This window comes from Pezoporus wallicus, unplaced genomic scaffold (genome assembly GCF_028554395.1).
Source record: "Pezoporus wallicus isolate ANWC-B61680 ecotype Strahan unplaced genomic scaffold, APGP_CSIRO_Pwel_v1 scaffold_11491, whole genome shotgun sequence".
Classification (NCBI taxonomy): Eukaryota; Metazoa; Chordata; class Aves; order Psittaciformes; family Psittacidae; genus Pezoporus; species Pezoporus wallicus.
This window is the reverse complement of record NW_026642649.1, coordinates 1,934,277-2,192,107: the sequence shown is the minus strand read 5'-3', so window position 1 is coordinate 2,192,107 and position 257,831 is coordinate 1,934,277. Positions and strand designations below refer to the sequence as shown.

General features: G+C 41.1%; 3 protein-coding genes and 1 long non-coding RNA gene across 61 annotated transcripts; 2 read left to right on the top strand and 2 right to left on the bottom strand.

Annotated features, from left to right (window-relative positions):
• Positions 1-3,241: 3,241 nt before the first annotated feature.
• LOC130611092 (uncharacterized) lies at positions 3,242-12,889 on the top strand. Its single transcript, XR_008975156.1, has 3 exons — positions 3,242-3,410; positions 11,202-11,361; positions 12,729-12,889. It is a non-coding gene; the product is annotated as an uncharacterized LOC130611092 (long non-coding RNA).
• Positions 12,890-25,511: 12,622 nt separating this feature from the next.
• On the top strand, positions 25,512-68,744 carry FBXL2 (F-box and leucine rich repeat protein 2). 3 transcript variants are annotated; one of them, XM_057431395.1, is made up of 15 exons: positions 25,512-25,622; positions 38,183-38,244; positions 46,830-46,884; positions 48,391-48,465; positions 51,788-51,882; positions 54,675-54,743; positions 54,830-54,925; positions 55,234-55,360; positions 55,556-55,630; positions 57,808-57,938; positions 61,670-61,730; positions 63,148-63,192; positions 63,482-63,538; positions 67,326-67,538; positions 68,440-68,744. In XM_057431395.1, exons 1-15 carry the CDS (start codon positions 25,620-25,622, stop codon positions 68,545-68,547), a joined length of 1,272 nt encoding a protein of 423 aa, XP_057287378.1. In that variant the 5' UTR covers positions 25,512-25,619; the 3' UTR covers positions 68,548-68,744. The 3 variants fall into 3 exon arrangements, with proteins under 3 accessions (XP_057287378.1, XP_057287379.1, XP_057287380.1); XM_057431396.1 differs by having other exon boundaries at positions 67,326-67,562; positions 68,440-68,528; XM_057431397.1 differs by lacking the exons at positions 25,512-25,622; positions 38,183-38,244; positions 46,830-46,884 and adding an exon at positions 47,292-47,370 and having other exon boundaries at positions 54,811-54,925.
• Positions 68,745-72,187: 3,443 nt separating this feature from the next.
• On the bottom strand, positions 72,188-116,880 carry UBP1 (upstream binding protein 1). 7 transcript variants are annotated; one of them, XM_057431387.1, is made up of 17 exons: positions 116,748-116,880; positions 107,197-107,313; positions 93,493-93,644; positions 89,370-89,446; positions 87,502-87,607; positions 86,762-86,868; positions 84,809-84,961; positions 84,553-84,663; positions 83,911-84,018; positions 77,140-77,243; positions 76,500-76,554; positions 76,235-76,328; positions 75,553-75,643; positions 74,965-75,074; positions 73,539-73,681; positions 73,410-73,461; positions 72,188-72,368 (listed from the first exon to the last, which is right to left on the bottom strand). In XM_057431387.1, the coding sequence occupies exons 1-17, from the start codon at positions 116,825-116,827 to the stop codon at positions 72,331-72,333; spliced, it is 1,698 nt and encodes a 565-aa protein (XP_057287370.1). In that variant the 5' UTR covers positions 116,828-116,880; the 3' UTR covers positions 72,188-72,330. The 7 variants fall into 7 exon arrangements, with proteins under 7 accessions (XP_057287370.1, XP_057287372.1, XP_057287373.1 ...); XM_057431389.1 differs by having other exon boundaries at positions 76,235-76,325; XM_057431390.1 differs by lacking the exon at positions 73,410-73,461.
• Positions 115,497-239,001, bottom strand: CLASP2 (cytoplasmic linker associated protein 2). 50 transcript variants are annotated; one of them, XM_057431333.1, is made up of 44 exons: positions 238,728-239,001; positions 227,985-228,063; positions 217,541-217,644; positions 214,075-214,166; positions 213,596-213,671; positions 212,046-212,143; positions 207,381-207,451; positions 190,997-191,143; positions 179,986-180,065; positions 177,211-177,303; positions 176,274-176,419; positions 174,841-174,976; positions 171,872-171,942; positions 170,768-170,827; positions 169,412-169,489; positions 168,659-168,826; positions 166,082-166,137; positions 165,030-165,200; positions 161,799-161,822; positions 159,181-159,198; positions 157,194-157,295; positions 157,033-157,059; positions 155,300-155,326; positions 153,227-153,397; positions 152,189-152,296; positions 147,638-147,700; positions 146,837-146,946; positions 144,012-144,035; positions 143,305-143,549; positions 142,611-142,674; positions 137,390-137,553; positions 135,966-136,044; positions 135,767-135,817; positions 131,405-131,548; positions 127,318-127,461; positions 126,788-126,894; positions 126,221-126,374; positions 125,319-125,535; positions 122,759-122,952; positions 121,860-121,988; positions 120,001-120,207; positions 118,798-118,914; positions 117,640-117,749; positions 115,497-117,184 (listed from the first exon to the last, which is right to left on the bottom strand). In XM_057431333.1, exons 1-43 carry the CDS (start codon positions 238,920-238,922, stop codon positions 117,663-117,665), a joined length of 4,698 nt encoding a protein of 1,565 aa, XP_057287316.1. In that variant the 5' UTR covers positions 238,923-239,001; the 3' UTR covers positions 115,497-117,184; positions 117,640-117,662. The 50 variants fall into 50 exon arrangements, with proteins under 50 accessions (XP_057287316.1, XP_057287315.1, XP_057287317.1 ...); XM_057431332.1 differs by having other exon boundaries at positions 115,497-117,749; positions 238,728-239,000; XM_057431334.1 differs by having other exon boundaries at positions 115,497-117,749; positions 146,837-146,943; positions 238,728-239,000.
• Between the last annotated feature and the right edge of the window lie 18,830 nt (positions 239,002-257,831).

Genomic DNA, 257,831 nt, shown 5'->3' with positions numbered 1-257,831 from the left:
AGGCAGGAGGGAGTGAAGAGGGGCCGGGGAGGGGAAGGACAAGAAATCCCTGGCTGAGAGGAGAAGGGCAGCTAGGTAGCTGATGCTGGTACGTGGTGAGTTTGTGGGTTTAGCTGTGCATCTCTGGAGGGATGGGTTCAGATGTGGAGGGTGTTTTCTCTCCGCAACATGAATCAGTCAGTGGTGCTGCTGAGTGCTGTAGGTCAGGGCTCCTGCAGTAAGACTGAGAGTCTTCAGGTAAAGGGGACAAATGGCACGGGACCTGGGTGGCTGAGCCTCCCTGAAGATCAGGATTGGGACGGGTTAATCCTGCTCTTTCAGATCCCAGGTTCGGGATGGGTATAAGGAACTGAAGGTTGAAGTGGGAGTCCATCAGCTTGTCTCTGTCAACACTCCTGGACAAGCTGAATGGTGCTGGTCAAATCTGAACGCTCTGAAAGCAGCTGATGAAAGGAGTTTCCAGCTCCCACTAGCACTTAACAGCACTGACATCTGTCCCTTGTTCTCATTCATCCTATAGTTGTCCCAACACAACTCAAAACAACCCCCCAGAATAAGAGGAAACATCCTGGTAGTGATGCCAGGGTTTATTTCGCTGAATAAATAAACGGAATAGTTTTGTGTTGCTGTTGGAACGGAGCAGGACCCAGAAATGCTGTTTGCATGTTCCCATCCGATTCTGCTTTCATTTCAGCTTCTTAACATTTTTTCCCTTCGAAATTTGAAGCTGGGGATAAAAAGAAAAAAAGGAATAAAAATGCTAAATCTGCTCGAAACCCTGAGCCACCAGAACAGGAGTGAGGAGCTGACCCCTCCTCACTGCACATGACAAGGTGCTGTGCTGGTAGGCAGCTGCAGGCATCTTCTGATAAGAATGGACCTGCCCAGTGTTGGGCAGTATCTGTCAGTATCTGATGCTGAAGGAAGCAAGTAACACCATAGTACTAGAAGTTTTAGAAATACCTGACTAATTTGGGCAGATAATGCTCTGATCCTGTCAGCTTTCAAAGGATCACAGCCTCCTCCCCTGTCTTTAAGCCCACTGTACATGCTGAGAGCTTTCAAACTGTTAGCTTTGAATTTTCTGTTTTGCCAGAGAACAGGGATGGAGCAGGTTTCTTTACATTGCCTTGCCAGCCTGACAGGTAAGGAACACCTCCCGAATTAGAAGGATGGGCAGTTTCTTGCTGACTCCATCCAACCATGTAAGTGGATTTCATTCCAAGGGAAACTGTATGCTCTGTACAACAGAAATTAACATGCAACATGACAGAAAAGGCAAGGGAAACTGGTAGCATTCTTTTAATCTGTGTTTCTTTCACTGGTGGCATATCTAATGGTGTAAAACACAGTTTTAACCCCCCATATACCAATAATTCTACCCCTATTTTAACAAGCCGTGGACACAAAATGATGAGAGAAGATGATGAATCTACACACTTAGACAGACAGCAAAGAGATGCTGTGAAACTGAATAATTACCACAAGACACACAGACATTAACAGAGACTTGATGTGACCACAGCAATAGCTCCAGGTTTCCTTGACACTTGTCATAGGGCTGACGACTTTGTTGGCCCCTTGTTGTCCCCATGAGCTTGGACAAAGTAGCTGGAGGAAAGGACAGCATCTTCCTGACTTCCACCTAAAATTCCAAAGGTCTGTTGGATTAGTTTTGCTATAATTGGATCATTTCCTTGTGTTGATATACGTGCAAGGCATGTTGCCACCCTGGCTTCTGTCTTGGAAAATCTCAGCTTGTATTCTTGAGTAGAGCATCTTACTGATTTTAAAGAATTCCAACAGGCCAAAAGATCCAACAGGATCTTTTCCTTGTTGAAGGCATGAAGAGTTCATAGAATAATCTGGCTTTTTCTTGTCATCCCATCTCAACCATAGGGTAAGTCTGTAAGGTAAGGATACTTAACAGTTATTAACCCCTGGAAGGTAAGTACCTCACTGCCAAACAGTTGTCCTTCCAATCTAATATTTCTATCAGCAAAAATCCCTGCTCCTAATGCGTTTTGGAAGGTTTACATAAAGCTGGTTAGGTTTAAATGATGCACACATTGTTTTTTCTTGAAATCAAGATTAATCAGGCAAAAATCCTGCCTCTAGGTTTTGGGCTTCTTGGAACCGAAAGCTCAAAATGAGATCTGGAAGTTAAGATGGTTAGGAACAGATACAAGCTTTTGCTCAGAACCTCTGGCATTCACAGCACAACAGTAGCACACTGGTCAAACTATTCAGTGTACGATGTACAATGTATTATGACACGTTACAAAAGATGGATTGTACGTGCATCTTTACACAGCTCCGAGATTGTGCCTTCCCTGGGAGGAGCCAATGTGCCAACAGTGATATTTGATGGAACAGTGCTTCACTGTATGCAAACTTTTACATAGAGAGTAAAACACATGAAGGCAGCGGGCCATAAAGTATGTACACACACATATGAATGCACACACACAAAGCACTCGAGTGCTGTGAAGCACACAGTAATAGGGCATCTAGTACCTGAAGACCATCTCTATACCTTTACATCTGGAATATGTCATTCACGTTAGAGTGAATTTTTCAGTACTAAATAAAACACTTAAAGGAAATATAAGTGAACAAAGACACATATGAAAATAGGAATGTGTATTTACAATAGAGATTATTGTATTTGGTCTCTTCATATCTACTATGAGGAATGTTCACTTTCTGCCGTTAAAAATTCACGTACTATAAACATTATAGATGCAAGGGCTCCAATTGTGCAAATTCTAGCACATGATCTTAAGCCTTTGCAAGATAGGGACCTAGGATCCTAAGGCCTTGAGCAAATAGACACTCAGAAACATTTGCAGTCTCAAGCAAAGCAGGAATATGCTGGCAGATATGTTTAAGTGCTGCAGCTGGCAAAGAATCTGGTCTTTGAGGAATGCTGGAAAGTCATAGGAAAGGTCACTTTTCATATCAGAATAAAGCGCAATAGAAATACATCTGTTCAGTAAAAGGTACCTCTCTGTCACTAAAGCATGAAATGCTGTTTGTTTCTCTGCAAAATGCAATAGCTTCATATGATGACAGTCTGCATAATTCAGCTTAAAGAAATTAATTTAAATGAAATACAGGCTTTAGGTTTAATTCTCATCCTAAATCTTAGTTGTTTTTTTCTTTTTTAAAGAGATCTACATTAATATGTGATGAAGGTGGCTATTAAATTGCTATAACCAGCGTGATTATTAGAATTTATCATGTAGTCTGGAACTTCTGAAGTACTGTCTCCAAAAGAAGTAGAAAAGAGATAAATACAGAAATAACTGAGGCATACAGCTACATGCCATACACTCCGCTGCAGAGGCTGCACAAAATGATGGCTCTGCTGGATACCTCCAAAACCTTTTGTGGTGATCCATACCGAGGTATGAGTTATCATATCCAAGCCTTTAGATAGCTGTTAATACACGTAAATGTCATGAAATAGTTGACTTCCGACAGGCCAGACATGCTGATGATGGCTCTCCCTAGATACAGTGTTGAGAACTGTGGAAACCAAGAGAATTTGGGTTCTACAGCTTGCTAACACTTCTGCACAACCTCTTCAGACTCCCTTCACATATAGATGGAGATAACTGTAACCAACTTTACATGCCATTCTGATATACTCTTAGTAAATTAACCTAAGTTTCTTTATAGATACCTTTCTAATATCATGTCATTATTATGGGGGATGACAGCTTTCCTGAAGTCTATGACTTGAGCTGCTGCTAGAAACAGGACACAAAGAATTATGGTTTGGCTTGCCAGGCACCGTGTAAAGGAATCTGAAATACCTAATAGACAATACAGCATTTACATACAAGCACTGCAATGACTGACATCTCCTAAAGGGTATGGAGACTGTGTGACTGAAAGGCAGGCAGGAACCCTGGGTAGTACTGTACACCTATTGTGTTCAGGGATAGTACACCTACTGTACACTGGGACCCAAACTTATTCTGCAGCTGTATCCAAGCTTCTAACCCCCAAAAGCCAACTGGGGAAGGGAAAGCAAAAAAGAAGGAGAGAAAGATTTCTTTGTAAAGAGGGAATTATTAAGTAACAGGAAGAGAGACAAACATTTTTCAGTGTCTGGCAGCCTGCAACAGCCGACTCGCTGCAGGGAACGTTCTCTTTTATTTATACAGAGTGTTTGCACCTAATTAAAGGCAAAGGTAGAAACGTGCAGCACTACCTGGAAGTAATTCAGGGAGCTGACAGGCGAAATAAAGGAGAAGGCATATGCGCCACTTTGTGGGTGGTGTGTCTAACACAGGGACCTGTGTCCCAGCGCTGCTGACCCTGAGAAAGGGCGATTCTTACATCACGTTATATGGGTCAGGTGTTGTCATGGGACAGGCCACAACTCATAGAAATCATTGTAAAATCATATAAATCAGTGTGAAAATCACACTTCATTTCTTGAAGACGGAGCAGTCTCAAGATAAGCATGAAGGTGGCTGGCCATGCAACAGCAGCCACAGTATGAGTGATGCACAAAAGTAACTCCCTTCTTTTTCCTGACCAACATAGGTAAACCAAATGTCTGCCTGGCTTTGGTTGGTGTTACCTGACCAGGGGGAAAGCAGTAACTTTTCCTTTCTTCTTTTCCTGCAAGCTTGCAGAAGTTTAATGGGAGAAAATTTTGCAGCAGTGTAAAAAAGTGCTCCAGTTTTGTGTTAGGGATTCTCTTTGGTCCCTGTGGGCATCTGTAAAAGGCTGGGTAGGGACAGAATCTAATACCTCGCCTCGATTGCCACCTTCAGCCTTCAGACAAGCCACTCCCATTCCAGTTTCACCCTCCTTTTCTCACACCCTCCAACCTTCACCAGCCATGGTCTTCAGTTAGATGAGAGAGAGCAGTTAAATTCAAGGTTACCCGCACCTACTTAGGTGGTACCTGCTGTGACTCATCTTCTCCCTGGGCACCAAGCAGAGGAAAGACAGTCCCTTTCCACAGACCTCAGTGACGCTAGGAACCTCCTCTGAAGCAGTGTCCACACAAACACCCATACCTGCATCAGTGTGGTGCCACACTACAGGTGATGCTCTGAGATATACTTCACTGGCCACACAGAGTCAACATGGGCCAGCAAGCAACAGCTGAACTCCAACATTTATCACAGATCTCAAGACCTTCTCTATCCACTCCCATCTTCAGTCCCTGCAGACACCAATGAGTCCCATTGCACAGAGACCCAGGAATACTACAGGGCCAGAGCACCCATGGCAGGAAGAGTTTGGCTCTAGCAAATTCATGAGCTCCAGCAGCTCAGCTTTGCTTTGCAAAGGCACAGGTCTAGTTCTCCCTTTTGCAAACAGAACCTTGCAAATACGGGAGAAGGAGGTGTGCAGAAAGCTTGAAGTGGCATCTCTCAGAGGTGCAAATGCTCCCAAGCAGGGCTGTGGGAAGTACGCAAGGCCACGTCTGTAGTGTTTGTCATGCTTCCAGCATCGCAATTAACGTGCCATTTATTTTACCAGTCACCTCATATTTTGACTTCTGTGTCTCAGCCTCCTAAAAGTTTGTTTAACTCCATTATAATGTACATTCCCGGGTCCCTAAGGCACCCTTAATGTCTCATTAGCTGTTAGCTCTGCCCTCTAGTGCTGCATGCGACACAACTGGATGCTGTGTTACAGACCCATGGCTTTGAATAAAGCCCGGCTGGTGTTTAAAAGCTGAGTGGTCAGATGCTAAACGGCCAAAAACCTACATATTGACTCAATTCGCTTGACATTTTTTCGTGCACAGCCTCTGAAATACAGCCCACCTAAACCCCAGCATTTCACAATACCAACTGGGTTAACTGAAGTTTGTTTATTGCATGCTTATGTAGCTCTGATCCACTCCACAGGGTCTCAGCTGCTGGGGATGTGACCAAGAGCAGATCGCAACTGAGGAAGTCCTTTATCTCAGTGCCTGTAGTTCAAGGTCAAGGTGGAACAAAGGCTGAGCCAAACAGAGCACAGGGCTCTGCTGAAGTGAAAGGTATTTATGGCAGGCTGTCACAGTAAATAGACATGATATACCAAAATCAGCCTCTGGGAGCTAAGATGCTCACTTCCACTCTCCTCAAATACCTGCATATCTTGCAGAGAGATATGAAAGAGATCCAGCTGTGAAAGCTAAGTGTGCTAACTGGAGGAAGGGAAAATGGGGAGTGTGGAAGGGTATTTCCTTCCCAAGTATGAATGAGCATCTGTGACCAGAAAGACTCAAAGTTTCTTCAGCATTTGCCTTTCTCATATGCTCTATTGTTTTATTGGCCTTAGTAATGGCATGCTTGGCATCTTAGCTCCAAGATGCTCAGTTCCACTCTCCTCAAGTACCTGCATACCTTGGAGAGAGGTGTGAAAGAGGTACAACTGTGAAAGCTGCTGAGTGATGTGCTAGGGCTTTATTCAAAGATCCTTGGAGGAATTAGCATGAGAGAGAGTAGATCAGAAAAGCTAATGTGGGTGCAGATGGTACCAAACCACTGTGGGAGCCTGGGGCACCGATGCCTGGAGAGAAGGAGAATAGAAGAAAAAGATCAAGCTCTTCAGGTCTTTGCCTGGGGCAGCCTAATTCCTGTTTTCTCAATCCCCCCACATCCCTGCCCACTGTGGCTTCCCATCTTTTCGGGAAAGACATCAGTTTTTTGTCAATCTCTTCTCCTGCATCTTCTCTCCAGCTCTTCAGCTTGTGAGACTTGTGCGGGCACTCAGCTCTTGCAGCAGGAAGAAGGTTGAAGAAGTAGGGCCAGATTTGCTGGACAGACAGAGGGCCAAGAAAAGTGCAGTTGACACAAAGCCAACATCAGGGTGCTGTGCAAGGTAATGGTATGAGCAGGGGGCAGTTGTGTTGGGCTGTATGATGATACTGAGAATGTTGTTTCAAAGCAGATCAAATACGTAAGCAACTCACAACAGCAGACCTACCTGCCGTCAGTTTTATAGTGGCCAGGTTACACCCTGGGGACACCATCTTGCATCTTCTCCCTCTCAATGCAACACTCCAGTTCGTGTCAAGGAAAGTGGATACACAATATTCAAACCATAATCACTGGCCAGATACCATCCACAACATCTAAAGTTCCACCCTTACAGTAAGTCCAGTTGTCAGGAGCTGATTAACACTTAAACAGCTGTTAAGTGTTCCCTACAAGCCATAGTGACAACTGGGGTTGGGCAACAACCTAATTTGTGTACCAAGTAACTGGTTTTAACAGTCTGTGAGTCAGCCCCTTGAACTGGTCAGCTCGTGCAAACAGGTTTGAGTTGAATAATGTGAAGTTTTATAATTGGTGTATCCACAAATGTAAGGCTACTGACACTGCAACCATCATGTTTTATTGCTCACGACACAAATAGTAGTGGGCTATTATTGGCTAAAAAATACATGTGTGTTATTACGTTAATTTTAAACTGACATGAAAACACACACTCTTAGCAGTGGAAGGAGCCAGGATATTTTTATATTAAAATATTTATTCATAAAAGAAAAGAAGTATTCTCCCTCATTTTGGAAAAGAAAAACCAACACTGTGTGTCCTCAAAGAACTGATCGTTTCAGCTCTATAAGTAAATCTGTAGTAACTCTGGATGCTGGGCCAGTCCAGGGGTTGACTATTGCTCTTGAGGAGATGACTCATTGTATTTCGAATATGTAAGTCATATATTTCATTTGCAAATGAAATTGAACCGTGCCCTGGAGTTCAGAACATCTGCAGTTTGTAACTGCACAAAGAGGCTGGTAGAACTGAATCCAAACAGAAGCTTTTTGTGAGTACGTGCATGCGTGCATGCACACGCACACATGGGTGTGCTCGTGCGGGTCTATGAGACAGAGGCAGGGAGAGAACGAAAGAGAAGCATTTTCCTTGCTCCTTCATTTCTGCAGCTCAGGACCTGGCAATAGGTGATTTCCAGGCACAGATCTAACGTTGCAGACCTCATCATATGCTGATACCTCCACAAATAGATTTGTAGCTAAAGCTTCCCACTTGGAGAACTTTTTTCTGTGCGGCTTATGAGCATGTGATGTGTTTCAGTAAATGTCTGATAAAGATGCTCTAAAGCATGAAATGAGGCTAGAGTTAAAGCTCAGTATTTGCAAAGAAAAATGTTATGGAATAGGAAGGTCATTTTTGAAGGTAACTGATAAAATATTTGAATAAATAAACCGGTATTTAATAGTACAATAAATATTATCTGATTTCAGTAGCTGAGGCACTGCTGACCAAGCTACTTTATTAAAAGGTGATTTGAAATCAGCAATGTATTACTGACCAATGGATAGTGCCTAAATTAAGACATGCTCATTCTGTTTCAGTCTATGACTATAGAGTATTTACCAATCCATCTTTTCTCTTTATCTGACTGTTTTTTTTGTGGTGTCTTTCAGTTTGTTCGTTGCCCTCGTGGAGCATATTCTTACTAATGAGACAAGGAGTCTTCAGGAAGGAGAGGTGGATGCATGAGAGCTTTGCAGATGAATGCAAGTCCAAATATTCTGTGCCTCTGAACGCAATAGAGAGAGGTTTATTGTTTCAACATTCTTTATTAGTCAGGGTTGTACCACAAGAACATTCTTGGCTTTCCATCCAAGTCACAATATTGCTGCTTCTATGGTTCTCCTTAGACTTCTCTGGTTTCTTGTTCAGCCCTCAGTGAGAATCCTTCCACCCAGGTAGAGTGTATAAGAAACCTCTTATTTTGGGCTTTGCATTTGAAATCTGGGGGATAAAAATTCCTGATGTTTACCCTAGATTAAATATGACTCACCAACTAAGTATAGCAGAGGTAAATCCAGCCTCCTGACCTATGTACATAACTTACTGACAGCTCTTTCTTCCGCAGGGACACAGGATGTACAGAGTGGCTAAACAGGGAGCTAAACATGATGCATCTATTTCACAAGCTGTAAGAAAGCGTAGATGAATGTTATTGCCAGAAATCTTGCAAATTCACTGACAGATTTGAAAGGAGATGGGAGGTAGTTCAATGTACATTGAGGACAACTTGGATTTTGGGGGCAGAGACAAAAACATCTAAAAGTCTAATAAAAGAAGAATGAAAAGACAATTCTACATCATATCATAGGGACAGGAATGCTACAAGAGACACACTAGCAAAAAATATACAGAGGGATAAAACTGGAAGAAATTCTGAAAATGAGAACTTTCTACTTTGAAGAAATAGCCAGAATTCAGTGTGTTTTGCTGAACTACTCCTTCAAGCCTTCTGACAGCCAGACACCACATATAGTCAGGCTATAGAAGAGTAGACAGTGACAGCCCTCAGCAGAGATATATATCTGCTAGAGGAAACAAATCTTGCAGGTTTCATTTCAGACCTAAGAACTTAAAGAGTGTTCCCCCAACCCAACCCTCAAAGATCCTGAATTTCAAGTTAACTTGACCCTCCAGAAGACACACATACATGCAGAACATGAGCGTGCAGCATTTCAAAGCTTGAGAACACCTGGTCTCCAAAGGTCCACGTGCTGCTGACCATTTGCTTAGGCAGGGCTAATCCTTAGTTAAATACTGGCACAGCTTCAAATCATTAATTACAGATACAGAGCTATTTATGGTGCTGATAGCTTCCAGAGCCCCAGAGCAGCTGCTGCACTAAAAGGGTAAGTATACGCAGGATGATGTTTCCTCTTTGTTTGCTTTGCTTTCTCTCTTTGTTTTGCTATGTCTGTGAACACTGCCAAGCCTCCCATTTCATCTCTCTTTCCACCCTTGTTTTCCTTTGTTTTCTATTTCATCTATTAAGTTGCTACCCCTCCTACCCTAACTCCTAACTGAAAACTTCTCATGTTTTTATTCATATCAATTTGTTCACTTTCTTACTTCTGTCATTCCACCCTGACCTATGAAAAATCAAAGATGAAGGGAACGAGATGAAGGATTGTGACTCTAGTGAGTTATTGCACATCTCATGCTGTTTGGTATGTGTAGCCTTAGCATAGGGCTGGGGCTTGACTTGAGAAATAGCAATTTTTAGTTGGAAAAGAGAAAGCCTTCTAGCACACGTGGTTTCTGAGAAAACATTATCTGAGCATACCCTGAAGGCTCGGAAACCAAAGGCAAATAAAAGGAACCTCAGATTGATTCTTTTTAAGCCAGAAGGCAAATAAAAAGGAACTCCAAATTGATTATTTTTAAGCCACCCTCATCACATATGAGTTTGGAACACTTAGCACTGGCAACACTGCAAGACAGATCAAGTGTAGGATTTGCCAGAACTCAGTCTGAGCTTCCTCCATATGTTTGCTTCCTCTTTTACCTATTTATTAGCACAGGATTTCTGAAGACTGACCACTGAAACCTATCACCTACAAACTAGCAAACCAGCAGTGCGCACCCTGAAAACTGGGGAAAAGAAGAAGCAGGGATTGAAACAAGGAATAGAGGAATTCTGTGAGTGCTGTGCTTCCTCCCTTCTCACTTCCTAAATGAGGATGGGTGCTGATTTCGGCTCCGAAACCAATATGCTCTTCTGCCTCATTTCTAGGGCACGTGTCCTGGTGTGGCCACAGATAGCAAATGATGACAAAAACGAGTGGTACTGTGACAATGTAGGCAAGTGGTGAATATGATTTGTTCTCAGGTTCCCGAGGGTGAGAAGGGCACATGCTAAACCAAAACACCATCTTCCTCCTGGGTCTGGAGGGGATTTGGTTTCCTCCAAGTTGCTTTGATTTGCTTTTAACACCCTTAACGATGTCTCAGAAATGGCCTAGCTTAAATGAGAAACTTCTCCAAATTATGATGTACAAAACAGCGTTTAACTCTCATCTTCTATTTTGTTTTGTTAGGAGAGGGAGCAGCGGCATCAAAAAATAACACAAGTTGCAAGTGTTCTCTGTTCTTACTTGTTCCCTTCTGTTTGTGAAGCTCAGGTGTCTGGCACCCTGGTAGGTGTCATGGTATTTTTTTGCCTGATTACCATGCTGGAAGACACACAACATGCTCCTCTCTGTGCAGCTTCTACCTGATTTTTCAGTCATTTTCAGGCATGAATCCATCCATTCCACTCTAAGCTGATCTAAAGCTCAGAAATCAGAAAGAGCGAAATGCATACAGGAAATAGCATACAATGAAGAAAACCAGCTATTTACAATTACAGAGACTGGGTTTTTCCAAGAAATTCTGATTTGTGTATTCTTCTGCCCACAGTGTTTCAGTGTCTGCGCTGGATAGTTTGATGGATCTGAACTGGAATGACGTTCCACACAGAAGAGACAGAAACAAGTGCAGAAACCTTGGCAGTGCTGCTGTTGGCTGTTTGCTGGTGGTGAGGATATGGAGACTAATCAACAGTGTAGCTCAGGACACGGTGAGTTAGGGTTTAATTCCTGAGAGTAAGCCATGGAAAGGATTCAGCAATCCCTGTCCAAACTGAGCCTAACACGAGAGATTTATGGGTGTATTGTAGCGATGCATGCCCACGATGAACATATGTATGTTGTGAGGAAGCTGAATGTTTCTGAAGTCTCAGAAATAGTAGGAGAACATAGATGCAGGTTCACCTTTACAGAAGTGCATGAAGCTCTTTCTGCATGTTAACATCACCCTGTTCCTCCTCTAAGTGCAGGCACACCTATCCGCCTCCTGAACCTTCTTGTTGTTTTGAAGCTTTCATGTTACTGGGTAAACAGGGATAAAATGGACTCTAAACTTATCCTGCCTCTTTAGGTGCAATGCACAGGAAGGTGCTTAAAATCAGCAACAGTATCTGAGGCTGAATGGTGCATTTAGGAGCTGGCAGAGGCTGGCTTTTGAAGCAGCATCTTTTTGAAAGTCAGAGGGTCTCAGATACAGCCAAACTGTTTGAAAAATTCCTGACTGTAATGCTCATTTGTCCAGTTCATAAATCTGCCTTTCCATTCTTCAAAGTGCCAAAAAGCTATCTAGCCAGACATCCAGCTTTTATAAGACAGTCTAACAAGCTGTCTGGCTCAATTAGTTGAACTCTGATGGTGCTCCAGGTTTTCAGTCAGTAGACCACTTTGTAAGGAAAATATCTACTTGCAGACCCCATTCCTTTCCGGTACCGGTGGCTTAATCTACCACATTACAGTTCTAAAATGTTTTATTCAGTGAACCACAAGAAAAAGCTCTGCCGTCCATCCACACACCACAATTTCAGCTCCTCAGTTCCTCAGCCTTGTTTTCTTGGCCTTCTTCAGTGTAAATGGTGGAAGTGATACTCTGTATGGGCTGGTTGTGCATAACATGATGTGAAAAATGGAGAAGCTGCATACTAGGTTAAGACTGAGGGATTCTGAGTACAAAAGTACCCTTTGGGATTTCTTCAGCCTGAGCTCACTCTGTTCTTAGATAATACCCTAACAGGCTGTTCTATATGACTGCAAGTGGTCTCACAGAAGCAGGACTTGATATTACTAGGTTAGACTCTATATGGTTATATCCAATTGCTGTTTCCATTATAACTTCTAGTGAAAAGCTGGTGTGGCTCAATGAAACAGAAACAGTCCTCATCAAAGCACAGTTGGGGCTTTTAATCAATGAAGAGTAAAATAGCCACTAGAGTTACAGTTTTGTTGTGATGCCACTTCCTGTAATATTACAATGCTTAAGAAAGTAACTGTTTTCCCCTCTAACTGCCCAACTAACCTAATTCTTCAAGTTCTACCCTTGGCAGTCAGCATACATACAGAGCAATTTCTTTTCTCCTGACAGACACACAGAGGCATTCTCACCTTTCTGTGTTTCTACTGTTGGCCACTAATGGCTTCAGCAACATTCCCCCCAGTGTTCCCAAGAACTTTGGTGATCCCTCACTAGTGATGTAGGCATCAGTAAGGCAGCCACACAGACAAGACTTTGAGGAACAAAATCCAACCAGACCTGAAAAACCGAAGACTCAAAATGAGTTGCTCCCCACCAATTTCATGCACGGTTTTCTTTTTTACATGTTGGCCAAGCAAAACTTATTCAAATATGCTCTGTTATCTGACTGAAAATTGACAGTGATAAAACTCTGTATTGCAACACAGAGAACAGGTAAATACACAATGGGAATGCAGTGCTAATAGAGCTTATATGCTTTTTGGATTTACTGTGCTTCAGCAAGCAAATTCAGCAAACCTGTGTTTTTGTCTGTGCTTAGTTTTTGGATTTTGATCAACCTCTAGCAATACCAGATGAATCCAGTTAAGATGCTACTTCTGTATGCTACACGGTTAACTGTGTGCAAAACTTTCAGCTAAGTGCTTAAGGCACAACACAACTTCTTATCATACTGTATGAAGCAAGTATCAGAGAAGAAAAGCTATTTTTAAACTAGTCTCACTGTCTTCAGCCTGTTTTAGAGCAGCTCTTGTTTTCATAAACTTCACAAGTTCATACGCTATTTTTATGAGAGATAATAATCAGGATTGTGCAGACGGATGTTGGCACAGTAACACATACAGTAAAACATTTCTCAAAATACTAGTCATTATTCTCAATTATGTTTTCTGTTTGATTGTTAAAAGCCAATCTTGTTGACCCAGCAATATACACTTGGCTTTGCAGCCCCTGTTGCTGCTCAGTAATGTCCTGGGAAATCCTATGCCTTTGAAACTCTATGCAAATCATCTAAAAGGAGCCAACGTTAACACTCAGTTTGAATTAGAAAATAGGAAAACACAAGAAGTAGTTTAAGGACAAAGCTGTCTCCAGCTAAAATTAAGCACTGATTCACAGTGACAGTATGAAAACACTAAACTGTACATTAAAATTCCTAAACATCACTGCTATTCACAGCAGGCCAATGCAAACATTCGTTACTTCTGTGTCTGAGAGTGAATTTGTAAGTTAGGAAAATGATGTCAGTATCAAAGAATTCAAACCTAATTTTATCTGATTGGCGAGTGAGTCCGAGTACTGAGATACTAAATAAATATTTGACAGCACCATTCCATAGTATAATTTATTTCACATATGCACTAAATTAAAAGGAAAGCTTTTCTAAATTGCAGGCAATTTCCAGGCAAACCACAAAGCAGGACGATGGTGATGGCTACCATTGTGTCCTGGTAGAGCACCTTCTTACCCTTGCAAAGGTCAAGAGAATTTAGAGCAAATAACCAAAACCACGAGGCAGAGATTGTTACAGGAGGTCCACTTCTGTCCCATTTGTGACAGGGAATTCAATTGTATACCACTGACTGCTCCTGCTCATGGGCGAGGAGGAAACAATGCTGAATGCCTGAGCTTGTATTTGTGTCAGTAGAGCTACCACTATGGATAAGGAGTGCAGAGTTTTGCCTAGCAATGCACATTGCTGGGAAAATTCATTCCAGCACGATAGGGTTGTTGTAAAGATCCTGTTTAAATCTATGATGTTTCTCAGTGAGCAAGTGGAAATGTGTTATTTGTGCAATGACTGATGCACATGGGCACACAATGGCGCATGGAGAGACACAGGAGGTATGCAAGAGCTATTAGATGTGATGCACAGGCACAGAGCTCAGATGTCCTTCCAAAGAGAAAACTGAGATAAAACATGCACCATTTTTGTTGTTGTATGCTGAAACAGAAGGTGCAGAGACACTACACTTCAAGGTCCCCACAGTTTTGGAAAAGGTAAGTCTCTTCAGTGATTCCTACCAAAGCAGAGTTCCTATGAAAAGCTCTGCTGTTTAAGATTCAGGCAGAGGAGGAAGAGTTTCACGTAATTACAAGAATATAGAGTTGCATTTTTAATACTGTAATTACGGAGATGGATAATCAACCTGGCTTAGACCTTTCTGAAATGCTAAGGTCAAGGTTAGAACTGAAACGCCCTCAAACTGAGAGACTATTACAGAGAACTGTTATTTAAACCCCCCTAGAGACAATAAATAGCTGCAAAGTTCAGCTGGGTTATAATCCCAGAGGACTTATCGAGGGCAAAGTTCATAACTAATCATGAAAAATATAGGTAATATTTAAAGTGCAAGCCTTATCTATATGTAAAACCATATGCTTTTAAAATACTGCAAAGTACCTGTTACTACAATGTTTTGGATGTTAAATGCAAACCAAATAGGATTCAGTAATAGTTACACTTGCAAAAACTGAGAAAAATCTCTTTATTTTTCCCCCTGTTAAAGAACAAGGAGGAGAGTGGTAGACATCTATTTATCAAAAAAACAAACAAGTGAAATGGAAATGAAAACTCAATTTATGTGAGGTTAAATTCAGAAACACATTTTTCAGGTTTTTTTTAATAGCACATTTTATGTTTCCTGCTTCATTCTCTCCCATAACATAAAGAAGCCTGGAATATCTACTGATTATTCTAAAGATCATGAAACCTTAACTAATATGGCATTAAAGTACTTGAACTATTAAAAGGAAAATTGATACAGGCAATATTGGAGGTTCTACGTTAATCTTCCATCTCGATCTAACAGGTTATATGTGAATATGCATGCTTTCATCTTCTTGATGTATTTTGTCATGTACACAGGGTCCTTTCTTTTTCTACAGAGTGCTAATACAGAAAAATGCATTTGTTGTGAAGCTTCGGTAATACAATACAGAGCCTGTATGGCACTTTGGCATTGTTCTGGATGAAAAGCACTACATGCACGTAAGCTGTGTCATTAAAAAAAAACATTTGGGAGATTAGAAAGAGTGAAAGAGAGAAAGAAAATACTGGTGGCTAGGAAGTCAATATTTTCTCTTCTTAGGCTTATTGTGCCACATAATTACCAGTGTGAAGTAACTGCTCACCTTATTTATTTACCATTGCAAAATAAACTCTCTTTGTGTGCATGGATGTTCGGTTGCAGTTTGGAGTTAACTACAATTCATGGCTATTGAAACGCCAGTGATAAACCGAAACCCAAACATGCAGGAGGAGCCAGAGGGTTGACTCACAAGTCAGTACTTACTCAGCTACCTGCCAGCCTTGTTTCCAGACTTCAGAGGTCTCAGCATCTTTGCAGCTTCTCCTGTTTTAAAACTTCCAGTGTAAATGTTCATGTACAGGTGCTACCATTCAATCTTGTGGGCAAACACCTGTGCCCCCAGACTGGGCACAGACTGGATACAACTGTTGGGTTTGTAGATGTTTAAAGAGGTTTTTGAATGACAAGTTTAGGTAATTCCATGTGTAATTTGTAGCAGAAGTTTGGACTGTCTGCACTCTTTCAAACTACAGGGAAATTAACTGTTAAATTTAATGGTATCTCTGAGAATATGAATGTGTGGTATAAAGCTGTGGCATACTGAATGACTACAGAATTTAATAACACTGCAATTAAACAGCTGCTGTGATGCCAATACATGATTCCAAATGGTGTCCACCTAAATTGGTGAAATTCAATTAAATATATTACAGTTACATCGGATTCTGACCACGCTTGCTTTGAGCTGAAGTGTGACACAACCTGACATCAGACAAGGTTAAGTGTCAGTCCAGAGCTGACTTACTCTTTGGTTACTACAAAATTGACAGAAAACACCTTATTTTTGTCAGGAAATAACTTGAATAAAGGAAATAGTATTTTATCACCCCAGTAACTTACTGTTTTCAATGCAATATTACTGAAAAATATGGGTTTAGGAGGTGTAAAATTTTGATATGGGATCTAAAGGCAACTGCACTGCTTTTCTTTCTGTGATCTTTAATTATATTGACTTTCTTCCAGCTTTTTCTCCTTCGTCACCTCCTGTCATGACCCTAGTCCTGTGCTGTGTTGTCCATCAAACTGTACTAGTTTCTCTTCTGGCCTTCCTCTGAGTATGGGCTTCAATTTCCTGCTGATCTACACAGCGCCTGGAGAACTGGACTGCTTTGGAATGAAGTTGGTTTACCACCCTGTGTTGAAAATGCCTCTCTAAACAGTGCAAACACGTATGTTGGTTTGGCTTATCTGTGTCTCTCAAACCCCCAATGTTACGCTCCAGTAAATTTTACCACAGAACCTTTGCAACAGGCACATTCCACCCACATGAAGCCTTATTCCCTACAAATATGCTCACGCAAGTGTCTTGCTCCTCAACTTAATTTCCTAGTTCATTTCTGTAGCATGCAGTGGTCATTCTTGCTGTCAAGTGTCATTTTCATCTAGAAAGGGTAAAAAAACAACGACAAAAATATATCTATAAAAGTAGAGATTGGTAAAACAACTGGAGCTGGTAACGTTTGTTCGGTAGCAATTTCAGATTCCATGAGGGTGTGAAATTCAGATTCTCAGACTTTTCCTCAGCTGAGCAAGAGCAAATGATGGGAGCAAACTGATTGCTGAGGGAAAATAAGTCACTGCCTCAGTCTGGCCTCACTGAGCAAGGAGCCTGCTTCCATTCATTACAAAGGGAACACAGACACCTTGTTTGTAGCCCGAACACACGAAGTGTGTACTTTTACTGCATCCATTACACAAAGGCTGCAGCTCATCTAGTGATAAATGCAGCCCTAGAGTACCCTACCCTTTGTGGGAGGAAACCCTCTTTGTCTCCTTCATCTGCAGGACCACTGGAACCTTCAGGCTCCAGGACCATGTCAGTAGAAGAGGTTAAGCCAGAAGAAAATAAATGGCATCTCCCTTCTCTGGGGCATAGCTCTCTGGAAGGGACTCCGATGGTCCTGCAGGTCAGCAAGCCAAAACATTAGCCAGCAGCAAAGAGCATCTGCCCTGGCAGCAAAGGTAGCTAACTGCATCCTTCGTTGTATTAACAGTAACACAGCCAGTAGTTCCAGAGTTCCTCTCTCCTTCTACTCAGTACTCATTAGACCAGATCTGGAATACTGTATAGTTTTGTATCCTCAGTACAAGCTGAACTGGAGTAAGCTTGGTGAAGGGCCACCAAGATGGTTAGGGAGGCCTGTGAGAGAGGCTGAGGGAGCACAGCTTGTTCAGCCTGAAGAAGAGAAGACTTTGGGTGAACCTAACGGAAGCCTGCTAGTGCCTCTTGGGAGGCTGCTGAGAGGATGGAGCCAGGCTTTTCAGACAGTGGTGCATGGTGGAAGGACAAGAAACAACAGGCATGATATGTTTTTACTGGATATTAGGAAAACTTTTTTCTCTTTATCCTCTATTAGGATAATCAGGCAGTGGAATATGTTGCCCAGAAAGACTGTGCCATCTCCATCCATGGAGGTTTTCAAGATCAAACTGGCTAAAGCCCTGAGCCACCTGCTCTAATCTTAGAGCCAATTTTACTCTGAACAGCAAGTCAGACAGGATGACTGCCCGAGATCCCCTCCAAGCTGAATTATTCTGTGGTTCTATAATTCTAAATCATTATGTGTACTGTTCAGAAAAACATCTGCTGGAAAAGGCAGCTTCAGTTACCTCTTTTGTGTTGGGTTTAACCCTTTCTGACATTCTGCACTCAGATGAATTCTGGGTTGCAGTCTGAAAGATGTTAAGACTACTCTAAAATCATGGCTACCTTCCTGACTGTTGAGCTCTACAGGGCTGACTCTTGAGAAATGTAGAGGCTTCTGCTATTTCCATTTGATGTTTTTATTTCCAGCATCCTATCTCCCAAATCCATACATCCACCCCACAGTGCTGCAGTAGTCACTGAATGCCAGGAATACACCAGCGGGATGACCATGGATAACCTCAGTGCAACCATGTAAAATCGGAGAAAAAACATCAGCAAGGGGTAATGCTGCAGAACATTATAAAAGGAGTATCTGCAGGCAAAGTAATTTAATTGGCATGTAAAAAGCTTTCTCTACCTTCCTTGCATAAGATTAGCTTGTTTGCCGTCACTTCAGGATTGAATCTTTTTCTCAGAACAGAATAGAAACGTAGATAACCTCTACATAAAGTCACAGTATATATTATTGGTAGTAATAGCTTAGCATCAATGTCACACTTTAAACAATAACTGTTTCTGCTTGAAACTTGCTTCATCCAGCTGTCACCACTCCTCTGTATAGCATTTGTTTTTCATCCATCCTCGCTCTCCTCCAAACTTTGACTTTTCTCCCAATACTTTCAGAGATCCTAAGCCTGCTCATTTCCTGACTGTTTTCTGCCTACAGTGTTAGCCAGACTGTGACTGACAGGGAGAGAAAACATGTAAGGCCATCCTGCTGCAGAAGACATACACAGTGGGTGCAAAAAATCATTGAATCATCGAATGGTTTGGGTTGGAAGGGACTTTGAAGATCACCTAGTTCCAGTCCTCCTGCCATGGGCAGGAAAATACACAAGAGCTGGTAATACTCCTGTAGATGAACAATATAAGAGGTAAGGCACCTCCAGCAAGTGATCTTAAATAATACATTAACATAAGAAAGGAGATGTTACACTTGAATTGACTAGCTGTGAGAATGTGAGACCCGACACCCAACATCCATGTTGTCCATGGATGCCACTTGTAAATCTGCTTCCCCTAGAGGCAGGTGATGTTCAGGCTCTTAAAAGAGTAATCTGGAGGACTTCTGTCTACCTTCTGACATGGGAGAAGGCAGTCTTACAGCCATGGGAGATCAAGTGATGGGACCAAGAGCAGCATCTGGTGTGATGCCTGCATCAGGGCCTCTCCATTCACAAGGTACAAGCTTTTATACTGCTTAGTACTGAGTGTTCCTGGACTTCTGAGGAAATCTTAAACCATGCCAAAGCTTGACTCACTGATGTCAGTGTCATCTTTCCAATGGGCTTAATGAAATAGGGACCTTGCCCCTAGACTCATTAAAGCAATTGTCTCATTCTGTACCTTTGAAAGACTTGCTCTATTTGAGGTACACTGTGTGTATACTTTTAATTCTGGCAAATCTTTCTTCCTGCAAAGAGCTTGTCCTCCAGAAAATTAAACCAGCATCATAATACATGTACCAAAGTAGTACGTATTGCAATGGATAACCTCTATGAAAGCAGACAGCATTTCACTGACAACTAGAAATCCCTTGGAATTTCTTGGCTGTTTCTATTTTCCATATAAGGTATAATTAAAAGAAAAAAACTTAAGTGAAATTCACAGTATGAATTCTTGCACTAATTTCATTGATGTCAGTAGAATTACAGTGGAGATTAACTTAGTTCTGTGACTGTCAAGGAAAGAAGCTGTTATGGATTTTTTTCTGATGTGCCTTTATTTTTTTGATAATGAAAAGACACAAAAATATGTTCTGCATGGATCCATATATTGTCTTTATAGCATATCCAATCTGAAATAAGTATGATTCACTCAAAATCTATTATTCTCTTCACTAAAGTGCTTATTACAGGAGGGAGTTGAAGGGTTGCCATTATGATTTTGTCACCAAACCAAACTGATAGCTGTTTTTAGATCTCATGTATTCCATATTTTAAATATATTTCCTACATAAAAATGCAGAGATTATGGAAATTCTTTAGAAATATGGTCTTGGCCTTGTTTTTGCATGCTTTTCTATGTTATGCACATTTTTCTGGATATGTTACAGCATTTCCAATCAACCATTAGTAATAGGTTTAGCAGTTGCTTCAACCTCCATCAAAATTACTGTCCTCATTTTTATTCCATAGAAGGCAGCTTACCGATTCATCTGCAGACACTTGCTATCCAAAGCAGTGCTTGCTGCTATTAATAGTGAAATCAAAGTAGCAAGTACTTTACCTAGGAATGGGAGTCTGTAGGATTAGGATTGGAGCTGAGGTTGCAAACATTCATTCAATTTTGGAAGGACATTCAGGCAACCCAGGACTCACACTCCAAGTGTATACCATGTTCTGTAACTCCTGCTTTCTAGTTCTAACACTGCCTCTGACCAGCTGTATATTGTTGAATATGGGCCATCTTCAGTGGAAATGTATCTTCTGAAGAGTCCATGAAAATCAAAATTTTCCCTAAGATCTTACACTAAGCACCAGAGAACATCCTTATAACATTAATATTTATGCTTCACTTGGTACATGTAACTGTGCTTACATCTTGAGGCATCTAATTTCAGGTTCCAGATGCAGTCAATATGGAACAGGTAGGTTCTTAACTTTTCATAGGTCATTACTAAGGGAGTCTGTTTTTCTAATTTAAGCTGCTAATTTAGATGCCTTAAATTCAGCTGTGTCCAAAATTATGCACTCAAGCAACTGAATACAAATAAATCAAAAGCCTCAGGCATCCGGTTCAAAGTGATAATTTGGGAAGGAACCATCACTGAAAGGAGCAGTAAGTCTAAAGGAACCAGAAAGCTGCACAAAATAGGTATCTATGATATTTCTGTCCAGGTTCCCTACTGTGCTCCAACCTTTTGTTGGTGAGCCAGATGAGAAGAGTCTCTCTGTGTTTAAGTCAAATCAAAGTCCGGAGTTTCACAATGTTTACTTTTTCAAAGGATCAAGCACATATTTTACATTGAAGAAATACATGATAAAAAAATATATATGATAATGGAAATGGCAGAGGCATGAAATATCTGCTCAGTTAAAGCAACAGCATGTATTCTAAGTTTAGAGAAAGCAGAAATGCTGCCAAGACATTTGACCACAACCATTTTTATTCTCCATGTGAAATTCTAGTATTTATCTTCTCTTCTGCTTTTAGCCAATAAAACTGCACTCAGGTTTCTACCTGCTAAGACAACACAGATGCAGTAATTCTCAGCTTACCTGACCAAAGCTTATCTACATTAAAATGTTTTTATTTTGCAGTTGCAAAGTAATATTATTAGAAAATTCCCAGACACAATGTACAGTGTAGAACAGGTTTAACAAACTTCATTTTCAAACTGCAGAATTGTTGGATGCTACCACACTAAACTCAGAGTAGGTCTACTAAACTTTACCAGTAATATGAGTGTAACAACAAAAAACATCTGTCTGGTACTTTTATGCAAATAAATATCCATACTTTACCCCAAAACACAAAGCTCAGACAAAAATCTTTGCAAAAGATCTGTAGGAGTTCACATTTTTATCTTTGAGTGGTGTACAAATGTCTGTAGATGAAAAAGGAAGAAGCAGAAAGCACAGCAGCACAGTGTATGAGCAAAGGATTTTACTGCACTTTGTAAAGGGTATATACTATTCCATCACTGCTTCTGTCATGCTAATATGTTTTCACATGAATGCAACAAATGGGAACAAATGCAAGAAAGTATTAAACAGTATGTTTTATTGACATCTATTTTAACACAGACAGAAGATTAGGACATGCAATAAAAGCCACTCCACTTGTGAACCTAAGTTTTATTTGCAACCACACAAATCTTACTACAATGACTTTTTATTCCTCCAATTTTGACTTCAGTTTTTTGAGCACAGCTCTAAGCCAAATATATGCTAAGCCACTGGGGAAGCCATACATGGTCAAACTGCTACCACAAGTCTGTGCTGCATGGAAAATTAGTCTGTATCTGTGTACGTTGATAGATGCATGCAACAGCAGTTGAACATATGTACTATGTCCTTGTCAGGAACATGTCAACTCTCCAAACTGTTACCAAACTAGTTTTCCCAAACAAGGGTAAATCTCAGCACTTCTTACTTAAACTAGAATTTTCAACACTTACTTAAACTAGAATTAAATTAAAAGCACCTGAGCAGAGATCCTTCTGCATGGCAAATGAAAGCATGCTCTGAGAAAACACTTCAAATGTACCATGTCAGAAGAAGTACACGTAGAGAATTCTGGAGCTGGTTATGGAGGAATTTCTATAGCAGCTCTCTGATTTGGTGCTTATTGAGCTACGCCAGTGGGTGAGGATAACCAACTGTATATGCACTTACAGGAGTAGTGCCATGGCTTATCAAACCCTCACACATAGATAATAATGGTCAAGCATTGCCAACGCATTCTTTCAGCGACTCTGTTGAAGTTCAAAGACTATATGGTTGAATCTTTGCTCTTTACTGCTGCAAAGATTCACCAACATGGAACTGAGATTAAAAGCACCACTTCAATTTGTTTTGAAATAATGGGAATGTAATGAAAGGGCCAACCTTCACCTCTCAAAACTAGGAAAAAAGGTTTATGGGAATGTCTTAAACACAAAGCTGACATGCGTCATCTTTCTCTGACTCAAGACACTATCTGGTTGACATTCAGAAGACTTCCTTATTTGTCTGGAATTTCCTGATATAGGGCAGCATGGTCAGAGCCACTCTGCAGGGACAACAACCAGGCTGCCATGCATTAAGACCACCTGGGACATACCCATAGCTCTGCATAGCTGGGTCAAATATGACCTGTGACCAAAATATGGTCACGCAGCCCCTCATGGCCTCAGGACCCAGCTTCCTCAAGGATGCAAGTCCTCATCCCAGATGCAGGGCTTTGAGTTTGTCTTGGCCAAGCGTCCTGAGATTCCCATCTGCAGGTTGCCAGGATCCCTCTGAGTGGCTGTCCTGAGAGCAAGTTAAGTGTTTCTCACCGTCCAGGAATGAGGTGGCTGCGGATGCACTGGGTCACTTCGTCAGGTCACTGATTTGGACACCCACAAATTATCTGGATAGGGCAGGATATTCCCAACCTATGGTATGTGCACAACTAGCGGTATACAAGTAACCTTTGAGAAGGCAACAGAAACACAGAAGTATAAATCCTGGCACAAAGCTGGCATGTCCTGATGCTGGTTTGGGGGGAAAAAAAAGCAAGTTTGGGAAGTCTTGATCTTTTAGTTGTTACAGGGCAGTGCATGAAAAGCCATGTCAGACTTAAAACATCATCTGCATATGCCCTAATGTGAACATGCACAACATAGCAAGACAGCATCCTAGAAACAAGATCACTGACCATTTGTTACTCATAATGGTAATCAACAGACATGGACTTTCCTGTCACAACCATTTAACTTAAGGAAAGACGAGCTCTTTCAGATCCAGTGTAGGAGTTTAAGAAGTTAGCTGCCTACAACCACATTGTGGTTTAACCCCAGCCAGCAGCTAAGTAACGCGCAGCTGCTTGCTCACCCCTTCTTCTCTAAGTAGAGCTAGCTGGGAATTTTTGGGATGAACGAATTCTCCATCACAAACTACTGCTGTGTTTTGCTTGAAAACAGGACACTGAACATGGATATATTCTCTTAACACTAGGGATGTACATCCTGAGACATTCTGCAGACAGGAAATGGAGAAGACAGGTCAGGATGTATATGCTTCTGTACACAAGTCTCATTTCCACAACTAATTGCTTACACTTGACAAAATTCAAGTCAATCTAAAGAGGGTTTGAGTAAGCTTTTCCTGAATTTTCAAGTGATACCACAACAAAAGTCAACGTGCACTTTTGCCTCCTGTCTTGCCTCCCTTGCACAAACAGATCCCAATTGGACTAATCATCCTGAATGTAACCAAAACATTGGTTTTATTTTGCAATGTGCCTTCTTTTTGCAAAACTATTTTATCTTCAGGTTGCTGCAACTTGAAAAGATTCTAGCTCCATAAATTCCTTTTACTGTATGGATAGAAAAATCTGTCATCTTTATAACACTGTCCAGATGTTTGCATTGGACTAAAAAAATGTCATCTTTTTTGTTTCAATTTTTCTAAGTGTGAGCCAATAGAACATTGAAGCTGCTGGTCCGGGCATCCTGCAATTCAGCTGAACATGGCCAAATTGTTTATACATATTTCACATTTCGGAGGCTTTCTTCCCTACTACACAAACCAGACCAACTGTACGAACCGGGTCATTCCCTGAAGCCTGGAGAGCAGAGCATGGTAGCTTCAGAGATGTGCCAACAAACGGTATGTGCATGTACCAACTATTTCCATGCAGGTTCTGAGAAAGGACACTTGAGTAAGAAACCATTTTTTTTTTACTGTTATTCAGACCAGAATGTTTCGTTCCTCACAGGAATGAATGCAGTCCGTCTGTCCCAAAGAGCAAGCTCCAGTTACTCTGCAATGGCCACTTGTGTTTCTTAGAAAGCTGAAGGACTGAATCAACAGAAAACAGACCGTGCTGGGGTAATTTTTTCTCTCATCTCCGTGTTTTTGCATGTGGTGTTGTGACTGCTGAGCAGATGTGCTATTAACAATATTGTATTTGGCTCTGGCAGCGGTGCTCACAGGAGCAAGCCGCGCATGCAAGGCTTTAGAGCGCTTCCCTCTCTGACAGACAAGCTTTTGTGGGGTTTTCCGTAGCAATTTAGGAGGTTGCCACCCCCAGCAACCCCTCCGGTTTATAAGGCACTATCTCAGGACTAAACATGTCACCATACATGTGACATGCATACCAGCAGCCAATACGCCGGGCTGCAAACCGGAGGGGCAGGGGGCAGCTGCTGCCCTGCCAAAACCAGAACACCTTCAGACACCGGACCCTCCTCACCTGCGAGCACACAGCCTGCTCTAAACCCCAAAAGCCCACTGGCGAGGGCTCCCATGTCCTACCACCGGGAGGAGCCGGGCTCCCTCAAGGGGCTGACAGGCTGCGAACCCACCTACCCTGACAGCCGCCATGACACCGCCCTCCCCCTCCCCTTCCTCTCACGGAGCCACCTGAGGCGAGAGGGAGGGGCTCGCAGCCGAGGGGGCGGAGCCGGGGCGGCCCGGCCCCACCGCGCAGGGGCGGTGCCGGTCACATGGTGCTGGCGGCGGCCCCGCCCCGCCCCGGCTCCGGCGGCGCGCTCGCGCAGGCGTTGCACCTGGCGCCCTCTTCGGGGCTCGCCGTCTCCAGGACAACCGGCCTCGCCGCGGCGCCTCTGCCATGGTGAGCCTGGGGCCCGGCCCGGCCCGGCCCGGCCCGCCGCGCCGCTCCCCTTCACCCTCTGCCGCCGCCGGGCTTTAGGGGGGCTGGCTCGGCCACTTGGGGTCCGGGGCGGGGAGCGGCGGCGAGGTGGGACGGGCAGGTGATGATAGGGCGGGTGGAGCCGCCGCCGTGGGGAGAGAGTTCTGTCGGGGACGTGTAGAGCGGCTGCCGGGCCGGGCGGCAGGCGGGCCCCTCAGCCCGAGGGGAGGGAGGGAGGGAGGCGGCCCGGCCAGGCGGAACGTCTGCGCTTGGCGGGCGGAGTAGACAGGGTACGGGTGTGCGTGAGCAGTGGCGGTGCGGATGTGGTGCTGGGCGGGCTGTGTCGTTCGCGGCTGTAGCGGTGGAGAGAGTGTGTGTGTGTGTCTGTAGCAGGTGGGGCTGCTGTAAGCACAGGCAGGGCGGGCACAACCTGCGTGTCTGTGGTGAGGTGTGGCGAGTGCGTGTCCTCCCCGTGTAGCGCCGGAGCAGCCATGGTTGGAGTCCGGCTGTGTGCAGAGCGGGTCAGGTGTGGCAGGGGTGTGCTGTCCCGCTGTGTAGCACGGGAGGGGTAATGTGTATGGGTGTGTAAAGCGGCTGGGGCGTGACAGAGGTGCCTCGTCCCCCCGTTATGGAGTAGGGAGGAAGGTAACGTGTGTGTCGGTGCGCAGGGCAGTGTCACGCTGTGGGTGCATGCGGTGCTGTGCTGTATGCTTATGCATGTGCAGTAAGCCAGGGTGTGGCCTGGGATGTGTCTGTATAAAAGATGTACAGTAGGTCATGAGCATAATATATAACATGTCTGCGTGTGTGTGCATCTGCTATGATTTCGTCTTCGGTTATGTCTGTGTGTTGTAGCAGAGATTTAACATTGCTTGCAGGGAAATGACATGGCATCCTATGTATCTAGCTGTGTTTGTATACTGCTGTCTGGTATGGGCTTCTGCCTCTGTGCGTATATATAGTGAATATTGGGTGTGGCATAATATGGGGATGTTTTTATAGGCACGTATTCTGTGGGTGTGGCAAGGATTATCTGTACTTTTTATATGCATGTAGCACACATAAGGGATGGTATTTTGTGTCTATAGAGTGCCGGTTGTTTCTATGTATAAGTATGCCTAGCTGTAATGCTTTAACGCACAGATGTGTTTATAATGGATTTGCGGGGGGTGTGTGGTGGGCATGAGGTTTGTTGCATCTGCATGTGGAGGTATAGTGTCATGTAGGTGTGGGGAGAGTGCAGCAAAGGAGGAAGAGGTTGGTTGAGGTTTGCTCTGGGTATAATACGCGGGGATGCGATACGGTATGTGTACACAGTGAGTGGCGGGAGAGAGGTGCATCATGGCGGTTGTGAGAGGAGATGGCAAGGTGTGTAAGGGGGAGCGAGTAGGAATGGACACGGCATGTTGGGAAAGGGCACTGGTATGATCGCTGTCTTCAGTGATGCCTTACTGCTTTGCAGTGATAGTTACAGTGGTAGATATAGGAAGAAGGCATAGTTGCTAGCCTCTCACACATAAAGAAAATCATTTTGTGCCTGTTTATGTGTGTAACAATAGTGGGTTTCGTGTGGCAAGTTCTAGGGAGGGAGCACTCAGCCTTGCAAAGCGATGGAAAGAAGGGGAGGCCATGAGGGGAGATGACGGGTGGCCGTGAGGGGAGAGGAGAGATGGCCATGAGGGGAGATCATGAAGGGAGAGGAGGGATGGCCATGAGGGAAGATCATGAAGGGAGAGGAGGGATGGCCATGAGGGGAGATCATGAAGGGAGAGGAGGGATGGCCATGAGGGGAGATCATGAAGGGAGAGGAGGGATGGCCATGAGGGAAGATCATGAGGGGAGAGGAGGGATGGCCATGAGGGAAGATCATGAAGGGAGAGGAGGGATGGCCATGAGGGGAGATCATGAAGGGAGAGGAGGGATGGCCATGAGGGAAGATCATGAAGGGAGAGGAGGGATGGCCATGAGGGAAGATCATGAGGGGAGAGGAGGGATGGCCATGAGGGAAGGTCATGAAGGGAGAGGAGGGATGGCCGTGAGGGAAGATCGTGAGGGGAGAGGAGGGGTGCCATGAAGGAAGGGGTGCCATGAGGGGAGATCACGAGGGGAGAGGAGGGGTGCCATGAGGGGAGAGAAGGGGTGCCATGAGGGGAGATTGTGAGGGGAAAGGAGGGGTGCCATGAGGGAAGATCGTGAGGGGAAAGGAGGGGTGGCCATGAGGGAAGATCATGAAGGCAGAGGAGCAACGGCCATGAGGGGAGATCATGAGGGGAAAGGAGGGGTGCCATGAGGGGAGATCGTGAAGGGAGGGGAGGGGTGGCCATGAGGGAAGTTCATGAGGGGAGAGAAGGGGTGCCATGAGGGGAGATCGTGAGGGGAAAGGAGGGAGCGCCATAGCGAAGGTCGTGAGGGGAGAGAAGAGGTGGCCCTCAGGGGAGAGCAAGGTCATCTGTGGGGGTGTGAAGGGCAGCCATGGGGGCTAGTGGCAACAGCTTTACAAGTGTGGGCCACTGCGAGAGGTGGAGGTTATGAGGGGCAGCTGTAAGGGGAGATCAGTTTGCCCATATTGGCATGGTTTAGTGGTGGGCTTGGTAGTCCTGAGGTAACGGTTGGACTTGGTGATCTTAAAAGTCCTTTTCAGTCTAGTTGGTTCTATGAGTCTATGGAGCATATCCCTGTGGTGGTGTAACTTTTCTTCCTTGCATAAAGGCTTCTTTGTGCTCCTTCTCTTTAATTCTGAGATGTGATTTGTTGCTACATGGAGGAGTAAGCAGTGAATGAGGCTGTGGATGGTATAATACTGGTGATTATGATGTTACTTAATGACATGTCCTTCTTCACATTAGTATTCCATCACATGTCTTACTCCACATCCGAGAATATACAGTACCTTAAAAGTCAATTGAATAAAATGGATTTATCTCATGTTCTAAACTTAGGACAATTGCAGACTGAAAAACAGCATACAAAATATTTGTAAACTGTTTCACAATAGAAGTAAATATTTTCCATTGACCAAACTCCAGGTATGGAGTTTTCCTGCGTGGTCCATTTTGGCATTCCTGATTAGAAACCTGTAGCAATCTAAACTCAGCAGACATAGAATCTGCAAAGAGCACTGAATTGTTGTTGGAACAACACAGGTAAAATTGCAGAAATTATGCTGGATAAGCCTTACTGCTGTGCAGGTTCTTGTATTGGGCAGCTCCTTAGTTGCACATCACAGGTGATAAGAAAAGGATGAAATAGCATCACTTTAAAAGTCTTTTCATATTTTCATATATTAAATTCAGTGAATACTTATACTTGAATTGCTCTGTTACAGAGTTAGTCCTGTTTCGATTGCTCTTTCCCTCTTAATTCCTTATAGCTGCATAGTTTAAAATTCAAGAAGTGTGAGGAAGGGATTAATTTTGGCCAGTTAACACCAGCCCTTTTAGTATAGGGAATGCACATGGTCCTAGAAATCAGAAGGTCCATCAGCTTATTGCTTGTTTATTTTGACAATGAATATTTAGTCATCTCAGTTAAAATGAGGGTTAACACTGGGCTAGCAGATGTGGAAAGTTTGAAAGTCAGATTTTCACTGGAGCATGGCAACTATTTTTAGGTTAGTGTAGAAAAATAGTACTAATCTGGCACTGTGACAGTATTGATCTGAATGCCAACAGAAAGCTGCACAGGGGCAGTACTTCAGCTGTTTTGTCAATGAAGAAATCAGAATAACTGCACTAATTTAATATTAATTGTTATCAACTTCTGTAAGAGTTCTGGTAGTGTTTCTGCTGAATCAGAAATACACATACATGGCATATGCTAAGTAGGACAAAACCAGATGATGTTGTGACACCAAAAAGTTCTTCCTTGCAGTTCAGACAGTAGCCTCAAGATAGGTTAGGCGAGCCGCAACATTCACTTGCATTCTTTCTAATAACCTTTTTAGGAAGATGATCCTCTATTGATTTCTTTGGGTTTGTTTTGGTGTTGTTTTTTTTTTAACCTCTTTATGTTTTAGCACAATGCAAAGACTGTTACAGTTTCTGATTGTACTTGAGCTATGTATTTTGGGTGACTTGATTGGAATGCAATAGGGCTGGAGTCCAGCTGTCTGAGCTTTTACAAAACAGCTTTCCCACTTGAACTTTTAACAGAGGGTGGGATATTCTAATAGTAAAGCTTCCAAATGGGAAGATTGTAAACAGAGTAACTTCTAAATGTCGAGTTAGGTTTGCATTGTTAAAAATGCAGGAAATCTTTATCCACTGTTACAACAGAAAAAGGTACCTTAAGGCATTGAAAGAGTGTAACGATGAACTTAAAATTCACAGCATGCTGGTATCTGCTCTGTCAATTCCGTGTTTATTTTTCAGGATCAAGAAATTAAGTGTATGTCTACCAAAGTTTAAACTAGTTGTTCTTTAGTTTGAAGGGTTTTTTTCCTAGTAGCTTCTAAAGATCAAACTTCTCAGACTGATTTTTCGAAAGAATTAACTGTGCTATGAATGTCTCTAAATCTGTGTATGTGTATAGCCCGATTCTACAAGACTGCATGAAACCAGGTGTCTTATACTTATGATGAGATTGACATTAATTTGAGTACGTTCCCTGTGAACCATGTTGTGGTGGAAGCTGCCTTACCTTCTGTTTCAGTATGTCTTATGTAGAGTCTCAGAGTTGCTTGAATGGTCAAAAGTAAGTTCCTTGCTCCCGTGTTTTGAACTGAGGCTTTTGCAAATTGCGTTTGAGTGTCTGATGCATAAGGAGGAATTTGTTATTTACCTGACCAAGAAAAAGAATGCACAGAATCTGTAGGATGCATAGTTTCTGCTGACTTCAATGACCTCTCTACTATGCTTACCAGTCCCCTGTCTCCACACTCCACCCCTACCCTCCAAAAAACCACTAGAACACAACCCCAAGCAAAACTACAGTATGAATGTAAGTGTCTAAGCTGGCTGAAATAATTTCTGTTGGGTACAGAGCGGTAATGGAAATGCAACAATAGTTGCATTGTTTAAAGTAAAGGGCACCTCAGGTGATAAAATCAACTCCAGCCAATCTCTTGAGTGATTCCCTTTGGGTTGTTAGCATTACCTTAGAGGAACCACTGCACTCCTGCTAGAGGAGGACTGGAACTGGAAATGTGCCCTTTTCTGGGCTTGCACATTTGTGACTACTTGGAACCACAAGCTACTGCTCTGTAGACCACAAGAAAGTACTTTAAATTTGGTATCAAGCTGCTACCCTTAAAATATTGGCCATACTTCATGGTATACTCTCTTTCTCTATCCCCGTGTTTTCCCGTGTTGTTCTTCAGGCAGAAAGAAATAGTAAACTCTGTTTTTGTTGGATTTGATTGCTGTTCAACTGGTTAACCAGTATGTTCTGTAAATTTAAATCAATAAGGAGACAAGACATCAAATCTGCATAAATGTGAAACTCTACCCGTATGTCAAGTTTGTCTTCAGAGGTTGAAACTGAGGTTAGAGCTTCACAGAGGAAAGGCATTTCCATATCGTGACTTGAAGTTACTCAGTAGTTATCTAAATATTAAGGGGCAAAATGTCTGCATGTGCTTGTTGTTCTAAAAAATGGTCTATAATGTACTTCTTAAGCAGAAGTATCAAGGTTATTCTGTGTCTGCAGAAATTCAAGAACCAGAAACTTTGGTAAATACTAGCAATTAAGTGAGTGTCCAGTTTCTCTTCTAAATTTCAACCTCTTTCTTGGAAGAGTTTGAAAAAGATGTTTTGGAAATGGTACTGTGATACTGTTTCCTTTGAAGTCAGTTATTATTGCTGCTTGTAATCATTAAGAGGTACCTAATTTTGTCTTTTATAACTGAAAGCTATTATTAATTATATACTACATATATGGCTTGTGCAGCTGCAACACAGATTCTGTGTCATCTTTTTTTTTTCTGGTTCATGCTCTCAGGAAATTGCCTCACAGAGAAGGTTTGTTCTTTGTAATGAAGATTTCCCATACTCAGTACTAGAAAACCAGCAGTTTTGACATAGTGTTTATGATACAGATCAAGCACTGCTATGAAATGGATTTGTAGAAGCTATAGAGTAATTTCTGGAATGAACAATAGCTTTTAAGTCTCAAATATATTTTTGAAGAGCAGTTACATTGGGAGGAAATATTAATACTCCATTTTTTGGTTTCACACATGCTTAGGAGATGGGATTCTGCTTTTATCCATGCAGTCAGGACTTAAGCTGTAGTTTCATTTGCAGCTTTAGCTAAGTACAGTAAGAAAAAGAATTGCCTTTCTGGATTTGGGGTTGTGTAGCTGGAGGGAGAACTGTGGCAGTCGAAATTAAGAATGGTGCAAACTCCTGGGGAAATGGAGCTGCAGAAGAATCTCTATGTACGCGCTCTGTGATGGTTTCAGGTCGCCATTGTTATGCTGTGTCAGTTTGTATGCTAGTATTGGAGACTGTGAGTAAAACTTAGCCATATGTATGTCAGTAAAACCAGCTATATGGAGAAGTGATGATTCAGAGGAGTTTTGAAAGGTGTACTCTTAAGGGCTCTGAATCTGTGGATGGCTGAGACTGAATGGCTATGCCTAACCAGATATTACTGCACCAAAAGAAAGGGACACTGACTTTTGTCTCGGGCTTGTTTTTCAGAAACCTGTCATGCTCTGAGTATCTGAGAATGTATATTTAATGGCATAATTCTTCAAGACTGCATGAAACCAAATAGGGTATTTTTATGATGAAACCGACTGTAATTTGAGCACACAGTCCCTGTGAATTTTGTGATGGAAGCTGCCTTGTAATCCATCCCAGTATTTCTGCTTACAATTTCAATGTTACGTGAGTGGTCAAAGGAAAGTAGTTTTCTCTGGTGTTTTGAGCTTAGGCTTTTGCAAATTGAATTTGAGTCTCTGCTTGATGCTTAAGGAGCGATTTGTTCTTTGCCTGGTCAAGAAAAAGAAAGCACAGAATCTGCATGATGCACCGTCTACCCTTGTGATGGGCTACAGTCAACAATTGCTTCATCCATCTCATTTTAATTTTCTGCCACAGGTCTTTTGATCTCCAAGCCCATAAAGTAGATGATACGGGTTTTCCCATCTTCTGCTTTAAACTGATTTGTAGATTTGACTGTTAATTGAATGCTTTGTTCTGGTTTTTAGGAATAATATCTAAGTGCTTCATCATTTTGTTTAAATTTGGAAGCACATAACCTTAAAAAAGGAATAATGGATAAATATCTGAAGAAGGAAATAGTCATTAAAATCATCTTTTAAAAGAAAAGAAACTGGAGAAAAGATTTACCAGTCAGTATATGACTAATAAAAGATGAGGGTAAAACTTTGTCAAACCTGTTTTTTCAGCTGTCTCTTTATATGTGTTTACAGAATATGCAGGGATACAATTAACAGCTTTTTCCAAATTTCTTACTGTTTAAGCAGTAGTTGTTGGATTACTTGTTATCTATTTATTTATTCCCTGCATCGAGCTGAAACAAGTCTCTAGTTATGAAAGATTAGGTAAGAGATAGTTTACTTTGCCATGCAGTTTGGGTTTGTTTTGCCATCTCTGCTAGTGGTTAGAACAAGATGTATCTCTTTGGTTTGTATCATAATTTACATGAATTAAGTGCTTACATGAATCTGTCACAGCACCTTAAATAACAGCAGTGGTAAGACAGTGAAAAGTATGTGAAAGTATGCTCAATATCTGGGGCTAGTTCAGAGGATTGCTGTCTCATTGGTGACTTTATAGGAGATGAGGCTAAGTCTTGCATTAAAGAACAGCCAGATCAGCTAACAGGTCAGGCTAACCTGTTAGGCCTTTCTCCCTTGGTTGCTTGCAGTAAGTAAGTCATACTATTGAAAGGGCTTGATTGGTGATTTCCAAATATGTTGTTGGCAGTAGGTGACAGCCCTTCTGAAAAACACACAGAAAAGGGTGATGTGAGTAGTTAGGTCAACTGAAAATTGTGTGATCAAGACAGCAGTCAAAGCAACCTCCAGGCACCTCCTACTCCATGTTAAGAGCTGGAACAGCCAAAGGCCTCGAGATAGAGTTGAGCAGCTACGGACATCAGCTCTGAAGTTCACAAATGACCTTGATCAGTCACCCAGTGAGAACAGGACCTTGCAAAGCCAGACTGATTCCCTCCAGTAAAATGTGAATGATGTGGTATGAATACCAGTGCTGGCAAAACAAGAATGATGGGTCTTCTGGAAGAAAACCAAGCAGCAAAGTGGGCAGTGTGGCCAGCTGCTTCTGCCTGGCAGGTTTTAATATATTGGACAGTATGTACTTTGGGGAAACTTTAAAAGCAGTATAGCGCTTACAGGCAGCCCTAGGTCAGTGGAAGACGTTATCAAAAGACAGAGAGATGTTCACAGGCATATTTTATAGAATCACAGAATGGTTTGGGTTGGAAGGAACCTTAAAGCTCGTCCAGTTCCAACCCACTGCTGTGGCAGGGGCATCTTCCACTAGACCAGGTTGCTCAAAGCCCTGTCCAACCTGGTATGTGATCTTGTTCACCGAAGGTGGGCCTTAATTGTTTAAGCTGACTAACACAGTAAGTACAAAAGTATTTCGTATGAGGTACTAGTTGCTTTTATTGGTCAGTTTGTCACAGTGCAGGAAGAGAAGAGATCCCGAGGAAAGAACAGAGAACCAGTAGGTGTCTGTCTGGCAGCAAGGAGGAAGCTGTGAGCCTACTGAAGACAATGCCCTGAGCTCTGGTAGAGGGTCCAAGGGAAAAAGAGGTTAGTGACCAAAACAGACCAGAATGGCTGGGATTTTAAAGTGCACAAAGTCAAAGCTTGTGATGGAGCATGGTGAGCAGCTTGAGCATAGGAGTGAGAGCCTTTAGGGCAAATAGTGTCTGTTGTTGAAACGAAAGACTTGGCCATTCTGTCTCTGCTCTAGGCAAGCTTGGTTTGAGATGGGCTTGCCTTTCAAGGTTCACTTTGGTGTGTCATAATTTTATTGATACAGAAAGCTTTACCATGAGTTCTAATGTAACAGCAGTCCTGTGCCACCAGCTGTTGTGTCTTGGGTATCACTTACTTCTGTTCTGTTGGCAATGTGCATCCCTTTGCTTGTCTGACACTCCTTTTGTTGCCTGGATACCTTTACCTTTTGCTACTTGCATAGAGTTAAATGATTCTGCCTGTCTGCCTGTCCAATGCTTTAATTGTTCATTTCTGGAGAAAGCATCAGCTAGCAGCGGTTCTCTGACCATTAGAGAGCACTCTATAGTGTCACATGTGAGAGAATAGAAAATTTATAGTAAAGCAAGATTGTTTTCCCTTTTCTTCCTCCTCCATTTTTCTGTTGTATTTAAATAGAGAGCTTTTTAGGATGCCACTCATAACTTTAGTGTGCTCCTGAGCTGCTCTGGGTAGCAAAGCTGATCTGCTGGCTTTCTTCTCACTATAGTGAGAGGTGATTTCAGTAGCATGGTGAAGGGGAGATTGCACAGGCAGCAATTGAGTGTCTCTGTTGAGGAAGAGATGTGCAGCAACCTTGTGTGGTTCGTGTTTGGTAATAAAAATCTGCACATCAGGGGAACTGAATAAAAGTTTAATTCTAGTTTGTCAGGATTTTCCTTTAAAACACCTTGTCCTTACAATGCCTATCACTACGTAAATAACAGTAAATAAATATTGCTCTTGCCAGTGAAAACCTGAAAGACGCTATGCTTTTTAGACATGGCAATATTTACAGTCTAACTAGGATGTTAGCCCTGTCAGCCATAAATGTATGGATTTAATTCTAAACTGCTGTTTCCTTTGGTGACAATGACCCAACATTGCATTTGTTCCTGGCCTGATAAATAATTCAGCCTTGTTTTTAGTATGTATGTCTTCTCTTTTTGCTGATGTTCTTTTGGGTGTCTCAGACATAATTTTCCCTTTTTCCCAAATTTATCCCTACTTACTCGCTTTAGCACACTACTAAGCAAGTCTGGTTTTGAGTCTGTTTTTTAATAACTTTTGATTTGTAAAGTTGACAGGTTGAAGGTCCTGATTGACTCTGATGTCAGTGGCAATTAGGTACATAAATATCTCCATGGAACCGAGCCATAATGCCAGCAGAACTGTTTCATCTGTAAAGACAATAGTCCTCTTCAAAAGAGGACTGGATAATAACTGAAATTGCATCATTGAAAAAAATTATCACCAAAATCACTAGTATAACCTTGTTTTGATCTTAAAATACTAGTTGGAAGGAACTTCAAAATGTTTAAGGTAAGCATAATAAACTGTGATGAATATTCCTATATTTCTTCGTAGAGAAAAATGTACTTTTATGAACTTACTGCACTTCTTTGCCAAACTTGATGCAAAACCACAAATGTACAATTCCGTCAGTAATTCTGGAGAAAACAGGAGAGCTTTATCACCAACTGTTAGACCAGAAGAGAAGAATATGTGGTGCTTTTAATAGTGGCAAGCTGACTGTGGTGTACCAACAAGTTATGTTCCAGGACTAGTGGTAGTTAGTGTGTGTAACAATCTGGAAGGGGAAGCAAAACTGGGAGGTTATTTTTTTGAATGTGACAAATTTACTAACTTACTGTGTTGCCTTCATACAGTGAGCTTATATCCATGTTATTATACATCTGAGAATCTAGAGTGTAAAGAAAAAAAAAGGTGATAACCTTTGTACTGGCAAAACGATGACACGTGTTAACCAGTAGCAGGCTGCAAAGTAGCTTTATTTAAAAATAATCAGGCTCATAAGTGGAAAATGTATGGTAGGTGATGTAACCTTAGAGGAATTATCTGTAACTACAGAATAATTAAGTTTAAAGAGGATTTTTAGTGGTCTCTGATACTGAATGTTCAGAATCTAGGCCAGAATTAACTAAGATGTAAGTTCACTAGTTGGTTTTACTGTAGACCTAGTGTGCTTTCACAGAGGTAACTTCCTTCTCTGCAGCAGAAGTATTTCCTCACTTCGGTTTTTAGTGATGTTAAGTTCTATGAGGATGGCATATATGTCTTATTTTTCTAAATGAATGCTGCAGTAAACACAGGACTATGTTTTGACTGTTCTTCTAAAAAATTATCCCAATATATAATACTGTTTTCAGGCTGTAAGATGAAAAGCATGAGTAGCATATAATCCTAAAATGGCATACATGCAGACAATTCATAAACCAATGAATTACTAAGTTCAGACAACCTCTTCTAAAAATAGTGTTGGTGCGCATAGTGTATTTCAGCATAAAGTCAGTACACTGACAGCAATGGGCATGGGATGTAAAGCAGAACCTTAACCTGCAGTCAGCCATGTAGAACTGCTTAAAGCCATGAATGTTTTTCTCCTTAAGGGACTAGAATTGGGTTTTGATTTTCTTTGGTTTTGTTTGGGTTTGTTTTGTTTTTTTTTTTGGTGGGTTTTTGTTTGTTTGTTTGTTTGGGTGGGGTTTTTTTGTTTTCCTTATTTTCCCAAGAAGCAAAGCATACTTGCCAAGTACGTGATAATGTGTGATGGTAGGATGGACAAGGGATAACACTGAGTCAGGAACAGCATACTCTCAGTGGAGGACCGAAAGATTACTTCCAGTTTACCTTTTAGCATTCAGGAAGTTCTTGGCTATATTGGATCTCCTTCTGGCTTTTGTTTCAGGTAATGTAGACAGCAGATGACTACCTAATGATCTTCTCTTTGCAGGGGAAGTGATTGTTTGTGACTTTGACTCTCTCCAGTCTATACTGTGATTCCTTGAATTGATCGCAAACATGATTCTGATTCACTTTGTTTTGTTTATTGCTGTTTTTCAATGGCAAAATGTCTCAAACCTACATATTTACAATAAGTTGTCAGTATCTCCTTTCTGTAGCTTATCTATTTATCTGTTGACTAATCCTGTTTGTCTTTTGCAGAAACATTTTCCTGTGTATTACCTGCTTTTTCCTTTGGCATTTTCTTTCAATCTCTCCACTTTCTTTTCCTTAGGAGATCTGTTAGGAAATTCTGGGTGAGAGGTATTTTCAGTTTTTCTGGTAGCATTTTTTGAGGTGCTTCCCATGCTTATGTAGCAGTTGCTGTTATACCTGTGGCAGTAAATTATTTAAATTTAGATTATTATATTTTATCCACATTCACATACCTGGGCTGAAGTATTTACGCTGCAGGCAATGAAGAAGGGACCTGAATAACTGGAAAGTGTCCCCTTTCTGTTTTCTGTAACAGGACAGTTTTAGGACACTAACTAGTGTGTGTTTGTATGTATCTAGCTATTGCTAGAAGTTTCGCTGTTGCCTAGAATACTATGAAAATGTGTCTTCGTATCGCTTGTTTAATGACTGTCAAGTTGCTTCATAATTTTTAGCACAGTTGCATCTTAGCACTAGGGAATACCAGGTGTATGTGTGAGTGTGGCCCTGTTATATATATTGAAATAATTTTATAGTATTGCCAACTGACATGTTGAAAATGGGAACAGTAATTTAAAAGAATTAAGCACCTAAATAGAAGGTGAAAAGACTCTCTAAAAGCCTTTGTCTTGTAGGTCTAAGTGATGATTTTTCTTTCTGTTTTTAGGTTTTCTCAAATAATGATGAAGCCCTTATTAACAAAAAACTACCCAAAGAACTTCTGTTAAGGTAACTTTATAGTGTGTTAAGGGGTAAAAACATGAGAATCATGCATTGCTTAGATAGCTTACAGGCTATCAAGTGCTATTTATTCTTTTTTAAATCTGTCTTGAAATAAATAGTAACATACTTCGTTTAGTTCTTGGAATTGTTGAAATTGTTGTCTTTTGGTTAGCCTTGATTTGTTTTAATGTGTTCAAATTATACTATACCATGGAAGATGCAATCTAACAGTGATCTTTTCCTTGCATGTCAGAAAAACTGAAGTAAAATGTCCATAAAGCTTTGGTGTACAGAGTAGTCAGCTCTTCCACGCTACACAACGTTTTATCTGTCTGAAGAGCCTGTAATCCTTTCTGTAATGTAATTCACAGTCTTCATGTCATGAATTTTGTTATAACAAAATGTAAGTTCAAGTTCAAAGCTTTCAAAAAGTCACTGCAGAAAAGTGCTGCCTGTTAGCATTACTCTAAGTTAGAACCAGCAGGAGAACTTTCCTTACTGTAGTAATTTGATTAGTCATAAATTTCATCAGCTTGCCACTGTGAGTAGCTCACCTTTGCAGGAGTTAGCTATGACATCAAGATCAGTTAAGTTCTGCCCATGGTTGAGATGCTAAAGGATGTCTTTGCACTCTCATCTTTTTTAAGTTGATTTCAGGCAAAGTGTAAACTGCCATATATGATGATACGGCTCAACTGGATGTGATCACATCAATGCTGGAACTGAAACAGCTTAGTGGTGTCTTCTGTGTCTGCCTATAGAGTTTGTTACAGCCTCTCTTGGAGGGAAGAAAAAAGGAAAGCGTTCACTTGTAATGCTGTATTTACAGATTTAAGTGATGGTGTTAACAAAACTGAGCTAACGATGTCTTCTTAATACACTAAGATGTTTGGGTTACCTTGTATATATGTCATTGCATCCAGTCTGAAGTGGAAGAATGTCTCAAATAATGGTAGTTTGCATTTTAGACTCATAGAAAGGGTTGGAAAGTACCATAAGATCATCTAGTTCCAACCCCCTGCCATGGGCAGGGACACCTCACACTAAACCTTGTCACTCAAGACTCCATCTAACCTGTCCTTGAATGCTGCCAGGGATGGAGCATTCACGACTTGCTTGGGCAACCCATTCCAGTGCCTCCCCACCCTCACAGTAAGGAACTTCTTCCTTATATCTAACCTAAACTTCCCGTTTCAGTTTGAACCCATTACCCCTTGTCCTGTCACCCCAAGCTCTGTGCTGCAGCCTCCGCTCTCATCAGTTCTGTCTGGGTGCTGACACTGGCCAATACTGGGGCAGCCAGAGCAGAGCTCCCAGGCTGGGCCCTGCTCCTGGGAATTGTGAGAATTCCTGCATTTAACTTCTAGGTGTCAATTTCCTGAATTGTGTATTCCAACGCCAAATTTGGTAAATTCTTTAAAATGTTAAATAGGGAGTAGCTTAATTGTTTCATTGAGGTGTATGTTTATTCTAACATATGCATTTTAAAGGACATTTTAAAGAACTCAGGGGAAAAAAATGGGCAAGAAATTGGACAATACCAGTGACTTAGCTGTTAGCTCTTGAATACAAGATAACTTCTTGCAGAACAACTTGGGGGCTATATAGGCTTACCTTGGATTAGACCAACTGAGGAAGTGATTCTGCGAAGGCACTGCCACTACACTATTGTGCAGTGTCTAAAGAAACCCTTTGCATGGTTGAAGCACTTCCTGATGTTGGAATGACAAAATAAAATAGCCCAGACCAAGCATACGCAGAAGTGATTTAGCCAACCATCTAGTTCTTGCGTGCGTATGTCCTCTTTGCAGTTGCACAGTGATATTCCAAAGTAGATCAAAGCTGTAGCCAGAATAGATGACTGAGAAATTCAACTGGGGGAGTCAGCTTTCTTAGTAAAGACCATGATGATCTCATGCTGAATGCTGGGACTCGAGTCATGGTCCGCCCATAGCCAGGGAGAAATAAAGTCCACGTTTTATAACACGCACAGTATTGACTTGGACTGTCAGGGCTTTGGAACTGCGAGGAAGGGGATGGGTGGGAGAGGTGCTCTGTAAAATTTCCTTTTGAAGTTGTACTGCTGCAGAGACAAACTCAGAAGGCCAAAGGCAGAGTATGTTGGAGGGTAGTATGATGGGACATGGGGTCGGAGTTCTCATCCCTGCAGAGTATAGATATCTGGGGAAATTTAGGGGCACGAACCTGGCTGTCTACAGGATTATCAGTGTGGAATTTGGTTTATGCTTCTGCACATAAATGCTTTTGCAAGACAGAGCCTGAAAGTCTTTCAACACCTAACAGTTTATGCTTGTGCTACAATATGTTTAAAATTGTCTTGCCATATGGTTGTGACAAGAGGGATTAAATATTGCTGCACTGAGTGTAATTAATTTTGTAATTATTTTTGCTGTATTAACTATGCAGTCTACCTTTTAATTAAAAGGAGAGGAAGCCAGTTGCAGTGGAAACATTTTGCTCATAGTGCTGGAACTGAATAGTAAATACACTATTGAAAGTGTCATCAAATACATAGTTTGTTGTTTGCTTATATCAGATATGTATGAAAACTGTTGGAAAACACTACAGCTCTTAAAAAACAAAAATCCCTAAAAAAACCCCAAACAACAGTTTGACATGTGGAAAAAGAGTGGTTGATATTTTGTTACAAATATCTGGAAATGGAAACACAGTTTCTTGTATTGCATTCTTATTTACATCAAGTATTTAAACATCTGTAATCTGACTATAACAAGCAATCCAGATTTTCTCTAAAATTGAGAAACCTTTCTCTGATAGTAGACTTAGAAAATACCACCACTGTAAAATTTTACTCATTTGTTGATACGGTTACATACTCTAAAATTGAACAAAGTAAGCCCTTGGTCTTATACTGCAGTTCTTGCTCTTTCTTACTATTCTTATTATTTATCTAACAACCAGAATTAGATTGCAAGGTTTTCAGGGCAGTGTCGTGTCTCTTGCACATTTTCTACAGATTTTCTACTATGCTTATACGTAAACGACTGAAACCCTCAGCTTCTCAGGCAAGAAGCTCATTAGGATACAAACCCAGAGGTTATTGTTCCTTCTCAATGAGACCCAGATGACTGTGCAGAGGAGGAAAAGGATATATGACTAATATGGACAGCAGTGGTTTTGAAGAAGACCCTCATTTGGAGGGAGCAGTTATGCTTTGAGTTAGGTAGGATAGCTTGAGTGGAGAGAGGGAGGAGATAATTTGTAACTTTTTCTGGTTTATGTGCATTTATTTTTATTTGTAATATTGGAGTAATTTTATTTTTGTGGAAGAAACAGGCTGCTTCTAAAAGCTTTGATTTGTGGTACTGTTCATGCTAAAAGAAAAATGATCACTGTTAGCTGTTGCAATGCTGTTAATTTGCCAGTTGGCAAGGAATACTCTTTCCCCTCTGCTCTTATATATTGCTGGAAGTGAAAGGTTGAATAAATGCTAAATTGTATGATGTTTGAGTAAGAATCCTGCAACGATGTTATAAATCATGTCATTTAAATAATGTTTTCAGGCAATTATAGTTTTTTCTTTGCTTAGCCTGTATGTTTATGGAAAAGCATCGTATGATTATACAGGACATTAGTTGTGGATTTGCACTGGTGTCTAAACTTAATAAACCCATATCTATTTCAGAAGGATCAGAAATAAAGTCAGAGAGAGACTGTTGCAATTTTAACAGTAACAGCTGTTCCAGTAAGATGTCACAGCCTTGAATATGAATAGTTTTCTTTTTTCTTTTTTTTTTTCCCCTTGTAAATTGCTGGGAAAAACAAACGGATTTTTCAAGTTACCATATGAGTCTGAAAAGCATTGGGAACAAAAAAAATGAAGTGAATGTAATATTAGAATGTTCTGACTTTCCAACAGCTTCCAAAAACCCTTTCCTTCTTTTTTTTTTTTTTTTATTTTATGCTTGATGAGAATTTTGAAAACATACATGTTTGAATTCAAACGTACAGGTTTGAAAATGGGGATATAGCCAGTACTTCTGGCATGTAGAAGGACAGATAACAGTTGTTCATTTGTGTTTTAACTGCTAACCTTCTGTGCTACAAGATTTTGCACAAAAATGGCAAGCTTCAGAAACAAAGAAACAAAGATGTTTATTCCTTTTGACCCCTTGAACCATGTTATGTTCCCTTCTGCCTTCAAAGTACCAACTTCGTAGGCTGGACCACAAATGCAGAAGCTGTTCTGAGTTCTGCTATAAACCATATGTACTTGGTGCATGTACTGGAATAATAATAGGTCATAGTAGTCGTACTATGGGTCATAATAGTCATCAGAGTAAAAATTTGATTGCTTAATCAGATTTCAGAGAGGATAAGCAAAGTTTTGGGCCTTAAATTAGAAGAAGAACCCAGGACTTGTGTTCCAGTAGCAGCTTTTCTTGTACAGAAGAATATGCAGCATGTGAGTTGGCTAATTAAGTATTATATATGTTTTCATGTTTCTGTTCTTTGGTTTTAGTACTGCACACTGCTTTTTGCTCAGCTTTTAGCCTGCTACTACTGTAGGGCAGAAATTGCCAGAAACTTAAAATTAGTGTATTCAAACATAGTATTTGGTATGTTTGAAGTGATGCTTTACCATCTGTGTGCTTAACTGTGGGGGAAATAGAAAAAATATAGTAAAGGTTACAAGGAATTGTTATAATGCCATTGGTATTTCTTAGCTAGATATGGTAGGTACTTAAATGGCCCACAGTTGCTGTAAAATATCTTACCATAGGAAGTACCAACTGGTGAGTCAAAGAACTGAAAAATACAAACTTGTATATGGATCTACTCTTAGTTGGTAAGAATTCTGTAAGCAGACAAACAATGTGTGTATTTTGAGGTAGGGGAGAAATCTGTCATCTCAAACATAGAATCACAGAATCATTGATATTCTTAGGTTGGAAGAACCTGTAAAATCAAGTCCAACTGTTAACCCGGCACTGCCAAGTCTACCACTAAACCATGTCCTGAATCGTTGCACACACATAATTAATTTTCCCCACTTCAAGGGTTTGTATAATTAAATGCCCTCTTTAAAGGCTTCTATAGTAGTCTATATGAATGCAGTTTATGTACTCATGTCAATTTGATTGTTTCTGATACTGTAATTGCTTGGCAGACTTGCACATCTGTGTACAGCTTTGTTGATACTAATTTTTTTAATGCTGCATGTGCTTCTGATGTCTAACATTTAAAGAAGCATACTGGAAAAATGAAGAATGTGCAGAGAAAATGAGATTCAAAGAACTAAAGTACAAAGTCTGTAAACAAGAAGCATTAAAGATGACATGATAAGTGCTTTAAAACTCGGTGTGGGGAAAGTACTAACTGCTAATGTACTCTAATTCGGTGAAGAAAAATAGAAAAAAGCATTAAAGCTGCAAGTCAGACATTCACCTTGGAAATAACACAAATGTAACAGCGTAATTAAGCAGTGGAACAAACTATCAGAGAAGGTGGTGGTTTTCCATTTCTTGAAGGCTTTCAAATCAAGAATAGATCCTTTTATGGATGTTAGGCTTTAGTAAAATTCATGCTTACCATAAGGGAGTTGAAGAACTGTGCGCTTGTGCTGCCCGTTATGTCTTTGGCATGAAGCTTATGTGTACTGCAGGTACTGTTAACATTGAAAGACCTGCAAGGCCAAACTCGTGTCCAGACTGGTATGTGTCTAGGGATAGAAAGTCTTGAAGAGCTCTGCTTGGTTGTAAGGGGATTCGCGTTCTTGAACTTCATATAGGATAATTATGGAGAATTGAATAGCCTGGATACTGGCAATCAGAATAGATGATCCTAAACTTTCCTGTGGATCTATTAACTTAATTTCCAGTTTCCCCGTACTCCATGGCAAAGGCTTAAGTGGAAATTAATCCTCCTGCTGGCTGCATTAGCTTCCATCTGCATAGCTATGGTCATAGAGGACAGAAGTGCCATACAACCATCACCTGTCTGTCTTGGTAGTTTTTTCCACTTTTTAAAATTACAAGTGCCTGCTGACATTATTCTTCACCCTAAGTGCCAGACACTGTCAGTGTCTAATGCTAACAGATGACTGATGATGCCAGTGTTGCCATCTCCATCTCAGTTTTTTTGGTTGCCTTTGAAGTCTCTTAAAGACTTTAAAGTCTTTAAAAGACTTTAAATTACTTTAAACCTTACAGTCTTGTGCCTTGTTGGCTAATTTTCCTGACTGGTAAGTATTTCCTAGTAGTTCTGTGTGACTGCAGTAGAGAAGCAAGTGTGTTTTAGTGGTGCATATGTAAGCCTGTACTATAGAAGGTAAACAGAAAAGTATGGGGAAGAAATGCTTTCAAGCAAGTTGGCAAAATGACTCTTTGGAATTTACTGGCATCTCCTACCTATCCTAGTATTTAATTCAGTAATAATTCTGATTAGGATGCATTATAATCCAGCAAATATTATTTTGGTGGGGACATTTTGGAGCACCTTGCAAGAAAGTTTCTTCTTTAGAATAAAAATAAAAACTGAGAGCATCATGAATGTTTACACTTACTAAAGTATTTTTCCTTTTAACATAAAATGACCACTTTTTGGTTTTGACTTTTTAAAAAGTCACTTCATACAGAATGGAGCAAAACTAAATACATGTGTTCTGCATTTGGTTTTCATTTACTTTTGATCTTCTAACAGCAATAAACAATCAAACATGAAGACAGACTGCCAGACAACTCAGTCTGGCAGTATGAAATACTTTCTCTTCGACATCTTGCAATTTCTTCTGTTGTTTCATATTTCAGTGTAACTAGATACATCACTTCTAAAGCGTGTCATGTTCTTCATTCAGGCAAGAGTATTGTGTCACAATGTGGTTTGTCACAAACCTTCCTTTGTAACAAATAATATAGACCTTTTTTGTGCTTCAGCCTCTGTAAATATAACCACCTGATTACACTCATACAGTGGTACTAGGAGGAAGCTTTTACAAACCAAGAAGCTTTAGCAGGTCTCCAGCATCATCTGTGACATTCATCTCCTGCCACTTGCCTTGTGCTGGCAAGTCATGGGTTAGTTGGCAAGTTCATGGTGGGGCATTGTTATAAATGCTGCTCTTACAAGGCTGAGAACACTTTCAGTGTTCATCTGAACAATCCAGCAATTTTGCTGAGCACATTAGTATGTCCTTTTTGCATGAAACGCTGCTAAGTTTCTTGGAAATGGTCAGACCTCAGAATGGATGTTCAAATGACAGAAATATATGCTATCAAAAGGAATATTATCAACAGGTTTTTATAAATTGTTTCATAGCTTTTGAGAATGTCTTGCCTTCTGTTTTCATGGCTAATAGTTTTTGAAGACAAGGTATTACTCTGCAGTGGAAAAGATAAAGTATTTCCATGTGTTAATGAGTATTGGAATACCAATTATCTAAAGCGATAATAATAAACATCCGGAAGGCTGTTACATGTAAGAAGTGCTTCCATTAACTTCCATTACATTTGCTGACTCTTACCACAGCTAAAACTCACAGCGCTTAAGATGTAGGCATCCATTTTGAGCTCTCACTTGAGATTTCCACTTGGAAAATAGTAATTTTACATTAGTAAATTCAGCATCTTTTACCTGTTGTTTACTCCTCAGTGTTAACATCTCACTAAAAGATGAAATTGTTATTATTACTATTAGTTGTTCTGATAACTGAAAAAATTCATTGGCGAGAAGGTAACAGTGAATCACAGGATTTATATATTTATATATATTATTTATATATTTATAGTATTTGTATTTATAAGTGCATCACAGTAATGTCTTTCATCTATTTCGTATCTCTCTCTGTAATAGAGAATTATTTTGGAATAGGATTTGTATTTTATGCTTAAGCTATTTTTTTTTCTTCACTGAGAACACCCTTTGAAGCAATTTCATTGTTGTCTGGAAGTGGTATTTAGCAAAATTAATTTTGACAGTGAAAAATTTCTTTCAGAAAACTATTAAGAGTTGGCAGCCTTGAGGAATTGGTTCCATGCTCAGAATAGTAATGCTGAATTTTCAATTGTTTCTTGTTGAGTAAATTAAAAAATAAATAACTGTTAGACTTGGTAGTCACTATGAAAGCCCTTTAGAAGTTTGGGTAATTTTTCTTTTTGTTAGTACTTAGATTCTTGAATTTATCTGTGTTTTTCTCCATTTCTTACTAGTCTCCAACCTCTGAAACCTTCACTTGTATTTGTTTGAGTTATTTCTTTAATTGCAGCCCAATTAAAGGTATATAAGCTAGTTTGTCTGAATTAAAAAGAAGCAAAATAATTTATCATTCATTTATGTTTGGGTAGTAAGGAGGGGGAAACAGAAAATAGGTATTTTCAGAAGAAACACCTGCTGGTTCTAATATGTTGGTTGTGACTGTCTTTAGATGATAGATGTGATATTATTCCTTAAGTCTTGAGCAGCAAAATAACTTGATAAAATGCTCATACTGCATTTAACTTGCTTCTTGTGCAACTAGTGCATTTTTATAGAACTACAGAGCTGTGAGTCCGTGTGTTAGTCTGACTTTATAATAAAACATTCTAATTGTTGTTCTTTGCCTTTCTTCCTAGAATATTTTCTTTCTTGGACATAGTTACTTTGTGTCGATGCGCACAAGTTTCCAAGGTGTGTATTTCTGTTGGGGTTTTTTGTTTTTCTGGGGGATGCTATTCTATTAGTTATATACAAATCATGGGCTTTGGGGCAATCTGCTTCCTGTCCAAAAATAGCCTCCAAACATTAGTTCTCTCAGTCTATTTGGTTCTTAAAATAAAGGAAGAGTTTTCCATTCAGATGTGGTCTTAGTTGCTATGTACTGAAGTTCTGTTTAAAGGCTATGGAAAAGATAACCTAGTTGTGTATGGTCTATATCTGGAGAAAGGATTAAGCCCAGTTTGGTGTGATGGCACTTGCTTTTTATAAAGCATGTGGCTGCATAGCACTATTTTTCAGATGTATTTTCTGTTTAAAATTCCATGTAGTTCAGTTAATGTGCACCATGTGTCTAGGAAGTACATTCATCACTTGCTTGCCAAGTACAAAAAGGTGTTAAGTAGATGGACTACTAATGGAGGAAAAAGGCAGCAGAAGATACTAGAGAAAGCATGCTAAGTAAGCTTTTATGTTTAGCTTATGTTGATTATTTTTCTTGAATTAAAATGAAGAATAGTCTGTTCCCACATCAAGTGCGTACAATGAAGTGTGTTCTTATATAACATGAATGAACGTGTTTATTTCGTGCTTTTCTTCCCTCTCTTGATGAGGATTGGATTTTATTTTGTTCAGGGTTTATTGTTTTTTGTTTGTTTTGCTTTGTTTGCTTGTTTTAATGTAGAATTGTGTAACTGTTTAATTCCTACACCCATATCACTGTGACCTGCAAGGTCAGTAAGCTTTGTGCTAACATCAGGTTTTGTTAGAAGCTTCGGGTAGAGCCTGCAAAACAGTGGAAGAAAACCAAAGTGATTGAATCAGTTGTATTTTTCTCTCAGGACTACCGGTTGGTTGGATGCAGTATTTTTTTCTTCTGGTCTTGAATGTATTTATGTTTCTCCAGCTTTTTTGCTTTATTTTACTTTGAGCAACTTTTGCTTCGACAGAGAAGGACAAATTCTCAAGCATGCACATGTAACTTTGCACCTGTAAAGGAAAGCCCTGGTTCTAACAGTGGAAGGTCAGCAGTTTTCTGAAAGGTTTCTGTTTTTCTCAGAATAGTAACTAATGAGGTTGAGGAACTACGGGTTTATTGGGCAGAATCTCACCTGCAGCTACTTTTCTCCATACAGATTTAGCAAAAGTAATTTATTAGACAGAATTCACTGAAGTTTTTTTAAAATGCAGGGTTAGATCTTTGCTGTATCCGTGGATGTACTTTAATTTCTTGCTTTCCTACGTGTTTTACTGGCGTAAGTTAGCTTCTGCAGTGTAATCCATTTGGGAGATGTGAGATTTATTTCCACAAATTCAGTGTTTTTAACTAGTTGATATTGTATGACAACTAACATCTACAGTTACAGTTCTTTTAAAAAATTTGACCTGAAATTGTATATTTTGTTATATTTCAGTTGCTGAGAGGAAAGCGAAGGGAGCAGGCGGTGGAGGTAATAAATGAACTGTGTTTGTTTTCTGCAGGCATGGAATGTTTTAGCTCTGGATGGAAGCAATTGGCAAAGAATAGACCTCTTCAACTTTCAAACGGATATAGAGGTTAGTGTCCTTAGTTTTTTTTTCTATTCCTATGGTGATGTTTAAAAGCATAGCCCATTTTGAGTATCACATAGACTGTGCTTGTGGTCACATTTTAAAGGCTGAAGTTCAGGATAGGACTGTGAGGGAGCAAATGGATAATAACTCTGTGTTTATCTTTTTTAACACTGGATGAATGTTTCAGTTTTGGTTGCCAGCTATGTATCACATAATTGGCATATATCATATGCATACAGGGCTCTTGAAACTCAAAAGCTGCTCGTTTCCAGAAAGTAGAAGTATAAATGGTGTGTTTGGATGGAGTGAGATCCTCTGAATCAGTTTCACCATCCAGACACAATTTTGTTGCTGGTCGAGCCACTCTGTGAGGATGCCATCTAGTGCTAAAAGCTCTCTGTACGCTTTCCTGTAGGATTTTGAGATTGGCACAATAAAATGCTGAACAACTTTTCTTAACCACTTATGCACCAGATCAAATCTAGGCATGTATCTGATTATGTTTTATGAACGTTTGCTTTATGAGGTTTGGACCTTGCCTGGAATGCCGGTACATGTGGATTAAAGTCCTTTTCAGCATTTAACAAAATGATTAGGGCAGTCCTGTCTTCTGTAAGAAAAACATATCAGCATTAATGCCATCATAGATGTGTGTAACAAAATAAAATAGGACGTTAGAAAATTAAGACAAAAATCCATGGTGAAATACAGTTCCTAAATTGAGTCTGAACTGGTTTATTATTTGTTGTTTGATACAAATCAAATTTAGAATACAGTAATGAATTTGCTTCTGGGTTTTATGTTATAGTTTCTTAGTTGCATGAATAAAATCCAGATGGATTTCATTTGGTATATTTTGCCAAGCATGGTTCAAACTGTTCCTAAAGCTTTACAGTAATATATAGCACTAATTTTTTTCACTGCTCTTAAAAAAGTATTGCCAACTCCTCTTCTATACTGATGTTAAACATGAGGATCTTGCAGAGGTACGAGAAAGACTTTTGGCATCTGCCTCTATCTAAATGTGCCTACAAAGACTTGGAGCTTTAATGTAATCTTTTCAGTTACTTTTAAAAAAGATTGTGTTTCTCATTTGTTAAGATAATGAAGAAAACCCCATGGGTCTGTGGGCCTTCTGTTGGTAGGCCTTTTCTGTGTCTGAAACCTTTCTGCTATTTAGAAACACAGTATTGGATTTTAATGTTTTTGATACATTTGTCTTACGTGGTACCTTCGAGATACTGTATTGGTGTTGCCCTTTGAGACGCTGTGTTTGTACCACGGGATTCAGGAAAAGGGATGAAATTAAATTATGATCCTCTTTTGCTATAAGAAGCTATAGTGGTTTGGAGCAATTTAGTTCAGTATATTATATTTAAGTATATTTGTAATATAAGCCCCTTACATTTATTCGTAAGAGTACATTAAACCAAAGGTTATTATGCAAGGTAGTTTTGAACGTGGTACTCACATCTGGTGTCTAAGAACTCTGTCTTTTTCTTCAGCTGTTTTGGTAAGATTTTTTGTCTATAGATTTAGGGCAGGTAAAAGCTGCTAATTGGATCTAGCAATTTTTTGCTCAGTTTGACATTGTACTGGTTGGTGATGTTTCACATAGCATCAAGCAGCACTTGATCTGAGACTATCAAATAAGGAAAAATCAGGTTTTGTGAAATCTTCCATATTGAAGACCTTATGTGGTAGAGAGTAAAGAGGGAGATGGAACTGTAAAAAAAAAGTTTATTTTCTATGATGAAGATGCGTAAAGATCATCTTGAGATTTAATGTGCTGTAGGATTTTTTGGTACGTGGAACCAAGTGTAAGCTGAGGTAATTTGAAAATCTAGGGGTTTAAGTGACATTGAATTATTCAAAAGTTAAACACATTTCAATGCATTTGACTTTTTAAAAATGCTCTTTGTTGGGGTTTTTTACATGCTTAAAGAAATAAATGGGTTTGGGGAAACTGCTTCTGTTTTCTTTGAATAATGCAATAGGGTTTGGCTTTTTTCTGCAATGTAGATTGAACTCCCGTTATATGTTAATCATTGAATACTATCTGCACAGTGAAGGTATTTGGCCTGTGCTGAGAAAGAATTTTGTCTAATCAGAAAGCCTTAAAAAATCCATAATTTTGTTTGTATAGTGATTTTCAGTTTGTTTTGGTGTAAATTCTTCTGAGATACAAGATAAACAATGTTGCTTATGGACTAAGAAATGAGCTCTGATAAGAAAATGTTTTCACATAGTGATAACTAGGACTTTTGGTATCAGAGGTGAACAATGAGCAAACAAAAATCCATTGACCTGTAACTGTATAAGTATTCCTTCTTAGAAACAAAAAGAAAAGAGAGCAAAGAAAATGAAAGATGCTATTAGCTATTTGGTATCAGTCCTGTTTATTAAATGGTCAGTGTTTCTCTTACCTTACCTCCCTAAAATTAGACACAATGTGATGTCTAGTATTTTTTTGCAGTAACCACCTGCTTTTTGCTATCTTATTTTTCTTAAAAAATGTTAAATAAATATAAAAATGAGTATATTTTTATTGGTGTTTAAATAACATTTTTGCCTAGTGCTACTTTCAGACTGAATATTAGAAGTACTGTGCTATTCTGCTGACCCCTGATTTATAACAAAATTTGCTTTGTGGATGTAAATAAAAAGCATTTTATAGCAAATGTGGGGTCAAGTAGGAGGTTTTGTGTGTAAACTGTGCTTCAGCTTCGAACAAATAACGAGGCCTAAAGCCTGTGATATTCTTTGTCATTCCCAAGTGTTAGGCACAGACACCCAAATATATATGACGTTGAAGACTGGCAGGTGGGCTCAGGCAGATCCCTACAGGAGGAACTGTAAAACAGGACGTACAGAGGCTGTAGTTGAGTGATGTACTAGCCTCAGCACGTCTTTGTGGTTAATTTCAACCGAGATGCTGTAATAGTAACTGTGATCCTTGAGGAATGGGCCTGCCTCCCAGTCGACCTCTAGGGCAGTTCTTCAGGTTCCCTACACATCTGACAAAAAACTTGAAGATGATTTCAACAATCTTAATGGGTAGTTATTGCTGAGACAAAAAGTTGAGTCCTGTGTGATAGACTGAAAAAAAGGGAGATGGAACTAAAAATGGCATTGAATGGCACTTCACTGTGGGTGGAAAGTCTCCTCAGGCAACTGTTTTTCTTTAAAGCAGCAGAAGAAATTCAAGGAGGTGTAGTTGTGGTGGGGTAGAGTTGGGGTGGGTGTTCGTGCCCATATTTTTAATTCTGTTAGAATGTTACGTCAGAATAAAACTCAACTAAATCTTCCTTCTATTTTGTTTAAGGGTCGAGTTGTGGAAAATATATCGAAAAGGTGTGGTGGGTTCCTGAGACAACTTAGTCTGAGAGGATGTCTTGGTGTTGGAGACTCCTCCTTAAAGTAAGTAAAGTCCAAGATTGAGACAGCACTTATTTCCTAATGTCTGGACCAAAAGCAATTATTGTTACATTTGTTTGGATTTGAGTACTGACTAATGGCCAAAATGGGATACTGAATACTGAGTACCTTAACAGTGACTGAGATTTCCATTTAAGATCGAAGTATAGCTACTATTATTCTCTGAAAATGAACTAAGAAATGAGAACTGTGATCTTCAGAAACATGTCTTTTTATTCATTAGTATTATGTTGATATCATTCCTTTTTCAAGCAGTTAAAATGTTTTCAGACCTGTACTCTTGTGTCCTACAACACTTAATTTCATGAAGATTAGTCAGTCAGTTTTTAGTTTATCTCCTAGTGTGGACAAAAGGTGACCCAAGCAATGGGAGGAAGAATAAAGACTGATACAATTTAGTGCATGCAAAATCAGGAAAAGCCTTGGATTCTCTTCTGGCTCTAACTTAAGGACAGGCAGGCAACAGGATCGTCTCTGGAGTCTCCAAATGGAGACAGTGGCCCTCTTTTGTACAGTATATAAACTGAAAATACAAGCACAAAGATTTTTGTTAAGCAGTGGACATTTAGTGTCTTGTGACCTTTAGATCTTTCTAAAATTTAGAAGTAAGTCTAATTCACTGGGTTTTGTGTCTAGGGTAAATTAATCCAGCAACTAGTTGAGCACTAGGTTGCTTTAGCAACCCAAATAAGCATCTTGGCTTCAGACCCAAAGATTTCCCCTAAGCTTTCCTTGCCTCTAAGCCATCTCCCTGTCTGCTTTGTGGTGTCTCCACCTCCAGTTAGTCTTGCTTCCTCAGGGGAAAGTGTGTATATTATTACCATCTCCCACATTACTGGCAACTGCTGTCAAAAAAGAGGTAGCTTCAACCAGAGTAATGCTCCTCCAAGTTCTCAGAATATTCACACAGACAGTTTTTGTGTCCTCAGTAGGGGAGGCAATACCAGAATTGGAGGAGAGGGGAGTGGCAGGATCTGAGAGAGGTAACAGCTACCGTGAGGAGGAGGTAGCAGGAAGTCAATGAGAAGGGTGTAGGAAGAAAGAGTCAGGACAGTAGGTAACAGATTTCCCCCCAGTAACTCCATTTTCATATTAGGTTTAGGCTCCTAATTGTACTTTCAAGGGTACTAAGGCTAGAAGGCTGCAGTGAGGGTTGTGAATAGGACCAGATAATCCTGAGTTCATGTAGTAATGGCATTTGAGAAGGTGGGGAGGGCTGGAGCTGGGATGTTTTGAAAAATGGTGTACTCAGTGAACAGATACTTAGAATAAGCATACAGCAGTTCAGTGTGTAGCATGTGTACATTGTTGGGATGAGAGAGCTAGTCATGCCAGCAGGTATTAGCTGAGACTGGCTACCAGAGTGTTACCAGCATTCACGCGTACGTCTGCGACAACTAACTGGTGCAGGTGGTAGTGTCTAAGGCACTTCAGAAAAGAAGATGGTTCACCTCTGAAATAAAAGCAGGTTATATTGAAATTAACAAATGAATGTAAATGCATCAGCTTTAAGACTTTCAAAACATTAGCAGGAGAAAGGTGGCATTAATTTTCAGATACTTATTCTAAAAGTGACTTTTTCTATGAGCCTTCTCGTGGTGTTTCCAGATCCGTTAGTTTTGTGGGTGATATTAATTTCTTTCTTTGTCCTACTTCTATCAAATTTTATTTAAAAATACCCAATCATGGAAGTAGGTATTGGCCGTGTAAATACTGGATGTTTGTGGCAGCTCTCTCAGGACATGCCTCATGCCTGAATCTTGAAAGCAAAGTTTGCTGTTTCTTCAGTGTAGCATCTTCCCAAGTGATGTGTACAGTGTCTCAATTGTAAATCTCCCTCCAGTACATGAATTTTGGAAAAGCTGTTTTGAGAATTCAAGTGGAAACTCTCACCAGTATAAGTGCTTGCTGGTTTTTTTTTTCCATTGTTTCCAACCCACACTGGAGAGCCAGGAAGTTGTTACCAGCTGAGTGTGTAGTTGGATCTGTTAGCCACGGCAGGCCTCCAGACAAAACTGTTTTTGTGTGTTTCCTCCACCCCTGCCAATAAAATCCATGCAGTTGGAGAAAACATGGGCATAAAAACAGTGTTCTGAAATGCAACGCAGCTGTAAATATTACTCTGCAGATGAAAAGAGAGTTTGTGTGTTTCTCCTGGGTAATTAGTATAATGATACATACAGGCTTTTAGCAGTATAATAGCTCCAATCATCCTTATAGTTCATACCCAGTAGTGCACACAGATGCATTTTAATTTTTAAGATGATAAATAACTAATTTGCAGTCCACAGCGCTTTCCACTGGTAGTTCGACAGGCTTAGGTCCCACTTCTGCATAGTATGTTACATTCCTTTTCATTTAATGTGGGAGCAAGCTCCTACAAAGACTTCAGTAATGAGATGTGCAAAAACTCTTCCCAGCAGCTTAATATTTAACTGATGTGATATTTAAACCTTTCTGTTTATGCCCTTAATGTTTTTAGTTAAGGCATTTGAAGCAAATCAGTTCTGGCTTATATATGACAAACACCTTGCTTAAGTGGTAGTTGAGAGATGGACAACACTTATTTCAGAAGTTATCTAAGTCAGATACTTATATTAACAAAAGGAAAAAGCAAGAGGCAGACATATGAGAGGTGTGCTTTGTAATTACTCTGTGGCTTGAAGGTTAAGCTTTTTGACTGAGGTGGAAGGCAGTAGGGGACATGAGCGCGCTCTAGTGACTGTATTACAACTTGTGAGGTATATATTAACTCCAGCTTCTTGCTGTTTTAGGACCTTTGCACAGAACTGTAGAAACATCGAACACTTAAATCTAAATGGGTGCACAAAAATCACTGACAGGTAAGTCAAAGTGGTTTTCTGTTTGATGGGAAAATTCGGAAGAAGAAGTAGCTGAAGGTATTTTTAGTGTGTCTGCTGTTTTGCAGCACGTGTTACAGTCTTAGCAGATTCTGTTCCAAGCTGAAACATCTGGATCTGACATCTTGTGTAGCCATCACAAACAGCTCTTTGAAAGGCTTAAGGTAAGAAAAGTCAGTGTTTTGTATTAAAGAAAAGCATTTAAAGAGCTGTTCAACATTTAATAAAGTTAAAAAAAATCACTGCTGAACCTTAATAGTATGTATCAGCAGTGACCATATTCTATATCTAGGGCTTCTGGGGTGTAGACTGCAATGTTTGTGTGTGGTCTTTTCTCATGACTTTTCTGTGGAGGCCTGGCGCAGTCCACTGGCTATCATTAATTCCTAACAGTGTGTTTAATTTGGGTTTCCCACTGTTATGACTATTTGAAGGCTGGATTTAACTTTATGTATTTTTTTAATTCTCCCAGTGAGGGTTGCAGAAATCTGGAACATTTGAATCTTTCCTGGTGTGATCAGATTACGAAGGATGGTATTGAAGCACTGGTGAAAGGGTGTAGTGGACTAAAAGCTCTATTTCTTAGAGGTTGCACACAGGTACATAACTGCTTGGGTGATCCTTTAGGAATAAAATTTTATTTTGGGTTTTTGAAATCTCCATGAATTAAAAAATATAATTTTTGTTACAGTCTTTTGTTCAATGTTACAAAATGTGTATGTTCTTTGGGCTGCTTTGCTGTGCTTTTAATTTCTTGTTTCTTTTCCTATGTCCTGTTTACTTGCTGAACAAAGTTAGAAGATGAAGCATTGAAACACATTCAAAATCACTGTCATGAACTGGTGATCCTGAATTTGCAATCCTGTACGGTATGTATTTGGAGCTTCAAAAGATACATTCTCTAAGAATCATTAACCATTTTTGAATGATAATGAATTGGTCTGCTTCACACTTGAATAACTCAAATAGTATATTTCTGCACTTTACAGAATTCTGTGTGGAAATCTTAATCTTGGAGATCTTAAAAGAGCTGTCTGTTTTTACAGCCAAGTATAGATTTGGAGTGATGGGTTAGGGTTTTTCCCCTTCATTATGTCTTTTAACAAGCTCCAGAGTAAGGATTAACTGCATTCATTTAAATCTCGTGAGCTGTGTGTATGCTAAACCATGCGGTTTCACAGATGTAAATCTTGTTCTCCCATCCATTAAGGTCAAGCATTTTGGTCTGTTCATAATTTTAGGGTTTCTAATGTAACAGATGACATATTGTGGGCTACGTAATTGAGAGTAAAATGTATTGGCATCAACTGAAGATTATTCAGAACCGTCTATGTATCAAGGGAAGGGTATGCTTTCTTAATGGAAGAACACATGCTTTCTATGGCTTAGAAGCATGCTTCCAGAAGCAGCTAGGGCCTTTATGATTAAAGGTCTACCACTGATATTTACACAGCAGATCTCCTTGTGCTTTAGATGATCCAAACTTTAATTCTAGTGGCTCTGTTTTATGGACCTTGTAAAATGCCAGGCCAGCAGCTATGAAATGAACTGGTATTAACTGTGGAAAATGCACATCTGATCAATAGGTACATTCTTCAGAGAAAGGTCTTAGAAAATGGGGGCTTGCAGACATTTTTGTGCCTTTTTTTTTTCTTTCCCAAGAGAGATGTAGGCATTGAATGACAAGCAATTTCAATTGCTTGAGGATTTTGATCATCTCCAGCAGCAGCGTAAAATTTACATAGTCCTTACCTTCAACATAGTTCCTGTTCCCAGTGATAGTGTCAGGAGCATCTCCCAGAAAACCAAGATAGTTCTAGAAAATAATGTTTTTTGGGAGTCACATCCAGAAATACCTGATTGATACTGGACTTTTCTTACCTGTGTATGATGCAGATCCTTCTAGATCCACAAAAGGATGCCAAGACTTCTAGCTTTCTGTCTAGAATAATTTCTATTTGACAGAACAAATTGCAAATACAAACTTCTGATACTAAAAAGTGCTGGGTTGGGGGAGGGGGCATAAGGCGATCTCAGATCCTGTTTTCATCTGTGAAAGGTGGTATTTGTGGTAACAGCCTCAAATATGCTCAAGTAGTATTGCTATACCTGGATGTGTGGCTTATAAAAAGAATGTGTATTTTCAGTTCAAAATACAGTAGAGGTCTTTGTTGTTACTGGAAGAATAACGGTAGGCCAGGAAATAAAATAACCTGTTTCACCATGAAGGGTCAGTCATTCAGCAGAAAAAGTAAATTCTTGGAGTTAGGAGTGGGAGAATACTTTTTCCAGAATAGAAGACCTGTAAACAAAATAATATTTGCACACACACCCCTCAATAACCCAATTCCTGTTGCTATTTTGTGTGCAGCTGCCCTGGGGGTATTTCTTCTAGCTTCTGTGTCCAAATTTAAGAATTACTTCTTTTTTCCCCAGAATATCTAGTACAAAACAACTTTGCAAAATGAAAACCCCTCTTTTGAGTTAAATCTTTCAGCTCAAGGCAGCTTTTGCTTAGAAAATTATCCAGACATGAAGGATTTTTACCCTTGGGTCCTACTCCTCCAGTGCAAAATAGGTAGTTAGCTTTACTGCTGTCTAGCTTCAGGTTCTCTTTTGCACTGTTCCTGAACTTACACTGTCTCTGGAACAAAAGACCTGCACTCTACAAACATATGAGCAAGCTATTTAACACAATGACAATTACAATTAAATATAAATAATTTTTAAAAAGAATGAAAATTATGAAGCAAAAGCATAGTGAAAGGGGAAGCCAACAACGAGTAACTCTCCCTCTGTGCTTCAGACTGCCTTTGAGCAGTGCTTGAGATCTGTGGAAAAATACATAGACGAGTAGGAATTGTCTTTTGATTGTTTGCAGTGTTATCAATGAACATGGTTTCATGATAGTATTTTTGGTTGAAAATCCACAGGTTGCCATGATTATATACAGTGTGATGCTACCAGTTCAGTTAATATGACTTGATTTTTATTCTTAGCTGGTTATTTGATAATGGAGTAATTTCAGCCTTCTTCTGTGTTGCAGCAAATTTCAGATGAAGGCATTGTCAAAATCTGTAGAGGATGCCACAGACTTCAGTCACTCTGTGTTTCAGGCTGTAGCAACCTGACAGATGCTTCTCTCACAGCACTTGGTCTAAACTGTCCAAGGTTGAAGTGAGTATGTCACGAGCCTGTTGTGAGTATGTCATGTTCTTACTGGCCTGGTCTAAGAAATTCACTTCTGAAGATAATCAGCTGATACCCACAGGTTTGATTTAGCTTTGTGTTGCTTTGCATTACCTTTGCAATCAAATAGTAAGTTAGAAGTACCAGCTGAATAGAAACTTGAGGGCTGGTCCTCTGTAGCTATCGTATTAATGTAGTCTACTGTATATTGAAAAACAGATTTCATAGATAACAAATAAGACATGATGAACCAAGAAGTTCAGTTCTGTGCTTCTAGCTAAGTATTTTAGGTACTAATTACAAGCCAGAAGAAAAGATCTAAAGCCCATTATCATTTTAAGGTAAAAATATCTGTAGTTGTGTCTTATGATGTTTGTACTCTGATGTGGTTTTATGCAGCCATTTGTCTTGCAGAAAAAAAAAAAGCCTAAATCATATCTGAATATATTTAAAGACTGTGGTTTTTTAATGTGGTTTTAGTATGCTCTGCAGTATATCCTGGCATTCTTCAATTCTGATATGGAGTGTGCTAAAGTCTGATGTTTATGGCATGTATTTTGAGTAATAAGGGCTTATCAGTTAAAAATAATGTTAACTTTTACATTGGTGTTATTTGTGCTGACATGTAGGTTATAGTGGCATTCTCAGAAGTGGGGTCAGCCTCAGCTTTAATAAGAAAGCTCTGTCATGCAGCAGTTGTAGAGATGTAATGCTTCTTGTGAGGTCTGATTTCACTGTAAATTAAATCAGAAGATTTTTAGATTACACTGAATTGCCATTTCTGACAGGAGCGTGCAGGAGTCAGAGTTGTTATACTTCAATCACAGATAAACGGAGGGAAGTGTAGATGATAAAAATTAGGGGAAGCAAGTGTTCAGAGCACAGAGTGTTCCTTCAGCTGATTGAGTGAAGAAGAGCTTTTGCTATTGTAGGAAACCTGTCCTTAAGACAATTCCAGAGTGACAATCCCTTTCACATAACGGTTCATACTTACTAGAGCTTATGTGTGCCAGTGTTAGGGGCTTAGGAGTCTTCTGACACATTTAATTGTGTTCCTGAGAAAGCTGTGCTGTTTGTTACTCTGGGTCTCTTCCCATGATTTCTCTCGTTCTCTCAATTCACAGCTCGGATTGGAAATAGGAGTTCTAAAGTGCTATTAGTTGTGCAGTTCTTTCCAGTACAACTGCAGCAGGAACCAGTTTGACTTTGGTAGGTAAACTGTTAGCTCCTGTCTGTGCCACGAGGGGGAAGGCGTCTGCCGTTCTTCTGTCATGAGGAGCAGTGTAAGGAAAGAGAAGGACCCTTTGCAGTGGTTGCTGCAGTGGAGGGAGTGCATGATGGAAGGACAGATAGTACAGCTGTTTACATCTAGACTTTTGGGATCATGCAAGGAAAGTACGTTATAAAAAATTACCTTGCAATGAAAGGGAAATGTAATTTCACACTTGTTCATACCTTCTGAGTATTTTGGTGTTGAGTATGAAAGAAAACTCTGCTGCCTCTGTCAGAAGCTTTTGTTTCTGTTCTTTTGTACTGTGCTACTCTCACTTCACTTCAGGGTATGGGAGCCCTGCTTTCCATGATACCACTGTTCTGCAGCTGTTACCACTTACAATTACATCTCCTTGAAAAGAAATACTAAGCTTGACCAACTCCCTTCAGCTGCTTTTTCCCCTGCGTCAGGATGCAGCTGCCCCCTCATCTCTCTTTATACCTGCTCATTTAAGCACTTGGTATCTTATTTTTTCTGATTTTTAGCACTTTCAAATGTGAAAACACTGGTAAGAGTGAGGCTTATGGAGAAAAGCACCCATGAAAGTCTTTGTCTAGGTGGGGCTGTGAAAATTAGGATCCTCTTCCTTTAACCCCATCAATGTTATCTCCCACCTGCTGCTAATTTAGTAGGGGTAGGGAGGTGCTGTGTGTGGAGACATTCCAGGTGTACCCACATCTTAAAGTGCTACTGGGAGGTCTGTCTTGGAGAACACTGCTTTATGAGAATGGTGAATCTGCTCTCGATGATCATGTTGCCTCATCAGCTCCCATTCTAGGTCATTTGTCACAAATCACTGGGTGGGATATAAATGTCAGCTCTATCTGGAAAAAAAATAAGAGCCCTCTCTAATTAAGAACAATCACTGAAAGCAAGAATTAGAACTTTGCCCATTTTCATGCTGAGCAGTGCCTTCCCACCTGTTTTTCATTTGTGAGCTTGATTGCTGCAGCCTGTGTATATACAGCTTGCTCTCTCCATTCTGCTCTTCGACCTAGCTGCACACCCAAGTTCAGGGTAACTAGAGCTGCTAGTCTTCTGGTTTCTTACCCCTCTGTTTCCCTCTTCTTCTCAAGCAGATGTAAGTAGCATCCTTCCTGTTTTCTAAGCTTCAAATGTCATCCCTTTCTCCCCACTTTAAAATCAGAAATGTAACGGGGTTGGGGATCCAGTGGTTGTAAGTGAGGTGGGGTTGAAAGCAAGGAATTGATGAAAGGAGTAAGAAGGGTAACATGTGACCTGAGTCATATTTTGTGGTGGTGGTGGGTTTTTTCCATTCCTGTTTGGTCTCGTGGATAATTTTCAGAGTAGCTGAGAGTATTTTATGATAGGTTAGTAACTGCCCTTGATGGAAGGGAACAAAGTTCCCAAATGTGAGTCTGTGGAGAGAAAGGGGTGTTACAGCCATCCATTTGAGAAGCTGTACCTGTGTGGTACCTCTCTGTTGGCTGCTCTTGAGTTTCCATTGTACATTTGAATCGTGTTGGAGATGAGCACTCTGAAAGTGGTTTTCAAGGGTGTATCCTGTGGGGTTTAACCTCTGAACTCTGCTGTGCTGTTGCTTTTGGCTTGGAAGAGACTGATCCAGCAAAGGCATAGTCAAGAGTCTGTCATGGTTTAACCGCAGCTGGCACCATGCAGCTGCTTACTCACTCCTGCTGCGTGGTTTCTGCTTATTCATCCTGATACTTACTCCACCTGCAAAGTAAAATGTGTTCATTAAGAGAAAGAAAAAGAAGACGATGACAAAGGTGGCAAAATATTAATGGGCTGAAGGCTCATTCTGAATATTATAGTGATGCTGTTTGGGGAAGATGACCTTTCTTTTGTCAGTACTGCATCCCAGGGCCAGTGGAGAGAGAGTGTTAGGTTTATCTTTCCAAAACACTGTGTTATTTTCTTTAAGGTTGTGTTGGTGTTGTTCATTGGTTTTACTGTGGGCTTGGAGATTTTTTGTTCCTTGCTTTCTGGTAACTTCCTTCACTGTGCTTCATGCTCTAAGTGAATTTCTAGTAAGCAGTTTCTCAGTTTTGTGGCTTCCCAACATCCTGTGTTTATATAAGGGTTTTTAGATGTAGGCTTCTTCTCCGTTTTCTTTAACTTGGGTTTATTCTCCCATATCTTTCCCCTGGTAATGCATGAAAGAACTTGAGCATTTTGCTGTCTTACTGAAACAAGGTTAAAATACCTATAATTAGGTGTAATTCCACACTAAATGTTGAGAAGATTGGGGATTGAACTTAATCTGGTCTGTAACTATTAGAATCTTCTGATAAACTGGATTAAAAGTCTGCTTAGTGTTTTTGAATTGCAAATCACTGAAAAATAGGCGTATATGTGTACGTTTCCTCTCGAGAGCTCTAAGTTGCAGAAGACAGATTTGTATCTCAAATGCATTTGCTTTACTCTCTGCTAATGTTTTCTTTAACATTTAAAACTTTTCCAGGATTTTGGAAGCTGCAAGATGTTCACATCTTACAGATGCTGGTTTTACCCTTTTAGCACGGGTAAGGGTCACTTCAGAAGGTTAGAGCTTGCCTTGTTTTCATTGCTGCTGAGCAGCTGTGAATTGATGTAGTGCTGCTGGGAAGAAGTATGAGAAGCAGAAAAATAAAGTAGAAAAGGCCCAGCAGAGGAAAGGACTAAAAAGTGGTTTTATTTCTGAATTATACTTAGAGCTGCAATTTGATCTATTTTCATAGAATCATAGAATAATTTTACCATCTGTGATTGCATTTTTCACTCTTTTGTATGTTTCAATGGAATTTGTTATGCTTATCATAATTCAAAACTTATGTATTCTAGCTAAATTTCCCCTATAATGCATACCCTGGTGATATTTACATCCCAAGAATCACTGTATAGTAGATTGTTCTAAGCATACCATTAAGTTACAAAAATACTTGCATTATGAACTGTAAACACTTGTGCCCTGATTCATGCTGTAAATATGTAAAGTAAGCGTATTGATGATATCAAATGCTTCAAGTTAGACTTGTCTGCTTGCTGGCTTGCTGGTTTAAGACATCTGAACACTAAAATAATACTCAGTCAACAGGGTTTGTTTGCGCTGCTGCTGTTTAGGGTGAATGCAGGGGCTTTTTTCTAGCCACAGTGGTAGAACAGAATGGTTTCTAATCATTCACCACTACAGACTTGGGCTTTGGCAGTCACCTCCAGCCTTCCTTTGGGAACTGCAAGTTAAACCATTCCTTCCTATGCCTGTAAAAAATGGGCTGAGGTTTGGGCTGAGCCATAGCAGCATGTGGTCTGCTGTGAGGTCACAAGGTTATGTTATGTTCTTGAAATGTGTCGTGATCAGATACTAAAAGCACTTTTACAAGAGCTTGCTGGGGTTCTCTCAGTGTATTGGGGAAATTGCTTGTATAGATGTGAAGTGCAGCTTTCTCTCGGCCTTGAAGTGGACAGTGTTTTAATATTTTCAGCATTCATTAGTAAAGCACATTGTTTTTAATGCTGCTTTATAATGTATGATGGTGAAGAGAGATGTTCCATGGGCTTAAAAGTCTGTTTCAGATGAGTTTGATGCAGGTTGGTTATCTTTAGTGCACAGATTGTAAGTACCATAGGTTTGAATTGAAGTTGATCCCAAAAGGGAAGCAGGGGTGAGTGAGTACTGGTGCATGCTGCTCAAACCTTGCAGAGCAAGGAGGAGACATTTCAGTTAGCAGGGGAAAGGCTGAAATGTAGAGGTTTGAGAGGGAAGTGATGTGTGGCTGGTGGATTTTTAATCTTTTTACCATTTTTTGTCCTTTGATGGTGATCAGATACTTGAAGGGATTTAGCTCATGGTTTCCTCTTGAAAGCTATACCACCTCTTATCACTACTCCTACATGTCTTTATGTCTGTATGTTGGTTTATTTCATCTTTTGTTTATCTGTTTGCTTTTTTGTTTGTTTTAGAATTGCCATGAGCTGGAGAAGATGGACTTGGAAGAGTGTGTTTTGGTGAGCTTTAATATGAAAAGGAATATTGAATGTCCAGTGTAAGAATGCAGTGCATTAGCACTTTCAGCTAGATGTGCTTTGGTTTTTATTAACAGTGCTGTGTTTATGATAGTAAGTAAAAGTAGTTATTGGGAAATTCTATAGAGGGAAATACTTGAAGAGTAATAGGTGATTAGGTGTTTTCCAGAAATAACAGCACCTTCATCTGGTAGAGAGAGAGATATCTTATTTGAGGGTTGACTCTCCTGCTGTCTGTTGCTTATGGTTGGTTGGTTTCTTTCATTTCTAGATAACCGACAGCACATTGATACAACTTTCTATACACTGTCCTAAGCTACAAGCATTGGTAAGTTTAACTCTTTGTTTGTGAATTGTAATGCGTTCCCCAAAACTACACACATACACAAGTCCTGTTCACTCTGTATCCAGACAAAGTTCCTGATGTAGTATGATACTGTACAAAATAAGTACATTGAATAAGTATTCTGAAGATTACTCCTAACATATTTACTTTGTGTGATAACAAAATATTACCAAATCAGTGAGTAATAACCAGAAACCTTGTATTTTTGTGGTTAACATCCTTCATATTTGATTACTTATAGTACTTGGATCCTTTATAGATACCCTTGAAGTGTTCACTAATGTTTTTCTTAGAGAGTACAACTTTGCATCAAATACTGAATAAACAAAACCACCTGGTGAAGATAAATGTAACCTGTATGATCACTCTGGTATCAGTTTTGCTTGCAGGCAGTTTTTTCCCAAGGATTACATTTACATAGTAAGTTATGAAAGGGGTTTTTTTGACCTAGACTTTGAATGGAATTGGAGAAGATTGAGATGCCTTCAGTGGGGTACCCTGCTTACTTCAGAGGACTGTTTCCTAGGGAGTGCTTGCTTAGATCTTTCAGAACTTCAGACCCAATTTCAGGTGACATAAATTTGGCTATTCTTCAGACAGGGTACTCCAAAATTGCCAGGCTGTCCTTAAAATAGGAGCCCCTGTATTTAGACCAGTTGTGCCATAAGGGTAGACTTTTTTATATGCTACTACAGATCTACGTGAAAGAGCAAGTATCTTTATAATCTGTTCTTAGATAGGATTAAAGGAAGATTTGCTGCTTCATTAATTAAATGGTGTTATAATTAGTGTTATGCAGTGTTACTAAGGTAGCAACATGAGGAGAGATGGCTTTTAAAAAGGAGCTTGTTCATGATTTTCTATTGATGTTGGGTTTTATTTTTGCTGATTAATTGCCTGACCTCATTTCTGTGCTATAATTCTTAATGTTAAGCCAAACGAGAGTTGGTCAGGAGATGTGGAGCCATTTATATGGGACATTTTCTGTTCTTCTGCGATGGATATGTTCTTGTATTGTAATCGCAACTGTAACCTGTATTTGCAAGAGGTCCTTTGTACCACTTGCGCCAGTGCTGCACCAGAGGTACCATCAAACTTCATAATTTCCAAGTATCTTTCAGAACCTGCCCTTGTTTGCTGCCTCTGTGTGTGTTAGCCCATGGGCAGGGAAGTGTGGCACTGGTAAAATAACACAGCTTTTCTAAGGGAACAGGGAAAACTTACTTTTTGTTGATGTGATTTTTCCCCTGTGTGTAGGAAGGATATATCCTCCAAGGTGTGAGTGAACAGTGATGGCTCAGAATTACAGGGAAAGAGAAAACAGACTTGGCAGGTGCCAAATAACCTGTGTGTACTGATGATAAGGTTCAAATATGAAATCACATATTGTTGATGGTTCTGATAAATCTTGACTAGCTGTGCTTTAGCGTATGTTTAGGCATATTTACAGTTCAAACAAATAGTTTGGAGTTGTAGAAATCAACTTTGAATTTGGTTCTTGGTGTTTGGAGACTCAGTGGATAGTGGAAATAAGGGAAAGCACTGTTAGACCAATTATAACCAACCACTTATGGTCGTCAGTATCGGAGTACTCAAATGTTCTATTACTTAGTGGACTTAAGAAGTAATTTCTGTTGAAAATGTCTAATAATTGCACATTCAGATTACTGGGGAAACTGAAATACTCATTACTGCAGATGAGAAGTCAATTGAATTCTTCAGTTAAGTTGATCGTATGTCACTCTCACAGTATAATAGGTATTTGATTTATACACAGCATTTAGTAAGGATTAACAAAAATAACAAAATTCTTTGGTATGAATCCATATATTTCAAAACCTTTGAAACTTGTAAAGGTTTCAAGCAATTGTCATTGTAAAATTCCACATCATTAACACTTTCTGAGAGGCTTATGAAGTCAGAAAGGTCAGATAACATGAAGCATGTATCACTTGGCATATTTGTTTTACAAAGTTGTATGCACTCGGCTGTACATCCTGTATTGTCCTTTCAGCACCAAACACAGTGTCTCAGGAAAGCTGCTTTTATAAGCTGCTTACTTCCTGGATGGAAAACTCTTAATTAGCCAGCAGGCTGCTGCTGTAACCAAGAGCTCCACAGAACCTCCTGTCCTTCCTTGAAACAGAAGGTCTGTGTTCTTTAACCCTGCAGCTGCTGGTTGTTTCCAGGCTGTGAGCCAAATCAAATGCTGAGAGCACGTACATAAAGGAAGTTAAACCTGGAGTATTTAGAGAATTGATGGACTTGCAGAACGTGAACAAGTTGTAAGTTAGAGCAGCGCTGACTTGCATCATTATGGGAGACAGCATGCACTGGTTGTGGCGTTGCTTGGAGTTGCTGCCAGCTGCTCAGGCTTGTGGAGTTGGTGACACTGGACCTGCTGGAGCTGCCGGGGGCTCCCCATCAGGCTCGGGCATGCTGCAGACCTCTCTCAAGCCTCTTCTCTGGTTACTTGTTCATCCCGTTGAGAGAAGGAGGAAAAGCTGAGGGGCAAGTTATTCTAAAGGACAGGGCAGGACAGACCTGTGTGTGGCAGCGGGCAGGAAATGCTCGTGACTTCAGCTGAGGTAAAATAAGGGTAGGATTGGTAATGCTCAGGCTTCCTTGTCAGGCTGAAATAAAAGATACATGTGTTGTACTGAGAGAAAGGAAGGAGTACATGTTTGGTTCAGATGATTAGCAAGAGGTTTGCTTGCTCTGAGTTAAAAAGTGCTTTTGGATTGCTGCAAGTGTTTCTTCGTCAGCTGCTGTCTGAAAAAACACTGGTGGCAAGGCAGGCAGGAACCAGCCTCTGTTAGGCTTGGGTACAAGTATGGGCTGAGCATGAAGCAAGGAGCTTAGTGCGGAGCCCAGGGCGGGAGGACTGGAGTTCATAGATCCTGCGTGTTCCTAGTGCAGAAGACTTGAGAGCATTCATTTCACTGGTGGCATAGTGCTTGTTAAGCCTCCTCTGAGGAAAGTCTGTTTTCTGTTGTTGTCATCATCAGACTTCTCCAAAAGTCATGAATTTCCTGAAGGACCCAGGAAACTGCTTTGTGTGGTGCTGCTGCCCAAGGTGCTGCAGCCTTCCCCATTCTCTTGAAATTCAAGGGAGTAAAATAACATGCTGAAGAGGAGAAGGATGTTTTGGTTTATTATGCTGATGGCTGCAGAAAGGCCTTGCTTCTGCAGCTGTACAAGATGTGTATTGCTCCCTGTACATACAGCCTGAAGCACTGAGTGCTCACGTTGTTTTTGAAATCAGTTAGGCAAATCAGTCCAGTTTGATTGTTCTTTATCTCCACGGACTTGCATAGGCTTGGTCCCGGTGCTATATATGAAAATGTGGTAGCTTGTGAAGCACTAACTCGTGTGGCAAATCCTCGCCTGTTCCTGCATGTCCTTGAGCATCTCTTGAATACTGTCTCCTGTTTTCGGGCACAGCACATGTGCTGTTTGTGTACAATAGCAGAGGTGCCCGACAGCTGGACCAGAATTCCTCCATTCACGTAGAACAAAGGGGCCCGAGGAGTTCTGCCGGTGGGCTGCGTTTTGGGGTTCTACTCATGTCGAAGCCAAGTTAAACACAAAGCACAGCCCTTTGGTGGAGCAGAGCTGTTTCTTGCTTGCTCTTCTGGATTTCAGCTCTGTGTATTATTTGTAACTGTTCAAACCACTAGAATGAAGTAGGTTGAAGAGTTCTGATGGTTGGAGGACAGAGTAACTTGGCCTGAGCAATGTGTTAACTGTTTGCCTCTCTCTCTTTTAGAGCTTATCTCACTGTGAACTGATCACTGATGATGGGATTCTGCATCTGAGCAACAGTACTTGTGGTCATGAGAGGCTGCAGGTCCTGGAGCTTGATAACTGCCTCCTCATCACTGATGTGACGCTGGAGCACCTGGAGAACTGCCACAACTTGGAGAGAATTGAGCTGTATGACTGCCAGCAAGTGACACGAGCTGGAATCAAGCGGATCAGAGTACGTGTTCGCTGACTTGTGCCGGTAGGAATGAGCTGCTGATGCTGCTCGAGGCTGTGTGAATCCTGCGCATGTTCCAGGCAAGGGAGGATGGACAGAGTCTGAATATGGATCTGTTAGTTCCTCACCTCTAGGATCTCGATGGAGCTTTTCTATATGAGTAGTAATAATTGCTTAACTGTTTGTAGCACATGACACTTTGCTGTTGGAATGATGAGTGCCTTACCTTCTGCTTTCTGTATTAGTATTTCAGAGACAGGCTTCTATGTTTTCTAGATTGTGTAGCAGCATTAACTCCTAAAATGTAAGTTAATATATAGCGCCAATAGCAAAACAGCTGCATGGAGATGAAGAGACTATATGGCTGTTATGCCCTCAAGTCCAGACACAAACCTTTCCTCTGTTTACCTGCCCTGGGGGAGCAGTGGTTTAGCCTTACTGTTATACTTGTTTGCAGCTTCATCTCCTAGATTCACCTTTGCAATTGGAAAGCTCCCTGACAGTGACTATTGAGGGCATATGCCCAGTTCTATTCCATGCTGCTTCCTAGGATGAGAGAAGGAGGGAATAGGGGAGACAGGATACAGTAGCTTCAGTAGCCAGTGTCCCCTCTCCCCTGCAGCAGAACATGTGTCTGGCTTGATAGAGGTCTCTGGGCTGAGCCATGCCTTGTTGGGAAGCAGGTGGGAACGCTGCGCAGGTGAGAGCCCAGTCCTAGCATGCCTTAGCTGGATGGGACAGGAGAATTACAACAGCTTGGACCCTATCCAGTGTACAGATGCTTCCTTTTTAGCTAACCTGACTGAGAGCCCAGGTGTTGGCAGCAGTTGAGGTATGCTGCTGCTTTTCACTAGTTGTGTTTCTTTCTCTCCCATTGTTAATGCAGACTTTTCACCCGCAGGCTCATCTACCTCATGTGAAAGTCCACGCTTACTTTGCTCCAGTAACTCCCCCGCCATCAGTAGGAGGGAGCGGACAGCGCCTCTGCAGATGCTGTATCATTCTCTGACAGTAAGTGCAACCACACAGCAGATTTCATTGTTGATGTTGAAGAGAACGGGACTGCAAGGCAGTGGAAGGAGTTGGTTTCCTGACAGTCCTAACAGTGGTGTTTGGTCATCCAGTTTTGTGACAAGAAAAGCGTTTTTTTTCCAGGTAAAACTCTTACCATAATGTGCAGCTGTGGATTAAGTTGGTGATGCTTCAGTTTGTATTAGCAACTCCTTCCTTCTGTTGGCATGAGAACTGAAATGCTGTGTAAAACGTGCAGGCCTTTCAGCTTAGCAGTTACTTGGTGGAAGTTCACTAAACTTGGAAGTTAATTTGCATTTGTAAGCACTTCTCGGTGTGAAGTTGTGTAACCTGACGTGGGGCTCAAGCCTATCTCACCACAGAACCGAACCTGCTGTTCTGTAACATATATGACAGATTAAGCACCAGGTTTAAAGACAAATCAGCTTTAGCAGATGTTGACCAAAAACCGCAAGGTAATCATGAGCTCTTGCAGCCAAACAGCTTATACCTTTTCATGAGTCAGCTTTGTATTTAATTACACAAGGGGACACAATAGGTAATGTCAAAGGTAAGGTAGTACCTCTAGGTAACTGTATAAATAGAGATACTTCCCAAGTTTCTGAGCTTGGTTCAGTTAAGTTGGTGTAAAGCTTGCCTGTCACTGAAGCATGTTTTACACCCAGTGCCATCAGCCTTTACAAGGGGAGAGCAACCTGCTGTGGGTGGAGCTGAGTGGCTGCTGCAGCCACATGGTGCTTCCTGCTGTCCTTGGGCTGTAAGGGAAAGACGCTGCTGTTCTAGAAGAGAGGGTACTCATGCTTTGCTACAGCTGAAGAATGGAAGCCAGGTTCAGTTATGGGAACTATGACTGGATGGAGTAAGGAATTCCAGCTGTTTGTCACACCTGGTCTTGGGGCACAGCAAGCCGATGGGCAGATAAAGCTGTAGGCAGGAGTTGAACCAAACCTGTGGTTTTCAAATGTAGAAAGCCAAACTCTTCACATCTGGGTTACTTGAGAAGCTGTCAACATCTGAATTACAAGAATAGTAACATTCTGTGTATTGACTCTTAAGGCCATCCTTAGTTCTTCAGTGCTAGAGGATTAGATGAACTTTTTTATCTTAAGCAACTTAATGATCTGAGAAACTACTCAACAGTTCAGAAAGGAACGTTTTTTGTGTAAGATTGACTGTGTGTGTATGTATGTCTCAAAGAGTTCAGGGCCTGTGTGTTTACTGAAGATTAATAGAAGTAGTGGCTTAAAAAGCAGTTGGAGAAGCTACTTCTGGGTAGTACTGCAATTCCCCCCACATATTTAAAGCTACTTTTTAAAAGAAGTGTGAATGTGTTTCAGATAAGGACAGTGACTGGAAGCCTCAGCTTTGAGGTTAAGTTACAGGTTAGAGTGCAGCAGTACATGGATTACTACTATAAAATAAGGTGGTCAGAGCTTGTTTTACACAGCAGTGGTGGAGTGCTGCTTGTTACCATCATGCTTCAAGTTCCATTAGGATACATCCTGCTGTAACAGAGTTTTAAGCAGATTTTCTTGTCACCTGTACCACGAAGGTCACCAGTACCAGTACGTCAAGTTGTAATGCCCTTTGTCGGCTCATCTTTTTTTCTAAGATCATAATGACCCCTGTAAGTCTATTGCATTTAAGATGTACAAACCCAAACGGAATCTACTCTGATATAAGCCACTTAAATAAACAATCAGCTGATGTCATTTGAATTTGTTTCAATCATTTCAAATGTAACTAACTCAGTTTTGTATCAGAAATAGAATATCAATGTATGTGTGTCAGGTGCAGGATAAGCTACCAGGCTGGTTTGCTTCTGTGAGTACCTTTACCCACTGTTATCACTAGGGCAGGTCTTGCAGCTCATCTGAACACCAGAAGCATCTTGAATGGGGAAGTAAAGGAAAAGAAAAGCACGTTTACAAAATTATTGAAAAACATTTATTATACTTAAATTGAAATGTGTACATCTCATTAAAAAACAAAAGCAATTTGCTGGTGCCATAATTTAATTCCAATTTGAAGTGAGCTGGACAAACTACTGTGCGACTTCCAATGGTCTTGAAAATCAGATATTGGGATACTTTCCAATCAAGGATTTTTCCGCTTTTATAAAACATTTGGATTTGAATAGTGTGGGAGCTGAAAAGATGGTGTCAGTTCAAGAAAATGCTAGGACCAAACAATACCCAAAATGAACAACTTAACTTATAGGAAGTACGTAAAATGTTACTTTCAGTGCAGAAAAAAATAAGGACAGGAGAAACCCAAACCCCTCTAGCTTGGATGAACGTAAAGTTTCAGAACGCTACAGCTTTAGGAAGCTTTTCTGCTGAAGCACTTGAGCCAGTTACAGAAGAGGGAATGCCAAAATCAACGTTGCTTTTTTACACGCGGTGGCGGCTGCTCACACTGAACGCTGCAGCATAAAAAGCAAAACTGTTCCTAAGCATTTAAGCCGGAGATCACGGCGGAGCTTTCCAGAGGCACAAAATGACCGCGACACGAAGTCATTCAGTCCCTGTGGAGAAGTTCCTCTCCAAGTACCGAACCAGCTGCAACTGAATGCTAGCATGGGAAACGCTGCGTCACGTCGTCACAAGAGAGAGCTAGCCCAAAATAGCGAGAAAGCACAATTCCTGGCTGAAAGAAAAGTTATTTGGTCATATGGCAGAGGCACTGTAATGTAACAGCGGTTCAGCGCGGCTCCCAGGGCAAAGACAGGGCAACAGAACAGGTAAGACACTACTTGTCCATAACAGCCACTAGAGCAAGGCCTTTCCCTGCTGGGAAGGAGAGTTACATGGAGCAGGTTTAGTATTTCTTAAGCAGTGTATGTGATGCTGCTGAAAGCTGCGCCAGCCCCGTGGTGCCTGTGGCTCCTCTTCCCTCATCAGCACAATTCCAGTGAGTCAGACACGTCCACCTCTCGCGGCCGGTATTTTAAACCCCACAATTTCACAAGCAAAGAGTTAAACTGCAGCAGTGCTCCGCAGAGAACCTAAGAAACTAAACATAAAGGATGCATAGGCAAGTCTTTTCCATTAAATCCGTTAAAGCAAAACACAATTACTTGGTACCTCATAGGATTTATATTAATCCCTCCAATAAGGTACTACTGATAATGCAGTTTGCTGCATGCATATATTGCATCTGTCTAGGGCTTCTTAAAAGCCCTCTTCTGGCATTTACACTTCTTACATACACTCTTATACACAATTTACACGGGAAGCTGTTTTGACAGCTTGACTCTCAAAGACCCAACAACCTGATCACTATCAGCTTAACTACTCATCTCCACACAGATTAGCATGTGCTCTGCTAACATCAAAAAATAAAACCAGCATCAGGTACAAGCACAGAATAGACAAACTGGCACAGAAAGGTAAATGCCCCAAAATAAGTTTACATTCATCTCCGACTGGATACAGGTAATAGAAAACGCTTCTAAAAGCTGTATCTACTGGCCATAATTTGCCTTATTTCAGGGAAGGGCAAGCACCTTTGCTTACATTGTCTTTCATGCCTGTACGTAAGCTGTCATGGCCGTTATACCTCTCATGAGGACACTTAGCTATGGCAGTGATAAGAAAGTTCACCTATCAAACAGCTCATTAGAAAGGTCATTTTGTGTTTTCAATATGAAACATCTTATACAGTAATGTTAGATCCTAAGGTTTTGGATGATCTTTGTAATCTTTAGGCAGGACTTCATTCTGCGGTGGAGTATCAGTCTAGCAGTTGTGTGACATCATCACTTCAGAATTATATGGAAGCCTTCACCATTTTCAGCTGAAAAAGAAGTTGTTAGAATCATAAATAGAATAACCATAAATGCACCAGCCAAAGCCCCAGATCAGCAAAGCATGGGCTTAGGTTTTAACCATGTAGAAGTGGTTCACTTCAGTGTAGTGGTATTTCATTACTACTATGAAATAGTAAAGTCAAAGCATGCTAAGTACCAGGAGCTTGCTATTCACACTAAACACCTGACGAATAACTTCTTAAAACCCTCTTTGGTCTGCAGTTATTTCTGACCACTTCTTACCACGTATTAAAGCCATCTCACCTGTGACACTTACTGTGACAAAATGAAGTTAACTACTGCAAGAGCAATCAAAATCCTTAGTGTATACTTTCAGTCTTTGATTTTGTGATGCTCAGCCTTAAAACTAGAAAGCCAAAGGGAAACTGTTAAAAGCAAAAGACCCTGTGGCTTTATGGTCAGAATTGAGCAGTACCATCAGAAGGCTTCACGACCGAGACAAATGGGTCTGTAACAGTCACTGAACAGATTTTATGCTACACAAAGTATACACAACCATTTCAGTCTCAGAATTTCAAGCTACGAGGCTGAGTGAAGCAGCTTTAAAAATACAGCTCATCTAGAGGAGAAAACAAGGATTTTCCTACATCTGCTGAACAAAAATGTTGTGATAAACAATTTGTAACTGAGTCTTCAAAGCTGGGGCAGTTTCTGGCCAATTCTCTGTGCAATGAAACTTGCACAGAGCCAAACTCAGCCACAGATTACAGCAATTTATCGGCACCTTTTCCCAGAACTACACTAAGGAAGGGTGGGATTCATCTGAAGCCCCAGTGTTTAAATAGGAAATCCAAATGACCAAAGTTGACTGCAGGTACAATTAAAGTGATTCCACCCCTCTGACCACATGGGGGTTTCTGCCATTTCTGCTGGAAGCAGATCTTGGTGTGTTTGCACATCAGCCATCTCTGTGTCTGCCCTTACTCTGCCTGGGGAGTTTCCTGGACCAGCGTTCTGCTCTAAAGGCAGCTCCTTGATAGACTTCACAGTTGTGTTTTTGACTGTACCTTTTATTGTGGTGAATAGGAAACAACTCTCATCTTGAAAGTTCTGAACCATCTACAAAAGACAAGAGAAGTGTTAAAAACCTGATCTCATGCATAAATAAAATGTCAAGGAAATGTAATTTCTATTACCTGATCATTAACAAGAATGTGGATGCCTGTGGGACCCTGTCTGTAAACCTGGTTGATCTGATGCAAAGGAATATTGAATGCCAAAGCAAGCTTGCGTGTGACTTCCGAGGCTGCCATTTCTTCCAAGTAGATTGCATGATAAACTGCAAGAAAAAAGGAGGATTTACATCAGCATGGCACTATCTGGTAACAAGGAACTTTGTGGAAAAATCAGGTGAATTTGTTCATAACAGCATTAAAACATTTTAAAAGCTAAAAATCTTTATTCTCACTCTGTTCTCACCAAGAAGCATGAACTGCCATGACCTGGCTTTCAAGGTGAAGCCGTAAGGACAACTTTCTGACAAGGCTTCCGTTTGCTTTGGTACCAAAGGCAGATTCCACGTATCACATCAACCAGGTCAGTGGGTCTTTAGGGACCACTGCCATATCGCCAGCTAATACAAGTGACTTACACCACCATGCTGCTGCTCGAAGTAAGGATGGAGGTGGTTTTGGTTTGGTTGGTTTGTTACGTGGCAAAGAGAGCCTTTCTCAGCTGCCTGAATGTATTTCCTACAGATCATCTCAGAGCTAAAGGATGGCAGCAGGAAAATACAACAGTAAAGGGAACAGTAAGACAAAGCACCTGGTCAGTTTGATGCTATATTTACAGTTCTACAGCTTAATAGTGCTAGAGGCCCTCAGCAGCTCCATGTTTGCGCATTCTTCCACCCCAGACCAGAGAGTGAAGATGGGAAACAGATTTTCCAGAGGGAATACATGCAATTTGACAGAAACAGAATCCTCTATGGATCCTCCTCCACCTCAGTTCTTTCATGGAAAATATACAACTACTGTAATGGCAGCAGCCTGTGCAGAGTTTGACTGGTTGGGGAGTGATGGCTCTTCACTCAAAGCCAAGAGCAAGAAAAGAATGATTTCAAATAACTCCATTCTCTTAAATGTGGGATTGTCAGGATTTTACAATTAAACATTATCTTCTGGTCTGTGTTGAAACAACAGCCATTTATAATACTGAAACTGTTGGCCTGTACACTGCTTGGCTGGTTTTCCTTGTCCAAGCTCTACCAGTTTTAGTTCAGGTGCACAGAAAATGGGAAAGCACTGAAGTGTTTAATTTGCACATAGCTTTTACACGCACCTCCATTTGTCTGGTTAATACCTTGTCTGGAACTCCATTAGCATGTAACTGCTGGTTTCAGTGGACTGAAGGAGAATCAACCATTTAAGCTGGAGAGGTTTTAAGGTTCTGTTCACCCTGAGTGTTACAACAGCAGTGCTACACCTTCCTACATTTTCTCTGTGTGCCAGACACAGGAATTCAGCCTCTTCACTAGTACTCTTACTTCTTTCTTCCCATTTCTCTTGTTTTAGGTGTTTTAAGACACAGGAATGGTGCTAAGGGAGCCCAGATGTGACGTACCGTATATTGCACCGTTGCTGCTGTCACCATTGCCTGCATCTTGTCTTTCCAGTTGTAGGCTCCTCAGTGGCTCCTGACAAACGTAGATTGTTAGACGGGGCCTAACAGACCTGCAATTGGAAGAAACCACACATGAGAGGGAAGGTTACAGGAAATGCTGTGCCACAAAGGCAGATCTGTTGTGCTCACAGTTCACTTGCAGGGTTTTCTTTAACTGATCAAAAAGCCAACAGAGAATGCAACAGTGAGTGCTGTCTGGATGCTGCTGCCTGTTGTAATCCTGGAACATAACTACCGAGGAACAATGGCAATTCTTGCAAAGGTCAGTGGTAACAAACACCCTTTCTGAATCAGAAACATCATCTGGGACGCTGTCTGGGTTAGCACTCTGCACCTGTAAGCTCAGAAAGCCTCTTAGCTCCAATGTGAGGCCCCAAAGGTGTATACAGGGCTCTTTTTACACCAACTGCTGCCAGTTCCTCAGACAGATGAAGGCATCGAGGCCCACCCCAATTCCAGCTGCCCAGGTCTCCCAGTGCTAGCAAATGACAGAACAAAACCCACTCAGCCTCGCATCCGAGGTCATACCTGGATTTCAGTGCATTATACAGCCGAATTCCATCAGCTGGACCACAGATTTGTACCAGATCTTCTCTTGTCAGCTTTAATAAATCAGCACCTGGAGGCACACGGGAGGATTTTATGAAGACTTTGTTAGAACACCTGTACTTTTTAACATTAACTGTGTGCTCATTTCAACTGGCACACGTCACATTTAAGAATAATCAGACATTCTGCTAAAATGAAGAATATTCGTAAAAAGATGACTATTCAAAATAAGTCATAAATATGAATATTCATTAGACACATGCACATAGATAAAGGAATTCTGCTGCTGCATGGCACTGGAGCAGTTAGATACAAAACAGGATTTGCCGTTTCTGTGGATAAGGCAGCTCCAGAGAAAGCCTCATACCCCACAGTGAAATCCAACTCCTGTGGAAGATCTACCATGGAGCAGATGTTAGCAACATCTTGCACTTGAGACCACTGCATTCTGCTGCCGTCAGGAGCCAGGCCAGCAGAACAGGCAACAGCCGCTGCTCCGACTCACCAAATGCAGTCACTTTCCTGTGATCAAGGTTAAAATGGTATGGTGAACTGCCATGGTGCAAACGGAACCCAGCTCCACTCTGGGGGTGAATTTGGGTGAAATTAACCAGAAGAAAATGCCTTCTAATACAAACTGAACGTTTAACAGTAGGGATACCTGAGAAATTTGAGAAAAGCCTTGTGTAGGTGGAGAACCTGTGCTTGAGCAACCACTGCTGAGTTTCCTGGATTGTGGCTGACGGATGAAGCTGCTGTAAGAAACAAGATTGAAGATGGTAATTTGGATATGAAAAAAGCATTTACAACCCCCCCTCACTTAAACATCTCCACAATAGGGTCAACAGCAGGGTACGTATAAAGCAAATGTTCTGACACAAATACACAAATAGAGGCATGAGCAGTACCAGAAAGCAAACACTCACATCTCCAGAGCCTTGAGAGCTTCCATCTCCTTGGTGATTTGGGGAGGAAGAATTGCTACAGAGTGAAAGAAGAAAGAAAAGAATTATTAGGATTTTATTAAGCAAAATACTTCAGCCTTGCTGAAAATCCACTTGAATGAGCTCAAAGTACACAGACCAGACAACACCACTGTAAATCATTCCTTGCTCACCCAAGTTTGGTTATGGTCGTTTAACTAATGTCTCAATTCTAAATGCTTTTAGCAATGCAACTGCTGTTGAAAAGCTTGTGAAGATTATTGTTGGCTTTTCTTCTTGCAAATTCTACTGACTGTGTATGAGGGGAGTGAAGACTTTGTACTGGAAGAAGCTGAACTGTTTCCATAGACAAGAACTAAATCTGCATAGTTCAGAGGTAAAGGATTTGCTACATGGCAAAGGACAAGAGGAGAAGTTTTCAGCAACGTACAGAAGAAAGATGACTGCTGCAGCAGAAGTAATGACTCTGGGTAATGTCAAACTCTAAAACAAATACGCAAAGCCAAACCAATCCCTCATTCCCCACTGGGACCAGAAAGCAGCTGCATTTACTCAGAAAGCACCTCCGAACCACCACGATTTTAAAACAGAGTCTTTAATTAGGGTACACAAAGAAACCTACCTGTCTGGGACACTGTAGGTGTTATGTTGAGCAGAGGTAAAGGCTGGAGCAGGAGTGGGACTGTTGTTTACAAATGTTGTAGGAGTATCAGGCCATGGTGAGCACTGAAGATAAAGAATTAAAGCTTAAGTTTCTCTTGGCAAACCAGAGCATGCTTTATTCTGAGGCACACTTCTTTAAATGAAAGCCAGGGGTTTATCCACAGCGAGTTTTGATTTGACATTACAAATACAGACTCCCTCCATCCCACGCATAACATGCAGATACTCCAGGTAAAAGTCACTTCTGGTTTATCTTGTTCTTTCATTGAGACTCCTATTTATACTGTCTTCTGTTCACAAAGTGAAGGTACTAATGGTGGAACTGACAGAAGACTGATCCAGATTACTCAATTTAACACAAACCAACCCAAGCCATCTGCTGAAAAACGTTTTTCATCCTAAAAGGGGTGAAAGGGCTGATTAAACTGCAGGCATCATGTCCTGACAATAGATGCTCAGCAACAGCAGGTGAAAGTATGAAGCTAGATTTAACCTTGTGGATAAATTTAACGTATTTAATGTCCTGATGAAATGCATTCAGAATATTCAGTAGTAATCCTGTGAGCTTGAGAAACTGCAGGACTAAACTGATACCTACATGTGCTGCTCTTGAGGGCCCCCTCAACTGCCTGGTAAACTGGAGGTTTTATATATAAATATAAGCCACCACAAGTATATGATGAGGCAGCTGTTTCATTCAGTCAGGTTTTTTGGGGTGTTTTTCTTAAACCATCATGATTCAGCCCTTCAAAACGAGACCAGCATTTGGTGTCTGCAACACCACTGCAAATCCAGGCTTTTAAAGAAGAATAAAACCCAAACAGAGTTTGGTTTGTTCAGAGACAAACAGATGGGATTTAAGACAAACAAGATGCCCAAGATCAAGTAAGCTAAGAGCATGCCTCTTCAAACAACAAGGATTTCCGACACATGTATCATGCACCAGCTAAACGCCCTGTAAGGAAATTTCCCGAGTTACAGCATGGTTTGGTGGGGGAAGAAGCAGACCTGATATTAATGGGAACATGTTTCAGCTACTGTGTTGAAAAACCTTTTCACTATCCAGGGGAAACAGAGTAAATAAGCACAAAACCAGCTGCAACCTCCTGTAAACCAGTCCACGACATTGCTGTGCTGGACTCCGGTTGTCCGAGCAGGATCCTGAGCTCCCCAGCACGGCACATACAGTTTAAAAACCCTAAGTCTTGTATGTCCTGCATAGCTTAGAGGCTGCCCAAGATGTGATTCAGGGCAGTATGTCTGCGAGGCACTGTGCACTGTCTTTGATTACATGGTCAAAGCCACCCGTTACATCCCAAAGAGCTCAATCCACACAAAGCATGCTCCTCTATGACCCACCGGTGTTACCCACTCTTCCTCCTGTTCTGTATATTCCCATCTGTTGTTTCTCTTCTCAAACTCATTTTAACGATCAGCTCAAAGATGCTGTGTTACAACAGGTAGTTAAAAAGAGACCTTCATTCCCTAATGTGGTCCAAAGCCATGACTTAAAAATAAAGGCTCAACACAATCTAACTTTGTTCTTCTGACATACCTGGAAAGCATCATTTCTTTGGTGTGTTTTTCCATTCACTCCCTAAATTTTAAGGCAAGATGTTTATCAGGACATACAGATGCAAGCTGCACATCCTCAGCTGCAATTCCATCACAAGATTCCATTCAACACTGTTAAAATCAGGGGCAGGGAAGAATGCATTCCAGCCAGAGAACAGCTTCTGAGCCATTCCCAAGGTGTGCACTGCAGTTACTGATTCTGGCCTTCAAACCCAGCTGAAGTTGTTCACAACAAAACTTGAGTTTAAAGGCAGGAAGAAGCACATCTGAAATATCTGGGTAAAGAAAATCCCATCCCAAAGCAAGAAGCCTTTCTTCTGCTAGAAACACTTTCTTACCTTGTGTTCTCTTCCAACAAAAATGTTACTACCTATCCACTGAGACTGAATGAGCTGGTTAAACAGGAAAACAGGCAGTAATTATAATACTACTGCAGCATGCCTAATTGCTGCAGTTCTCCTGCTTTACACATTGTGGAGGGGAAAAGTTAGTATTTGAGCACTGAGATTACAAGGTTCAAGGAAGTCTAGCATTAAAAGAAAAAAAGAGAGAAAAAAGGCAACACTACGTATTCTTCAAGTGTCTTCAAGCAAGTAAGCTTGAGCTGCTTATGCCTCTGGAATCACTCACATGCACGACTGTCCTGCATCTCACAAACCCATGGGATTCAGAAACAGGGTCAGACAAATGCCTGGGCATCAAATGTGTTAACACTACAAAGATTCAGCAGGGATTCTAACATCTAACACCCACAGGAAGTTTCTGGGCACTGGAGGGTTATGAGGGGAATGGATCACAGGCACAGCCTTCCTGAAACAGCATCTGCAACTGCCACTACCAGGAACAGGCAACTGGACGTCAAAGACTCGTGGCCTGATCAATCAGGATGTTTCTTATACTCTTAAGCACGACACTGAGTTAACCAGAGCACATTCAGCAAGCTAATGATACTAATAGTGAAGTCCCTGGCCACTGAGAGAAAGATGTCACCCTGCCAAACAGAAGCATCCAACTCTGTGAAAAGCCACCAAAGAAGAGAAGAAAGACCGGTCTTAAATCTTTACCTGTAATGAGCAATGAATATATACTGGTCAATCTGCAAAGCTGGTGGCTTTGGTGTCTCGAGACTAACTGCCCTCCATTACTACTACACTGACACAGCTGTGCTGCAGAAATTGTGTCTTATTTCCAAACACTGATTCATTCTTCAAAAGGAGAAAACTGTTTTGGTTACAGATCTTCAACATCCTTCCCTACAGGCCGTGAATGCAGTGTTGACCAATGGCTTCACTAAGTTAAAAAGGAAGATAGGAAATCCTTCCAAGTGGGACTTTCAGGTTCAGGGTATGTAGCATTTTTACTGGGAATGTTCCCAACTTCTAAAAAATTGCAAAATCTCAAGTTATCTAAGCCACTGTTTGATGTCATTTCTCTTCCTACTTCCCATCTACCTGAATCTACCCAAATGCATGCTTTACTATAGAGTAAAACTGAACTTTGGCAACAAACTCCATACTATATTCACATACCAAATAAACACAAACCCAAAGTACAGTAAGTCTAATCCAGCATCGTCTTTAGAGAACAAAGCAGCAATTTTATTACAGCTTTCTTATTGGATGCATAAAATACGAGGTTCTTGGCCAAAACAACTGCAGCTGCTGTGTGCAAAAGCAAAACCCTTCTGCACATCTGTTATGGAGGCAGAAGTAGTCATTTCCAAAATGTGAAGCCAGCCACTCTGCATAAGCTGTATGCTACTGACATTTGCTATATGGAGTATAGATATAGTATTTCTTCAACTTGTTTCTCCTTACATCCTTATGTTGCCAGTTTTGCTCCAGCTGCAGTTCCTAACTCACGGCCTCCAGAAGGTTTTATACTCCAAATTTAAGTCACTTACTGAAAATATTTAGCTTCTGCACCAATCTTCCATATCCAAAACAATGTTCCAACCTATTTCAAGGTCTACACCTCAAAGTCTTCTAACCTCCCTTCATGTGCCCTGTAATCAGTTCTACTTGAAAAAAATTACCATTTGATCAAGTTTAATCAAGTGATAGCTTTATATAGTCTAGCTTGAGATGTAATATAATGTAAAATTATATAACGTGATAAATTTAGCACACATAGTCAATATAATGTGATATACTATAATGTAAGTATTATATGATGTATTATATAATATGTATAATATAAAAATCAACCAAGACACTGCAGACAGAAAGAAGTGTCTTTACAGACACTGTCCTGAAGACCCAACTATCACAATACAATGCCTGCTTTTTCAAATTCAAAGCAGGGGAAGGAATCTGGTGGCTTTTTTTCCCCTCTTCTTCCTTGGATCAGCTCTAGTTTGTATATATTCCAAAGAGTAAAGTCTAGATAGAACTCTCAAGAAAATGAATGAGAAGGAAAATATGGATGATGGTAACAGTAAAACAATCTCTGTTTTTTAGGAAAAGACAGGAGCAGAGTAGAAAGAACTAACTCTTGTTTCACCAAGCTCTTTGTATTGTGTTAGAATCCCATACAAACTGAATTGGAAAGAGAATATATTGAATTTAATGTTTCTTAAAGGAAACACAATAAGAAACCAACCTGACCAAATCAGATTGTGGCTGAGCTCAAAGAAATCCTACTGGGGTAAGGGGAGAAACAAAAAGAAACAGAATGAGACATATCCAGCAAATAGAACAGCTGAATACTGGGGGGGCAAAATAAAAACACCTATGGACAAAATGAGATGCAAATGCAAGGGACAAGAAAGCCAGCCTACATACAAGGCTAGGTGTAGGAGGAAGATAACAATACCCAGTTTTGAAAAGGAGGAGAGTTACAGGCTGGATCAACCTACGTTCTAAAATTCAAGTAAAGGTTACAGAGAAGTATTTCTGGGCACCAAGGAAGCAGCACTGGGTAAGTAACAGCACTCTTGACTTTGTCAAGCAATACACACTCCAGACAACCCTGCTTTCCTTCTGTAACGGAGCTACGGTTCCCCAGACACTCTAAGTACAAGATTCCATCTCTAAAGACACCATATGTAAACCAGAGTCAATCCTCATACTAAATGTAGGGAAACAAGTCTTCAGGTTTTGTGTCTAAGCTCCTCTGTGACAACTGTACTAGCACATCTACCCTGCATGAGGGAAGTCTGGTAACAGCCAAACCTTCTGATGGCTACAAGTGGGAAGACAGAACTGCTCAAAGTAGAGACATGCATCATCCCCTGTCCACAATGACATGGCCCACAAGATCAGCCTGTCTGGTGACAAGAGAGGGTGGCTGAGGAGTTGGCCTTCAAGCTGTACATCACACATTTTCTAGATCAAGCAAATAGGTTACACACTCAACTAATATAGTTACAACCAGTACTTAATGAGTGTATAGTGGTAAGGTTTCACTAAGAATACAGCAAAAATAGCGTTTCATGGCATTTTGTATGGGCTTGGTGACTTCTAATAATTTTGCTCATGATACAAATCACTGTAATGATGGAACAGGCTGTGTGTTAAATCTGCACATCATACCAAGTTAGCAAGGCTGAAAGCATTTCATCCCGCAGGAATGGAAGTCAAAATGATCTCAGACCAGTGTTTTATTAAGCGCAAATGTCCAACAGGAAGAGTCAACTGCACAACAGGAGAACTGGAAAGCTGTACACAGTTGCTATTCCAAAACAGTCTGTGGGTTACCCTTCAGCCCAAGCAACAAGTCAAGAAATAAACACACACATAAAGCACACACTTTGTGTGCTTTGGGAAAGGCAACAGAAGTCCAGTACTACCTGTCTCACCTAATCTTTCTTTGCTACAATTAAAGTAATGCTAAAAGAAGCTTAAGTGTTTCAGGAGATTGTTAAGAGGGGGTTGGACAAGTTTCAGGTATCATTTGGCTACAGTTCGTTCTACTCTGGACAAGGGATTTGTCACATCTTTTAAAAGCACCTTTTCCTATATTCTTCCTGGAAGTAACAATCACTGAATGAAGTACTTACAGGAACAGAGAGAGAGAAGAGGAGGTGGCAGGGGAAGTACAAATCCCTCCAGGAACCAGCTTCAGAAGACACTTCAGCCATGTCTTAAAAATGAAAGTGATAAAACACCTATTTCTCCTGCCTGTACCCCCCCCCCCCCAGGGCCATGTGCAACAAGTGAAAGGATGTCTGCACTGCCAAAGAACTGTAAATGTACACCTTAAAGATACCAAAAACCCCAGCAGCCAAGAACAGTAGAAGGCAAATTCAGACAGCTCAGTGCTAACAGTTTCAGGGGGTAAAAAGCCCCCACATCCTCCAAAGAACCCATCTGACTTCACGTTGCTTCTTCTCTCCCACCCAGTTACATGGTTTATAAACAAGAGGCATACACTGAAGTATTTTATAACCTAAATGTGAAACTGATGTCTGAGTCAAGGCAGTCAATGCCTGCACACTGCTGGGAAAGAGCGGTCAGCGCATCATCCCTGTTCAAAGAACAGCCAGTTGTTTTCCACAGTCACAGTATTAACTGACATTTCAACTTGCCAAATGGGTGATGGAGAATCATTTCTCATCTGAAAATGTAAGGTCTCAATGGTACTCACAATAAGAAACACCATTTAAGAAATCCTGGAGTGTGCAGGATGTGCGTTGAGATTCACGTGGGGGCACAGACTTAGTGTGCACCTACCATGAAGGGGTACTGACTCGTCTGAACTGCATTAAACCTGCTTAAAGCACAGTATGTAGCTGGCTAAAGGAAAAAGTCAGTAACTAGTGACCAACCATCTGCAGTACTACATGGTGTTTTAAAAATACTGACGTACATGGAAACTTACATTGAATCTAAGTACAGATATGGAACAAAACACTAAATTTCACCAATCTTACTTCTAATTACACACATACAGGAAAGCAAAAAGCTGTTTCATTTAGTCACATAAACGGAAAGCTCTTGACTTTTAAAAGTTACACAGTCCCTCTGCAACAGTTTAAGTGTTAGATTTAGGAAGGATTCCTTTGCTGAAAGCAAACATGGAGTAATTGGTATACATAAAAGTAATAGTAATACACAGCAATCAATGTTTTTACTTTACAAAATGGAAGTTTCTCCTATATCTAACACTGTACAAGGTATCTTGCACAATGAAAAGGTAAGCAGAAGTCCCTTACACTGCCTCGCTTTGCCAGAGAATCACCGTAGTCTGCTGGCAAAGTCCGCTTGCTGGACTTTTTCTGCTCATGTTCAACTGCATCTTCAATTATAGGCTCAAGCCTCATCTGGACAAACACCAAAGATTTGGATCAATTTCTTTTCGTTATACAGTGAGGAAAGATCTAAAAGCCTTTTAGAAACTTCTGAAATCTTTAGAACACTGCGTAGAACTCACTGATGTTTAAATAAAATGCAAAAACCTGCTGAGGCTCTGGCCTTACATTCAGTCACCTCCAAAACCAGAGACTTTGAAGCTCAAACTAGGCAGATAATTAAACTCCAGATTCCCCCCTCTTCTTTTCCCCCTCCAGCTGCAAGGTTTTTAGATCTCTACCAAAAGACTTGCTCTAGGGTTCAGCGCCGTCAGTGTTGGAACACACTCAGGTTGAACGCAAGCACCTATCTAGTCTCTAAATGAAAGTTTACCAAACAAAGAACTTAAAACGGAATGTTGCTGTTCACTGGACAAGTTTGACAAAGAAAAAGCTTATCTTTGTATAGAACTAATTCTTCCCCAACCCTTCCAAGACTACAGCTAAGTAATATGCCGTATCTATGTATTTCCTCCTCGGTTAGCAGATGCAATTCTAATTTGTTACCTCTGTAAGAACTGTGGTGTCATATGAAGGCTGATACTTTTCTTTTTCATGTGCAGTTCGCTTTTCCATCTTTTCTCTGTCTGTTTTCTGTTTCCTGTCTGCTCCTTTTGGCTAAAAATGGATAGTTACATGAACAAAAACGCAAGTGGAAAATGGTTTTATAATTGAAATCTGATCTCAGAAGTAGTAAGATAAAGGTATCCCCCATCTTTATGAGAGCTTCTGGGAGACTTATTAAGGATATGTTTTCTGTTACCTTAAAAACTTTGATTTGACAACTGGCTGAATGCAGATGATCTGTATATTCTCCATTTTCAGTCTGTTTAAAAGTGTCAACCTGAATCCTAAAAGGAACTCCTTTCTCTCCTCCATGCTTACGAGGGGTAAATTCAGTGCTGATACAATGTACCTGGAAAAAACCAACCACCAAACAAAAAGGACCTTCAGAAGTATTCTAGACATGGATTTTACTCCAACATCACACACATTTTCTAAGGACAAGGAACAAAATACCCAGCCTATCTGAGGACCAAGCTGCAAAACTAACATCTTACTCCTTTTCATGCCCATATTGAAATGAAGCCAAAAACACTGCATTTGAGTTGACAAGGGAGAAGGGAAACAAGGAAGTGGGTCACCAAAATCTCTCCACAAAGCAGAAGTCATTACAGGTCTTTATTAAATTGAGACCTTGCTGGATCTTAGGAGAATGTATGTAGAATCACAGAATGGTTTGGGTTGGAAAGGACTTCATGATCATCCAGTTCCAACCCCCCTGCCATGGGCAGGGACACCTCACACTGAACCATCTCACCCAAGGCTCTGTCCAACCTGGCCTTGAACACCACCAGGGATGGAGCATTCACAACCTACCTGGGCAACCCATTCCAGTGCCTCACCACCCTTACAGTAAAGAACTTCTTCCTTATATCTAACCTGAACTCCCCATTTAACCCATTCCCAACAACTGTAAGATACCATTGCCCAATGAATTATAGCTAGAATAAACTTGAGTTACTTGTAATAAATCCTACCACACTGGGTTTATAAGCTAGAAATACCCCTAAAAGACATCGAAGGAGAAAATCAGTGCAACAGAAAGAGTTATGATGCATCTTACTGGACAGGCCTCCCAACTTTATGGGGTTTTTTTGCTTCCTTATGGAATTTAAAGCAAGCCAGTGCCCCAGTGCTTTTTATTTCCTTTGGCTATCAACAACAAAGACCCACAGACTGGAAATTGAAGCTTTAAGTGTGTAATCAGTGCTGCTATGCTGTGCTCTCTAGCCTTCAGAATAAGTGAACTACACTTGCACAACCATAATAACCAGATCCGTTTCATTCGGTCTGTTATTGCTTCTAAGGAAGTGCATAAACAAAACCATCCAGTAATTTCTCTCACATTCCTTCAAGGAGACTGCATTTTAGTAATTATGCAATTCTTAGTAGAAAAAATGGCTTCAGCTGTACTAGATTGAGGTTACTGTACTTGCAGTGTGGAATGTAACCTATTTTAGCAGCCTCAGTAAGAACTGCTGCTACCTCAAACTTCATACCTCCACCTTTTTATCTTATAGTAAAACCAGATGAGAGACAAACGTGAGCTAAAAGTTCCAATGCAAACCTGAACATTCTATCTAAATGATTTCCAAAGACATCATGCTCAACTGCCCTGCGTACCAAAGACATAAATGACAAAGATCCTACCCCAAGGAAGCCTACTGACACAGTAAGAAACAGCTTTTCACTGTCTGATTTAAAACTCTTCGTAGCACATTACTTTTCGTTTTGTATCCTCAAGCCTGAGCCTCTGCTGCAGCTCAGCACTAGGAGGGGGGGAGACTCAACTACACCAGAACCATCAGTGATGACAGTTATTCAGAGGGATATAAATTAACTCTGTGTGTGTGTGTATATATATATATAACCTTGACAGCTTTATTCACAGAACTTTCTGAAAGCCTTTTATATAAATTACTTTGATGTAAATTTACTGTTGTTTTTAAAAGATGTTTCAATAAACCCAAGTGAAGCTGAAAACCCTAACTAGGGACCCTTACAGAGCTATGAACCTGTGTTTATTGACATAGCTGGTATTTACTGGCTATCCCACAAGTAAGAAACCAGGAAGCCTCACAGTGCAAACATACTACTGTTTGTGACCTGAAAGGCACCAAACACAGACATCCAGTCAAGTAAAATGTCAAACCTGAATAAAAGCAGATGTACATTTTGTTGGATCCCACAAAAATTCAACTGCATTGAGCTGGCTTGGATTTGTCTTGATATCAATGACTCCAACAGACATTGGAATATCTATTAAAATAAGTAGTATATGTTTCAAAATAATCATAGTCCAAGAAAACACTACACATACATTTTAATACAAGGTTACCATCAGCAAACACAGGCAGGGTGGAAAAATACGGGCTTTGGTAGCCTGACCATAAGCCTGGAAGCAGTTTCTTAGGACTGATCTGAAGAATCTTTGTAGACTCAAAATACAAAGTGCTCAGGGTTTGGGGGTGTTTTTTCATTCCCTTCCTTCCCCCTCCCAATCCCCCCATACACAGCTTATGCACCAAAACCAAGCAAGTTACTCAAAATACAGAAACCATGTTGGTGCCGTTTCCACAGTCCTCTAGAGAAGTTACTTTTGATTGTGTTCTCCTAATTACTGTAACATTTAGCAATCAAAACTAGGAAGATTACTAAATGTGTAAGGCTGTAGTTGCTATCTTACTGCTTATCTTGCTTCTGTAGCACTTGAAGGTTTGAAAAGAACATGTAAGTGGTGGAACATTTACAATCAAAATAAACACTACGACAAAGCAGCATACAGAAAACTGGTCTGTGTGTTTTCAGGAGCCCTAGCATCAATCTGACCATGATCAACCTCAATTTGGAAACTGATTTTCTTCAAGCATCAACAGATAGAAACAGTTATACCTAAGTCGAGAAGTCTGTCCCCAGGGCGGTTCCACTTCCAACCTTCTAGCTGCTGGTGCTCTGTATATTGCAACCTTCGGTCATGGAACACAACTCTGATAATACTCTAACAAAGAAGAAAACAAGCATCTGATGAGCCACAAAGTTACTGCATGTTTAGAAACAGCTTGAAGATAAAGCATTAAAACACTGCAAAATAGCAACAGTGCCAAAAGTACGTATTTACAGCAAAAAAACTGGTAACCATCAGTATCCAGAAATATTATGGATCACAGAAACAGAACTGAGCAGCGCAAGAGATCTGAAAATGTAGTAAAAATGCAAAAGAGAATTACATGTGGTTGCATATTCTGAAGGTCACTGTGAATTACACCCAGTGAACCGAGCAACACTGACAGCACAATACCAACACTGCGTAGGCAACACCAACTTATTTTAGATACCAAACACCGAAGACTTGATCTGTTCTGAAAAGCAGTGAATATAGTTTGATCTTTCTTCTTTTCACTCCCTTTCCTGGTATTTGTCAGCATATTTACAACAAATCCATGATCTTCAGCACGAGTAAGAATAAACCTCACCACTTTTCCAACTATTCGAGCTGAAACACTAATCTAAAAGTACTACGCAACCGATGCAGCCAGAAGCAGTGCAGTTAACCAACAATACCTATTTTTGTGACCAGCTCTGGTACAGCTGTGCACTTCAGTCATACTCTGCCACAATACATACAGAGGGGGAAAAATACTGTACAGATTAATTGCTACTGAACAAACCAAACCCCAAATTTCTATCTTTTTTTTCCCCCCATTTGTCTATGGTAAGGATTAAAGTGTCCAAAAAACCCCAAAACTTTTAAATGAAGTGTCTCTTCAAGATACACTGAACCACCTTGGCTTTATTTCAAAGCTAACAAGAAAGCACATGTGCACGTGTGAATACACGCACACGCAACCCCCAGCTCCTTTGTCCCTGCAAACTGGCAGGTTTGGGACCTGGAAATGCCTGCAACCATCCTTCACCAACATGGAATGCCTGCCTTAAAGTACTGGCATTACAGTATTTAAGTAATGGAAAGTTTGTTGATGCAGCATTACAATTCCCTGATACAATAAAATTCATTTCTTTAGATTTTTACCTACCAAATGGCTCATCACTAATATATGAACCTGTCAAATTACAGCAGAGACAGAGCCCAAGGCTATCAGGAAATAGCACTTAAGGCAGGCAAAACAGTCAACACAAGTCAACGTGCCCAGCTGTAAAGGGTTTAATTACACAACTCAAATCCCAGTCTTATGCTTGTGCTTAACACTTCCTGGAATTACACCTGAACAAGCTTCCCACAGGCAAGAATAAGGCACAGGACCACACAAGTCAGCCGAAGTTCACAAATCATATGGCTCAAAGTATCCAGTGACAACAAGAAAAACAAAATCCATACAATGTATAGTCTGTAGATTGGATTTCTCTCACCTACAGACACCTTAATCTGAGATCACTGCTCCTTTCACTGTGTGCTTCCTTTTACTCAGGCTGAAAGACATGGGCACATCTACTGGAGAATTATCTCATCTTAAACCAGATCAGACTGCAGACCTTGTGAAGGGTCCATGATGTGATGAGCTCAACTTTAGCTACCTAAAGTTTCATGAACTGAACCCATTCATAAATGGGGAAACACATACGTGTATATTCTTTTTATTGACAGTAAACTAGAAATAACAAAGCTAGGCATTAGGTTCTTTTGTTGCTCAGATCAGCTGGCTACACACCCTGTGAATCAGAGCCCAATAAACAGTTAAAAACTACTCTCTCCATAAGCAAGCACCAGAGGTTTGTTGGTAACACCATCTAGAGAACTTCACCTTCACCAGTTTCCCATTGATCTCTGGTATGTCTCCAGCTTTCCGATTATCCAGCATCCGTATCTCATAGGACTGACCTTTAAAAAGAAAAGATTTGTATCAGTAGAAGCTATTTTGTGTTTAATGCACCTCAACTAGCATTTGGTTCACAGGACACAAGAATACCAGCCAGTACCTGAAGTCTTTTATAATAGCGGGGGTCACTTTACAACACAGGAATTAATGGAACAAAATGACACTTTTTGGTTCCCTTAAAACTAGAGATCCTTTCAAAGGTGAAGTATTTCATTTCACAAGAAGCATAAGCACTTGGCTCTCTATTATTAGTTTCCAAAGCTGTATTCCTTTATTTTTGAATCTGATAAAAGACAACGTACTGAGAACCAGGCAACACAGCCTGCTCTTCTGAAACAAACTCCTGCACAATTTTTATACTCTTCCTATAACATACATACTACTTGCCCATGTCTCCCTTTGCCCACATACCTGTTGCCTTTGTATGATTTTTAGGCTTTGTATGACTTCAGGAATAAGCATCTGAAAGAGCCAGCTACTGGTTATTTGGGCAAATACATGAGCAAACCTATCTCCCCCAGTGAATGTGATGAACTGGTGTGCTTAGAAAAGACAAAGCTTGAAGTCATTTATTTGAACTACAGGGTGGTTTTTTCTTCTTCTCAGGGGAGCAGCACACACTCATCTGGAAAAAAATCATGTTTCCCTAAATACAGGACAAAACAGATTTCAAAGTTCACTAAGATCAAGTGCACTAAATTCATTACCTTCCACATTACCCTCCAAACTACCTTTATGTTCTAGCGTATACTACATTTAAAAGACATTTATTGACTTGTCCTACAAGGCAGAAGTTCAGCTGTCACAGCCCTGTGACGAGCAAAGGATTCCTTCGATTCCTTTCATCACATCATCGACTGATGTTACCTCCAAACATGGGCTGTGACAATTAATACCCTACGTATGTACAGACTGACTTCACCCCAGCAGCATCTGATCACTGGTAAGACCACTGATTACATAAATCCATACAAAACCCAAATGAACCTAGCGCAGCTGAGTAAAGCAACAGATCATTCATCCTCCTGTATTCAACAGGAGAGAACTTCTTTCCTGTTAGTAAGATCTGTTCAGCTACCAGTGTTAGTTTACTCACACATAACATATGTAAATCCATCTGCATCTATAGACAGCTTTTTTCTCAATCTGGCACTGTTAATTAAAGTTTGGAAGTATCTCTCCTCTCTCATCATTTGTTAGAGAGGGGAGAGAAGAAAACAAAGTATCAGACTGACTGCTCAAGAAGTGGTGTTAACCTTTCATAGGTACAAATTAACACCGAACCTGATGATTTGATGGAGGCAAAAATTAAGGAGTACCCGACTCAAAAACAGCATGGGAAGTTTTCAAGACAAATGGACAGATACATTCCAGTCTAGTTTTGGATCTGAAAGTGGCTTTAGGGGGCCTATAGGGATGCTGGAGAGGGACTCTTTATTAGGGACTGTAGTGACAGGACAAGGGGTAACGGGTTAAAACTTGAACAGGGGAAGTTTAGATTGGATATAAGGAGGAAATTCTTTCCTGTGAGGGTGGTGAGGCACTGGAATGGGTTGCCCAGGGAAGTTGTGAATGCTCCATCCCTGGCAGTGTTCAAGGCCAGGCTGGACGAAGCCTTGGGTGACATGGTCTAGTGTGAGGTGTCCCTGCCCATGGCAGGGGGGTTGGAACTGGATGATCTTAAGGTCCTTTCCAACACGAACTATTCTGTGATTCTATAAAGCGTGGAAGCACTGTGGTGCTCGCTGTGTGTGGAAGCACCACAGCACTGACTTCAGTCATCTCTGCATGGGAGCTAGGTACGCCGCTTCCTCTGCTCTTTCCTGGAGAGCAGCCAAAACAGCAAAGCAGCTCTTTTGCAGTTCCCTCTTCCATAAAAAACACACAACAGTCAAGTTTGGAAGGGACTTCAGGAGGTTGTCTTATCCAACCCCCATGCTCAAGCAGGGCCACCCAGAGCCAGCTGCCCAGGACCCAACTCGTTACACAAATACATCAGTTCAACTCAGTGCTGCAAACTGCTCCTGATTTTAACCAGGCTTCACAAGGGAAGTTGGCCAGGTGTTTTTATTTTTCCCCATATTTAATTAGGAAAAGGGCATCCCAATCCTTTCATTTTCTGACATCAGGAAAAGTTACCAAAGACACTGAAAACCAGATAAGCGTCTTTGGAAAAGAAATCTTTCCATTAAGAGATTTTCAAGGGAAGATGAAACATTTACAGTCATTTCAGACACTGTCACTTAAATGGCAAGCTCTCCTTCAAGGCAAGATAGCAAGCACTTTCTTCCTTCAGCCTGCAAACCTGTGCTGGCTCCCAACACAGAGCTGAGCTTCAGGGGAGGCTGGATCCTGGCACTGAAGAAAGCAAAGTATATTTCTACAGAGCTTAAGGTCTATAAAACTTTGAAGCTTTTTAAGCAGTGCAAAGCATCTTGCTGGCCCAGCATACGGCTGCAGTTGGGCTGGTTTTCTCCTGAAGAGAGCACTCAAGCTACCAAGTGGCTAAAAATAAACCTGACAAAGCAAATGGCTGAACACTGCTTGCAAGACACCAGAAATCACCTACACAACATCCACTGGTCACACTAGTAGAAGAGTCAAGTAATGTTTAAAGCATATTTAGACCGACTGGACACATCAAGATGAATCACTTAGCAGCTTTATTCACATGGAAAGCTGAAAGTGATGCTTTGTCATCATGACAGTATCAAATTATACACAATCCACTGTCAGATTTAGGGCTCCAGTACACAGTTAAACAGTTCCAGGCATGACATGCATCACATCATCATGCCATGCATCATGTTCACAGTACTAGAAGCATTTCAACTTGAGCAAAAAGGGTATATGTAAAATGTAAGGATACTAATTCCAGCAAACCTAGTGAAGCAATTAGTGAGGTTAAACAAATCAGGCTAAGGAAAATTCACCAATACATACTCTGCACACTAAGGTAGTGCAGTGCTCAGAGATGCACATGATCTAAGATTAACTGTACCAAAACACGGTAGGATATGGAAAAGAAATGGTGAATGTAGTATTTTAAACTGTTTTTATTTTTCATACAAGTCATTCTGCAGGACTGTGTCTTCTAATCACACTGCTGTCTATTGAGAGATTTGGGGTCAAAGTCCACAAGGAAAAGGAAAAGCAAAACTAATGATCTTACAGCATGAGAGCCAAGGGAGGGGGAGAGAGGTGGGTGAGTGCACAAAAACATCGATATGGTCCAAAACAAATGATAAATGATATGAGTTCAGCATACCAGCTGACTAAGATTAGGACACCAATGTCATTTCCAGAGGCGAGGGTGGTTTTATCACATGGCAATGACTATATCCATAGTATTCTAACAGCAATCAGTGCCCTCTTTAGAGGAAAAACTGAATTTTCATGCAAATCAACTGCAGGCTATGAGGGGAAAGACTCACACAAAATACTTACTGTTAACTTCTGATAAATATAGGATAGTGAAATCACACACAGACTACAAAGGCAGCTGCACTTGTGGGTTTGATTCAAACATAATACTGTTCCGGGCACATACACACAGATAATTTGAGAGTGATTAGAGTGGCCTCTGTTATGAAAAACTTTGTTTAGAATTGACATTTTAACATTTATTATGACTTTTTGAGGGGGTCTGTGCATGCCTGAGCAATTTAATCAGACTTTATCAAGTTTAAACATGAATGCCACATTAATCCTGTATTTTAAGCTATTACTGCCTGAAGTTTGCCTCCTAATAGCTCCATACTGGAGGGAAGTGTGGGACGGAGAGGGGTAACACACAGAGGGGTGAGAAAGAAATAAAGGCAAAACAAAACCAAAACAGCCTCTAAAAGGGAAGTAATGACAGACTGCAGCTATGGGTCTGCAAGTTGGACAAAACAAGATTACTAGTAAGGTATCCAACCTCATTTCCTACATGCATTTAACTTTGGATGTACCCACATGTATCAAAACATTAAATACAATTCCAGTTTTAGACTTGCACCAGAAGCTGTATGCACTACAGTTATGCCTGCAACGTTTGTATACCAACCTTGATTCAAGTATGTCAGAGTTTCATCATACAATTTTACAGCTGGGGATGTTGCAGCACACATAACATACTGGAAGGGTGGATGTTTGGTCTCATTTTCTTGTGGAAGGCTGGAATCTTCCTGTTTGAAAATAGGCAGTGCCAAAACATCACTGAAAAGAACAGAAATAACTCTGTGAGACTGCTGGCCCTGTTGTGCCTGAAGTTAAAGAAAAAAAAAGAAGTTGTTTGTAACTTAAAAAAGCCACAGTGGAATACATACAGCATTGTGTCAGTTCATCAGTGAAACCAAAGGGAGCAGTATCCAAAACATTTCCCACCAAGCTTTTAGGCTACAATACGCAAGCAGTGTTTTGGGACCCACCCAGACAATGCAGTTGCGCTGATCCTCTCAACATTTAATCTGCAGCTCTTGCCTCCACTGAAAAAAGTCACTCTTTGAACCTGTCAACACAGGCAAGCTTGCCTAATATCCATGCAGCTCTCAGCTTTGAAATGATATATTCCTCAAAGGAAGTTAGGTACCCTGTGAAAGTCCCTCTCCCCTTTTAGTACCATTATAGCTAAGCTATTAATTCTGCTGACATTGCAGATTTTTCAGTCTCAGCTTTTATGGGGCTTTAGCATAACGAATAGCACAAAAATCATTGAGCAGCAGCTTCACAAAACAGAAGTTAGAGAAAGCACATGCCAAGATTCACTTCACTTATAGAAGACAACCACAAAAACCTGGAAACTGACAGAGTAAGTCAGAGCAATCCATGCTGTCCGCAGTCAGAGCATCACTACGGCCAACAAACACACTGCTTTCTGCAGAAATACTGTGTTAGCAATAGTCATGTTCCTTACGTACAGTAATGCTGTTGCACAAAACTTCAAAGAGATCAGTGAGTTGTGCTCAAAGGCGTTTTCTTGCACTTAATTTTTGTTCATAATAAAATTACCTGCAGATCCATGAAACTTTCTTTGGAAACTAGTTTCTAAACTGATGGAAGATTTCTCACATCACCTCACTTGTTGATTTAGGTTTTAATCTACATGCATCTTATTTGTTTCTTTTGCACTGCTCACAGTCATAACTTAGTATATTTTGTAACAGAATTATAAATATATCTGTATTGCACTATTATTTATGCATTGTACCCTAATATTTTTGAAATAAAATTGCCTTTTTTTTTTCCTGTTTCTCATCTCTGTGAGAGCCTGCTTTATCTAAAGAGAGCTCTAAATTCCTCTTCATTTCCAGCTTGTATCCGGAGAATCAAAAAGTACCAGGATCATAATCCATTTAAAAATTGAATTTACAGCCAATATTTTTGTGTCACAAAAGACTATAGTATAGACTTGGTCTGTGCAAATACTGGATACAAGAAGTGAGTCTGGGGCACCCTAACTGTTCTTTCAGAGCGTGTGCCCCATCACACTCCACTCGCTGCCTGGGAGAAGCTACACTGACCTGGAAAAGGAAATACTTATGAATGGTGAAAAAGCTTAAGACATTTGTCTGTACCTTGTAGACACTATCCCAAAATATCAACCAGAAATAAGACACCCATACGGGTTCCTTTCCTCTAGGAAGAAACCACAGAAGATGGGAGCAACCAGGTCTAGCGGGGGGCATCCCCGATCAATGGCAGGGAGTTGGAACTAGATGGCTGGATGATCCCTTCCAACCCGATGGTTGATGCCTTCCAACCATTGGTGGAAGGTGGTTGGAACTTTGGGTTGGACGATCCCTTCTAACCCAAACCGCTCTGTGGTTCTGTGAAAGCAGGACAAGGCAGGATACTGTCCAAAAAACCAATACAAGCCTGCTGAACCATCTTAGCCACTTCTGATGTCAGCTCCCCAAACTGAAGCCCATAAGAAGCTGTGTTCCTTAACCAGTTACAGAGGAAGATAATGTGAAATATGCACTTAAAGGAAGCAGGCACTTAAAACAGACAGTTTACTTCCATAGAGAAAAGGAACATCATATCCAGAGGTAGGACAGAACATTTCCTAGATGGGTGGACTGCTGCCTAAGGATGACTCAGAAGAAACAAGCAGATGCTTCATGCCTTGATGTCAGTGAAAAGGGCAGCACGAACAGAGGGCAACTCAACACAAGAGGGAGCGCTGCGACCAGCAGAGAAGCACCATCTCAAGGCAGGACAATGCCTTCTACACCAAGAACCCAAGCTTGTCACACACTTTTGGCACATAAAGTACTAGCTCGTGTGCTTATGAAGAGGAACTTTAAAACAGAAAGAACATGGAAACAATAACAGTGTTTAAACCACACACAGAAGAGTCTAAGTGCAATACAGAAGGCATGCAAAGTACCTCACAAAATCAGTGACCTGTAATTGTCAACAAGTTCTGCAGCGCTTGCTTTCACACAACACAAAAGAGAAGCACTTTGCATACTTATCTTCCAAGCCTTACTTTCCCACAATTTAAAGATAAAAACGCATCTGGTCTAGCTTCAAAACATGTGCTGCTGTTATGAACTAGTTAAATTAACAGACAGGGCACTGGAAGCCAAAAAAATACAAATGGAAGACAAATTTAGCCAGCTTTAAACCTGCTTTTGCTAATACTTACAAAGTGCTAATGACTAATTGCCACTGTGGAAGAAAGAAAAAAAAAAGAAAAAAAAGTCATCCAACTCCTGAACCCTGCAATTTAGCTGTAAAGAGCATAATGTGCATTCTTAAATGCCACCATGCCATAAAAAAAAGCTCCAGCAAATAGCACAAGGCAAACGTAAGGATCTTCATTAATTTTCTCAGATAGAAACATATATTTTTATTGTAAGAGAGTCTTCTGGGTCCTAGTGCATTCCAAAGGAAAAGGGAAACCAATGCAATTTCAAACTCCTTCCTAGACCATCTTTAAATAAATACCACTTAAACAACGTTTTGATATATTTACTCATGAAGAATGAAATACCAGTGTTTTCACATTTAAACACGTGCTTGTTCTCACCTAAAACCAGGTAAGAGCCATGGGCAATTAAAGAGTCAATAAGGTACGAATAAAGTATTTCAAGTTAAAAGTGTCAGTGACAGAGAAACATTAACTGATTTACCACCAGCTATTAATTTCTCTTAAAAACTGTGATGCCTCTTTTCTTACTTTCAACAAGGAAGCTGCTATGAAACACCTGGTCTATAATGCAGTCACCATTGTACAGCAATAGAGGATGACCGGTTTATTTGATATCATGAGCCTGAAGTTCAGCAACGCAAAAGGTCTTCTGGGCAATACTGGCATAAAGGGCTCCTGGCACACAAGCTGCTCAGTGCCTACCCTTCCTCTCTGGGCTGGAAGCTCTATCACTATCTAGCACAGCTGCACAAGTGAGGGTGGTGAAAGCAGGTCATAAAAACCTCGCTGCAGAGAAAACCTGAGGGCAGACATTCTAAGTCCATTTCCTTCCCCAGGACTGGCAGTAACAGTGACGCAGGAACCAGGATGTCTGTGTCTCCTGAGGAAATCACTGGAATGGCTTTAAGACCAGAAGGAGCACTCCTCCCCATGTGCTGAGGCCACAGTGCCCGTTCTTTACCCTTAACACTAGTTCCAACAGGGACCCTCCAAATTGCACAGTGGCAAGCATTGTCTCCAAAGTAAAATTCCCTGCTCACATGGCACAGCTGCAGATGTGAGCTGTGCTCACAGTTCAGAGGAGGAAACCAAGAGCAAACAGAGATTCAGTATTCTTAGTAGTCCTCTTTACCTGCACTGAAGAACAATATCTTGAAAGCGATAAGCTGCATATAATAGACGCTTTTATGTAGATCACATTCCAAAAGACTATATGTACAGATCCTAGATGTCAGCCTCTTCACCACCTCAAACTTTATACTGATCCCATTATAAGACACACAGACCGCCTCCAAAAAAAACCCAAGCCCTCCCAACAAACAGCCCACAGAAAACCAGGAGAGCAGGTCAGCCTCCTCACATCCAGCCTTTTTTACCTTCAGACCCCAGGTCCAATTTCTGCATTTACAATGAGCCAGTGGCCTGGCAATGCCATCACCTGCCCTCAGTGACTCCCTGTCAGGCTTCCCATTTCTGTACACCTCAGCATCCTTCAGTCATTTTCCTGCTCACCCGGTGAAATTTGATCTCCCAATGCAGATCAGAGACAGGCACTTTTACTGCCAGCTTTGCTCAGGTTATTCAACATGGCAAAGAACCTCCCACTGCAGCTGAAGCCCCACTGGCAGAGCTGCCCAGATGGAGGAAAAATCAGTTTTCCAAAAGAGCTGCTGCTGAAGTTATTTTGGGCTACAGCAGAGAAGAGCTTTAAGGAACTGATTCTGCTCTTTTTCTGCCACTGATAACTTCTGATCTTGGGAAACGAGATACTAATTTGGGGGGGGGGGGGGGGGTTGGACCATATTACCTTTAAAGGTCCCTTCCAACCCAAACTATTCTGTGATTCACTTGTCTCATCCAAGTGAACCTTGGACTACTGTCAAGCCAGCTGAAACATAAACGAACAGCAACATTCTGAAGGAGCAGCATCTTTTGTTAGACTTCTTGCTACCATTTGGAAAAGCAGATCGAGGTTCACTCTCCTGACAGATGGAACTCCAAGACCAAATTTCTGAAACTATGAGCTCCAGTGAGAAAAGTCTTATCTCACCCCCCCCCACCATTTGTTATCTGAAGCATTCAACTGGAAGCATTCTTTCTTCCTAGAGGGAGGAGGAAATTTTCCCAGAAAAGCAAACAGAAACAGTCTTCATTCTGCACCAAAGCAGGCAGTCAGCACATCTCCAACACCCAGTCTGCATAAATGAGACTTTACATGAAAGCAGAAGGCTCAGAAGAGGAAGCCAGGTGCATGCTAACACTTGAAACCAAAGCATCCAGTGGGATGGACTGCATGTGATAAGTTATCCCACGCTATGTAGGCTACATGAGCATAGGACTGAAAGACCAATAAGAATGTAAGTTATCCTTTTCCCATGCTTGTGAAATGACTTTGTCAGGCACAAAATCACCTCCCTTCCAAACTTAAAACCCTCTTTTCAACGCTATCTCTGACAGAAAACCAACAAACCTGCCCAGTAATAATAGAAGGACAGCAAAATGAAGAACATCCTGTCCTTACAAGGATAGGAACTGCATGTGACCAAAGCTCAAAGTGACATTCCATCAGTCATCTGCCTTATCTGTCTTCTGGCTTGTATACTTTTGGGTGTGAGTACTAAAGCATCCAAGAACATGGAGGTCTTCTGAAACTTTAAAGCATGGTTTACAAGGAGAAATACCTTGAGAAAAATGCTTCTCAAGCAGTATCTGAATTACAGTTATGTTCTCAAAGCCACGCTCTGCCCTGTTAACAGAGGTCTGGGCAAACTATAGGAAAATATAAGGGAACAGGAAAGCTGATACCCCATTCTCCATCCACAGTCCAAAACAGGGAGGTCTGGCAGCTGCAGCAACTTGCAGCAGCTATAGTACACATTGCTCTCATGCAGAAGTAACGCATAAGGCATAAACGAGGGTTAACTTGCTGCCCTGCTCTAATAGTGCACATCTATCCACCATCAGAGGTGACAGGGGCACAGAGAAGACAGGTATGTAATGTGAACTCTTTTCCTTAGGAATTAAACTGGTCTCCTTGACTTTTTGGAACACATTCACACAAATTGAACTGGGAAGAAGAAAAAAGAGCAAAGCAAAACCCTCCAAACCAAACCAACGGCAGTGATCTAGAACATGAGGTTTATCTTTCTTTCAACATGTTTCATCTATGGTACCAACATGAAGAGGTTTAGGTCTGTGGATTTTCTTCCTCAAATGTCTGTTTCCTGACAGTTAGTTACTTAGCTGTATGCATGCAGAACGAATCAAGCTCCAATTCTAATCAGTGCATAAATTCTTAGTGCAATACACACAAGTAGAACAGACCACTGCGCAACAGAAGCTTTTTAATGTATTCTGCAGGCAATACTGCGTACAGCTAAAAAAACCCTAAAAATCTAAAAACATTTAAACATTTCAGAGTACCTTAAGCAACTATTCCTCTCAAAAAAAGCCAACATAATCAGCAGCAGAGTCTCAAAAGAGTGGGAGGCGTCAGGGGAAGCACAAACAGTCATTTTGTCTGTCAGAAAGTAACAGCAGCCACAAGGAAAACAGGCCCTGAATGAGGTAACTCCAGGTTTGTATTTCTGCACAGCAACCGTGAAGTTAGGACAGTAACTGCCATGACCCACCTGTGTTCATCAGAAGCCAAAAAGAGGATGTCAGGGACACGAAAGATGTTAGAAGACAACACCCTCCCTCTCCTCTTCGCCTTGAAGCTGTAAGACTGGTCCCCCAAATCCTAACAGACCAACTCCATGGTTATTTTAGCCTAAACTTTGGAGGAGTCCCTACACAAAGCTCGCTCACCATTCAAGGCTCTCCCCAGCACTGTAAGGAAACAAGACTGACAGCAATAGGCTTCTGTTCTTTTCAACCAGCTCCACCCTCCAAAGACACTCCAAGTGTTTAGGAGATGCAGCGAACTGACTGGATTCTCCAAAAATGGAGGATTGTCTGGACGTAGTTTTGAACAGTCTTCTACCATTTCAGTAGCAAGAGCCATGCTTTTCAATTCAGCTTAATAAACATCAGGTTTTAATCTAGCAATACACACCAGAACAGCTACTCCTGAAATAATCAACTTCCATAATGACAGGCTTCAATTTTAGCACTACAAATACCACTGGAATTGCAGACATATAAATAAATCCATATTCTAAGCTTCCAAATTACAAATAAAAATGCAGTCATTAAGATACTTACACGCATTTAACTTCATTTAAATCAATTCATTACATGAAAAATGCAATTCTGCTGGAGAAATGGCAGTTCCTGAAACTCATCTTTCCAATGCAACAGCCTCCATTTTTTAACAGCTCCCAGCAACAATCAGTGGTCCCCACAAGTTCACAGCTCTTGCTGTGTTAACATGGATATGATGTCAGATTTGTCAGAAATCACTAGGAGCATCACTGACAACTGAAGTTAACAGCAATACTCAAAAATCACTAAAGATACCATGGTTTTATATAGGTTTCATACAGGTTTCTGAGGGAGGGAGTTAACACAGCTGACAATTACTGTCAAGTGAACTGAGTTTTGTGTTGAAAGACAGTTTCTTATTGTATGAGAAGACATCAGAACAGCAACCAGAACAACTGTCAAGATTGTAAGGAAATTTTGAGAGCTATTTAAAACCATGGGAATCTGCAGGGGAATTTTACCCAATTATATTACGTTTAAAGCAAATACAGGTCCTGGTTAATGCACACGAGCAGTTTGCTCTTATTACAGCAAACACAGGAGGAAGGATATTCTACTTCAGGGCACTGACTCAGCATCAACTTGAGGAAGCACCAACTGCATTATACACAATCCTAATAGATTAAAAAAGGTTTACACACAGTTCCTCCTAACAAAATGCAGGGGCATACAGAATGATAGAGATGGAAGAACGAATGAACCTAGAATGACAGAGATGGAAGAACAGTTCTTGAACAGCAGCACACGCATCACCCATTGGTGTCTGCATGCTGAAAAGCCATCCAGGCAGCTGCCATACAGCAGCCCACAAGAACTGGCACTCCACTGTGTACAATAGATAAAGACAAAGACAGAAATGCTTGATAAAGGCAGAAATGGGGCACAAGTGGAATACAATCCAGAGGAGCTAAATGTAAAATCAGGAGTATTCTCATCAGGAGAAGAAAAATCACTTTGTCCTCTGAACTGGCAAGTTCTCAAAGTTAATTTTATTGAAAAATAAAAATCAAGCCCCCACAAACCAAACCCCCCCATTAAATACACATCCCACCATAAACCTGCCGAGCTAACAACCCCACACACGAGGAAAGGGGTCCTCACTTCTAACTTTGAACAGAGACACTGCAATTCCAACACTTCACCTGGGAAATACTGACTTAAAGCACATGTAATAGGCTGAAACTTGTGGTGGCCTCCAAGTTTCAGGTGATGCATGGCTGCTAGGTCACCCAGACTATCAAATGCCAGGGTTTTACTTCTTCAGACTCTCAAAATAGTGACCAATCCTGCCAAAACTCCTTGGACTACAATGTCTCCCATTGCCTCCAAAGCAGCTTTCCAAGTGGCTGAGGAACCATTCCGTTCTGCCCATAACCGAGATAAAACGTGCACCAGTTCGGTTTTATCTTAACTTCGAAAAAGCACACCCAAACGGTATTTATCTTTACTGCAAAAACCTGGGAAACGACCGAAAGAAACTGGAAAGTGGGGTAAGCACAGAGCTACATGGCAAGGGATGGGGGGGGATAGGAAAACGTCACTAAAGACACCTACTACACCGAAATATGGCAGAATAAACAGACTGACTGATACACTATTCACCACCACAACGCTTACTTACTCGAGAAAGAACATTAATAAACGTTGGCGAACACAGCTATTGTTTACCATGAACCAGAACTGCATTAACAGAGTACATGATGGCACTCTTACGAAACACGGGGTTCAGGTCTACAGCCGAGAAACGGCGTTTTCACGGCAGAGATCACACACGCAGGGCAAAAGCATCTCGCCCGGCCTCGCAGAAGGAAGGGGAGGGCAGCCCCTCACGGCCCCGAGCACACGGTACCGGGGAAGAGGCGGCAGCCGCCATGAGCAAGGGAGGGCGGGCGGAGGGGAAGGCCCAGCTCCTTCCCGCGCTCCCGCCCGGCGCAGTTTACCTCATGCTGTAGGCACCGGCTCCCAGCTCCTGCCCGATGCCGGAGAGGCTGGCGTCGAAGTCGTGCACCAGCCCAGACTCGATCACTTCGTCCATCTTCAGCACCCACGCCATCTTCCACCGGCCGGGTGCTTCCTCACCCCGCCCGCAGGCAGCGGCTGGCCCGGGAGCCTGAGGTAATGGCGCCCAAGGCTTGCCTGCGCCGCTTCGGCCCCGAGCCCCGGAGCGTTAGAGCGCACGGAAGGCAGACGGTTTCACATGGACAGTAAGGCAGCTTCGTGATCCCAGCACGGGGTGAAGGTAGCGAGATAAAGGGGAAGAAAAACACCAGTACCTGCAGCGCAGACCAGTACTTAGGTTTGATGTCTAGTACAGTACCTGACATGCACTGTAAATACACTTCTGAACACTGAGGAACACCTCTCAACACCTCTGCATCCTGAGTTCAGAAACCTCCAGCTTGGTAAAACAAAAGTGTTCACAAACTTGAAGGCTCACACAGCACCTGCAGGCAGGACTGACTTGGAAGTGACAGAGGAACTCAGACAAACATGCTGTCAGGCCAGAGCCAGAAGAAAGCTGCTGTACGTGGTCAAACAGGTACAGCTGTGGCCATCTGGTTACACTGCATCCAACCTCTGGCAAGGTGAAAAGTACAGTACCTCAAAAGAATTCTCTTTGCTTAGTATTAATTTGCTCTGCTTTTGGCCAGCCGTTGATTTCTTGACTCATTTTGCAACTTAAGTCCTTTAGGTAGGTTTTTAGCAGCATTAAGACATACCTTTAACAGGTGAAACCAAGTTAAGGTGTATTGAAGCAGCATCAATTCTGAGATATTCATATTTTGTAAAGATTACTGAAGTAGCTTGATTTAATGCCTCTACTAAACTGGATTATTTTACATTCTCTAAGGAAAAGCTTGGAGAGGCAACAAGCTTTTAGTAATAATTCTTACTTGCTATTACACCTTCCCCAAGGCACTGGCACAGGGTGCCCAGAGAAGCTGTGGCTGCCCCATCCCTGGCAGTGTTCAAGGCCAGGTTGGACACAGGGGCTTGGAGCAAGCTGCTCTAGTGGAAGGTGTCCCTGCCTGTGGAAGGGGTTGGATGAGCTTTAAGGTCTCTTCCAACCCAAACCAGGCTGGGATTCTGTGATTGGCGGTTGCAGAAGATGCAAGAAGAACTGGATGCTGGTGCCTTGTATTCTAATCCTGTCCCCTGAGTCCAGCAGGAAGCGCTAACAGGGTACTTAACCTGGGTTCTCAAAACCTCAAATGCTACTAATTCAGAGGATAAACAGTTTTGTCTGTAGTTAAAATGATACAACTAGTGGGCAACCTACACCAAAGCACTGAGACTGTAAAACGTCTTTTCATCACATCATTCCATGCTTTAGGTACAAGTGCACAAGTTACTCCAAAAGACACAAGTCAGGAAGGCCCCAAGTTCATGAAGGGTTAACAAAATCTAGCTGCTGCTCCAAATGTACCTATGATATCCTCAAAGATAAGCACAGGGACCATGACTGATGATTTTTAAAGGCAATTTGTAAGTTGAGTGCCAGCATCTCCAGAAAATGGTGCTGGCATTTTTCCTGCTGTAATTGATGTTAAAGGTCTCTGCCTGTCTGTGGACAGATGAGCAATTCCTCTGCATAGAAAAGGAAGCTTAAAAAGGGAGACTTATGAAGAGGGTATGGGCTCAGGGACAAGTCACTAACACAGGCACTAGCTACCGAATTACAGATTTTAGTGATAAGAATTGAAATTACCACCTCTTTTAGCCTGACAAGAAGCCAACAATACCCTGAATTCATTGATTTATTCTGATGGAAATATTTGTGAGCACTTCTGAAGACCCTAACAACCCAAATGATGGCATTAATTAATTCCAGTGGCTGCCATGGGATGTTTATGGTCCAGTTAATAAATTAGTAGGCATTATTCAGGGTACAACAGTAGTGGCTGCAGAGTGAGCTCCTGTAATTGAAGAATGACAGTTTTAATTGGGAGGTGAAACCTTACCCTAAGCGGACTTTTGTAGACCTAAAGTGGACTTCATAGAAGTAAGGTAGCATAAGTAAGACTATAAACCACAACAAAAATACAAAGATGATACAAAAGGAAGTGGTGGTTTGTGGAAAACTAAAAAACTAAAAGCAGCACACTTACTACTTCTGAGAGGGAGATAAGACAGGATCCAAGACCAGAGAAGCTAGATAGTTTGATTTATGCATAGCAAAACTGGTTTATCTGCTTACTATACTTGCATTAACATAGCTACAAAGCAGTTATCAGAAATTGGTGATTTTTTTACTGGGAATTGTTTTCTTCTGACATAAATCCTCATCTTTGTTAGTTTTCCCATCATTTAACCTTCAGGATGATTTCTTGTTAAGTTTATGTACAGGGCTTATACTCGGGGTGAGTAAGGTCAAGTTCAAGCTATTTTAAAGCGTAAGCAAATAAAGAATAGAGATACCTATTGCAAAATTAAAGCACTTGTTATTCTTTACGAGCAACAAACAGTCTTGGCTGGAAAAACTGTCCCACTTTTTATGCTTTCTGTATTTCACAGCAAACTTGAGTGGGTTTAACCAAATAGGAACCATTGCAAATCCACACACTATGCACATATGGTAGAGTTTTTTATGCCCTAATCCTAACAGAATTCCTATTCCGCAACATGGACAATATAAGCCTCATGCAGAGTCCCATAGGTTAGGTACGTGAGCCTGTTTTGAGGATGAGATAGCAGAATTGGTGCCTAAATTGTTAAGCGTGTACATATCAGTAAAGCAGAGAGCAAAGGCTGTGGGACAGAGAAGACTGTACACTATAGAATGATACTTCTCTCCTCCTGGCTCCCTCCCAAGCTTTGCCTATGTGAAATACATGGAAAGGTTTCTACCTGCCTGGTGGGACTGTCAAAAAGAGGCTTGTTTCAAACAAAGGATTGTCTAAACTCATCATTTTGATCTCTCAAATAACTTCTTTAATCATCTGAGCAGGCCAGATCCACAAGCCTAACCAGTCAGAGATGATATTCCCTGTGGCCCTGCTGTTCCATTTCTGGATATCCCTGTCAGCAACCCACAACTGGGATTGGAGACTTGAAACAACAGGGAGCAAGTGCATGCAGTGGGAGCCTGACTCTGCAGATATATCTGCATAAATGTGTTCCAAGTAGAGTTTTACTGGGATGTGGGAAAAGGAGTCCTGGGACACGCTATCTGTGCTTCCCTAGTGCTGGCTGGCATCCTCTCCCACAGCACTCCAAGGCAGAGAAGCCAGATAGTTTGATTTATGCATAGCAAAACTGTTTTTTCTGTTTCTCTGTAAGCCTTACTGATGTCCAGATGTGGACATCATCCAGATGTGATGTAAGATGTGGGACAGAAGTGTGGTGCTTCACTGAGGGTGAAGCGCTAAGGAGGGAGCCAAGCAACTTGATGAGGGTTACACCGAGGTGGAAGCCTCGTGCCTAAACTGATTTGTTTTCTCTCTGCTTGTGGCAGTTGGCCTCAGGGGGCAACCCTGTTCACTCCTATACACATCCCTTAACTTACAAATGTATCCCCCTTACGATGTACCTCAATACTATAACACAGATGCAGGCTGCCATCCAAACCTAAAGGGAGGTGCTCAAAAGTGGTAACTTCAGAGGGATCCAGATGGCAGATTTTTAGATGAAATTTAATGAAAATTAAATTTCCATTTAATTCCCCTGCATAAGTGCAAGGGAACTGTGAAAAAAGACAAGGACACGGTGAAAACAGTCCTGAGGGGCTGGGAGTGGATCCCCCTCCTCTAGGCTGAACAGAAGCTGAAGGAGTGGAGACTGGAGGTGTGAGGGGACATCTTTGCCTTCCCTTGCTCTTTGGTTCCTTTTGCACTGGGAACTGTGCACGTCACTTGTGCACAGGATTGCATCAGGGAACTCCAGCACCCATTCATCACTGCTGCTTCGCTGCCTGAGTCAATAGGAACAGCGCTGTGTTTGCTCCCTATTTCTGTTAGACAATTTACATCTCTGATCACCCTGACTTCTGTCATAAAATGAGCTGATTTTATAAGACACAACAGTGGTTTCATTGGTTTCACACATTGGAACCCAAATATAGCCTCAATTCCTTTAAAATCTAAACCTAACACCTTTCTACTAAACCCATGCTACTCAGCAATTCTACAAGAGCAGAAGTACTGTGATAGAGCAATAGGTGCAAGGATACCAACGTTCAAAAAGCCATATCAAGGTAGATGGTTGAACACTATCACATTTACATACATTGTATTTAGCCAAGAAGTAATAAGCTAAAGTCTAACACAGAGAGTGAACCACATGATAAGTTGAAACTCAGTTAACATCAAGATTCCCTGGAATTTATGAGCCTGGCTCTTGTCAGAGCATAATAATTTTTAATTATAAGAATTTGAATACTGTACACAAATAATATTCTAGTCAGGAAGAGGTAAAGTAGGTCACAGCAATATGCTGATGTTATAAGCTGTATATTGCATCAGAATTTCAAGGGAAAGTGTTTTGTCAGAGTGCTGGACCAATTCAACACACAGCCCCTAGCACCTGATCCTGCAGATCAGCCAAGCTTCAGCAGATAAAGTAGATGTGAAACATCAAGGTATTTGTATAAGTCTATATTAACATCATAGAGAGTTTTATCTAAAGACTGCACATGTAATTTGAAGGAGAAACAAAAAATCAACACATTTCATATCAAGCAGTAGCACATCCCTGTCACAGTTACTGGCACACACGTATGGTGGCATCGTTTGTGAGAATCATGAAGCTCCAGTCAAGTAACCCTCCACTATGTAAACTGGACTGCTCGGACTGTTTTTAAAGGGTCTAAAATCACCAGATCCAAGCTGTGAATCAGCAAAGGCTGTGCAGTCTGCATTCTTGTTAGCATTATCATTATGATCAAAAATCACCCCATTCTTTTCTTACCGCAGGTAGCTGCTGTTGCCGGTGGCATACTGGGGATGGTGATAATGTTCCGGCTGGCTGTGCCAGAAAAACATTTTGGGATGAGGTGAAGCGTTGTGCTCAGCTAAGAGATGGTCGCTGCAGCGATGGGAGAGAGGAAAGAGAAAACAAATACACACATTCAGATTAAAGTTGCAGGTTGGTTCCTCTCACATCTCTACATTTAGCTGCTGGTGTCACCCACTCAGGAAGAGGCAGGTAGCTGAGGTCTCAGCTGGTCCCCACCTGCCCTCACAGCACTGTTGGCTGCTGCCCTGACACAAGGCTTCGTTAGGAGCTGATGTGACCTCATCAGCCACCCCCTGTATCTCCTGCCTTCCTCCATGCTGTCGGAGTGTCACCAAGCAGCGCTGTGTGCTAGAGCCAGGAGAAAGAGCAATTTTACAGCACTTCGGCCTCAGAGAGGCCACACTCCCTCCTTACCAAAATACCTGGACACTACAACCTGCATTGGCACGACTGACTGAAGAGAATAAGATGGACTGTGCAATGTCCTCTTTAAGACACACAAGATGTCAGTGGTATTCAGACTGTATCCTTTTTGCCTGTTCATGCTGTGTATGTTCAAGTGCCACACTGCTATGGAGTACCACTTTATAGTCACCTTCTTGCCATTAAAAAAAGATTTAAAAACCCCAACAAATGAAAACACTGTCAAACTGCAGCAAAAATATTTACTCCACCCCCCCCCCCCCCCCCCAGCACCCTTCACACACACACTGTAAGGAAAAAGCATATTCAGATGCAAACCAACTGCTTGGTGTGCTCCTGCCTTGATGCCATTTGCTTGCCTTGGGTTTGCAGCCAGGATTGTTAATACCTGCTTTAAACCACACAAAATCATACTGGTCAATCCTGCTGAGACCTTGGCACTCAGAAAAAGAGGGCACACATCCAAAAACCTCATTTGAAAACAGTTACCTGCAGAGGGCACCCATTCTGCTTGAAGTGGGAAGGAGTACTGACACAGAGGAATAATATGCTGGGGAGTTTGGGTTTTGTGGGGGTTTGGGGGCTTTTGCCTTATGTTTGTTTTTTAACATCACCCCCACACAAGCATACATTGCTTGTTCCCTGCAGTTCATCCTATAAAAAGATAACTTAAAAGGTACTGCAATATTGTGGCAACACACAGGCTGTGAAAATCAGGACATGAAAGAGCAAGGTTCTGGGAAACAAGAAGGAATTATTTCCTATGAAGCGATAGTAATATGCAGCAGTCAAAGAAAACCTTCACATAAACAACACTGGAGCTTGGGGCTTTTTTCATAGCATGAAGCAGTTCTCCCTTTACTTGCTGTTCTTACTCAACATCAAAGAACAGAACGCAAAGGCCAGAATGATCATAGAAGAGGAACTGTAAACGTGGGAAGAGAAAGAAACACCCACGTGTGCCACTGCCCAGAAGAGCCATCAAGAACTGGGTCTGCCAGCTTCGCACGTCTGAGAGCTCTCTTCCAGGAGCACCAGGAGCCTTGAGGAAGGCTGTTGTGACACAGACCTGCTCCTGTACCCGAACCAAGCTTTGCTCCAGGAAGGAGAGCTGGAGGAGTCTTGTCAAGGTCAGGTTTTTTCGCTTACACATCTATATGTAACTGCATACTCTTAATGAGCCCCCTCCTAGCAGACATAAAGGGCTGCAGGAGCCCCAGTGATCACTGTTGCATTTTTTAAGTGATTAATTTGATCTCAGCGACTGTAGAAAAGGAGCATGCCTCCTGCGATCCAGCCTGCTCTATCTACTGTCAGCTTCTAAAACACGATCCCTCTGTCTCTAGGCTTGGGCAGAGGTGTTAAATGTGTACAACACGCTGTATTTGAACACCTATTTCCCTTTACACCCATTATTCTCAAGCAAAGGACCACGCATCCCACAGTCCACTTTCACCATCTTCCCTTTGGGCTGATGTAAGCTTCCCACGTGGAGGGTAGGCATGTTGCTCTGTGACTTGTATTTGCATTAAATGGAAACGGGGATACCAGATTCCCCTTGAGGAGCTTGAAATCCCTGCCATAGAATGGCTCCCACCTCTATACATATCCCACAGAGCTCATGTGGCTTTAAATTATTCAGCACCCTCTCCGCCCCAGAAGAACCTGCTGGTTTTGACACATGCTCAGGTGGGGACACTGCAGTTTTGATCAGCCTTGTTTTGTAACTCCAGGAGAGAAGTGGTGAGCAGAAGCAATTGTGATTCCCAGACTAATCAGTAGCCTATTTATATACATATATATCTTCATATATATATGTACACACACATGTGCATGTGCATACATATACTAAAAAACTGCAGTCCTGTTTTTCATCTTTAGCACAGCAGGCTTATTGTGAAAAATTTTCCTCATGTCCCCAGTAACTTGTGCTCATCACCCCTCCTCTTTTCCACGTGGAAAAGGGGAGCCTCCATCTCCTTTGTAGCCACCCTTTAAATACTGGAACATGCTGATAAGGTCTCCCCTCCTGAGCCTCCTTTTCTCCAGGCTGAACCAGCCCAGCTCTCTCTGCCTTTCCTCACACACTGCCCAGCCCTTGTATCATCTTTGTGGCCTTTCTCTGCACCCTCTCCAGCCCCATCCACATCTCTTCTGTACAGCAGGGATCAAAACTGAACCCAGTATTCCAGGGGTGGCCTCACAAAAGCTTTTTCTCTACTAACCACAGGATAATAAACACAAAGCACAGGAGCATCGCAGCAGTCGTGCCCAGTCTCTTACCTTCATTTGATTTTTCAATTACTATGCTTATGCAGACTGAAAATAACTTGAATCATTGGTTATAGCCAAAGAGCTACCTGAGGAGGGTGAACCAGTGAAGGCTATTCTGATCTGTTTTCAAGTTCCTGCTTCTTACAAAAGGCAGAAGTTCAATGCTTGTGTCACAGGTACCCTGCATGCTATGCAAATGATTTCAAACTCAAGAGAGCCTGGCCACAAGAGCTGCCACTACAAACCATCATATCCCACCATAACCACTGTTCCTGGCCAGGTAAGAGAAGCAAAGAACCAAATCTTGTGCACTTCCATGCAAAAAGCACTGTGGAAGAGGAAGATTTCCCTCTCCTTTTTTCCCCTTTGAGGTTTGACAAGATGCTGGTCCGTAGAGCTTTGAGGTCCTGGTATGGAAAATACTAGACAGAACATGCAAGAAAGATGTCATTATTCAGACTGAAAAGAAACACTAATATAAATAAATAAATGAATCAGTATTTCTTTTCCTGCTCTTTACAAATCCTGTGTTTTGCCTGATCTTTGTTGCAAAGAGTTAATGGGTAAAACTTCCAGTATAGCTTAGGTCTTTAAAGCAGGACCAGCTTCCCTGGTTCTATTTAATGGCAGCATTTTGCCTCACGAAAGGCTGTGTATGCCCCACACCCACTGCCCTTGACTAACCTCTAGACATCAAGGTATGTGGTTACACGGTCCTGCAAGTTTGGGGACAAATAAGGAGAAGTTTTTTTCCCTTGCACTGTTGATTGTTTTGGGGCTATTTGTTGCTTGCTTTACGATCTGCCCAGTGAACACTAAGCCAGATGCCAGCAAAGCAGCATTGTATACACAAACAACAAGCCATTATTTATTTCAAACATCTCTTGCTCTAAGGCTTGTGTATGGCATGCAAAGTCCAACCTGAAATATAAGGTGGGGAGGCTGATGGGTGGATCTGCACCAAAGCACTTCAGCAGATGGTGCCTGAAAACTTCCAGTGTTGGATTTTTCCATAAGCAGCATCTGAAGTGGTCAGTTCTCCTGAGGCATCAATTTGCTGATCTTTTTTACAGTGATCAGTGACCCTGAGCTTGGACTTTTATCAGTGTCTCCTTAAATCTAAGAGGATGCAATGAAGGTGCAGGTAGAAACTGAGGAATAAATGTCTTACTGACTTCCCATTTTATGAGATGGAGGCATGGCAGGGATTACCTTTGCTTTCTTCTGTTGCTTTTTAGGAAGACTTGAAGGTCTGCCGTAGAACCAGTCATGTGGAGATGATTTGCAGGCACAAAGAGAGTCAGACAGCCAAACCACCCATGGAAAACTGTCATTTAACCCATCATGTCATTCCTGATTCAAAACATAAGCAGGTGCTTGTGGCTGTGGCAAAGGATGGAGTCAGGTTTTTGTAGGAGGTTCACAAGTCTGTAAAGGTGGACAAGTTTAAGTGCTTGCTATTCTGCTGTTCTGTGCTTGCTGTGTCACCTACTTGGTAGCCTAATAATCAGTATTTGGATTCCAGATTACTGTGGCAATGCAGGCTTCCTGCATGTTCTGGCACAGGGAAGACAGCTCCTTCTCAATCCTACTGGACAGAGTCTCTTTCACCTGAGGCTCTGAGGCAGTTTTAGTACCTGGCCAGGTCTGGCATTTTCTAGTGCTGGGCTGTTTTGGCTTTGTGGACAAAATCCCTCAGCATCAGTGTTCCTCTTTTAATTCCCAATACAGAATTAAGACATTCTGTATTCCAAGAAAATCCCCTCCTGAAAAACATTAAGGATTATTAAGGTTTTTAACAAGACTACAATTTACAGGGGATTAAATTTGAGTATATAGATCAAATTTCTCTTATATTTCATAACCCCATTGCTTTCTACTTCCTAACAGGGCAAAAATCTCCTTTCTTACACATTTCAAGCAGCAGTGGCTTGTTAACAGCCTTTGGAGAAAGGGCAGCCTCTGATGATACCAGCAGTTACTTCCAAAGGTGGTTTTTAACGTTTCACCTGAATACTTGTGAACAATCTAACATCCAATGCAGATTTCTCTCCTTAGGCAAATACAGGTGATATAAATTTCTTAGGGAAGCCAGGTAATTTTATTTGGGTAAAATAGTTCAGTGGCAGCATGGCCACAGCTGTCATCTGAGAGATCACAAACCCTATCAACCTCAGAAACTCTCTATATAGAATACAACTATCTATAATGACATTTAGTAAGGTGTAAAAATGTTTTATCCATATCAGTTTAAGTTGTGCTCAAAGGACAAAACATACTGGGCCAGAAATGACTGGTTTACCATATTAGAGGCTCTTTTCACTTGTATGCCATGACAGTTACATTTCAAGTGTATCATTACAGCTCAGCAGACAGATTAATTAAGCATTTTAGTATGCTAATCTGCAATTCTAATTGGAACAGACACATCCAGTTCCCCTACAGCCTTGCACTTCAGCTGGTTAACCACCACTGAAATCACAGCTTTCTTGTCTTCCCTGGCATTTTCAGATGAGCTACGTATGCTGAGGCTAAATAAACTGTGCTGGGGAATGTTTTGGGGTTTTCTCATCCCCCTCTCCCTCCCTGGCAGACTCTCAAAGCCCAGGACAGATGTTCCTTTGCTTTTGCCAGCATGTCTGGCAGAAGGTTCAGATGCCCGGGTGCTGCTGGAGGATCAGTCTGAGACTGTTCCCCAGTTGGATTTGTCTGGAATAAAGATGGGGAGCTTCCATAAGGCACTTTGTTGGCTCTGCCACCGGCAGAGATGAGTAGATGGTGAGGGACTGAATACCCAGTCAGCCTGGCTGACACCTGAGAATGTATCTGCAGCATAACCTCAATTACATGTTTGCTTTCACTTACGTGTCTCCTCCTCCTTGAACAGGCAGGCACTACCTTTGAATCTCGCCTGATGTGTAGTTAACAGACTGACTCCAGTCCTGATTTAGTATGAGCTTATAGAGGTCCAATGACTTGCACTTGTGGACAATAGCACCATCTGGGAACAGAAGCATGCTAAAATGGGAAACTTGTTAAACTTTGATGCCCAATATAAAGTTCAGTTACCTTTCTACCTACTGCCAATGGTAACAAGGTTGGATATCAGAGAGTTATATGCAGGTATGTTGCTTTTTCCACTGAATAAATATTTTCCATCTCTCACTGCTATCCATTTTTTTCCAATCTTACTCCCTCAAAACATGCTTCATTAGCACCACTTACATCTACCTAAAATACATCTAGTTATAGAACTTCTGCACCTGACAGAAATCATACAGTATTCAAAACAGCTTGTGAAATACTGTTTTAAGGTTTGCAAAAGTTCCTGTTAAACAGCAATGTAAAGATATAGTTGCAGTCCTGTCCCAGCAGAAATTACCTGTTCACAAACTTTCCTCAGTAGGGAAATTCCAGGAAATGCACTTATTTATCCTAAAATCCTATCAGGAAATTAAGAAACTTCTCTGACTGGGATAATCCAAGACACACAGCTCGGGAACACTCCGGTCTTAAAATATGCTGGAATAGACAAACATATACACAGTACAGAAAAGCAGTGAGGTTTGACTTCTTTCACTTGCCAGACTAACACAGTTAAGTTTCTCAAACTTCTCACATTACTGAAAAGCCTTGTGTTTTAACACACTGACTGTCATTTTACCTGGAAGTAGGCTGCAGCTGTGAAACTCATCAGTTCACTATTTTAACTGGGAGAAAACTGCCGTGTTTGTTCTCCAGCTAATCCTGGCTGCCAAGCTGCCTGTTTATCCCCATCACATTTATGTTTATTGTGTTCTGTGTTTGTGTTTGCAAAGTCCCAACCTGACACAGTGAAGCTACCACAACCAGCTCAACCGTTCTCACCAGTCTGTACCATAGGGAGCAACTGTAACCTAATTCAACAGATTTACTCTTGCAGATAATTTTCTCCTTTATGATTGTTTCCAGAGGAACAATGTCATAATCAGAATTTGAATTCGTTTGCTGAAACTTGCACTGTGAGCGGCTGGGGCCTGCATTCTCCATAGGCTTTTCACATAGGTGTGCTTGTGAATTTACTCCAAAGTTTAAGCATTCATAGGAATTAAGAACATGGGAGTGTTCCAGGATACAAGTGTTTGTTCGTTTTGCTCTGGGACGTGGACCACAAATAATAAACACAACTCAATCCGTTCCAACCTTTATCTTCAAAAGCATACAAGGAACCCAACTCAGAATTTACATGACCAGCTCTCCTTGCAATTTACATTTACTATCCCAACCTCGTTGCCAAGATGCCAGCTGAACACGTTAACTCAATTTCTTAAAGCAAATGACATCCAAGTTCCACACATACAGGATACGCATTTCCTGGCCTGCCTCTGCATGTAGCTTGCTTTCCTTCTTCCTCTTAAGACCAAACCCAAACTTTACGAATTACATTTTGGTATTCAAATAATTACAAAGACCTCCCTCTTTGTAGAGTATTAGAACATAAAGAAACTCCTTCTGAAAGAACAGCAGCTTGTAATTGTCCTGATTTTTCCTGGATCTTTATGCTAATCCATTAGAGAAACCACCTTCAGCAGGAACATAAGGCATGATTAATCACTGCTTGAATTTAACTAGCCAATGTCTATTGGTAATACAGGAAATGAAGGCAAAAAGCAATGCAGAGGATCTGGGAACAGGCTGCAGTGGAAATAATTTTGTTGCAAATTCTTACATTCTGACCCATGTCACACAAACAGATTCTATCCACTATAGCAGCCCCTCCTTGCTGGAAACAGAACTAGTCACACCGTAAGTAAAATATTCATGAAATATACTGCATTTAGATTTTTAATACACGGGATATGCACGTTTACAACATTTGAAGATGGCTTAGAAGCAAAACTGACGGACAAACTTTGTGTAAGTATCTCCCTCCCCCCAACCTGGAGCAAAGTCTTTCAGTCATACCAGGGCTAAAACCCATTTCTTTCTTACCAACTTTTGCTCACACATTAAAAAATTAGGCTTATCCAGAATATACAGTGTACGTTTCAGTAACTTTCAGTATGAAATAGCATCTTCAAAAAGATGACAAACAGCAGTCATCTTCAAATCATCCTCTCAAAATAAATACTACCTGTAGAAAAAGCAGGAATAACATACGGGACTATTAAGCTTAGAATTTGTGCCATTGTTTTAAAGTGACCTGTTGTGAAACCAAAACATAAATGACAAGATTGCAGACTGAAAAATACTTGTTAAATACTGGAAAAAAGAAAGGCAAACAATGGATAATGTACAAATAACTGAAGCAGGAAACAAGACACCTGCCTCGGTGAAGGAACTGGGTGTTCATACAGACTATTCGATTCCCAAAATCCATTTTTGGCTAGCATACCTCTAATTCACAGCATGTGCTCAAATGCCACGTCAGATTCAGTAACAGGAGTACATAAAGAAACATCGTTTGCACACACAAAACATGAAGGTTTTTTTAACCAATGCTGTGTCAACCACATTTATAATTTCTCGTCTAGAATGTGACCAAATAAAACAGAAAACCAGAATGTATACATCGCTAATTTTTTAAGTAATGTTATGTACATTTTATTGCCAGTATATGCACAATGGTAAGCATAGAACTATAAATACACAATGTAATTAAACAGTAGAAAACAACAAGGATGTTACACATACAAAGGAAAGAAAGAGGAGATAGTATTTTCTTGATGTAGCTGCTAAAAAGGGCAAGTGGCGAGTTAGGACAGTCTTGGTTTTAAGTCTTTACATATATTTCTACAACTTTTCCTCCAGATAAATGTCTGCAATGGCATTGCTCCTTTAACAACCACATCTTACCTCTTTCTAGTGCATTCACTTCAAACTAAAGTGAAAACAGCCTTTCATGTAACTACAAGCATCTGTTACTCACTTTTGCTTTTCGGTTCCTAGCAAGTAAAGTGTGTAAGGAGTTTCTTATGATATTTGGCTGCAATGCTGAAGAATAGAGTTTTGAATACACACAAAGTGATAATTTGGGGGAAAAAAAAAAAGAAAATAAAGATTTTCTGTAGATAGTTCTCCCACTGGGTGCTATATGCAGCAGCTCGGTCAAAAATTAGTCACCCTGAAGAGGTAGAGAGAATTTTAGCCTAGCACAGATCATTGTCCTTGGCACTGCTATTTTCTCTCTTATCAGGATACAGTTCCTACAACTAGACATCATCACAGTCACAGGGAAAAGAAATCAGGGAAAAATAAGGTTCCCCCATTCCTGGGAAGGGCAGTTTCACCCCAGTTCTCAGTTATCAGCTTGCTGCTTATGTCCAAGACCAAAAAAAAACCAAAGAAAAAGAAAGAGGAAAAAAAAAAAAAAGACAACATTTAGGGACACATTTACTTGATCTTTGTTCTCTTTCCATTATCAAGTTCATAAATACAAAGAACCATTATTCACAATAAACTAACTCTTTTTCAAAAATGGAAAAACAAACCCTGGAAACATTTCCACACCTTAATCCAGATGGGTCTTGAGGATGCTATTCAAGAAAACCATGCAAATAATTTGGTGCAGCTTTCCCAACTCATCCAAAATATATATATTTTTATCTTTAATTAAAAGGTGGCAAGGTCCATAGCAGTTGTGACTATTCCCCTCCCTCCCTCACCTTTAAATTCAATGCAGAAAATCTTGGTGCTTTTAGGAAGGTAACGAATAAATACTTTTCTGCACTGTTGTCATAAAATCCCATGTGAGTTACAATACAAGACTACTTGTTCCAGCAATTAGGTTGAGAGGAAACATTCTAGTGATAAAGATAAATACATACTGAGCATGCTTGGGCAGAGCACTCCATTCTGAAGCATCCTGCTTGAAGAACGAAAGGTGACAAGGATGGTTCACGTCCATCAAGTGACCATTAACTCTGCTGCAACAAAGCAGACTGCCACACTATCACCAGGTCAGCAATGCTACCCTGAAAGGGCTGTCTCCCACAGGAAGAGGTACTGGTTGTACCAGTCCTGGGCTGTGCACACTAAATTCTTATTTATGCAACAAACATACAACCAATGAACAATATCACTTTTACAGAACTGGATCAATCCAGCTTTTTTTTTTTTATAGGCATATTTCTCAATCTCCAGAATACCCCAAACAAGCTGTAGATAATGATGAACCACCACCACAGCGAACGAGTCTCACTGCAGTTCAGACTAGTTCAGCCTTGTTTCACATCGCTTCTTGTTTCTAGTGAAGGACATGATACTCAAAATAGCAATAAAAAAGTAATGTTATCTGCAGCTGAATAAAAGCAACAGAATTTAGAGTTTAACTTCTGAAGCTTAAAGCATACTTTTTAATTAGCATTAAAAAAAATCTCTTTTTTCATACAGTAACACTGGCAAAAATTAATGGGAAGACACGGAGGATTGTGAACAGGATAGCTGATGGATTAGATAATGTTAGATTTTATTCTGCTTTGATCAACTGATGTTAATACTGTTTTTCCTTGGATCTGGAGTAATTCTATTGCAACAGTCACATGCAGGCTGAGGGCAGCCGTGGGTTAAATAAAAAAAAAAAAGGAAGGGAAAAAAAAAGAAAAAAAAAGAGAAAAGAAAAAAAAAGTGGAAAAAAAAAAACCCAAGAAAAAAGTTCCAGAAGTTGTATGCAAGAATTTTCCTTTCACGGCAGAGGGCCGTGCCCTTGCTTCAGGAGACCTGGGTGACCCTTGTCAGCTTCATTAGCTTTGTCCAGCCATATCTGCAGTGGCATCCCCTGGTCCAGAGCCTGTCTGTGCACGTTTGATGTAAAGATTCAATAATTTCATCTGCAGATTTAAGTCAGAAATTCACTTTGTTTAGTATGCGAGAACTGTACAGACTGCAGGGATGGTACAACAAAGGAGACATTAAAGCACCTTCTTTTCCCCAAAAGCAAAACACAGTTGATTCAAAGGTAACATACTTGTCAATGAAAACAACAAGCAACAGAATGTGTCACACGACAAACTGCTCAAGGTTCTTTAAGGATGTAAAGAAGGGAATGATCTAAGGTAACTGGATTAAGAGAGATAGAATATTTCCCTCAGGTTACAATGCTGTTCTAAGTAAGGTAGGTTTGGGTTTATTTTTCTTCTATGTTGAGGTTTGGGGGCTCTAACTGGAGTTGTTGATGCTGGTACTTACTACAGCTTCCAATACTGTCTAGAATCAACATGCAACACAATCACTGCCAGAGAGTATTTAAGATAACACTGTCTTCTTCACAGACATACAAAATAAATTGCCCTGTTTTATTCCCAAAGACAAAGAGATTCACAATTAATATATAGCTGTTTGCATGCAAAAACTGCAAGTAAGAGATATCAATAAAATCATAAAATACTGAACCAAAAAACCCCACTATTATTATTCTTATTTTCAAATTAGAGGTACTGAAAGGACTGATGAAAACAAAACAAGAAGGAAGAATAAATAAAACCTCCAATGTAAAAATCTATGTATTACATTTATTGCTTTCCAATCAGAACTTGCATGAAAAATAAGGCAAGAAATACTGATAAGAAAAGCCATGCTGAGTACAGCCACTATCACTACTACCAGTGATATGCCCAGTAACTAAACTTGTTAAACAGCAGTAAGAAACATAATTTAGTACTCATCTTAATGCTGAAGTTTGTAATTTGATAAAGATCTATGGATTTTCAGTTCTGAACATTTTATGACAAATATATATTCACCCTCTGAAAGTCTTTGTAGCCCTGCTATGCATTCAAGTATATACTTTTATGAAACTTCCTGGCAACTGCAACTAAAATGAAAATGCATACATGGAATTCTGATCCAAGATTTCTCTAAATGGTATCTTTTACTTACTTTGCTGCCAGTGAGTTGACTGAGATGTGGTTTTAGTTCATCGCCAATTACTGCATGAATGGCTACAAGGCAGAAAACACATGCCTTACGAACGCTGCTCTCTGAATTATCATAACCCTAGAAAGCAATAAAATTAATGTTAATACCCTATCAGTTAATGATTAAAAGCCTCAGAAAGCTATTTACTTATTTACTATGATAAATACACTGACGTCTACAGTAAATTAATGCTAGCGTAGCCCAGTGAGGCATTCCAGCATAAAATCCAACATGCAAATTCAGAGCATGCACTTACAAAGCAGGCTGATTATTAATCACCATTGAGAATCATTTTCCAGACTGAAATCAAACCCCACACAATCCTGTTCATAAGTTACTCTGAAAACAGAGCTGCTGTCAGGCAATAGGGGAGTACATAAGAGAAACTGTTTTAGATTGTACAGATATTTACTTAAAGCAGAAGACCACTCAGTTTAGGGCCTCCTTACTCTGAAAGAGGTATTCTCTTAACGGGTAAAGATTCTCTTGTTAACTCCCATCTCCTTCCTTAATGATTTTTGTTTCCTTGCCCCTTTGCCAGTACCCCATATGCCTGTCTGTCTGTCTCACAGCCCCTTCTCAGAGGGTCCCTTCTCTGCTTCTCCCTTCCTGCAGATGTATGATCAGATCAAACCCATTAAAGACAGAAATCTGCAGAATGCAGCTGTCAAGGTCTCTTTATCCATTACATGCAAATTAATGTATCTTGCCTCTGGATAAGGTAGGAATGAATTTAAAGACAGAGAAACCTGTGATAGCCTTCTGATTTTATTAAACCTTCTTCACCAGTCAACTGCTTCTTTCCTCTTACCTCCCCAAAACCATAACTGATAAAAGCCTACAATCATACATGATACAACACAGGCAACTTCAGACCAAATGATTCCAACTTGGAAAAGATACAACTGACAAAGAGCCCTATCTTATAACTAAAAGTATCTGCCAAGCTTACCTATAATCAGTACTTTATAGCTTACTGAGATTTCCTTTGAGTCGTAACTACAGCTATGATTTAACTACCTGCCAATCAAGAGTTTGTTGCCACTATCTGAGTTGTTTTGCATCAAAGCAGCCATCAGCTATCAAATAAAATCCTTCATGAGAACCAAATGATACCGTCTTTGCAATTCATATATATACCTCCAGTGTTTCTTTTCTCCTTACCTGTATTAGACCTGGCACAATCTCTGGTAAAAGCTGAGTAAGGGTTTCTTTAGATACTCTTTCTATAACTTTAGTCTGCATTTTGATTGCAGCCAGATTAATGGGGTAATCTGCAGTTTGGATAATCGGACAGAGAACTTTGATGCACTGATCTGGGCTAATGGAAGTGGCCAGCATGGAAGCAGCTTCTTCAGCAGATCTCACCACCTATTGAAAGAATAAGTAAAAGACATACAAAAATTATGTACAAGAGACTGTTACTATGGTCTGTTATCTGTCAGTAATGGTCCTGAGCACAAGCATTTCCTACAGTATTGTAGAAATATGGGAATTAGGAAGCCTTTTTGAATCTGTTTACAAGACTCCAACTGCTGGATATACTTTCCTAAAACCAAGACTTGCCAATATTCTGGGGCTAATCTATGTCCTTGGCAATGTGTGTGTTAGCTTTGCAAACCTGCTTGTTGAATTGCATTTGGAATGTCTCTGTTCTGCAACTACACACTGAAATATCACCACCTTTGTAAATCTGATTTCTTGTGCTGTCATTTGTTAGGTCAGTGATCACTGATGACATGTTTTCACATTCAATTCAAAAACATATTTAATGACATGCCTGGATTGCTACTTCAAGTCAAGCTAGGTGGTGTTCTTCCCCTCTAAATTTGAAAGAAGCTACGATGAGACAGTGCTTTAAGCCTAAAGAATATGTGGAACAACCAGAACAAGAGTAATTAGATAGGAAGGTAACAGGTACAGAATCTCAGAATACAATGTGGGCACAATAGAGTAAATTAACATCTGATCTTCCTATTAGAGCAGCTATGGCATCTGCCATTTTAATGAGTCAACCGCTGTACAAAGTCAGTGATGTACAAACCCCTCCGTAATGATTTCTCTCCCCCCTTGTCCCCTTCACGCTCTCTTTTTGTATACATAAAACCAAGAGAGAGAAAAAGCACAGTAACAGAGAAGGACAGAGAAGGACAATTCAGTCTCATAGATGGAGTAAATGAAACAGATCAAGAGGGTGCAGGGAAAAATGAGTTTCAGACGAGTGACAGAAGTCATTGGTATGGGAGGCACTGAAGTTAAACTCAAAACTTAGTACTCCACATAAGTTCAATACACAGTAAGTGCTCATGCATGGGGAGGGCAGGAGAAGATGTGGCCATCTGGTAACATACCTGAATCCTTTCCGTAGCATCAGTGATACTGACAGGAACTGTTGAATACTGGGGTGGGTACTGTACTTACGCTTCTTGTATCTACAAGCATTGTCCTTTCTTGTGTATGCATGCATCATAGACGTCTGAGCAAGATTACAGTTATCCTTTTACTTCTGAATCCCCTCACTATTCTTGGCCACAGCCAACTCCTCCCTTTGATACACTCCAGTGTGTTCTACCCTAACAAAACTCAAAGCCATGATCTCAAATGGTGCAAAGCTGCCTAAAAACGGAAAGGGTTGACAATTCCTTGCCATGTTCAATCCCATCTCTAAACCTTATGAACCTTAATGAAACCCAAAAGCTTGTAGAGCTTCAGGACACCTATATATGGCTTAAGATATCACACAAGGAAAAAACTCCCTTCAGTTAGTCCTTGAAGAGCTATAATGACACATCACTGGTTACAGCACCCAAGACAACTGTTATTAGGGCTGATATTAAGCACTTGAGAGCTTATAAAACAGCAGTTCTCTTCTTTCTTGCATACCTCTGTTAACAGCTGAATGCTTGATTATTACCCAAATTAATTCCTCAGTAAGATGTGGCTAATTTCTCAAAACACTTTCTGGGCAGCTGTTTCATTTAGTAGTAATTTGTCATTCTCAAATAGAGTAACTGATTACTCACCTCCTTATGAGGATCCTTATGTGCTTCTAACGTCTTCATGATGGTGAGTTCTGCATAATTCTTAAACCTTGCTGGCTGGTTTCTTAGAATTTCTCTTAGAACTTTCAATGCCAGAGCTCTGATTGCATGCTAAATGCCAAAATAAATGAGGTAGGTATCTTTAAACAGACGTATGGTTTAACATTTATTCAGCAGCTGAAAGAGCTTTTGATAACGGAAAAATATCAGATTATGCATTATGCATATAGATAGTGTGAACCCAATGTTAACAAATCAAGCTAGGAAAACAATCTTTAAGTTCTCACTCTTCTGGATCTCTCTTTTTGCAGATAATGCAGGTGGCACATCACAGAAATGTAGCTACCTAATGGAGTAAGCTATGCCACCCAGAAGGTAAGTTGCAAACAATTTTACCATTCACAAGTGCTAATAAGATCTACAGCATCACATCACACAAATACATTTTTTAACATTCCTTTTTACTTTAGTCAATGCCAAGTATTGGTGTCTTTTTGATCCAGTTATGTAGAATCTGGTCTCTTCACAATGAGCATTATTGTATTTCAGAAATAAATTTTTAACTGTTTTGCTACACGTGATGTTCTGATATTCTATACTCCATCAGGAGTATTAACAGAGAAGTTTTGAATCTCAGTGAAAAATGTTTCATTTACTCTATTATATGGGAATGGACAAGCAAGAACACTTGAGAAGGTGAGTGTTACTGATGCCCTTTCCACTGTCAGGACATTCAGACTTCATGACATCTATACTTCCGTAGTTGTTTTTCAAGACTAACTGGACTTTGTGCCTTTCTGACAACCCATACAAAATTCAAAGATACTGAGAGTAAACCATGTGCTCTGTAAACATTCATAACTGGATTAATCTGAATTTACCTCCTTATCTCCAAGTGTTTCAAGCAGCAAAAGTAGAATTGTTTTGAAGTGCTCATCCCAAACACCGAAAGACTCTTCCTGAGTTAACTTCATGAGCTCGTACAGGGCAGCCTTTCTTTCCTCAACTCTCTCATTATGGTTTGATAACTCTTTCAGTAACTCTGCAACCAGGTCAGAATGGTCCATAGGAGGCTCTGCCAAAAAGGAGCACACAAACAGTTCTCCAGTCACTGCAGTTAAGTGTTAGCGCCCACTGTGCAACTGAAGGTATATATTCTAGGATAGCTATCTGGCTTCCTAGCAGATTTTTTCTGCCCCCCCTCCCCCAAATTTGTCTGCAGCAGTGCAATTTGGCCACTCTATTTTCAGTGCTGAACAAGCTTACAATGACAAAAAGTCCCCTACAATGATATTACAAAATCCCCTGCAAGACTTCTTATGCTTGCAACACCCACAAGGGGTAAGTACTCTACATCCTCTTAAACCTGGTCTATACAGAAAGTGCCACCTTCCCCATATGACTCATCCAAGATGATTAATCTGTCTTTCCTCTGTTGGCATCACGGAATTGCTCAGACTGTTGGAAGCCCTGCTTCCACAGCAGGGAAAAAAGCCTGCACAAAAATGGTGCTTGGTACACAACCGCTGAAATGGAAGCAAACCAAGGCCATGAGTCCCACAGAGATTCCCAACAGCAGTCATTAGGAGATGGCCTGAATTTTAGTTTTGATTAGGGAGAATTCCATGGTAATGGAAAAACGCATCAGTAACACACCCCACATCTGTGAACACTGAAGAGATGTGCAAGCAGTCAAAAACCTTAAAACTGGTCTTAATGAAAATGAAGTATCAAGTTGCTGCCTCCATTCCACCATCAAGACCCACAGAATCACAGAATGGTTAGCGTTGGAAGGGACGTAGCCTTTAAGAAAGAAATGCTTGTAGCTTCCATTTCTGCACTGAGACTCTTGGATAAATCAACAAATACCTATTCTTTATGGAAAAGGTTCAAAGCATTGGCATGAAATGTAAATGTTCCTGCATTACCTCTTTCCTAAAATTATCCTAATTATTAACATGAAATACATTTTCCATAACAAATTTATTAGGTCATATAAAAACTGTAAAACCATTCCCCCTTATTGATGAAAATCTAGAAGTAACAAATGCCAACGACTGAATGCATGTGGTATAACTAAATCCTCAAGGTGAGCACAGGAATGAATGCAAGTACTTTGTTAAGATGCATTAAAGAGCACAGCTCTTTGCACTACTGCTCCAGGCAGGACAAACTAATCCTGGATAGGGATGCTCCACTCCAGCCAGGCATGAGCTCTTGCAAAGCCAGCACATGCTGGTGCAGCACAGATCACATCTGGTTTAATGCAATATCCAGAAAAAAATGGAAGGTATAAAGAGGCTTATCCCATGTAAAGCAGGGTCCCTGTTATGCAGAATCTTGATTATGAACTGGCTCTCTATATGGATGGCAAAGGTATTTAATGATTGCTATTTGCATGACATGATTTGCAAAGCTTTGCTTTCCCCTCAGTCTTTTTCAGAAGAGAAAGACTGGCCACATATCTCTTCACTGAACAGAAAACAGAGAAATGCCCCTGACTTGGATTTGGTTTTAGTTTAATGTAAACTTAAAGCCAACTTAGGAAGTAGCTGAATAAATCACCATGTCAGCAAGCAGCTTTGTTCTTCAACACTTTAACACATCTTTGCTGGATGACAGAATTATAACTGTCAGAAGGAGGAAAATTCATTTGTCCCTTACTGTTAAGAAATTTCTTCCCTAAAACCTGATTTTCATCTCGAACCGAATACGCAATATCAACAACAACAAGCATCAGATTATGAACAGCATCTACTACTTTCTAAAGGAACAGTGGTAGCAGCGATACTTTGGAACCTTCCCAACATTTAGAGATAAAAGAATTACCAAAAGATATACTGAGAAGTATTAAAAAGTAGCTTTAGAAGCCTATAAACCAACAGCCCGAGCTCTGAGAGTCCCATGGGCTGAATGAACCACCCTCCTGGTACAAGCTGCTTTGTTTTGTGGTGGTTCTCTCAAACAATGTTTAGTCAATAAAAAATGCCAATGCCATGTTTCAAATACAAACATATTCCTAACAAAATTCTTCATCTTTCCCCTAGTTCCCAAACTGGTTTGATCCAGTTTTACTTCCTTACTGTAACTCTTGCCTTGCCTCCCCCCGCCTTTAAATTTCTGTCATAAAGCAATCAGATAAGTAAATTTATATTGGCAATACTGCTACAGGATGTGCTACCAGAAGTATACAATACAGTTCAGTATTTATCTCATTTCTATCCTTAATCTCTACAAATACCAGGCAGTGCAATATTGTCACTCAAAAGGATAACTAACAAATAAACTAATTCGAAATGCAGCATTTGTAAAAGCCTCTCAAAGCAGCAGCAGCACTGGTGATACATCTATTGCTAATCATAAATTCACAAACTGAACTCAGGGATGGAAAACCTCACCATTTTCTTTCTACTCTAGCACAGAATGCAGTCTGAAGCTCACCATCAGGAAACTGCTCTGCATCATCATCAAACATGGCTTCTTTCAAAGCAGATTTATTAAACGAACTGATGCCATCCGAATAATTGTATGGGTTATACTCTCGTGAGCGTGGGGAGGAGTGGGGAGGCATCGTGTTGAGTAAGGAGGTTTTGTTATCCAGAGCTGTTCGGCCGGTGTCACTCACACCACCTCCTGCTATTCCTGAAGCACTGCAAATCTGCAGGGAAAGAAGTACCATAGCAGCATATGAAAACCACACTCACACATTTCGGTTAACAACATGACCAATTCATCCATGCAGCAAAAACTGGTTTACAAATTTATTTCAAACAGAAGCCTTAAAACCAGTTCCCTAAACTTTGCTTTCCTTCAAAACCAGGAAAGTGCACACAGTCCAAAAGAATTCATGAACTAGCAGCAGCTGTCAGTATTTTATCTCAGAAGTCTGATGCAAAGTAACTAAAAAGATGTTTAAGCACATCCATACTTCACAAGCTCAACAAATCTGAAAGCTGAAGTCCACAGAAAGAGAAGTATACAACACTGCACATAGCACTGGAACACCCACACAGCCTCTACAGAATAAAGTATTTGGAAAACTCCACATTAAGGTGCAGACCTCCCAGAACCTGAACTGCAGCTGTTTTGCAAGATGGTGGATTTTTAAATGGCTAACATTTTAAGCAGATGAAGAGCTGGTGCTACTTAGAATTAGCATTTACATTTCCAAAATGTGGCTCAAGACAAGGAACACATTTGTCTAAAGTTCAGAAGTAAGTGAGGAGAAATGTTCCATTTCAGAAGTTGTAACATACAAACCTACTGAACATGATGCTTCACCGCCTCTAACAACTCAGTCACTGGCTCGCTCTGCTGGCACCAAGATGAGTTTACATACTCACCGAGTCACCATCGTCTTTTTTGGAATCCCTTTTTACAGGCTCGTTCATATCTTCCTGACTACGGAAGCTGAAATTCTGAATGGCTTCAGTGACTCCACGAAGAGAGCTGTAAATATCTTCAGAATTCATGTTCTCAGTGTCATAATCAAATGCACTGTGCGCCATCGAGAAGGACAGAGGAATTAAAACGGATTGATTTTGTGACCCCATATTTTTAAGTAACATTAGCATGGAACTACAGAGACTCAGGAAACACTAATAAACTTATTATTTTTCTTGAAACACATTAAGGAAGAGATGTGGTTCTTCACATAATAAAACTGTGTTATGATACATCTAAGCAAGTGTACTGCCACTAGAGAAAGCACTGTGAGTAGCTAGCAGAGGCACAGATGATGCAGCAGCATCTGCCTGAAAAAACAAATGACTTCTGCTCTGTTTTCCTCTTGTGAATATGAAGTAACTGGGATTTTACACCATTCTCTCTAAAAGTTCCCAAGAGGGCCAACACAACACAACCCTTCTGACAGTTGGCTTACTGCTAAAAGCACCACAGGGCTACATTACCTTGGTGACAAGGTGTTCTGCGATGTATTGGTTGGGGATGTGAGAGGACTTGACCAACTTGCTGGGGAGCGTGGAGTAGGTCTTGTTAAAGGACTTCCCATTGTTCCCTGGAAGGGAAGAGGTAAGAAAAGATACTCCAGTGGTACTTCAGCTGTCCTTTTAACTTACTGTGTTTGTTTGCTAATGCCCAGAAATATTTAAAGAGCTTCTATTTAATTTCTCGGATTGGCTGACCAATTACTAGTTACTTCAATCAGGTATAACTTAGAGATGAATAAAGTAAAAGGTAAACTACTCTTAAAAAGCACATTCAAACTTATTGAAAGTCACCTGGAAGCAACACAGAAAGTATCATTCTCTGGAGGAAAAAGAAAAGGCATTCCATAAAGAGTGATATCTGCTACTAAGACAGACTTCTACATAGGATTTGGTTTGCTCCTCCTCCTCTACCAAGCCTTACCAGTAACTCTACCAAAACGGACTTATGTTCAAAACACCAGTAACTTCAGAGAGAAGAGAGCTGTCGATACCTGACCACTGTTGCCTGTATTCCGGAGATGATTATGGAGAAGCTTTGTGGCTCCATCCTGAAATGTTTTTGGTAAAGCACCCAACAGCATTGTAAACTCTGGAGTGTTGAGCTCAAAAAGAGAAATCAGCACTGACTGTGCAGCCTAGAAGAAGAAAACACATATGAAGACATCAATTTCGGTTTCTAAAGTAATTTTATCAGCAAGAGATGCTATAGTGAGTGGTAATCACAAAGCATGACTTAAGTCTTGATCCAAGATGACAACAGGTGTGAACAAAAGCAACTCCTATTTGCTGGTAAGCTGGAGGTTCAGATATTGATAAATGCAGGCACACAACAACAAGCTTGCAGAACCGTTTTGACAAGCAGTGTTTCAGAAATGTGCTAATCAACACCCCCCACCCCCACCCCCTCAGCCCTAGATCCCCACTTGCCAAGAAAAGTACTAAAGGAATTCCCCAAAATGGCTTTTTAAAGGGTTTGGCAAGTTGAACGGATTTGAAGAGAATAATGGAACACACCAGGCAGGAACAAGCCTGCAATCCCTTTTCCTGAGTTCTGCAAGTGGTAATTACAGATGATGGGTAATCAACACACTGGCTTGAAAAGGAAAAGTTGTCACTTTAGAAATTAGAAGAAGAGACAACAACAAAAACCCACACACAAACAGATACCCTAATTTGGAATGAGACAGTCTTGATTCTGAGTTGTGATTGTAGCACTTGATGTTCTTTATAACTAATCCTACAGCCAAACCAGTTAATGAACCTTCCCCTCCTCCCTGCCCCACTTCCTTTCTCTTGTTAAAAGATAGGCAAACATCATCAGGAATAATTTAGCTGACTACATAATCCAAAGATGAAAACTGCTAAATATTGGAGCTTGTAGTCTACTGGATGTCACCTCCCACACCCTCAGTTTTAAAGTTCCTCTTTAATGTCACCCTCATCCTACAGCATGGTTTACTATATATTTCCTTTCAAATCTGAATCAAAACCACCAGAGCTCCTTACTGACAAAGCAACACAGTAAGCGACACAATGGTTGGGTCCTCTCTAGTAAAGAGATGTTGATTGCCTGCCTTAGTAATGTTTGTACATTTTGATGAATATTCACTGGATTGCCTAACAAACCTGGCAACACAGCAGCTAAACACAAGCAATGAAGAGCTAGAGATTAAGTTCTGCAGGACTGTTTAATAGTTTCTTTATAGTACAAAACTCTAAGATTAACCTACTCTGTCTAGTTTATACAGCTCGCCATCAAGCTTTGCCGTGCACCGGAGAGAACCAGTGCCTCATGTTAGACAGAATGATCGGCAGCTTGCTCAAGCAGCAATATACTTCAAGCAAGTAGTTTAGAAAATTCTTCTAAGACATTTATTTCCCTTATTTTGCTTCCAGAGCAATGAACTGTAGCATTTTTTAATTAGAAGTGGAAAGCCAAGGTATGAGCACACATACCAACACACATCCCAGTGTTAATGGCAAGAATACTAGAATGTTAGATTGCCATGAACTATCTTTGCACGCTCGTGACTGGCTGCTCCTTTTCATTTTTATTCCCTACTCCTTCTGACAGCCTTCCCTTCAAGTGAACACACTGAATGCCCTCTACAGTCTGCTGTTAATGTTCTTCTTTTCCTTGTTATCCTTACGGTCAGTCATTTAACAGAAATCAATACCAAGCAAAACCAAAACAAATCCAGCAACTGAGCACAGGCTTGGGAATTAGCACTTTCCTTTTCCTGTCCTGTTATCCACGTCTCTGCTCCGTAATGCTCTGTCTATTTAAGCTGCCAATAAAATAATATAAGAGACAGTCCAGGGTCATGGTCAGAAAGAAACGTGATACCATCAAGTCTGCCCAAAGCAAAGCTCAACCTGAATTTTCTAAATTGGCATTGACTCACAGAAGGTTTCCAACTTTGCATTACCAATTTTCGCTCTCTCTTCCTTGGGAGAAAAAAGAAAAAGGCATTTTAGAGTACTGAGAGGATTTTCTTCTCCTCAGCATAAGCTTTCTCCTGAGATTTATGTCCAGTCATACAGAAAACATCTTTAAAGTCTGCAGTGAGGATTAGAAAGATTTTGTTTTGTTCTTAACTACTCCAAGAAGATTCCAAATCTTTCCAGAAGAATTCTAATTTTAGAATTGGACATTCTGAAACACAGAATTTGACCTTCCAGAAAGAAGCCCCATGTCACTGAACTGCACTGACTGCCCGACTGCAGACATCTGAAGTAAGAAAGGACTCTTCCCAATGCTGACTAATGGAAATGTTCTGACACTAACCAAACTGAAACAAACCCACCCCAACCCATCAATTACACAGAAATACACTCGCAAAACCTTTTGATTTGAAGAAATCATATGAAATGCTGTAAGCTTATTAAAATAAATGAATTATAAAGCCTGGAATAGCAGGCTCTGAAGCCTGTCAAGAGAACAAAATGCTTTATACCATCAGAATAACTCTTCTGACTCCTTACCAGTGAAACTGTATTTTCTAGCATTATTGAAGGCTTTTGGCAGTTGGTTGCCTCTAACGGTTGTGTTATGGAAAGAAAAAATAAAATGAGAGAACTTCATATAATTAAGATGTTCCAGATCATTAAACTCACCAGCAATTCTTTCCACGATTCAGTTACTTACTGACATAAAAATGCTTATTAGAGATATGAACCATCAGATAAGACTGCTTGCCACGTGCCTTAGTACTAAAACTTTGCTGATTCCAAAGATAGTCCTTCTTCATTCTCTGCCTGTTTTATGGTCTTAGATACGTCACCAGAATATGGTACTAGGCAAGAAAAGTCAATAGGATATAATCTACTGCTGCTTGCTCATACTCATAAATTTATATAAGAAGAGAAAGACAGAAACATTACCTCCAACATAAACTCTCCTATGGGTTTTTTATTACATATTACAGGTATAATGAAGGTGTGGAAGCTATTTTGATTTTTATTCTATTCACATTACACACTTCATGAGACAGCTCCAACTATTTTCTTTCTATTCTCTCCTACAAAACACTCCTCCTACACAAAGGAGGTTTTGGTGCTGTTTCCAGGAATGATAAAGATAACAAAACTCAAACTTAGTTGAAAACAGTAAAGGAAATCTAACCAAATGAATTGTTTCAACACTTCAAACTGCAAAAATGAACAGAGAAAAACAAACAGAAGAGTTAGTTCTCTGGTCAAAGATGCTTGCATTTGTGAGCCATAAAGTAAATATGTTTATTTAGCATTCAAAAAGTGATAGCATGCTGGTCATGGAAGTTAAGACAGAATAGAACGGCTGGTGGAAATCAGTCAGAACAACTGAACTCCATTCCATCAAACTGCAAACAAACTCCAAAGGTTTTTGCATTCTCTAACTGGAAGAACTACTCAGAAACTCTTTCCAAGACTGCATCAGTACATTTCCCCTGGTTATTCAATACCCCTGGTATATGTATGTAGTTCACAAATACTGATTTTCACTGCACAACAATCATGTGGAAAAAAGGAGTTTCGCACTGGAACTGCAACGTTGAAAGAATAAACCTTTGATATGGCCTTACTAAAGCATAAAAGAGCTGAGAAAATCCAACAGGTATTGAACCCAGTTTGCTACCAAACCTAATGCTCCTGTTAGGAACGTGCAGTCAGTTATCAGAGGGTGGTCTCTGAAGTGATGCTAAAACTGCAAAGGAAATGCCCGCTGAGGTGATTTTAATACCAGGTAGAGTGCTTGAAACAGTGATTCCCTCTATTATGAAAGATAACCTAAAGTTTTTAACATACATGAAAATACAACTCTAATTTCAAGTTAGTTTCAAGAGTATTAATTTCAAGTTTTTATTAAACTCTTACATGTACAAGTTTTGTCAAAGTTTTCCTTTGTCACTTCCAATACTTTATACAGAAAAGCCAGGTGTGTTTGCCGAGAAGGATCTAAAAGTATCTTTTCTCTATGAAAAAATGTTTGTTTTTAAAGAAATTTCCTTGCTTGTTTAGGCAAGAAATATTGGCTTCTCTGATTAGCCAAGACACTTGGAATGCAGTGCAAATGTAAGTACACATTAACAAACGTACCTTCCTAACATCTGAGCTTTTAGGTTCTGTGGTCCAGGTGATGATTCGAGACACTGCTAACCTAGTTTCACTTGAGTTTACAAAATCTCCCGGATCCATCTGTTGTGCAAGAGTCTCTATGTATTTAAGGATTGCAACTTTGACCTGCAAAGAGAAAGAGAGTCAGGTGGACAATGAAAATGGTGGGCTGCCAAGAACAAGCATGCTCACAGAGCAGAGTGTTCATCCCCTAAAATAAAGGCTATTTTTTTCCCCCCAAGTAAAGTAAACATCTTTTCAGCATTGATATAAAACTCTACACATAAATCAATTTAGAAATGGATGTAACATTTCAAGAAGGGAATTATTCTGAAGAAATTCAAATACTAATAAAACCTGAGATTTCACTGGTAGTAACCAAAAGATACGCAGATTGTTGCATATGCAAAACTTATATTTAACAAGAAGAAAAGCAAAGCATTCAGAATATTTAAGAATCATCAAGACTCTAAAGAACCATTCAGAATTGTTAAGAACATTTTACAAGTACTAAAATGAAAAATGAACACCACCTGATGCACCAATAACCAATTCCTATTAGTTCCTACTATACAGTTAACACTCAGCATTCTTTTCTCAAACGTCAGAGCTGAGCAGTCGCCATCCTTGTGGATAAGACACATGAATCTTCCCATTAAACACTAAAAAAGTGTGGAATAGAATTTCTGTGGAAGACTTAGGAGGGGTCACATGCACACTTTTCCCTCGGTGATATTTGGAAGACAGACATGAATTTACCAGGAGGACAGAAAATCTGCCTCACTCCCTCTTTTATCTGAGCATCATTCTCCTACTTCACTCACTCTGTTTTGCTGCAGCCTCTCTCTAGCTTCTCCAAAACTGCACCACTGCAAAGCTTTGGGCAAAGGGCAATATCTGTATCTCCCTTAAATACTCATCTCCTCAGCTCCTGCTGCCCCTGAGGTCTGTCACACAATCCATCAACAAAAGTGATGAATGTCTCTTTAGGCCACCTGTTTGAATGAGCTACTTTTATTTCCACCAGTAATTACAGTGAACCAGAAACACCTACCAGGATGGAGACACCTATGTCCATCATAACCAGAAAGAGTTCTGGGTGTGTTTTCCTTGTTCATGGCTTGTAGTACAACTGCAAAGCTATTTAGTAATTTCCCTTGGTCATGAGAACTTGCAAGCTATTGAAAACTCAAGATACTCTGACATACACATTACTAAGGGCAGCTGATACACATAGATCAATAATGAATGCTTCAGCAGCTGTTGAAGCTTGACCCCTCCAAAGTTACACAACAACCAGCAACTGGAGGCTTTCATCTTATGCAGATCAACATCAGCAAATGCAGGAAACCCCACACTATTTGTTAGATCTTACCAAAGCAAAAAACCCCAGAACACCAGCCACCTCCACAGCAAAACCCCTTAGGACACATGCTTTTCCAGATGTGAAGTAATAGTTACAATTTCTAGATTACCAAGTGAAATGACAGCCCTGTTTCACTGCTCATGATTTATGTTTATATATCACACCTTAAAAAAATTACTGTTAAGAACCGTAACCCTTAGAACACACAGAGGCATTTCTCCCAGAGAACAAACTCAGGAGCACTCTGAGAGCAGTATTATTCAGTGTTTAAACTACTTCCACAGAGTAAATCTCTTCTGGACACTCTTCTGGAGAGATGGAGGTTCTTGAGTTACAGAAGAGCACTGAATGGAAGATGAATGGAGAGTTCACACTCATAAACCTTCTCATAGTGACACAGATTCCAAATAGTTGTCAAACTTTGGGTAAGAGCGGGTTTCACTGATTGGTTTTGAAAGAAAAACTTGTGGAAGGGGTACCTTCCTAAGTTCAAATATAGAGAGACAGGATCATTACAGATACAAAACCCACCCTAAGTAAACTCCAGAATAGCCACAAATCAACTTACAGTGTATTTTTGTCACTATTTCTAGTAAGTATGTGCAAAGTTGAGATTTAGAAATAAAAGATGTAACTAAGGACTAGTTACATCTTTTAGATGCAGTTAGAGGGATCCAAGTCCTCTTCAACAGTCTATTTCAGCTCTTTGGGAGAGCAGATTTCTGACTGCAGTGAAAGCAGCTCCAGGGATTCTTACACCGAATATCTGATCAACTGCGGCAAAAGCCTTTGTTAACAAATCAGCATTCTCAAAGGACAGAAAAGGTTCAGAAGCTGCTAATGAACTTCAGTCACAGTGCTTGAGTCAATCCCTCACCGGGTGTGAACCGTTTGATATTCAACCTGAGAAACATGAAAGTGATGGTTTGAAGGCTATTTCAGGACAACCCCCATCCTTTGGGAAGCACATGTTCTGCACCTGCAAAAATAAGCTTAACAGATTATATCCCATCCAGAAAATTCGACTCCTGTGCCCTATTACGGTTGACCAAAACAGATGCATGCATCTGGCACCTGTAACGATGCTTCAGCAGTTCTCCACGCTTACATATAACAGTATGGCAAAAGGAAGAGGGATAGAGCACAATACACTGTCTGCATCCACCATGGATTAGATGAGTAGAGTTGTATCTTTCCTATGTTTGGTCCTAGCTATCCAAATCCACCTCTGCAGCCACTCTAGTAACTTGACTTCTACTGTCCACGACTTAGCTGTGTTTGTAAGAATGACCATGACAGTTTAAAGAATCACAATTTTTTCCCACTACCATTTAAAAAACAGAGGGAAAAGCCATTTGTAAAATGGAATCCTTCTATGAAGCCAATTTCTTATCTATCATCCTTTCTTTTATCTGACCACCTTTAAGGACGCCGAAAATCCTTTCTCTGGTTTTTCCTGTCACAGTATCTAGCCCAAAGGCACACTCTGCAACAAAATAATCCTTTATCAGAGTAGGAACAAAAGCTGAAGACTTCAAGAAATGGAGCAGCCCTAGGACTATCAATTAATCTGTCAGCAACCTGGGTGCACTGAGGATGGCATTTAGACAAAATATCCAAGGACACTGATATTAAATAGATACTTCTGCAACTGATACTCAGTAAATTTACTGTCTGGATCCTGAAGTTGTAGTTATCTCATAAAGATGGGAGCATGGGGTAGATACCACTTTCTTCTGATAAAAGATTACCTTCGCTTACACAGTTACACACTTTACTGTCCCCAAAATTCATTTTAAATACTTGGAATTACTTACAGAATGTCTTCCCATTAAGTGTTTCAGATTTCTTAAGCCCTTCTAGGTCACATAATAAAAATGACTGAACTTAGCCCCAACTCAGCCTAGCAGGAGTCCATATCTCATTCCAAATCTGTACTTTCAGACGCTGAAACCTGATTGATACGTATTCCCAGCTGTACCACTACATGGAAGAAAGAACATCTCCACCATCAAATTCACCTTGCTGGGGAGCAAAACTAAGTGAAACAAAACCAAACCAAATTTTTTCCAAGGATTTATTTAAACAGCAAACTGATTTTTACTACCTCATTTGCTGTCTTCAGTAAATGACAGCAGTCTCTTTTTAACACATGAAGCAACAGGGGTCAATGTTATCAACTGTCCTCAAAAGCTTAAAAATGTAAGTTTTACTGTATTGTAGACAAAAAGAGGCATATTCTGTGACTCTAAGTTCAGCGTAACTTGGGAAAAGTCATATTCTTGTGCAGTATCAAACCACGTAAAAACATTTCGTGCAGGACAGAGCAGAAAATGCCAGTTATCATATGCTTGTTATTTCCCCATTTACAACATTTGTAAATCTTCTTAGGATTTGATGCATTTATCCTAAAATTGACTCTCTTTGGCACTGTAAATGTACTACAGAATACATTTTTCACTTGCAGTGATGCTGGCAGGTCTCCAGGCTAGAGGTTCTTACGTAAAAATGTGTGTAATTGTAAAACTACACACTGCTTTCAGGAAAGGAAGCGCACCACAAAGGCAGCTGATTTTTAATATAGGAACTCTAGTTCATATTAAAATAATTTCAATTAATTCAAGACCTATCAGGTTGGACACGTGGAAAACAAACAAACAAAAATGAGCTAGGAAAACAAGATTGGGAAATCACAAACATAAAATTAGAAGAGACTTGATAGAGTGAGTTTGCATAACCAGCTCGATGTTAGGCGGCCACGCTTTTGTTGCCCATTTTTACTGTTCTGTGGGTTTATTAGCTCTCCCCTGCAGCCAAGGTTTTCATACCAGTGTCATATTTAAGACTGCACAACTGCATGCTTCGAGTTTCTCGCACAGGTTAGTAGCAGCATATGAATGCATTCGAATAAAATTATTGGGAACACTGTAAGAGCTCGACAAAGGGTTAAGAATAAAGACAATAATTCAGACAAAAACCTTTGAGCTCCAAAAAGAGCGCAGCTGGTCCTGCAGTGCTGGCTTGACTGTCTGAAAGTTTACAAAAACAAAATCCACTAATTGAAAACCTTTCTTTTTTAACAACACAAAAATCACAATCCAAATTCAAAGATTAAGACAAGCAAACGTCTATCGGTGAAGAGTTTTTTGCCTGCAATGCAAGCCTGAAAATGCTTACCTTCAGGCTAGGTGTTTGGGTCTGGTCAACAGTAAATCTCATCAAAATACTGAACTGGAGGTCATTTGGAAAAGATTCCCTGTAAAGCAAACAAATCAAATCAAGCTTTAGTACTTCTGAAAGAAAAACACATTCTGCCAGTTTTGTGGGTATTTTTTATTGTATCTGACTTCCAGAAACACTCACCTGGCATGTGAAGGACAAAATGTAAGAAATCCCTGCTTCAAACCAAATACAGTTAAATATACAATGCGAATACTAAGGGATGACATAATAATAATATGGTAGTATTCTGATTCTGTGCGATCCTCAAATTAACATGCAGTAGCACTGCTAAAGGTGCTCACTTCTCTGAACCATCCTCTTCCACCCCGGCTGCCCCCACGCTCCCACATGGCACATGCTGCATATGACCCTCATGGGCTCTGCTGCAGCAGATCCCATTCCCTCTCTCCCACAACACGCTCCATACCCTTCCCCAGACTCCACAGCAGATCTGCCACGTGAACAGGTACAGCAGAGGACCAAACAGCTTAGACTGTCCCCTACCTCAGAGAACAAAAGATGAGAAAGAGGTCCCAGAGCCCTTCCAATTCTAAAACCTAGCTTTCATTTGGAAACAAAACTGGCTACGCAGCATAGATGGTCCCCAAAATCACTTAAGATCATTTTGTAATCAGGCTACTTACAGTGCTTGGAGAGAAGGGAAGGAATCATAGAATGGTTTGGGCAGGAAGGGACCTTAAGATCATTTGGTTCCAACCCCTTGCCATGGGCAGGGACGCCTTCCACTAGAGCAGCTTGCTCCAAGCCCCTGTGTCCAACCTGGCCTTGAACACTACCAGGGATGGGGCAGCCACAGCTTCTCTGGGCACCCTGTGCCAGCACCACGGCACCCTCACAGTAAAGAACTTCTTCCTTATATCCAATCTGAACTTCCCCTGTTTAGGTTTGAAGCCATTACCCCTTGTCCTATCACTACAGTCCTTGAAGACAGAAAGGAAATCCATTATTGCTGTAATTCCTTCAAAGCCTGCTGACACGGAGAGCTGAATATTGCATAATACTTTTGTATCAAAAAGAAGGCCAAACACAAGCATTGCATCACTGAGGACAAGGCAAGACAACAAACATATGGGGCTCAGCTGCACAATCTGGAATCAGGTAAGCAGTATCACATTAATTGTTCAGCATTAAGGATTCAAACCCTTTCAGCTAAAGGGTCATTTAGGAAACCAAACTGCTTAACCAGTGACATTTACTGGAGTTTCAAGATCTTGTATTAGCTCTGCATTTCTCCAAGAATCTCACAGCACACACACACACACAAACCCCCCAAAAAACCGTAACACCCCAAAACTTGACAGTAGTGCGAGAGTCTGCATTTGTTTTAGGGGTTAATTCTTTATTTAAGAACACATTACCTTGTGACATCGAGTGCCTTCTGAACTTTTGCTTGCACAGAGCCAAGCAAATCAGCACCCATCTTTTTCAACAGCTGTGTCAGCAGCACGAACAACCAGTCCTGCAGATCTTCTTTATGGACCTGGATGAAGTCCACCAGCGTCTCCAAAAACATACTGAACACCTAAAAGGCAGAAGAAGATGGAAAGAGGGTAGGACGGGGCAAAAGAGGAGATGACGCTGACGTATGCTGAACTTACAAACAAAGAAGAAAGCAGTAAGGGAATCAGAGGCAGAGAAAGGCAGTGTTTTGCAGCCAAGCAGGAAAAGGAAGAAAATAAAAAGAAAAGGAAAAGAAATCTGTCTTGCTTTCCCATTGGATTTTGAGACGAGAGTACATTGGAAATGTTAGCCCACTTCTGTAGAAGTTTGCCCATTAGGTATTCCATGCAGTTTCGTCAAGAAAAGAAATGCTTACTGTGATGGCTGGCGCAACCTCAATGTTGTTCAGTAAAACTTCATTTTTTACCCTTCCAAGCTTTATCATTAAGTTGATTTGACACTCCTGGAAGACCACAAAACCACTTTCTCTCCACAACCAAAAAAACTTCTATAATTCTTTAGCAAAATAATCATTGTAGATATCTGGCTTACTAAATACTGCAAAGTCATGACAGCTAGCCAGTTCCTTTATGTAAAATATTCGTGGAACAGAACAAGATTCTCCTGCTATTGCAGGTATCCAAGCACAAAACTGCTCACCAGAGCAGGGGAAAAAAAGCCAGGATGCATTTCAGACTAGCAGGTGTTTAAAACTCAGAAGTGTTTTTGTCTTTTCAAGAAGATATTATCCACTGTGTTCTTTTCAACAAAGAATATTATATATAATAAATACAAATAAGGTTGGAAAGTCTATATTCAGTAGGAAAACCCCTGTTGTACTTCTAATAACCTCAGCACTCAGACCAGGAAGAAGGGCTTTTTGAAGGGTCAGGATAAAGCAGGGCAGGACAAATAGGTAACTGTTGAAACAGCCTTTCTAGTATCTCACTCATGACTTTTTCAAGGCCTATGGGGATGCACATGCTCTATGCTTGTGTGGCCCGTGGGTTTCCCGTTTCTCTGACAAGAAAAATGGATGTCTAGGCTGAAAACCACAACTGATGCTCACTCCAGCTGCAGCACATGGCTCTGTACAGAAGTGGAGGTATTGCTAAGAGGGTAGGAGAGATTTTGTCCTCCTGAGCGTTTATGATATGGATTGGAAAAGGCTGCTGCAGAGGAATGGCTGATCCCCTCCACCTTCTGCCACTGACCTGCCTTGCCCTAAGCCCAAACTCTGCTGCTGTCTGAGAATGGATGATCCCCAACTGCGATCAGACCTCATACAGCTGCAGAAAGCAGCCTCCTTCCACAGCACTGACCAGGTACAGAGGGGCGAGCGCCTGCTGCTGCATGCCTTCATCACTCACTGGGGAATTACATCTCTTCTCATGTTGGTAATCAAGCCAGGGAGAGCAAATTCGCACCATGAAGTGGAAAAATCCACACAGGCATCTTTCAAAGAAGTGCCTCAAAATTTGTATTAGAAGTAAAAAAATATAACTCAGATTCTTTTTGCCAAGAAAGGCTGGACCACATGATCCCAGAGGTGCCTTCCAGCCTGCTATCCTATGATTTTATGGTTCTTTTTGGATCTAATAAAGACCAGCGAGAATCTTTCAATAGCCATCTTAAATACTGAACAGCTGTGTTAGAAATAAACCAATACAAAACCTACTCAACATAAAGCCCATCAGGATGAGCTACTTTAAGTAACTTCCCTTTTGGGACAAGCTACATTGAAAGCTGTTAACAACAACAAAATACAGCTAAGTCTTCTGCTACCTTCTAGGTTTGTATCTGTATTTGCATTATGAGGTTTAAAAATTACCCTGCCAGTAGTGGGAAGAAGTTTTTATGCTCAGGACTGGAAATGTCTTCTGTGTTCATCTGAAAACTGAAACAATATCCCATGTTGTAGATGCACAAGTAGTAGGCACAATTATAAGACCCAGGCAAAACCAAACCAAAAAGTACTTTGTGTACTGTGACATGACAGTCTTTGGATTTCACAGCCCTAAAATAAGGGGAAAAAAATACTGGACTTTGGCAGACAACAACAAAAATTTTGGTGCTGTAAATTACATTTGGGGTCTTACAACTGTATTTAAACCCTTCAGAGCAAACTGTAGAGCTCAGCAGAAGTTAAAACTGCACTGGTTTCTCCGAGTTTGCAGACACTGACATACATGTCTGTCCATTAACGTGCAAGCCGGACAAACTGGTTACAGCCTCTTGGTGAAGAGGTTTACACTTCAAACATGTGAGTGGTTTAAACTGAAATCATTATGAAGTGAATTATGAATCACTGCGGCAAAAGCACTTTGAAGATCCCATGCCGAGGTTTTAACTGTTAAAAAGACACGTAACTGAAGACTCAATTTTGTTCTCAAGCTTTGTTTGATTTTAGGTTCACCACAGTGAGTGTCTGGGGAAAACTCCATTAAGTTGAGCCATTATGTTGCATTTTAAGAAACATACGAATCGTACCGGTCCGCTTTAGGACAAAGTATGAAGAATTCAAGGTGGCTGTAAGAGCATCTCAGGTAAAGGATGAATTTGGAATGGGAAATGGAACTCGAGCACCACGCTGAACGATGTATGTGTATGTCTGCAGTTTCCATCTGAATGACGTGAATTAAAATTCAGAAATCAAACATCTAAAGTTGAAATTTTCAATAATTTGATAGTGGAAAAAAATAAACAGATATGAAAATAATTATACATGATCTGCCCTTAAAGTGAATTATTTCAGATGTGCCAACCACCACAATACAAAGCAGGAATGCATAACCAAACAATGTCAGTTCATTAGTAGAGAAAGCACATCTCGAAACTGAACCACACAGTTTACATAACTGTATAGAGCATTTTATGATTGCAAAAGGCTTGACACTGCATGAACTCTTTGGGGAAGAAAAATAGAGAAAAAGGGTTAATTGCACATTCATGCAAATAAGGTTAGGTTTCCAACAAGTATTGAACCAACTTACTCTCTAAAGAGAGTTCCAACACAGGGGACAGCATGCAAAACGAAACGAAACAGAACAAAACAAAAAAACAACAAAAAAGGGAAAAAGATAAAAACACACAAATTAGTGGCCATCGATACGAAGTTCCTGTATGGAATATAAACCAAAATAAAACAAAAAATGTATTTCAAAACTTTCATGATAAACTTAGTAATTTTATTAGGACACCAATATGCGCTTGGCACGTTCCTCAAATCATTCTCCTGTTTTCTCCTCCACATATTACTCTCTTTTTCTAAGCAATTCCCTACATCCAGCTATCATGTAAAAGTAAACCTCTAAAAAACCAAACCAAAAACCAAACAATAAAAGTGATGACAGGAGAATTCCTACAGACACTTGAAAAGAGTCTAAAATGAGATTTGTGTAGCCATGTGTGCGTGATACAGAAAAAAAATCACAGCTCATGAACTCTTAATACTCAAAGATCCTCCTGATGATAGACTGGTAACTTCCAAAAGGCAGGCAAGGCATCAGCGACCAGAACAGCTGCATCACCCGTGCTGCAACACAGGCCACGTTTGCAAAATCATAGCAACATTATTCAATGTGAGGATGCCCAGTAAACAAAACAATCAAGTAGAATAACTCAATGTAATATTCCTAAAGGCTTAATGAAAAGATAAAATGCTCTTCTGACACATACACCTGAATTTTGGAACATTTTCATTCCCCTTCCCTGGCTCCCCCACTACAATCAAATGTCCAGTGTAATTCTGATCCATGCAGAGCTGCAATACTAATTAACACAAGAACAAACAACATTAAACCAAGCTGTAGGCACAATTCTGTCATGACTTCATTTAAAACCCAGTAATATTTCAACACTTTATTTTATCTCCTCTGACTTAACCACTGTTTTTATGGAATGCTTTCTGCACTGTAACTGCTTGGCTTCAGTCTCTTCTGCATTTCTGCAGTGTATCAGCAACTTTGACATCATGCTGCTGCGTACAATACAAGCGTCTTCCAAAATACATGATGCTGCAGATAGCAGCTCAGTCACCTCTTTACCAGGAAAAACAAGGAGGACAGACGAACATTAAGCAGACCAGCCCAGACATCTCATCAGTCTGAATTTGATTTCACATTGCAGCAATAAGGAAGACTTAAAATATGTAAAATGTATTACCCAATCAAACTCCTTTTTTAGAACTCTGCTGGGAAAAACCAATACTTCTGAAGTAACTGCTCTGAATTCTTCTGGGTTATCATTTTATCAATTCTTAAGTATGGACACCAAGTGGGACATGTTATACTCAACATGAAAGATAAGGTTTTTTTCCAAACAAGCCTATAATTCAAACAAAATATGAAGTTATATGTTCTTAACTTTATCCAGCTCCCTACTTGCTGCAGTCCTTTTGCTATGAGAAATGACTGCATGTATGAATCTGTACCAGTAACCCACCTCCCACAAAAACTGTATAAGTATTACCAAGTGAAGTAACGCTGTTAAAAAGATTTTAATGGTCTTAGAGAACAGAAGGATTATTTTCCTTGGGTCTTTACCTAAGTAAAAGTGAATAAAACATTGCCATTTCTTTTATATCAAAGTATAGTCTCTACCTTACTTCTTGAATACTATCAGTGATGTAAAAATTACACAGCAGTCTCAACTGCCAGGCCTATCTATGACATTTGAGGAAGACATCACAAGTTATGATAATACAAAATACCCTGGAAAATAAATAAGTCCACATTTGGTATAATTCATTATTCATCATGTATGATTCAGTCAGATCACTTTCCTTATGATCCACATTACTGCACCAGAGCCTTTTGTTTTCAGTTGAGAGAAAAACATTATTCATGTTGAAGTGTTCTCTGTAAACAACATGACTCCTTAAAAATACTTACAAATTTTAACACAAACTATTGACCTACTTCAACGTATTTTAGATGAAAATAACCTTTACCTATATATAGGTGGAAAATGATCATGGTCAAAATTGCAGATTAAATGGATTGAAATCTGATGCTAAGTGCTTACAGAAAACAGCCTGTCCAGCTCTGACATATGCAAATACCACTGACATATTTTACCACAACTGGCTATTATAGTGTTTTCAAACCTTTACTAAAAGTAAGAGGAACCTAAACATACCTTACTGTGAGGATCAGCAAACATCCTTGTGAAGATTTCACACAATCTTTTCAACTCAACACGACTGTCAAAGTGACAACAATACGTTAGTCAGCTCCCCGGCTAGTACTACCGAGCACTAACGCACAGCAATCAGTGCTATCAACTGTAAATACTGAATCAAGTAATCGAGTAAACAAAGTAAAGAATTTTAAGACATAATAAAAATGTAATAGATTCTGTCTAAAATGAGACTTTCAGCCTAGAAATAGCTCTTTAAACTAGTTGGTGTATATAACATTTCCTCATTTTAACAGAGCAGATCATGGAAAAGGTACACTTAATAGCTAGTGGTAAAGAGATTCTTCTGAATAAATACCCTATTAATAAAAAGAATATTAATAACGACAAAAAATAATAAAGGCCTTCCATCAATGCTAGATGTAAGCACTTTAGGCATCCTTTTTATTGCAGGGATTGTATTGATTTGAAATTCCATTCCTTAAACTGAGCTGTCTAAATGGATCCTATATACTGGTGGCCAGAAGTGACAACAGCTTCCTCATTCCTTCCCCCATCTTACTCTGAGATGCACACCTTGCTTTCCCCTCTCCCCAGCATTCTGAATTCTTTGGAACATCAGCCTCCTTTCCTACTTCCCTTGCCACCCTTTGACTCTAAAATGAATTGGTTTTTGATTGGAATTTCTTCTTACCTTAAAGTTCTCTGGTTCTTTAACAAGTTCTGCAGGCCTAGAAGGCCTTCTTTTCTCTCTGACCAGTTGGAGCTGGCACAGCGATTTAGGACTTCAGCCACATCTTCTGTTTGTCTCATGTATGTTGGTATGCTGCCATTCCTAGAGCTATAGGACCTTTCTGAACAGGCACTTGATGCATCACTGTTGGCATCATCATCTGAGTACATCCCATAAGTCTCGTATCTTCTTCGCACAGGCTTCTTCTATAGTACAGAAACATCTCACATTAGCACTGATTTTCAAAGAGAGAGTATACAGACTCATAAAGAATAGAGACACCGACAGTTCAATTTATCAGTGTGGCTCCTACTCCCTGCACTGATAAATGGCTCCAACTGTTCAGCAGGTCTAACCAAGTTAATAAACATTTTAAAAAGTATGGCTTGTGAGGTACTCCAAATATAAAAGCAAAGCAAATGCCAAGAAGACATACATTAGATGGAACATTCAACTTAAGGTTTACTTGTAAAAATCCATACAATTGTGTGACAGGGTAACATAAAGACTGTACTGAAAGTTAGTTACTTCTCTTAATTGCTTTATATATGTTACAGGATGTAAGACTGAGGTCTAAACCCACATACTCTGTCATTTTAACTTACTTTGTACCAAGCATGTTAATAGCAAAATATTAAACTATTGAAGAAAGAAAACAGTTTCTATACCTTAGTCCGTATGTCTCCTAAGAGCTGTTAGCAGTAAATTATTGAAAAGAAACAGAAATTGAGAACAGGAAGGTAAGGCATAGCAGCATTGACTATTAAACTACCTGCTACTGAACAACACATCGTCTTACTGTAAATTTTATTCTTAGCTCTCTGCATCTGATTAGAATATCATGAATTGCCAAGCAGTTTGCTAAGCTTCCATTTCCAGGGAAGTATTACATATCATCTGCTGGTTGATCACAAAGACTTCTCTGTCAACACTTTTGTGTTTCATGCAGTAGTATTTAAGCATTAAGATGTCACACATGCACTCAATTGCTATCTTTAAATATCCAAATTTGGTCACTGCAACAATTGCCAAAAACCCTCCCAAACCCTAACGCAAAAACCTAGATCCCTTAAAAACAAACCCAAGCCAACAAAACAGGACACAACACAACACGCCAAAGGCCAGAGGGAAAAAAACAACCCTACCAAAGAAATGCTATTTACCCTGAAAGGAAGGCCACGCACCTCTGGCAAAACAACCCTGCCATTCAAATACTGGAGTTGAAGCTAGTAGTTAAAATCTGATTTCATTATACACACACAGAAGCAGCAGTGTGATTGGTTTCCCCTTGACTGGTTTCCCTTTAAATACCCTTCCCATTCGTACAGGCTTCTCATTTTTAACTGTGGAATAACTCGGTGGGTATTGCAATACAGGCCAGTCAATACACTATCTAACAAGCAAGCTTACTGCCAAGAGAACAAGCATACAGATGTGTAGGAGAACAAAGGAAGGGAAAAATCCCAAAGACATGAGCATTTCTGAACAGGGTCACCGTAAGTAAAAGAATTTGTAAAGAAATAAAATCGGAAGTGTCAAGGACTGTGCTGAAATAAAAGGTATAAAACCACGTGGAGATCTCCACGTTGCTGCATTACTTGTATCTTATATTCAAAACCAGATCTTAGCCAGAAGACTGATGCTACTTTGGCTTGAGCAGTGTTAGAACTGGCCAAGTGTTTTTTACACCACAAAAACAGTAATATAATCCAGAATGTTTTTATATTACATCTGTCAGGACTGTACCTTCTACCTTTTAGAAATACTGTTCTGAGGAGGGCGCTTCAGTCTATGGTAACACAAGAAGGGTGTTCATAACCAGATTTCCATCTAAATAGGGTCCTTTATACAGCACAAGCTGTACACTGAGAGCATGGCAGGGAACCAGGCAGGCAAATGCTGCAGTAATAAATTATTGCTGGTCTTGATCCTTCTTGATCCTCTAAAGATTCTTCAGCTAGAATCCTTTAGAGTCTAGCTAAAACATACAAACCAATTTTCCTCTAACATTTCTAGCAGCATCAGGCTATTTTGGATCCAGGTCAGACAAAGCAGTTTCTATGAACAAACTTAGTCACTTCAGCAAACAGGACACATTCCAGCCACAAGAGCAGGTACTGGAAGTATGAGTTTCTTCTAAATTTATATTCTTATTACATATTTTGCCCAGCTAAATCTGAATAAGCTATGAAGCTGTTAAAAGTACTGAAGATACTCTTCATGTAGCACCAGTGTGGATAAATTTATAGCACAGGCTGGTTTTCAAATTAGAAACAGGAGCTTTTCATGTTCCATAGACAAATGTTTTACTGTTGCTCCCTATTCCCAACTCCAGACTGACTGACACTTAACTAATGAGCATTCCCCATCAATGCTGAAAGCTTGTTACAAGTTTACAGTATCAGAAAAGGGAAAACGCACTCAATCTCACCATGACTTCTCAGACAAGATTTCACATATATCCTGGATCTCTATGCCAGTGAAGACACACCAGTATTAAACTGATGTGCCAAGAAGACAGTCTAAACCAAGGAATCTATAAACCACCAGATTAAAAACATGTCAGTGTTCTTCAGATGCTTTCCTTTGACATCTTGTTTCTCCCTGTCCAGTCATATCTGGCTAGACTTATTTATTTTAGAATCTAATTTGTAGCTGGTTTAAGAAAAAGCTTATTTGGAACATTAGTAAAAAGAGTAAAAACGATTTGCTTAGAGCATCCTGACTGATCGACAGGTAACAGGTATGTACATTTTTATCAGTTATTGTATATTATTTGAGTATCATTAAATATTTGTATCTGATTCATAGTCTAAGTATTTGACATTAACTGAAGACTTCAGCTTGATGATGTACGTGTCAGAATAGCAAAGGATATGACGTGTTCAGCTTGGCTCACTGGGGCAGGAGGGTCATGGAGCCAAACACTCCCTTTCTGAAGGACAGCGAAGGTTAAGAAAGGGAATGGCAGAACCAGGTTTAAGCTCAGTGTGACAGTTTGAAAAGAAAAGAAAACAAAGACTAAAGTTATGAAATGCTGCTTGCCAAGCCATCGTTTATCTCTTCAGCATCAATCTTACATGTTGACAGGCAGAGCAGCTTCAAACAGAAGCCAGACTTACGAGAAGCAGACTGCTTCAGCTGTCATCACTGCCAGCTCTAACAAGCTTTCAACCTACCCAGAAGTTTGGCTGCTGTGGCCAACTGCTGGTTAATGCAACCTGCTCAAGTGGTTCCTTGGGCCACTCCAACAGAGCAGCCCAAACCTATTCCCTGTCTGCTATGTAAAAAATGTACCTTCCTCAGAAGTTAAAAATCTCGTAGGGAACAAAAATCCCAACACTTTGCAGCTCTAGCAATTCTGTTTCTCTTTTTTTCCCCACCTAGAAGCCAGTAAAATCATGACTGACAAGTTCTTTTGCATACTTTAATATGCAGGTACCAAACATTTGCAGAGTCTCTATCCTACACAGCATAAATGTGAGATTCTTACCAAAGCATCTGCTACTGCCTCTTCCACATCAGAACCCGTGTTCAGAACTCGCATAGCACTAACTGATGATGACAATCGACTCGACTGACTAATTCCAAAGCTGGAACCTGCTATAACAACAAAAATGAACACAAAGAATTCAGTCACGAGAGGAACATGGGACATTAATATCACACTCTCTTAAAAAAAAAAAAACCCAAGCAGAAGAAAAGCATTTGCTTAACATTTCTAACAAATTATGTAGTGGCTGAAATACTGGTTATTTCCATTCTGAAGTCTTTAGTGGTGCAGCGAAAAGTAAGAAATGAAGGAAAAACCAAAGTCAGATGCACACATTCTGTTCTAGTACCACGGGGGAAAAAAAATCCCACAAAACAATGGTTTTAACTGAAAGAACCTTTTTTATTAGTTTTTTTTAGGTCTTCTTCACGTTGGGTTTTTGTTTTCATTTTACAAGGAAGCAAATGGAATGGGAATGCTATCGAGAGCGCTGATTAGAAAACTACATGCATAAAGAATGCTCTACAAACACTGAAAAATGGAAAACTAAAAAAAAAAAAGGTCTTCTGCAAGTAAAAATAAAATGGTTGTTGTTAAGGAAGAAAACGATTAACATTGGCAGAGGGGTGGAGACAAAATCTAGCAACATAAACACAACTATCTGGATTACTAAAACCACGAAACTCAAATTAATACAAATAATGCTTTAAAAAACTGAACTATGAGAATAACCAAGTGGGTGGGGAAAAAAAAAATCCAGGATGACTGCACAGATGACAGCAAAGTGTACTCATCCTTCACCTGTAGCCCCATAAACATCAGGAGTGTAGAGGGCACCAGTGGATCTGGAGTGATGTCTGGAAGCTGCAATAACAGGATCATATAAACCCTATCTATTACAGTGGAAGCAGAGTGCTGCAATAGTTGCTTAGATGAACAAGAGAATACTTATAAAAAGGTACAGCTTTAGCAAAAGAAACTGAGCATTACACAGAAGGAAAAAGCTCCAGGGAAGTTCTTTGATTATACAGAACACGATTACACAGAATTATATGGGATCAGGTACAGTGGACATTTCATGCATGATTTTCTTTTTAAATTTAAAAGATTAAACAGCAGATTAAAAGCAGACATGTTTAAAGAAAAGATGTGTGGACACATGCACACAAACACACAGAGAATCCTCAGCAATATCTAGATAGCTCCACGGATACTGGTCTATTGCAGTTACTTCAATTCTATATGCTTACATACCAAACATCACCTGCAAGCAGGGCCTCTTGCATGAACCTACTGTCCTGGCAGCTGGCAGCTTGTGTAAAACCGAGTTCCTGCCTACGTGCAGGTAAGTCAACCTCGGTTAAAACTCACCGCTACGCTGAATGAAAGTTAAAATCAATTTTAAGTAAAGGTTTAAAATAACTTAATGCTATTCATATTTCACATGGGCATTATTTGCTTTGAATAAATCAAATGTGAAATTGAAACATTCATGTTACTTAGTACAGTTCATTAAGATTCTTTAAAGTTATGGAAAGCAGGAACCAAAGATCCTGAAGGACTCTGAATAAAATTGAGCACTCTCCTCCTCCTGGCACTTGCATAAAACTGGTCTTTTAAAGATCCTAAAGAAATCAGCCTGGAGAAGAGAAGGCTGCGTGGAGACCTCAGAGCAGCCTTCCAGTATCTGAAGGGGGCCTATAGGGATGATGGGGAGGGACTCTTCATTAGGGACTGTAGTGACAGGACAAGGGGTAATGGGTTAAAACTTAAACAGGGGAAGTTTAGATTGGATATAAGGAAGAAGTTCTTTACTGTGAGGGTAGTAAGGCACTGGAATGGGTTGCCCAAGGAAGTGGTAAATGCCCCATCCCTGGTGGTGTTCAAGGCCAGGTTGGACAGAGCCTTGGGTGAGATGGTTTAGTGTGAGATGTCCTTGCCTGTGGCAGGGGGATTGGAACTGGATGATCTTAAGGTCCTTTCCAACCCTAACTGTTCTATGATTCTATGAAATGGATTCACCATTGCCAATATTTTTTTCTTAAACCAAGTAATTTTAAGTACAACATATGTCCAACAATTTATCTTCTTTCTTCTGTTCACTCAAGTTAAACAGCCACGTAAATGAAACAAACAGGGTTTGACAATTTGAACTTGAATTCAAATGTCCACCCATAGTGACATAAAATCATAACAGCTTTCTGGGGTTTAACTATAAATGCAAGTATTTTGCACCTTCTGGATACATGAAACAGTATAAATAGAAACCATAAATAATTCTCTACTCTGATGAACACTGACAGTGTAAGAGTCCAATTCGAATCAAATTACCCTGACACAGACCAAATCCCATTTGGGAAGCACGGTCCAAAGTCCTGCAGAGGTCCCAGGAAGAACACTGTGGGTTTGCCACATGAAATTCTCTACTCCTTACATCAGGCATAGCAATGTACTTCATTTCAAACTAAACCCATATGGAACTGTTTATCTAGGAAATTCTATTTTGCAACTGATGCTTTGTGAAGTCCTTGGTTCTTTAGGAGTGTGTCTCAGTATGGAAAAGGAGATGGAACAGAGGATGCCAAACCAGAGGTGTCAAGGCTGACAGAGCTTTAAATACAAGCAACAATGGGATAAAACTTTTCAACTACTTTCCATCACCAAGCCCTGAAAATTAAAGGTACAAGAAAAATTCAAACTTCAGGCACAGAATTCAAGATGATCCTGCTCCCATAGAGATTTGAAACATAATGGTCAAGTTTTTGAGACAGTAAAAGGAAGCGCTATACTGGATCAAACATACTTTATTCCAAAGCATATTCTCAAGAATATTCTTTGTACCCCTCTAATGGCAGAAATTGTGCCAGTACCGACTTTTGTTGTAGTGCTTTTTAACAAATGAATTAAAATAAGATTTTAAATGGCCTCAAAATAACATAATTTCTTAGCTAAAATATGAAAGTTCCAGTAATCTGATATTTAACTGTATGTAACAAGAAAAAATCCATTTAAGTGACTAATCCCTTGCTTTTCAAGAGTGGTGGTTATCCTCCCACATTATAATCTGATACTGAGATGTGAGATGACAGAAACACTTCATACAAGTGCATATGGAGCAGCAATTACGTGGCATTTGGGTCATTTTATGCCCCAAAAGGGCTTAGCATTCCAAAACAACATTGCTGTGCTGAAAATAAGATGCAATACAGAATACATTCCCCCTTCCAATCCCATGTAAAGCTGCCTCTAGCTACAATCACAGACCTGAATTTGCCTTATTTCATCTTCTATCCTTGAGAAACACTGCATTTAGTATTTTTGATACAAGTTAATAGCATCTTATAGAACAAAACTGCTCCAAACACTGAATGACACTCAAAATTATTCAAATAACACATAATGAAAGAAATCCTAGGAATCCTCATTCATTCCAGGTACAGCTGCTGCTTGGTTGTTTTTTTTAATAAGACTGGATTCCTATTTGCTACTTTGCATTCTCAATGCTGTCAGACAATTCAATCAATTGTGTTTCTATAGGTACTTGGTTTTGATATCTAAAGACAAAACCTCATGTAGCATCAGTCCCAGAGACCCATCTAATGGTATTAGTTTAACACAGATTTCTTACAATAACAAGCGTTTGACCAAAACTGAAATGTAAATCAGGTCTCACACAGTTGCAACTGAAGTCAAGCTGTAGGGTAGCAAAAGCAACACAAGAAGATCTGGAAAATACCCTCCTTTGTAAAAGGAACAAAGCCGTGTATGTACTACAACAACAGGGCCAGCTGTGTTTTGGTAAAAACCACAAGTTTACTAAGGGACCCTGCATAATGTCCACTTTTAATTTTATTTCCCAATTAAGCAGCATCTGAGCAAATTAGCATTAGTTATTGAAACAGTTTTCATTCAATTAATCTGCACTTTGGCAATGAACCCATGGCTGACAGGAAGCATACTGACTTACCAGGTCACAATAGACTTCCAATGCTAATTAGGAGTACAGCTGGGTGCCTCAATTTGAGATAGAAACCAGAGATTTCCTATTTCAGACTATGTTTTACAGGTAGTGTTAACTGCAAGCCACACTTGAACAAAGAGAAGGAGAGGGACACATACTGAACACTAACTCAGCCAAAAACTACACCCCAAAACATCACTTTCAGATACAATTGTACAGAATTTTGTATTACCAAATACAAATACAAATATAAAACCCCCAAACACACAAACCCAATACGTAAAAAGACTTTTATCAACGTTTACTACTTCCTAGGAACCTTGACAAGGATACGTAGAGATGAGAAGCTTCCCTAACCCTTAACCAACATGTCAAAATAACCATAACCCAATGTTCCTGTGTCTTACTGACATTTCAGGAACAGACACAGCTCAACAACCCTGCCAAATCCTTCTAGTGCCAGGCCGACTAGCTGAAACACTAACTGAAACCAAAACTTGTACTTAGAGCAGCTCTAGAAAGGCAGGCTGAATGGAGCTGTACATGCATGAAAGCTTGAAGGTTTTGATTCCTCTTCTTCCCCACTGAACAACAGCTGCTGCCTCAACTACTTCTCACTTGTGCCATGCAGATTAAGCTCCAGAATGGTACTTTGTTCATCTACTTGTACAAGGACTTGGCTATGTGTGCTGCTTGCTTTTCCAAAATGGAAAGCAGCCTCATAACACTGCTCCAGTAGATTGGTCCTGTATCTGCAGTATTGTATTTACTTGCTTTAATAGCAAAAAGTCATAATTCCACTTTTTTTTTCACATAATACAGTGACGACACTATAGCTAAGGAGACATAAAATGAAGTATATTTTCTTCTTACACACCAGAATGATTCACTGGCTGAAGAGCAATTTTGAACAGCAGCATGCCCTAGCAGCTGGTGCAGGGACAGGCAGAGGATGGCAGTCACACTGTACTCTGCTGTGGATTATCTAATCTATCTAGAAATCTATCTATATTATCTATCTATCTAGAAATGTATTATCTAATTGCAACCAAGCCATGAGTGCTGTAGTAAGGAGAGAAACACATAGTTCCAAAAAACCCTTCCAAAAGCAGAACTGCCCTTTGGAAAAAAGGCACCCAGATGCTGCGCATCACACACCTTTCCAAGTGTGGGATTTAAGGTAAGACTAACACTAGCAAAGTGCTTATTTTTCAAGTGTGCAACCCATTCACACATTGGTCAGCTCTCCATGGAAGGAAGCGGTGAGTGAGCCAAAGGAAGGGAAAATAATGGTGGCTGGCTATAAGCTAAATGGAGGAGGCACGGACTCGTTAGGAGCAGTAATGAAGGGCAGGGACAGCCATGCAGGACAAGGGGCAGACAGTACTTACCCAGGGGTGGGAAAGAGCGGACAGGGCTCGTGTCCCTGCTACTTTCACGGCTGGCCTCCCGACTGCACCCCTGACTCACACTAGGGCGAGGAATGCGGCTGCCTCGTGCTAGTATGATTCAGGGTACAGACAAACAGCAGCACAGAAGGGAGAAGACATAAGAAAAGTTGCAATTTTAATGCAATTGTGGTTTTGAAGTAAGATCAAAGACGCATTTCTAAGAATAGACACTGATGATTATGCTGTGTTCTAAGTCATAGCTGTTTCTGCACACTTCTTTGATCGTGCTGGAGCATACTATGTGTAGCCCATTCAATGAAGTTATTGCTTCATACAGCTCAAAACAGGGATTTACCAACTCTGAATGAATGGCTGAAAAACCTCTTAAAAAGGATGAAGAGGGAACAAGCAATGAGAAAAATCTGAAGAGAGTACTGATTCAGACTTTGCACTCGGATCAATCTGATCAACAGTAACACAAATTAAAAATCCCATGGCTTTCCAAGGGCAGAACACAGAAAATGAATGCAGCTAAGGTAAAAATCAAACCAAAGAGCAGCAGCAACACCATTAACATCAACTGATATTCTTCACTAGTATTGTTTGTAATAATCAGGTTATATCAGGAGGTCTAAGACATATGACACTCATTTTTCTATCAATGAAATATACACATGCAAGCACACATACGAAGAACACAGAAGTAATGAAGAAAGTAATCTTTTCAAGATGGTATCACACTTTCATTCAACGGATGTGGGTATTTTGGAGGTAGGGATAGGAAGTGAAGAAAAGGAAAAGAGAAGGAACACAGGGAGGTGAGGAAATGAACTACTATTGCATTCTGACAAATAAATGGCAAAAATTTGAAGGTTTAGCTTAAATTTACACCTGGTGAAGACTAGCCTCAGAAAATAGGCATGTTTTAGGTTTTTATTGATATGTATTGCAATTTTATCATCCACCTATAAGCAAACACAAGCCGGCACTTGCAGTAAGATGGGCTATAAAGAAACCAAGTTATTCAACAATTCTTACCTACTGACAATCTGGAAGGACTTGCTTCTCTACTGCACCCCTGACTTCGTGGGATTTTGCTCCGTTTTTGTGCAGCTGCAGGATTCACTAACACCCTCTGAACTCCTGTGTTCATAGTGGAAAGCGTGGTTGTTGTCAAAACTCTTCCAGGAGACCCAGATCTACTGCCAGCTGAAGGCAAAACGAACAAATGTAAGTAACCGCAAGAGAAGATATACACAACCGTGGTTAAAAAGAAAAGAAACGCTTAAAGTTAGTAGGGAAGTGGTGGTAGACTGAAATGGTCTGCAAAACTGACAAGGTACAACTGTGAAATAAATACCTTGTTCCAAGTTCCTGGAGCACTGTACAAGGTAGGTAAAATTATCAATTCAAGGAAGCACTTGACATGGTATTTAGCACTAGATACGCTTAAGAAACCATGAACAGTATTTCTAGTCTTCATCAACAGTTCCAGTGTCTCCAACATGAACTCTAATCACATTTTCCATGAAAAAAATGAAAAACCCAAAACAAACCCCCAAAATCTGCTAAAAAGCTGAAGGAACAACCTTAAACTAGTGATTTCATAATTATCCAGCTCTTCCAATGCAACCAATGTCGCAATAAGACATTTTTCCTAATAGTTAAACTCTTCACTCTTGCTTTTAAAAGCATGTGGTCTTCAAGCATTATTGTCTGAGAAGTTAAATAAAATGTCACTGAAGACAATTAAAGTTCTTATGCTCATTTCTGAGGATGTTATCCCACAGACTCAAATGACAATCTTCAACTGGTTTTAAACAAGCTAAAAAACCTGATCAAGACATATTTAAGAATCGCTTACTTTTATTAATCAAAACTGTACATTATGGAGTGCTATGAATCTTCAACACACTGCACTCACTACCAGAGTGCCCCGATTTTGATATTTCAGCTACAGAAAATTAAAGTTCTAAGCCCTAATAGGGAATCCATTCTTCTCTAGTTGCAACTCATCTATACCACCAGTTGCTATATTGCCTCCAACTGCAGAATTCAAGAAGTCTGACCAAGTAAAAAGCAAAACGTAATTGTCACCCAAGGTTAATTCCATACAGATACAAACCTTTCAGCCATCTCAAACAAATAACCAGGTAACTGTATGCCCACAGCTATGCTATCAGATCTACAGACTTCACATGCAACATCTCAAGTGAGTTTCATGGGTTACTTCTTATGAGGCACATTAAAAAAAAACATACAAGTTGATTAAAGCTTGACTTTATGGGAAAAGAAACAAAATCCCAACCAAAATAGAACATATGCTGGGAGGAAGGGTAGGGGAAAAGTGAAGCAATGTACCATGCACAGACTTTCATTGTTTGAATTTGAACTGGAAATGATCATTTAGTAAAATCCCTTTTCCAAACTATGGGCCTATTCAGCAGAAATGATAAATAAAATATTAAACAGCCTGCAGAAATCAAGAGTAACTTCTATAGCAGAAAAAAAAAAAAGAAAAACATGGGCAAGTCTGTACAATTGCTGTGGGCTGCAAAAATTAAGGGTTAAGCAATTTCTGCGTATCAGGGCATTCAACTTAGACCTGCTATTCCTATGCCTTCTTCCTGCCCTCCAGTATCTCTTTAAAACAACTAAAATACTTCAGAAGTCTTCACTGTGCTGGAGACTTTCTGAAGGTTTTATTCAACAGTTCAAAACCCTGAAAAAACTACTTGAGTCTCAGAATATACAGAAGAAACGCAACCTCTCATTCTAATGCTTTATCTTCCTACAGTCTGAGCTGAGAAGTGCAAGCAAACCAAATGAAGTTTAATATCCTGAAAACACAATGCTGATAACAGCACCGGCACACTGTTATCAGTACTAGCACTGGCAGCAGGTCTAAGGGAAGTGAATGATGAAAGAAGGATTAACAAAACAGCATTCCAAAAATGACCAAAACCTCCCAACCCTACTGCCTTCTAAATAAAGATTACAACCAAGCAGGTGAGAAAAGCGAGCCAGTTTCTGCTGAATAGGGTCCTCAAATGAGAGATGTCAAACAGGTGATCAAACAATGATGAGTACACAAATTCCATAGACTCTTACCACCAAGGGGGTTAGCAGACTGTGATCCTGACCAAGTGTAAAGGCAGGATTAGGGTAGGGGTTTATAATCCATGAAGAGGGAAGGAGCAGAGCAGATTAAGGAAATGGGTGGCAAATGGAAATAAGAAAGCTTTAGTCATTTCACACAGGAAAAAAAGCCACAGGGGGTTATGTTAAAGCAGTGCTTTTAAGTAGCTTCCACAGTTGAAGAATTAAACTCAGATGCTATGCACAAAGCAGATGAAGCAAAGCTGCACAAGCAAATTACAATTCTTCAGCTTTCTAATCAATAACTGGATAATACTGAAGAATTACATTTCAATTAAACATGAAACTGTAGCCTTCATATCACTTTCAAAGAATACTGCATTGCCAAAAAGATTCAAGAGGTTCAACAGCTGAACAAAAAAATAAATAAATAAAATCACACACAAGGCCAAAACTTTACTTTAATTTAGAGACAGACAGTAAAGGAACTGAGCTGCAGGTGCGGTGGATGACAAAAAAACAACTCACAATGGCACAACTGAAAAGACTTGCACAGAATTTCAGATTTTCCTCTTTAAAATTCATCTGAGGTACAAGAGTAAGAATTTGTTTCCATTCAGATATTCAATTCTTTTTCTCTGAATGAAGATTGCAATGTCATTCTTGCACATGCTGCTGAATGACCTGACAACCAAACAGGAAAGGAGAGGAAAAAAATGGAGCTATTTTTTTCCATAGGTAAGAATAAACCAATGAGCTATAGATTGTACAGACACTTATTTTATGTTACAATTTAAAAGTAGGAGAGTAAAGGGCTTCTGAAACCCTAAAAAAAAAGTCTTTTGTAAAATCATTCAAATTTGCAAGTCTTTCATAAAATGATCTTTGAACAAAAGCGCTGTTGTAACCTAAATTTACAAAAGCATCTGTGGTGCAGCAATTATTAAAACATAAAAGCAGAAAGCTTCAATCTGATAGGAAGCTGTTCTCCCACTATCTGCTGGGGAAGTAACCAAGCATGGAAACATTGAGCACTTTGCTCCCCACAAGGATGTGACAATTTCCAGTCAGATAAAGCAACCACAAAGCTGGCACATGGTGCCACAACTGCCCTTCACCTGCCTACTTCTATGTGCCTGGATATCTTCCTTAGAACATCTCAGAATTCTTGTTCACCCCCACTGACAGGTTCTAATGAGCTATCTGGAGCCATCAGTGATGAATAGAAACACTAATGAAAGGCTGTAAAAATGCATTCATGCATTTAATTTTCACACATCATCACATGTAAACAAATCTAGTTATTTAAGTGTCAATTCAACTTATCTCTTTAGACATGAATACTGTGCAAAAAGATCCAAGAGCTAGGGTAGTGCCCAGCTTAAAATGAAAACAGGTGTGCCTGGCTAAAAAATAAGGCTTTTTGAAAAATGACAATTAGGTCTGGCAGGTAACACTGAGGAGACCATTCAGTGTACCCACTCTTCTGTATTTCTCATCCATGCCTCATTTGTGCCTCAACTTAACTGGTCTTTCGTGTTGGGGAGGTCAGAAATGGGGGGGAAAAGAATGTTGAGAAGTTATAACTGAAGACAGAATTTAAGGGTAGATTTAGTTTTCATTTCTTGTTCCAATATCTAATTTAATTGGCAAATGAAGACCTAACCTATTATTTTGTCCAGAGAAAAACAACATGAATTAGAAAAGCATGCAAATACCACTGACCCAAAACACTGAAAAAATACCTTCATTGCTGTCTGGCGATGAAGAACCTAAGGCACAGAACAACAACTCAGTATGTAGCTATGTTTTAAAGTTAACTTTGACTGTAGCCATTGGTCAATGAATATATGCTTAAGCATTTGGCCTCTTTATCAGGTATAACTGACAAATAGAATATACATACGCTGAGACTGTGACACCACTTTGGTTCTACTCCGTCCTCTTGAATCTGTTTTAGAATTGGCAATACCAACAGAAGCTGTTGAAAGCTTTGTTCGTATACGACCTAGAACAGAAAAAGGGCATTAGATCAGTTTTTCACAGTAATGTAGAAAGCAAAGCATCAGTAGCATTTACTAACATTCTCTTAAGTTTCTTTAAATAAGAAAGAAGTATAATGTAATTCAACTGGTGAAGATTCATTTGGGATAATTAGTAGAAATTTGAACACCTTGAAGGACTTAACAGTGGAGGAATCAAAGTACTTCCCCTCTGATGCTGCATGTTTCTGTAAATGATTTATGCTATCACTTGAACACCCTGACTATAGCTAGATCATTCTTGCTTCCTCCATCAATAGGTTGATTACATTAAAAAAGGAAAGTTTATTAAATATAATAAGCAATGCATATGCTAATGCTGCTGTACCAAGTAAAGTCTTCTCATGATTACTTGTGGTTGTAATTCTGCTTTTGCTGTCAGAAACCTACAAAAATTATGTTCATTGGGTTCTGAGGCTTCTGCCTAACTTCACTCCTCAGAAATCTAAATACTGGTTTTCCTGTTAAGGAAGGTTCCACCATTAGCCTGGCCACAGTTACACAGACTTCTACCTGATTTCCCAAACCTTTTACATCATTTTACAAAGAGCAAGTACACTTAAGTACTTCTCAGTGAGAACACAATATAAGGAAATGCTACTCTTCTCAATAAATAAAAGAATTAAATCGCTTCCCTCTACAAAGCCAAACCACCTTGGTTTGGGTTTAACTTTTCTGCTTTATTAGCTGTGTTCCTCATAACACCCAGCATGTACAGTGAAATTGCAAAAGAAAGACTCCAGTTGGATGAATCATAGGTAACCGAAAGATTATCCATAAAAGAAAATAGTAGAAGTATATCCTACACTTCCTGAGCCAAGCTCTGCAGCAACAGAAAAAAATGAAGTCAAAACCACGCTAACCAAATTCTTACAAGTTGCAAGAACAAACCCCAAGAAGCTTATACAGGGTAGATGCAGCTCAACGAGTAATCCACTTTAAAACCAGCTCCATTAAAATGTTTTCTAGACATTTAGAGTCAATATTAGACCCAAAAGAATTAGGTACACGGACTGGTATTAAGCTCTAGTCTCTTTAGGCTTTCCACAGCAGAATTTGGAGACCAACCAAGTTAATATTATTCATCCAAGTAGAGGGAATAGCCATAGATGAGAGTCTATAAGAGAATCAGGATAAAGGAGGTTATTCACTAAACTGTTAGAAAACGATATGCTAGCGAGAACGGTTAGATTAACTAGTCCAAACTCTACTAGTTATCCCTGTGCAATAGCAATGTTTTCCCCCTGAGTGCTGCGAGACTGCAAGGCATGTAACTGCATACAGAATCTGGCCCAAAAACCTGGGAATACAGAGTGCCACTATTTTGATACTATGTTAAATTACCACTGGGAACCTGGTTCAATTTTATCAGAGCACAAAATTTGTGCTTCCAAAGCAAATGAACTGTTAACTCACTTGGGAGTCTCTACATCCATTTCCTGATGACAGGTTTAAATGTTAATAGCGTATTGAACATGAATCTGCAAGCCTCAAAGAGATGAGTAATAGCAGCACCTGCTTCCCAGAGCACGAACACATCTGATGAAATATTCTGTGACAAGACTGGCTTTAAGAAACAAATGGAAAATGATAAAGCTCCTATGTTCTTTACGCTAAACAAAATGTTAAGCCATGGCACTTCTACTGCAGATGAGTACTCGAGAAATGAAATAAAAGCAAAAGAATTTTGAAGACACTACAAGACAACCAAGTATTAGATGCATAAGCACTCTGGACTTCTGAACCTCCACAAAGCCCCAGAAAGACCATATTCTACTTTTAAAGCTTAATTTGTATCAATGAAAAGATGAAGCTGAAAATATTAGCTGATCTAGCAAAATATTTTCTTACCATCTTCAGAAGCTGTTCCTAAACAGAAAAAAAAACAATAAAATACATGATATTCCAAACAATATTGTGTCTCTCCAGTCCCTTTTTGAGATTAATTTTATGAAACTTGACAAATTTTATCGAGAGGGCTAAAGCTTTTGTGTTGCAACTCCATTACTGAAGAAACATTATCAAGAAACACCAATACTATACTGCTAGTGAGTTACAGGAGAACAGCATTTAGCACTGGCTTCCAAACTGCTTTACACAACTACAACAAAAAGTAAATAGGAAAAAATCAAAGCTGAGATCAGTCAATAAAATGCCACGTAAAGATGAAAAACAGGCATTAAAAATACCTTAGTGCAAGACCTTCTGAAAATGAAAACATACTATTATAAATTATACACGGAAAAAACACAGTGTTTCCCACACTGGACAGTGATAACTGGACAGGAGACAGCAAAGAGGATGTCTCCGAATTAAGTCCATGATTTCTCTGAAAATGCACAAGACGGGGTTTTGCTCAGAGAAGTGGAAGCAATGAGTTTGCTGAAAGCAGATCACACATGAACAAGTACGCCAAGCTGAAGGCTCGATGATGACAAAATGAGAGTCAGACAAATCTTTTTACTGACACCAGTACTTGGGAGTTGATGGGAAGCTCTCTAAATAGCAGTCCTTCCTCTCTCCAAGTTGTTTTGAAACGATTCTGATTATGGAATAAAACATGTACTGGTAGTGATAAAAATGTTAAACGCCTCACAAAAAACCCAAAGGGTATTTCCATTTCTATTTTCACTTTCTGCCTCTTCTGCCTTGTAGAAGAACTTCAATGACTACAACATCTGTCAGTGCCTTTGGCTGGCCTCAGCTGAACTTTCTCAGCAGATCTGGCCATGGCTTCCTCATCTTACACCACCTTCAAGGCGTTAGCTTTAAAAACCTCCCTCTGAAAGATTAATTCAGTGTAAATTTCAGTGCTTCCTCACAAAAACCAGTTACAGTGACATGCATGTAGGAGTGCCTCAAAGTTTTCCAGACCAAATTTGCCAGCGTCTATCAAAAAAACCCAAACCCTACTTATCCCTCCAAGATCCAACATGTTCCAGAGCTGGATCTTGGAAGGCAGGTTCTATGCAGCACCTAAGCAAGGCTAACAACTAACTGCTCCTAAAAGGGACTGTTTTGTTTCTCCTCCTTTGTGCTACGCACCTGGTTTGGATGGCTAAAGGCTCACTATCAGCTCCAAGAGCTATGTGACAGAAAACTACTCACTTTCAGTTTATGAAATTCAGTTTTCTGGTGTTTGTTCATCTCCAGTGATTGATAGTGGATTATTATAAGACGCTAGCAAAAGAAGCGGTAAAACCACATGGCCAGGGTTAGTGGAGAAGTTAAAGAACGTTAGTTCCTCCTGGTGGTGGTTAGATCAGAGCAGCTACAGTTGGAGAGCTAAGCTATGTTCATCCTGTCTCACACATCATCCCTACAGACAGCCTCTATAAAAAACCCTGTTATACTGACCAACTGTGGGACACTTCCCCTACTGTTTTAAAATGATGTGTGGGGCACCAGTAGTTGTGACTATTGGTCTGAGCAGAAGAAAAAGCCTGCACACATGGCCATAAGAACCTTTGTCGCTGGTAACAATGTGCAGAAGCTCAAGATTAAGTGTTTAGCAGGGACAGTTATGAATAAATCCTCTTATATGCACCACAAGGGAATCTGACATGGAAATAAGCAAGACTTACTTCCTGTACAAACTCCCCTTGTTCTATTCAAGTAGGCTTGCCACCTGCAATGCTCAAATATGGCTCAAATTTTCATGTATCCTCTCAACTGCTTCTCATGAAACTGATGACCTATGCTTTAAAATGATTTGGGATTCTGGGTCTGAGGGATCTACCACAACACACTTTATTATAAGGGAAGCAAAACTTACAGACAACTGCTACGGGAAGCTCGATTTTCAACTGCTGTGCAGTTAGGATAAAAATACAAGACAACTGCCTCCATGTGTTTAATACAACGAATTAAGAAAACCCAAGTGCTAAAACATAGCTGGAATACATGGCAAGCTATTTTAACAGACAGGTCTTCTTAACAGCCTATTGCTTAATAGAATTACATTATATTAGAGGATTTCCTGGCACTTAAAATTCAGTAGCCAGACTAGATTCTGACACAGTACACCTGAAAGAGATTTTAGCTTAATTTCTTAAAAAATCCTTAATTAGGTGGCCAAGCACCTTCTGCTCTCCCACTGCTGTTCTGCCACGAAGCCAAATAATTTGACTTCACAGGTCAAACTTATGGGAGATGATGGAGCTACAGCTAGTTTTAGGAACACATGTATTGATTAGACTTGCTCTGTAATTAACAGAGCTCTTAAAACAGAATAGGAGTAACAACCATTTCTGACACTTTCTGTTGCTGTGATAGACCAGTCATCAAAAACATTGATAAATACAGCATTAACACAACACATATATTAAGACATCAAGATTACATAAAGGTTAATGAAAACAGCACAGTATTTTTGTTAATGAAAAGAAATATATTAAATAATAATTTTATGTAAGACACTTTATTAAGTATTTAATAGAATTAAGAGGACAGACTAAATGATTTCTTACCATCCATCTTGTCAGAAGTATCCTCTTTGTTGAAAAAGCAGGCAAAGAAACAGGGAAAACTTAGTGTGTTAGAATAAAGGTGTTCACAGCAGAGTCATAAAACATTAATTAAGGAAAATACATTAATATTAAACACAGCAGACATGTTTATCCAATTCATGCATGTTTAAGCTACCTTAAGTAAAAGTAGGTTTCTCTCAGTACAAGGTACAAAACTACGGAAAGGGGCAGAAGTACCCTGGCACAGGGATGTGGAATCTCTCTACGTTACCCAGATTGAAGAAAACCCTCACAAGTAAAATATCTATGACCTGTTTCAGGTTTGGTATCAACCACTTCTGAAGCATTAGTACATATTTATATCATTACTGAGCAACAATATTTATGTGTCTTATAAAATTTGCTCCTGAGCATGAAGCTCCACCTGGGGTAAGGGGCAGCAGGAAAAAAAGACATGGCAATAAAGACAGGGGACAAATGGAAGGAAGTTCCGCTGTGGTTCAAAAGCATTAAAGATTCACCAGTTCAGCTGGAAGGTAGCACACATGTATTCTGACAGGAACAATGAAAATCAAACCATTTAGCTTGACAGAGATACAATTTCAGCTCCAATCTCCTCAAGAAGGACATTCATACTTGACTATGTCAGAGGCAGTCAACATTTAGAATAACTAGAGAATGCCTTCCTGCTTCTAGAACAGTCTTCATAAAAATAAATCATAAATAAGCAAGAGTTCTTCTATTAATAATAAAAGCAGGTGAGGCAGAGATGACTATAGGTTACTAAGCTCAAGAACTTGTGGTCCTCTGAGGCTCTAAATCTGGCAGCTCTTTAAGCAAAAGGTGGATGCTTCTCTGTAAGGGAGGGTCAAAATTAACCCAAGCTTCAGGAGACAATGTTTCTTAGTTTTGGTATTGACTGCAACACCTGAGAAGATGTGGAAAGCAGCACAAAAATACAGGAACATCTTCTAGGCATTTTAGCAGCATGGTCAGCATTATCTTGACATTTCTATCACTTAAGTTTCCACCTTTGGACTCACATGAAACAACCCCCTTGCTATGAACAGAGGGGAGTTTACAAATTAGCCCATTTTCTGAAACGTGGCACTTGCTTGGATCCACACCTCATTATCTTAAGGTTACCTTCTGAAAACTAAGAGCAAATACTATTTTGAGGTGGATTGTGTGATTAATCCATACAAACATACAACAGTCACACTCTACATGCATAATTTAACTACCTTACCAATATTAAAAATACAATTAGGAGAATAATAAGCCAAGCTCCATCAAGCAGTACTGTGCCTGTGTGACTGCAAACAAACCTTGGCCTCCTTGACCATCCCTGCCCTTATAGCACCTGCACAGGATTTGCCTTTACTGTACATTATTGTGCCATTTCAAACTGCCACTGCTTTCTTTTCCACAGGTGACAGCATCTGCTAGCAAGGCAAAGCTTTCCAGCTACTCAAATCTAAGGATTCAAAAGAAACTAACCTGGACTTACTGCCTGCTTACTCTGCTCCCCCACCCTCACTCAGCAAACCCATAAACTATGAAAAAGAATAAGCCATTTCTTTATTTCTGTATTCTAACCCTGCATAAACCCACCACTGTTCACTTCCCCGTAAACCTCTGTGCCCTCCTCCCTCAACCCTTGCTTACAAAATCCTGGGCATGAATCCCATATTGCTGAAAATGTTCTGAAAGCAAACCAATACCCCAGTCGAGAGCTAACTTTCTGTGAAAGTCTTAAGACCAAAGCAGTCCATTTCATCAATTTCATCAGCACCAAAAAGGCAGATTAACAGAGAGAGACTGCTCTTTTCTGTTTTACTTCCTTTCTTCCTTCTACCACCATGCTGTGTGCCACTTTTACTTCTCAACATCAGCTTTGTCTGACATTGCTGCAAATCAAAACAGACCAGGCAATGATCTGATCTTGGAGAATAATCATCCCTCCTATTTCAGGCTTTTAGGCACTAAGTTAGGAGGACCTGAGGATTCCACAAGCATCTCTCCTCCACCCAGCAAACTGGTGTCCCCCTGCTACCCAGGTTCTCCAGTTCCCCTCTGTGGGCACCAGAGGGACCTCACACCCAAAATCCCTATTGCAGGTAGCAAGTACTCCTTTCAGTCAGCACACACTCATAAACTTAATCCTAAATCAGCGGTGTTTAAACCGGTTCAAGTAGGACCTGATGAAAAAAGAACCAGCTCATTTAAACTAGTTTTTAAACAGACAACAAAAACCTTTGGAAACCATAGCCTGAGTGTACCCCAACACCTCCACAAACACAAGGTAAATCAGAACTATCTGGTTTCTCTGCCTCTCTCCTGATCGTCTTCAGCAATACTGACATTAGGACATGCCTCGTCAGCGATCTCACTGGCACACAAGCCAAGAAGAAAAAGCCAACAGTTTTGTGAACACTACATCTCACTTCCCCTATTGCTACTCCTAGAGTATGGATAACCTGAACAGACAAAACCCTGCCCATATTTCTTTACCCTTCCCACTTAGCGGAGGTTCTAGCATTTGCTATCAACACCACCCAATACTCTTCTACACTCTTATCAGTTGTAGCACTATCTATATCCAACAGCAAGTATTCTTATCAAGGAAGACTGTTACCTACATGAAAAACATCCACAGAGTTCCACCAACATGCTTAGGAAAAAAATCTATGAAATCAATGTCATGTATCATTGTGTAAAAAACTTTTGTATTGTGTGAAGAAGCCACCACTTATTGCCAGGATGTCTCTTTAGCACTGTTGTAAAACAGTCAGCCAAGGAGCTGAGAAAATGGAAAATCAAAGAGTCCTAACACTCATTTCCTTAGTACGTCTAAAAACAAAAAGCCATGATTTCCTTGGGTGACGTGGTTTAGTGTGAGGTGTCCCTGCTCAGGGCAGGGGGTTTAGAACTGGATGATCTCAAGGTCCTTTCCAACCCTAACTATTCTATGATTACCATCTGCTGTTAAGTGAGGGTACCATTCCACCCAGTGTTTAATATTAACTCCAGATTAACAAATGTAAGGACCAGGTATGGACACACTCTTTGTACTGGCATTCTCCCAGCACAAGACAAAACCTCTCGCTAAGCTGGTCACTTGCTCTTCTGCAACATCCCACCACTACTGAAATGACCATTTTTTCACAGGTAGAAGCGCTTTCCTGGAACCCACTGATAAACCCCTCAAGGTGAGGACGTCTCCCTTACCTAAGGATGCGTAGGACCCTGGGGGCAGCCCAGCTGCCAAGAGGCGTCCGGCTCCGGTGGGCTGCCCAGCAGCGTGGCGTGCCTTGGCGCCTGCGGCAGCGTTGACATCTATGTCGCTGCGGGACCTCTGCAGCGCACCCGGGCTGGCAGTGCTCTTGGTGCTGCCTGAAGCTAGCAAAGAAAGATTAGGAAATCAGTTGGCAATGGATGAAATGCATTGCATTAAACAGGCTAACATTCTCTAGTACTGCAGCCTACCTGCGGAAAGGACAGGAAGCCATGTAAAATGGTGTAAGTCAAGTATTACTGACGTTAAGAAACAAACTAGACCTGGTATTGCCTTGAAATTCAGCTAAAGAGCTATTTATTTTACAACAGTATTTACCTTCACTCATTGTGAAACTTCAGCGTTAATACAAACTATGTGCTCTCACCCCAGTACAAATCATGACATTCTTAACATTCATGTGATTTATTCTATCATCATAAGGAGAGTCATGGCACCCCTTGTGATTCTGAGGGGAGGTAACATCGTCAACACTTAGCTGAGATACAGCCACCAGCAGGCTGAATGCTTACCTTGAATTGCTTTAGGGTCCCATCTTCTGTAACGTATTTCTATTCACCTCCTATTATGAACTGAGTATTAACTATTTGTTTCCATTAATTTTAACCATTGTTTAATGTCTTCAAAACTTGACTCTCAATTTACCAGCTCAGTATCCAGAAAGCAAGCACCCTCAGCTACTGGCCACTTGTACAAAGGAGTTTCGTGATTTACTCCAAGCCAATTTGCTACTAATTGATCATTTGTGTCTTATACTTGCAGCAACTGGAAATACATGAAGCAAAGTATGAGGCAGCCTTAGCTCCAGATGTAGTCTGTAGTGAGAGGTACCACTGTTCAGCTTGTAAACAAGGGAAAAAGCTTAAGACAGTAAAATGTTGAGCCGCATTTAAAGCTTTTAATTCAAAGAACACAAAGAACAATCGCTGTGCCTTATATCACATCACTATATATCACTATATATACTATACTGCAACCACCTCACCTCTGCCTGCCAGGCTTGCTGCGTTGGCTGCAGACCATTTGGAAGACAGAGGCCGACTGGAAAAAGAAAACAACAAAACAAACCCATAAGTCTCATATACCAGATGCAAAAGTCAATAATAAAAGAGAGAAAAAAAATCTTCTGTTCTTCTCTCCCCTTCAACTTTTTCAACATATTTTATATAAGCACATTAAATACAGAATGATAAGAAAAACACGATCATCTTATCTTTCATATTCCATAAAATTCCATTTTCTTCACAAAGCATTAGTTCTTTGGTTACCGACAGGCACACTCAGCTAGCACAAGGCTCAGGCATGGTCAGTACAAAGTTTTAACCACAGGGCTGATCTTACACATCAGCTGTCAAACAAGCATGGTGGAAGCTGCACAAGGCTTGAGTTACAAATGACAAAGGAAAATGCTGAATTTGTAAGCAGCTAGACTGAATTTCCCCTGTTTCAGTGTTAGAGACTCTCACAATTCATAAAAGGAGAAAAAAACCCATGTCCTCTGTGTTTTCTCTCCATTTCCCTTTACTCTTACTACAAACAAAAAAAAAGAGTAGCTGCTGAAGCAGAATCTTTTTGCCTACTCAAGTTTAACTGTGAGCCCTTTCTTCTGCCTGGCTCAGAAGGGTAAAATGCAGGCAGAGGGACCAGGGAGAAGCAAAAGGCAATTAGAAGAAAGCATGATACTTTATTCACTGATTCCTACCTAGCGATCTAAATACTCATCTGACGGGGAAGGTTTGTATTTACTGAAACAAGTGACTATTTCATCAATAATCAAATTACCACCTCAGTCTGGAGACTCAGCTTCAGTAAAAATAATCCCTCTCTAATTTGAAACCAGAAAGCAGAGCTATGAGAGATGCCTCATGTGGTTTGTGTACTCGAGTTATTAGCTCAGGTGCCCAGTGACAATCCAGAGTTGAGCACTGTCACCTAACTTCTCACATGTGTTTGCAGCTTATTATGAGTAATACCTGCTTTTCTGCCACTACTCACTAGTAGTGTGGAGGCGTTTTGCTGCAGGCAAGTTGAGGAGGCTGAGGCATATGGTCATCCTGACCATATAAAAGATGCTCCAGACAGAAGGCCCAGACAACTACTACAATCTATTGCAAGTAACATTTCACTTAAGCAGTTTCATGTAGGTAGGCACAAGTAACTACACTTCTAGCCTTTTTAAAACCATACTTGATCAAATGGTTTGTAAGACCTGTAAATTCAGAGGGTCAAAAATTATGGGGTTTCAGACTTTTGGGAAGACCATACCCATGCTTCCTAAGGTAGTCTACACAGGGAGAACTCAACATCTGTATTAGAAGCGAGAAATAAGATTTGGGATAACATAGTGAAAATAAAATGCAGCTAAATGCAAAATTAGTGAAAATGACATTAAAAATTAGTTAATTTCAATATTATAATCTCTTCCATTCATCTCTCTTTTTACTCCTCCCTTTCTATACTGCAGCACTTTACATATCTTGCGATACAGGAAGTAACACTTGAGGATTTAAGAGTATTTTAAGATTCCAATTTCTCTGTAATTTAGTTTTTAACATTTTATTACTAATAACTCATTAACAGCGCTGATTTTCAGCCAGAGCATATAGATTAAATTAAACAAGAGTAATTAATCTTTGAGTAAACACTGCTTTGTGAAAAAGTGTTACCAGTAGTCCACATTACAGAATTATTTTTGAAGTGTTTTTCCTAATTACAAGTATCACAGGAAAGATAAGATAAGCTTCTGGTATTTGAGGCAGCAGCCAAAAAAAGTGGAAAAGATTAACTTCTAATATGCTGGAAGCAGTCTGCTTTCAAGTCACAAGCGAGCAGGCAAGTTCTCTGGCTTTGGAAGTGAAGCTTTTGAATTAAAATTGTTAACAGGTTTAAATAGTTTGAGGAAGCTTTCAAGAATTTAAAGAAGAAAATCACCACGTACTATTTTACATTTCTACTAAAAAGCTAGTAGATTTCTACTGCTATCAGTACCTAAGCAAGCTTTTCATTTGTCTAGCTCAAGTGTACATTTTAATGCTCCACTGACTGCAGCACAGAGCCACTCTCCAGTAATCAGCATAGCTGCAAAATACTAGTAATGCATATTCAATACTGTAAAGACAGGAAGAAAACACCAGTCTCTGATCTAAGTGTGTGATCTGGAGGTCTTTGAGCCTCCACATCCATGTCCCTTTCTCATACTTCTCAGTAAAAAGGAAGAAGAAAAGGGGTAACAACACTATTCCTAGACATATTCATTGCACCAGGACACTGGACATCAGTATGTGAACCTCGAAGATACTACGGTGTAACAGAAGCCGTGAAGGAATAAATGCATGAATAAGAACAGTCTGCTAAAATGCAGTTAATTGACTGCTCTTCTTTCCCATCTTGCTGAGGTAATACTGTCATACAACAAAATACAATGAAAGACTTAGAGTAAAAACCAATACTGTGACAAAATGCAACTGCAGCTTTTCAGTACACCACAAATGTTCAGCTTATTTGCTTTTGAGCAACAGATTTTATTTGTTTGTAGGCTAAGAAACAATGAAGTGACCCTTACTTGAGGCTCTCCTGTGAGCTGGAGGATGACCTGTCTGACTGAGGGAGAGATGCAATACTGCCAGAATTCTTCAGGTAGGTCTGGAGGCTTCTTTGATAGGGTGGCTCAAGAGAATTGTACAGAGTCTCTGCTTCACTAGGAAAGTGATTTCTAAGACCCAGATAAGCCCTGAAAATAAGAGAATAACCACATGGTAATTCTTCCATGTTGTCTTCAAACTGTGGAGTCAGGAAGTAAAGATTACAGAATGAATCAGGGATGGGAAGGGAAGGAACTCAGGCTGAAAATATGCAATGCACACAATAGTGCTTATCAAATCATAAAAGCAACTATCCACATTGACTGAATTAATCTTTGGAAAATAACTTCAGTCTATCCTCTGGAATTCTCACATTCACTTACTGCTTCTGTGGGGAAGCAAGATAAATTCTTTTTGGCCTTCTCACTAGCCAAAGTGATACAGTTGTTCAATGACTTAACTGAGGGGGGGGGGAAGCAAAGAATGATTATGCAGCAGTATCAACCGTTACAACTCCTGTTTCAGCAGAACCCTCAAATGCTGTATGACAGTATCAACTGCCTCAATTCCATAATGCCTTCTGCCAAAACCCCAGACGTTAATTCAGAAACATCCATTTTCAAGCTACTTACATCTTCTCCTTCAGCCATAGCTTGCTGCTCACCTTGATTATGTAAATTTTTTACTTATGTAAAACACACAACTTTTCAGAGCAAAACGTAGCCCAAACTCACTTTCTTGCCTCCACTCTTGCTTCTGCATCAGCATCATGAATGCCCTTCTTGATCGTTTCAACCAAGACTGCTGCATGCCTAGAAGACAGACATTCTTCATGCTATTTTGCTACGCCACATTCTATTTTAAGCAGTAAAGTTTTACACTGTAATTGACATTTCTCTAAGATGCAAACACCAGCTGAGATAGCTCTTCCCAAGATATGAAGTAAACAAAGGCTCCAGCACACTGATGACATAGCTGCACTTTCGGTGAAGGTTTAGGTAAGCTTCCTCCTTCAGTCTAGAGAGTTATAATCTACTTTTCAGACATACATCCAAGTATCACACTGGAAAAGTTACTTAAAAGTGCCATTTTTAAGGCATCTGCTTTCCTGAAATGGAAAAGCTATTTCCCCTACTATACTGGTAGTAAGAAAAAGGAAAAAATTAAGATTAGTAAGTCTGGAAATATCTCTGACAGCTTTTGGCCTGTGAGCACTTAATCTCAATACGTACTCAAAAAAAAACCACAGCTAAGCACCTAATCAGAACAACCAAAAAATTGTGACAATAAACAGATTTTAATTCAAGAGGGTTTTTGGGGGGGGGGGTGGGGGGGGGGGGGGGGGGGGGGGGGGGGGAATAAAGGGTTTTCATTGGGTTGTGTTTGGTGTTGTGTTGTTTTGTACATGCATACACACTGTCACATAAACCAAGAGATCTCCCCATTGCTCCCTTTCTCAGGAGCATCTTGAGGGGTTGAAAGGTAACTATGCAGCTGGATGAGTTCTTCCAATCCTTCTTCTCCGGAGATCCTGCAGTCCCTTTCCTATTACTCTGCACTCACAGGATACATTCTGCAGAGCTGATGCACATAGTGTTTTCCTGTCTACCCACAGAAGCTACAGTGTGCTTTTAATCATTAAAAGTCCTCCAGCTTAATCCTACTTGTCCCCTCCCATGGCAAATACACAAACGCCCTTCCAGGATAAAGGACAGAAGCTTCCCAGTGCATCTTTGCTGCACAGGATACATGATATAAGTGATACCCATGCTCACATGTGGTGTAGGAAAGGCAGAGGGCAAGGAGAAGAGACAACATAAAGTCAAAGCTGTACCATGGTTTACTGTGAGGTGTCCCTGCCCACGGCAAGTGGGTTGGAACTGACTGATCTTAAGGTCCTTTCCAACCCAAACCATTCTATGATCATACAACTCCTGTCTCTCTGCACTTGAATGAGCCACATGTCCTCCTGTGCTAGAAAGGCTGGCCAACACCAAACAACATAATCCAATTAAAGGATTCAATGAAAAGATTTCTATCTGGAAATTCATTAGTAGTTTATTTTGGGGAAAAATTATACTGGTCCGTACCTTTCCAATGAATGTGTCTGCCACTCTTGTAACAACAGGTCTAGAAATTCAAAGGAGCGCCTAGAAAGACAGAACAAAAAGCTGTAATTAATACTCATTTCTCTAACATGCTTGGGGAACGAACAGTAACTTTATTCTTTCCCCCTGAGGGAAACAAATACATAAAATATAAGTACATTTGTCTGGCAAATAAAGGTATTGGCTGCCTTACTGCAAAGGTAAAATATTCAGTGGAGAAAGTAAACATGCAGGCTAACTCACCCTGAACTTCAAAAACCAGATGTGGTTCAATTAACCACCCTATTGCTCAAGTCGTGCTATTACACATACGCTTTGCTAGTTTATTAGCCATAAAATAAAACACAAAAGCCAATCCGAGTGTTCAAGTATCATGTCCTCGGAAAAAGCAACATGCTGAAAGTACCCCTCAGACATGACAACACACTGATCCATCACACCCTGCCTCAGGTAGCAGCCACTGTCCCAGTCCCACAGTCCACAGCATGGTAGGATTACTATTTTGGGCACAAAAGTTACTAGGTTCTGCTGGCATCAGGAGAGCAAGGTGCTGGCATCAGGAGAGCAAGGTGCTGGCACACAGTCCATGCAGAACACTGCAGTGCTGCCACAAGAGCTAGCCTCATAAGGTCTGCCAGCTCTGGCCCAGACAGCCAGTAACTCATGGGCTCTGGCTGGTTCTTTGCAGAGACACATGTGGCTGTTTCATGCTCTGCCAATGCCTCTCCATACCAGTGTTGTTTATTCCCATTAGACTGAGCAACACAGTTTCAACTACAGCTGCTTCTTTTATCTTCTGGTTTTGAATCAGAAGGTACTTTTCCCAAGAAGTGTTAGGAACATTTTAAATCAGAGTGAAATCTGCAGAAGGATACAGTGTATATCCCCCGGTACGGCAGAAAGGACCATTCCTCAACATCCTCTGATCTAACTCTGCTGAAATACTCTTTGTAGCTTACTGTATAACACAGATTTGTGTATTCAGATGTAGTGGCCACAAATCTTCAAATCTCTCCATTTCCAACATATGATCATCAAATTTAGAAATCAACAGCTTCAATGATTTGCTGTTTATTATGTACTCACCTTCTAACTGCAACCGATTTTGAGGTACAGTTGCTTGTTATTAAAGGTATGAGTCGTGGCACATGAGTATGCTAAGAAAAAAAAAGGACAAAGCAGTTAATGACAAAAGCATTCCTGAATTTGTACTGCACTACTCGAGTCAAAATTAACAACATAACAAAAACTGCAGTCATTGAAAATGCTTACGGAAACTAAATGTAGTTTCTGTAACAAGAGACTTCTGCTAGCACGTCTATTGATTAAGCCTATTCTTTTCCAAAAGGTCAAGCAAAAAGTATTTCCAATGCCATCAACAATCACGTTATCATATGCAGTATTTAGCTGTCAGAAGTCATGCATGAAGGCTCAAATGTAACTGTCTCCCCAAAGGGGTTGTAAGTTGATGTTGTTTTAGTTTTGCCACAGAAGAAAAAGCCACAGACACAGCAATCTTACAAATAAGCTGTGAAGCAAAAAGTAAATCAATCAATCCGAAACTATGGGCATTCTTTTAGGGATCAATACCACTAGTGCTACAAAGACCATCCCCTCTTAATGCAAAACATGTCAATAAAATGAAAGCATTCGCATGTAATATAAGCAAGCTTATGTGCGTAAATGATGTGGAAACACCAAACATCCTCATGGGAAAAGAAAACTTGAACTACTGTAGGGGAAGCAAGTAAGATAAACTACATGAAATCCAAATGCAATAGTTGAATTCAGAATTAAAGCAGCCTTGCTTCAACTTATCTTAATTAACTGTAGACACAAAGTACTAACATTTTAACTCTAAGTAAGAGTAACATGGTTCAAGCAAATCCGTTTTAGTTCATTTCTTTAGTCCTTTCTTGATTAAATATATAATTTCTAAACCAGTCCCAAATACACTGTGAAACTGTAGGCTATTAAAGCTTGCTTAGAAAGTACAGCGCTGAACAATTCCTACTATCTCATATATCACACTTTCTCCCTAGGTTATTGTCACAGGATGTAAACACCCAGATCACCAAACAAGCAGAGCCGATTATGAGCTCTCAAGAGTCCTGCCAACTTCAGAAGTAGGAGAGAATTAATCAAAAAAATCTGGAAGAGCCCAACAGTTGCATTTGCTTGTACTGATATCCTTTTGCACATGGTTTTAGGGTTTTACATAGTTTTTAATTTGAAAAGCGGTATGTGACTGCCAGAAAGGGAACAATAAGCCATATCAGGGGAAAGAATAAGATGTTTTTACAGATGGAGAAACCTATATGTTCCAAGTCTTTGGAGCTATTGACATTGTAATTTCTAGAAAGTGTTTTGCAAAAGCCTCAGGCTTACTTTCATTCAGCTTTCAGACTGCACATTTCATCTGCTACCCTTTGAAGCTATCGTGATACATACTTCCTTCCAACGCACTTGACAGCTCAATGGCCTCATGTGAATCCCTCCTCCCTCTCCAAGTGTTTTTCTGCCACCATGCCATCTCATCATGATATGCTCTCCCCTTCCCCTTTTAAACTGGTTTCCTGATTTACTATGAGTCAAGAAAGGGAAATCAGATTTACAGTAAGAGCTATCTGGAAAAGAAAGAAGAAATCCAACAAAGGCACGAAGATGATGGGGCTCTTCAAGATCCCTGGTATAACACAATCTCCCTCCTTTTCTGTAGACTCACTTATTGGTTGGGTATTTGAACACCATGGGCAGGATTTCTCCCTTTTATGTCTCCAATGTTAAATTACACCTAAGGGTAACAGAAGCTTAAACAAAATCAGGACAGCTACAGCCAATGTGCAGGTTTGTCTCCAATTGACCTGAGCCAATGAAGCCGATTTAATTTCATCAGTGAATTTTAATCTCATGCTGCTTCCCTGATGCCTGATTTGTTCCCATAAACAACAAGACAGGGTTAGTTTCTTACATGCCTGAGCTCATCTAGTACAACTACACATGGTATTATTATCTTACAACTTCAGTCACTCTGTGTAAGGTGTATTCCTCCCTCCACTCTCAACTCTGTGCCATCAGCCACCTCACTGTATATTTTAAGAGTCTGGGACAAAAATACCAATGGATCTTAGCCCAAGTGTTGATGCAAACGTAATGCAGAAGTCTCAGAGCACGTTCTGCGAGTCATGGGCAGACTGAGTAAGTACAGATTCCACAACATACTGAGGATTGCAATAAAAGATGTGCACGATGAAACCACTTTGGCTTCCAACAACCTAAACAATTAAAACAACGAATGAGATGGTGGTGAATACCCGTAAGTGCCTAGCATTAAGAACACCACAGCTTTTCATGTAGAAACTACAGGCAACATCTCACTTCTATTTGAAAATATCAGTACAAGTCCCAGAAATCTAGCTAAATATCTTGTCTCAGACATCAGTCAGCAGCAGATGCTTAAGGAACAGACAATAAAACCCACCTAGTATACTGTATTCCTTTCATCTATATGCTAATGCTTTAAGGACTCAGTTTATAAAGTTCTTAAACCTCTATTGGGCTTCTCTCCCATGAGCTTGGGCTTTCTGAACTGATCTGCATATGTCCAGCCTCTTCAACACTTTATCATTAACTCCATGGTTCCAATTTGGTTTTAATACTATGTTTGGCTTTTTCTTATAAATAGTTTTATTGCTGTTAGGAAAAAAATAACCTTACTAGCTCCTTCATTACTAGCTTAACTTTGCCTTGTAAAAAGGCAGTTAGAAGCACTTACCTTTGAAATACATTTGCCTTTTTTACAATGAACCTATTACAGACAAATCATGAAAACGACTTGCTTTCCATACCTATTCCTCCATCTTTATTATGATAATGCTGCCAGCTGGTTTCAATGATAAATAATATTCATCTGTGTGATAAATAATATGTCTGTGACATAAAATTACTTTTGCATTATAGAGTGATTTATAATCCTTTATTTCAGAAATGTTATTATCTGTTAAGAGCCACTATGTGAATACTCCCGGTAAGCAAAGTGAGAGAGGAGCACCTACCCGAATAATGAATCTAATGGCTGCACACCCAGAAGTTGCCATCACTTTGGCGCTGTTGGGAACCAGGTTAAAAAGAGTAGGCACAATAGCTTCAGCCCCATGATCAAATTTGTTTCCCAAAACAGTTGAAAGGTGGCTAGTTAGGAAAAAGAAATAAAACTTGTTAACAAAAGCCAATTTCTCACTCTTAAAATAACAAAGTTGACTGTACATTTTAAAGATTTATCTTTCAGAACAACAGAACTTAATTTCTTGATTCCCAAGTCCTCTCCTCATTAGGAATGCAGGATTTGTGGGACATTTTTGCTACTTAGCAGACACATTAAAAGGGTGAACAGTAATAACTTTATTTTACAACTAAAAAGAAATACCATGATTTGAAAGGCTAAAAGTCTCATGTCCATATAAAATATCATAGTACTTCTGCTTTTTTATCACACTTTGAGAATACACAGATCTAAAAACCTTATGAAAATTATTGAGTTTTTTGCTTTTGAATGCAGGCAAACCTACTGAATTTATCATAATGAGCCAACCATTACATTTGACTCCCTTGTTTATTAAAGGTTATGGTTTCAATTTTGGCAAATTGTACAAACATATACAACACACAGTAATTTAACTGTCCAGTGGTGACAGAAAATGCTTTTTCCATGCAGACGCTATATACATATATATAAAGAATTTGCAGTCAGCAGCAAATGAAACATCAAAACATATCTAAGTTTTAGGCATCAAGAAAAATTCCAGGATTTTAAGCATGGATAAGAACATTTCCACAGTACTTTTTAACACTACTCCTGACTTCACGTTAGGAAAGGTTAGCTTTATCTTCTCAAAATCTCAATCTCCCTGGCAAGGACAGCTGCACGTTCCAACAGGTCTCCAAGGTAGCAATGGCGCTTTTACCCCTGTCATTGAATACAGTGAGTGCCCAAGATGATAAGGGTGAAGGTCTTATTTCTGTGAAGCCATGGCTTCTAAAATTACCATGGACATGAACAACACCACCTCACCAAAACATGCAATATTTAAACCATCATAGGGCAACTCATTTTGCTACTACAAGTAGTCACAGTGAAGTCCTGTGCCAATCACCAAAGCATGAGTGCTCCTAAGACTAGCCTCTAGTATTATAGTGCAAGTTAACAGAAACTGCTGTAAGTACTGCTAAGTACACAGTGCAATGATGGGAACTTGCTCCGCACATACAATCTGTTACAGGGTCATCAACGATGTATGTGCCCTAAGAGAGCAAATCCCTTTAAATGTTTCTTTTTCTCTCTAGCTTCAGCTGCCAACTTGATTCTTTCTCATTCATAGTGTGCAGCAGCCCCACAGGATACTCTTTCCTGCAGCACTGCTAAGGCATCTTAAGTCAAATTAATCATTCAATGCAGCACCGTACGCAAGCGCACACAAGGAGTACTTACGCTACAGTAATGCAGGCTTCTCTAACCACCTGGGATCTCAGGTCCTTGGCCGACAGCTTAAAAGCACCATCCAACAAACGTAAATGCTGGAAAAATCCATCATACTGCGCAGCTCCAGCAACAAGCAACGACCGAACTTTCTTCAGCTAGAAAAATGTAAGGCATTTCATTTAGGACACCACCAATATGCACTGCGAAATAAAAAAGCAACAACTTCATTGCAAGCAAATGCTTTCAAAACTCAAACTCAAGCAATACATAGCAGTAACTCTGCTATGTAAAAACATTCTATTACTTAAACTCTAGAGCTAAAAGGTCTCATATCCCAGTCTACAAATATACCAACACATAAACGCTGTTCAAATATCTGCTTCCGAACACTAAAGATGCCATAAACCTGATAAGAAATATAAATGCTACACACACACCCATTTTAATCCTGCAAGTGCAACTTATTAGAGCCACACTACAGAGGTACTACTGCTAGCAGTTCACCTGCAGAATAGGCTGGTTTGCATAAAAACAAAAAGCCCAAGGAAGTTGTGGCTGCCCCATCCCTGGCATTGTTCAAGGCCAGGCTGGACAGGGCCTTGGGCAACAGTGCCCAGTGGGAGGTGTCCCTGTCCAAGGCAGGGGGCTTGGAATTAGGATCTTAAGGTCTTTTCTAACCCTAACCTTTCTATGATTCCATAATGTCAGCTGAAATGTGTATGAAATGATGGCTTGTAGAAAAGCTTCCACTTAAATGTCAGCAAAAATGTATTTTGGCCTTTTAAAAATCCTCGCTCAAACTCATTTTGTATACAAGATGCAAGGTTTGAAAAGGAAAATTCCATCAATTATCTTCAATTACTCTTGCTTCAAGAAAAGCAGTTCAAAACACCCAGCTGCCTCTCCTTTCTGAAATACACCCAGACCTGAAACTGCCCAAGTTTACCGCATTAGTTCGCTGATCCCAATCATGCTTGTCATCCGAGAGAATTTCCCTGATTTTGTTCAATGTTTCTTCAAGTTCTCGACTAGAATAGATCTGAAGCATTAAACAGAAAAATGAGAGACTGTCAATATCCAGCTAACCTGAAGGAAAGGAAGTTGAGAAGACTGAAAATACAATAGTAATTATGAGAATCTTGCCCCCAAAGTTCCAGAGAACTGCCTAAGAGGCATAAATAGGCTTTTAAAGAGCACTGAGCAGTGAATAGTCATTAAAAGCTGAAGAATCTACATTTTCCTCAAGAGTTCTCATAATGAAACTCAACCAACAGCTTTTAACCTGATGCAACTCTTCTGGGGCAGGGAGTTTCACCTGCATTCCAAGAGTGCATGGCTCTGTGAGGCTCTAAGTGGGCTGGCCACTTAACACCAAAATAAAAACTCGTCTGAAAACATGTATTAAAACCTTCAACAGTTTCCATGTGTATTACTACTCCAAGCCTATTGTTTATTAAGTTATGCAGTCAGTATGTAAAGGTAAGGAGCAGCCTCCAGAGTTCTCACCACATAATAACTCCAGCAAAACTGAAGCCTGACCCAACCAACCACGCATCAGTCACTATCTGGTAATAGAGGATTTAACACATTTATTGATAACTATACATGTACAACAGGGGATGTCCAAAGAAAAAAAGTAAAAAAGTCAAGACGATTTGTTATTAACAAATTATCAGAAATAAACTGATTTCCCTTCTGTTCTCTTTTCTGCTTTTACTGTAGATGCAAAATTTAAAGTTCTCTCACCCCAGATTGAGAACAAGTCAAAGTGGGTATGAAGCAAATACTGATCAGAAGCTTGATCTGCCCAGAGTTTTTTCTAAAGCATACTTTCAGCTAAAGATTTCTAATATTTTGGATGAAAAATTGTTTATAGAAATCCATTGGGCAAAACACAGTTGCCCATACACAGGCATCTGGGGCCATCTGAGACACAGCCAAGACATCCACATGGAGCTGGCCATGATTCAGGACTTCAAGGAAACTCATACCCTTTCAGAGTGTAAGCTTCAGTCCAGCATGACAAGTAAATAGCCATGCCTCAGGCTCCCACGACTTATTTAGGTCCAAGACACAATATTTCTATATGCAAGAGCACAGACAATGTAGGGAAAGCAAGAGATTAGGATACGTTGCTTTGCGTGAATTCCTGAGAAGCTTTGCCACTGCTCTCTTGAACACATTGTTCTGAATGCATGTACGCATCTTTTACTGTAATAAGATTTAGGAACATCTTTATTCTGGTCTAAACTTAAGGTGAACACATATTTTCCACAAAGTACCTTATTTTCCCGGGCAACTTGAAATTACTACAAGAGTTATTCCAAATACAGCCTAGTTTTCCACAACTAGAAGCAAGAAGTTGGACAGCAAGAAATCATTATTCCCAAGACCTGCTAGTCAGCAGATCTTTCTTACGTTCTCATCCATGAAATAAGTGAGCTATTTTAGGGCCAGTTACACATTTATCTCCTGCCTCCTCACCTCAACTAGAAGGAGGTTACTAAAGACAAGTGTGTCTTAAACTCCACCTCTCACAGTTTAGGGATGAGCTACCTTCTTAGGTTGTCTAGCAGTCAGAAAAATCACATATGCTGGTCAACAACATACAGTTACCCCACTTTTGTTCTTGCAATGCTATAAACCAGCTGCAGTGACTAGAGAAGTCTGCTTGGGACTGCAAATACTATGGCACTGAACTACAAGCAGCACATTTTCTGCGCAGGGGAATATGGCTTTGTTCAACATAATGGGGATATATAATATTAAGACCTCCATGGTTTTGTCCTCTAAAGAATTCCGGATTTTGGAGAGGCAAAGAAACAAAGTTCTCACAGTGTAAAACAAAGTTCTTGATGTGACAGGGATCATGGAGTTAAGAGTGTCCCTTCATAAAAGCAGAAAGCATTTCTGCCTGCAGAAGGAGATCTAGCAAACAACTACGCTATCATCTTAGGAAATAAAAATGGAACAAGAGTAAGTATCAAGAAGGAGTCATACAGAATCCTTCTGGCGCTTGGGAGCTATGGCTGACTGAGTTTTCGTTTGTCTTCCACACCTCTGCCACTCAAGAAAAACTTATTCAAACTAGGTCGAGGAAGATACAAGCAAGTTAAATGACTCAACCGTGTGAAAGTACCAAATATGTACAATTCCCACACTTCAAGAACAGAAATGAAAGTCTGATCTTCCAACTAAGAACTTGGAATCCAACAGGTTCATTAGTATTTAAATAAGGCACTACATTCCTCGTTTTGAAGTACTGCTACAGATGAGGACACATATGCGAGATGCATGTCATTCCAATTCAGGCACATCTGAAAATACAATTCTTGCTTTGCAAATTATTTGCCTATACTATTATTACTTGATTATGCCTTAAAATTGCAGTCCTAAATACTTCAAACATCATGGAAATATTTTTCTTATTAAAAATCAAACATAGAATTATTTGTAGTATCCCCTGGGTAAGATTAAGAAAAGCAATAATGTATTTTAGCTGAAACACAATGTGGTAATTAGTAGGACAGTAACAAAAAAAAGGTGGGTTTTGTAACTAACTGGAGGTTCCCATAATAAAGAGCTTCCCATAGAGACTGTAAATGCAGAAGGAGTAGTAACACTTGCTTAGAAGACTGTAAAACTACAGAAGTTTGAAAGTAGGCTAACAAATAGCATATTTCTCCAAAGAAACATGAGTATACACAGCCTCTTTATTTACCTGTACAGTAGGAACATCTGTAAATGCCTTAATAAAATCATCCTCATCCACAGCTCCAGCTCCTCCTTCTTTCGAGGAACCTAAATAAATGGAAAACACTGTTAAACAGTATGCAGGGTACACTGAGGTTTTCAAACTGACAGAAGCACCTTTCACAATACCTGTTTTCAAACATTTACTACAACTTAGAAAAACCCTGAACATTCACCATGTCTAAAACTGCAAGACCTTGAACTCTCATTTCACCATGAATAAGGAAGACATTAAACTGTCCCCTCAGATTAATAGTTCTGAGCAGTTTCCAATCTGACTAAGTTAATGGCTTCATTTTATTATTTTTAGAACCACAGAATCAATCAGGTTGGAAAAGGGCTTCAAGCTCATCCAGTCCAACCGTTCCTCAGCACTGCCAAGGCCACCACTAACTCATGGCACTGAGGGCCTCATCTACATGATGTGTAAACACTTGCAGGGACGGTGACTCCAGTCCTGCTCTGGGCAGCCTGTTCCAATGCCTGAGCACCCTCTGGGGAAGGAACTGTTCCTCAGCTCCATCTAAACCTGCCCTGGTGCAGCTTGAGGCTGTTTCCTCTTGTCCCATCCCTTGCTTCTTGGGAGCAGAGACCAGCCCCCTCCTGGCTCCATCCTCCTGTCGGGCAGCTGTAGAGAGCGATAAGATCCCCCCGAGCCTTCTCATCTCCAGACTAAACCACCCCAGGTCCCTCAGCTGTTCCTCATCATACTTGTGCTCCAGGCCCTGCACCAGCTCTGTTGCCTGGTTCCTATCTCCAAACACCTACTTCCAAAAGACAAATGATCCCCATGCTTTCCTGCTTTTTCCTGGCTTGGGTGACACAGGCAGGAACCATTCTTACATCCCTTCCCTCTACCAAATTCCAGCTTCATTTCTCTTGCTTCCTATTGGAGTCAGAAAGAGACTGATGCCTCCTAAGAGGCTCCGAGGAGCCCGTGTCTTCCCTGCCTCCTGCCCGCACTCACTGTTTGATTCCCCCTCTCCTCCCTTGGGTAATCAACAAGAAGGGTGTCACACTCAAACAGAAGCTCCTACACAAAAGCAGGTGAACTGTGGGTCCCAGTCTGCACAGTTCAACCCCACACTTATCCTCTAAGCTTTCCCACTGCTCCAGGTAAACCTGGGCTGTGTCTGCAGTCAAAACAGCTGCAGAAACACCTCCCTGTCCAGCTTCACGCTCAGCCCCTACCCATATTAAAGTCATGTCCTAGTTCTTGGTTTGCATCAAGAAGGCCTCATTAGGGTGCTGAAGGGATCCTGAAGCAAGAGTCAGTGCTGGTTAGGAGAGGACAGAAGAAAGTTCTGTTTCATCTGTGATGGCACTTTTCTTGTGTGCCCTACATGATCCCTTTGCCTACTGCTCCCCAGCTCACCTGGGAGCAGGTAGTAAGAGTGAGGTGCATTTCTCAGTCTCAAAGTTCCAAGCACTTCAACAAAGAAAGCAAGGACATGGTGAAGGGAATTTGTGTTGGAGAAGAACCTGAACTCCACTGATGAGCATTCTTCTTCTCAGAGCACTCATCCCCATGGGTGCTCCCCAGTGGGATTTCAGCATTGCATCACCTGCAGGAAGCTCCCCAGAACAGCCCAAACACACAATTAAAACTCTGTCCTACCAGAAATGTTTTCTCTCCAAAAGTTTCCATGACACCTGTGCAAGTAATAGGGCAGTTACTTCTGTGTGAGGGAAGTGATGGAACTATTATCACCTACCAGCAAAGATGTCCTAAATCCCGAGCAAAAAGATCAGGGAAGAACACTAACAGGTAACCTGCTGGCTTCACACTGGCATATGCTTGCCAAATTTCATTACAATCTTGTGTAGGAACTAAGGTAACCCTAAAAAGAAAATAAATAGAAAACAGTGTCTGGATTTCACTTTGGTTACCAAGAGAGATGTTTCTTTAAAGGAATGAACTCAAGTTTGCTTTCAAATCAAAGACTATCATCCTAAGACCCAGGCTGTGCTAGAAGTCAAGAACTCCAAGTACAAAGTGAAGCTGGGCACAATCCTTAAGTATCTTCAGTTATCAAATCAGGCAGCTAATACAACAAGACAGGTTAACTGCATGGAGGTAACCAGACCAGTAGAACACTTCCTTCTCGAGAAGGGAAAAAAGATAACAACCTCTGACAGCAAATGTGCACTCAGGAACAAGGGTCTTGTCTCAATCCTTTCAGAGTGAGGCCAACAGGATAGATGGCAGAACGTCCTCCCTAACTCGCAGAGCACAGCTGAAATGGTGCATTAGGCAGAGAAGGCATGTATTCTACTAGATGAATAAGCATTTAAGGCAGAGGGGTCACCTAAACCAAAAAGCTAGGAATCCTTGAGAAATCAAACTCTTGACAGCTGCACTCTTAAAAACCATTTCACAGTTTACAGTCCCTGACATCCTATTTACAGTGGATGGAATTGTGTCTGTTCTGTTTGCGCACTTGGGCAGTCTGGAACATGAGAGTCCACTATTACTACAAATTTCCTGGCAAACTTCTTAGATCTCAACACCTCTCTGCACAGTAAGATCTCTCACATGCTTTTGAGGCTACTTAGTGTAAAACCACTGAAGTGGTATCTAGCAAAATTTGGACATGATGCCTGCAGTAAGATACAGGAACACCTAACAGATTTTGACAGCCTTAGCTCAAGGTTGCTGCAAAGAGATGCTCTACATAGAACATTTCTACATGTGTATCTCCAACACCATCTGCCATAAATGCCAATGGCAGCCAGAAGGGAAAGAAGGTGTAATAACCACCTATTTCTTCTCCATCCAGACAGTAGCGGGAACAAGTCCTTCCACAAGGTGAATGAGTATCTGACCAGCCAAGAAAAGGAGGAGGGAAAGATGGGGTTTGTATCCAGAAAACACCCTTTGCCACACAGACTTGTACAGCTCCTAAAGGGGAAGATGCCCAGGTCAGAACATAATTTTACAGACAGAAATCTTGAGAAGAAATCATCTGGCACAAGGGTACCATACTAAACTAGGTGGTACAAAGAGATGCCTGGATGTTCAACTCGTAACCTCGTATGTCCCTCCAAAAAACTCCAACATGCAGTACATACTCAGGGAAAGTAAATGGAAAAGAAAGCTTAAGTAGCCAAAAGGTTACCAGAAAACCTCGTTTTTAAAGGATAAAACAGTTCTCATATGGTCAAAGAACTTCTTTTTAAAAAATGTTTAAAATCATACACACACGTTAATAAAGATTTCTGTTCTTACCAAAATAGTTTAGTCAAAGCTAACCCACTGTGTTAGTCACAACGTAGTAAACCTCTACGAAGCTCATACTATGTGTTTTTCTGCAAGCTGATAACATATGAAGACCAAAGTGACCCTGTAACATGAAAGGCAAAAAGCCCTCAAAGCTGCAAATAACAGTTTATACAGGTCCTGTATTATTATTATTCAGTTATATAAATACACAAAACACCACTCTTACAGCAGGGAAACTCTTCATTCCCATCCATTGCTTAACAATTTTCTGCAAGGGGATAACTTACAGAAATAAAGTATTACAAAATTGACACATACAGGCCATGAACATACAAACACAGAAAATGCTTGGATTTCAGGTATTCATAGTGCACTCCTGTACACTATAAAGATTAAAAGGAGATGAAGTTGCCTTTTCCAATAAGGTTTTTCTTTAGCCTGCTTCAAGGTATTACTTTGAAAAACAAAAACAAAGCATTGACTACGTTTTCTAGCACCTTAGCATCACCCAATAATGCATCCTGAGGTATAAGAGTAGATCCTGCATCTAAGGATTTATTACTCTAAAGAGAGAAAGAGAAACAACAGACTCCTACTTAAATCCCACCTGACACAGCCCAGGCACGCAGCACTTCCCACCTTCCCCAGTTCAACAACTAGTTCACTTCTACAGACCACTTTTCTTTGAAAGCAATACCCTTATTGCCTCTTTGCCTGGTAATAATACAAGGTTATGTGGTGGGGTTTTGGCAGTTCACAACTTTTCAGTTATCTCTAAAAGAACACCCACTGCTATTTCACTGATCTTTCTCCTCCTCAGCTGCATGATCCCATATACACACCAAAATAAAGTGTGAAGTGTCTTCTCTTTAAACTGAATACAAGTCAAAAGTCAAAAGTACTGCAGGAGAAAGCATATTGTCCAACCTTTTCCTTTAGTTCCCACTCTCTTCATAGGTGTGTTTACCAGTTCTGTTTGCAAAGTCATTTTTTCTGTAGAGAGTAACCAAGAAATGACAGAACTCAAGCTGCTGCTTCCCAGTTCAGGAGAAAGACTTTTATTACACTAACAAGACATATCAACAGTCACACACATGCAGATGCCTCCAGAAGAACTTCTCATGCTTCTGTCAGGCTTGACTTCCCTTCACAAAAGCAACAGCAGAGCTGTATGGAATTCCCATTTCAGACAGTACTGCCTACAGACTCAAACCTGATGTATCTGACAGAGCACACACATTCTGAGGAGCTCTTTTGTTGCCTATTACATTCTCAGAACAAGCCATGATTACAAATTTCTTAGAGGTAGCCGTCTTGAGTGTTAATGCTTTACAGTGAATGCTGCATGGTCTTAACCTTACCCACAGAGCACATAATCCTTTGTCCAAGTACAGACGAGTTCAGCTACTGCAATCCTAATGGCAAGAACACTGTAAACAATTCTAGAAGGCTGTGACCCTGCTGCATTTAACATCTTTAAGTGCTCAGCAGATAACTAAAATCCGGAGCCTCATCAACTGGCTTCTTAAATGAATGCAATTCACATTACTCTACCTGTGGACACAGCTCACTGAACTTGCTGGGCCTCCCGCGGCTGAGACCCAGAAGAGAAAAGCATCTGAAGAAGGAGAATAATCCACACAAGGCATTTATCTGCATTATCTGTTAGTTTTCATCCCAACCTTTACTTTTCTTGCCCTTCACGCACTCTGGTTAGACAGGATCACAAAGAGACCTGTAAGTCCAAGTTCCACTTCAGGAAGCTGGTGAGAATCCACTGAACATAACAAACAGACTTGATATGGGAGTAAAATACCAGCTAAAGCAGCTCTGAGTTTTAGAGCGGGTTTGTGTTTGGGGTTCGTTGTTTGGTTGTTTTTTGCTGTTGTGTTGTTGGTTTGGTTTTAACTCAAGTTCAGTGACTCTGGGGATGGAGACTCCCTGCAGACTACTGATAGAGACCACATCTTCATAAGTTAAATTTAAGGATTTCTAACATGTTGTGAGGCTCCAGGAGTCTTTCTGAATGACTGAATGGTTTCCAGTCATAAGGCTTTCAGTTCAGCATTGTGAAGAGCTCAACGCCAAGAGGGTACTGTATGCAAGCAAAGAAATCACATAGACTTTTGCACTATCAGTTTTCTGACCCAGGAATTAATTCCTGTGGCAGAGCTCTTCCTCTCTAACTGAAACATTTGAAATCTTCCCATCATATCACAACAACTTTTGATTGCTTCACTTCCTGCACCACCTTGATGTTCTCTCCCTGCAAAGCTGTACATCATGGGATAACAAAACACCAGGACAATGCTGTATGGGAGAAGCAGGATGTCATGAAAGTCATACTGGACTGGTATTTTTGTTTCGAAACCAAGAAATGTTTAATCAAAGCTTGTTTAACTGTTTTATAAAGCATAAAAGCCCTGGTCTTAAAATGCTTGGTAGGTATTTGGTAGCATGTCTCTACTAGTCCAATTCTTCCTCCTACTTCTATGGGTCTTTTGACAACTTCCCTGTTAAAAAAGGGGGATTTCAACCCTGCTACAGAAACTTAGGAGTAACACAAACTCTAAAACTTTGTTTCACTCTTTGTTTTCGAACCCTTTTCTCAAAGGCACTTCCCTAAGATATTTGTAGCTGGTTCCTGATACAACATGCATCACAAACCAAATGTTAGTGAACTTTGAACAGGGTATTGCCACACAAGTGTCTTTTATCCCTCAGAAACAGAATTGCACACAGCAACAGTATCTTACTGAGCAACACATCTAGAGTAAAATGATGGGGATCAGCATTTTCTTCTGAAACAAACCCCACCACCATCACCTACATCTCAACTAATTCCAAAGCTTCACTTCTCATATCTCAGAGACTGAAGGAGAAGAGGCAGATCATTCTGGATTTAAGAAGTACTGTTACCCTTTTGACTTTGTGGAATAACAAACACTGAGCTGTACATGAGGAACTGTCAGCAGCTTCAGCTCCACGCAGGGTAAGTGGGTAGGATAAGCTCAAGCACTTGCTCAGTTTTTCGTACAACAGATTAACTGGCAGCCCCTGCTCACTCCCACTGACCGTCCTCAATCTAGCACTAGTGCATCTCAATAGTGAATTACAGTGGGGAGTGGCTAAGATGAGAATAAAATGAACTGGCCAAGAAGTTTCAACAAACAAGCTTCCTGCTCCTATTCCCTGTGTAATTGTGCTGGCTTAACCTTTAGTTTAATTTACTGGCCTTGCTCTACAAGTTAAGAAACAGATCATGCTGCTAAGTGCCACAGTTCTGCCAACAAACATTACAGAAAAACCAAACCATGAGAAGTGTTAGTGATCCTAGCTCTGACAAGTTTCCATCCACTGAATTCCATCTGCCTTGGGTCCATTTTCTGAGGAAACAATGACTGCATCTGTAAACAGATAATCTGCAATCCTCAAAGACCAGTGTGTTGTTATAAACTTGTCTGTATGTCCCTTGTGCAAGCACACACCTTGCCTACCAGACCTTGCACACAAAACACAGGAAACCACTGGGAGGTTACCTGATGGGACTGCTCACCACATCTGCCTGATGGCAGTTATTACATGCACACAGGGGCGAGAGGAGGGGTGAGAGGGACAGCAGAAGGAACATGCACTGGGCTCTTCAGCCACTGCAGTTCACAACATATTAGCTCAAGCCACAACGTTTTTGACTGAAGCTGAACTGCCTTTGACAAAACACACTGGGCAGACAGTTAGGATCAGCAAGCCTACCCAGTTGGTCCAACACAAGGTACGGGATTTTTTTGAAGCAAGTTTCAGAAATAGAGTATATTTTTAAGTCAGCAGATGTAACACTAAACCCAAACAAGCCTTTTATTTTTTTGGCAGAACCATCACTGACAAAGCCTTCGTGTTATTCTAAGCCAGCTTAGAAGCAATTCAAGTTATAACCAAGTGACCTGCAGAGTAGAAAAGCCTTTGCTAGAGAGCCCACTTTAAGAAAACTGACAGATGAACTCTGTCATGTCAGCCCCAGTGACTGACATTCATTCTGCTCCTCCACCACCAAAGTCTTTGTCCCTGAGGCACTCAAAGCCATTCAAGCTGAAACAGCTGAAAACCTGAACAAAATAGCAGAATACCTTCAAATGCCTTTCTAATACCTTCTGTTCCTCACTTTATCTGCCTACACTGGAAACGTGGCAGACAGGGTTAGAGATTCCCTAGAGATCCCACCTGTATATCACACCCACTTCATTAAAACATTCCCCCTCCATGCCAGAGATGCTGCACATGAACAGAAGATTCTGCTCTGCAAGTGAGTGTGCTGTCTGCGAGCAGAGCTCTTCACACAATTACTCACTGCAGGAAAGAACAGGAGCAGGGAGGGACAAGAAGAGATAAGGCATCAGCTAAGCTGACAAGGAAGAAGGTGGTGTGGTGTGTTCAACCTCTAGGATAGCACATCTCAATAGTCCTTGAGGTGTGCCACATTAGTCAGGGCCAAATACAGGACTTGTGTACCAAGATGAAGCATAAAATAATTCTTACACGGACTGAAGTTTTCCAGTTACCTGATATCCACCTAATAGGAGATTTTTTTGGTATCTTTTCAACAAACATCAAATTTTAGGGAGTTTTTTTAGCTTTAAGAATGAAGACCATTCTAAAATTGAGGGTTATTTCAAACAATGCCACCATCAAACCTTGACCTGGCACATTGAGGACCAGATCCTTGGAATAGTTTACGAAGGCAGCATCACCATTTTTATGTTGGGAATAAAAAAAAAAAAAGCTTTTTGCATCATTGTTTTTTGATAGGAAAACAACCCCAACTTTTTGAAGAGCAGTTATCCTGATATTTAAATGAACAACATCCCCTTTGCTGGTTTGTTACTGGCTGACTCATCCTAAAGCAATACAGGTTGTTTTGGAAAGTGGAGCCATGTTACTGGTGTTGAACAGTAAACAAGTTTAATAAGGCAAGTACACTATGGATTTTAAAAGGGCAATGAACTGTGGGTAAAAACACAAGATGTGGTATCTTGCTACTGAAAACAGCAGCAAAAAGTAGAAAGCACATCTTTTTCCAAATTACAACGCTAAGAATAGTGTTCCAGCCTTACAGAGGTTCTCATAAAACATACAACAGAAAGTTAATACAAACTTGTGTCATGATTGTAGCCAAAGAGATCCATGAAGTCTCAAGATAAGCAGAACAAGATGCCCTAGCTGGACTCTTCAAAGATCATCATTCTCTTGAGGAATAAAGCTCCCTAAACCCAGCATTTTGTCCTGCAATGACAGTGTGCTTCTAGACACTCATCCTGTGCACATACATGTCTCTAGTAGCCATATTTCTGACTACTGTAGGACAGGACAGTGGATTATATAGACATCTTGTCTGACCTAGTATCACTGCTCATATGAGTAACATATGGGAAACTCCTCAATTCTGGAAGAGTCTATAACTTGACTGAATATAAAATACATTTGTTATCTACCCTAATGGTCTTTAATATGCTAGGAGATGCGGGATTTGTAAATACTGTAGAAAGGTAATGTTCTCTTAGTGCATTTACAATTTCTATCTGCCCGCAAGCTTGTTACTAGACAGAACTAGTTTAAGCACTGGTAACCTCAGGAAAAAAAACAGATGGAGGCAAACACTGAAAGATAAAAATAATGAGGAGCAGAATTAAAATGAAGACAAATACTAGCTGCTAAAAATGAAAACAGTGGTAAGGCCTTGCTGATCAATGGTGACATACGGAAAATGCTAAAAAGATGGAGGGCCAACTCAAGGAAAACTTGATGGGAAAAAAACCACCAAAGAAGTAATCCTAGGAAGTATACAGTACATGTAATAAAAGAAATCTGTGCAAAAGCAGATAAACAGATCTGTAAAAGTTTCCTCTCGGTATACAGCAAGAGGTAGTTGTGAACAACTGAAGACTGGAAGGCAAACTTCCACTTTCCAGCCATTTGGTGAAGAATACAAAGCATAACATCTTTCCTACAAAGTATTAAGGCAAAAACTCCCATGGTCAAGCACCTGAGCAGCCTGCAGAACCACACACACAAACATGCAAAGAACAATTTCATCAACATTATACAGGCCAAATTCTGACTAGAGACATACTGACAGAACACAAAAAGAAGGGAAACGGATAACACAGGTGAACACTCCTCAGGAATTTCTAGACTTGAAAGGAGATGGTACAAAGCAAGGAGTGACCAAAGGGCTCTGCTCACATTTTGTCCTTTTTCCATGTATTTTTTTCATTTTAATTTTTTTGAAGATTGGCAATATAGGAAAGGAAGGAAAACCAATGTAATAGTTTGGGGGAGTTAATGACCTTTACTACTGAATTTTTAGATTAACTGCGAAATCAGTTGAATGATTATTCTGTTCTTATTTCCCTTTTGCTGCTTTCCTATCTCCATGTTTTTACTGCAGAGCATGTAAAGTCAAAATCTCCACGTAAAAATAATTTTACAGTAAAAATCATCTATATTTAATAAAATATTATTAAAACAGGCACATACTGAAAGAAACAGAAATCCTGAGCATTCAGTTCTACTACTACATGTAGCGGGTCTTTGATGCAAAACCCATCATGCTTCAGGTTAAAGGAGATGGTATTATTATTAGTAGCAGTAGTAGTTCTTTGTGTAATAATAAAGAATACTAAGAGTCAATTTCAAGAGACCCTCTCCTTTAGGAAGTCTTTTAGGTGGTACTTCCTGATTCACACCACTATCAATTTGGAGTTATACTATGGCAGTGTTGATCCCACCCTATGGGAATCTTTTCAATTCATTACGAATTCTCAAGATCCCATTAGAAGAACAATAAACTGTCAGAACATTAGGTACATCTTAGTAATATGAAAATGATCAAGGCACCTCATTCGGCATGTGTACCTCCTTTCAAATTTAGCTTTGCAGTTCACATAACGGAATGTTACATGAATAAAACCATGCCAACAAATCACTCCTATTAGAGAAACCCTTTACTGAATCACCTGTTCATAAAAAAGCCACCTGAAGCCTGGTACATTTCCACTTAATCATGTATTTTTCTGAATTAGTACATGAACCACCCAGAAAGCTGTCAGTTCTTTAGCAGTGAACCCTTGCTTTTGTTAGGTTACCCCCGCCCTAAAAAACTGCAGATTTCCATGTTCAAAGACTGTAATTAGTAAGCAGCAGCAGCAGCATCCTGTTTCAAGTCCACCATGGAAAAAAAAACAACCCAGAAACACCTGGCACAGGTTTTGACACCCCCCTTTTTTATCTTTCATAACCAATTTCACAACAGGTTAAGGGATAATGAGAACATCCAGGTGTAACATGCACCTCTGCTGAGGTGTATGACTGATGGCTAGTCCCTTCCAGCCACGTGCAGCAGTGCAGACCCACAGCAGAAATCTCATCTACACAGACAGAATCTCACAGTATACCTGTATATACAGCAAGTGAGGTGAGGACTCTATCAGAGATACCCTTATATTCATTTCACTAGCACAACTGCTATCTCCAGATGCATTTATAACATGAGAGGCCTTTATAAGCTAAATGTACATTCCCACAGACATGCACACACCTTTATGTAAGAATAATCGTGTAAAACAAAGTCCCTTACTGTTCTCAGCCCTGCAAAAATACTGCAGTCATGAATTAAACATCACCTTCCAAAGTTCTCTGGGTTGCCCCTGCTCTGGCAAGGTTTCTGGGAACACCGATTACAATCTGAATAGCTTTACATTACCTCCAACCTTAGGCCCACCAGCTGATCCCGGCTTCCGTGCACTATTCGAAGGATTTCCTGGCTTTTTAAGTGCTGGAACCTTGAAGGCTGAAGCAGCTGATGATGGCCTATTTCCATCCACTGACTCTTCATCATCAAAGCTTTTGTCTAGAAAAGGATACATGAAATAAAAATACAGCTATTAGAATGGATGCATACTTATTTCCTAACCAAGTGTTTTGCTTCACATTTCACAGACATTCACAAAATGCGTAAATAAAACCAAATATTTATCACTCTGTCCTCCGTCTCTGACCTAGGAGCAAAATGACAATGAGAAATAAACATTTTCTACATCTTCAGTTCTTATAATATAAGGTTATAATACTATTTTACCTCCATAATTAACCACTGTAAACCTGAGAATAAAAATGAATCCTACACATTCATGCCCACAAAGGGAAAATGTCCTTGCACAGATGGAGTATTTTTGCCTATTTCTGAGTATTTTCCCAAAAGAAAAGCCCTTAAAATCATTTTCATCATTCCATCCTACCATAGACAAATGCTTCTCCCTTTTCTCCTCTCACTCATGCATGTTCTGCCACACACCCTCCCACAATGTCTCTAACCAGCACTCCCTGTCTCCTTCCTTCCACCCTGATTTTTCAACTCACAATCACAGATCCTCTTGCAGATCAGCCGCCTCATTCCTCCGACAGCTCTTCGATCCCTCGCCCTAGGACAGACCCAGCACCTCACATGGCCGCACGCAGCCAATTCTCAATGCTGACCATAGGTTCCATCAGCAGCTGCCCGTGAGCAGCCTGGATCCAGCACCGAGCGTGGTGCCGGCATCTTGCTCTGCTCCCCGCACCGGGAGCTGCGCAGCCAATGGGCTGCGGGGTGACATCATCTGCTGGGGCCACCACCACCGGAGAAGGTGGAAAATATCCATCCAAATACATTCATTCCCACACACCATATCTGCCACTATCCCAGCCCTTCATTAAAGACACCAGGCAGGCAGACAATACTCTGGGGTTTGCACTCCTCTTGCCTTGGAATTCCGGGTGTATGCATTTTTAATCAAGAAGGAAATTCATCTCTAGTGACGAAATAAAACAGTCTCAACACAAAATATTTCGGCTTAAAAATAAAGGAACACCAAAACCACCACAAAAATACCCAACACTGGAAGGTGAACGCTTCCCAACACACTTGGAAGAAGAAGGATTTACCTATGTAGCACAGAAAACCACATCTGCCTATGGTTCCTATGGCAAATAAATGGGCGAGGCTGCATGACCATAATGAAGGACCACTTGAGATTGTCACTTGCTCTACACCCTGCCCACTTCTAAAAAAACAGTATTAATTACAAAGCTTTACCATCCCTGCAATGGTAACTATTTACCCTGTGCTTATTCCGAAACCGCTCCCACTGAAATGTCAGCTATATTTAACAACAGCCGCCCTCAGGAAGGCAGCTTGCATCAAAAGGGTAAAGCAAGGTGCTGTCCAACAGCATCTGCAGCACCAAACGACACAACATCCTGCGTCTGACATGCCCAAGAGCCCTGCTGCTGCGGTTAGGACGTTCCCCCAGCATCTGTGCAAGGCTGCGTGCTGCACTAACAAACCTGCACGCCCCGAGATGCGCCGCACCACCCCAAGAAACACCTGGGAGTATACTGACAATTTCCACTAACGTTATCCCTTTTTCCTCTACAAACAGCCATTTTTATGATAATACTGCTGAGAAAAAAACGCATATTATGGCTGTATAAACTCTGGGAACCGGGGAAGAGGCACAAGCCATCCCCCTCACCGTGTGTGTTGCCATGGGAACCGGGCTGAGGCAGAGCCGCTGAATCCAAGGCTCCAGCCCACAGCATCCCACGTAGAGCTAGGGAAAACCACTCACACCAGGGCCAGATGAGCTGCAGTGAACTAAACACGGTAACAGATGCATAGATAGCCGTGGTTAACAGCTAAGTAGGGTACCTGCAACATCATGGGTCACTGTAAAATAGCACTATGAAACACTTTATAGGTTTTTAAACAGCATGAGCAGATCAACACTGACACATGAATATGCTGTCATGGAAGCTGATTAAAACACGCTTTTCAAATAAAAATCGGTTTGTTGCTACACTTTTAAAGTCTGATAAGGAAACAGGCAGGTCTGCCACATCCAAACGCACCACGGCGCAGTGCTGATGGGCAAATACTGCCCAAGAAGCCTCTGAAAATTAAAGTTATTGCAGCACAATCTTAAAAATAGTAAGGGAGCATCTGCTCGTTTATGCAAAACCTCCTTATGGACTAAAACCTCAGCAGCCCCAAACACCAGCATGCTTTGGGAGCCAAAAGCTCTGATAAATCCATTTTACTGTTATCAAGCTACTCCTTACAAAGAAGTACTGAAGATGGAGACCTGCAGAAGTTACTGCTCAACCTCTACATCCACAAGTAGAACATCAGCAAAATGCAAAAGTCCCAAGTTGTGGAAAATTATACACGCTGTGGAAATTATAGGATCATGTACTGGACAACAGCCTTGGTAACACTGCCACATTACGCTGCCTAGTGAATAGAATCATAGAATAGCAGAGTAGTTTGGGTTGGAAAGAATCTTATCATCCAGTTCTAACCCCTTGCCATGGGCAAGGACACCCCACCTGAGGCCATGTTGCCCCAAGACTCTGTCCAACCTGGCCTTGAACACTGCCAGGGATGGAGCATTTACCACTTCTCTGGGCAACCTGTTCCAGGGCCTCACCAACCTCACAGTAAAGTCTTCCTTCTTTACATGCAGCCTGAACTTCCCTTGGTTTAGTTTAAACCCATCACCCCTATTATTTTTCATACATTTAAAACATTGTTAACACTAGATTAAAAACATCCACTATGAAATAGTTTCATACAGGTTCTTAGTCTGCATAAAATCTACTTTTAAAATACATTTTTTCTGTTTTTAAATCCCTGTTTTTGAGAAACATAAAACTGACCTTAACCACTGATACACTGATGTCCACAACTAGACTTCACATAAATTATGTTAAAACACATTAAAATTATAGCACACTACCATAAATGTGTAAAGTTAACAAGTGAAAAGGACCTGTATTGACTCAATGAAGGCTCAGCTGATCACACAGCTGAGTTTCTTTTGTTGAGTAGTTGTTGGGTTTTGGTGGGTTTGTTGGGGTTTTGTTTAATAAACATGAGCAGGAAAATTTTGCACTGTCCTTTCCAGAAACCAGATGTTTTCCCCATCCTTTTGGGCCTTTACACTTTTATTTCCCTAGGCTTTAGCCACAATATAACTGAAACTCCTTACAGCATCATGCAGGGTATGATGCTGCTGCCCTGTCAGTATCCAGTTGTGACTGCAATTGGTTTCATGCAATTTGCAGGAGACACAGAAGCCTAAATACGATGGATATTTCACACCAAACTTATCTGAAGGATGCAAACACTGCTTCATTCTATAATGGCTAGGTAATTTTCATCCTAGGTCATTTTAAAGGCTATACACACACAGAGCATCCCATTTACATATGCAAATACACCTGACAGCTGGGAAAGTATCATCCCAACAGCACTGCAGAACAAAGTCCCAAGGGGAAAAAAAAAAGGAATACAAAACTGCATGAATTGCTAGCAATGTACAGAACATCTTGAATGAAAACCACAATTAATGAAAGACACAACCTCAGTGAAGTCTCGCAGGACTATTCTTGCACTCAATATTGCCTTTTTAAATCACAGCGGGTCAGAAGAGCTTTGGAGGTAAGCACAGCCCACAGAAAAGAGCTTGGAATCTCCTATTGCCAAAAGCTCCTCAAGAGACATGATGGGCTGCAAATGTTCTCACTCTGGTACAAGTTCTTTTCCAGATGAACAACTTCAAAGCGGAACAGAGGGGAAAACATATTCAAGAGAAGGTTATTCTACTCAGAAACACATGATTCCATTTCCAAGTATTAGAAGTTTTCTTTTCTAATAGGGAAAAGATATCTGTACCGCAGTGCAGTGTTCTGGGGGGTGCCCTGCAGCAACTGAATTGGTGTCAGTGAACTGCTGAGCATTGCTACAGAGCATTCCAGTGAAGCCAAAGGCATGTTCTTAGTAAAACACTCCCCATAACCACCTGTGGGACACATCAGACCCTGGTGCTTGCCACACTTTCAAAACTTGGGGTTTACCAAAGTTATTCTAAGATTAAATCCATGCACACCTAATCAGTTAGAAACACAAACCAAATCCCAAACCATCCCAGAGGTCTAAATAATGACATTCTTAAGGAACAAACTATGCAACTTGAACCAAAATAACCACAAGGTACGCAACATCTTTGTGCCTTGTAGCATTACTGCGGGGGCCAGATTTACAAATGTGTAGTATCTGGTTTGTAAAGTATTCAGAGAGATCAAAGGACAAGCATTTACAATCACACTTGACACCAGAAGAACATTCTAGTACCCCAATGCTAAAAACTTCTAAACAACCTATTTAATATGATTTGGCCATAGAACAACCAGGGTAACTAGAGATGTACCCAGAGAAAAAGGAGAACCTAAAACTGTTCATATCTGAAGAAAATAATATTTAATTTTTAAAGAAAATTAAACACATTTATTGCTTCTGCAACTCAAGACTTTACCTTAGTTGGTCTTAAGAGTCATAGATCAATGTGACATTTAATATCTAACAGTTGGCAAGTCACAGTCAATAATAGAAGAAAGAAATATCCTATCCCCTACGCGGCTGCAGGAACATAAGATCTCTATTCTATTTGTGCCAATCAGAAGTTAGCTGATGCTAAAGCAGATCCCCAAATAACCACAGCAGGGAAAAAGAGCCAGATCCCTGCAAGTAACACAGGACTAAATCTGGCCATCAGGGCAAATCTCAATACTGCATCCGAACTGACATCCTACACATCTAACACTACTAGGGCTGCAACTACCGGCTTGCAGTAGATTGACAACAGCCAAACCAAAGAACATAGTATCTTTTATAAAACTGCTTTTAAACTTTGACTTTGGTTAAAGTTTAAAGTGGAAACTGTTTGTGATGACACGACTGCAAACTGTGACCAAGAAAAACAAGAACAAGCAGATGAACTCCTCACATCTTCTGAGCTAGTCCTGCATCCTGTGCCCACCAAGACAGTGACTGCCCATCTCTCTTCAGTGATTTACAAACACAGACTGCATCAATCACTTGGAACATCAGGGACTGGATCACTAGCTCAGTTCCACATGAACTGGTACAGCCTACGACAACGCTGTCAAGCCTGAAAATGAAGCCACAAGCACTACAAACGCATCAGGTTAGTTGATCCTTCCAATCCATACCTCAAGCCAATGCACCACATTATTTAGTGAGCACTTCATCCCTTACACTCACCAGTTCCATACAGCATGAATCCGTTTATCCTAATGCAAAGGACAGGGCTCATTTGCCTGAGCACAGTCACCTAAAACCAGTACAGACACTGGGTTTAGGTTTTGGGTATCCTATCTGGCCCCAACTGACAGTCCAGAAGGGCACAGATCTCTGGTGGGTTTCATGTCACACTTGGCTGCTCTGTGTGGCTTGTGTGGATGCTGCAGCACATCTTGAGTGGTCCTACAAGCCTAAGCCTGGGCAGCTGAATCACACCCAAGTGCTTTAGATCCACTGGAAAAGCTGTAACTGCTGGGCATTCTCCCTGAGCCATGGGATATAGAGGGATCTTAGACCATAAGGACACAAATTCCCATTCAAAACCAAAAATTTGCTTCCCACAATGATGAGGCAATGTCCTTCAGAAGGTGACAGTGTAGTGACAAGAACATAAGGCCACTTGCTGATGGGTTTAACTTCACTTCATGGTACCTCCTCTGCTTCTCTTTGCATTCCTGAAGGAGAGAGCTGTATCTAGCATTCAGGGCTAGCAAGTGGTTCTCATGTTCTGTGCAACTCATTCAGATGCTCATCAGCTAAATCTCAAACTCTCAGACAAGAAACAAAAGTCTCCAAAAAACCTCCAATGTACTAAAGCCAACTGTGAACTTAAATGTATTCCTTCGTGTGCCAGCTTTTTGGGCAGTTCCAGTGGACTAAGGCCTTTAAAAAAAAGAACTGAAGAGGCAGCCAGCACAGGGAGAAGCAGTCAGCAACAGCAATAAGGCAGGGGAAGTTCAGGTTAGATATAAGGAAGAAGTCATTTACTGTGAGAGCAGTGAGGCACTGGAACAGGCTGCCCAGAGCAGTGGTGAATGCTCTATTCCTGGCAGTGTTTAAGGCCAGGTTGGGAGACACTGTCTAGGGTGAGGGGGGTTGGAATGAGATGATCTTGAAGTCCTTTCCAACCCTAACCATTCTATGACTCTATTTATTAGTTAAATGTATGCTAACGATACAATCTCCAATTCTGATCAAGTTCTCCCAACCTTTTACCAACCAAAATGAAGTACAGCTCTCCCACATCCCATCGACCAGCTGCAGCACAGACTCACGCCAGAGGTGCCTCTTCTTTTCCTACCTCACATATTCAGAAGTGGAGCTAAATAAATTATGGCAAATTACCTTTAATCTACTCTCAAAGCTGAAAGTTCACTGCAGGTGACAAAACCTGTGGTTTTAAGAGGACAGACTCTCCACCAACCAGGTTTTTACGAGAAGCTAAAAAACTCGCATCAGATCTGGAAAATCTGAAGCATCTGGTACATAGCTGGACAGCTTTAATAGCTGTCATTTCTCCTCCTCTTTTGTGAGACCATCCAATCCCAAAATAATAACTACTGACTGTTTCCCTCAGTGTTTCCAAACGGTTTGCAAAAATCAACATCACAAAGAGGAAAACAATCTATACAGACAAGCTGTCGACCTTTAAGTCCAATAGCAAACCTCATATTGTGTAAGCTGATGGACCAAAGGACCTTATCAGGTCAACACACAAAGCAATCTGAAATGATAAAAGGGTGTTTCGTCGAATATAAACCTACTCATGTTAATTGTTCAGGTGACCATAGAACACAGTGGAGCTCTTGACTTGGTGAAAGCAAATATACCTGATTTGAAGAAAGTCAGTTGCCTCTGCAGGCTGTTGAGAGCTTTGTTCCCCATCTTCATCCCTTCTCCCCACCTTTCCTCAAGCTCCAACTACCCATAATTTTGAGGGCTTTTAAGTGTTTTGTCAGTTGAAGAATTTCCACACCAATTAAAAGTACCAGAGAAATTCTAAAACAGTACCCATGAAAATCTTGTCCATAGTCCAAATAACTGTGAAACTCCTTTGAGTTTTAAACTGCAGTTACTACTTGTAAGAATCTACAGGCATAGCTGGCTTTCAAAAGGCTCTTTCCTGCTCTTGCTACAAAAGCATATGTTGATGAAGCAGCTGGGAAAGGATCGAACACACAAACCTCAAAACACAGTCCTTTAAAACCAAGTTACTTTTATAAATACAATTTACAGAGTAGAATTTCTGACTCCAGTGAATATTACAGCAGAACCTTCATCTCTGAAGGCACTTCAGACACCTTGCTCATCAGTATTTACTACAGGAAGGCTTTATTAGAAATAATATATAACAGGAAGGAAATACTCCTCATATCTATATGAGGAGTGTATATATATATATATATTTATATGTTTATAATAGATAGCAAAGATGAACACTAACCCTGCGAGACAAATACACAATTAGTCGTGCAAGAGACTCTTGTAACATCCGTCAAAGAAAATCCTTACTAGACTTCAAATTTCTCCTTGGGCTGTTGGCAGTTCTAATGCTCATTTCAAAATACAGCTTTTTTATTTAGTTCTTTATTTTAGCAAAGAAGAAACCTGCAATATTAGCAATAGCCTGGAATAATCAAAGATGTTTCAAAACCAATACTAGTATCAAATGAATCACCAAAGGAGTCTTTTTTCTTATGATAACTTGTTCTTGAAAACAAATGGAAACAGACTCCAAAAGCAACCAACACTTCTGGGTGCCAGATGAAGCATGGAAATCTTTTCAGTGGGCTGTTATTTCACCTTTAATGAAAACAACCACCACCACCATGCACAAGTCCCCCAGAACTGAGCACCAAAACATCCCTGATGCTTCAAAAATGTCATTTAGAAACCAGATGACAAAAATTACTGGTAGTTATTATTCCAGAATACCAAAACCCAAATGCAGTTATCACTCTAGAATCTATGGTGGTTTTGAGAGATCTGTGTTTGTCATATGATTGCAGCTTTGTTGTTTAAGTAAGAAATGGTTCAAGTTCCACATTTGAATTATCCCTTGAATTAAGTTTTTAATTCACATCAGTGTTAAACCTCACTGCATTCATTCATTCTCTGGGTAGAAACTGTCTTTTCATACAGCCTTTGGCTTGTTTACACATTCCCCCCCCTCCCACTCAGTTGTTTCACTGTCCCACTGTTCTTTTACTGCTATTAGCAACAGTACGTGCACTTTACAGACAAAACACTACTCAGGATCCATGTTAATCACTGGGACTAGCATATGACCTTACCATGGAAAGCAGCTTTGCCCTGGTTTGGTTCAGAACAGCGATCGAATTCAGATACTCACAGTATGTCTTTCCCCTCTCAGGCACAGTGAGAGGAACTCTCCAAACCAACATGCCCTGCTAATAACGGAAGAGGACGGGTGCAGAACAACGACAGGAAAAGGAGCCAGTGCAGGCGCAGTCAGCACATTGAAAAACACAGGCCCAAAGAGGAACATAAAAGGGAACATTTCTGTTCCCCAGAAAAGACGCCTGCTACTGTCTAGAACTCTTTTCTTTTTCCAGGAAACAGCTCTGAATGGTACAAAGCACCACAGTTACATCCTGCCCAGTTTCTAGGCCAGCTGCTTTATTACCATCATTCACAGGACTTTCAGTTTAAAAAAGCCTCCTACCAGAGGAAAGGAAAATCAGAAACACACATCAGAAACACACATGCACTGCAATTGTAAATATATATTAAATCAAGCTAGTGTTTCAAGATCACTATAGCCTTTGTACCTTTATTATGTCCAATCTGTTTGTCAGAAAGAAGTAAAGTACTAAAGCTGTACAGCACCTGCATTTTACAGAAACTACTAATCAGATTAAAGCCTTAGGAAGACAGCCTTCCTTCCAAAGTACATCAGGGAATGGAAGATAATTGTTCTTGCCCTCTAGGACCATGCATACATTAACGAAGTATTTTGAAAGAAGACAAAACCCACAATTTGATATGCATGTGTAGTAAGATAGAAGGATAATTCCTATTCAAGAACCAGTCACACATGCTTTATCACCTGAAATCTGATGAGTGCTCAAGGTCATCGTGCCATTTAAATAAAATTCTACTAATAAACAGATTTATCTCACTCCTTACACAATTCAAAATAGTGTGCTTGGTATATACTAGCACACCAAATGTGTGCACCAAATATGTCCTCTTACAAAGCTGATTATATGCGTTTAGATAGCCCTCAAATACCTTGTGTCTGGTTCTGCAGCATGTTCAGTACATCTTAAGAAAACCCATGTCTAATCTTCCCTTCATGGCTCCTCACAGTTTTAGGCAGATAATTTTGTCCTTATTCAAACTACCTTGTGCAACTGGGAGCAAGAGAGTCCCTTACCTATAAAATAATGAAGCAGCAAAGCACAAACTGACAATAAGGCGAGCAAGCACTGATGGAAACCACTGAACGGCCTCTCCTGAGGACAATGCACAACACGATGCAAGCGACCCCCGGAACATCCTGATCTGGGTATTCATGGATAAGGACACAAATGCATTATCCACTCCCAGGAACAAGAAATCCAGAGCGAGGAACGGCTCCTGACTGTTTTTTCTCAGCAGCCTCAGAACACAACCTGCAGGTCCAACATACACCTACATCCACACAAGTACACACACTGCCTTTGTGACTGAGGTAGTGCATCCTTTCCCACTGGCACACACTCTGTACAGTGGAAGGAATGGTCCAACTGTTTGCTGGGCCACAAACACAGTACTGCTTATCTTCCTTTACATTCTTCCAAGAAAAGATTGGAGAGCTTGAGACAGTTAACATGGGGGCAAACAGAAAATCTGGCTCTTCCCTTTAATCTTCACGTGAGAAATCAGATTAAGTTTCAGCTGTTAAGCAAGGTGTTTTACTTACATTTGTGCTTGTGCTCAAGAGCACTGACAAAAATCCTAAAGGGTGACAATAAGCCAGTGTATTGCACTAAAGAGGAGAGGCTGAAATCACCACCTCCATGTAGCATTTCCAAGCACACTCTGTACAATTCCGTAACATATTTAGGCTGATTGATTAAATCAAAATGAATAAATAGATTACTGAATATCTGTTCTCTTCAAGTATCAACACCTTCCAGAAAATCAGCATAGTCTCGCAAATAGCAAGTTGAGTATTCACACTGGCTGCAACGAAGTGACATTCTATCAAGAAAAGACATCTCTCATAGGCTACAGAATCACTAACCTTAAGATTGTTTCTTCTGTGTTGCATATATTAATTAGGAGGATGTGCAGGACATTTGCAAAACAAAAGACCATGGCAAACCCTACGTTAAATTCAGGGGGAAAAAAAAGATAGCAAAGTTTTCTCAGCAGTAACTAGGGTTTTGTTTTCCCTAGCAGTTTCATAACACAACGTCAGAAGACTGAATTCCTTCTAAATGCAGTAAGCAGCAGTTTAAAGAGAGACCAACAGCTACATAATCATCCTACACACTGTTAATTGTATCTGGCATTACTGCTCAAAGCTCCTACACAGAGCGTCAGCTGACTGCCTGCACAGCACTTGGTTCTTAGTGCCTTTGTTAATGACGAATTCAATTATACAGCAGAGAGCTCCACAACCGCCCTCACGTTATAAACCCAGAGCATCAGAAATCCCATGGCTTTGCGCAGGGAACACAGTTATTTCTCCACATGCTACAACTCGCTCTTCAATCTGCAGATCACCAATGTTTACACCCTGTGGAGAACTGTATTGCTTCACAGGAAGGAAAGAGATGAACTACAACATTCCTGGGAAAAACCCCTCACCATGACAGTACATGTTCAGGACATCCTAGCACCTTACAGGTGATAAACAAGAACATGATCCTTATGAGACCATCTTCCTTAGTGTTACTTGAAACTACACCACTATAACCACCTGTGAAAGCACAGCCCTCCCACCGTGTTCCCTGACTTGCTGCAAGTCACACCAGCGCTTCCCAAGTTTATCCAGAAATCATCGTGCACACACTGAAAGTCATCAAGGTACTGAGCCCAGACACACGGCTGTCACACAAACCAGGAGCTGTGAGGGAGGCAAACCCCGTGTCCAGTTCTGCAACACAAGGACAAAACCCGGCTCTCTTTTCTGACCTACTTTCCACTGGTTTGTGTAAAATACACCGTGCAGCAAAGGAAAAGTAGTAACACCCGGTGCTGTAACCAAACAGATACTCCTAGCCCTAGGAGCAAGGCATTTCCTCTACAGCTACACTCAGTTACTACACACCTCTCCACAGAACAGCGCAGATGAAAACACGATCGCTTACAACGCGGTGTAATGAATTCTGCCTTGCCTCACAGAACTGGTGCGCGCCGCACCGGGACAGGAGAACACACCAGAGCGGACGCGGTGACACCGGGACAGGGGTGAGCAGAACGGACACGGTAACCCGGGGACACGGGTGCGGATGGTCCCGGAGCACCCCAGAAGCCCCCTCACGGCCGACACCTCACAGAGGGGCCCAGCGCGCCGCGGCGGTAAGATGTCAGCCCGCCACGCGGGAGACCTGAGGCGCTGAGGCACCCAAACCCTCCTGTGCGAGGCGGAAAGCGCGGAGCGGAGCCCGGCCCCCGCCTTCCCCGCTTCACGGCCGGGCAGGCAGGGCCGCTCCAGACCCCGAGCAGCCCCGGCCCCGCATCTCTCGGGGCTACCACGGCCCCTCGGGGCCGCGCACACGGAGCCCGCAGCGCCCGCACTCACCGTCCCCCACCGCCATCCTGCCGCAACAGCCGCCCCGCTTCAAAATAGCAGTCCCGCCTCGCGCGGAGCCCGCTCCGGCCCCGCCCACAGGGTGCTTTTACTGCGCGCCGCGCCGGTCAGTGGGAAGAGGAGGGAGGAGGAATGGGAACGGGAATGGGATAGAGCGGAACAGGGTCCAGGCTCTGTACAGCACAGGATAGAGCAGTACAGCAGGAGAGAACAGAGGTTAGAGCAGAGCAGAGCAGAGGGAAGCAGAAGATGGCTCCTTGAAGGAAGGCGAGGGAAATGCCCTCACAGCACATTAAGCAGCACGTATGCAATGGATGCAGGGGAGCACGCTGCAGTGCGGTGGGAATTGCAGTGCAAACGTACCCAAACCCTGCACTGCTGCTGGTGGTTTGGCCCCACATCACTGCTTCGGGTGACACACTGAGGGTGGAAAGAGCGCGATCCCATAATGGGATTAAAAGTCGTTCCAATTTACTGTGTCTTGCCTAAGGAGCAGTTTAAGTGCAGATGGACACAGCTGCGAGCCCGGCGCTCGCAGATCACGCATCAGCAGGAGCACAGTCCCTGCAGTAATAACTCAAAACCTCACACAAGTTCCTTACAAAGCAATGGAAGCAGCAGCCTTCGCTTCCAAAACGGGCTTTGAACTGAGCCTTGTGCTTCACTGGTCGCTCCATTTGCCTATGTACAGTTACAATCCAGCAACCGGAGTTTCAAATAACGCGGCTACATGCCTTGAAGAAACAACCCAAAGCCCACCAGTGATCACCAGTGCCCCACACTATGGAGGTGCATGCAGGGCCACACTGTATCTGCCGGGGTGTGTCGTCAGTGTCTCCATAGTAACTCTATTTCCAACAGGAAAACAGCAAAGGGAAATAAGAGCGTAATGTGGAAAAGCACACACTTGTGCTATAGATTTTAATTGCCTTTTTAGGTTGTTTTGGGGGTTTTCAGCGGAACATGCACCCTGACTGCATCTTTCTCACCCGTGACACAGCTCCCCTCCAACCCTAATAACCAACAGCCCTGCATCCTGCCTCTCACACTTCAGGTGTGCAAAGCTGACACCGTGAGGCATAGCATTAAACAGGGAAAATTGCCTGGGTGGAATAGAGATGTACCAATTTATATCCAGCTCAAATCATCCTGTCTGCTGAATGAGGAGGAGAGCTCAATATTAACATTTCCCCTGCTTCTCTTTTAATTCCCTGTCTCAAAATTTACACTGCTACAGGAGTCTGTTGAAATTCTCTTAGTGAAAACAGTATTTACAAACCTCACACAGCAGAAACAAGTACTCTCACAGCTTTGGGATTGGCTGCCAGGCCTGTTTCCATAGAAATGGACATTCATTTGCTGGGAAATGGGGAAGTGCTTTGAAGAACCTTCTCCGGTTCACAGGGATATGTGTATTCCTGGTGGAGTGGAAAGGCAGAACTAGCAGCATGCAGAAGATTCTGCTCACCAGGCAAACATCCTGATGGGGTTCTCCTAACGCGCTACATGAGCAAGGTTTTCATAGCAGGTAACTCATTCACATAATTCACACTGCTGAAATGATCTCTGCTTTTCCTATCCACACCCGAGGGCAAGGGAAGATGAGGAAAGAGTAAAATGTGAAGGAAAAAAAAACAAAGGAAATGAAAGGCAAGTTAGCAGTGCGGTGTTATTTAAGTCATCCTCACCAAGCAAGAGCACTAAGACTCCTTCCCAGTCTCCTTGTTATACACGGTGCCTCCTCATCTGCTGGCTTTTGAAACTCCTCACTGCATCCTGCCCCTATTACTCCATCCACACTCCTTTCAATGTAGTTTCACCTTGTCTGCCCTCCAAGGGGATCTGTCAGTCTCTAATGGTAACTCCTTGGCCTCCTGCTCTTTATAGCTCCATCAGGGATCAGAGTCAATAAAGGAAGATGGTAACACAAGACTGAAGGGCTTGTTCAGGCCAGGTCCACCCCAACACAATCACAGGGATAGCAAGGTATTAAATCTACCAGCATGCATTAAGACTGCAGCTATGACAGGCTGCAGGCTCCTCTCCTCCCTGTGTTTCTCTCCCACATACCCAAGCATACCAGCACAATGCTTTAAATACCAGCCATGTGTTTAATCACATTAGTAGAAGCATTTGGTTTTTCTATATGTGTTTTGATTATTAAAATACTCTGGAAAACATTTTTGTATTCAGACTGTTAAAAGCTGCAAGTTTTGAGGTTTCTATTCTTTTTTGCTTTCCCCTCCTCAGTACACGCTGAATAATGAGACTGAACAACTGACATTAGCATTCTTCAATACAGGAATCCTCAGTCACATCTCTGGGTTCTCAGAAACTAGGTCAACACAAGAAAGCGCCAGCCAGGGCTGAAGAAGCTGACAGCTTCCATGTTGTGTCAGCGAGCCCTTCCCTAGCTATCGCACACTGAAGAGAACCCTCATCAGTCCCGTTAACTTACTTGGGAAGTAACTCCACCTGGCAAAACCACAGTGCTTTTGCTGGTAAAAAGGCCCAATAGAGCTGCACCAGTCTCATTAAAGTAAAGCCTGTTTAAAAGGTGTGTTCCCCCCCCCCCCCCCCTTCTATGGAAACAACCCTATTCCCCTCCTGCCATCCCAAACCCTGCTCCAGAATATCAAAAGCACTAAAACAGTCCTCAGCACTGTAACAGATGTGTTTAGACATTAAACCTTGGCCTTTACCCAGAGATGTTTGATAAAGCTCCTGAAAGAAAAGTTGGTAACAAGGCTACAGGAATTCAACAGTAACTTTCAATGTACATGTGCAAGCAGTAAACACAAACCGTCTTTCAGAGAATAATGAAGGACAAAGCCAAGAGAAAGCACTAACAATGGAAGAGAAGCTTTTCAATAACACTAAAACATTCTCTAGATGGATGCAACAGATAAAGTAGGTTCAAGGAAAAACACTGAAAGAGGGATCCTGCCAAATCAAAACAGAGTAAGAGGAACTTCTGCATAGAAGTTGTAACTTATGAGACTAAATAAATGGCATGTACTGCTGCAGATCAGTATGCACATACAGTGCATTAACATCTGCATGGTAAAGATGGGATAGAAATGGCTTTAAAAACTCCCAAAACTTAATCAGCTCTCTTAAACCAAAGACAAAAAGCTTTGAAGTGCTGTGTAAACTGGTCCAGCAATGTTGTATTGATATTTTCATATACATTTCAAATTACTTCAATGCATTTACATTCCCTCATGTAACTTTCTCCATTCTCCTGAGAACTACCAACAGAAAAACACACGTATCTTTGAACATCTCAAAGCTATGCAGCAGTTTCAACTTGGAATGCAAAAGACCAAAATCAGCATGTTTCCTTTGGGTTTTAATATTAATCCTTACAAAGCTATCTTTGCAATCTCACCGTGTTCAAGAACAGCAATGTTGTATTTCAAAGCAGAACGCAGCATAGAAACTGCCTCAAAGGCTGTAAAAACACATTCCTTTGAATCTACAGTCTTTGCTGTTTTCTCACTAACAAGAAAAGGGTGTGAATGCTTATAACTAAAAGGTGTATTTGAGGATTTTAACAAATCATACGCTTTCCTCAGAATACTTCTCTTGCACAGTTACACCTTTTAGATCTAGCAAAGCCTTTTCAGTCAACATAGTTGCTTTGAAAGGGAGATGGAAAACACTCCCTTATCAAACAAGGTCTCCTCATTCCTTGCATAAGTCAACAAAGCTTTCAAAACCAAGCCCATTAAAGCCACTTCCACCATCACTCTATTGTTGTGCTGTTATGTAGCTTTTTAATTCTTATAGTTGTTTTAAATAAGAATGATGGTCTTGCTCTTTAATACTATAAAATACTATATCAAGAAAACAGTAGAAAGCAACAAGTGTTCTCTGCACAACAGGATTTCTTTTTATGAAAGACTCCAAAAATAAAAAGCTCAAACTCAGGTCTTAACTTCAACTTTCATCTTTGAATGCTGCACTCACCTATTTTTATAACTTAAAACTCCCTCTATTATAGTCATTATTCATCATTTTAACTGAGAAGAAATACAACACATCCCTTAATAAATTACCATTTTCTTTTAGAAACATCCTTTGAAAAAGGATAACAGTTCATCTGATCTGTTTCCCCTGTGCATGAACACTCTGCACCATTCTTGTATTCTCTCCTGAGCACATGTGTAACTTGTTAAAGATTGACTGCTCCTTTCCATGCAGTTTCAACACCTTTTCCAGCTGTATTCTGTCTGCAGTCCAGCAAATACTTTCACTAATACACTATAAGCTTATTGCACTGTCTCATTTTCTTAGTATTTACATATTTCTAATCATTCACCTCACATTGAAAATGTTAATATTTAAATACTGTATTAATCTAAAGCTGATTGTAAATATATATTTCATACTCACCACTGATGCTATTTATACTCATATTTCCAGAGTTTCTTACTTCATCAAATTTTGCAAAGATTGTTTGCAACCTGTGAACAACAACGACAACAAAACAGATCACATCTCTGAAATCCCCCAGGTTACTCATTATAATCTATAGAGCTGTCATACAGAATAAACAAGGGATTAAGAGCATCAGGAAGCAATTCCTAAAGGACTCCTCTTTAGCTGAGCCTCTTTGCACAACTGCATAGAAAACAAAGTCAATTTAGCAAAGAACAAAACTGAGCATTGTCATTAGCATGATTAAAAATGACTACAAGGCTAAATTCAGGTTCAGGAATCGTATATACTGGGTTCAAACGACTGTGATGTCACTATTAATACACAATACCAAAAGGCAACCATTTGAGCTATGGAGTGTTCACGGGGGAGGCAAAAATGGGGATTTAAGTGCAACAATTGCTGGTTTTATTTGGAATTGCTGCTCCTCAGAATTTCCACAGCTTTGCTATGAAGGAACTCCTGCAGGAGTCAGCACTTCCACAGCAAGAACAAAGGCAAGACTTTTTCCTAAGCTTAAGGTACACTGAACACCTCAGTTATGTCTGACAAGCACAGCACAGTTTTGAACTCACAACTGAAACCACTGTGCAGGTGCTGAGCGATGTATAAATAGGAAAACAGCAAGAAAAAAACCAAACAAACAAACAGAATAAAACCTAAGCAAAACCAAACCAACCCCCACTAAAACCAAATGAAAGATCCCAAACACTCCACAGCGGCCAATCAGTCCCACAGGGCAGGAAACACTATTCAAGCAAAAAAGCTGCCTTAAAGAGCCATGTCTGATCAGTCCTGTAGAAAACTCAGTAAAAGCAGTGGAAGTACCTCCCGGAACAGACATAACCCCCACATCAGCAACAGGTTTGTCCTGACATAATTCACTGTTCAGCTGCACAGAGGGATACCTGAAAGTCCGGACCTTGTGATGCAGAGGCAAAAGAGCACCACTCCCCTGACAACAGCAGGAAGTTAAAGAAGAAAGGGTGCTGGCTAGTCTGTTCTTCATATCCAGAGTGAGTCCAAAGCAGGAAATGGCCCATATGAAACCCTGCACTCAGTTCTCCTTACTTCCCCCTTCCAAAAAAAGGAAAGAAAAGAAACCCTCCCAAAAAATGATCTTGCACAAACATGTGGCCACATCTGGACACACAGATGGACCTCATCTACAGCATGAACTAGACAGATAAGTAGGATGTGCATAGCGCATGAAATGTGGTATACAGAAACGCGTACTGCAAAATGCTTTAACTTTTCAGGATATAAAGTTGTGGCCTTAGACATAAGAACTAAACAAATATTTGGGTTTATACAGTGAGAAAAGCTGTCAGATGGCTGCCTGAAAAGCCTTTAAGAGCTTTTAGCGCTCACATCAAGCACTTGTTGTCCAGAACCACATACACCATTGCCATTCAGGGATGATCAGCCACACGGATTCCACACTGTAACAAATTCAGTTTGACCCATATAGAACAAAACCCATTCACTATTCTTGGCAAGAACAAGGAACACAACATCCACTTTCAGTATTCACAAATTTATTAGCACTAATGCTTCCAGGCCTGATAAAAGACCATCAAACCTCTTTGGCAGCAGCTTTAACCAAAGGGAAAAACACATGCAAATTTCCAGCCACTGACTTGATACTGCTTTTTCTGAGACAGGACTGTTTCAGGCAGAAAGCACAGTATTATTCTCAGATTTTTAAGTTGAAAAAATAATAGAAAAAGGAACTCACTGTTTTAATAAATAAATTCACAAATTTATCTTTGTAAAATATGAAGATGCACTGAAGAAGGCTACAGTAACAGCAAAGAAAGCTCCAATAGCAAAGTAAGATCCAATCATCTTTCATTGCCTACCTGGACTCCAACAGGTCCAATAACCCTCTCCAGAAAATCCAGTGTTTTCCACCAAGGCAAACCTACCAGGTGCAGATTACAAAACCTGGTAAGCCTACTATTATTAAATGACTAACTACATTTGGCCTTATATAGACACAACATGCATGTGCCATTTGCATATTTAAGGAAGTTGAACAATTTCTCTAAACAATGCCTGATTGACTTTCCTGCCTTCCTTCCAGCAGACATGAGCTCTTATTCTCCGTGCTTTTGGGCAGAGTGCATTCAAGCAGCAGCATACAGATCTCAAATGTGTAATTTGTTATGGAAACTAAACAAGCCTCCATTCTCCTCAATCACGTGTGCAGCAAATTCTGCACTGATAGGGTTTTCTCTTAACAGTCATGTTTACACACAGTTTGTAATGCACTGCCGTACAGTGAAGGAGCTGCAGTGCAGCTCTTTGAGGCTGAACTTGACAACTGAAAGCAGCCATGTCAGAACTACAGATTATCCGTGGTACTTAACCCCCTTAAAACCCACCCAGACACACAAACGTGAACACAGATTCGCCTCAAAACAAGAAGATGATATAACGCATCAAAGGGGTTTATTCCATAGACTGTAGCTCCTGCATAACCACATGAACATTTGAATGCATCTAAGGGCATAGAAAACTTCTGACAGGCACTGGGGAAGAAATAATCTTACTGTAGAGGCCTGAGTTATCATAGAGCTAATCTGTCTGCCCTGAGCTTTGTCAACCGCCTTGTTACTTCTGTGAAGGAGGCAGAATAGACTACAGGGACTCTGCCTCCTGTCACCGATGGCTGGGACGGACATGAGGAGCCTTATGTGTAACTCAAGTACATCATAACTTTCCCTTTCATCCCAGCCTAAAAACTGCTGCAGAGGACACAGCACAGACTCAGCCCATGTATTATTTGACAGTAGCCTTGACTGTCAGGTACAAGACAGCTGGGATTGAGTGGCAACAACCCATTTAAGATTCCCCAAGTAGAGCCTTGCTTCCTTATGCAAATGCAAGTAGTGCAACTGTGCTTGCTTTCAGATGGGGGAATTTTGTACTCAGCTGATTCAGACGGTGGAAATAACAACTTCGTACCTACTGCAACTAAATTAGAAGCTGTTGATTGCCCTGCGGATAAAAAGCTCCTATGGCGTTTAATCCCATTTGGACCCCAAGATTTACTCAGTTTGTACCTCATGGAGGTGTGAACATGAGTGCTGAACCTAAACTTATGGTCAGACCCAAAAGACACAACACAAACAAAGGCTTTTAACTGTACTCTTTTGCTCTTATTCCCTGCTTCAAAAGATGTCCAAGACCCTATCTTAGGGCAAGAAGGATCTGCTCTCGTGTATGTTCCAGTTACCTGCCATGGAACTCAATTGTTGAAATTGTAGTAACAATGCAGCTTAAACCATAAAATCTCTTAATAGTCTAAAGTTGTGACAGCCATTAAATAGAAAAGAATGTGTACACATTCCCATAGCAGGGTAAGCTTTTACCCAAACAGGCTGAACTCCCCCTTGGAATGTGAAACAATAAATTCAACACCAGTCTCCTGTGATATTTTGACACCATACAAATCATCATTAAAAACTAGGGCTAACAGTTTTTTAGAAGGGTCTGTGATGAGGCACAGTATCCATCCCGACATGCTCTCTGATACCATGTAGTAGATATATTCAGCTTTATCAAAATCAAGAAGCGAGATGAAGACTCACAAGCGAAGGGGTACATTAATTGTTAAGGGGTTAATACATCTTAAAACGTATAAATTGTTTTAACATGGAATTTGAGAGATTTTATTGCCTAAACAGAAATGTCCATTCAGGGCAATTTCAAGCTCTGTCTACCTTTCTTAATTAAACAAATCCTTACCAAGGTGGCAACAAAACAACAGCTACTTTTATTGCAGATGAACTAGTCTACGCACAACACAGGCCTGCTTTTCAGAAAGAGAAAGGGCCAATGAAATATGCATTCCCAAAAGTTCCTTGCATCCTTTGCAAGTCACATCCCATGTCCTGGGATAGCACGTGTAGCAGTTAAAGCAGTGAACACTCCTCCTGAATGCTGCTTTCTCACTGAACCCCAGAACTGCAACTTCAGAACTGGGAAGCAGTTACTTTGTGAAGCAGCTCTACCATCTAAGTGTACCCCATAAGCAAGCATCTAGGCTGGAAAGGATTGGTCTGATGTATTTAGTAAGAAGCAAGGGAGGTAAAATTCTTCCATTATAAATATCTTCAAGAAAGCAGGAGCTTGTTGGTTTGCCACGCTCACTGCACACGCATGCTTGTTCTCTCTCCCACATGCACAATATATGTTAAGTGTTGATTTAAGTGCTTGAGAGTCTTCTACACTGAGGCTAAACAGCAGCTCTAGAAGAAGGAACAAGATATATATATCCAAGTATTTTCTATTTCCCCACTATGCTCAGTATATATTTGCTTAACTGTGAAGAATTTCTCTAGTTCTGTCAAGCTCTCAGCCTCTCTTCAAGTCAGGGGATTTTAACTGCTGACTGCTTTCCATCGTACACTTGTAGGCCTTTTCTAAGCAGAAAAGAACCCAGCCAAACAAAGTCAGGAACACTAGGAGCATCATGATGGATGCAAAACTAACCAGAAGATAAAATGCAAATTGTAATCATTTTAAACCAAAGTTTTTAGTGAATTTAGAGCTGTGGCAAAGAATAGTAACACAGAGCAGCTCAGGAGTACCAATTCACAACAGCTAACTCACCTCCCAGGAGGAATTCCTCTCTTCGTAAGATCTAGTCGGACTTTCTCTCCCACATGCCGATAAACCTCTACAATGGCTAGAATGGCAGCATCTCTCACCTGTGGATGCAGATTAAATTGTTCACTTCAGGGTTACAGAAACCAAAACAACATTTGCTGACAATCTTCCAGCTTCCATCGACCTGCGTGCCAACTCATTTCACAAACCACTTGCAACAGTAAGGATGGAAGTGAAAGGAAATACAACTGTTATTTCAAGAGGGTATTTGTTCCAAGTTAGAGCATCTCCAGATGGTAGATGAAAAATCCTAGAAAAAACAGCTCTAGAGGGAATTTCTGGGATTGACATAAGAAGAACAACCCCAGTGCTTTATTTAGCACTCTGACAACGGGCAGTGCTGCCAAAAGTTAGTCCCTGCATTCAGTCCTGACACTCCACCTTGTCTTTATCTATTTCTACACACAGTGAGGCCCTTCTGGAAAACCAAGGACCTGACTGCTCACAAGAATCAGTCAAATTGACCAGTGTTTCCTTTACTTCCTTCAACAGGCATTACCATCATATTGGCACAAGGAAGGGAGTAAGACAAGACAGGAAGAGCAGCTACAGCAAGGAGGCAGTGCCTCTTTAAGAATCTTAAACCATAGTCCTTGTAACAACAACTGCCAAAAATGCATGTTAGTAAATGCCATTATTCTCTATAAAGAATTCCTGGAATTACTTCAGTATTGTTCTTTGCAACAGTTTGAACTAAACCCACAATTGTTATATCAAGATATGAACTGCATCTATTCTAGTGATCAACAAACAGAACAATTTCCTAACAGATTTTCTCTACTCTAGAACAATGCTACACTATGCAGGAGACAAGGACTTTGCTGCATCCAGAAATTAAGCATAAAGCATATCCTGTTTATTTGTCCATCTCCTACTAATGCTACCTTCTTCCTTACTGTATTCTTGGCCTTTTCTCTCAGCTACAGCTTCAGATAAACTGAGATGTTATTAATTTCCATTTGAAGGTTTTCTGAAGTGCAGCTATCACCATTATAAACTGCATCTTCATTTTTACTGCAAGATGCTTTTGTTTAATGGACTGGTTTTAACTACAGTCCTTGCATGTACTCAAATGCCATTTGGGTCCCATTTAGGAAATCATTACACATGATAATGTTAGCAAATGTGGCCGGCTGTTACAGGTCTCATGCAGGGGCTCCTCCTGGAGGCAATTCTTCCTGTCAATGTATTTTTTTCCCCCTTTTCTTTCAACATGCTCTACAAGAAACAACTGTAATAACAAATCTCAGCCTCTGACGACAAAACTGAAGGGGCCAGTACATCACAACACTGCTGCCTGTGCGGCTCTGCTTTCATGGGCCAATGGATAGACTGATTCAGAAGAAAATGGGTTTATTGTTCCTCGTGGTAGAAAATAATGATCTGTTGTATACAAGCAGGCGTATTGGCTGCTCTTAATCTACGTTTATGTGACTTTCATTCCTCTGCCAAGGTATGGCTGTTGACGCACCAGTAAGTAACGAAACCCTTACCTGACTGTTGGAGTCACCAAGCGCTATACACAGATGCGGTACCAACTTGCTGAGAGTTAATGATTGTGCACCATAACTAGAAATAATAAAAAATAGAAGTTACATTTAAAAATACAAGTTAAATGCTTGGGGTATTTTTGTTGTTGGTTTGGTTCTGGTTGGGGTTTTTGTGTTGTTTTTTTAACAGAAAAACAAAGTACTTCCTGCAGAAGTAAACTTTCAGCTTAGCACTGATAAAATACAGACTTGCACCAATCAAGCTCCATCTTTCTCTTACTAGTCCTCTGTCTACTGTCAAGTAAGGCAGAAATACTACAGCTTCAGTCTTTCTTTCAGAAAGCTCACAAGTGAAAAGGTTTGATTTTTTTCCCATTTATCAATTTAATTGAATCAGACTTCTTCAAGTATTGGTTTCAGAGAAGAACGCCATTCAGAAGAAGGGGAGAACCATTACATCTCCATAGAAACACAAAGCTTACATGTTTAAGGTAGCAACAAGACACAAACACACTCCTTCTCGGGATCGGTAGTTCTTGTGTTTAAAACCAACAGCAAGGCGCTCCCAAATGTGCTATAAAACAGAAACAGTTGTCTTTGATTACCAAGAGCACAACAAGATGTAAATCTATTCGTATTTCATAACTACATTCATAACAGTTGCAAGAAACCAGCAGAAGACAGGTCCACCAGAGAAGTAAAGGCACTTCTCAGATAAAATGCAGTTACAAAATGCACAGCATGGAACACAACACGAATTATTCCTATGCCAAAAACAATTTGGAAGAACACTTCAGAAACGTAGCTGAGTATTTGTACTCTTTGAGCAACAGCTCTTAGAAACATACAGATTTGTTACAGTTAACACACACCAAGCAAACGCTGACACCACAAACCACTGACTCAAGCAGAAGTTGCTATATTCTTCTTGCTTCATATTCTGTTTCCCTGCCAAAATCTCTCCTTCATCTCAGCTCATCCTTACCCACACCCCTGCTGTCCAATTCCCCCCTACTTCTGCTTTAAATGTATTTCTTCCTGTGTCATTTCTTTCAGTCCATTCATGCTAATTCCCTCGCTTCCATTTCTGCTCTGCTTTCGTTCCTCCTTTTGTGCTGCGCCGCTTCCCGTGCTGCGTCTCTCCGGCTCTCTGAACCCTCATTCCCCTTCTTGCGCACTTAGTTTTCCACTGCCTGCCTTTAGCCCTTCCCTCCTCCGTTTGCCTGTGTACCTGTCCATCTCCTTGTCCTTCTCTAGCTGTATGTTAGCGTGCAGGAAGCACAAAGGTGAAGCTTACGGGGCTGGGGATTCCCGGCGGTGTTCCGGCGCAGATGCGGCGGCAGCGCTGCCATGACAGCCCCAGCAGCGGGGAGGCTGCTGGCGACGGCTGCACATCGCCCAGCCCAGGCACCACCCTCGCTCCTGCTCCGAACGGGGCCACTGCAGCGTGCAGTCCCTCCACACACAGCTGCTGAGGTGCGCTGCATGTGAATGACTGCAGCCCTGTTCGCCCTCCTGAATAAAACCAACCCAAACCCCCCCAAACAGCAACTCATCAAAGACAGCCAGCCGAAGAGCAGGGAACACTGCAGCCTCTCCATTCAGGAGGCAGCACACTTCACAGCAGATGTAAAAACTCTCCAGTTAGAGCCTTGCTTGATCGCTTTGTCCCATCTGTGGTTTCTGGTTGGTTTGTTTTGTATTTCATTACATTCTGCTCAAACAAGCAGGATGCAGCTTGTTAAAACTGCACAGATTAACAACAAACAACAGGATTTCATGGGAGAAAACACCCTTCCAGCTGAGCCACTGTCCTGGACAAACATGGGAAAATGGAAGTCTCCATGCTAGGGGTGCAAAACATACAGGGAGGGAGGGAGCTGTAGAGTGATGAAACAAACAAAAAAGGCTAAGAGAAATTCACTGAATTTACCCTACTTTCATAACTCAGTTCTTCTAAACAGAGAAATCCAAACGGCTGCTTAGAAATGTCGACTCTCACAACTCACTAGCAACAGTTGATGTCAACCTTCCTTTGCCCCATGTGTGCATTTATACCACTGATGCTCTTATTTTTATGCTTTCCTGCCCATAACCAGCTATGTCTAGTTCTCACTCATAGAAAAACCCCAAACAAACAAAAAAGACCCAAACACATCTAAACCAAGAAAAGGGAACTGGCGACAGAACAAACTCGGTATCATTCAACAACACGCTAGAACAGACAAGGTGAGTTGGTTGGAAAGAAACTTACAAGGCTTATCCCCGAAAGATTATTCCACCCAGTTCTTCCAAAAGGATGTTTCTCTGCATCAATGGGAGCCTAAAACTCTGTATTTCAATGTTGGAGGCACAGGAGAGACTTTTCTGCTGCTGTCCCTGCTGTGAGGACGAGTAATGCTTTTCATCCACATTTTTAATGATACATAGGCTGTCCTGAGAGCAAATGACTGAAGCCGGGTTTCTTCCACCCTAGGGGAGTTACCACAAGATCCATCCCTTCTCTTACACACACTGTTCCTTCCACACCACAAACCTAGTATTCTTTCTGACACTGTGAGTAAGCTTCCAAGGGAGTGGAAGCTTCCTTCCATGACCTCAGTGTACAACCTTCAGCCTAACAACTCTTCAGAGACCAAAAGATGGACCAGTAATCTAGAGCACTTCCATGATGAGGGCCTAGCACGAAGCAACTATCACCACAGTTTTTATCAGCAATGGTTCAAATGAAGGTGTCCGTCTCCAAGATGCTCTGCGTTTATCCAAATGCTCTCAGTGTCAGGTACTTCGGAGCATGTTGGGCATAGGAACATGTCACTCATGAACTACTTGCTCTTGGGCATGAAAAAAATGCTGCAATGTCTTTGTCAATGACTACAATCAAAATGGGATCTCTTGAAAAGGTCAAGGCAAGTCTCTGTGGATGAAACCACTAGGCTTTGATGCCTAAACCCCAGTCAGATCTGTGACCAAATCATGCAAGAAAATGCCTCACATTGGAAGGGAGATAAATATGCTTTTATATTTGCTAGACATGCCTCGTCTTCCCTATCAGGCAAACAAAGCAACCAAGAACAGTTTTCTGACTGCACATCAAGTAAATCTTATTCTCTGCGCACAAATGTTCAAGTCTGTATCTATGAATAAAACAAGACAGGAATTAGCACACAAACAAACCTTATTTTTGCTCACAAAACCCAAGATGTTCCCTATAAAGTTCTGCACTTAAAACTCTGACAGATTTGCTTCAGAAACTAAAACCTCAAATTGTAAGTCCCTATTGACAACCAGGATCCACAGAGTTCCAAACAACATCACTGCTCAAACAATATAACCCTGTTAAACAAGCCTACGTTTTTCAGACTCAGAGTAGAAACTGGAAGATTTAGCACCTAACTTCCTAGGATGGAAGCCACCTAATGCTAAGAGCTGTTAATCTGCTTAACTCAAACTTCAACCTCAGACAATCAAGAGGGCACCTTATCTCCCCCCTCACTTTGCCCACGGTTCACACAGAGCATCTGCCATACATTTAGAAAGCCATATTTTCTACATTGGAATGGATGGCCTCAGCTGCAGGACTACTCCATGTTCAAGTACAAAGCTAATTTTAAACTAAAGTCAGAGCTAAACAAACTTATTTATTCCCATTAATGCAAACTCAAAGCCAGGAGGATGCTTCAAACATGCTTTAATTGACAAAGTTCTGCCACATGACACAAAACCATCTACTCAGAATTCAGCTCCCATAAGCAAAGACTGCAGCACTGCACTGCCAGATTTTTATCTCCAGCTGAACAATGCATCGGTGTTACCCCAGGAAGGATATCTTCAGCCTTTGCACTACTAACAGTCACCACAACACTGTCACATATTCGAAGGTAAGCTCATACACAAGCCATAAGCCCGCTGGAGGCCTCCACCTGAACCTACACTAAGTAATCATACCATGGGTGGTGCTGCTTCATCCATCAATTTCAGTATGAGATTCTGTGCTTGCTCCCGAACTTGGTCTTTGGCATCTCCCATACGATCGATCAAAGGCAGGAGAACTGCAAAAGAGAGAAGAAGAAAAAGATTAGCCCCCCAGTGAAGGTTTTCTGATGCTTACACAGATTTCCTCAAACATATTTAAAATACAATCTCATACGAAAATCAAAACTGATTTTAAGTTGGTCAAAACATATTAAAGTCCAGCTAAAAATCACCTTTTGCTGCATTTGGTGTCCCACGTCTGAACACTCGAGGGTATTTTACAGTGACTGCTACCAAATTAATTGTGTCCTATTCTACCCAGGCAGTAAATAACAGTATTGCTCTATTGTTTGAAAGGGAGATCTGAAAGAATTTTAACAGCACTTCACGATTTTATAGTACTACCTGAACAACCGAGTTGCCAGCAAGAGAAAGGGGACAGAATCAGAAACTCAGGATGTCCCCTCTGTTCTTACATTAAAACCAGCAGCCCTTTCTGTGCCATGAGTATTACAGTACTGAAGTTGCAATTTCCCCTCCTGCTGTATCGGAACACTTCCTAAGTGTCCTCCTCTGAGCACTGAATTCTCCTGGCTCTGGATATTCCCCTGACGTCTTTAGCTACAAAGTTTTTGTGTTTCTCATCTATCTTCCCTCCCTGTTCTCCTGTAAATGAATTAACAGCTACTCTCAGTTTATAGTTTGAGGAGTTTGGAGTTATTTTGTTTGGGTTGGTGCTCCTGTTGGGGTGGAACATTGAGGTTTCAGGGTTGGTTTGTTGGGGTGGGGTGCTGGTTGTTTGCTTTGGGTGTTGGAGGGGTGGTTTGGTTTTGTTCCGTGGCTTGGGTGGGTTTTGTCCCCAGTTTGTGAGCACAGAAAAAACATCCAGAGTTCAGTAAGTGATCCTGGGGAGTACAGAGCTGACCCCTTGCCATAAACTGCCCATCACTCCTACACTTACTGATTGCATCTTTCTTGCCAGCATCGCTTTCCATGACTCTTTCCAGCACTTCTAAATGGACCTTTTACCCATGGCACGTGTTACGGGTGAGGTCTGCTACCCTAGAGCTGACTGCTGTGCAGCTGAAGGCAACTCCGGGTTTACAGAGAGGGGAACAGCCCCAGCCCCAGGGAAGCAGAGGGGAACACACGGAGTGCCAGTCCTGTGGGAACAGGGCTCCTTTGTGACCGATGAGCACACTGAGTCAGTTGATGGAGCTGCAGATACCAGGGCCCCACTCACATCACCAAGGCAAGTACAGAGAACAGCTACTAGGAGCCACAGAACAGAGATGAGCTCACCCCGTTGAACTAAGCCATGCCTCAGCCTACACATTTCAGAGCACACGGCTGCTGAACACGCCAGCCCCTGTCACAGAGGGACAGGCTGCTATGGGACCTGTTCAGGGACCCGAATGGCTGCAGGCTTGACTCCCCCCTCAAATCTCAAGTTTCTGTAGGACCCCATGCAAGACATGATATATTCTTTTTGCATAAGGAAAATGAAACGAGGCTGTCGAATGCTGATACTCAGTTTGGTATTTCATCCTCTCTGACAAAGAAGGCTCCAGCAGGAAATCGCTGGTTGCCTACTGAAGAAGTTTCAGAGCACTCAACCAGAAGGGAATCTCCCTTAAACATATTTCAGCTTGACCTTCTAATGCCTTCAACGCTTGTTCTCCCAGCATCAGACACATCTAAAAAGAGCAATAGCGAAAGATAGCTGATTTGTGTTAGCTGTGCTTTCTAGGAATAAGTGGGAAACACATCTTCTTCCCCAAAATTTCTGACACCATTTGAGACGCTTGGGTCTACCCCAGCAGCCTGGTTTTGCTGATCACCCCTCTCTTCCCCCTACTCCAAGCCTCCTGGCCTCTCCTTGCTCCTCTCTACTCCTGCCCAGCCAAAATCCCAAACCACAAGAAACTTTAAGTTCTCATAAGAAACCTCACCTAAGCCCACAGCAGCAGTTACAGATGACAGACCGACACAGGCTTTTGTTCTGCACCAGGATAAGCTGGTGCTGTCAATAGAAAGCAGCACCTTTGCCCACTCACTGTGCCAGCCAGTTTGCCCCTCACAGCTCATACCATCCCTCATACCAGCACTTGTCTGTTTGTAGAGTGAACTGAGGACATGCTCAGACATTCCAGGTAATACACGTGTGTCAATCAAAAGCACGAGCCAAGAGTTATGTTGAAACTGAGCCAACAGGAACAGCCTATGGAGGTTCTGGCACCTTAGGAAGTATCGACTGGATGTGCACACACTAAGGTTCTACAGAAAGATTTAGGCAGCTTTAGGCAGATTTCTACCCCTACCAGCTACAGCTGAAGTCATACTTGCAATACAAGGGCACCCTTTATCATAACTTAAGCCTCTGCTTTAGGAGATTAGAGCACTACTACATCCCAAAAAATGAATGACAGAAAATAAATCACTAAGAACAATGCTCCCCTTCACTTCATTCCAAATACAACTGAACAATCACTTTGGCTGATACTTTTCCTCTAGGTTTTATACATTTCATTACCATGATTGAATTAGCATCCTTTATGCTGCAGTGACAATATACACATATGGTTGTTCCTAAGCATCACTCTGCAACTAAACGATCTCAAATAGATATTGGAGTTAAAAGGAAGGTGAGAAAGGAGGAGCAAGACCATATATGAAGGTGGTATTTGAAGTCGTAGTCTCCTAACAAGTTACCCAGTGAAGTATATAACTTGCTGTATTCAGTATGGACTCACTACTATTCTATACTACTTCACTATTTGAAAGGGACTCTGGAAAACCTAACATATGACAACTTTCTTCCTTTTATTCATTTACTTCTGCTAATATGAAGAGAAACATTATACTAAATTCAGGAAACACCGATTCCCCTTTGCAGTTGCTGGTTATTTTTGCAGGGCCAAGCGGCACTATATCCCATTCAATTTGCCTTTTCACCACATTGCCAAAGCTTCCTATCACTACCAGCTACTCCCGAGTTTTTCCTGTTGAGACTTCTGTTACACCACAACTTTATAGGGATTTATTACTGAAGAAAACTCAGGAGCGTCAGTAAAAATAATCTATAGCACACAATAATTCTACCAGATCTACATCAAACTGCCCTGCTATTTACCATCTTTACGCCTTTCTCTTTTCTACTATATCCCTAACAGAGCTTATTATCCCATCGGTTTCTCTTCCATTCTTTGTCTTCCTTCTCTTGGCTCAGTAAGCCTAAATAGATTTTCACTTTTACACATTCACATAATGACTTCATCACCACAAGCTGGACAGCAGAAACGGAGTTAAGGCCAAAACCAGCCTGGGGAGTCTGGGTACAGCCTTGAGAGATGGCAGATTTATTTCTTTTACAGGGAATGAAGATGATGAACAAGTAAATCCCAGGAGTCAGTGCTTAGAACAGCCCCCAGTGTGTTTTTAAGAATGCCAAGCAGCTTAACTGCATGACCCCCCTGCAGCTGGAATGCCACTGGAAGCACAACAATTTCCTTTTGTTAAACTTTAACAAGAGTTCCTTCTGTTGTGACACAAACATGGGGCTTTTCAGTTTGTGTTATCCCTCACAGCTCCTTCTGCTCCTGCTCTCCTGCCAATTACACCTGCTCTTTGTAAGTGCCTGTTTTATGGCCTCTTACCCTCTCACATCTACCCATTTCAATGGCCCACATTTTGATAGGCCATGTCTGCTTTGCTGCAAAGGCCTACAGAAAGCATTAAGCTAATAAGAATCTGTGCCAGGGAAACAACATCAGTACTGGCAGAAATTCTGTCACTAAAAAGTCTAACTTCTTAGACATAAAAAGAAAAAGCTTTGAGGACAGACACAGATTACACCGAGGCAGCAACCTGTATCTGCCTCATCTTCTCAGGAACTGCCAGCTCAGGCACAGCATTAAGCAGCTGCATTGGAAAGGAGGACAAGGACAGAAAAAGCAGTCTGTTCTGCTGGCTACAATGCACGGGAGAGAAAGGAGCCCCAGAGAGGCTCCTATGGGGCTGGCACTAGGGCCACAATAACAGACCCACATGGCCAAGGGCTACTTGTAAGCAAAAAACCATTAGCAGGCTCTCCCCTCCTCAAGATAAAGTCCAGACCCCAGCAAGTCTAATCCAAATCCATCTCAGACATTAATGTGCTTCTCTGGGTCTCTTCAGAAGCCATCTAAGAAAAGCAGGATTAACGAGATACTCTTCTTTACAGGCAGTGGAAGGAAAACACACACCTTTTTGGTTTAACACAATTAATTCATTAACCTAGCAAGGTTTCGGTCTCAGGAACACAGGACAAGAGCTTTCAGGTCCAAAGAGCTGTACCTGACCAGCAAGGAAACTAGAAAGTAGAGAGAACAAATGTTCATGCCATCTTTTAAAACTGTTTAGCTCTAGGCTGGCTTTACAGAACTAGTATTAATTAGAACCAAACAGAAACCAAGGCAGGCTGTGATTTCTCTCCTCTTACTTAACGGCACTGCATTTCTAGGTGTCACACAGTGAGGAGTCCACAGACAGCAAGCAGATGGTACTGTAAATCACAGCCTAGCACTTCAGGCGTGGATCACTTCAGGTAACATTCATTCCTACTACTACTAAATTCCAGTGCCAGCCAGGACAGAAAAAGCTTTCAAAGGCTGCACAGATTTATTTTTTTACTAAAACTTTAGAGAAACTGTCACCAAGATGTAAAAAAGTTGCAGCTTACATCAGCTGCGACAATCAGCTGGGATCGCTATAGAGGGAACCAAAGAAAACATAAGGCTTTTCTGAGATGTTGCAGGAAATTCATCTTTTTGTTACATCTGAAAACATAAAAGCAATTCAAAACATCTAGTCTGAAGAAGAAAAGAAGAACCACCCCCACCCCAAATAATGAAGCCTCTGCTGAAAGCCTCAGTAGCATTTTATTGCTTAAGCAAATCCTACAATTCATATCCAGACAGCTTTTCCTGAGCTCAATAAGCAATAAAATGAAAAGGCAGTATCAGACACCCCTGACCTGCAGTTAGGCACAAGAAGATGCCTTTGAGACAGGACTCTTCTCACATAAGTACAAAAGCTTGCTTTATATTAGCTGAGCAATTCAGTTTCTTGAATTATAATAAAACACATAGAAAACAGAATAAAACTCACTCAGCTCCTAGAACCTGAAGATTCCATATTCTTCCACATGTTATAGAATGACAGAATATTTAGGATTGGAAAGGACCTTAAGATCATCCAGCTCCAATCCCCCTGCCATGGGCAAGGACACCTCACACTAAACCATCTCACCCAAGGCTCTGCCCAACCTGGCCTTGAACGCTGCCAGGGATGGAGCATTCACAACCTCCCTGGGCAACCCATTCCAGTGCCTCACCACCCTAACAGGAAAGAAGTTCTTCCTTATATCCAATCTAAAATCCATACACTAAATATTAATATATATTAATATATAAATATCAATATATAAATAGGTGAATATTAATATGTAAATATAAATATATAAATCCATATACTCATAATATATATATCCATATATCCTAATGAAGAGTCCCTCCAATAAGAATTTGAAACTGCTATTACACACACACACACATATCTATATATATATACCCATGGTAGCTCATGCTAAAACATTCCTTGGTTTTCATACTGTTGAGGAAAGCACTTCTCCACACATCATCAAATCCACTTAACTGAAGAGTCATATCTTGATTAAACTGTGTATTTAGGTATTTTCCATCCCAAAACTCTAATCATGAAGAAGGAGAGAGAAAAATTCAGAACCTGGGTGTCACTTATCTCAATGCAGTCTTACTCAAACAAACACCTCCGAATTCTTGTACCAACTGCTTTTAAATCCAAGTACCCTCCAAATATTAATGCACATTTAAAGCGGTCGTAAGGATGTGCAAATAAATCAGGCAACATACTTGAATGCTTAATTGTAACAATAAATTTGTAAGAACATTTAAACTGTTCTGAAGAGCCTAATTCAAAGGTGGTTCTATCACTTCTAGAAGCCTCCTGGGAAAGAATTTGAACACTTGCAATTGGTTTCACATCTTGGTGTATGGCACTACAACAACCTCCCAAAAGTATTTTTGCCCACTGGTTTCTTTTCACGTAGAATCATAGGATTGTTAGGGTTCAAAGGACCTTAAGATCATCCACTTCCAACCCCCCTGCCATGGGCAGGGACACCTCACACTAAACCATCTCACCCAAGGCTCTGTCCAACCTGGCCTTGAACACCACCAGGGATGGAGCATTCACAACCTCCCTGGGCAATCCATTCCAGTGCCTCAACACCCTCACACTAAAGAACTTCTTCCATATATGTAACCTGAACTTCCCCTGTTTCAGTTTGAACCCATTACCCCTTGTCCTATCACTACAGTTCCTAATGAAGAGTGACTCCCGTAAGAATTTGAAACTGTTATTACACATATATATAGGTCTACACTGGGGGCTTTGTGTGTAAAATGTGTCTAATTCAGGCTTACACATATGCACCTAAGTATAACGTGTGTTTTGTTCTTAAGTGTCAAGTATCTTTCCTTTAATCTGCAGATAACTATAATACATTTTGCAGTGTATCTTGGAAAGCTGTATGTGAAAGTGAATGACAAGATAATTATATGATAGACTAATGGGCAGTTCAATATGTGCAGGAAAATGTCATGATATAAAACCACATTAAATGTCACACAGGGTCCATATACCTTCATTACACTTTTTCTTTTCTCATTCCTTTGAAAATGAGTGGGCAATAAGTAGAGAACATTCACTTCTTTTAGAAATGAAACTATGAGTACAGACTTGTCCCATAAGCTCTATTGCCATTACACCTGCCCATAGTTCTAATCCTCTTTTATTTCTGATGTATAATATTTTACTAATTAATGCCATCACCTGGGAAAATAGATTGTGACAGGGTAATTATGTACTCTTATGTAATCTCTTTTAATAACAGAATAAGGAGTAGCTTTAAAGACTGAAAGATATAACACTTAAACACTCCTTAATCTGCTTCAGTTCTTCTAGAAGATAGCCACGTAGCCTCAGGGACTAACACACACCCTGAAATATACTGCTTGCAAAGTATTTTGAAGCATCTTTATTACAGGTACTAGAAAACAGATCCCAGATCCGTGTGTCCAAGTCCCCAGAACACTGATGCCAGCTGCAGAGAGCATGCAATGTCATTAATCATAAGCACGTGGTTTAGTGGTGGACTTGGCAGTGCTTGGCTAACAGTTGCACTTGAGGACCTTAAAGGTATTTTTCAACCTCAATGATTCCATGATTCTGCTTTCTTCTGGCATATGTTAAGAACCCACTACAGTCAGTACATGCACAGTCATCTATAGCATAGAGGAGACAATATAGATTTTATAAAAAGAAATGAATGCTGGAGAGGGACTCTTCATCAGGAGCTACAGGGAAAGGACAAGGGGTAATGGCTTCAAACTTAAACAGGGAAGATTTAGGTTGGGTATAAGGAAGAAGTTCTTTATTGTGACACTGGTGAGGCACTGGAACAGGTTGCCCAAGGATGTTGTGAATGCTCCATCCCTGTCAGTCTTCAAGGCTAGGTTGGACGGAGCTTTGAGCAACTTTGTCTAGTGGAAGGTGTCCCTGCCCATGGCAGGGGGTTGAAACTGGATGATCTTAAGGTCCTTTCCAACCCAAATCACTCTGTGTGATTCTAAGTGGTACCTCACTAACTTGTAAGAGCTCTTTGCATAAAGTAACTCAGCTGACAGAGTGCAGCTGGATTTTCACATAGTTCTCAAGTAAAGGGGTCTTACAGGAAGGAAGATACCACAGTGATAAAGGCACATGGAGGAAGAGACACCACTCTGGGCAGCAGACCCTAAATCTACTAGGAATCACAGGAAACAGGTTGTTACAGCAGGCAGTATATATGAATGTATTAGGTCTATTTTCAGGAAGAAGCCAGGTAACAAAAAAAGAGGTTCTTAATCATTACAACAGTAACAGACACATAATAAACCCAAACAGAATTATGCTGCTATAAACATACACTGCATCAGTGCTGCTATGGCTTCCTCAACTCAAAGTCCTGCAACAGAAAGGCTATTAAAGGGGAAACAATAAAAACTATGGAACCATGTGTATACAAGAAACAATCAGACTGGGACGGGTACCCAGGGCAGGGAGAAGGACAGCAGAGGACAGCCACAGAAGAGATCTGTGAAATGAGGATGGTGGTCAAGAAGATAAGAAGTGATAGCTCATCTCTCTAACACAACATCCAGCAAACATCAGGTTATCAGACAGCCCCAAACAAAATATTTTCCATAATTAAGCATTATTACAGAACACTGTAGAAGCCAAACCAACTGGATACAGCTGTAGGAAAACAGGGTGACACTGGCCTCAGCTACTCTAAACTGCAAAGCCACTGACAGCTTGGGGATCATAATGAAGGGGTTATCACTCCATGACTGTCGTGGCCTTACTGTCTTTTCAGGCACCTGCAGATTGCTGTCAGACATGAGGCTTTGGTCTGACCTACTGGAGTCATTCTCAGATTATGTTAGAAGCCAAATCTACAGAGTCAACAGAATATGCTTTGGGAAGCCACTGGGTCTTTAAGTTTTGGTGAAGAAAGCCGTTCTCTTGTCACCAGTGCGCTTTTACTCACTCTCATAAACCCTGGACTATCCTCACAGCCAGACTTTTACAATGAAGTTTTTGTGTGACTGCTTCACTGGCAAAAATTGACATGTTATAAGACTTGGAGAGACAGCTACTGACTGAAGAGAAGTCATACCATAAATCACTCTCCTGTAAAAGTCATCTAAAACAAAGGTTGTTTTGTGCCTTTACCGAGACTAACGTTTTGGGGTCTGTCAAACTTACCTAAAGGCTGACCATGCACAACAGTGACTTGCATATTCAGCACAGTGCACTCCACAGGTCTTAATTCTGAAGATGCTCAGAAGACCAATTTCAGTAGAAGGCACGACTACTGGGCTCTTCTAAAAGGTACTTGTGGAGTACACACCTTCAGATGCCTACTGATGTTACACATGTTCCACGGTCACCCGGTGCCAGTACTCCTTTTGGTTTTCTCAGTATAAATGCTACAGGGTCATAATCTCAAACTACTCAACTACTGGGACAAAACCAAAGAGTGGTTTTAGTCTCTTCTGAAGTAGTTCACGCTTAAAACAAAACCAGAGAAATGAATAAAGGTTTCCAACCTTTCATAAAGCTGCTGGAATTTTCAGTTACACACACCACTAAAATACAAATCAAAACAGAATAAAACTCTGCAGCCCAGCACTGTGTGTAACAACAGACTGTTCAGAAATCACTATCCCGCACAGCACAATACAGCTTCAGTGCCCTTACACTGCTCCAGTACAGAACAAGCCAAAGAAAAATCCCTCAGCAACAGCAGGTTCCAGTTCTGCAGCACTACTGCAGTAGCTCTGCAGCACCCTGAAAGGGGCCTCCAGTGACTGGGGTCAGCTACTTGTCAAACTATACTTTGTGTTCCTAAACTTTCAGATGTTGCTGATTTCTTAACTCTTAAATACAAAAGTAGACACATAAAGAAAAGGAAGCTTAACATTGTAGCAGAAAATCTGAGGTAAGAGGAGATGTGGGAACAAGATGTAAGTTACACAAACTTTGGGAAAGGATGTGCAGATAGAAACTTCTGCTAGCAACAGCCAGTGATACATCACTAATGTCAATGCTCCAGTAGCACCATCCTTTTTCAAGGACACTAGCAAAATGACTTGGGCAGCATCATTTGTTCACACCTCCTAGCACAACTGTTTCATACCCAGGCACACTCAGATCCATTCATTTGAATGTCATTCAAGTAACTATTTCACACAAGAACAACAGTCCTTTTTTCCACCCCGTAAGAAGTTTCAACTACCAAAAGCTACAGTTACCTCACAGGAGGTAGACCACACTGTCCTCAGAGACCACAGGCTTCAGCAGACATAAGGCTCTAATTTAAGTGATCTGCAAATAAAACCTTCAGTCTTCAACACAAGTTAAAAGGTAACACTTATGTTCCGATGTAATTTGTAGATGACTGTCTTGGGGACTAGTGAGTACATAGATAGCATGGGAGTGGTGAGCAGCTGTACAGAATGAACCTAATTACTGAAGAGATGTTCCTGGAACCTCTCAAAAATCCCAACCACCACCCAGAAATCAACAATTGCATGAGAAATGAACACTTACAAGTTAATGTCAAATTACTTAAATTCCAACAGTAGCAATAAGATGTCTACCACTATATTATATTTAGCTCAGAAAGCTTTCAACATGTTTGACTTCAGCTGCTGTGGAGGGTGGGAGAAGGGCAAAGGAGGAGAATGTCTTTTACTTCTTGGTTTTAACAATAAAGTTGTATTTCACTTACCAGTTCCTATATAGGATTTAAAGCGTCCTGATAATCTGTCGACAAAGGCACCTAAAACATCTAATCCCAGTAGTGCTACCTGTTGAAACAAAAGCATTAGATATATAAAACAGATCACTAAAGAATTCTTTAGAATACATTTTAAAGACATCAGACACAGATATGCAAACATGCTGAAAGACTGGATCTTAACCCAAAGAGAAATTAAAGCTCCAATTAGAGAGCTTCCTTGAAGCTTTCAGGAAGACAAAGTCAGCAGAATACATTTGGGATGGATCAAGTGTATTTACATATACCAGAGCACTTCAGGTTTTTTAGTACTTGTCTTAAAACAGAAAGACTATTAATGTTTTTGTATTTTCAACTACAAATCATTAAAATTCAAATTAATGATTATGAGAACTAAGGAGTTGGAGGAAGCTTCTTTTTTTCCTGTCTAGATCATATGTTAGGGTCTGCAGTTCTGTCTGTCCTTTAAAAGATGACTCTAGAGGTCTAACTTGATATTAAGATGAAAGTCAAAGTTCCTTTGAACGAGGTAACAGTGAGGCTGTAGGCCTTTCCTCCTCTACCAGGTCGCTAAGCTGCTGAAACAAACCAACCAGAATGCCTTAGCAAAAAAAAAACAGAAAACAAAAGAACTCCAAACAAACCCACAACCCAAGAACAAAACCAAAGGAGAAGGATGCAGTTGTAAGACTCAGAAAAAGCAAACTTAGAATGCAAAACTAAGCCCCCCAACATAAGTACTAACACAGACTAGGAAACCTCCACGGTTTAAACAGTTTTCCAGATGCTAAGAGCTTACTGCAATCCGGCTACTTAGCTCATCCACTAAGGTCATCACATCGTTTTCCAAACTCCCAAAAGAAAACAAGGGAGAGAAGCTGCTTTCCCTGGCACACCAGTTCAGACCACACCATTTGTCCACCTGCTTGTTCAGCTTGAGAAGCTCCATTGCTCTTCATTTGCTTTTGGTTAAAAAAATAAAAATACAGATAAAGAAGATCAGAAAACAAGAGACAGGTCAAAAACACTGCTGGGGTTGTGAGGAAGTTCCCATCTCTGATCACAAACCAGGTAAGAGAGTAACTAACAGAGAAACAAAAACATGATCAGAAATGAGTGGTAGACCTAAATTATTGCAACAAGTCAGGATGCTTTTTTTCACCCCTGCCTACCCCGCACAGCGTTCCAAGACTTCATTTCTGATGTCCCGTCACAGTTCATTATGAACACCAGAACTGCATTTCCCACACCTTGTAGTTAGCTCAATTTGCAGCCCACGAAGATGCAAATCCCAAAGGAAGGACCTCCTGATGCTTGGGCTTTTGTAACTGTTTTTTTCTCCTCTGGATTTTCTAGTTAAGGCACTGGAAGTTTTTCCCTGTGAAGCCCTGAGCAGAGCTACTCCCCTCCATCAGCTGTTTATTTTCCTGCAACTTGGAACCACATTTTCCTGGACGACGTTGTTTCCGCAAGATCCTTATCTGTCACAATGGTCCACAGCAGACAACAGGCCAAAGAAAATCCATCTGGAGATGGATGTGAATGCACGTGGCCCACGCACACCAGATCCCATGAGCTGTGTTTCCACAGGAAACTAGACAAATATGGTCCCCAGAAAACCTCGGGTCTGAAGCAACCACATAATTAAGGGGATTTTAATCAAGTTGTTATAAGTACAATAGACCTCCTTTTAAACAAAGGGAACAAAACTTAAGTTTCAAGTTAGTACATCTTATGTGGAAATTCACACCATTTTATTACGTACTAAAACAGGGAAGAGCAAATATAAATGGATGGCATCACTGAATATACTGCCAACAGGTGACTGCATCTGCAGCTTAAGGTGAGAAAACAGAACACTATACTTGGTAACTTAGACAAAAAAAAAAAAACTAAGTCAGCTTTTATGGTAACATCAAAGTTTCCCAAAATCTCTTCCCTTTAATATTCTTTCCCAGATTGTTAAAGCTTTATGAGACCTGAGACAAAGTTTCAATCTAGAAAGTGATGCCTGAACGCAGTAAGGAATTCATTCTGGATATGCATCATTTTCCTATGCTTCTGTTTCCTGATTACAAGCTCCGCCTTAGACTCGGCTTCCAGTGGCAGCTTTTAAGGTACCCTTCCTACGCATGTATTTAGAGGTCTATTAATGCATAAACCACAGCCTTTCCCTCTGTAACGGTACTTACAGAGAGTCTCCCTCTTCTCCACACGTTTGATTATCTTTCTAAAATCCCTCTTGAAGACTTCTTCCATTCCAAACAGCAGCACCTCAGAGACTTAAAAAAGTAAAGCACATATGGCTTGAGCTCATGCAAAGTCCCCTGTGGTATGCACCTTGGAAATGACAACAGGTACGAAATGCCATGATACCTACAGAAAGTACAATGTGACCTCAGGCTTGAAGTAGTGGGAAACTGCTCTAGCTATCAAACTGGCTCGCATTCCGTGTTTCAAAACAAGTCAGCTGAAGCATACCACTACAGAGTACATCAAATAAACTACCTCACTGGTTTTGTAATTAGGTCTTACACTTCTCTGCTTTGATACACGATGTTCTGAGCTTCAGTAGATACGATCCAAGCAGCCCTTCGGAAGGAGCCCCTAATGACTGACAGGGGGTCAAGAGAGCAGCATTCAAGCAAAACCAACAAGAACAATGCACAAGTCAGGTAGAGCTGATCTGTAAGAAACAGGGTCTAACCCCTCAGACACTGTGTGGGATGTTGTACCAACACACGCTCTCCACTATGGACAGCAAAACCTCTCAACAGCACCATAGCTCTTCCCACTCACTTCAATGAGGGATGTATTGCTTCTGGAATGAAAATCATTGGATCCGTTTCTTACTCTGCATTCATTAAGCCTTTTTGCCTGCTGCCTAGAAAGGCCTTTGTATGCTGAGGCCAATTCATCAGCTCACTATTGTTTAATGCATTCAAACACTGCATTTAAGGTTCACAAAAGAAATTTAGACTTAATTTAAGCTGCAGTTGATTGGTTGTTGTGCTGTTCTTTAACAAACCAGTGTTCAGGACTGTCCTTGACTTCCTGGATCACAATAAAATTGGCAACCCGACTGAGAAATATTTTATCTGCTGTGGAAAGGACCAGGCTCTTCAGTGAAGTCAAGATGTTCCAACCAAAATGTGATTATGAATTCAGCCTATTTCTTGCTCTGCAGCTTGTTCCTTTTCCAGCTCTCTTGGAAGAGTTTCTTATGTAGTTCTCTTTACTCATCTCCCTGAACACACTTCTCCCCTAGTTCACAGGATACTCCATCACTTTTTGCTCCTTTACTGTTTTCCACTCCAGTTCTTTCCACATTACCCACTTCGCTGAGATCTGCCATGTTCCATTCCATCTCTCAATCCAAAAGCTTGCACAGATACCAAAACCTGTCCCAGCTCCACAGGCAGAAGGCCTCTTCCATTTTCCTTGGTTGTTTCTTCAGCCCAGGTGGTTCTCCAGTCCCACCCAGGTCATCCTTAGACTCTGTTCTCCCTGGAACAAGTGAACTTCAGTTCTCCCCCTCAGAATCAGTAGAGCAGCCGCCTCTGCTGACAAGCAGCCAAAACTGCAGCCACAGCTGCTGAAGCTGCCACACATTATCTATACCTCAGAGATCTTAATTGACAAGAAAGCATTATTTCCATTCTCATGCTTCTTCCATCTTCAAGGGTACAGTGACACAATGCCAAAGATCCAAGATCTGTACCATCTTTTCTTGTTTAGTAGTACGTGTATCACATCCCTTCACACGGCGAGGAAAGAGGATGCTGGTAACTGACCATAAAGTCTTCAAGCTCAACAATTTGAGTTGCAATTCTTCAGCAAATGCAGAGCCTCCTCTACCTAAAAATGCAAGTTTACTGATCTCAAAGCAGTGTTTTGCAACTATAATTTGGACTACAAGCCAAGACTCTGCTGAGAGTATCAGATCTCTGCTACTGTTAAAGCTACTCATCAGCTGCAACCCACAAAGTCTCAAAAGCGGTACAGACTACCAGACTCCCCAGGATAATCTTCCCTTCATACCCCTCCTGTGAGGGCCAAGCACAAATCATTTCAGCTCCATAGTGCAAGTCACCACACCGTGAGAGGACTACTGAATGAATCACCCAGATTTACCCACAGGCTGATGAGTATAGCTCAGCACTGAAAAGGCTCGGCTCCCTCAGACGTCCTTCTCAATAATCATGGATCTGGGAAGTCCTTGTTGGTTTGACCTCTCCTGTACAGCAGCCAAAACAGGCAGGCATAGTGCCATCATAAACATTTCAGAACTTAATAAATCTGGTTTACTGCCCTTCCCCCAAGTTAGGAACTAGAACATTCCTCCCCCCAGCATTAGTGAAGAAACATTTACCCTGTTCTGAAGAACACATCAGTAACACTCAGAAACATTTACACCCTTCTGTTACTTCAAAATCTCTCATGATCTTCAAGCTGACTTGAGTTCAGGCTGAAAGTGGGATCTCCAATCTGTTCTGTATTCCGTGACAACTCAGCAATCAGTATTCTGAAGTGTGCAGCGCACTGCCTCCAGCTTTGATCCATCACAGGAATATCTACAGTTTGCTTCACACATACAAGGAACATTCCTCCCTTTACCACAGCCATATATTTTTCATAGTCACTGTTCCAAGGACAGTGAGTATAAAACAGAACTATACCACAGAGCAACCCCTGACATTTTAAACCATTTTCTTTTTGAGGTTGTCTAGCTTAAACTTTACGTGCTGCAGTGCAAAAAGCTCGAAGACAGAGCCTCTTTAAAAGCAGTGCTCAGTGGGAAGACAATGAGATGTAAGCACTGCATTTCTCTTTAGAAGAAATTTTACATAAATTTTTAATTACGATAAAAAAAAGGGGAAAAAGCTTTCCACCCCCCCAACAATTGCACTTGAAAACCTTTCTAAGCTTGTCGATGGAGAAGAACAAAAACCACTTTATTTTAGGACTTTCTTCTTCCAAAAGAATATAATTCGTTTCGTGCCCAAGGTCTCTTATTTCCTTTCCCGTTTCCTCTTTGTTAAAACTTTATTAAACACACAGTGATTTCTTCCTATTCTGCTGCTTACTCGTATCATTGGCACCAGCTCCTCTGCTGTGAGGAGACAAGTATTCACGCAGCTGAAGAGCAATCTGCTTTAGGAAGCCAGCGCATCAAGTGAACAAGAGAAAGCATCTCCCTAGCCACAGCTCTTTCCTAAGCCTGTCCACTGTACAGCTTCCCAAGCACTCACATTGGAGCAATGAAGGCAGTTCAGCAGCCAGGAAAGAAAGACACTGCTCAAATGGGCAACACCACTATGAGCACATGTGGAACTACATGTGGCTCCATTCTGAAGGAGGCACCTCTCTTGCATACTGCACAGAGCTTGGAAACGGTCTCTAGTCATGCCCAAATCAAACTGCAGGCTAAAAGGGACAGCCTCTTTCTCCCTCTTGACCTGCAGGCATATTTGATCTGGTACACACCTAAACCTCCTGCAGAATCAGTCCAATCAGCTTGTTGAAATGCTGGAAAATTAATTCAACATCAACAGAAAGGGAATTGCCTCAAAAGTGATAGTGGGAATGCCTGGCCAGGAGAAGCACAGCTGCTCTTTCAACAGGGACTACAGTTAGGCTGGATTACACAAACTGAAGCTGCAAAACTACCAAGAACTGCCAGTTCCACCTCTGGAGGAGATGCCTGGGAGTTTGAGACTATATATTCCACATTAGTAATTAAATGCTGGGCAAAATTAGTTTAAATTATACTTCAAATAATTAAAACTTGCTGCAAGTGTCCCTTGCCTTCTGAAGATTTGTTTATTTGGCTAATAGTTTATTTAACACTCTACAAACAGAACATAAATAATACATGAAAAAATAGCAATTATTACTCAAGAATCGAATACCTGAGCTTGAAAACTAAAACTGGATTCATACATGGACAGGCTGAATCACTTTCTCATTACACAGAAATAAGGAAAGTCGCTCCTACGTAGCCAAGATGAAACAAACCTGAAATAAGGAATAATGAAGTTCAGCAAAGAGCTCAAAAGCTGCTCCTCCAACAAAGACATTCAAATCACCACTCTTTGCTAACAAAGGCTAAGGAAATACCAGGATCTATGCAGTAACTGAAGAATAAAGGTTGAGGTGGGCCCTCTGTTCTTCCATTTTTCTGTCCTGCAAGTTACAGTCCTACAACTCAATATAGCATTTGCTTTTGTGTTGGCTTGTGCTCAGCTCGAAAACAACCCTTACACATTCTTCCTAAGGACCTTCACTTAATCCCATGTCCCACATCCTGCATTTGTGTTCAATTATTTTACTGAAATGTAGGACTTCACATTTACTTCTGAACTTACTTTTTCCACATCTTATCTCCATTTTGTTTAAATTAGATCAAATTCCAGCTCCCACTTCATACTTATATGCAGTCAATGAAGTTACAACGACTGCTGTCTCTCTGCGCAAGGACTTGAGACCAAACATCCTGACCACTTGTCTTAACCTATCTGCAAAACCCCAGGTCAGAGCTTCCCTTCCGGCAATCGAAAGCTCCTCCTGCCGGCCTTCTGTTGAACTGAAGACAAAGCAAAACACACTTGCCAAACTAAGGAAATACAAAACTGCTACAGTAACATCACTGGCAGGTCAGTATCGTTCAGTATTTGGGGTTGAGACAAATAAAGCGAAGGAAAAAACTCTCTCTATACGGGGAGCATAGAATAAAAGATAATTCCAAGGATTTGCCCAAAAGAAACAGATTATCCACACTATCAGCAAAAGACTGGGAGATCCCAATTTTCTGGTTTTGCGTGGCAAACAATCTGCTCCTCTGACATTAACCCAGTGATTATTAGGATTATTGGTTATTTTCCTGTTACAGTTGAGGAATAAACCAAGCTAAAATATTGACTACAAAGGTAAGAACCCCCAAAATGGCTCTCAGCCACAACCACTGCTGATCACTCTTGCAAAAATTATCTTGAGAAACTACCAGAATCATAGTTTTTATTATTTCTGATCAGGTGGAATTTGCATAAAGAACTGAAAGGTGGTTTTATTGCTCAGAAGGAAATTTTATGAGGGTAACTGTTTGATTCTGGTGGGCTTAAAAAAGCCAAACACAATATGTGAACAGCCTGCAAAGGTGCTTCTTGAGTATTTCTTCATCCCACATCTCTTTGGAAGATGTTCAAAGCAGGTTTCCCAATTATTTAAGTCAGACACAGAACAGTTTGAGCCAGACTGTACAAAGTCAGGTAACCTTGCAATTATTTCAAATGGCTATCTAGTACCAGAGAGACATGAAGATATGTGGTAAAACTCACATATACATAGCTGAACATCCAGGTTAACCAAGTAAAGCCAGCAAGTACCAGTTGCAATACCCTCACAGAATGGGGAATTAATTTACTGCTTGGAGTGTGCAAACATTAGCACTATTCCAATTTGCTGAAGTTGCCAAATAGTTCAGAGTTTGAGGAGAACAAATCCCAGCGGAAGAGTACTAGCACCCATCTCTTAATATTTTGCATCCAACTTACCTACTCCTCAAAAAGCTTTCCAAATTCACCACTCTTACTTTGTTTCTCCACTACTCCTCACAGCCTTGGGAAAACAGTCATTGTGGGAGGCAAAAAAACCCAAGCCAAACTGAAACCTCTGAACTGCAGGAAAGAGGTCAGTCCCAACCAACCTGAAATAAATGAGCTCATAATACCAGGACACCAAGCAAACAATATTTAGTTCAGTGAGCAACTCTTTCATTCTAATGAGATACAAAATAAATCCGGGTGCTCCCTGGTTTTGCAAAGTTTCCAGCAGTTGTGGAAAGTAATTCATCCCTGACTGCACAGACTTGGTAGCTGAAGTCCCCATGATACACCATTAAGACCAGCCTTTAATGACTCAGATCTCTCTAGGTCACTCTCTGTGCTCTACAACCAACTTGCACCAGAACTCCATCTGCAGATGAGTCAACACGTTCTTACTCCCACCTTTTTGATTTACCAGTAACTCACCCAGGTGATTGCATTTTCCACCTCGATGAGCTAGATAAACTAAAGAAATTCTGCTATCTGCTTTCTTTATTTGGAACTGCCAGGTTGCTTATTAAACCACTATAAACAGCTGCAAACTTCAGACACTTAAAAGCACTATTTGGATAACTAAAACCTGCTTGAAACAATTCAACCTCAGAGATTGCCCACACTTGTTTACTGAACATCTCCTCCCTTTTCCCCCCACTCATTATCAAGTCTGCCCAATCAATTCTCCTATTTCTATTCCCTTCAGACCCTTTCCCTTTTGGTTATGTGAGACAGAAACTTTCCAGGGTGGCATTTTGTAGAGTTTTCTCAGGTACAGCAGAGAGTTGAGCTCCAAGATCATGCATCTTCTCTTTCAGTGTGGTCATCACTGCACTGCATGCAAGAATGGAGTCTGCACACGAGAACAAGATAAGGCGTATCCAGGCCAAGCTACATTAGTTATTCCCTCATCATATATACCAATCACTTATAGTGGAAATAATGCCCCCCTTAAAATTCCCTCCAGTATTCCCCACTTGTCACTCAGCAAAGGAAAAGGACACCAACAAATCACTAAAAAAATACAGTAATCAAAGATGAAGATTACTTGAATATTTTCCTTGAAAATAAATGTAAGCCTGGGCACTCATTACTTGATTATATCATACAGGTACTGAGTTTAACAGCAAACTCAGATTTAACATTTGAAGTTACGCCTATGCTTGCATAAGACGGAATATGCACGTAAGATGCAAAGCACAGTTTTCCAGAGTATTTTTGTTTTGAAGCAGCAGATGCTGCCACCACAGCCAGGAATGCTGGAACTGATCATGAGCAAAACATCCAAGATCCTGTGCTGCTGCAGCTAATAGAATGCATTTAACATGCTCTGAAATAGAGCACTGTATATATAAAGAGCCCACAGTAAGTGGATATAGACAAGAGGTAACAAATATATTTTAGTTATCATGCAACATGTTTTTAAAACTCATTTTGCATGACTGAGGCTGTGATCTGGAGTGCTGCATATCCTCATTTGTCCTGCAGTCCTAACACCCAAGGAGCCCTATCACCTTACCTTAGCAGCAAGCAGAAGGTCTGGTGTTATGAAACACTCATCTTGAAAAGCAGATTTCAAGAATTAAGGCCCAATTTTGACAAATTAAAAGAGCAAAAGGAAACTTCCATATTACCTTGTTGAGATAAGTAATACCTAGTCCTCTTTACAAACCTCTCTAGGTTTCACATCACTTATCATCAGCGACTGTCCTCAGATGAGGAATTTAAAGGCAAATAGATCGTACTTGTCCACGTTATTTTCTCAAGCTAACCTTTCCTTTAATGACAAACATGCTTCAAAATAAAGAAATCCCACGTGTAAATAGAGTTAAGCCTTATTATTGAGACATGGAAGGGAACATGAAACTTAGATGGGCTATGTGCTACCACTGGAAGAATAAAAATGCCCATTTAATGAACAAACTGCCCCAAAGACACTCCTATGTCTGCTTCCTGACCCTAAGCAGACGGGGAAAAAATCACAATAACCTCACGACAATGAGTCCAGAGGCCCAAAGTGCAAGTCAATTATCCTACAAGACAAGACAGTGAGAGAAGAGAATGAGCCCCATCCCTGCACCGTTCAAGGCCAGGCTGGACGGGGCTTGGAGCACCCTGGTCTAATGAAAGGTGTCCCTGCCCGTGGCAGGGGGCTGCAACTGGATGAGCTTTACGGTCCCTTCCACAACCCGACCCGCGCTGCGTTTCTAAGCGCGGAGGGAAGGGCGGACCTGGCTGGGGTTACAGAGCCCAGCGCAATCGCAGCCCGACACCGCCGCCAGCCGACGGGAGCGCGGCCCCGGCCCAGCGGCACGCCGAATTAGTTTTAGTTAATTAATTAATACAACTCGCTATTGAGAACACGGCTGTCCCCGGTAATAAAACTACGCTGTCAATCGCCTTATCAGCTGGCCAGCGTCAGAACCATGGACATATATCCCAGGGGGAGAGAGAGTGCAGGAGCGATCGCTGCTTCCCGGCAGCTCGATCCTGAGACGCGCACACACAACACGCCACGAAACGTGAGTCATCATCGGCGGCTGCGGAGACACCGCACAACTTCCCACGGCCGGGAAAGTCACCTGGAGACGGGAAAACAGCTTCAAACTCACAACGGGAACCCCCAGCAGCAAATTATCCATTAAACCGTGTCAAACACGCCCGGTGCGGCGCAAACCCGGTGAGACAGCACTCCTACGGCCTACAGAAAACCATGGCAATCCAGGAAACGCTACACCCAAGTGCAGAGAGCACGGAACGGGAAGGGGGGAGGGAAAAATCATCACTTGTCTCGCTTCAGAATAAGAAACACAGCCCGGGTATGTAAAGCAGTTGTGTGGTTTGGTTTGGTTTAGTTTTGATATGACGTCCGAAAACGTTGGACCAGCGATAAAAGCAAAAATGAAACTCACATTACTGCTTCTTTCAGAGCAGAGGAACAGAAAAAAGAAAGCGTTAACAGCACACACACACCCCAAAAATTTCCGAGTTTCCTTTTATCGGAGCAGGGATAAAACCCGATATAAACGCAGTTTTATTCCTGCTCGTATCCGAAAACGCAGCAGCGCGGAGCCCCGCACCTCCCTGCCATGATGAATCATGGTCGCTCCCGCACCGAACGTCCCCGCAGCCTCACCTTGAAGTTGCTGGAGTTGACCCATGTGGTCAGTTCGTCGATCACCTTGTCCAAGCGCTGCAGGTCCTGCTCCACCTCGGCGCAGCGCGCCGGGTCGTTCAGGTACTCCAGCAGCTCCTGCCCGACCTGCATCCTGCGGGCCACGTCCTTCTGCTGTACCTGCTCGCAGAAGTACTCCAGACCGCCCGGATCCATCCTCGCCCGACACGGGAAAAGTTTCTTCGCAGACGAGAGGAGCCGCCCGCCGTCAGCGCCGGGAGCTGGGCCCGGGCAGGGCGGGGAGGGGACGGGACGCGCTCGGCGGTGCCGGCAGGGCCGCTGCCCTCACGGGGCCTCCCCTCGCCCGCTGCGCCCCGGCCCCGCGCCCGCCGCCCGCGCCAAGTTACAAGAGGAAGCGGCCTCAAGCTGCGCCGGGGGGGGTTAGATGGAGATGAGGAAAAGTTTCTTCACGGAGAGGGTGGTCAGGCATTGGAACAGGCTGCTCCCAGCAGTGGGGGAGTCACCGTACCTGGAAGTGTTCGAAAACCCGTGTAGATGAGGCCCTCAGTGACATGGGCTCGTGGTGTACCATCCTTCCGTCTCTGACACCAGGGCTCCCATGTAAACAATTCAGGGAGGTTTTTCTCTCATTATTTTCCCCAAACAGAATTAGGTTTTTGCTAATGCAGATTCCTAAACTGCTGCAGTTAAGCAAGTGCCAGATTTGGAGCCAGAAGAGGGTGTATGGGGGAGAGGAGGGTTGGTGGGACCCCTGTCAATGGGAGCCATTATGTCATGGAAGCTTAACTTAGTTCCAAGTTAGCACACTCTGCCTGTTTCTTCCCTCATTAATCCTGACACTGGGGAAGGGTGAGTGTGCGGCAAAATGAGGAGCTCCCTTCATTCGGCTGCAGGAATGAATATACAGGTATAAACTATATGGGTGTAGAGGTATAAACTATATGGGTGTAGAGGAATAAACTATATGGATATACAGGTATAAACTATATGGGTGTAGAGGAATAAACTATATGGGTGTAGAGGTATAAACTATATGGATGTACAGGTATAAACTATACGGATATACAGGTATAAACTATATGGATGTACAGATATAAACTATATGGATATACAGGTATAAACTGTATGGATGTACAGATATAAACTATATGGATATACAGGTATAAACTGTATGGGTGTACAGGTTTAATCTATAAAGATATACAGGTATAAACTGACTGAGGAACCATGCCTGCAAACTGCAGCTTCAGAGCAGTGTAAACCAAACTAAACCGGTGTTAGAATGGTCTTGCTTCTCTCAAATCCCATTTTCAGGAATTCTGCCCTTCCATTCTGTTCTGTGTGCTGCTATCTGGGTGAGTCTGCAGAGGGCTGGCTCAGGGGGTTCATCTGACAGAAGAAGAAATCTCTATCCACAGGCATAGCAGAAAGCAGGGCCACAAGTGGCCTTCTGTTGATTTTGGTGTGGTGTGGCAAAGTCAGGATCCCACGCTTGGTTGGTCCCTAGGCATTACAATAATGAAGATGGTTTAAAAGGTTGCTATTAAAAGATTGTTATGGTTTAAAGCAGGAATTTATGTATGGTACTTCAAGCTTATTGTAATTTTACAAAAAGATTATGAACTCATCATGTTTTCACAATGGATTTTCCTGTGCACATCTAAAGAACCGTCACTTTGGACGGAGCTGAATACTTCTTGTCCTGTGTGTGCAACAGCATTTACTTGGTATGGAATTTTCTTTTATTGAAAATGGCACTCAAGAAACCACTGGAAAATGAAAAATTTATGCTAAAAAGTAAAACTACACTTTTACATTTTTTTTAGTGCAAGTTTAGAAAGTAAACTTCTTGCTATGAAAGTTTTAACAGTGACTTTGATCTAGCAAGATTGGCTAAATACAAGAGAACTGAGTAGATGATACTGGACTCTTGGAGTATCAAGAAATGGTTTCCAAACCACCAAACTTTCTGGAGAAACAAAAACCAAACCAAACAAAAATCCCTCAGTGATTTAAAAAGGACCTTTCATTATAGTCCAAGTTAATGTCAATCTCTTCAGACAGAAAATCCTATGCAAAAAGAGGGGGTTAATCTCATGGTACTGGCTTTTCTCTTGATTCAAAGAGGCAATCTCTTGATTCAGAGATTCATACACTGATGAGGGAAGCTAATTGCTGTGACTAGTGTTGAAGCTGAGGAGAAGGATAAAGTATAAGACACGCACTTGAAATGCTGAAACTATTTTGTCAACCCAGAAACGGCACCACAAAGCTATGTAAAGGGCAAAAAGCCATGCTGGGATATGTGGCTTTTTTTTTTTTTTTCCTTCCATGTTTTCTTTTTCTTAGAAAACACACAAGAAAACAACTGTCTCCCTGTAAAATCAGAGGTTTCAGCTACTGCATTTCTTCCTGTTACTACCTGCGGTCCCTAGTGCTTTTACACTGTGTGAACACTGATACAACGCTGCAAAATCTGTAGCCGTTTTTAGCATGAGGTGTTCTGATAAGATCAAGGCATTTTCCTCTGAAACCCTAGCACTGAGAAGAAAAAAGTTTCCTGTGGGATCAGTAAATGTTGGTTGATGTTTTTTCCTCTGCAAACAAACAGCATTTTGATTGGCAAATAAAGCTGCTGGATGCTTGTTTCTTCTAGCAGGGCAGGAGTAGTGCTGTAATGTTGGGTCTAGAGCAGCCCCCAGCTTGGACCAAGATCAGGGTTTGCAGTTAGATGTTCTCACCAAGTCCTAATGGACTCTGTACCTTGGGATGTGGGCTAGGCTCCAGAGAGAAGGCATTTTTGTTCAAAGATCTTTTAAAGCCTCTTATTCTCAGTTAAGGAGATTTCTTCCTTTGGAATGCAATCTTCTTTTTGATATGCAAGCATGTGAGTGTAAATCCACTACTCTTGTGTATTTGTACAATGTGTAATATTTTGTAGAGCAATTAAGCCCTGTAACTGAATGCAGAATGAAGATTTTCTTTGGTCTTTTTGATATGATTTGCTTGCTAGCAACCAGAGGAGTTACAGCAGGAGCTGAGGTACACAGCACTAATCCAGTGAGGCACTTTTCCGACCTGAACTGCACACCAAACCTGTTTCTACACCCCCATCTCATACAAGGGTGCTGCACAACAATTACAGGTAACATCCTGTGCTGAAAAAGGCTAAAATCCTACAGAAAAACAGGCTGGGGAGGGAGAGAGCTGTGCTTGTCCTTCCTTGGGCTGTGTTTGAGGCTCTGTTTCTATCTTCTGTCCTTTCCTAATAGTAGCTTTTACAGGCCTAGACCTTGTGCAACCCACTTACGGATCTTTAGCAGACCTGTCAGTCATTCCAGCAGAAAAGTCACTTCCACAGACAGACTTCCCCTCCTGAAAAGCCCTTCCTGCACAAAAGATGTAATCCTGTCACTGAAAGGACCATAAAAATCCCTTAAATCCCCTCTGATGAAAGCGTCTTTTTATTACAAGTAGCAAGTGCAGACCATAATAATAAAAATAGAGTGAATTTAAACATGAGTCACTTGGAAAGTTCCCATAAACTGCTGTAGCCTAAGCTGACACAAGAAATCTGTGAGAAAGTTGCGCTTGCATTCCTGCTGGATTCCTCAGCAGCCCAGCCGGCACTTTGCATCGTGTTCCACCCAGGAGGCTTGAGGGAAATGCTCAGGCTGCATCTTGGAGGTGGTGTCCTTCAGTCATATATCACCTCCTCTTAATGTGCTCTGCAGTAACCATAGGCCTTTGTGTGTGTGCAGGTTGGTCATCAGTATGTTGAGGCTTTTCTTAATACTGTCAGGAGGTGAAATCCTGTCATGTTGGGCTAGTTTAAGCAGCACTGTGGCATTTTTGTGTGTGCTGCATAGGTATCTATTTTACATCTTTCCTAACATGCATTGTAGAAGGATGACGTATATCTTTTCAAGCTGAATTTATCACTGTTGATAACTTTTAAAAATCATTTTAAAACCTCCCTCTGCAATAATTAATAGCAGATGAATGAAATAATACATATTTCTTGAATTCACAATGGAATGTTCCAATAATGATGTTGAAATGCGTGTACCAAGCTAGCTGAAGTATTGCCCTTTTTTCTCACAAGGCCTTAGAGATGCAACTCGATGTAACTATTACAAATGCATTCAGTGAACTCCGCTACAGTTTGGCTTGTGCCGTGGTTGTTCTTGAAATTACACATTTAATCTGGATCGCTTTCATATACTTACTTATAAACCAGAGGTTGAAATCAGTAGCCTGGTATTTTTCTTGTACGTAGTCAATTTGATGACTGAAGAAATGGGCCATGAGGTGGGTCAGGCTGGAGCCCCATTACCAGCGTACTCTAGGGTCTTAATTTGTCCTTTACTGTCAAATGTGTTTTAACATGTAGATACTGCAATTAAATAATTCATCCTGATAAACCTTTTATGATTCATTTGCTAATTTTCTTTATATGTGTGACACAGAGAAGGAAGAACAAATTAAAAACTATGGGTAATGAAAAAAACAGTAATAACAGGTCAGGAAAATAGAATTAATGTGTAAGTGGCCTCTTCCCTTTTATCGCTAGTCTATCCTGTCTGCTGTAATCACTCAAAGCACTGCTACCTAACGTGGTATCCTTTGTGTCATTTTTGTGGCAGAGATGTTTCTCTCTCTCCAGTGCTATACATATTTTAGCTGTGGTTTGTTAGGTCAGTGATTGCATGGTTTGTGCAGCAGGTTGGTTTGCTAGACCTTGATTAATTATGTTTTCGTATCTTTAAGCGCCCATGGTAGGGTATGGTATGTCAGAGTTCCGTGTAAAACCTTTGCAGAATGTTGCTCTGTAACGATTTTGTGTCTTGCTGGAAAAAAATTGGGATGCAACAGCTCAACATAGCAGTCCATCAGTACAAAATGTTCTAAGTTGTTAAACATAGGAAACTGATTAAACTTTTAGTTAAAATACCTATGAGAGCTGTTTTTATATCAATGCTATTACCTTTGTATTGTCACGCTACTGTTTGTTGCAGAAAAAGGATCCAAAATATCTGATTCACTTGTCCTGAAAGATACAAACCGGTGAGCACACTGACGTGTGGCTGGTGAACTTTGCCCTTGGACTGGCAGAATCTCCGTTCCTGCAAAACAAGCCATGGCATTTTCATTATCTGCAAGAATCTTATGAGGCAGGGAATGCACTGGGAACATAAAAACCCTGTAGGAGGGTGTCCTTCACGTGGCACAGAAACAACTCCTCAAACCAGGTGGTGTTGATACCCATCCCATAGCAGTGCAGGCACTGCCCACACTTAAATAGAGCCCACAGCTCCCTTGCTTGGGAATTAGAAGGGAAAGGGGAAAACACATGTGATGTGATCTGTTGGTGCCTTCTTTAACTTGCCTTTTCTCTGTAATGCAAGCCCTGCTATAGACAGGACCAGACCCGGCAGTGCTTTACCAATGGAGTAACTCCTGCATCACCAGGAAGGTTTTTTTCCTAGAAAAAGCAGCTGCAGGGCTCTTCCTCAGGAGAAGAATAAAGTTTTCCTTACTTTCTTATAGTCGAATGCATACCTAAAGGTACAGACATATAGTTTAAAACTCCTTTTTCATAAAGAATTGGGTGTGTTTACATTTTGGGATTAAGCTGAGTTTTTTTGGATGTTGCCTTATTTTCGCATGCTTTTCCTCTATGGGCTGAAAAAACTTAACTCGTTTGGCTGTTTGAGAGCTCCCTCTCGTGGTAAAACTGCCCTGGAACAGGGAAAGTGTTCCGGTCCAAAGGCACGGAGTTGAAACTCCACCTACCTTCTCTGTTACGGATAGAAAGAAGCCAAGCCAGCCGTTAACACAAGCCATACTTTTTCCTTGTCTGCCCCCCCTTTTCACATAGAAGCCTACTGGTTTGGATGCAAATACCAATTGGTGTTTGGGAGGAATTTCTGTAAATGAGTATGCACATGAAAAAATGAAGCGTTCATCTATGTTCTACAAAACCAACAAGTCACAGATGGGTTTAGTTTTTGCCCTGTAAAGAATAAAGTACTGTCCTTGTCTAGAATAGTTCAGAACCTCTGCTGGGGTTGGTGGTGCTGAAGGTGCAGTATAAAGCAGACTGTACCCACCATGGCCACCACCAGCTCTGACCAAACACTGCTATTATGGGTCCAGCCAACATTCCTTAGAGCAGTGTTATGAATTTGGAGTCCCTGTCTTCCCACTGGGGGAAGAGTCTGGGGAACTATTTCACTATAGACAGATGAAGAGAAATACGTCATTATACAGGCAACAGTGGAATATAACTTATTCTCTACAAAATCTCAAGTAACACCATGCAGCTTTGTGGCAGCAGAAATGAAGTCTTCAATCTGCTTTGAGCTGAGTAACCAACAGTATCTGTGATGCCTCGACCATGAGTCCCCCTCTTTTTATTTTTGATACTGCATGACTCAGAGCAGAAAGATTCTTGTCATCACTGCCAGCATGTACAGACAATAACCAGCCTATTTAGAAGTCATTTCCCATTGGAATAAACATTGCTGCATCCAGGTGTTCTGCACACAGACATATCCCATGCTATGGGTTTTCCAGAGTATGTATATACATGTATATATATACCCAGAGGTAAGTGTGGAAGTGTTGGTGCTCACAGTGAGGGCTAACCCTTCACAGTCTCTGCGATGGTGTCTGAGCTGTCCTCAGTACCCACCTGTCATGTTTTAAGCCCAGCCGGTAACTCAGAACCATGCAGCCACTCACTCAACTCTTCCCCTTCTTCCCCCACCCCGCTCCCATAAGGGTCGGGGTGGAGAATGGAAAGGTGACTCCCATGGGTTGAGATAAGAGCAGTCAAGTAACTAAGGTATAACACAAATCACTGCTGCTACCACCAATGATAATAATGATAAGGGGAATAACAAGGGAAGAGAATATAAAACTAAAAGGGGAAGAGAAAACAATAAACACAAGTGATGCACAATGAAATTGCTCACCACCTGCCGACTGATACCCAGCCCAACAGGAGCAGCGATCTGAGCCTTCTGGGTAACTGCCCCCAGTTTCTATACTGGGCATGATGTGCTGTGGTATAGAATACCCCTTTAGCTAGTTTGGGTCAGGGGTCCCATCTCTTCTTCCTTCCAGCTTCCCATGCCCCTTCTCACTGGCAGACCATGAGACTGGAGAAGTCCTTGGTCAGAGTAAACATCACTAAGCAACAACTAAAAACACTGGTGTTATCAGCATTGTTCTCAGACTGAAGTTGAAAACACAGCACTGCACCAGCTACTAAGAAGGAGAAAAATGACTGCGACTGCTGAACCCAGGGCACCACCCCATGGGTGTCCCAACAGACACCGCAGAAGTGGAGAACACACACAAGTGAGAGCCACTGGCTGAGCATCAGACAGAACCAGACTTTCAGCTAATTCCATTCAGATACCTGCTTATGTTAATCACGTTAAAGTAGTTTAAAAGCCATTCCATAGCCTCATCCTTTTAGAAGGACAAAGCTGAACAGCCTCAGCTAAAATAGTATCAGTGTAGTGACCAGCTGCTTTTTTTGTGTCATAAACCAACAGTCTTCATTCTTAGGTCTCAACAATGTAATTCTTCTTCATGGATCCTACGTCAAGAAGATGTTCCAGATGTTCACCATCTGGGATCACTGCAGGGAGGACCGCAGAGAGAACAAGGCAAGTCCCCACTCCAGCTCCGTGTCTGACCTAGTGAGGTACATGACCTGAGCACAGGTAGCTCCAGGCAGGGGCTATTCCTCAAGCGGAATTCCTGGCAGCTCCCTCTCACCCACCAGCTCTCCACAGGGTCTGATCCACAGTGATCTGCCAGCATTCCCTCAGTGCTGGCCTCCAGCATAGCCAGTCCCATGCTACTGGGGGCTGCACCCCAGGGCCTCATACTGGGGTTTAATTGTCTGCTTGCAGTCTCTGATTTGCAATTACAGGTTTGCAATGTGGTCTCTGGTTGCAATTAAAATAAACTAATTTCTTACCTCCATATATACCCCCTGGTTTCCTGAAGTGTAAAACCCCATGCTGCTTGCTTTATGTGTATAAGAACAGCAGTGTTCTTTTGTCTTAATGCTTAAACACCTGGTACTGGATGTAGCAGAACTTGTAACCCACTTCTGTCACAAAGCTACGTAGTGAAGGAGGAGTAAGAGCAGTAAAACCAGTCCATCTGAACTGCAGATTTGACATGGACCTGCATGACAACATCTACAATTTCAACAGAGTTTGATTTTCCACCCACAGCTCTCATTCATGTCTGTGGTTTTGCTGTGGACCATTGTAAGCCTAAGGACTAGTTCCAAAACTTCAGCTCTAGACTCAGGTTGAGATTCAGAAATCCAGGAAATCCTGTTAGGATGAGGCATAGTGTCAGTCCTACCTAAGCACAACTGAGTGCAGGGAATGTTGCTGAAGTATGGACCTCCGGAGTATGCCCAAAAATAGGAAGGAAGCACATCTTGGCAATGGCTGCAATTCCTCACATTTATCAATGCAGTCCTGGGGCATGAGGACATGTTCAAAACCAGTATCCAGTTATGCGTATTTTGGGACAAAAAAATTGAGACATCCTTCAGCAGAGGGTAAGAACATAGTGTTCTCCCAGCCTCACACTGCAGGCTGCTCCCAGGCCACCACAGGGATGTCCGTACCCAGGGACACACTGTAGGATATACACATATTCTGTGATTCAGTGATGAAGAAATCAGACCTTTTGGCTTTGAGAGCATTTTCGAGTGCATATTTATGCAACCTTCTGTGCTTAAAGATGTGTATTTGTGCAAACTAAAAGCCCCCTCTCCGGCATCACGTCAGGAAGCGTGGTATTTATGGAGTTACGTGACCATTTTGTTTGAGGAGTGTTATTCAACACCAAATACTTTTGCTGTTCTGACTAGGGCAAACTGTAGCCAGAGTCTGTCCCAGTCAGCTCCAGGGTGGTGCTGGGCAGTGCTTGGTGTCCAGGGGGCATGGCTGGAGGAAGGCCTGCGGCTGCAGGTGAAAGTCAGCGTGAAAACAGGTACAGCTGCTGTGGCTGTGCTGGTTGACCACCAAAATTGCTTTCACTGTAGGTGCAAGGCAGACTCTGGCTCCAACTAGCTCAGACCTCCTCTCTTCCATGCTAAGAAGGATCATTAATGAAAATCCAAGAATACAATTATCACAAAAAGTTTTCCTGAGCCATAGTTGTGTCCATCAGTCATGTGAGTATTTAATCCAGTGTTTTTCCATCAAAAGATGCACACTGTATCTCGCAGATGTGGGCAAAGGCTATGTGGTCACTGCTTGAATCCAGGCAGCCATTATCAGCTTTAAGATGTGTCTGTGATCTCTTTCTATAAGCACATGAATCTCAGCAGGTGTTTGGCCTGAAGGGCTGTGCAGCAGTTTCCTTTGAAGAGGGATCCATCCGGATCTCAGCATACAGGTTTGGTAGAGAACTGTTACAGACATTTTGACTATTTCCAGCATTAATTCAGTTTAGCTGCCACTACTCCTATTTAATGTACCACCATTAGAGTTTCATTGCAGATTGACTTTCTTTCCATAACCACTAATTAGCAATTGGTTTTATGAGCCCTGTTTTTATTCCCACTCTGTCAGTGGGAGAAAATACAAGTCCATTACACAATAAAATCTGACTTAATGTCAGATGTGTTCTGCTCTCTGTGTTTTATTTCATGTGTCAGTGGTAATAAAGCAGAGAGCTGATCCTGCAACAAGGAGAAAATCCAATATTAAATTAACACAGTACAGCTTTGCGCAGTAAAGACAGTGAGAGATGGACTTTGTCAGCGTGGCAGTTGCAGTTGGTAGTAGACTGAAGAGATAGGCTGCTCCTCTCAGGAAATAAGTCAAAAGCATGGCATGAATATTATTCTTTTCTGCTTTATCTTGTGCCTATTAAAAATGAGCTTCCTATCACTTCTGTCAGTAACCCCTGTTTATTTAGGCAGTGCTGAAGGGTGAGGCTGGAAATGTGATTTACATGGTAATGGTTTTTAGGTTTTTTATCCCCCTCTAGCAGTGAATGTTTAGAAGGGAGAAGAGCATTTTGTCCTGGACAGTCACTGTTGTGGGTTGTACCCTCTGGCTCGGGCTGCACACTTACAAAGGCTTCTGCTCTGAGAAGTAGTTCTGGTGGGGCTCCAGCAGGGATCTCTGCACCGTGCTGTACATGAGTGACCTGGACACTTCCACATATGTTCAACCATTAGCTCTTTACAACCGCATGCTGCTTCAGACAGCAGTTTTGTATTGGCCTGTAGGGTAACTCATGCAGCTGTGTCCTTCCTCTGCAGCACTGACACCACCACAAAATTGAGACAGTGTCAGACAGCTCAGCTCCTTTCAGGTGCAGGGCAGAGCAGAAAGCTAACACAAAAAATCCTTACTTATCTTCGTTCTGAAGTTGCCACAGGCCAGGTAATTCCCTGGAAAAACTCCAGCTACCCTAAGAGTGGCCCTACCTGCTGTTTCCCATTGGACTTTTCAGCACAGAGCATGACAAGCACTAGAAAACATCTCGGCCACACCTCAGGCTCCTTTCATGCATGGACAGATCTGCAGCTAATACTACCAGCCCAGTAACTGCTTCATTTGTTGGGGAGACCTCTTCTGGTACGGGTGTTCTTGGGAATGTGGGGAGACATGAAAGGGGAAAGACAGGGACAGCTAATGGCCACAGCATGAATGAATTCTACCAAACCAGAACCTCCTGGTTCGTCTGGTTCTGGCATGAGGCTGCTTCTGGCAGATAACTTCTCTAGTATATTCAGGATAGGCCTATTAATAGATGATTGCTTCACTTATTCTCTAATTTAATTTACAAAGTGCTCCTAAATCTATGCACAGACCCTTGTATGCACCTGAGCTTGGTGCTTCTTCACACGTATCCATCACCTCAGCCACAGCCCTCCATTCTTTACAGCTTTCCCATTCCATTTCCTAAAGTCACCATGCTTAATTCCTCCCTTTCCCTGCATATAATCATGCAGGGCTAATACGCCATTTTCAAACATGGTTCATTATTTTGTGTGAGTGTATGGGAAAACAGGAGGGGAAATGAGTCTGAGCCAACTTTCTGCTTGTCACTGATGAGATAAGGTGTCAGCACATCATGGCCCAAGAATGCAAATGACTGGGTACAACTACAGCACTTCTGAAAGAGAATTCTGGTGAGCCTTAAGTTTTCATCTTTACCTTCACTCTTAACAAAGAATCCATCACAAGCGAAATTCCTCATCTCTCACTGAGCTGTGTTTTGGGCACCTATTTTGATGTGCATGTATTTAACCTTACATGAGTTTTACGCGGCGATGGCTCCCGTTGAATCACTGCATACATTTATGGCCAATAAAACACTTCAGTAATTCCCATATAAACACTAGGTACATTCAGTAAAAAATCACACTGTGTCTTCTATATAGTAAAGAAAAACTTCTTTAGCTGCTTCACCCTTGAAAACAGGTATCTCATTAATCACTGATAAACTGCACTGCCAAGCAGGTAATACTGCTGAGATGAACATGGAAACAATGACAGTCGTGAGGAGGAACAAAACATGCCATGGGAAAATGCACTGAGCTGCTCGGGTTACTCAGGTCCAGCTTAGCAATCCCCAGCACAGGGTTCTTCAGCCCTGCGAAGAGTGGAGGAAGCAGATGTAGAAACAGGGGTACAGAAGGGATACTCAAAATCACAGGCCTGGAAGTGGATAGACACATGCACATCTGGTGTTACAGGAGCACGAAGGATTCTGCCTGTAAAGCAGTGGTCAGTCTTTGCTTCTTACTCTGTGAAATGCACTTGCTGTTCTAGAGTGATTCCAAGGACACTTTAATGTCAGTTATGCCTAGTCATTGTCACACTCCTGCTGAGTACTGTATCATCAGGGACAGCTGATTGCAGAAGTGACCGCTGAGATCAGCCTGTCCACGCTTGCATGGAGAACGGATAGTAATTAAGTGTTTATTTAAACATAATAGTTGAAGCAGGAATATACTATCTCAGGTTCTTTGAAACATCTGATCTGTATATGTCAACATCTCTGAGAGGAACCAATGTTAGATTGCTGGGCATGCTGGTTTAAAAGGAACATGACGTGACAGTTCATAGCAGTCAGTGTGAATGGAAGGGTTGTGTATACAAACCAGCTGAATGTTTGATCTCACAGAAGGAAGCATCAGTTAAGAAAAGGGATTTCTTTTCCCCCTAAGAGCGACTCATTACAAAAATCTCAGTCTGTGTACACGGCAATGAGAACTTCCTGGAACTTCAGAGGGAAGGGCAAGCAGAGCAAACTGAGGATTCGTGAAGCAGGCATTAGGGATCACCTCCTGAGCTTGTAGAACTTAATTTGTATGCAAAGTTCCTTACAGTAGCATTTTAGGCACTGGCATTAGTCAGGCCATGTCCAGATACTTCATGCCAGGATGAATCATGTTTGACAAACAGTGCACTGAAATCTGCCCCGATTTGTATAGCTTTTGCAGAGGTGTTGGCTGAAGTGCAGCCTCATAACACAAACTGGTTGGCCCAGTGTCTCCCAAACTCTTCCCTTTAATGTCTGAGTCAGACCTGTGATGTCCTACAGATGTCCTACCACAATGAGAAACAACTTGTTCCACAGTTATCTCCTTTGGTGGAAAGAATAAAAATCATTAGAAGGCATGTATTGTAAAAAAGCCCTTGATCAAACCATCCTCTCCTCTTTTCTGTGCAGAAGCACGCTGCTGATGCTGGGTTTGTTGCCTGCTCTCACCACATTTGCTCATATACAGCAGGAGAACGATGAAGTAGAAGATTAAACCACACTTTTTGCATCTCGCTTTTGCAGCCTGCCCTGGTGCATGTTTGTCTGTCGTTTCCCCTTTGAACATTGCAAAGCAAGCATTTTGAGGAGGAATCCTCTGGCAGTGTTGCCAGCAAATCCTGTGGCCATCTCTTTATCCCCAAATGTTTGTGGTCAGACCAAACTTTGCAGAAGAGCTGCCCCTAATGGCGCCTGTTACATTATGCAGTGGAGACTTGGTTCTGATTCCTTATGTTCGCAAGATAAAACCCTCCTATCATGGACAAGTTCAGCAGCATGACACGACAAGCCTCACTGCTGTCAGCAGCAGGTTCCCTGTGTTGTTATTAGAGGTGACCCTCTGAAAGCCCAGCAGTACTTGCATAAAGGAGATGTTTTGAACTGGGAAAGGTCATCAGCCGCTCCATCAATTGACCATGGCACAATCCCGAGCTCAGGCTCTTCCATCTTTATTTGATCTTTCCTATTTTTTTGCAAGGTCCCAAACTGTTGTGCATTGCAGTGGGCTGTTTCCAGACAATAAGGACCCCAGCTGTTTTTCCTGGACTCTGCTCCTGGGAATGACCTACTCAGCTCCCACACTAGAATGAGAAACCTCAAATTTACAGCTTTTAAATCAGGTCTTTGCTTTTCTCCTTACATACTTGTAATCTGCCTTGGGCATAAATTAGGTCTTGGCCCCTGCTGTCATCTCCCATTACCTCTCCAGCAGTGTGGCTCTCCTCTGTTCAGCAGGTAATGATAAATTCTGCCCCCTGATTGCAACAGGCTTTTATGCGAGAGATGTCACCTGTGTAGTGGCAGTACACACAGTGATACGGACTGGCCCGTATGAGCACGCTAACAGTACATCTGGCTTCAATTCACCTTGGCTCCAAACCCCTCACTTTATGAGTGGGCAGAGCACAGTGTCTCATTGTTCAGCTGAATTAGTGAGTAGGTGGCAAAATACCCCAGCGAGCAGCAAAGGGTTGCACCGCGTGTTTGGGCAGCCACTGCAACAGGCATGCGAGCAGAGGCACATGCCCCAGCACAAGGACAGATGCTTCCTGCCCCACATGTGAGCAATGAGCTCATCTCTGCTGTGGCACACAAAAGGGACAGAATTTATTAGTGTCTTCTCAAAACCCCAGACTGCTTTGTGCAGTGAAGGAGTCCTAGATACTTGAATGTGGACTTACTACAGGCTCTTCTCCACCTGGAATTCTGAAAGTGAAACAGCTCATTGTCAACAGAGAGGATTGGTTAGTGGTGTGAACCTCTCCCTTGCTATAAGAAGGCTGTTGAATGACAGAACTGAACTTCAGTAGTGTTCTCAGTGAAATCTATCAAGTGAATATATTTCTAGACCTCATTTACAGTCCTGCTCCTTTTCTGTTGCAAGAAGTGGTGTCTCTATAGTTGCAAGCGTTATGCTGTGTAATGACTGGCTACCTATTCCCCTACTTCCATCCAGATCTATTTCAAACTATGTAAAATTGCTTCTATTTGAATATTTTCTAAGATATTTCAGGATAAGAAAGACTCCAAATGGAAATACTATTGAAATAAATGCTAACTCAATGATGACTTATAAAAGATGTTCCTCAATTAACCAGATTTAATTTCTTTCATCTCTTCAATGTAATAAACCTAACAAGTTTCCTAGTCAAGTCTTGCAATTGTAATTAAATAAACAGGAAAAGCGATTCGTCTTGCACTGAATATACAGGCAAAAGCAATCTAAAATTTATTTACATATTGTACAATACCAACAAATGAGAAATGTTCATTTCTGCTTCATTTAAGGCAACTCTGTTCTTTGGTTCAAAAAGGATTGATGTATTTGGACAAAATATCAAGTGTGAAATACAATAATGCTTTAAATAAAGAAAGCAGTGTCTTAAAGTGAGTAAAATAAAGCCATTGCTTTAGGTATACCCCACGTCGCAGTAACTATGACACTTGGAGCTACCTGGGTAGCTTTCATCTGTTTTGTTACCTCCCCTTGTCGATATATTTGCATTATTTAGCAGTACAGAATTTAAGTGAAAACTTTCTGACTTTCACATCTTAAGGGGGAGCTTAATTAGCCAAGCCTGTAAGAGCAAACTGTGAAATAAAGACTCTTCTCTCTTCTGGAATGAATAAAGAATCATATGCATAAGTTTCAGTTGTTTATTGTTTTAAAATCAGCAGTAAAACCCCAGCATAGTTAGGGGAAGCATATATTGCAAACCACTCGCGTTTCAAGGGCATTAATCCTTTCTTCCTTTCAATTGTAATTCAAGACGTGATAACATGGGAACACTACCCATCTCCAGTCGGGCCTTCTGAAATCCTATGACAGTTCAAGGAGATGGTCACAGCAAGAATAAGTGCAGAGTAAGGCAAAATTTGATCCACTATCATAAGCAGCAGATGTTTGATTTTTCACCTGCTTTTAATACAACACAAGTACTTTGTTCTCCATTCCTAAGGCTACGTAAAGCAGAATTAATGATTTACTAAGTAGCATCAATGGTTCAACACTGGACAAAGGCAGAACAAACCTTTTTGTTCTTTCAACAGACTTGCAGAAGGCGGCTCTGAGCTTTTTTCAAACACCATACCATAAACCACACCAAAACGTGTTGATTACCGAGTCCCCGTGACAAACCCAAAGTCAAATACTCATGCATGACTTTGGATGTTATAGGTAAGGCTGGATTCAGTAAATAGCTGTGCACTCTGCCCGTTCAGTGCACTGTAAAAAAGCATGTTATATGTTTGTATTTATACTTCTTGTGCTAATCCTGACCTTCAGCTTTTGGGAAACATGTTTTAATAGCCTCTCAGCTATTTCTTACTGACCTGAAAGTTGCTGCTGTCTTCCAGAAGTTCTGCTTTGGGAATCTTCACAGCAATAGGAACAGTATAAACAGTAAAAAGAACATTTAAAAAAAAATCTTATAAATCCTTTTGAATGGGACATAATTTTACCACAGATTTTTAACAGGACATCTGAAAATACTTTAGCAATACTTCCAGTGCTTATTATGAAGACCCACTAGTACAAACCATGACACGGGACAGTGAGGGCTGTCCATTCCTGTTTATGTGGCATGTTTGAGTAACAAGCAATGGCACTATCATTATGTGATAATGTAACATGGCATATTTCTGAAGCCTGCTGAGACTTGAGGAAAATGCTTGGCCACATTCTAATTGGCCTAATAGTTACTGTTCCTGCAGCCATTTATGGAAAATGCTGGCTGGATTCCTTGTTTGCTCTGCTCTAATCCATCTTCATACAATGCAGCAGGTAAAATTAGTTACCTGGGTCAACAACTTCCAGGCCTTGTGTATTCTCTCTCTCTCTAACATCTCATCTAAACTCATATTACTTCACCTCTATCTTCTCTTTAACCTTCTCACTTCAGCACCTGCTTACAATTTAGTTCATCTACAAGGTTCTTTTCTGTGCCACTAGCTATGCATGTGATGCCCTTCTTCTTCTAGACCATTCTGGCAGCACCCTCTCCTCAAGCAAAAATCAGACAGTCAGTATCCTTATTTAGCTTGTGGTTGAAAGGTGACTTTGTTGTAATTACCACTACACAGAAGCATCTACCCTCAGTAGGTATTGATTTAGACCCGTCCTCTCCTTTCTCCAGCCTCTCATTTCTTCATCCTGACCTGTATCATGTCTGGAATTTAGACTGAAGATGCGTTTGTCTCATTCAACACTGGAACAGCAGGAGGATGCTGTATCTAGTGTTCCTGTGAATGAGGCTCTACAAGCACAAGGACAAGCACAGCCTCTGCCAGCTGACTTTGCTACCAGTGTATCTTCTGGTTCAGGTCCCCCCACACCTATGAGCAGTACAGAACTCTCTATATAAACACACATTAAAGTTGAGGACTATAGGACTAATAGTTTCTCTAAATTTTGAAACAAAAGGTAAAGGAGTGTCATATGTGGAGGTAATGGTCGGAATTCTTCCTCTTGCTTCTGATTAGGGACTGTAGGGAGAAAATTCACCCATAGGACATAAGAATTTTACACATTCTTCTACATGGGCAGCAGGACCAGAAGGGTTATTTAGATTCAGAGTTTTTTCTGACATACAACTTGTTTTCTGCATTCCCTCATTTTGGCAAATTGATGATAATCACTCCTGTAACCCATGGTCAGAAGATAATGGTGATAAAAGACTTGGACCTTATGCTGGGTCACCAGAAGATTATATTAGGAGCATCAGTTTGGGGTTGGATCTGAGTGACTAAATGAAGCTTTATGCAAGAGGACCATCAGATTTAACAAAATGACTAACTAGCTGCCTTACCACTTCCTTTTGCTGGTTTTCCATTTGTTTAGTATAGCAGCTGTTTGCCAATTAGGGCAAATAATGCACAAATAAAGCAGCAGGATCAAAATCTACAGAATAAAAAGCAGCAAATGCAGAATAAAATCCTGCTTCAATGAAACACCTGTAACACAAATTGTGAACAGAAAACAGGTGTAAAATAGAACACCAGAGTTGAGTGAGAAGTTTTCTGTCTAAAAATGGGAGACAAACCCCCACGAAGCATGCAGACAAGCCAGTTCATGTATTGAAAGCAAATCTTTCAGAAATGCTTTTGCATCTATCTATATGGAATGGTTGTTTAGGAAAACAGGGGAAAACTGGGGAGATTGAATGATCTGCCTACACTAAAACACATCAGGCGTGCTGTTAAAGCTTTAACATGGCTGTAACCTGCTTATGCTGCATTACTTCAACCATTTTAGGAGAAACCTGTTTTAAAGTGGTTCCTTTAGATATTATCACAAATTTCTTGAAGGAAGCGCAGCCTGCTGTTTAAAGCACAGGACTGAGTCACAAGATGTAGATTATACCCCCCTGAACCGGTAACTACTGTGTGGCTTCCTCATCTCTAAATTAGGAAATAGCACTTAACTAGTCAGAGGTTACAAGGAGACAAGTCATCACTGCTTATAATTGTAATAATTGGAACAAATCCTTCAGAGGAGTACTAATTTATGAAGAAACCTGTGGGAAAGAAGACAATCACCTAGATGCTTGCAGGTCTGGTAACTTGCTCTAAGCCAAAGAGAGACTCTTGTGCTGTGTTGGTGGAAGGTTTTAGGAGTACAACCCTTGCATTTGTTAAGCAGCAGCCATCTGAAGGTCACCATGGCTCCAAAGTAGCACTGTGATCTCACTGCTGCAGTTTCTGCCCTTCCCTATCCACACCCTTTCCGTGTTTATGACTGTGACACTGGAAGGTATTGATGGCTTCCACCTTCCATATTTAGGCAGCCATGGACCTTATAATGCTGTGTAGGATAACTATACCCTGCATGGTCCTGATGCTGAAAATACAGGGAGACAACTGCCCAGCTGACTGTACCTTAAGACTAATCAGAATCTAAACTTGTGAGAGTGGAGGTTTTGCCTGGTCCATGAAAGTGCAGTCAGTGCATGGCTGACACCAAACACTTACATGTGGGCAATAAAGCCTGGGGAAAGCAAAAGCAGTGAGGAACTCACATGCATATAAGGGAGGTCAGCTTACTTTCTGTATTCATTGCTGTACTCGTTGTACCACACAAATGTGTACTTTTCAAAATGTAAATTCAAGTCAACTACTGCTTGGTTTTGGTTGAGCTATGAGAAATGGAGCTGGGTGTTTGTAACAGCAGCACCCTGGCCAGTCTCTCAAGAATCACTACTTGAACACCACTGAAAGTGACTGGAAGCAGCAGCAGAAGGACAACTCCATCGCTCCCTTCCCTCTGCCTTGTGCCACTGCACTCCGGGCTGCGGAAGGGCACAGCTAATGCGAGAGGATCTGCCCCTCCCAGCGACGACAGCAGCAGCCCGGAGTCATTTATCAGGCTCTGCCCTTCTCTTCAGCCCTTCCTCAGGTGACACAAAGGCAGCTCCGTTTAGTACAGTACACTGGCAGAACAGAGGGATTATCGGCTTTACAGCAGAACTCGCGCTCACCAAACCCTTCCACGTAATTTTAAAAGCACTTTTACCACTCTTTGTCACGGTATCATCACCTCGGGGCACAGGGGTTGTAAAACAGCCGGCTTACGGCGTTAGCCACCTGGAACAAGTGGCAGAAGAAGGAAGCACACGGGTTGAACATCCCTTGTAGGTGTTCAGGCAAGACCAGCCGTGCAGACGGCCCGCGCTGCCTACTGAGCTGTGCTGGGTCAGGACAAGCGTGGCAGAATGGCAGATCCACAACTACAGAGTGAATTTCAGCGGGGGTGGGGGTTAGGGCTCACGTTACCGG

What these genes read in the sequence shown, in the direction of transcription:
- UBP1 (XM_057431387.1), bottom strand. Translation starts at nt 116,827, where the DNA reads ATGGACGTGAACCATCCTTGTCACCTTTCGTTCTTCAAGCAGGATGCT. An exon ending in GGCAACAGCAGCTACCTGCG is followed by an intron (nt 93,645 to 107,196) that starts GTAAGAAAAGAA and finishes TGTTCTTTTCAG; the next exon opens with TGATGTTTTGGCACTGCCTA. An exon ending in ACATTCTTGTTAATGATCAG is followed by an intron (nt 73,462 to 73,538) that starts GTAATAGAAATT and finishes TGTCTTTTGTAG; the next exon opens with ATGGTTCAGAACTTTCAAGA.
- CLASP2 (XM_057431333.1), bottom strand. Translation starts at nt 238,922, where the DNA reads ATGGATCCGGGCGGTCTGGAGTACTTCTGCGAGCAGGTACAGCAGAAG. An exon ending in AAATCGGTTGCAGTTAGAAG is followed by an intron (nt 170,828 to 171,871) that starts GTGAGTACATAA and finishes CTGTCTTTCTAG; the next exon opens with GCGCTCCTTTGAATTTCTAG. An exon ending in CAGAACACCTTGTCACCAAG is followed by an intron (nt 126,375 to 126,787) that starts GTAATGTAGCCC and finishes GATGGCGCACAG; the next exon opens with TGCATTTGATTATGACACTG.
- FBXL2 (XM_057431395.1), top strand. An exon ending in CCCAAAGAACTTCTGTTAAG is followed by an intron (nt 38,245 to 46,829) that starts GTAACTTTATAG and finishes CTTTCTTCCTAG; the next exon opens with AATATTTTCTTTCTTGGACA. An exon ending in GATGCGCACAAGTTTCCAAG is followed by an intron (nt 46,885 to 48,390) that starts GTGTGTATTTCT and finishes TGTTTTCTGCAG; the next exon opens with GCATGGAATGTTTTAGCTCT.